The sequence below is a fragment of the Motacilla alba genome, chromosome 4 (assembly GCF_015832195.1).
Source record: "Motacilla alba alba isolate MOTALB_02 chromosome 4, Motacilla_alba_V1.0_pri, whole genome shotgun sequence".
Classification (NCBI taxonomy): domain Eukaryota; kingdom Metazoa; phylum Chordata; class Aves; order Passeriformes; family Motacillidae; genus Motacilla; species Motacilla alba.
This window is the reverse complement of record NC_052019.1, coordinates 56,364,656-56,619,275: the sequence shown is the minus strand read 5'-3', so window position 1 is coordinate 56,619,275 and position 254,620 is coordinate 56,364,656. Positions and strand designations below refer to the sequence as shown.

General features: G+C 39.2%; 4 protein-coding genes across 26 annotated transcripts; 2 read left to right on the top strand and 2 right to left on the bottom strand.

Moving 5' to 3' along the window:
- The first annotated feature begins 43,466 nt into the window (after window positions 1–43,466).
- OTUD4 (OTU deubiquitinase 4) lies at window positions 43,467–71,759 on the top strand. Of its 15 annotated transcripts, none has more exons than XM_038136683.1 (23): window positions 43,469–43,615; window positions 46,523–47,015; window positions 48,529–48,612; window positions 51,396–51,446; window positions 51,754–51,800; window positions 53,534–53,606; window positions 54,069–54,150; window positions 54,380–54,524; window positions 56,384–56,441; window positions 56,822–56,939; window positions 57,168–57,232; window positions 58,921–59,021; window positions 60,283–60,407; window positions 60,525–60,705; window positions 61,266–61,431; window positions 62,270–62,390; window positions 64,048–64,103; window positions 64,650–64,808; window positions 65,315–65,453; window positions 66,454–66,533; window positions 66,627–66,723; window positions 67,415–67,455; window positions 69,131–71,759. In XM_038136683.1, exons 2-23 carry the CDS (start codon window positions 46,851–46,853, stop codon window positions 70,355–70,357), a joined length of 3,381 nt encoding a protein of 1,126 aa, XP_037992611.1. In that variant the 5' UTR covers window positions 43,469–43,615; window positions 46,523–46,850; the 3' UTR covers window positions 70,358–71,759. The 15 variants fall into 15 exon arrangements, 13 of the variants coding, with proteins under 13 accessions (XP_037992618.1, XP_037992611.1, XP_037992607.1 ...); XM_038136679.1 differs by having other exon boundaries at window positions 66,609–66,723; XM_038136684.1 differs by having other exon boundaries at window positions 64,761–64,808; window positions 66,454–66,723.
- A 1,658-nt stretch (window positions 71,760–73,417) lies between these two features.
- ABCE1 (ATP binding cassette subfamily E member 1) lies at window positions 73,418–91,311 on the bottom strand. Of its 2 annotated transcripts, none has more exons than XM_038136694.1 (18): window positions 91,174–91,311; window positions 84,108–84,276; window positions 83,710–83,795; window positions 83,124–83,221; window positions 82,618–82,735; window positions 80,636–80,773; window positions 80,422–80,491; window positions 79,266–79,362; window positions 78,230–78,319; window positions 77,515–77,636; window positions 76,654–76,875; window positions 76,166–76,225; window positions 76,025–76,083; window positions 75,737–75,847; window positions 75,504–75,646; window positions 75,285–75,407; window positions 74,194–74,305; window positions 73,418–73,950 (listed from the first exon to the last, which is right to left on the bottom strand). In XM_038136694.1, the coding sequence occupies exons 2-18, from the start codon at window positions 84,208–84,210 to the stop codon at window positions 73,903–73,905; spliced, it is 1,800 nt and encodes a 599-aa protein (XP_037992622.1). In that variant the 5' UTR covers window positions 84,211–84,276; window positions 91,174–91,311; the 3' UTR covers window positions 73,418–73,902. The 2 variants fall into 2 exon arrangements, with proteins under 2 accessions (XP_037992622.1, XP_037992621.1); XM_038136693.1 differs by lacking the exon at window positions 91,174–91,311 and adding an exon at window positions 90,406–90,562.
- On the top strand, window positions 88,825–226,665 carry ANAPC10 (anaphase promoting complex subunit 10). Of its 8 annotated transcripts, none has more exons than XM_038136695.1 (5): window positions 88,825–90,378; window positions 97,170–97,286; window positions 98,589–98,679; window positions 99,417–99,537; window positions 122,897–123,266. In XM_038136695.1, exons 1-5 carry the CDS (start codon window positions 89,754–89,756, stop codon window positions 123,125–123,127), a joined length of 1,185 nt encoding a protein of 394 aa, XP_037992623.1. In that variant the 5' UTR covers window positions 88,825–89,753; the 3' UTR covers window positions 123,128–123,266. The 8 variants fall into 8 exon arrangements, with proteins under 8 accessions (XP_037992623.1, XP_037992631.1, XP_037992626.1 ...); XM_038136703.1 differs by lacking the exon at window positions 88,825–90,378 and adding an exon at window positions 90,814–90,950; XM_038136698.1 differs by lacking the exon at window positions 88,825–90,378 and adding an exon at window positions 90,928–90,958.
- On the bottom strand, window positions 179,213–249,930 carry LOC119700946 (hedgehog interacting protein). Its single transcript, XM_038136691.1, has 13 exons — window positions 249,611–249,930; window positions 242,417–242,612; window positions 235,178–235,334; window positions 234,149–234,350; window positions 200,884–201,035; window positions 200,282–200,455; window positions 199,327–199,470; window positions 198,323–198,444; window positions 196,155–196,278; window positions 195,662–195,792; window positions 194,994–195,075; window positions 184,614–184,762; window positions 179,213–182,377 (listed from the first exon to the last, which is right to left on the bottom strand). The coding sequence occupies exons 1-13, from the start codon at window positions 249,875–249,877 to the stop codon at window positions 182,184–182,186; spliced, it is 2,094 nt and encodes a 697-aa protein (XP_037992619.1). The 5' UTR covers window positions 249,878–249,930; the 3' UTR covers window positions 179,213–182,183.
- Window positions 249,931–254,620: the final 4,690 nt, after the last annotated feature.

Below are 254,620 nucleotides of genomic sequence, written 5' to 3'. Positions count from 1 at the left end.
TTGCAAAAAAAAAAAAAAATCTAAAGTGAATTCAAATTTTAAAATTAGTTTTGTTCATCTTTTGCTTGACCCTTCTTTTTTCCCCCATGAACACTGAAGTTGCTTGTATATACATGTATACAGAAAGCAAATTTCATTTGCAGAAGAAGCTCAATTTACTTTCACAGGTAGACAGAAAATAGATAAAAGAAAATTCCTGCACATTAAAATAGCATACCTAGCTAATAACAGCCAGCTAAACACTGGCATAAAGCAAATAATAAAGAGCTTTTAAAATGTGCAAGCAATGCAGTAAAGATGCTGTAATGTGGAAAAGTGAGGGTTTTTTTCCCCAATCATAAATAAAAAAGCAGTTGCCCTAAAAGCATGTAAACAAGGCCACAGCTGGAGGTGAGGTTTCCCTGAAGGTGGTGTTTGGTGGCAGCCTCAGCATAGCCTCACACCCTCCATATCACCATTACTCCCTCTCCCTGCAGCCCACCAACACATCCCTGCAGGTTACAGCCATACAGATGTTCCTTTCAGGGGCCCAGCTGTTGTCCCATTCCTCCTCCAAGCCATGTCATGAGCATTCTGTGGGGCAGCTTATCAGGGCTGTTCTTGAGGAAAAGTGTGGTTGTGCATTCAGTGCTGCAGCCAATGTGTGGGCTACACTCCCATTGCCACTCCAGCTTTTCCATTTTTGGCTCTAGCCTCCTTAGACTTGTGTAATCTAAAATTCAAGCTTTTAAGCTTCAGCCATTACAGCCAACACTAAAACACATCCAACAACCTCTTAATGTCTATGAAGTTCTTTCAAGTAAATCCAACATTTCTTGAGAAGATAAAACTTGTTGTTTTGTGATGATTTGGAACTGAAAACAGACAGCCTGGGTAACTGGAACTTAAAAATGCAAAGTCGACAGTGAATCCAGTTTAGCTTTTGGCACTGCATTGTGTTTGTCTCAGCAGTAATAACAGTCATTATGTTTTAAAGCAAATATCTAGCAAACAAACAGTTAAGATGTTGTTCAGAAAATGAAAGGCAGTGTTATTTTTTTTCCACTTGTTTGACAAGGTGATTCATTTCCACACTCCTTACTAAATCATGGGGTGATTTTAACAGGAGGAGAAATTTGGGGTTGCCTGACATGGATAACTAGGTCAAGTTACCCTCTGGAAGAAGTCAGGGAACAAAATGTGAAACAGAGGAATCCACTGCCTTTACCCTCTGAGCTTCATGCAAATCTCCTCTGGAAACTTGGTTATGTCTCATTTTCTAGGGCTTAACCACAGTAGCAGGCCTGCAGGGATGTACTTTCACCAACACCTTAAGCAGCCTCTGCCGCTGAAATAAAACCCCAGAGTCTTTCCCCTCCACTTCCATGCCCCACTCTTCCTACCCCTCTGCCATTCATCTGTGAAGCTGATCTTGGTTAGAGCTGAGCAATTGTTTGGCTGGTTTGGTTTTGGAGCCTGGTACAGTTCATCAGCTGGCTGTGCAAATGCTGGTGCTGGCACAAGGAGAGAGGTGGGGGGGGCGAGAAAAAAACTGAGAGCTGTGTGGGACTGCAGCAGGGTTAGCTTTGCTTCCAGCTAGAAGAGGCAGCCAAGCCGATTTACTGGCTTGCTGCTGCCAAAAACATCAGTCCCACACCCTCCTTCCCCCTCTCCTCTGCACCTGTCTGCAGCTGTGGAGCCAGGTCCTTCTTGCTTGTGCATCCCTAAAGTCCAAGTGACCTTGCAGTGAGCCAGCTCAGCTCATTAAACAATGAGACAACTGCTGATGTGTTTTAACAGCAGAATAGCTCACCAAAGGAGCAGAGGAATACAGAGCCAGGGCAAGAAGTGGAAGGAGTGCATGGCCAGCAGGCAGGGAGACAGGCTGAGGAGAAGGACAGAAGAATCTCCCCCTTTCAGCAACAATGACCTGTTAGTTTGGCTCAACTGGACCATCTAATTCCACTCTTGCACTATTTTGGGCAGCAGTGGTGGCTTATGTCAGCTAAAAGTGTTGTGAAGCAACATCCTATGTCTCATTTCAGCCATGTAGGTAAACAAGACTTCATGTACCTACAGTTACGAATATGCTGATACACATTTTGCATTAAAGCCCTATCTCAGGAACCACATATGCTTTCACAGGAAGCCCAACAAATGGCCTTCAGAGAGGTTTGCTGATCTGCATTTCAAAACTGTGGACCATTATGCCAGTAGTAGCTCTCTCCTGAATGATAGCTTTAAGCACTTGTTATTGATTTAAATTTTGAACTAGTTTGTTTTGATTCAAAACATCATTACACCTACAACTTCATTTGTGCTGAGTTACTGTCCAAACCTTCACATAAATTACTTCATCAGCTTGCCAGAAGTCCCAAGGCTGTGGTTCCCTGTGCAGACACTGAGGCTGCAGGAACTCCCAGCATCCCCCTTCTGTTTGTCCTGACCTCAAGCTGCTGCATCCTGTTCCTTCAGCTTTGCCACTTGTGCGACTATGCTGCAAAGTGGATATCGAAACTCAGGCACAAAAGAAATAATTCCAGCTGCCCCCTTTTATTTTTTGGGGGAGGTAGTGCCTCAGGCTGTAGCTTCAGCAGTAATACTGGTTTGTTGTGTAGCTGAACACTACAATTTCCCCCTGCACTCATACACAGAGTTTATACCTGTCCAAATTTCACTTACAGCATCCTTCCCCTTGTGCCAACATGCACAGCTGTGCCTGGGAAGGGGAATAAGGGACCTAATCAAGCTGCAAAAAAGAAAAAGAACTAAAGGCACTTAATTCCCTTCTCTGGTTCACAGCAAAGCTACACAGATAGTGTGATATGCTCATCTGACTGAGGCCATAGTTGAACAGATATTTGCAGATATTTTCCCTACAGAAATCCCCACTGTTCTTTTTGCTTCCGCTCAGCATATTCCCATCCTTGAGCATCGTCCTGCATTATGCCAGAACACAGGCAGTTTGATTTCTCTGTTAAAGCCTATAATAGCAGATAGCTTTTAGAAACAGAAATTCTCCGTCCACTTCATTATTTATGCAAGCATTTTGTATTTTTAACCAAGCGAAGGTTTAAAACAGTTCCAGAACTCACCCAAACAGTCACAAAACAATCAATGTCATCCAAATCTGTAGCAACCTTCTTAAGAAGTTCATCTAGCATGGAATGGAAAGGCTCCTGAGCAAGAGCAAAGCACCCTCTGCACTACCAACAGGCACAACAGGCTGTCCTGGGTGCCCCAGGCACTATTGGCTTTGGCAGAGCAGACCATGCCACATCGAAACCAGTTAAACTGGCTCCAGAAGCAGCAAAGGAGCCCAAAGGCAGGTAGTTGTTCACCTGACTGGGACGGATACAGAAGTAAAATTGTGTCAGAGGTTCTTTCCCATTGCTGTTGTCAGTTTTGATTACTGGGGTTGCTGGGCTGACAAATAAGACTGGAAAGTGTGTGAGCCTTGGAGATGGCAATTCTGCCATGTCCAAATATCCCAGTTCTGGTGAAATCTGCACTGTGGTAGGTAGGTTCTGCCTAGCACTGGTGTGTCCACTGTGAGAGCCATGGCCAGCAGTGTCTTGGCAGTGTGTGTGAGATGAAGGGATTGCAGTTATCCAAGGAACGCTGCTGGCTATGTTGTGTCTGTGATAGTTTTGCTGCTGATGAAATAGGGTTCCTGGTCTGATAAGGAAGAGGTGGGGTATGTAATTAAGCAACCAAGTAGCTGGGAGCAAGTCTTGGGGTATTTGTGTAATGGTTCATTGGGTGGACTGTACCTGTTTGGAAGAAACAACTTCTGCTCTTTATTAAACAAACAGTAAAGATAATTTACATGTCAACACCGTTAACTATTTCAGCAGTAGGCAGGCGAGAAAGCCACAGACCTGCCCAATTAACTGTGAGCAATGTCTCATTTTGGTGCCACAGTTCAATAATATTTGGAGTTACCTTGATTTCTGTCCCTCTGAAGAAAAAAGTTCAATGGAACTCAAAACATATTCGAGCCAAATCAAGATGCCCAGGCAAGCAAAGCAGCAACTTAACCTTTTCATGACCCATGTGAATAGGGCTCAGTTTAGGAAAGGGTCTTAGAGTGCTCAACTCATCTGTGGGTTCCACTGCTGTCAGAAGTCTTTGCTTTGTTAAACCCTCCAAAATTGCTCAGTTGGTGGAAATGAAGATCACAGCTCACCACTGCTGCTCACCTGGCCTCCCCAGGCTTCTCACAGCAGCATGATCACTCTGCTTACCAGCTGCACTCCTCAGAACTTGTCAGACCCGTTTCCCAGGCCAGTTCAAATCACCAATCGAGCAGAAAAGGGATCCAAGTATAGAAAGGAGGTGTCTAGACTTTTGCTGGGCAAATATTCTGAACAAAGAGTGTACCAGCATGCAGTATATATCAGAAGTGATTCAAAAGTGAGGGCGCAACACCTTTGAGAGCCATGAAAGTGTGGAGTTAGTTTCCAATAGTTATCCTTCTACTGTCCAGAGCCCTTTAAGATGTAGGATTCCCCCTTTTCTTTATCACATGCCCCAAACTAGTCAAGTTTTGCCCCCCGTGCAATAATAGTGTGGTTATTTTGTTGCTTGTTGGTGAGTGAACTCTAAAATGGTCTAAATTCCTGATACTGACTGGGCAATTTCATTAGCATGGTCATGGGATTTAGATGATTAGGCTGAAGCTAGCTAACATGTTCTCAAAAATTAGGATTTTATCCAAGTCTAGACAGCACATTTGAAGAGTGAGTGATTCTAGAGGCTCATGTGCTGACTTTACCAATAAACAGGTGACAATCCACTGAGTCATGCTTTTGCATCCTCATGCAGATATGAGAAAGTGATCAGTGAAGGTGAGAAAAGCAATTTGCAAATTCAAACTGATGTCAGTAAGAGGGAAGAATTTTGAGGAACTTGCAAATATTCTAACAAAGCCACTGTAGAATAGGATCCTAAATGATACAGATTCAAAGAACTATGTGGATTTTACAGAAACATAGGCATTAAGTTTTCCTCTTCTCCTGCCACTGACTGTTCCTCCCACACACAGTAGCCCACTGAGGCAGGTGGGATATTTGATCTGTTTTAAGTAACACAAATGCAGATCTTGTCAGGTATTCCAAAAACCTGCATTTGTTTACTGAGCTGCCTCACAAGAAGGAGGGCGTCTTTCCTAACTACTTCGTATCACTGAAAGACAACCTTGCAAGCAAGACAAAGCCATTGCTAATAGTGGTCAGCAGGACACATTGCTTACATGAAAGGTTTTATGACTAAGTACTTATAATGACCAGACATAATTTCTGGAGAAACAAAGACACAAGAAATTGTTCCATCCCTAGCTAGGCAGAGAGATGTTCCACTTTTCACTCAAGGTGGTGTCTTTGTCTCCAGCCTTGCTTCCCAAAACGGTCTTCACAAGCTCCTAAAGCAAGAGAAAGAAAGTTCAAGGCTGATACAATGTTTAAGTAACAACTAGTTTAAGTAACTTCCCAGCTTTGGGAAGTTTTCCAACTCCTATTTGTTTTTTTTAACAAATTGTTGGCATTTTCAGTCCTTTTGTCATCCTTCTTTGTTCCATTCCTGTTTACTCCTATCTTCTCTTTCTTGCCTATCCCAACCCAGGTGCTCCAGTTCTTCAAGTGAAACAGTGCCCACCTTCTGTTCTCCCTGCCCCAAGTCTTCTCATGAAAAAATATATAGCAGAGTATGTGCAGGCTTCATCCAGGCAATCCTGCTGCCCATGTTCCAGCAGGAGCCCCCAGCATCTCCAGCTTGTTCTCTGCACTCCTCAGAGCCTCATCAAAGCACTGCCTCCGGGCCCTTCCCTTCATTTCCCTAATACCTGCATCTTCTGCTTGCTAAGGCACCTTCTGAGACAACCACCTCTTGCCCTACAGCCTTGCCCTTCAGAGCTGCCTTCCACAGCGGCCGTGCCCAAACCGGTGAGCCTGGGCTCGGGCAGCAAAGGAGGAACCACCGGGCTGCCGTGGCAGCAGCGTGGCTCACCCTGGGCCAGCAGAGGGAAGGGCACAGAGGAAGAGAAGGAGGCAGTGGTTTGGATGCTCTTGAAAGCAAAGGCTTTTTCTGTGAACCACGTTATTTCCCAGTTTAAACTTACTGTGCTATCTACTGCCATGCCTTCTCCAGTCAGATGCCTTTCCCTCTTCTCTCTTCCCACTTCTCTCCTCTCCCAGGATATGCATATTATTTTCTCTCCCTTTTTAAAGCTTCTTCAAATATTAGGCAGACCTCCCTGGAGAGGTGATACCCTGGCCCAAAAGAAGTGCAAGACTGAAATACACATAATACCAGTGTCCTGCTGGGAATATGCATTGGTGCCCTTAGCCAGACAGTGGCCTGGCACTTATATCTACAAGACTTGTATCACTTTGTCATAATAATTTCCCTTTTATCAGCAGAAGAATATCCTTTTAAAAAGCTCCCAGTCAGAATCAGAAAAACTGAATAGGAATATTACTTTCAGTTACTACAGAATTTTCACTAAGCCAGCAAAATAGTAATTCTGTGTTGGGTTAAGTGAAATGGCAATCACCCACCTGGAAAAGGCAATTGCTTCTGAAAACTCAAGAGAAACACTGCTTTTAACAAAAAATGCCATCTACAGAACACATCTTTGTTACAAATTCACTAAATTTACAGGAGTCTGTAAATACAGGAGTCCTGTATTTCTTCATGGGTTGGAGGAGAGATGCTGCCACAAGATTTGAAACCATAAGGGTGAATGCCAGGAAATGTATCAGTAATTAATCTTCCTTCCTTTCCTCACAGGTTACAATCTCCTCTAGTTCTGTGTCAGCTACCTTTGTGATGCTCCCAATAAACTTCTCCCTTGGTTGTATTTCCGTGTTCCTGCAGGACATTAACAAAATGTCACGCTTTTCCTGAGAACACTGTTAACAGTTAATTCCTCATGATAACTGCTAACCCGGGTGAGGTGTTTGCTTTACTAGTATCTACAAAGATACATTTTAAATGCTTTAGGATAATCTAGTTGGGAAGAGAAGTTTGTTGTTTGTTTGGGGGCTTTTTTCAATCAATGCTGGAGTTTGGATGGTGTGGAATGCAATTAGGCAGATAGGTTTAACCTGGTGAACAAGGAAAATCTGAACAGTCTGTTCCCATTTCCCCAAGAAATCTATTTTTAAAGCAAAGAACTATGGAATGTTATTTCTTGTTAGAAATAATGGATATTAACTTTAAAAAAAATTTTTTAAAAGTCAAAATGAATAGTATGTACCCCTATTTTTCCTGCCCTATGACAATATTTTTCACCCATAACTGCCACTGGTGTGGCTAGAAATCACAGAATTTTTTTGCATCTTGCAGAAAGTTACCCTCATAGGGCAACACTTCACAACTCTTACTCTGCAACTCACCAATCCCATCCTACACGACAGCAGTCACATTGATATCAAAAGTGTGAGTAAGACAAGCTTAGCTCTCCTATTAGAGACAAAAAAACCCACAGGAAAATTGTCAACTCCTTACTGTTCTAGCTCAGGATATATTCCCAAGTCTCAGTCCGCTGACATTCAAAAATGTTTGCAGTATATAATGATATTGCCTGTAATATCTGTGAGATAAATTTTAATCCTTTTTTAACATAAGGAACATTCTTATATTGATCAAAATTCACACACAGCCTCATCAGATATTATCCCGGAGGTGAGATGTTATAAATGCAGCAACTGAAGTAGAAAGAACAAATGATTTGCCCACAGTTATTCATTAAATAAGTTGCAGACTTGGTATTGGAAAATAAGATCTTCCTGGGTCCCAAAACCATGTCCTAATTACAAATCACGATGACCTGCTCATGTTTGTCATGTATGAATGGTATAACCATGGAGATGTAGGAAGTGACTTTAACCTGACTGCAAAAGAAATGGAAGTAAACCTTTCCCGGGGGAGTTTTCAAATCACAGACGTTTCCTGGTAAAGCTATTAATCCCTTATATTAAAAAAAAAAAAAAAAAAAAAAAAAAAAAAAAAAAAAAGAAAGGAAAAAAAAAAAAGCTCTCTAATGCTGTACTATGCCAAGGTAAAATTAACACAAACTTCATTTTCAATGCAACAGAAATACAGTTAACACGAACCTCATTCTGGTCACCAGACTATAAACTGGTGCAATGAAACCAGATCAGATTTATTTCCTTTCTGCTTTTTAATTTGTTTTTAATATACATCTGCCAGGTATTTGGTTCCATCTCTAAAAAAGTTCTGATCTTTTCAGACTCTTATTCAAAAATCTCTCTATAATAACCTCTTGAATTCCATCTATTTCTGCTATGGTTTGCAATATTATAAACCAAGGTTTGCAGGAAGAGGTAATGTCTTTTATTAGAACAAGTGTTAGGGATGGGAAAATCATCCAAGATTTCGCGTATAAAAGACAGGAGGTCTTTTTCATGTAGACAGTGTTATAATTGAGCAAAGGCTCCCAAGTGAGTGTCAATGAGTTAAAGAAGGAATTAAAATACGTTTGTTTATTGAGAAGCCTTGAATTACGTTTTCTTTTAGAAAGTTTGTATGTAAGCAAGCTTTCACAAAAACATTAAGTAGTGTGAACTTTACCAACACTTTTTGTTAAACGCTTAATCCACACCCACATCAAAACAAAGACAGACGGCTGAGCTCTTTACATATGAGAAGGTGGCTTTTCACACATAGCCTTAACAGTAAACCTTTTGCCTTTTTTTCACGGAAATACAAAGCTCCGAGATAATAAAGTTGTCTTAATTTACATTTCTCCCAAGAAGTGGAAATTACAAAACTACAGACAACAAACATTGGCTAATCAGTCTAGAGAAAAAGGTCCAAAGGGAAAACTCAGAAATGGGTTTGTTCAAAAGCTACAGCATGCAGCAAGGACGTCGAGCTATGAATGCTTTTGTTTTGCTAATCTACCTAATGTTCTATCGAAAAAAAAGAAATCCTTGAGTGAATGATTCCGACTTTGTTCTAGTGTGAATTGAGTGGCAGCTTCTTTAAAAATTCCAATACTTAGTTTGTATTTAAACAATTCTTCCTGAAGACCTTTTCTCAAACAGGTCTTTATATGGGAAAAACAACTGTTGATTTTGTAGTCATCATGTGAGTAACTTTAATAAAAGTCAGCAGGGCCTTGCCTCACTGTGAGATTTTTTTTGAACGTGTAACCCTTAATCAGGATTGCTGTCAGCTGTAGAGCCTGAGGAAGCTGTCATACAGACAATATTCAAATGGAGCTGTGTTTTTCCCACAGCGCTGTTGGAAGGAAACCCTTTTTCATCAGCAAAGCCTGAGATACATCGGGATCCTGAACTGGAAACAGAGTGAAGAAGGGTGTCCCAGCCCAACAAACACTTTCCAAGTGCAATGCGTCCCTAGAGCTGGAGCTGCACACCACCAGCGAATTTTAAATATCTTTCCCAAATATAGGTTAGAAGCGCTAAGAATTTGTGGGAAAGTTTTCCTTCGGAGTAGACTACGGCTTAATGTTTATTCATATGCTGTAGTAAGCAAATGAGAAACTAAGCACTTTGTAAATGCTGCATCATTTTGACTGCTTGATCCACTCCACTGACAGAACAGTTTGGCATAATTGCTGGCATACATAATATTTTCGAATGACAATTCTCCAAACAAGTCAGGGCCTGAGCTAACAGCAGTGAAAGGTGAGGTGATCCTGCCTACATGTTGAGCAGAATTCTAGACTATTAAATGCCACACACAATTAAGATTTATAGTTGATGTTGTCCACAACATAAATGCATTCCTCTGCCTTCAGTACTTTCCACAGCAGGTACTGGTATCTGTCTTCAGTTGTAGTTTTTCATGTCAAAGCTAATTTCTCTGTTCTACCCTTTCCCTGCCATTTGACCACAACTGTTTTGAAACAAGCTCCAAATGCTTTCAGAGCTGCCTCTACCAGCAGTTCTGATTTTACATTGGTAGAATCACTCATGTTGTTGCTACTGAGTCATGGCAGGAGTGGAGCAGCTTCAGCTCCAGGCTGCTGTGTATCTTACCTTGTAAATCAGGCAGGATTACATATAGGGTTGCTTTGCTAATGACAAAAACACTTCATCAAGAGTGACTGGCAGAAAACAATGGACAGCACTTTAAAGAAATGCAAGAGACAACAAAGACTGGCCAATAAAGAAGGTCTAGGGCTTTCAGCAACCTTTCAGTACTACAGGGATGCTAGGACACTGTCATGGGATTAGGATGGACATTTACAATCATAGCCTATTTTGTTTTGACATCTCAGTATTTGGCTATCAAATTCCCAACATTTAGCTGCCACCAAAATTAAAGAGCATCTTTTGTAGAAGCAGCCAGACAAGCAAAGATACAGTGACAGCAACAACACTGATGGCAAGAGGGACCCACAGAGCAGAATGCTGGTTGATTCACCTGTAATGCCTGTAGATACTCTGGCTCAGAAAAAAACCAACTACAGCTGAATGTTAGCATATCAGCTATGAGCAGCCTGTAGTTGCATGAGCTGCAATGTGCAGCTGGTCAGATTCCCTGCAGGGATGAGTTGCACAGACACCAGGGAAAAATATCTGTCTGTAAAAAGGAGCCAGAAAGCAGCACAAATGATGAGCTGTTCTTAATGTGTCTGCTTATACCTGGTTTCAGAATAAAAGCTTGGTACTGAAAATATTTCCCCTATTGCCAGAAAGGAGCACTTTTCATTTTTGCCCTAAATCTTCCGAAGGTGTAAGGCCTACAGAATTTGCCAATAGATAAAACAGGTTCTGAAACCTTAACTTTTTTCCATAGTAGAAGATCCAGCTTTCCTGTCCTGTAATGGTGTTTGGAACAAGAAAACCTTGTAAGCAGTGATACCATAACACCACAATGCAACATATAATGCAATTTTAGGTACTTTGAGTGTTTGACCTATATTACATAGGCCAGCCAGGTAGTTACTATCAGTGCTCTCTGCTCTACCTGGTCAAGCTACACCTTGTGTTATACTCAGATTATCCTTCCTGATACCTATTAGGGAGTTTGCCACAACCTCTTGCTCTGGTTGATAGCATCACAGATTGCCTTCCCAGAAAACTCTGTGACATACAGCTATGTTTTTCTCTCCAGATCTAAGTTTCTGACAGAGAGCCACAAATAACCTATTAAATCTCAGAAAAATCTGTGACCAGTCTTCCACCTGAGTGATTTTTTTAATCATGCTATATTTTCAAGGCACTGCTCATAAGGAAAAAGACCAGAAGTATTTTAAAATCTCTTTTATCTTCCAGGCCTCACAAACTGGAGAGGATAGGCGGTCACAGACTTCGGCAATCTACAAAATGCTAGCCTTGACTTGCAGCCGATACTTTATCTTCTTACTTTGACTACCAGCAAAGGTAATAGCTGTGATGCTAGTTGTAATGATTTTGCTGTCAGATGGGAAAAGCTTCCACAGCAGCACATCCAGTTTGAAGACCAATATGATCTAATCAATAATACATGAAAAAGATACCTATATGGCTTAAAAAAACCCAGGATTGACGGCTTTCTAGAGCTGTCTTCCAGACTGTATTTTTTCTTGCCCAAATTACAAATTAAAGTCATTCTATGCAGCTATTTCTCTTAAACAAACAGCCACTGAGAGTGACACCTTGAAAAGCACTACCAGCACCCCTATACAGAGCTCAGAGCATACACACACCCTCTTTGTTAACTGCACACCTACTGTGACTCCTAGGATTTAAGAACAACAGAGGAATCAATGGGATGCACACAGAGTGAGCGTACTCCAGATGAGCAGCAGCTTGCTGGAATCCTGACACCTCCCACCTCAGCAATAATACATTTCTCCCCTCCCTGGGGTTTCTAAGCTAAAGGCACAGTCTGAGAATGGGAGCTCTTTGTTTTAGCACAGTGATGGAACTCTGGTTTCAGGCTGAACCACTCTCCTCACTTAAGCTGCAATTATTTTGTGACAAGGCCCATTTTGGAGAAGGTAAAGGACAGGCCTGCTGCATGAATACATACAAGATTTTCCCTTTATCATTATGAGTTTTGGAAAGCTGAAAGGTTACTGAACTTCTTAAGAATAACTAATAAAATTTCTCTTTATTTTTTGTCCTAATGGAAACAAAATCATTATGATCCCAGGGCCTCCCTGCTCATCTTTCATACCTCTCACATCCATGCGGCTGGATTTGATCTCAAGGCAATTAGATTCCTACAAAGTTTTATGCAGAAAGGGAATGTACAAAGGGCAAACACTCTGAAAATATTTCTCTATGTATGCCTATCAGATATGTGTCAGGAAAAGGCAAAAACATAAAATTATTAAACATCTGCAAATGCAGAGAGTCCTCCTTTATGGATATTGTCCTGAGACTATGAGAAAAACAAAACTCAGTCAGACCTTGCACATTCTTGTCAAGCAACAAGATACAAACCAAGTGGAAAACTGAATACATCACTAGACCAGCCCATCTCATTCCAGCGCTTGGCCTACATAACAGAGTCCTTGTTTTCCTGGGTTTTGACCTTGAGCAGTCAGGTTTATCTTACTGGGTTCCGTTTGCCCTTGGCACACCAGCTGTCTGAAAGAATTTCCAAATCCTGTCCGCAATGACTCTGTTTGTCCTGGCACATCAGACCCTGACCTAACATCTGAATGGGGCAACAGGGGTGAACTGTTTGGAATGCTCTAGTACACTGATGCAAGGGTCACCTGAATTTCCAGCTCCATTTGAATGTGATAGCACACCAGCTCAGACAATTAACAAGCAGGTAGTACTGTCTGTTGGCTTATTGTCTTTATCCTAAGCATTTCTGACTGCCCACTGCTGCTCCAAAATGGAAGTTAGGCTACACGGATTCATCTGTCTTCATGTGAGCAGTTCTTATGTTCAGGTATTCTGTGTTCTAAATTACTTCCTAGCTCTTCCTCAACCTCTAGTTTTAGCAACACTGTCCACAGTCTGTGTCATAAGCTGTGGCCAACTCTGGGTCCCTCAACATCAGAAGGCCATGAACCTCTTAGAGTGAGTCCAGAGGAAGGTGATGAAGGTTATCAGAGGGCTGGAGCACCTCTCCTGTGGAGACAGGCTGAGAGCTGGGGCTGTTCAGCATGGAGAATACTCCAGGGTGATCTCATTGCAGCCTTCCAGTATCTAAAAGGGAGCTTATAAAACAGATGGAGAGCAACTTTTTACATGATAGTGATCAGACAGGGCAATGGTTTTACACTAAAAGAGCAGAGATTTAGATTGGATGTAGGAGGAAATTCTTTACTCAGAGGGTGCTGTGTCAATGGAACAGGTTGCCCAGAGAATTGTGCATGTCCCATCCCTGGAAGGGTTCAGGTGTTGGATAGGGGCCCTGAGAAACCTGATGACATGGCAGGGGTGGGTGGAACTAGAAAATCTTTAAGTCCCTTCTCCCCAAACCATTCTACACATGATTGATACATGCTTCATAAAAAACACTGTCATTGTATGTGATGGTGGCAGTGAGAAGAGAATCACCTTTCCAGAATGTCACTGTTTTTAAATGATCCAGGCTTTGAGCTGATATTTGTTGCTAGCATAAAGAGATTGGGAGTTTCCATTAATATATTTCTTCCTTTTAAAATTTACTTTATGCAAGTAAGTAGAAGCTTTAAATCAGGCGAGGCAATAAAACATGGGCAAAGCATGGACAACACTGCAGAACGGCACAGGAAAAGCAAATAGTGCAGCTATTCTGGAATGGTGGTGTCAGCCTGGAATGACTCCCTGCTGTGACATTTTTATTCCACAAAATCATTGATTTATTTTGGATGACAGTTCACATATGCACAATTATTCTGAAGAGCTATTCTGGCCAACGACAGCATGATTTTCAGAGCCATAGGCAGTTTTATTACTGTCTGGGTCACTTCAAAATCTGTGGGAAAATCATGGTTTCAGCCTCTCAAATCCCAGCACAAGCCAGAGCAGTGCAAAATATTTTCAATTATGTTAGCAGAATTTTATTTCAACTTCTTTAAAAACATAAAAGCCCTTCTTAAAACCTATTCGTTTTAAATGCAGATTAAAACCAAGAGAACATAAGATGGAAAACATTAATAGATTTCCCTCTTCATATTTTAACCAGCTAAAGAATTAATAAAACTTTTATAAACTTCTGTTCACATTTTATACTGAAAATTAGAGTGATTTTGTCTGTGCATGTGTGAAAGAGTACAGATTTTCAAGATCACTTAATCTTTCAGACAGTTTTTTCAGCGGGTCCCTGAATAGGCCTAGAACCTTGAACAATTTTCAGCTGCTGAGCCACAAAAATGCTGGAACTTGTGGAATTCAAGATGTCTCTGGGTGGCTTCCAGAGGGTCATGGAGAGATAAGGAATTAAAACCAGCAAATGAAAGTTTGCTGGGCAGATAGCTGCACTGCCATAAGGAATGTTTTGTGAATCTGCAAATAGGGAGGCTGATCTAGACTGTTATCAACAATTAAAGAGGAACCATCTGTGCTTGTACAAGGTCCATGTACAGAAATATCTGGAGAAGTTTGCAAAGTCATTGTTGTGTGTTGGCCTTGAATCCTATCATTATCAATTAAAATATCAATATTGTTAGAGAGCTTATCACTACTACAGTTGTCAGTTTTTTTGGGACATAAATTTTTTTTTTACTGCTTATTCAGGAAAGGGAACATTTTGGACTTTAACTTACAGGGTTTATTCTTTTTAAGTTCTAACACCATATGGAATAAGTTTTAAAAGCCACATGATTAAGTTAAGGGTTGAAGAGATAAAACAAACAGAAAAACACCTGTCATAAAGAACCTATATGCTCAAGTTGTTTTATTTATATATATATGTGTATATATATATATATATATATATATATATATATATATATTCTTCTCAGAGGCTACAGATGTATTTATACCAGAATTTCTGTGACTATGAAGTAAGTTTCATCTCTTTCACAAATACTTGCATTCACTGGTTTTGAAAAAATGAAATAAAGAGAAAAGGTAGTAGCAGATGCCAATGCCACAGCTAGAAATAAACTCTTCTGTACTTGGGAACTTTTTCAAAGGTGCTAAGCTTTAACTTTAAAACATTAGAATGGTTATATTGTTTCCATTACCTGTGGCACATAACCAAACCTCAGAAGTAAGGTTAAACCTGTAATAGCCAGCCAGGCATTCCAATATTTTTAGATGCAGAAATGAAATAAAAATAACATCAAAAAGCTCTTACAAACAAGCAAAAAAAACCAAAAAAACCAAACCAAAACAAAACAAAAAAACCAAACCAAAAAACCAAAAAAACCATCAGAAAACAAAAAACAAAAGAAAAAGAAAGAAAAAAAACACCAAAAAACCAAGCCCAAACCCCCCACAACCTCCCAAAACAACAAAAACAACAAAAAGAGCTATCAGGAGTGTGAAAGTGGATTTTGCACAGGATTAACTGCTTAGAAAGGCTCAGAGTGAAAAGCATATTAGTCCTAATGAAGCTAAGAACTCTGCCTCCTATTGAGCAAATCGTTTAAAAAACCTGTCTGAGATCAACTGGAGCTAACGACATTAGATTTAAAATGCTTAAGTTTATACTCAGATTCATATTGTTTTCTGAATTGGCATCATTGATAGCAAGGGAATTTGTTTAAAAGGGAGAGAAATAAACCCTACAATCTTTATGGATGCAAATCCTGTCAGCAGCTCGCCTTTATTGAGCTGAATAAAGTGCAGAATAATCCAAAACTTATTTGTGCAGTTATTGAAAGTGAGCAGTGGTATCAGAAACACACATCTAGAGACAGAAATAGCTGTCAAGTCATTTAGCTGTGTCATGCAGAACTCCTATCTATCCATATATATATATATATATATAAAAATATATATATATATATAATTTTTTTTCCATAATGATAAATATTCTTTGAAACTGCTTGTTTGGAGGATAAGAGGAGACCTTGGCCCTTCTGATTCCAAACAATTTAAAAAGTCACTAGACTTTGTTTCCAGTTTCATGCAGCCATAGAAATAGAAATAGCAATTGCTAATAAGCTATTCTACTAAAATCTTTCTTGCAGCCACTTCGTGGTATTTCAGTCCATACAAGACTTGGATACTGTTTTAAGAAAATTCTTAGGTATTCTGGTTTGAAGAAAACACCTACCATATGAAGCAAAAGTCTGTATTTCTGGTTGTTTCCAGACTTGTCAAAGTAGCTCTCTCCTCAGTGTAGTTCTTTTTCTAATAAACACTTCAGATCTTTATTTTATGGCAAGTATATTGTTATTCTTAAGCAATTATGTAAAAAATTAACATTAAGAAAGGATACTGATAAGTGGGAAGCATACCTAAGGAACTGTGTACTACTGCCTCAAGCTACCTTAGGCTGAGCATTGGCTCTATATCTCAAAAATTACATTACCAGTGTTAGTATTTTTACAAGATTTGTTATACATTGATTATCTGAGTAGAGCTGGAAGCCACTGAAAGAGGAGTTAGAAAGAAATGTTATTGCATCTTGTGTAACTCATCAGCCTCCACTTATCCCTGTATCTCTTGACATGCAGAGCACTGGAAAAGGCAGTCCCTTTGAAGAAAATTGAGAACATATGTACATGATATATTACTGTATTCGGATGGGAAAAATCCCCAAGACATTGTAGTACCTAGACAAAGGAAGTTTTACAACCACAGATAACATACACCCAGATCTATGATACATCTAAACATTTGTTGCAGGTGCAACAAACACTATGCTTGCAAGACAGAGAAGCTCCATGGAAAATTCAGTTTCTAAGTGATGTAGACTAAGTACAAAACACAAAAAAATGAGTAGAAGAAGTATAGTTGTATGGAAAAGGTGGGATTGCTAGCCAAAATGTGTGGGGCTTGTGGTCTCTCTAAGACTTGAAACAGCAGCAGTGGTGTTAAGCAGAGGGCTGAGCAAATGCTCCCCATCACATGTAGGTTTCGCTCACATGGTCACCAAAGTGACCTGCTCAGAGTTTTGATTCTCCAGTGACACCACTCAGGGTCTGGGTACCTAACAAAGGCATCCTGATGGGATAACCACCTGCTTTCTAGGTGTTGGAAAGGCTGAGCTAGGCCTTCATGGCTAAGTAGCCATCCTTTAGTACACAGCAGACTGTTTGACATCAGTTATAAGAAAGGAAGTGCATGGATGCCTCTTTTCTGAGTGACTTGTATATACAGCGAATTCCGGCTTAACCCAAGTGCTCCTTCTGTTATGAATTCTAGTTATTTGTCTCACTCACTAAAGTAAGATCTTGATTTTCTCCTGTAAGCCAAGACTGACTTGCAAGATAGTTCCTTTATCACAGAATTCCTTCAAGATGTATTTTCATAGTCTTTTTTCAGAGTAGCAGCCTACAATAAGGAATCAGAGAATTTCAGAATCTATTAGGTTGGAAAAGACCTCCAAGATCATTGAGTTCAACCTTTGAACACCACCATGTCAACCAGACTATGGCACTTTTCTTAAGCAGCTCCAGGGATGGTGATTGCACCACGTCCCTGGGCAGTTTTTTCCAATGTTTGATCACCCTTTCTATGAAGAAATTCTTCCTGACGTCCAACCTGAATCTCCCCTGGTTCAGTTTGAGACTATGTCCTTTCATCCCGAATGAAGTAACCCACACAAATATATTTAGTTCACCAGCTGTGTTACAAGCAACAATAATATACTTGCCAGTTAGCTCAAATATTGTCATTTTCCCAAAGCATAATCTACTCCAAGCACAGGAATAAACTTCATCTCTATCCATGTTCAAATCTCATTACTACAATTATCACACAAGAAGGGAAAGCAAGGAAATGTCTGTTTTGTTAAGGACATCTGGAAGGTCTGTCATAAATAAAAAATCAAAAAGCAAAATTTGAAGAAAAATATAAGACTGATATCCTTGAGGGGGGCATATTTAGTAAGCAGCACTACCACAACCTCCTTTCTCCTAACCAGTAGGCCTCAATCAGAAAGATGAAAGCACTTTGCACTCTCCTAGACTCCAGCTACATCTCCCCTACAACATAATCTGTCTCCTGATACGAGCAAAAAAATTACCTTGTGCTCATGTGCTCAAGTGTCTCTTGAAGCTTCCTTAAAAGTTAAGCATCAAGAGACACTTTATAGAGATAAGAGATTGCTAAAAAGATACTTACTGGACTTCCCTCACAGCAGCAGCTCTGTCCTTCCACCCAAAACTATAAAAAGTGCTGAGACTCATGTCCTGACCACTGCTCTGAAAGTGAGGCCAATAAATAGTCCCTGGGATTGGGTTCCTGATGAGGTAAACTGCTGACACACAGCAGCCCTCCCTCCTTACACTGCTGGGACGCACACAGACAGTGAGGCAAAGTGCTTCCAAATAGCAGCCTTATGCTCACGGACTCCCTGCTTTTCAGAATCTATTTTCCCTCAAGAATAAGTGTTTTTTAAATACTTGCAGCTTTTCTACTTGAAGGAGAACATCAAAAAAGCCTGTCAGCAATTCACCATGAGGACAGAGGGGAAGAGAATTTGATTTTTCACTGCAGATTATTACCAGCTATCACACACTTTATGTGCCGGCAGGTATCAGTCTGGAAACAAATTAGTGTTATTTTATCACAGAGCTCAAACTCAGTTCCTTAACAATATGGCCCCACTGATGTAAGTAGAAGACCATGATTTGGACTGTGCTTATTAGATTTTTATATACAAGCAATTCAGCACAATAGGAGCAAAAACATGCTTTCTGTACAGCTACTTGATATTAGCTGCATCTATGCTTACAGAAGTTGGCAGAGCAGTAAAAGCATATCTGTGTACATTATTCATGCACATTTATCTGTCAGCAGATACAGTCAAAATCCTCTCGATAACCACTTTCAATATTGATTAAAATAGTGTGCATGTTTTACCATAACTGGAGACAGTATTTTATGCAACACTTGATAACTGACCAGTGATATAGACAAGTTTATTTAAAAGACAGAGCAAAATTTTGGCTTCCTTGAAGTTCCTTTATGAACATCATAGGAATTTTACTTCCAAACTGCCAAGGTTCTGCAGCTCTACATTGACAAGTCTCCTAATTCAAATTCACTAGACCGTATTTATTTGGTGTGCTGAAGGAGACTAATGGTTAAAGCACTCATGTCTCATTGTGGCTGAGGGAAAGCATCAGAGCTCTATACTTCACAGATTTCTGGGAAGCTAATAAGATGTGTGGCTGAGGCTGTAAGCCAAGAAGTGGGCAAATGGCAGCAGAAAATCATTTCAAGTTACTTCAGGATCTTTGCTGAGTCATATCAGTTTCAGTGTCTGTGTGAGCAAGTCTGTGTAGATTTCACATCACACTAAAACTAACAGAAGGGTTTTTTTGCCTGCCTTTAATATTTTTATAGATAATTTACAACATCTGCCTGAAAAAACACCACAACAGATTGAAAAATGTAGACTCAGATGGTGTGTTTGAATATCTCATGTAGCCATGATTTGACAGATCCAAATCCAATTCCCTTGTACCATTACTGAAAATCGTAATTTTTGAAGTCTGTATGGTAGATGGTGAAATTATCATCAATACAGACAGAACTACTGTAGCATAAAATTTCTACTTATTCCTTTCCATCTTTTGATGTAGCAGCTGATAAGTGTGTTATTCTCATCCATGCCTCACCTCTTTTAGGCCCAGAGAGTGGCTCAAGGTACTTCCCTTCTGCAAGGTGGATGGTCAGAATACAAACTGATTTATTTATCAGACAAAGCACTGAGAGGCACTTTCACACAGAGAAATCAGTTCTGGATCCCATTTTTCCTCCCTGCTCTCTTCACTGCTCCATGAAAGGAAAAGAGACCATGCCTACCAAGCCGCAAATTATAAAAACCACGCTCAGCTCAACAGTGTTTTATCATGGATTTGGTTGATAGATTTGGTCAAAAGGTCAAACTACACCCATGGAGAACAAAGGTGGCAGCTCTGTATCATCTATGACAGAAACAGACACAATTCTCACTTTAGCTTTGCCTATTTCCCATGGGCCAGCATTGCTCCAGACTTATCTCTAGGTAGCTCTCACCTGTACTCACCTTAACCAGACAAACTTTTCCATGGTGTGAAATGGACAGGGATAAGCCTTGGCTTCACTGGTGCATCAAAGGAGACCTGCAACCTACCTTTTTTGCTGTTACCCTTTCAATAAATTTCAGTTTCTGCAGTTAATGGATGGACAGAACCAGCTCTGTCATTGTTATGACAGATATGTGTTATGTGGTCATTTACAATATCAGTTCTGTAGGGCTTTTTATTTTACTGTGAGTTTTTCTTTTTAAAAACAGTATATTGAAAATTTATGCTTGGACTATAAACCACTTTATGGGATCATAATTTTAAGAGCGCTCCAAAATAAAGTTTTGCCAATGGAAAAGAGTAAGTCTATCAGAGAGAAATAAACATATTCTCATGCTCACTGCTACCTTTTCTATTGTCAGAGAGCTTCCTGTATTCCTCAATCATAAAGACTTAGAACAATATAGCCCAGGAGTTAGTGGCAAAAAGATTTACTATGTCATCCTACTTACTGCAACAGTGTGCTTTGTTCAGTCTAGAGGCTTCTTCTATTTCACTCAGAATATCTTGTGTACTAAAATAACTCAGAGTCAAGAAAAAAATACTAGACTGTATGCTGCAGTTTATCCCATCTGTTTCTAATTCAATCATACTAATTAGCTGAGCTATCATAAATACATTCTCCTTCTGTCATCACTGTTCACATTCTCCATATTTATCTGCAGATGCCAGGAGCACTTATTTGTTCCTGCTACACGGTAAACATTGTTGTGTCAGGAGCCCTGCTGCGATAAAACTTCCCTGACAAACAGCCACCCTCAGGGAAAAACCAGTGCCCAGCTCAATAACAAGTGGTAACAGGCTATCAGGTGGTGACAAACACTCCAAGATTTTACATCTAACAGTTTGTCACACTTCAGCAGTTCAAAGCAAAGATTTTCAGGAGCCCAGGGCTAATCTTAACTATTATTAAAAATCTTTATTGGCATATAAACCACGCGGTTTAAATCTGAGTTATCTATTATGTATAGGGAAATAGCAAATGCAAGAGGGAATGTGATTACATATGGTACTATTTTGCAACCAGGTAGAGAGGAACAGTACCCCTAAACTCTTAGGATCACAGACAGGAGCTGCAATAAAAAACAAAAAAACCCAAAAACCAACCAAACAAACAAAAAACCAAACCAAACCAAAACAACAACAAAAAAACCCCAATAAAAACCAAACAAAAAAACCCCCAAAACAACAACAACAGAAAAACCCCAACAACAACAACAAGGAAAAAAAACCTCTTAAAATTTTGACAGTTTGTTTAAAATCACAATTCAGTGCCACCCAGTTTCTATACAACTTCTCTTAAACATATGATTTGTTTGGATACAGCAGTCATAAAATTTAGCTTGAGAAACTTCGCAGGAAAACATTTAATTTCTATGTCCTATTTCTCTGTTGATGTTTCATAAACTATAATCAGGGTGTCATAAGGACGCCTGTTGTTAAAAAAGGATAAATAAATAATTTAAATCAAATGTTCAGTGCCAGATTTTGAGTTTTTACGCAGTCCCACTGTAATCCAGGTCATGGATTTAGAAGATACACTTTTCTAACAAAGAAGTAGATTCTGCATAATTTAGAAGAGTTTTACCCAGAACTATATTCTCAGATGGATAAAGACGTGTAAATTCCTCAAAATCAAAGGGAAGTGATACCCAGGAGGGCAAAGCAGACAAAACAGCCCATCAGCAACTCAACCACATGAAAGACCACAAAGAAACTCCAAAGCCACCCACGCAGCTGCCTGAGGAGTCTGTCAAGGAATGAGAGGCTCTTGTTCAGCTCATGTTGCTGCTGGAAATGTGTTTGAAGAGCTTGGCAATACAGCTGGATTTTACAAGTGGCACACAAAGATGAGAAAAATGAGATCAGATTGAATTATGTGCTGCAGTACACTGGTGGTGTCACATCTCAGCTAACTAGAATGTAATTTAATTTACAAGATAATGGAACCATCTCCTGCATTTGTTACTTCCAGAGGGGCAACTGACAAACATCCACAGTGTAAGTACAAACTTAACTAGACAGTCACCTAAAAGGCAAAGAAGATAGGATCCTTTTTCTAGTATATTAAACTGCATTTATTTTTTATTTATTCTACGTACCTAGAAAGCCTCCATTTCTGAAAAATGAGTACCAGGCCTTGAACATCAGAAATCTATAAAACTAGAACAGGAAGGATGAAGAATCCGTCCCTTTTTTTCCTGCATCCTTCTGAAACTACCAGCACTTATCGGTAAAGTAACAGAATAACAGCTATTGTATCACTTGTTACTGCTTTCTACCTCTTTGGTTTATATAAAGCCAAAAGAGATGTCCCATCTTACTGTCTTTCCACCTGGAAACCTGGAGATATCCCTTCTCAACATTCTGCTTTCCTCAGTAAGGAAGAAAGATGGCAAGAGATCCAAATTTTCCAAATATTTTTCAATAAGCATTCCAAACAACACATCTTAATTTTTGTTCTCTACTACACCAACATAGCTAGCTGCACTGAAATATGAAGAGTTTTTTATGACAAAACACTTATTTTAAACAAATTATTTTAGATGCCTTCCATTTGCTGCAAGGAGTAGAAGGGAGAATGAGGCAAAACCTGGAACACTGAAGGCGTTTGTCTTCAACACTTGCTAAATGCCCCCTTATTTTGTTCATGTTGTCAGTCTGTAGTAAAATGACCAGGATCTTAAATACACATGGTGAAGACTGTGAACTCCTTATTCAGTCTCTGTTTAATCTTCCACAACAGTTTTTGTTTAAATTTGTGAGTGACTCATAGTGGTGGCTTCAGCCAAGCTTAGCACAGTCAGACTTTGTGCGTGCCCATACAAATACTGATGAGTCTGTTCCCACTGTTGGCTTGTAGGATTCCCACTATCACTATCTTGAGCTTTTTGGAGGAGAGATTATTCTTTGCATAGGTCTCTGCCAAAATGTCTCATATTCTGGTGTTGGGAGTAGTTGGAGACAAAAGTGTCTATATTTTCATTTTCATTTATGACCTAATATTGCAGATTACTTCTTATATTAACTCAAATGAAATATTTGTCCTGTGAATTATACTTTTATAGGCCTCTGCATAATATTCTTTTATTTACAGTGCCTTTTAAAACATATTTATGTTGCAACAACGTTCTCAAAAAAAGGAATCTATTCACATGCCATTGCTCATTGTTCCACACAGTTAGGGGACTTTGACTTCCCTCCTTATCAGACCTGTACTCCAGACCCTTCCCCAGCTCCACTGCCCTTCTCTGGGCTCGCTCCAGACCCTCAGTGACTTTCTTCAGTGAGGAGCCCAGAAGATGACACAGAGCTTGAGGTGAGGTCTCTCCAGGGCCCAGAACAGGGGGGCAATGCCTGCCCGGGTCCTGCTGGCCAGACTGTTGCAAATCCAGGCCGGGATGCCATTGGCCTTCTTGGCCACCTGAGCACAGCTGTTTGAGGGGCTGTTGAGCACCCACAGGTCCTTTTTGCCAGGAAGATTTCCCGCCTGTATCTTAAAAGTCCTCATGATCATTATATGATACAGAAAGGATTCTACTCCAGCTCACTTTTATTTTGTGATGGATTCTTCTCTTCTAGTGAGACAGTTTTAAGCCACATCCATTCTGTCATCTGGCCTGTTTCCTGGCTGCTCTAATGCCTATGTCAAGCCTGAGGGAGGCTGTGGAAATGCACACCTCGGGGCAGAGTAGGATCTTTCCTTTTGGCACCAGCCCTGAGTTTAGATTAGTGCAAGTGATCCTGGCAACACACTTGAGGATTCTGGTGTGGATATCTCTATTAAAGTGCACCAGCAGTAGTGAAGTGTAACAGGGTTTAGTTGTGCTTGAAGTTTCACAGCAGTTCAGTAGAGTGCTCTGAAACACTCTTGTATATTTAAAGGTCTAAGAGCTGACCAGTTCTTAATCCTGCCTTTAAAGTCCTTAAATATGCAAGACTGTGTCATATACTGGGGCGCCATGGGAAAGCACATACACTTTAGGATTGGGATACGGTTGAATTAGCCAAATTTGACATCAAAATTGAGATGGGGAGTTGGCTATATTGGAACACCATTCTAAGAGCTTTTGCATTAGTTTTGATGCAATCCCTGTGCCTTTTTACTGGCTTTCTATTGCATTGAGCTGCATATGATAACAGGATACTTCTAGCTCAAGATCTGCCTCAGTGAAAAGCAGACTTGTCAAGTTTGTATTCAGGGAATTAATTAAAGTCAGGTGTTTTCCTGAAGAAACTTGGTGGTGGCAGCTCTGATTTCAAGTTACACATTTCAGGACTTTTTTCTTGGCATTTATGCAACTAGACTAGGGTTCTCCTTGTCTATAAGGAGACTACTATTACCTATAGTGGACTTGGAGAGCTGAAGATTTGCCTGTGTTTAGATGCAAGATCTAAGGTAGACAAATTCTGAATTGGTAAACTTTAATTTCTGCTCCTCACTTCACCTTTTTTTAAAAGAAGGCATTTGTTTCTCAGATTTCACATAAGACTACTATAATTATCTCTGTATTTACAAAGTCTCATTTTTTAAATCCAAGACATTCTAGATAACCTTTAGTTAAAATTCTTACCTAAAAATCCTACCCTTTGATTTCATAACCAAATCAGGCTGATGTAATCCTTTTTTTTTGTGCAGAGCTTAAGTCTCCAAGTGTACCAAGAGATGCACTTTACAATTGACCAGCTAATTAAGATCTTTGAGTGTATGGTGTCAATAGGTCAGGCTAGACCTCAGGGCAGGCAAATATGACTCATTTCTCTTCTGATTATATAATACTTTTTCCTGTTTTCAAATCTATTTCTATAGCAATCTCATTGACAAATTGAGTAAAATTAGGGGGAATTTGGTATTACATAAGTAAGTTTAAATACTACATAATGTAGCATAATTCAGAGGCAGTGACAGTCAGAGAAGTATCTGGAAAATCTGCTTAGCTCCTCCCATTTATTGTAATCTATAATACAGTGCCAACTTGTGAAATGAGAGGTGAAAGATACTGCTGCCCAGGGATGGAAATATTTATTCTGTTCCTACTCTGGTGTAACCCATTAAACACCAGGAGAGAACTACAATTTAGATGCTTTTCGCTGACAGCTATGTTCAATGATGGCAACTAAAGTGGTTAATAATTATCCAGTTCCTTTCCTGGGTGTTTTTGAAATAAATTATATTACAGATACTTAAATCTATCAATTTACTTAAACTTTTGATTAAATTTGGCAGTTTCCACATTGAAGCATGCTCCAAGCTTCTGAGCAGGCTGGAAGAAGTTCACAATACTGTTTGCTGCTAATGCTGTAACATGAAATAAGTTCTGGGCTTCACATCAGCTATGCTGTCTCATCACAACAATGGCGCCTAGTGAAAGAAGAAAGAAGTAGTTTCAAATAATATTTGGGTTCACATGATCCGAATGGCTACCAGATGGGGCTCTGAGCTGCCTGGGGATCTGCCTGGGGGGGAGAGAGTTGCCCATGCACGGTGCAGAGGGATGAATGGGCTCTCTGTGTCCCCACTGCCCCGAGTGGGAAATGTGGCTGATCACATCTGGTGAAAGCCCTGAGCTGGGCCACTGGAGTAGACATCAATAGGGAACCCATGGGCAGAGGGGCTGACAGTGCTTCCTAAGCTGTCAAGTTGTTCCTTAACTGTCCCTTTTACATGATTTATTAATTCTCTGGCACTAGGCAGCTAGCTTTGCAGCTGGAGAGAGGAGAATATTTTCAGTAGCTGCATGGATTTTAGTGCTATCGGCTTCAAAAATCCTTTCTCAGTCAGAAGTAGAGTTACAACACAGGGAACGTGAAATGAAAAATATTACTGAAATGTACATATTTAAGTTTCCAATTATCAGAATGCATCATATTAATAGAAAAGCACACCAGATTACTTATCTGTAATACAGGGAATGTTAACAGTAGCTTCAATAGTTGTATTTTTGGTGTATCGGGTTTAGCCATGTACCGTACAGCTAAAATTACAGCTAATTTTCTAATACTTGAAACATTTGTTCTCAAAGATGGCAAATGGATGTTTACCAGTAGTGAACTTAAGAATCAATCACAAATTTATACATTAGGCTAAATAAAGTCTATAAAACATCCTCTCTACAATTCATACATTAGTCATGAATCTCAAAGCATTGGAAAAAGTAGAACTCAAAGCTAATATTCACAGCTTTTGTGTGTGAAACCAGCTGTTCTAATAAGCTACTTCATTTGGAAATCAAATCTACTTCTGTATTATTGCACAATTTGAAAATAAGTATTGAAATTGAAATTGAATTGAATTGAAATGTCATAATTTTTAACTCGTTGAATGGTATGCAGTGTGTTGTTTAGTTGTTGTGAAATATCTCATTAAGTGTTTGCTATTTTGCTTCTGAGAATCCATCTTCTTATATATTCCTAATAGTGGCTTTGGGTTAAGAAGTCCTTATTGGACAGACAAAACATGGTGGGAAGATTTGGAATGGGTCTTAGATACCCTAGAGAGGTGGTTGAGAAAATCGTGTTTCTCTCTCTGAGTTTCAGTTTCCTTATGGCGAATACCGTTGCATGATTGAACTGGACACTGTATCCCTTGTGTCCTGGCCTAGTGGATTCCATGTATGTAAGCAGGATACAGCTGGTTCCCCACCAGGAAAAGAGACATCTTGTAGCACTCTGTGATTGAAAGGAAGATGAATAGGGAAAATCTGGCCTGGGTAACTGTATTCCATTGAGCTGGACCTCACTTCTCTCGCAGCTGTCCCATGGTTTTGCTGTGCAATGACAACCAGCAGCCACTGGTTCAGAAGTAGCTGCCTTTTAACATTACTGTGAAGACACTTCGTGTGTAAATACTGATTTATCCTGAGTACTGTGTCCACTGAAACATGAACACAAAAGTGTCTGACTCTTGTGGTATGTCAAACACAAAAGAAACAAGAAAGTCATGCAAGATGTTGAGGTTTTCAATCTGATTTTCAAACGAAACTGTTTAGATTTGCTTCAAAAACTAATTTAATCTGGATTCTTACAGGGGAAAAAAATCCAGCTGAACTCATAATTTTTATGCTTGAAAGAACTTCTCCTCCTTTTATAGCAACACCAGAATTCCAATGACTTATCATCTTTTTTGGACTGTCTTTTACTATGTAGTATAAGAGGCAGTAAGCAGTCTCCTAGACACTAACTCCAAGTTGCATGGCAGATACTTCAATGTCAGATGCTCCTAAAGAAGCATGTCCTCATCACAGGGTTCTTGCAAGTCGTTCACCAGTTTATTAAGCATTGACTCAAAAATTTCAAATCCAAGAGGGAAAAAAAATCCCTTTCAAGGACTGCTGCAGCCTTGAGAAGGGAAATAAGGCATGGCAGTAAATGCTGAAGCAGGACTGAAGGGTACAAAAGCAGCCTGACCAGCATCTTGGAACACTCTACTTCTACTGCCTTACCATTTTCTTTTCAGTAAAGAGTTTTATTTCTATTTTGCATTCAATCCACCCATCTTGGGCCTGATTTTTTTAGTTGAACTAATCAAATCTAGAACAAGTGCTTTTTGTAAGAGATGTGGAAACATCATCCCTTTTCAACAAAGAAATTTTATGTGTTTTCCTTACCTGCTGCACTATGGGAAACAAACTTCCATTTACTTTGTGCAAACTGGAATCGTCTGTACTCTTGTTTTACTGTGCCTATTGCTGCAATTATAGAAATTTCACATTTTCTGAGAAAATATATTGTAATAAAAAAATGCACATATATTTTCTATATTTTCACAATATCTGAATATTTTGCAGGCTGAGAGAGGGGAAAATTACTCACTGGCTTGTCTGTGTAGGGGCTGATGCTTTCACTTGATGTTGCAGTGCACAGAATAAAACTGACCTGTGCCAGAATTTACAGAAATATGTCTACACAGGCAAAGACTAGACACAAACAGTGAGAAAAAAAACCACTTGGACAACTGAAATAAATAGGAGTAACCAAATATATTTTCCTCCATTCTATCTCATACTATGGAATGGAAATGTTTATTTTGTTGGCTGATGTTTATCCACTAAAAATAGCAACAGACAGAAATTTTATAAGATGTGATATATTTGTATGAAGGTTGAGAGTGAGCTGAATAAATCAATGACTAATATAGTGTTGAGGGACATAATGGCTTATTTCTACCCATACTTGACATCATGCATTAATTTTGTAGAATTATTCAGGTCTTGAAATAGGGCAGAGGAACAATCTTGATGCCTCTCAAAGGAAATGCTGAGGAGACAGCTAGGAGAAAGAGACCTAATAGAAACAGAACATAAGAAATGTTTCTGAAATGTGTCAAGGCAAGCTGTAGGCTTGTAGGCTCCAATTGTAGGCTCCAATTACTAAATCTAGAAAAAACATCCTTATCCCAAAAATTAAAGTTTAAAATGTTTTGTGATGGAAGTGATAGAAGAAAGATGTCCAGTTAAGCGTAAGAGAGGAAGACAAAATGTCACTGCATTGCAATGAGTCCAGTTCAAATTTCAGTAAGCAAATGAGAATTTCTACACATAGGATTATAGAATCACAGAATTGATAATGCTGAAAAAGGCCTCTAAGATCATGGAGTCCCACTGTTAAGCCAGAACTGCCAAGTCACCACTAAACCATGACCCTAAGTAGCACAACCATGTTTTTTGAACACTTCCAGGGACACTTCCACTACTTCCCTGGGCAGCGTGTTCCACTGCCTGGAACCATTGCCACCACCCTTCTGGGGAAGAAATTTTTCCTAATGTTCAATCTCAGTCTCCTCTGGCACAACCTGAGGATGTCTTCTTGCTTGTTACCTGGGAGAAAAGGCCAACTGCCACCTGGCTCCAAACTCCTCTCAGGCACTGGCAGAGAGAAAAGGTCATCCCTGAGCCTCCTCTTCTCCAGGCTAAACATCCTCAGCTCCCTCCGCTGCTCCTCATCAGACCTGTGCTCCAGACCCTTTGCCAGCTCTGCTGCCCTTCTCTGAACTCGCTCCACCCCATCAATGTCTTTCTCACAGTGAGTGGCCCAGCTTCCCCTAATGCCAGTTTTTGGTGCTTCATTCCCACAGATAACCACAGGGACAGATGACAGGCTTGAGGATAGCTCCTTGAGGATTCTCAAGGAGCTATGGTACCTCCTAGGCTGAATCCAAACCGGGAACTTTTCTGTTAGCACAGTCCAGCTGGGCAAGTCCTGAGGCTGGTGCAGACCTCAGCACAAATGTGACAAGCTGCTCCAGCTTCCGGCAGGAGTCACCTGGGAAGAACTCTCCACAGAGCTGCATATCTGGCCGGCAGATCAGGCCAGCAACTCACTGACTTCACCTGAACACACAGGGACAGCACAGGCTCATTCTGTGAGGGGACACCAGGAGCCAGAGTGCTATCGAGGAGTCGAGGTGGGCTGGGAGCTGGGTCAGTTATTGTGACAATGGGGACATCAGTGTCAGCATGGGGCAGCCTGAGGGGGCCATCACTTCCCCTAGAGAAGTGATTTCTCAAATCTGAAATGGTGTAACTACTGCTTACACAAGGGTGTGCCTGTGTACATGGGGGCACACACATGTAAGTCTAGTTTGGGATTTGTGATGGCAGGTGGTTTAGCTAAGGGGGAAGATCCCAGTGTTAGGACCATATTTGGAAGAGAAATGGTTTTCAAGTTGCCTTTGAAATCCTTGATATATTTTTAGTCCAAAAATTTTTATGAAAATTGACTTCTCTAACCGATTTTATGAGTACAGAGCCAAAACACTGAAATGAGAAAACTTTATTCCTACTTAAATGAGAAAATTATAGTTACCCATAGAAACACTGCTCCCACAGACACACACACTGCCAGCACAAAAAGAGAATCTGGTCTGTTATGTTCTGCTCTTAGTACTGCATTCAGCAGAACACATAGAAACACATGTCATTTTAAGCACATGCTTAACCCTTTCCTGAATTGGAGACTAAAATGCTCCCAGTATTCTATTCCTTCCAGCCCAGTACAACTACTAGATTAGAGACATGAGGAGAACAGCATAAGGGAGTGTGCCTATTCTATGGGACAGACTATTTATTTCAGACTTTCCACACACACTGTATTCTTCCTTGTCCATTCCTGCTTCATTAATATTAATAAAAGCTTGTGTATTCAAGACATTTGTAATACTGAATTACATTACTCAGTGGCTCTAATTATGTTATTTCTTGAGTTCCAAATTGACTCCCAGCCGTACTCATATTACCAGGTATAAATAAGAATATGATTCATCATTTACAGAAAGCACATTACATAAGTCAGTTACACAGTTGCACAACTGAGCACACAGACTGTCTGCATTGAAGGTACAAACAGGAATAGGAATGGAACTAGAGCAGATTTTCTATCCTTAGTTGAAATCAAACTTAGACTACTGTACTAATCATGTGAGCTCTGGCTGAAATAAGAAGAGAAAACATTCATCACATGTTTTAGATGTTTCAAACTAATAATAGTCTGGGACCGGTTTTCAAAGAAAGACATAGCTGTGCTTAGGAAGTGTGTGAATCCCAAGTACAACTGCTGCGAATAAAAGCTTTGTTTCTTTGATTCTGTCTGATTCCTCATGAGAAAAATTTACTCCATATGTAGTACATATAATGGTTTTGCAATTCTAATGGAAAGTGTTAGCTACAGGCAGATTATACAGCATTCAAACTCTGCTTCATTCAGCAGTGTGCTGTGGCCTACAGATGTGGCTCCAATAATAGTAAGTGAGCTCATCCTTAGCGTGGAAGATTATTCATTAGGGAGAGAATAATGTAAGTGATATGATCATTACATCACCTTTTCCTGTACATTATTCTCACTACAGCTGACAGGGACAACATTTCTTAGTCTAAAGTTACATTGTTTTCAAATTTTGCAGAGTCCAGATAGAAGTGGTGTTTGAAAGTATATGTAAAGATTTGTTTGATAATAAAGAAGGGCTAGTGCTGCAGGGTTGAATTGCTAATTGTTTCTCTTTTCTTCATATAAAATAGTTATTCCATAGTGTTATTACATCCCATATCTATCAACAGTAGCTATTGTAATTTGTAAAGGATTTTTAGAATTTTTTTAAGAAAAAGGTTTTTAAATTTATATAATCATGGAATCACAAAATGAGGGCTTTTAATTGAAATAAAGGGCCAATCTGACCAGTGTGTAAAAGAGGTCTTAATCTTAAACTCAAAATTTACGAAATTTGCCAGAAATTACAATCTCAGGGAAAATTATGTTCTGATTGCAGCAATCACATATTTTGATGAGGATGGAGTCAGTGAAGAAATATTAAAAGATTTCTTAGCTTTTTCTGTGCTTTTGATAATAATGGTTTATATAGCTATAGGCAAGGATGAGGAGAGAACTACATTCATTATGATTGAGATAAAATTTGCCATGATAGTGTGTTTACTGATACTACTGCATAAAGAAGAATAATAAGGTAAATCAAGAGCAGAAGTCTTCCTAATTCTGAAATTATGTGTATTTTTGTCTTATTTTTCCAAATTGGACTGTTGTTCCACACAGTTCTCAGCACCTGCCATCAGAATGAGAACTACTATCAAAAGTTTGTAAAAGCCTTAGCCTAACCTATATTAATGCAGACATACACATTAGTATGTTGTGGCCTAGTTTTTCAAGTTTCCACTAAATAAGGACATTGTGAGGACTTAGAATGCTCCCGTGCAAATCTTAGCAAGCATTTCTAGAACTGAACTGATGTAGCAAAAAAATACCAGTTTCAAAGTGCAAACAGTCATCCTATTTGTGCAGCAGACATTCTTCAGACAACTAATAAAGTTTTAAAAACAAAACCCATTCTCTCCATTTAGTGTATTTGATTGAACATTGAGGTGAGAAACAGGAACAGACTTTTCATTCAGTTCCGCTGCTTTCCCTGGTGAGGACCTCTTTGCATAACCACATGCCACTGTCAGTGTTCAGAAAAGAAACATGTTGTTGGCTTACACACAGAAGAGTGCAACTGATCCAAGTACCTTGCTTAAGGAAATGAGCACAAAATATTTACCCTGGTTTTGGCTTCTTTGCTATGGTATCTACCTCATGCACTTGTTGCATTCACAAGGATTTCCTGCTGTTGTGTGGACAAAGCTGGTTTACTGCAGGTGTTTCTGCTTCTGTACTACACTGTTTTTCCTGTCCAAACAGTTACCAAGCAATGCAGTATCAGTCACCACACCATGTAAGTACTACAACACCAACAGACAAGTCTCCCAAATGCAATTAAATTAAATTTGGGAAAGCTGCTCACAGAGAGAAAATTCTTTTTTTTTCTCGTTCCTCTCATTCCCAGATGTAAATGGAATAGAAAATGTTTTCTCTTTTTTTAAACTTGGGTATTTCACACTTGAAAACTATGATTTATAAGTTGTCTTTAAATGGAAGATTTTCCTGATAGAAAGCATTTAAAGATTATTACCGTGTACTACCAGCAACAAACAGTCTGACTGCAAAGGGCTCACTTCCATAGAAAAATGGAACAAAATAGGTATTATCTATATAAGCAGAATGCTTTGCCATCCCCTCTCAGACGACTTGTTAGATATGCACCCCTATATAAAAAATGACTGTTTAAAAATGTTTGCTATGAGCTGGGGCAGGAGCTCCTGGATGCCACTGCTGCTATACCATGAGCAGAGTGGTTGGTGGCTGAGGGCTGCTGTGGTGTGGGATGTTTCACCCAGAGTAAGGGTTATGTTTTGCCAGCTTACAAACTCGTGTGGGAACATGAGGCAACTTGGCTTGGAAAACTTTGTGGTGAACATGAGGCCTGAGGAAATGAGGCTCTCTAGTTCTAAGGCCACTTCTCACACGGGCAGAGCTAAGTGCTTCCAGCTCCCTTTCCTCATCCCTGATCACTTGCACGCCTGTGCCCACGCCCTGTTTGTTCTACTGCGATTGTCTGTGGAGCTGAGTAACAATCCAGAGCAGAGAGCTGATCCAACATTAAAAGCTCTCCTCCTCCCCTCCCCTCCCCCCCCCTTTTTTTTCCTATTTTTGAGGGCATGCTGTAGAGAGAAACATCCACAGAACCAAGAGCTGCAAAGCTAGGAGCCAGATCCTTATAACATCACTAAGAAGCCCAAAGGAAATGAGATACCTAATTAAATCTGCGAATCTGACTTTATATGACCTATTTAGAATTGTGAGAATCCAGCTCTTTGGATTCTGGCAGATTCTTCAGATTCTTCCCTGGCACCATAAAACTCAGTTAATCTTCTTTTTAATTTATTTCATAAATGGTATTTTACTCTGTTGTTTTCTAGATGCTGAAGTTACATTTCACAAATATTTCACTAATTTAATTTCAGTGGATACTGAAAAATGTACTAAAAATGTTGACTTAAGTCCTAGCTGAGGGATATGCAAATGTAACTGTATTCCAAAGATATTTGCATTAAAGATCTAATTGAATTAACTGTTCACACAGCTTCTACAGTCAGCTTGTCAAGGCCTCCTTTCAAGCTTGACTACATCCATTTTTGATAGAGAGATTTAAAAGGTTTTCTCCTTTCCCCTGGGATTAAAGATAGGGATGAGCACTAATTAGCCACCTGCACTCACAGCACAGTGCTACAGCTTGTTTACCTTACAGAATCTGCTGCACCCTGGAGAAATAATCAGTGTGGTGGGTTTTTTCTTTTAAACATTTCAAGTTCAGTTTTTTCAAGAGAAGTTTAACAGTTTGCACAGTTGTTAGCATTACTAGGAGGAGCAAGAGTGCCCGTTTCTCACACTGCAACCTGGATTCAGTAGAAGAAATAAAAAATACTGGGTTTTTTTCTTATCTAGTCAATTTTTCTTGTTCATCAAGCGAGTCACACATTTGGTGTTACCTGCAGCACTTTGATGCCCATAACATGTAAAATTAGACTTTGAAAATAAAAGTAACATTTAGCAATCACAAGAGCTCTACTCATGTGAGCATGATGTAGAATCCACTAAATAGGCAACTGAAATACAAGAAAGACCCAGAAATAAATAAAAGAAACTTCTTAATAAATCCTTTAATGTAGTGATGCTTAAATAGCTTTTAAATTTTTTTAAATTGAATTAAGCATTATTTAGGACTAGCAGCTGGAAGAGTTGCAATTTAAACTACAGTCTGATTCTTCTTTACTATTTTTTCTTACCTTGGCATTTTCTGACTAAGAATGGTAAAAAAGTGTTCTGCTTTCTTTGTCTTTTATAAGTTCTGACTCAGTGGCAGGCAAGTACTACTTATGGGCCTGATGTAAAGCCTAGTGAAGTCAACTGGAATGTTTCCAATGACTTAATTAGACTCTGGATTGGGTCTGAAGTGCGGCAATTTACTCAACTCTGGAGCATAAATTACAGACATAAAAAACAAATTATTTGTGTGTTGCAGGATTACTGACAGCAAAATGTATGATGTCAGAAAAATAATAGGCAGAGATAGCCTGCACAAGTTGGAAAAGCTTAAAATACAGCCAAAGATGGGGGAATACTCTTTGGCAGGAATAGAGACAGTCTCAGTTCCAGTGCCAGTGGAGGAAAGTTGAGTAATTTGACAGACAATTATGTGATTAATCTAGCAGGAGAAGACACTATCTCTCTCCCTCCGTCACCACTCTGCTGCTGGAGCACTGGACTAATATCTGGATGAGATGATGGCCTGCTGGTCAGCAGAAGGACCCTGAGTCTGTAACCCCTGGAAACCCCTTTGGAAATGTTAATAATTCCAGTGGCCAAGACTCAGAGCAGAAGTGAACAGTGCCAGCCAAACACATCAGCTGAGTTTGTTGCTAGAGTAAATAAGATAATGTTGAAGAGAATTGAATGTGAATGTTACTGAACAAGAAGTCAACCAATCTCCAGCTGAACCATAACATTTTGTTGTAGAGAAATATCTCCCAATTATTGTTCTTCTGAAATTCCATACTGCATGTCTCAGTGAGTTAGGAGTGATGCAATGAGCTAGGTAGGTACTTGTTTCAGTCAAAACTTACATAATTTCCCCTTGTTTGAAAACCTTGGGATGCCAACATCCTACCTGAGATGCCCTAGAAAAACAAACTAAAATATTTGTTACAAAGGGGTTATTTGTATACACCTATTCTCAGATAAGTATTTTATTTCAGCACACAAGAACCTAATCAGTAAGGGTAATTCTACTTTAGAAAAATATTTATTATTTTGGAGTAAACTGATCATTTCTTCTGGAAAAGCCTATCCAAGCAAGAATTGTTATCCTGGAATAGTTGATTATGCAACAGCTATGTCAATCCAACTTGGAGAATATATCTTTATCTTCCCTTTATTAGCAAATCAGGAAAGATTTTCATAGAGAAGAAGCATTTAGAGCATTTTAGAGAAGCATTTACATAAAATAGTTTGTATTTCAAGAAAGTGAAAAGAAATATGAAGAAATGGGGGTAAAATATCTTTACATCAATAGCTAATGCTACATTGTAAGCCACATAACTGAAAGATACATAACTTGTTTTAAAAGGTGGTATGCAAAATAAAATGGTATTTTTCAAAAGACACAAAGATGCGAGCTCAGCTTTAAACTGAGGTATATATTTTCAGTTAATGGGTTTTGTCTTACATAAATTTATATGCAAAATTTATTCATGCAGTAGCATTTTTTCATTTGTTTTTAAGTAATGTTTTGCTATTAGAAGTCATCTCCCTCTCACAAAAGCAAACAACCCCCCCACCCCCCTGTGAATAAATAAGAAAAAAGTTTTAGCATTCCCTTTCTATTCAACTTTCTCCATATTTTGTCTCCATTTGTTTTCACCATTTGTTTTCAGAGTTGATAACAGAGGATGGGGCAGAGAAATTGGACAGACAAATGGAAAATAAAAGTCAAGGTTTTGGGTTTTTTTCCTGTTATTAGATCAGGTGACACAGTAAAAAACACAGATAAGGTACTGAACAAACAAATCTTTCCCCAGATCACACCTGTGCCTTAAAGTATGGTCATTTTTTACCACTCTGTCAGTCTAATAACCAATTCTCCTCACAAACCTTTCCTCACTTACTGCCTCAAATTGTCATGGTCATCATAATACTTTCCAAACTGGAACACAAAGAATGGGAAAGGAAAAAGCATAGAGAGGAGAAAGTCTTTGAATAATAGTCGGAAAGAAAAATTTAGAGTAACTGGAAATATTGTATTTTAAAATCATTATACAAGAAAAGATGCTTTCTGAGAGAATTCTTCCCCTTTGTTTTTACACTGGCAGAAACTGTTGTCTCCTTCTAAAAAAGCATCTATTTTCTGCTGGGCAGATCAATACAACATCACCTCACACATTCCTGCTTTGGTCCAGTAAAACATGCTCTACTTCTCCTACGTATACTCTGTGTGAATTGCTGTCAACAGATAATAAATTATTTGATGCAAAGAGTTTGTTTAACATTATTAAAACAATTTTGGTAGCATTCCCAGGCAGGATTTTTACACTAATTTTCCCACATAAGAATGGCAATTAAACAGTATGAAAAGTGACTTCCAGTTCCCAAAGTTTCATTTCATTTGGGAGCCAATATGATTTAGTGGCTAGACAAGTTTAAAAGACAAGGAGCCAGAAGAGTTTAACATTTTCAGGGAGTTTGATCAGTTCATTGAATCACCCTGGGCTACTCAGTTAACTGTTATGTTCTTTAGTGAAACCATCTGTATCTGTAACATTGGGTGAGAACACCCCCAAATCCCCACAAAATACCCAACCTCATTCAGAAACAGATGCTTACGTCTGGTTCTGTTCTCTAAAGCAAACAAATAGAAAAAAAAAAAAAAAAGCAAGACAAATATGGCATGAGAACAAGACATTCCTTTAGCAACCTTACAAGTCAAGCTAAGACATAGCTGCAATGAAAGCCTTCTCAGCTGCAGCGCTGCATAACATTGAGTTAAAAGCTAGCGCAAAATACACTCCGATGTCTACTTGATTATTAAATGCTTACTTTGAAACTAGAAGGCAAAATTCAGACTTCACTTGTATAGCTGCAGCCTCACTGACTTCAGAAAAAACAGTGGAAGTCCATGGAGTAGCATCCTGTGAAGTCTGAACTCCATGCTCACAAAGAAACTTTTAAGTCAAGTAACAGGCATTGCATTCTTTGTTGACACATGTGCTTGCTTGAAAGCACTGTGCATTTTTATGGTACTTTATCAAAGAGAAAGCAGTTGTCATGGCTGTTGTTCTAATCTGGACACCAGCTCAGACTGTCTTGTGAAAAACAGCAACACCACTGTTACCATATAAAGCTGTACAGCAAATGGAAAAATTAATGTGGCAGTGAAGGCACAAGAATAGAGATCAGGAACCCACCCAGGCTTCATTTCCAGATGTATCAGACACTTCCTGCACGATCATGTACATATCATCAAACTTTGTTGTTTCAGTTTCCTCATCTACAAAAGGATAGGGAAGCTCTCGTTCAAGAGGTTCTGTGCTTTGAGACTGAGATGAAAAAAAGGCTTAAAAGGTCTGCAGTTAAGGAGGAACTGCACATTGTTAACTATGGCAGCCTTACTTAATTGTTTTCCTTTTCAGTTAATGCATTATTCAGTTAATTTGGCTTATCACTCAAAACATTCTGAAGTAGAGGCATACACAGTTTAAATGCCCCTAAGTGTCATCATCAACTGAATTAATTAATACTAACTCTTACACAAAATGCACGTGAACGTTGCACTTGAAAACACGCAGAAGGCCTGCATCCCACTGAAATGCAACACAGCATGTGGGAAATCTACAGTTTGAAAGAGCACTGCTTGCAGTCACTGACACAACCTAGGATCATAGCGGTATTTTCAGCAAAGCAGTGTGCTGTCAGTGGCACTGCTCTGCATAATCCTAATCACAAGCAGATACTGCAATTCTGTCCCTGCACACATCAACAGTAGGACTTGACCTTGCCACAGCACAGGGAGCCACTAATGCACACAAAGAGCCTCTCGTGGCATCAAGCCAACAAAAGAGTGCATTTCTGTGCCTGTGTTCAGCTGGCAGTGGCACAACAAATGGGAGAACAACCTGGCAATCCCCCTGCTGCTTTATTTACACCTCGGAGCTGCTGTAGGGCAGTGGCTGGGGACAGAGTGAGCTCAGAGAAATGGACATTATTTAGCCCTGTGTTCTGGAGCCGGACAGCACCCTTCATTTTCAGTCAAAAACCTCTTTTTCTGTTGTGGGGTGGTTTTGGTTTGTTTTATTGGGGATTTCTGGGGAGGGGGAGGGAGACTGTATTTGGGTTTTTTCGGAGCAGGACAGCATGCATGCAGTGCACTCCCTGTGTTCCTCTACCAAAACACCAGTCCGAAGTCCCTGCACTTGAACACGTCACAAACCCAGAGCCCGAAATGCCCGGGGAGCTGCCGGCATCTAACGACCAAAAGCTGAACTGCAACCCACGGCCCCGGCCTTATCAGCCACAGGAAAACCACTGCCCCTAAACGCCACAGATTTTCACTTGTTCTGGGGCTCAAAACGGCAGAGGCGACAGAAGGTTAGAGCTGGAATGCCAAAATATATTAAAAAATTCTTATTAATCACCAAGATTGGCTCCTACAAAGTCCATCTCTTTGTATTTTTTTTTTCTATTTAGCACTAGATGTCTATTACTAACATGACTTATTCTGATTTTATTAATGAATATAATTTCATGCACTTGCACTTACTTTAAACAAAGTTGATAGTGCTACGAAGTGCTGCCCCTTCCAAAACACTTCAAAGAATAAATATTCTGCTGCAATATTAGAGATTCATATATTTGAATGATATTCTTTCCTGCCTTGTTAAAAGACAGGCTCCTCCAATTATATACAGCCTCCACACACATGAAGAAAAGTACCTGGATTCTGGAAAATTCTGATTTTGTGCCTGATTTAAACGTAAGGCAAAAAAATGGTCCTTCCCTGGTAACTTCTCTGGGTCTCTAAAATAAAATAATAAAAATAAAAACAATCAGGTTAGTTGATTTAAAATTTAATTTAAAACATGTTTACTTTGCAAAACAAAATAATAATACTAATAGTACAGAAGTAGCATTATTAAGCAGTATGGACTTTCTGTTCAAGCTGATGAAGGATTAATCTTGGTTGGCTGAAGTGTTGAACCAGTTTCTGACAAGCATCTTTTCCTGCAAGCCAGGTGGCAGTATTTCCTTCATTTCTGTTCATTCAACCAGCTCACTTAAATGGATTTCCTCTGTTGATTTTTTTTTCATTATTTCCATCCATAAATAAAACAGAGGTGGAGATTACAGGATGATCTCTACTAGTTCTACACACTAGAATGACTGAGAGATCAAAACAATGACATTCTCTTCCTGCAAGTATACTTCCATTTTTTAATAAAAGCTTTTCAATGCAAAACATATTTAGAGAATCTCCTTAAGAAGAAGGATTAAATACATTTATCTTATTCAACTAAAAGCAACTATAATAAGGTTTTTTTCCCTCATTATTTTCTTTCAATTCTCATATTTATCCACTCAGAGTTTGGTATGAACCACAAGTAAAAGTGTAACAACTACCTAGGGAAAAAAAAAAGAACTTAAACAGTTCTCATCTTCCCAAACAGTGAAATGTATGTACAAATTAAGATGCTATGTTAAAGTCTGAAATGTCTCAGATGTATGTAACTATACCACATCCTCTTTGCTAGCAAAAAGAAATGGTAAATTATGCATGAAGACCATAATCAGCACATTTTAATGGTTACCAAACAGTGAAAAATCAGTCTTTAAGACACAATACAACTGTAATTTAATATAAACAATCATTTAAATCAAACTTTTCTGTTCCCTGGCTTAGGACTAATTTTCATGACGACTGATTTAAAGCACCCCTCCAAAGTGTTACTGTTTACTCATTCCAAGCTACAGGAAATATTTTTTCTGCAAACACTGCTGCCAGACTCCTGGCTTTTTCTAGCTGCAGTCACACAGTTACTTCTGTAAACAGGATTATGGCATTGGTTCCCCTGGACGTGTGGGAAGCTCCTGGCAGCCTCTTGCAGAAGCCACCCCTGTGGGCCTCCTCGGCCAAAACCTTGCCACACAAACCCCATACAAAGCTCTGGTAGCATAAAGAAACTGTGAAAAGAGTACTTTTTTAGTACAATGTACCTACCCGTTCACATTGCCTAAAGTGTTAGCCCCCAATTCGCGGCCAATTACTCATGTTCTATCTTTACACCACTAAAAATGCTGTTTTAAATTGATTTGGTTCTGCCATCTTCCTTCTGTGCTTATAGTACCACCATTCATTCACGAGTTCTCAAAGCTTTCAAAAGCCTCAATTTACCTCAAATACCTTCTTGCCTCAACTCTCAGCAGTTCTTGACTTTACAAATCTTCAGACCAACATCTTCAGGACAGTTTATGAAGTGTTCCTCAAGGATGGAAGGAACAGCTTTTACCACAACATGCTTTTTGTCGTTTGTGTTATACTGAATGGTAACCATTTGTCTAAAAAAAAAAAAAAAAAAAAAAATCCAACCAAGGAAAATATTCTTCCCCAAATGAGATACTGCAAGGGGATATTGTGCCCAGAATCTGAAGACACACCTTTCACAGCAGCATAGATAATACTTCTGGTATAACTAAGAAGTGTGACCCTCGTGCAGCCCTTTTATCCTGTCTTTTTCATTCTATGTGGGACAGCATTAATTAGTTGTTCCCACAGGAATTCATTCCACAAACTCAAACCAGCCCTTCTTTTGCTTGCTCTGTTGTGCTGAGATACTAAGCTGCTGCCCGTGCCATCAGCCCATCATTTTTTGGGTGCTGCCCACCTGAATGTCGAGCACCTTGAATCCAATGTGGCATTAATCTTTTAAAATTCTGGCCTTGACCAAATCTCTCCAGAAGGAAAAATGTTACATGATTACTAAATTTTTGAGGAATAATTATTTCAAAGTCAAGCAGACTGCATTTTTTTGTAGTTCCCTGAGATGCACTGAAGGAATGCAGATGCTGGGAGTGTACAACCTTTGGCTCACACATAAAGCACAAAGATGCAGTCAGCTATAAATAGCATGTAGGAATAATGTAACCATTGCTACATTCTGCTATAACTGAACTTCTATTCTGCCTGAGGGACATGAATTCCAGGCCTAGTCTTCAGCAGCAGAATTAAATCCAAATTTGTCCACACACAGACATCCATAAATAAAATGGTATTATGGAAGAATTAAACTAAAACTTTCAACAGGCTGTTCAGATTCAGTTCAGAAGGGGTTGGGACAACTCACTCTAACATTCTTTGTCTCTCAGGCTGGGGTTTGATAGGACACAAATCTCATCATGGACTACTAAGCAAATAGGTAGCTTAAAATATTTTTTATGACCAGATCACCCTCTTTATATGTTTTTAACTGCATTCCCTTAAGCATCAGGCTTTATCACCATTATTAATACTCATGCTAGCTAGCTTGAAGTATTTATTTATTAATGCCCCCTAAACTCTTTGACTTGATCATGTGTTTGAGTGCTGATCAGAGAATCATATAATCATGGAATGGTTTGGGTTGAAAGTGACCTTGAAAGTGACCTAGTTCCAACACCTCTGCCATGATGTCCTGGATTTGGCTGGGAGAGAGTTCATTTTTTTTTTTTTTTTAAGTAGTTGGTACAGTGCTCTGTTTTGGATACAGTATGAGAAAAATACTCTGATGTTTTGGTTGTTGCTAAGTAGTGCTTACCCTTAGTCAAGGACTTTTCAGTGTCTCATGCTCTGCCAGTGAGGAAGTGCACAAAAAGCTGGGAGGGAGCTTGGCCAGGCCAGCTGACTCACAGAATCATAGAACGGTTTGGGTTGGAAGGGTTCTAGTTCCAATGCCTCTGCCACAAGCAGGGACACCTTCCACTAGATCAGGTTGCTCAGAGTCCCATCAAACATGGCCTTGAACAATTCCAGGGATGGGGCATCCACACCTTCTCTGAGGGACTTGTGCCAGTGCCTCACCATCCCCAGAGGAAAGAATTTCTTCCTAGTGTCTAATATAAACCTACCCTCTTTCAGTTTAAAGCCATGTCCCCTTGTTCTACTGCTACAGGCCCTTGTAAAAAAATCCCTCTGCAGCTCTCTTGCAGCCCCTTTTAGGTACTGAATGGCTGCAGGTAAAGTCTCCCCAGAACCTTTTCCAGGCTGAAAAACCAAATCCTCTCAGCCAGTCTTGATAGGAGAGGTGCTCCAATCCTCTGAGCTTGTCCATGGTCCTCCTCTGGACTCACTCCAACAGTTCCACACCCTTTTAACGCTGGGGACCCTGAGCTGATGCAGCACTGCAGGTGGGTTCTCACCAGAGAGCAGAGGGGCAGAATTCCCTCCCTTGCCCTGCTGGCCACACTGCTTTTGAGTTCCCAGCCTAAATAAGCCTTTTAGTCAAGGGGAAAAAAAAAAATCTAATTTGAGTTTGCTACACACTTGCTTACTCTTCTCACAACCTTCCCACTATTTCTTTACAAGCATTTCACATATTTCTTCATGTCTGCTAGAGCATTTCCGAGGAAGAGCAATGGGATATGAGAATACACTCTTTGTATACGGCTACATTTCAGAAATATACACAATTACTGTGGCAGCACCCACGTACCGAGGGCACAGCTCAGCAACTTCTCCTTCTGGCAGCACAACCAGCTGTGGGATGTGCCCTCCAACCTGTGGGGCTGAGGCGGGATCCCCCCAACCTGTGTGGCCGTGGGGTGTCACCTCCAACCTGTGTGGCCGTGGGGTGATGTCCCCGTGCGGCTGAGGAGTGTCCCCCCCAACCTCTGTGGCTGTGGCGAGACCCCTCCCAACCCGTGTGGCTGTGGGGAGTCCCCTCCGACCTTTGTGGCGTGATGCCTGCGGCCAGCGTGACGCGGGGTGTCCCCTGTCCTATCCCACACCTATCCCCCGGGCTGCTACCTCACTTAGAAAAAAAATGACACGCTTAGAAACGTTTCGCGTTGCTCCCCACAGGTGGAGCAGGGCGCTCAGGCCGAGCTGCGCGCTGAGGGAAGCGCCGGCACATGGCAATTCCCGCCCCTCGCTGGGACCTGCTGGGTGAGGGGAAGGAAAGGTTCCTCGGCTGTACCACTGCGGGCCTTGCGGGTGAGGACGACGCGAGGCGACTGCCGCTCGCCTCGGCACCATCCGGCTCCTCCGAGCCGACCAGGGCCGGATCCCAGCGCAGCATCCCAGCGCCACACCCCGCTCGCTGCCCCGGCGCCCGGGCGCGCTCCCCACCCGCCTCTTCCCCCCTTCGGCGCCCCCCCGCGCGGCGAATGGTGCGAGCCGCAGGTGTGGCCGGCGGAACAAACCAACAGCGGGCGGGGGGGGGATCGGCGCGGCGGGAGGGCGGGACGGGACGGGACGGGGCTGGCAGCGGGCGCATCACCGGGAGCGAAGCGGGCGGAGCGGCCGCCGCGGGAGATTGAAGTGCCGGGGCCGCGGCGGGGCGAGCAGCGTGAGCCGGCGTCGCCCGTGGGGAGGAGAATAGGAGGAGGGGGCCGGTAAGTGCCATGGGCTGGCGGCAGCGGGAGCGCGGCCCCGGCGGCGGCGGTGCCGAGGGGGCGGGCAGGGCACGGCGGGGCAGCGGCCGCGGCTCCGGGAGGCCGGGGGTCCACCCCTGCCCGGGGGTCTGTTCCCGGCCTGCCCCGCCGAGCCGCCCGTGCCCGAGCTGCGGGTGGGAGAAGGCGCGTGGCGAACCGGGAAAGGGCGCGCGAGGCGGGGGAACGCCGGGCTGCTCTGCCCAAGGCTGCTGGCCCAGGTGTTGGGACAGGCAGGCCGTGACCTGGATCGCAAAACCAATCTTGGTTTAAAGATAAAGTTAGATTTTTTTTTTTTTCCTGAAAAAATTTTTTCAGCTTGAGTCAGCTTCCTGGGCTGATTCGGGGTAGGGGCAGTGAGAGGAGAAACTCGTGGCTGGATCTGATGCACGTGGTGTAAGTGCTGGTCGAAAGTGTTAATAAAGCTGCTGGCTAATTAGAACATCTGTATTAACTCTAGTAAGAGCATCCGCGGGAACTGTAGTTAGAACATCTGTGATAACTCGTGAGTTATAATTTGGTCATTCTTATCTTGATGGAGCATTTATTTTAATGCTGAGGTGTTTCAGGTGCCTTTGGGTGGGTGCATTTCTCCTTGAACCTTTGCAAATGTGTGTACGGAGTAGATTTCTTCATCAAGAACTAAGCCTCTTTAGAAATAGATTGATTCTTGTATAGCGGCTCTTGGAAAAAACTCTGCGGGTCATCATCACTTGATGAGCTTCAGGAGCTGATTGCAGGAAGAACAGGATTTTGGAACACTAACAAGTAGACGACTTTAATGCTCTAATTTTCTGTGTATTCACTTATCAGAACCACATTTACATCCTGTCACATTCTGAATGGCCTGGTGTGTATAGGCATTCTTGAGTATAACAGATGTGATGAAAGGCATTTGCCCTTCCCCTCACTAGCCTATAGAATCACGATGACAACAGGCTGAAATATATAAGATAGATTTGTTAAATATTAGAGCATAGTACTGCCTCTAAACATGATAAATAGAGTGAGTAAAAAAATGGATATTCCTAAGAAAGCCTGTAACTGGACACCAGTTTGATAGGTTTCAAAAGCATCCTTCCAAATTACTTTTATCTGCAGAAGAAGCAGCTCTCACATGCAGCACTCTGCAACCCTGAGTTCCTTGAGTGAATGTGGTAGCTGAGTCAGTGGCAGCAACTGTTTATAGTTCAGTCTTGGTAGATGATGTTTCCGATCTTTTGGGGAGAAGCTGGAGCTTTCCTCCAGCCCCTTGCTGGTATTTTTATCCCTTTCCTTGTCTAAAACATCCATCCCTGTGCTGCCTTACTGTGTCTTGGAGGCTTAGCTGGGAGTAAAGCTTTGCTTTCACTTCTTTCACTTTCTGTTCTCCCTGTCTACAGATACAGAGATACCAGGAACTGGCATTTGTTTCTTGTTCCTCTCTGGCAAGCCTGAGCTTCTGTTAGGAAAGATGGTGTGATGCTGGTGGAGCACTAGACTTGGGCTGCCTTGGAACTTGTGTTTATTTAATAAGTTACTTATTATTATTACCTAGGGATCTCAAGTCACCACCCTCCCTAGGCTTATTACTGTCAGCTGAAGGTAAAAATCAGGGTTTCCATTCAAGTTGCCTTACAAGTTTGAAGAGCATCCTTTCTTGTCACATTTTGTGCATCAGAACCTTCTAAATCCCGTTGACAATGCCAAGCAAAATTTAATAGTGCAATTGTGATACAAGTGTTTGGGCTTCTTACAACTAGGAGTGGCATGCAAGAAAAGTAATGCATTAAAAGTACTGAATGGCTGTGGCTTTTTAAAATCCCATTTTCAATCAAACCCTCTTTTACTATCTCTGTTTTATTTACATCTTCTTTCCTGCAAGTGTATGGAGTTAAATAATAATCTTACAATCTCATCTGTTGGGGGGAAACCCCAAACCAAACAAAGCCTAACTAAACACACATACTGTGGATTAGGTTTCAGACAAAATCATAGAGCATGAAGGGGTTGAAATGGACCTTAAAGATCATCTAGTCCCAACTCCACTTCCCTGCTCAGGGATACCTCCCACCAGGCCAGGTTGCCCAAGGCCTTATCCAACCTGGCCTTGAACACTTCCAGGGATGGAGCATTCACAGCTTTTCAGGGCAACCTGCTCTAGTGTCTCACCATTCTCACAGTGGAGAATTTCTTCCTAATATCTAACCTAAATTTCCACCCTGTGAGTTTGAACCTGTTATTTCTTGTCCCATCACTACAGTTCCGAGTCCCTCTTCTGCTTCCTGTTAGGTCTCCTTGAAATACTGGAAGTTTGTTGTATGATTTCCATGCAGCCTTCTCTTCTCCGGGCGGAGCAGCCCAAACTTCCTCAGCCTGTCTTTGTAGGGGAGGTGCCCAGTCCCATTAGCAACTTCGTGGCCTCCTCTGGACTTGCTCCAACAGTTCCGTGTTCTCCTTGCGCTGGAAGCACCAGAGCTGGACGCAATATTCTAGGTGGGGTTTCAGCGGAGGGGAGCAGAGGAGGAGACAATCCCCCGCCTTGCCCACGCCGCTTCGGATTGAGCCCAGGATACATCTGCCTTTGTGCGCTGCGAGCGCACGCTACCGGGTTAATGTTGTTTTTCACCAGCCACCCCCCCGGTGCTGGTTTAAAACTAGGAAGCAATGGAGTGATCCTGACCAGGAGCAAGGCTGACAGCCCGGCCCCGGGCGCTGTGTCCGCCTCCTCCTGCTGCTTCCTCCTCCTCCGGGACTACGGCTCCCAGCAGCGCCCGGGCTGAAAGTGAAAATAAGCGCCAGGTTACGCTCCTGTTTGCGCCCTCCGCCTCTCTCCCTCCCTCCCGGCGGGCCGCACGTGTCCTTCCTTTCCCTTTTGTTTTCCGCCCTCAGGCCGGCTGCGCGCCCGGGACGCGCCCGCTCCCCCCGGCACCGGGACCCGCCGGAGCTGCCCCCGGCCCTCCGCAGCAGCCGGGAAGCCGCGGCAGCGACGGAGCTGCGAGTCCGGGCTGCGCAGGAAACTTTGCCGCTTCTCTCCGCGCTCTCCACATGCGAGTGGTCAACGTGAAGCCGGCTGCTGCTCTTCCTGCCGCTCCCGTTCCTGCTCCTGCAGCGCTGCCCCCCGCTCCGGCTGCTGCACCTGTGCCCGGCCCCGGAGCTGCGCCGCGGCTTCTCCTCGCCATGTGGGACTAGGAGGGGTGCGGCGTTCTCCTCGGTGAACATGGATGCGGCGGGCAGGGCCGGCGGAGGGGAGCAGAGCCATCCCGGCAGCGGCAGGGACGCCCCCGAGGACACGTCCATGGACCGCTACCTGCGATCTCAGGGCTTGTACAGGAAGAAAGTGGCCAAGGATGGCTCCTGCCTTTTCAGGGCTGTGGCCGAGCAGGTAACTGGTTACATAAACAAAGCTCCTTCTCACGAAAGCATGGGAAGTGGATCTCATTAGTGGGTGGTAATTAGTGTTAACATGCAGACAGGTATAGGTTAAGGTTATGCAGTCATGTGCCAGTGAAGAACGTGACTTTTTAAAAATAATTTCCACCTTGCGAGGTGAGAGAAGTTACGCGTGTTCAGCTGCCTCCTGCCACCGAGAAATCCTTATCTGTTTTGACCTTCCACCGCCTCCTCAGAGCTTTTTTCAGTGTAAGATCTCAACATCGAAATACAGCTGTTGGGGATGAGATTGTCTAGGAAAAGGAATTTGGAGCTGAAAAGCCACGTTCTTAGTTTTGTTAATTAGTTGACAGTAAGATTAGAGAAAGTGAGTAATTTATTTTCTGTTCTTCCTGTTGAATTCCCCTCCCCCATTTCAGTGTTAGTGTTAAAGAAAAAAAGCGACAGCGTCATCTTGTCTTAAGTACAAGCAAACAGCAGTGGGAGCTCTGGTGCTTCTGATTGTGGGAACCCAGATTCCTGTGCTAATTATACACAGATCACTTTTTAAAAAAAAATTCCTTTCCCCACTGAATTGCTAAGTTCAGGCAAGCAAATACTATTGATTGGAAGTGGGTGGTTTTTTATCTCAAGGGAATAGATATATACATAATATATATGGCTATTCTGACTTTTTAATTAATACGTAGAAAGTTTCTCTCACACTTCAATGTTCTTCAGCTATTATGTTTTTAACATCCCATTCTTTTAATGGAATCATTTAGGTTGGAAATGACCTCTAAGAAAGTAAGGTCTTTAATTCAGAGTTATTAAGTGTTTATCTGCAAATTTGGTCTGATTTGTGTACTCTTCATTCAGAAAAACTGAATTTGGAAGCGATTTATTTTGAGGGTGGTTTGTAAGGACTGCAAGAGACACTGCAACTTAAATTGTCTGGGACTTCCCTACGTTGTACTGAGATAACTTTTAACATGTGATGAAAGTAATAGTTTTCCAGTAAAGATTTGAACAGGTGGTAGAATGCAGGTGTCAGGGAACTGAATTCCTGGCTTCCGAAAAAGTGTTTGGCCAACAGACCTCTTGAAGAGAAGGTAAACATGCACTGTGAGACTTGGTTGGATTTCGTTTGAATGAATGCATGTTGGTAGGTGGCTTCCTCATCCATTCCTGCTGTAACTTCCTTCAGTTAACTGAAGTACTTTACAAAGGAGGCAGTAAAAGATTAACCATAAATGCTATTCATTTGCTTCGTAAATCCTCATAAAATTGAAGGTTTAAATTTAGCAAACCTGTGAATTCTGCAGTTACTTAATTTTTTATTAAGCAATTGGGGTTTGACTTGCCTGAAGATGTTGCTGCTGAATGAGTATGCATATTAAATATTCTTAAAAATAAAACTAGAGTATTTCCAAGCCTGTATTTAGACAGCAGTCATTAATTATTTGTGGCCTGTCATCAAAACTCCTGAGATCCAATGTCACCTTGTTCTCTTTCTCCCTTTGTAGGTGTTGCACTCTCAGTCTCGGCACATTGATGTTAGGATGGATTGTGTAGACTATCTTCGGAAAAATAGGGAGAAATTTGAAGCAGTAAGTATGTTTGTTTTCTTTGCCAGCATTTAAGAAAAGTTACTTTATTCCTTCTACTTTGGTATATTCTGCACTTCCCTATGTTTGTGGCAACATTCATCATAGCTAAATGCCAGTTGGTGCTATTTAAGTTAATTAGCACATATGTGGTAGTAACTCATTTTCATAAGCCTGGAGAGACTTGTGTATTCCTTGGACTGGAGTTATGTGGCGTGGGAGAAGTTTTTAATGCTCATGAAGAAAGAAAAGCAAACTTAATTTTCAATAGTCTATAGTGAAGCTACTATAATCGGGATTTTAGTTTAGTATAATGCCTACTTTAATAAAAGTTGTAAAATGTTCTTGTTGTGCTAATTAATTGCTTTTCCAGTTTAAAAGGGATTTGACTGATCAGATTAGTGACTTTTTTTTTCAGGGGCTGCAGTTTATTATGCATTGGCACTGTAGGGTTTTTTCCCCCTAAGCATGTGTAACTAAGCTTTTCATCAACCATAGATGTAAAATATTTTGATACTCATTATACTTGGTCAGTGGTGTCAGTGTAACATTACTAATTCCTTTTTTTATTTCCTTTTAAAAGATCATTAATCAATAATGGTGCTTCTGTTTGTATGAGCTCTAGTGTATATACTGTTACCTGATTTCCAGAACAGACAGAAGGGGAGTATGTGTAAGGATTTGCTACTAGAAGATTATTACTCTCTTTTTCTCTTCTAAATTTACCCAGTCCCAAAATACAAAGACTGTTTTAGGTATGCACTAGCATAGGGAAGAGAAGGAAAGCAGGAATAAGGGTGTGTCTTTGTGCTGTAATTTCTGATGTAGTACCCTCAGCTCTAATGTGAGTGGTCACATAAATGTGGCAGTTACCAGAAATTAGTGATGTAAAATGCAGCAGATCTCTCTGGGACAATGCTGCTCTGACTTGACTCCTTCAGGTTGTTTCTAACTCTTGGATGTCTCACTTCTTGCTTCATTTTTTCACTGCTGACTTTTTAATCCCAAGTGTGTGTTGTTACCCATATTGCTGTTTCCCATCACTGCTTTATTAGCCCTAGCTGGTTTTAGTATGGTTTTAGTATTGTTTTGGTCTCTCTCATCCAAACTCCTGGTCCCAGTGTTCTTTTTTCACTCTCAGACTTTATTCCAAGGTATGACCTGTCTCTGTCCATCTTTACTGTCCTTTTGAAAAGTCTCCTTTTAAAAGTTTCTTTAAAGAAAGTAGGTGTTTCATATTTGTTCACATTTCCCATAGTTCTTCCTCCCATGGGTACCTCGCTTCAGCTCTGCTGATCTCCTTTGCTGCCTCTGTCTCTCACTCTGCTTTGCATTTTCTGTCTGGAATATACCAGTTATCTCTCTTTAAAAAACCCAAACAGCATAAACAACAAATACCTCTTTCCCTAATCTCCTGGTTCAGCTGTTTACTTGTTGCCTCCTCAGTAGTTATGCTCTACTGACGTGGTGGTGCTTCCTGGAGTTCCTCTTTTCTCTGCCTGTTATAATTTCAGCTTAAATTTGTGTCTTTCTTTCCACTGATACTGTTATAACCGAGATTTCAGCCGTGTAGCCACTGTCTTCATTTCCATCCTCAGCCTTTCTTTCAGTGTTATCTTGAATTGCTGCTGTGTTACATTCATTGTCTAACTCTTCAGTTTCCTATCAGAACTTCCTGGTGTCCTTCCTTTCTTCCTCTGTGCATTATCTTCATGTAGTTTAATTTTGACACAAAAAGTAACTGCTGTCTATGATCATATTTGGCTGATCCACCTTTTTTTAACTTCATACCCGATTGTTTCTGTCTAAACTAAAAATTTGGGCCAGGCTTGTTAGTTCTTCTCACTTCCAAATGGCTAAAGCAGAACTTTTAATGTCACTACTCCACTCAGTTCTCCTTATTATCTTGTTTCTTAATCACTGTGGGTAAAGAGGCCATCCAGCTTGTAGCTCAAGTTCATTAAGAGTTTTCCTTCTTGGTTTGCACCTGTGTGGATCTTTATTTCAGGTAAATCAAGCAGAGAGTGACTAAAGAGCAATTTTTAAAAGCAGCCTTTCTGTAGCCTGTGTGGCTGAAACGCTTTGAAGTTAAGATGTCTCAACTACTGCAGCATCTTTCTCTGCTCTTGACAGATGTGAATTTGGCCTCCTCATGTGTGTTAGGGAGTTCAGTTGAAGGATTACTTTCTTGGGCTGCCACTTGAAGTGTAGCCTGATTGTTTGCATCCTTTGCTGAAAGTAAAAGCAGTTTGAGGTGATACAGAACAGAGGAAAAAGTGCTGTGTGAGTTGGCTGTACTAGATCTTACCACTGCTTCCGTACTACAGAAATGGGACTCCTGTTTCTGGTTGTCCATTGCTGTTTATTTAACAAGATGTTTGTATTCAAGTCCCCAATTCTCCCTTCAGTGATGCTTTGCATGCCTTAGATGAATTGCCCATAAACATCTACATCCCACCATTTCTGCTTTCTTCAGATTCTCCATTTGAGTTTCTTTTGGGAGGATTTTGTTTGGTCTATTTTACTTGTGCGTTGATTTTGAAAGCTGTTTATGTGGTTATTTTGTACAAGGCAAACCTGTGTGTTTGACTATTCATTCCTTCATCTCTACATCCCTTTATATTTGCATTGTGAGCTTTGTGAGGGCAGGGGAGACTTCTATTTCCAGTGGTACATTCCCATTGGTACAGTGGGTCACAGGTTGTGGATTCCATATGCTGCACTATTAAAAATGACTAATTATTGCTGGTTGATTTTTTATTTTTTTCTTTTTTTTTTTAATACAGTTCATAGAGGGGCCATTTGAAGATTATTTAAAAAGTTTGGAAAATCCACAGGTATGTTAGACCTGATTTATGATGGAAAGCAAGTTCTTTTGTTGAAGTTGATGGCTAATTAGTTTTTTTTCCTCTGAAGTGTTTTTGATTGAGCTTAGGTCTTTGAATTACTTGAATATTTAGTTTTATGTATGTACTCTCTACTGTTAAATGATTTGGGGAATTGTGTTTTTATGTCTTGCTGAACTCCAGATTCAGTGTTTGTATATTTATTTTCAACAATGATTTCTTGCATCTCTTGATCTGCTTATGAGGAGGTATAATTGTGTATTTGTTTGAACTTAATTTTCTTTTGTTTTCAATACAGGAATGGGTTGGACAAGTAGAAATAAGTGCCCTTTCTCTTATGTACAAGTAAGAAAACCTTTCAATATGTTTTACTGAGATAACTTCTGTTGTTTTGTTAGTAAATCAGCTGGAACAGCAAAGATAGAATTGTGTTATACCATACCATAATCCTCTGTGAAATTGTAAATATATTTGAGAATTGCAGCTGTCAATAGATTAAATAAAAGTAGAAAAGCGAGTTTGCAATAATGCCATGTATCTCACCTGCACAGCCAGTTGTGGATAATCTCATATAGCTTGTACTTTGTTAATTTCATGTCCTGGTTTTTCTGTTAACATTGCTTTTCTTCCTGTTACTCACCAAGGCTTTAGTACTAACCCTATTGCTCATATGTGAGCTGTACCCATTTCCTATATGCTAAATCTTTCTTCACAAAGTAGTGAGAAACAATGTGCTGAGTATTTATAACTGCTTTCTAATTATTGTGCAAGGGAGTGAGTGATCCACAGCATCTTCACTGTCTGCTGTTTATAAACTCATTAAAAATTCAGAATTTCAAAATGTTTACTGTAAATTAATGGCTTCGTCTATTGATGAGACAGCTGATAAGAGGAAAGAATCAGACTAGTTAAATATTACCTTTGGGCACTTTGAGTGCTACGTGTGGGAAATTGTATGGAATTCTGTCTTTGCATTTTATGAGGTGAATGGGCCAGCTCAGAGTTGCGTGTCCTGCGTGGATGGGGGGAGGCCTCAGCTGAAAGTCAGGGCGAAGCTTGGCTCAAGAGGCTTAGTGGGAAGGTCTGATGGTTACACTGAGCCAGGTTGTAGAGGGATATAACTCAATTAAAGTCAGCAGAATCGGGTGCTTAATCACATCAGAAACTGGATGGTCATGATCTGTTGTATTTCTGGCCATGAGAAAGGTATTCTCATAAGCAGGAGTATATTTTGAAGTCGTGCCACACTGGTATCTAGGGCCACAGCTGATAAATGAATGGAGACAAATTCTGGGTTATAACAGTGGGTTTTTAAAATATCAGTTGAAAGCATCAGGAGGGTTTTGTGGCACAGATGCAACTCTTATGTAGTATTTCACTGCAGAGGTGAGCACACGAGAGTAGTTATTGCTGTGCTTGTTTTGGGAAGACAGGCTTCTATTGAAAAGGCAATTTAGAGTCTCAGGGAAAGTAGGAATAGTGGTGGAAGTAGGGGGAAAGAGCTGCTCCCTCTCCTGCGTGCTGGCAGACTTAAGGGAAGTAAGAATTTCCTGTTCTGTTCCAGTAAGTGACTTTCAGACTTTTCAGGCATAGGATAGAAATTCAGTACAAATAGGCTTGATTTCCCTTTCACTCCTCAGACCTCTCACAAATATAGGTTGGTTATCTCGTAAATTTTTCTTTGCTCCCTGAAGTGGGTGGGTCTTCTTTTCCTTTCAGAATTGCTTTTTCTCAGTAGCTGTACAAAGTTTTTTGTTTTTTTTTTCTTTTTTTTTTTAAATCCAGAAACTGTGAATATACTCAATTATTTTGCAAGACTGATAACATTTTTGCCTATGTGAGAAAGAAGTTGAAGGAGGTGACAGGCTGTTAAGCAAAGAACTCCTAGAGAGCATTATGAATGAAAGGAAGAGAGAGAAAATATTTAAGATTAACATCACAATAGAGATTGATTATAGCAGAGAAAGCACTGGGTGTTTTCTGTGGTTATGTATGTCCCTTGAATTTGACTTCAATGCTCAAATTTTTATTGATACCACTTTTATAGTAAATTCTTCACTGCTACATTTTTTTTCCAGGAAAGATTTCATAATATACCAGGAGCCAAATGCTTCTCCTTCGCGTGTAACTGAAAATGGCTTTTCTGATAAGGTAAAAAAAAATCATGGCTATTGTGACAGGCTGAAGTAAGACTACTTTATAAACAGCAAGTAGTTGCCTGTGACTTTCATTATTCAACACAAAGAAAAGTTCTGAGAATTCAGTTTTAGCAGTTTATTTTGTACATGTTTAAGGCAGTTGTGCTGTTGATACATGTAGCACTTCTTTTTAAATAGAGGGGATGTATTTAGGGTGTGGCATATCTTCCTACTAATATAAAATTCTGTAAAAATCAATTTTCACCACTAATCTCTGTCTTAATTTTTTTTTTTTTTTGCTTTTCTTCAAATTCAGTTTGGTTTAAAGGACATCCAAGAAACATTTTGATTGTTTTATTGACACATTGAGATCTTGAAAGATAGCAAAGCACTGGGGTGCCTTAAATTGAATTTTAAGGTAGGGCTTATGAAAAATTGAGATGCCTAAAATATCTGTGTGATTTTTTTTTAATAGGTATTGCTGTGCTTCTCAAATGGAAACCACTATGATATTGTGTATCCCATAGAGTATGCAGAGAAGGCTGCTCTGTGCCAGTGTAAGTATCAAGCTGTTAGTTAAAAACTTTTTTTCACCAAAAATATTGAAGCTATCATTGTTAGGTTTCAGGAAAAGGCTCTGTATGGAAGTTTATTATAGTCATTTTCAGTAGCTTGGTTTTCAGTTAAAGTTGTCAGTGACTGTATGATTACCCTCTGAACTGGTGGAATAAAAACATTTAGCTGGTAAGTGATTTTGCTCTTCCACTTTCTCCTCCTCTTCCCCAGCTCTGCTGTATGAGTTGCTCTATGAGAAAGTGTTTGATATGGATGTAAAGAAAATCGTGGCAGAACTTAGTGCTGTTGGTGTGACAGAGGAAAGTAATGGGAGCAGTGAAGTGTCTGCTTCAGATTCAGAAGATGACAGCTACAGGTAAATGAAATTGAAACCTTGCCTGTTATGCACGTTAAATGAATTTTCTGAATTTCTGGTGGGTAGTAGAATCTAATAGTCAGAGTTGAAAACATTTAAAAATTACTAAGAAAAGAAGCATGAAGAGGTGGGGTTAGAAGTGTGAAAGAATGCAATGTGTTATCTTCACTTACCTAAGGACAGGCTTCTGGCCTTCCTCTGTTCTTCCTGCAGTCTAGCTTTGACTCTCTTTACATAATGGATTATTGCCATTGCAACATGTGCCTCTTCCTGTTTAGAGTAGCAGAATTCCCTGGGAGAACTGTCAGTGTGCCAGTCTCTGTGAGAATGACTTGGCTTACTCTGCAGCTGAGTAGAGTTACAGGAATCTGATCCAACTTGTGTGGCTTGAGGTGAAGCTGATGGAGACATCCAGATACAGCTTGCTCCGTTTTGATCTGGATCATAAAGAAGTGGGTTTATATTCTTTTTGCTGGGTGCTCCAGCAAGCTTTGAGATTTCGACCTGACTCCTTTTGCACAGTCAGTCATTCACAGTGCCATTTTTGCACTTACATATTGGCAGTTTTTCTTCTGTTTAATAAGGTTCTTAACTCTGGCTTATATGAAATTCCACTGAAACTGTGGAGTTGGTGCTGCGTTAGTGGATCACGTCCCCTCCTCCCACTGATTGTCATAGTCCTTCCCTAGGGCTCTGCTGTGTGGCATGTGGCAGAAGAAGTTCTTTGAGCTGTTGGGAGCTGGTTTCTCCCACAGGTTGAAAACAGCAGAAAGGAAGATAATGGAAATCATCACAGGAAAAAAAGAGTTCTGGGAAAGGGATTAGCTTATTTTCGTGTTTGGAAAAAAAATACTAGGGAATGTTGCCAATTAAAATACAAAGTATTTCTGCCTGAGGAAACAATTATTATAGCTAAATGTCAGCTAATGGAAATCTTTATTCCTTTCTGTTGTTGGAGCTTTCCTGGGATTCAAATGCTGTAGCTTTACCCTGTATTTTTGGGATTCCTAAGAAAATACCCTGCTAACCTCCTTAGCACCTTTGGAAATAAGGTCATGTGCTCACTGGAGACTGTGGAACACAATGTTTTTGATTTAAACCATATGTCCTATAATGCAGGGGCTGGCGTATGTGTATGTGACTCTTGACCCAGTTAACACAAATTACAGACACTTTGCTGAGTTTATGAAGTCCTAAATCTTTTGCTTATCCTAGAGTTGACTTCAGCATGTTTCATAAGCTAGTTTTCCAGAATATTCTTTTCATTTTATAAATATAAACTTTTCAATTTTGTTGTTACAAAGTGCAATAGTTTTGGGAGAAGTTAATGCTGACAGTTGCCTACAACCGTTGTAGGAAAAATACTTGGAACTTTCTCTGTGGAAAGTTTTTTTCTGGTGATGTCAGGTGTAGAAAATAAGAATAAATTAGACTGCCTGATGGAAGTTAACTAACAGAGTAGATTTTGGTTTTCAGGGTTTTTTTGTGTCTACTTTTGCAAGGTTTTCCTCCTGTAGTTGCAAACATTTTAAGAGGACTTTTGTTTCCCTGGTGTTCACCCCTTGCTTTTTTTTTCCTCCCTAAGTGACAGCAAATTGGACATAAGATAGACTTCCTAAAATTTGTACTTAAACCCAAAATCTTACTTCTTTACCAAAGAAAGCTACAGTTTTTGTTTTAAACAGCTTTTTCACTTCAAGAGATGAAGATATTCTGTGATATGCTTATTGTCAGGAAAATTTATAGAGAATGGTAGTGTCACTATTTTTATCATCTTTAGATGTGTCTTACCTGATTTTCAGGGCTTAGTAATGCTGTAATTCATTATGAAAACATAATTTGCCTCTGTCCTATTACAGAAGTAAAGCTACAACAGTTAGTGATATGAATGGAACGAAGTCTCTTTCTGGCAACAAGGTATTTATCCATTGAGATTTGTTTTCTTTCTAATAACTTGTATCAGCTATATATTTTTGGTATTTAATGTTCATAAGAGACTCTTGAGTTAATAGCTTTCCTAAAATGTAATATCTTAAAAACTACCTGTTTCTTTGGAAAGTAATGGATATTTTTGATGTGCTCAGAGGTGTCCTTTTTAGTGCTGCTTAGTTCTTAGATTTGTTCTGACATGGTTAAAAGAACACAATTTAATTACTTTTTTTTCAAAGCTCTTTATGCTCTCTGTATTTTCAGCATTTCTGTCTTTCAGTACAAGGCTTGAGCACTGTGATTGAAATATGCAAAGCTGGACATGTCTGTGTAGTTGACCATTTAGCACTTTGTTCTGTTCCATGCAGCACCTTGAGAGCAATGGAAATCCCACCTCGTTGGTGTTGCCTAAAAAGGTTCTGAAATCACTTGATCCCTTGGTTTACAGAAACGTTGAATACGATGTTTGGCTCCAATCCAAATGGGGTGAGTAACAGAATACTTCACAGTTGCAGCTTTTGCAAGCTGTGTGAAGTGAAGCCCTCCTGAAGAACTGATGCAAGTGGCAGTTTGGGTTTTTAGTTCAGTTTTTCTCACATGGGTCAGTGGGCAGATTTGGGGCCTGAACACCTGGTTTGCATTTTTACTGCATCCAGAAAGTAATCCTTTTGGTATATTTAAACTAACAGTATATTACTGCTTCTGTATTTACAGATCAGCAAAAACAAGATTTTTCTATTGCTGCTGGCATGCAATACTCCATTGGAGATAAATGTAAAGTAAGTAATATTGAATTGTAGTTTATAGACACATTAACATTTTGCTCAAGATGTCCATTTTCCCTCTTTGTTAACTATTTTATATTGCTGCCATATAAATAGTCTTGGCTTGTGTCTTCAGCTGAGGATGTGCTTGTTCTTTAATTGTTGGCAGTGTTCACGACTTACAGCATAACTTACAACTGATCAGTGCAATTTTGCTCCATTACAAAATCACAAGGTTAATGCCGAGAGTAAGATGACTGGGAGCCTCAATGTTAAGCATGGAACTGTGTATCCATGTGTTTATGTTTGACACTGGAGATAGTGATTGCTCTTTGTATATTGGCTTTGATAAAAATCTCAGTGCTTCCAAGTAATGAAATGCAGCTTGCTTTAGTTACTGCAGATCCCAAAGTGTTGGGCAGTGCTTCCTCTCAGGGTGTTGCAAGCATGTTACACAATTTGTCTTCAAATTCTATTAAGATTTGTATTAAGTGTTGCTGCTTAAGAAGAATCAAGGTTTGCCATTAAATTCTGAATTTGTAGATTAGTCTCCTTAAGTGTGTTAATTAAACTGGTGGTACTTGGCTAAATGTGTTTCTTTCTAGGACATTTGACCATCTATTTAAGTTATTAATATTAATGACAAAATACTCATTTGGGTTAATCATGCAGCACAGGGGCTCTTTCAGTTTGTATTTTTTTTATTTGTGTAATGGAATCAACCATAGTGACTAAACTGCCGGGAGAACACATCTCCAAACCTAAAAAAAAGCCCAGCCACAAAATACTCCACAAAGCCACAAACCCTCAACCCCCTGGCCCCCATACCAAACCAACCTAATGCTGAGTTGATTATTTATTGCTTAATAGTACAGGCTTAAAATGTGCATTTAAGACCCTAAGGCTGTCTTGTGTAGTATTTATTTACAGATATTTTTAGGAGAAAACACTCTGGTAATTAACATACTTTGTGTGTCAGATTTTCTATGTATGTGGCAAGACAGTAAATATATAGTATAAAAACATGGGAAGAAAACATGAAGTGAATAGTGAAAATTAGAGCTGACCAAATTGATGCAACTGTAAAGCTAAATACTGTAGAGAAACATTAAGAAATTTATTTTTTTATTCAACAGAAGAATTTTAAGAACATAGAATGTCAGTCAGACAACTAACACTGTGATCATGTCTAAAGAACTTTTTTTGATTGTTCTTAAAAAAACCTTCTGAAGAATAACTCCTGAAGTAATTGGTGTTCATTATGTTCCTAATTAGACTACATTTCACTGAAGTAAAGTGGATTTTAATAGGGAAAAGCTTTGAGTTTTATTGTGAGCGAGTGTTTTCAGTAAAGCTGAAAAGCCTGGCTGCACTGATTGCTTTTAACTTTCTCATGTGGTTTTTTTGAAAAGCATATTTCATTAAGTAGGGCTCCTCAGCAAGCTCTTTGTTTGTGGGCTGTTTGTGTAGTGTTGTGTATGTGTGTTTGTTTTAATAGTATTTTTATTTCATTTTGAAGAAGCAATAGGGATTGAAGATTGGCTTTTGATTCATTTATTGAACTGTGATGTGTATTTCTCAGGTCTTCTGTTGCCCAGAGGAATATTTCTGTTTCTTATTGTTGATATTTTAAAGAGTTAGCTCCTCTCACAGTCTTCTTTGGAGCTAATCCACTTTTTTTTTCTTACTCTTGTTCTTTACAGGTGCGCTTAGACCATAATGGGAAATTTTATAATGCCCATATTCAAGAAGTTTATTCAGAGAATGGGCCAGTTGTTGTATTTGTAGAAGAGCTTGGAGCAAAGTGAGTGCTTAATCTCTTTTGGAAGGGAGCACCAAACTGAAGAAAATATTACTTTGGTTCAGAGTTAACTTCAGCCCCTGAAATGTATCTGTTTCTTTACTTGCAGCAGTACTACCACAAATTTGTTAAGAAAGCAGCATACTATTTAAAAAAGGAAAAATTGATTGTCATTTCATACTTCTTTCTGTAGTGCCAAGTAGTCTGGGTATTACTTGCAGAGTGGAAGGTAATAACATCAATAGTATTTTAATTTTTGTGCACAAGATTAGTTCCTAAACAGATTGACACCAGGCTAATAAGGTCTTGCTTGCAGTTAATAATTAGATGCTAAATTTGTGACAAGCTTTTTGCATTGAAAGGTCCATTAAAGCACTGAGCTCCTCTGGTGGTTGAGTAGCTCTGCCTGATTTCATAAAGAGAGTGCCAGGTTGCTCTTTAGATCAGCATCATCTTTGCCCTACCTGGGGCAAAAAAGTGTTTGAAGTTGTTCTTGTGGGTTGTGGATTTGATGGTTTTGGTTGTGTGGGGTGGGGTTTTTTGTTTGTTGGGGGTTATTTTGGTGGGGAAGGGGCAGGGAGAGAGCAGTTTGACACATCTCAGGCTCTGCTGTAAGTCCTGTGACTTATGGGTCAAAAAACCCCATACTAATTGTAATTTGGGAAGAGGAAACACTTTCAGTCAAGGTAAATGAGAAAGTTGCCCATTTATTTCATTTGATCACCATTAAAAAAAATAATTACGAGATCTGAAGGTTATCTTGCAGTTTGAACCCTTCTAAAATTGGAATTTAACCTGTTTGAATATTTGCCTTTCAAATAATGTAAACAATTGTTTGGACCATCCTCTAGCATCCTCAATTAAAAAGGCAGTAATTGTTCTGGGATATACACCATGAATGTAACATCTTTCAATTTTGGCACCTATTGCAGCGTTGGTAATAAATTTATCTAAGTATTGCTTTTATCTAAATATATTGCTTTTTGGGATCTGTCTGTCTGCCCTGAAGGCACTTCACCAATGACTGATCATTCTTTACTGGACAAGTTTGTGTCAACTTGCTAGTTTTATGTAAAAAGGAATAAAAAAGGGTTTGCTGTTCTGCACATTGCTTGAGTGTAATCATAAAGGCAAAGAACTTTGAAAACAATGTTCTTAAAAATGGAAAGATCTGTCAGTATTAGTGAACATGTGGTATTAATTTATGAAAGCCCCAGTCTGGTCTTTTAAGATATTATTCCCTCCATAATTCCTTGTTTTGTAGGCATGCTGTCTCACTGAAGAGCCTTAAACCTCTTCCACAGACCTCTCCTATGGAGGGCTGGAACACTGTGCCAGGGAAGAAGATAAAAAAGTTTTACCCAACATGGGGGCAGAATGCTCAGCCTGGTAGGACTGTACCTGTCTTTGTGTGGCAGAATCTTCTTTGTCAGATGTTTTGTTTAATTTTTTTTTTTTGAGCTCTCTGGGACAAAAGTCTTACCTGTTTTCATGTTGTTATCACAGATGCAGAGTGCAGAGGGCCAAAGAATCAGAGCAAGTCAATCAAACCCCAGTCAGCACTACCTCCTCGACTTCAGCATACTGTGGGAACCAGACAGCACCAGTTCTTGTGTTCTGGGCCCCAACCTCATCAGACCTCCACTGAGCAAAAAGCTCCGGGCAGGAATCCTTCCCAGTCTGCAAGGTAAAACTGCAAACAGCATCTTCCCTGGCTTGAACTCTTAACTGAGCTTCTGGAAGCCCAGGTACATGCTTCAGATGCTTCCAGCATACTCTTCTGAAATACATTGCCATTGAATGCTTAGGAAGTGTCTCAAGTCCTTAAGAATACACACAAGCACGGGAAGATTTTTTTTTTTTCCTTGCATGCCAGAAACTGCCTACAACGCCACATTTTTTTTCTTGGAAAGTGGATGTGGATTATGTTGTAGTTGTTTTTCTTTTTGGTTAGGGCTGAAATAATGCTGCAAGTGCTTCTTGGGGATGGCTGAGATCTTCCTTCAGCTTCTGCTGAACTTGTCATAGGGGACCGCTTTGTGTTCTGACTTAACATTTGAAAGGATTATTAAAAGAGTGTTTTGCCTGCATTTGTTGGTACTGACTTCTTGATTCCTTGGGCTGCTGCAGCAGAGTTTCTATTTCCATACTTGCATCTTCTTCCTTTCTCCTAACCCACGAGTTTGTGTTGGGTTTGGTGCAGAATTTCTTAGTGTGAGTGATCCTCTTCCTTTTGACTGTGCGCAGGAAAGCGGAGCGCGAGCGCAGTGAGGAGCTGAGCCATGGCAGCAGGGACTGTAACTATTTTGGGCTGTCTCCGGAGGAGCGCAGGGAGAAGCAGGCCATAGAGGAGTCTCGTTCCCTGTATGAGATCCAGCAGCGGGATGAACAAGCTTTTCCTGCTCTTTGCAATGTATGCTGGATTCCTTGTAATTAACAGTGCACTTTCCATTCTTGTCTGTGAACCTCTCATTAGCCATCGGTTTGCTGTCCTCGAATCACACTGCGAGTCAAAAATTAGGGATATTCATTTTGCACTCACTTTGTAATTAGAAGTACGGGTATCTACAATGCTTTATGTGTTAAATATAAGAAAATACACATAGTAGTTTATCTTGGGAATAATTGAATGTCCACCACACAGTGCTTTAGGTGTGTAAATATGGGAGACACATGAGCATCTGTATTTGTAGGATTTTGGAGAGATCATTCTATTGATGCAATTTTAATGAAAGTGGGTGAGGGTGCCAGTACATCCAGGGAAGTGAGCAGATCCTGTGGGTAAAGAACTACTCTCCACATAGGTTTGTTCTAGAGATGCATGGGGCTTTTTGGGTTTAAATCCTAGGGCAAACAGAAACAAGAACAAGGCTGGGAGGAATGACTAGGAGAAAGACTAAGCCTGAGGGACAGAGGTTGCTCTCTCCTGGGCAGTAACGGTTTCCTGTATTTGCTCACCTGTGGGAGGAGGATGTGATTTACTGTCTGAGTGAAACAGATTTTGTCACATCAGCTAGTGATATGAATGCTCTTTAAAGGGCACTTGGCAAAATGTAGCAATGAGTGAGAGAGAGGGGATGAATCTGCAGGATACTGGGCCAGACTCCCCCCTCCCCCCCTTCCCCTTTCTGCCTATCACAGACATAAATATTATTTGTCATGAAGGCATAATAGTATCATAGCAGATGATGGTTAAGTGTCAGTGGAATGATTACATAAAGTGATATTTCTGCTTTTGTCAACTTCTTCAGAACCAGTTAGTCTGTCAGGCTGCTACACAGACTGTGGATAATGTAAACCAGAAAAAGTTCTCGAATAGTGAAAGAAGAAACAGCAAGTGGACATCAGAGGTGGAAGAGCATAAGGAGAAAGGTAAAACTTAATGGGTTTAGATAATGGCTATTTTTTAAATTTGCTTGGTTTTATTACCAGCAATTGAATTTATTCAAGATGGGTTATCTGTTTAGGCAATGAGGGGAAAGTTATCCTAAGTAGCAGTGCCAAACTAAATTGGCTGGAGGTAGCAAGGGTGTGGTTTGTGAAGAAAGTACATTTCCCTGCTTTGTGAATGTGGCTGAGAGAGTAGACTCCTGGCTGGAATTTTTGTAGTAAATGGGAAGAGAAATGAGAAAAATGAAAAGACTTATCAGAGCTATCCTAAATTAGATCCTTTTGAAATTCTAGAGTGTGTGGCAGAAAGTGCCAGTGGGAGGAGCCTTAAGAGTCATTTATGAAGCAGGTAAAAGTATTCATTCTGGCATGGTTAAGAATTAGCATACCTTGGTACAGGAAGGGGAGAAGAAGGGTGCAGAAGGGTTGGAAAAACAAACCTGTTTACAGTAGAAAGCTCTGTCACATGGTCAAAATTTTGTTTGGGTTTTCTCTCTTCCCCCAGTCGGTTACAACACTTCAGCTTCTCTTCATGGACTTAAAGCTTTTCCTCCTCTATGAGGAAGTGGAACATGGCAGTAATAGAAGAAAGCTGTAGGTGCCAGGAGGAGGTAGTTAGTAAATCTCTGCTAATTGCAAAGGAATTTTTAAAGGAACATTTACATTTTTTAAGGAATATTCACGTAGAGAAAGCTGGAGAGAAAGTAAAGACTCCACTGTCATGATGAGTTTGGCTGAAGGGCATGGCATGTCCAGCTTTCTCTGCTTTTTGTGACACTCAGATTTGCATTGCCTCTTGTGAAACTAGGTTAACAATCCTATGGGAATCAAGTATACTCCCTTCTGAGTGTTTAGGGATTCCTATTGCTGCTCAGGGATTTGGCAGTAATTCTCAAAATCAATACTGTTTCCATTTATACTGCTGTCTAGTTGTGACAGAGTATATAACAAGCTTCCAGAAAGTCTAAATCTCCTACTGATAATCTGGGCAGGAGTTTGATTGACAAGCAGTGATAGCCAGGTCTGAACATAAGCCAGAATGTGAAGAACTTGTTCAGATCTTATTATGTCACAACTGTTTTTTAACACTGTCTTCCCCACCAAAGTGTTTGCTGGTGCTTGAGGAATGAAACTTTGTGCAGCAGTCTAAAAACTTTTAGATCTTTTAATCCATTACAACATTCTAAACTTTTTTTTTTGATTGGTCAAAAGTAGACAAGACTTGGAGCTTCTTTTATCCCAACACTTGAATATGAAAATGCCAATCAGAGCAAAGTACAAACTTGTGTTTCATTAGGAGCAATTTAGGATGAATGTATTTAAAGGGACAGCTGCATTTCATTCCTGCTTTCCCCAAGCAGCACTGAAATGGTTTCCAAACATCACTAAAAAACTCCTGTAGAGCTTGCAGAACCCAGGTTGAAGTAGCTGCTCTGTTACTGCCCGAATAACTGTTTGTTTTAGGATGCTTTGATCTTTGGTAAAAATAGAAATTTGAGTTTTTCTGAAGTAATTATATACTAAGGTATAGGTTTAGTTTTGAAAGTTTAATTTTGGAAAGACAAACTAACTGGCTTAAGTTTTGATAGCCATAAGTGGTGTAATGGTTCATTTACTAGGTTATGTCTTGGTGTTGCAGAGTCAAATTCCAGGCAGATCCACTTAAGTCAGAAGCTTGAGCCAAATTCATCTGAGGTAATCTTAAAGAAAAGACCAAATTTTTTTTTAATGTTATTGCTTCTCTGATACATGATTAGCAGAGCAATAGCTGCCTTTAGAGCTGTGATTGCTGCTGCTGCTTTACAGCTTTTAGTGAAATACTCCTAAGGCTGGAGGCTTGTATTTCTGTCAGCTTTCCTCAGCCCTGTAACCTATACTTAGTCTTTCTCTGCAATCGGAGTCCTCAAACCTGGGCTATTGAGAGCACTTAAAAATCTGGATTTGTAATTGCTTAGTACAGTTTGTACTTCTAGTATAATGGGACCACAGAAGATTTGATGTTTGCTAACAGCTATTGTGCTAACAGACCGTGAGCTCTGAAGTTCAGTGAAGATTTATGGCCTCTTGTTGGCTTTCAACCTTTGCTGTCCTTTCAATGAGCAAAATGTCACACTAGTATAATATGTGATGGGTGCTTAGCCCACTTTGTATGGAGTGTGGTTTACTGTTTGTGAATAACTCTTTGTAAAGTTAATCTTACTATTAGACTAGCTGTGTATGTTGTTTCTAACTTTGCTTTAGAAGAATAGTCAAGATGAGAGTTGTCCAAAAGCTTCATCTCCTTTGGAACAAGTAAAAACAGATTCTCCGATTCTTGCTGAGCAAGTAAGAAATGTTTGTTTGATTTCAAAGTTTTCCAGTCAGGAGACTTCAGACAAAGGGGAGCTTCATCACAGCCACGTATGTATTACAATACTGGCTTTTAATTACACAGTCATTTCTATGGTGATAATGTTAAAATTTCATATTTACAGTTAGGAATCTGTTATGTCCAGCATAAAGATTGTAAAAAGACAACCCTTGATAGAAAAGTAAATCTATTATTTTCTGAGAAAGGGGTTATTTCATATCTTTCAACCAAGGTAACTGTGCTTTTCCCTTTAAATTCTTTAGCTTTTCCTTTTCAGGTTTCTCTGAGGTAATTGCTTGCGAGGGTGGCTTTTATTTTGGGTGGGAGAGACTTAAATGTAAGGCTTGAGGTTCTAGCACTGGTGGCTCTGTGGTACAGGCATGGCTGGACAGCTGGACAGAGCTCAGAGCAGATCTCTCCACACAGTGATGCAGCTCAGGTCTCTTTGGATATGTTCCTAGTTAGTACTTCCCTGTGGGGATGGTAGTAGTCTGGATAAGGCTGAGTCATCAGGGTCACCAGCCAGGACAGGATTCAGATTTATTTGTTTTTACAGAACCTGACCGAGTGCTTGCCGAGCATAACTCCGACACCCTCTCCAGTCTTCTCTGAGGTGCATTTACCTCCAGCAGTGCCTTCTGTACCAGCCATTGTGCCAGCTTGGCCAAGTGAGCCAGCAACATATGGACCAGCAGGTTTGCAGAAATAATAACATAAATCAGAAATTACTAGCTCTGGAAAATACTTTAACTCTCTTACTAAGTTGAAGATACTCCCAGGAGACACTGTCTTGTATATGTTCACATTCCAAAGGCAGGCATTCATAGGAATGTAGTTTCTCACTGCTGAAAGCTAGTGAGAGTTCTAACAGATCTTTGATTGCCTGTATGTACAGTTTGCTTGACTCCCATCCTGAAGGTACAAGAGGGTTGTGTACTTAATTGGCTGTTTTTCCTCTTGAGTGGTATAGCATTGAGTTTTGAGGATCTGCTTAAGGTAGAACATATTGTCAGCATGTTGAAACCTGGTAAGTCTTTGTGCTCTGTGTCCCGTGTAACAATAGGCTCCTTGGTTGACTCCTGAGGACTCAGCTTGGGGCTTGTATGTCTGAAGCTAATGAGATCCATTTGGACCTGAGCTGCAAAGCCAGTGTAATGGGTTTTGGTGTGCTGTGCATATCTTGTGGTCTGTGGAGTTAGCTTAGAATCAGTAGTGCTCATTAGATCAGGTGCTGCATTTTCTCTCACACTGCTGTTTCTGTACAAGAACCAGCTTTCAGGTCAGCCTGCTTTGTTCACATGAGAGTCACAATCCTGTCTCACTTGACTGTGTCTGTGACAGAAGATGTGCAGCCCAGCTGATCTAAGCTCAGATTCAGAGTTGACTCTAAATGGCTAGTCAGAATGAGAACTTCAGGGATTCACATGAAAGTTTCAGCTCCCCCATTCTTTCCTCCTTTCTATATCCTTCTGGCATTCATAATTTTAAAAAAGAAACATGGGATCAGTTCTGGAAAGCTTAGCTAAATTGTTTCATTCTTTCTGAAAACTATTCTCTGCATTTTGAATCCTGCTTTTCTGATGTCTTTTGGTTTCTGATTGCATATCTATATATACATATCTACAGATATGCATCGATACCTGTTCTATTTCTATACGTATATATGTATCTATTTTGGGGTTTTTTTCCCTCTAGGTATTCCAACCCAAATACCTGCTTCTTCACTGATGCCAGGACCAGCAACGGGACCTGACTCTATTGTATCACAGGCTCAGGTAACATCTGCTTCAGGTGCTGGAGTTCCTGTGTGGCTACAAGCAGTTAACCAGCCTTTAATGCCTTTGCCTCAGACTCTGAATCCCTACCAGGATCTGCTATACCCCGGATTCCCTTTTAATGAAAAGGGAGAAAGAGCTGTTGCACCTCCTTACTCCCTGTGCAGTACTGGGGAAGACTTACCTAAAGGTGAGAAGTCTGAATTTGACACCATTTTTCCTAATAGGTCTTGTTTTCTTAAAATGTAGATAAACACAACTTTTTTTGGTCCTGTTGTCATTCTTTGTTCAAAGATCCTGTAGTTGCCATTCCGTGATTTAAGATGTGGGAGGGACTGTTGAATAGGGTTGTAACTTTAGTTTGCATTGCCAACATTGTGACTGTTTCAAGTGGTCACACCTGGAAATCCAGTAGGATCGTTTTGTAGTTCTTAGCTTGCCCCTTCATAACTTGAGGTTTTGTGCATGTAAAGAATTATCTTTGGAGAACTGCTCCTGTCAGAGTAAAAGGTTTGCTCATGTCATTTGAAAGCTTGGAAGCTGTTGAGCATTTCCTTACTGATGTGGGAAAATACAGTTTTTGGCATTCTATGAATGCAAGGTATGTCCATAACGAACATCTCATGTCTGACTGCATAGTCGTGTTTGTTTAGTGAACTGTTTCTCTAAAAACTAGAAGTTCACAGACTGTTAAAACTGAAATTTAAACTGCTGTTGTGTTCTAGATACCTTACTGTGGCAAAAAACCCCAACTTAATCAATTGAAGACATGCAAGTAGTAACTTCATATTGGTGTTCTTTACTGAAGTGGAGCTTCATGCAGTTTTTTGTATCAGATGAAATATTTTAGGTCCTTATAAATATTCTTCCTTTTTTTTTAGATAAGAATATTCTTAGATTTTTCTTCAATCTTGGTGTGAAGGTAACTCATCAAACTTCCTTATGTTTTCATTTTTGTTACAAAAATTGCTTGTAAATAATTGTTGGTACTCAGTGCAGAACATTTGTTGCTGCAGGTGTACATTTTAAGTCCATCTTTCACTTTGAAATATTCCCTTATTTTGTGTTAACTGGGATTCCAGCAGTTGTCCACAGTGCACTACTTCAAGTCAGCAGAAATCAAATTCATGTCAGCAGCATAGTGAGACCTATTGGCTTCCAACTGTGGCTGCACAGCCAGCAAATTGTTTTTTACAAGGTCACAGATAAATTGTGAATGTGAAGATGGTTCTTTTGGATGACATGCATAGGGAATGAGAAAATGCTCTCAGACTTCAACCCTGGCTGTGTACTGGCAAAGCCACTGCAGTGCAGGGAAAGATCCTAAAATCTTTCCCTGGGGACACTCCCTTAAGTACCCTGTATGTCTGTTCTTTCTGCTCAGGTTACTGATAATAGTATTCTACCTTTTCAGTAATTATAGTAGTGTGTATGTGTAAATGTGGTGCAGATCTGTGTATGTGGTTTGGGAAGAGGCTTAGCCAAATCCCAACATCTTCCATCGCTTGGCAAAGCAAAATTGTTTGCTTTCTTTCTCCCTTCTGCAGAAAAAAATATTCTTTTTACCGTCTTACTCCTTCTGTCAGGCAGATGACTTGGGGCAAGGTGCTGAGAGCTCTTGGGCCTATTTCATGGGACTTTGGCCATAGCAATGATATTGTTTCGTGTCTGGGCATGGAAAGAGGGAATATTCAGCACAGTTTCCAATGTAAATTTGATACCTCTGCCTAATATAAGTCTCTGTTCTTAAGAAGAAATCCCTAAGTCATTAATTATCAAGTGTCACCACAATGCATTTAAACAGTGTGAGTTTCCTAAGCTGACGTGCTTGGGACTCTCCTTACTGCTACTGTGGGTTATTTAGGTTCTATTGTTCAGTGCTTCAGCACCATCTGCTGGTGCCAGCCCACATTCTAGTGGCTGTGCTGCTCCGCTGGTGTCACAGGGTACAGCAGGCCCAGGAAATACCCTCTGCATTCTGGGTCTGCCTGCTGCTCTGCTCCAGACCCTGCCCTCCCCACACCCTTCCACTGCACATTGAGAGGGAAGGGGCTCCTGCAGAGGAGGTCTGCATAGGCCTTCCAGGATGGTATGGTTTGCTCCAGGAACTGTTTCTACAGAGTCCAGTTCATTAATGTGGAGGTAGAGAAAAGGGAAGGGGTCACCACCTGAGGCGGACAACTTCAGTGTAGTGGCCTTTGCAAAGTGAGGTCTAGTAGAAGAAATTGGCAGTTAATAAGTGTGATTCTGGAAAATGAGTTTGAAATGTTTCTCTTTAAACACAAACCCATAGCTAGAGCATAACTTACTAAGTCAAGCTTTATGTCTTTAACCGTATAGAAATCGTTACTAAGTTTTCTTACGGGTCATAACTGTTGCCCATTTCAACTGCTTTTGGAAGGAAAACAAAAAATAAGAACACCATCCTAGAGTCATATGATTTAGAATTGAGGGCAGTCACTGTAAAGAAAATTCACTTTTATCTCCAGTAATTAACAGTTTTGAAATGGTAAATGACTGATGTGCTTTTATGCCTCTCTGAACATTCAAAAGACCAAATAACTGATTTAAATTTTTTTTTCCCTGCTGTCTTGCAGGCATACAGTTGTCCCATGTGGGCACCCCATTCTTACCTGTACCCCCTGCACCAGGCCTATTTAGCTGCTTGTAGAATGTACCCAAACGTGTCCCTTCCTGTGTATCCGCACAACCCCTGGTTCCAGGAGGCTGCTCCTGCTCAGAACGAAAATGAAACTGCACGACCAAACAGGCACTTTGCTGTCCAGACCGAGGCCAGGTCCAATGGTCAGATTCCACAGGTTGACAGATCTCCATCATTGCCTCTGATCATACCTTCAGCTCAGGTGACGGAAAGTCAAGGACAGGTCTGTGTCGAACCGGAGAATCCAGCGCAAGCTCTTCATGCGAACTACGAGGAGTCCCTGAGAGGGAAAAATATGTTCCCGCAGCCGCCCTTTGGGCACAATCACTTTCTAGGAGCTGTTCCAATAGCACCTCCTTTCTTTCCTCACTTCTGGTATGGGTACCCAGTTCAGGGTTTCATTGAGAATTCAGTAGCGAGACCTAATCTTGTCTTGTCTCCTGAGGACAAAGAGGCAGCAGCTGGCACCTCTGCCAGCATGTACGTGGGCAAAGAATGCAGCCCTCCGGTTCCTGGAGTGAACTGTGCAGAGCAGCTCCAAAAGACCAACAGTGGCAGCGGCTCCAATACGGTCCCATTCCCAGTGGCTGCTGCAGGGACCCCGAAAGACACTTCAGCCAGGGCACCTCAGCTGGAGCAAACGTGTCCTTCGGCCGCTCCCAAGCAGAAAGCAGCCGGGCAGCAGCATCGCCCTCCACAGACACAGGGCCCAGAGAGACCGACGGCAGGGCCCAGCACGCAGCCACTGCTGGCAGAACCTCCCAAAAACGAACTGAAACCTGGCACTCCCAGCCGGAAGGAGAGGCCTGCTAAAGGGAGGGAGTCCAAGGGCGCTGGGAACGTGCAGACGGAAAGCAGGGCCCAGAGAACGAGAGAGGAGAGCTCTGAAGATGACACTGAGGTTTCCGACATGCTGAGGAGTGGCAGATCCAAGCAGTTCTACAACCAGACTTTCGGAGGAGGCAGAAGGCCCAGACCTGACAGGGGTTATTCCAGCAGGGGAGGATACCAGTTCCAAAGAAATGAGGAGGCCTGGAAAGGACCACCCAGCAGAAGCAGAGATGATGGCTACCAGTATCAGAGAAACTTTAGAGGGCAGCCATATAGGAATGACAGAAGAAGGGCCGCACTGGGAGATAATCAGAGGGGGCAGCAAGCATAAAATGAGTGGAGAATTGGAAAATTTAAGCAAAAACTAATTTGAAGTAGCAGTTTAAAATCTTAATTTCTTTTTAGTGAAGTTCAATGATGTTTAATTTTGGGCTAATTTTTGGCAAGTAAAGACTAGGAGGATGTCAAGTCCTACCATAGGGTTCTTGGGGGGATTCTAGAGTTTGTTTGGCTTAGCAGTTTTTCTTCAATGTCAAATTAGGAAAAAAATAGGTTTAGTGTTTGATAATTTTTTTCCCCACAAAGGTTTCCGTTTGTGATAGAAGATGGGTATGTGCATTTACTAGAGTGACAAATGACATTTGATGTGATCTAGATTCTAAAATTGACAGTAACATTGCACCAAATATAAATGTATATTTTATCATACAATGCCTTAGTTCTGAACTGAGCTAAAGGAATTCTCAGCCTACTGCACTGTTGTCTCTGATATGCTTCCAACCCAAAGGCCTTTCATCTCAAAAAGAAAAAATATCTGTCAAACTTGAATGTTTCTCTTGTGTGTTACACGTATGGCAGCCAGCTAACCCTGTGTCTTAGGTATGTTGTATATAGTTCTTTTCATATTCATAGGGTATATTTTTGAATTTTAAAAAGCATTTATTTGTTGAAATCAAAATCAAGACAAGCAGTCAAGAATACCTGTGTATGAACTGATAAGAATGGCTGTTTCCACCATGAATTCTTCTTAATGCTGGTGTGACTAGAATGGTGCCTATGCCAACTGAATAATTACAAAGACAATAAAAATGTAGATGCTATGCATTTCCAAAATAATTCTGCATCTGTTATAATAGCAGAAGTTTTTTTAATGCCACTTTAACACTAATGCACTGACAAATCCTAGATATTTTGTGAGGAGATGCATAAAGTACATGTTACATTTTTTTAAGTTTGTACGATTGAGCTACTGTTCAGTATTCTTTTGTTGTTGCACTGTTGATGTTTTGCATGTACAACTCCTTGCTGGAACTACTTTTAAAAGCAAGAATGGAGAGTCTCAGTGTGCTCTGCTCTTCCCTACAATTCAGAAGAAAGTGGTTTCTGCCTTATATTTTTACACTGTGTCAGAGTTCTGATGCTGTTTCTTCTGAGCCCAGTTACGATCCCCGCAGTGTTCCTGTTGCCTTTGCAGTCTGGATGTTCAGCTGTCCAGGCTCGGAGAGTGCAGTGTGCACAGTATTCACTCAGCTCTGTTGCTCTGTAAAATTGAACTGTTGTGTATATTTTTATATCTCTGTATACAGTAGTGTAGGTGACGGTACCCATTCATTGTGTCTGAGATTGTACATGCTTGGTGCAGAAACCAGAGTGATAGTTACATGATAAAGAGTTTGTTTTCAGATGCATGCTATGTATAAAACCCTAATTAAAATAAATGTTTTGTCTTTTCACTTGCTTTCTAAATTGTATGCATGTATTTAAACGTGTAGCAATGGCATTAAATGAAATGTTCTTACAGGGCCAGTTGTGGTAAGCAGCAGAATGGTGAATAGCATATGGCAGGCAGCAAACAAAAAGAAGCCATAAACTGAATTTGGAGTTTTTGTTCATAGGGGTGGGGGTCATGCTGGAGGCTTTTTGGTTTTTCTTTTTTTTAATCTAAGTACTTTTTCATTCAGGATTTCAAAAGAGGAAATCTTCACTTTTTCAGGTGGAGAACGAAGCAAGCACTGAGGGATTCAACTGTTGTTACTATTGTGATTCTCTGTTTATTTCAACTCCTTTCAAAATCATAAAGAGGGCTGCTTGTTGAGTTCACTGGTGAATTTTAAATTCAAGCTCTACCCCAAATTTGTGCAGCAGTCACTGAACTAATTCTGTCCTAGAGCAGGTAGTTCATCACAAGCTTTGTTGCAAGAATGAAGCCAGTAACACTTCCTTACAGAAATCTGTTGGGAAACACTGGGAAAGAGAGGCATGGCAGTAACTGGGAGGGATGTGCTTTTAGAATTTGCATTTAAAAAACAACTTCTTTCACTTGGGCCTACACTGCCTTGCTACTCTAGGACAGTGAAGGAGTGGAAGGTGTAGGTGTATTTTCTCCAATGCTGATCAAGTAAGTCTGGTTTCCTCTCTTGCTGAAGGAGTAGTAGTACAGATTGGCCCAACCTCTGGCCTGTGGCAAGATGTTTTAGATTGCAGTATCCTCCTGTTAATATATGTAATATTCAGCATATAATCAGCTGTGACACACAGCTGAACCACATCATTACCTTATCCTTCTTACAAATGATTCAGAGAAGATTGCACAACTCCAGTCCAAAGGGAGCTAAGCTCAGTGCAGAGGATAACAAGTTTAGTCAGCCTTTGGAAGTTTTTGTCTGACCAGCGCAGTTGTGTAGGGCTGTACTCAATACCTGCACTTCTTCAGAGTCCCTCTGCTGGTGTAGTACAGGTGCATTGCTGTTACAAGACAGAGGGAGGCAGTGTGTATATAATGCTCAGTACTGCCACGGTTATGAAATAACCATGTTACTAACACACAGAATGACAAAAACCCCCAAATTACCTCCACTTCTTTCTGTAGCTTCTGAGGCAAAAATGTAAACAAGGAACAAAGCCATGTTTTCTTATCATGTTTTTCATATGCCAATGAAGGCAGAGAACTGTTGAATGGAAAATACCCTTCCTTCAAGACACATAGCTGAAAGTTGTTTTTTACATGTCTGCTTAAGTTAGCAGGAACCTTTAAATTTTCCTTCTGGTTCCCTGAAGGACCTTATTGTATAGGGAAGTAAGTTTTTAACAAGGTTTCCTTAGATTTTTTTTCATCAGAGTAAGGATCAAAGCTTTTTACTTTAACAAAAAGTAATTCCTGCATCTTAGCCTTCTAAAAACTTCATGGAAGAGTGAGTTGGATAGATGGAGAGAATGTTTATAATCTTTAGGATTATTTCACTGATTATTTTCATCTCACTAGGTCTGAGAACATGCACAGGGACAGATGATTCAAAAAAGGTGTAGCTACCTTCAGTGTGAGAAAAGGGTGTGTGACATTATATAAATAGACATGCTTCTGAATTAGTAACTGAAGAAATTCTGCAGTGTCACAAGTTAGGTGGGTATTTTATTTTTGAAACCCTCAGCCAGAGAGTCAACCTTTTTGAAAGAGGAGTCACTCCTGTAGTATGACATTCTTAGTTAACTTCTCTCTTATACAGAAAACAGCTTCAAAGATTTATTTTAAAATGAGGAAGTTCAGTCAGTACTTGGTACATGAGTAGGATATATTGAATTGAAAACCTTCCTTAAAATTTTGAAAAATCAGGAGACCCATTTGCACAATTTCAAGGTGGTCTATTTTGAAATTATTACACTGAAAATAGGGCTGTGTCACCAAAATATAGAAAGTGGCAGTTTTACTCAGACTAGGATGTTTACTGCTACTATCTCAGATGTTAAATTCAGCAAGAGATTTTAATCTCCAAGAGATTTAATTGTTCTAAAACCTGATCTGAGCCATCTCATCACAGCTGTTTAGATTCCAATGCGCATGTCTAGAGGCCAGTCAAAAAATATGCTGGGACTCAATATTTAGTCATCCAGGAAGAAGTAGTTTCCACTCTTCTTTTGTTCCACATCCTTGGGAAGAGAAAAAAGGTCACCATTACTTGAAGTAGTCTTTGGCAGCCTTGAACATAACTGAAATAAAAGACACTTATCTAAACTCCTTTCTGCTTTCCTTATTACTCTTACTAGTTTCACATGCTGTTTTTCCAGCACAGCAGAACTATCCTGTCAATCTTCACTTTGTTCCATATTTTAAAATCTGGCTTCCTATCAAACAATCATGGCTCCTGTACTGCAAAGGTGCTCTTCTCTTACCTTGATGGAATTGAGTTTGTTTATTCTTGGTCTGTAATTGTTGGGGTCTCTTCTAAAAGTGATTTCAAGCTGAGATAAAAACTTATTCATTCCAGCCAAAAGAGTCTGTGGACTGTAGAGACAGAAGAATATTTTAGCTATATTTTCAGAAGTTTTATATCATACGATTACAGGCAACTTTGATCTCCATCCTGAGCTCACACAGGTCTGGAAATGCCAATATGAGCTATATTTGACATACCGCATTTTTATCTGACATGCTACATTTTTAGTCAAACCCTATCTCTAATGCTGCTGAAAGATGAGAGTAGTATCTCATTGTGGCTTCCAGCTGTGACCTTTTCTTTCTTTTTATTTTGTATCTACATGTGTGTGCTGGCACACTTATTTACATTCAAGGAAACAAAGACCCAACACTTGCACCATAAGCAAAATCTAACAAAGATCATAACATAACTTTCTCAAGATCCATGAATGATTGTGATTTTTGAATTCTAACATGTGTGTTCTTGGAAGGAGTACCACCAAAGCCAGGGTAGCAGGGGATTGCCATGGCAGACCAGTGTGTTCATCTAGCTTGTGCCAGGTACTCACTGTTCTAAAAGCCTGTTTTCTGATAGAGCTGCTCATCAAAAAGTCTCTGTAATCTACATGAAATTATTTACAGGAACAAAAGTAGACATCAAAAGGGACAGCTCTGTAAAACAGTGCACACTGCATGCTGGCATCAAGACTTGCCCTTCACTACATCTGCATACGGGTACCATTAGTACACTGCTTTCTTCTAATGCATCTGAAAGTTATTTTCAGAAGGGTAGGTTAGAGTTGGTACTTTTTTCATTCCTTGATCTCTTCTGATTGTTATTTAGCCATCATGCAGTTGCTTCAGGCTGGTCTAGTTTTTGAGGGTTTGGTTATATTCCTCAACCCTGCCCCAACTCTGCTTTAGGCAGCCTGTAGGTAAGGAATAATCCCATTTTCTCTTCCATGATTCAAAACAAAAGTCAGAACCCTCAGGACAGTCCTGGATGCAGCTTTAATTTCTGCAGGCAGGGATGACAATCTTGCTTAGTAATCCCAGTGAATCTCACCTGTTTGCCAGTGTGTTCTTGGAAGGAATGCCATCAAAAACAATCACACGATCAGCAAGATATGTAGCCATGATAAAATCATGTTCTACCACAAAAGCTGTTTTTTTAGCATGGAGAATGAAACTGAAATGAGGGGAAAGAAGAAAAGAAGAGAGAGTAATGTGAATTCATTGTAATACTGCTGCAAATTTCAGTTCCTTGCCCACCATGTGCACTCACCGTTTAATGACTCTGGCAGCCATCAGACGCTGTTCAGAGTCCAGATACGCCGAGGGCTCATCAATCAGATACACATCTGCAGGTTTACCCAGACAAAGAGCTAACGCCACGCGCTGCAACTCACCACCAGACAGCGTCTGAACCTGGTGCGGTGGGGGGAAACAAGGCCATGCTTAGTTCAGGTACAGGTTGAGAGTTAAGACAATGAAGATCTTGATTCAAGCCGTTAATACCTCCTGGTCAATGATGTTTTCTATCTGAAGAGGTTTCATCACATCAGTTACAAACTGGGGGTGTGTATAGGCATCTCTGATCTTCTCGTGCAGCAGCTGACGGACACTTCCCTAGCAAAAGGAAAATGTTGCCATTCAGTTTTATGCACCACAAGAAAACAAGCATAAACAGAATAATAAAATTAAAAATCCATCTAAAGAGATACAGATATAAAATAGGCATAAAATAACTTCTATCTGTGTGTTTTGTAGCAAACATGATACTTAATAAATAAGGCTGAAACGTACCGTAGATTTAGGGCTGATTTTCTGTGGTTTGTAGCTGACATTTAGGACTGGGACCTCACCTATAAAAAGACAAAATTAATAATGTAAACGAGAATTTGCAGTATTCTTAAAATAGGTTTCAGCTTGGGTGTAAAACATTACCTCCTTCATCAGGTGTAAGTCTTCCTGCAAGCATTCGGATAAATGTTGTTTTGCCAGTTCCTAAAATAAAATAAAATACAAGTTACATATTAATCACTTTTTAGTAATTTAGACCTCTAACAAGTCACTGATACAACAACTAAGACTATTTAATAAAGAATACATTTTAAAAATAGACTGCTTTGAGAATTCCTATATTATCTTCCAGCACTTGCTACTACTTGCTTTTTCAAATGGAAGAGACATCTTAAAACTGCCACCTAAGTTTTTAAAACAGGGTAGGTAACAAACACGGTGGCACTGGTAACACCCAGTAACTTCACATTCTTCCTAGTAAGGGGGCTCATGCTGTGATATCTTCACCAGGCAACAAGCAGCTCAACCTGACTCAAACCCAGTAATTTTGAAGCCTGGCTCCCAAAGTGAAGAAGGGCTTTAGGAGAACATTCAGTGCTGGAGAAGCAGTTTCCAACATAAATTGCACTTACCATTTTCCCCTAACATCACCATAATTTCAGAATCGGTGAATTCTCCAGCCACTATGGATAGTTCAAATTCTCCCATCTTTTTTTTCATTCCTGGATATTTGTACATACACATCTTTTTAACCTCTTCTTCATTAGCTGTCTCAGCTACTTTAAATACCAGAGATGCATCTCGAAACCTTAGATTTTCTGTTGGAACATAGCCATCTAGGAAAATATTTATGCCTATGATGGGAGGAAAAAAGATCATTAAAAGAGGTCTGCAACAAAGTACAAGATGAATTTTAATTCCTGGCTGCAAATTCCATTCAGATAATGAGAATGCTGTACTTATAATGCTATGTTAAAAGAAGCAACAAGACCTCCTCTTTTAAGGTGTGCACATTGCAAACTGAGCAATGAAGAAGAGCCTTACTAAACTACAGAATGGCTGGAGCAGCTCTTCCTGAAAACCCAGTTAATGATGTGTATGGGGTTTAAAGGAACTCCTGCTGTTGGGCCCACTCTCTCAAAGCCAGTTTTTACTGAGTCTCATTACTACAAGTGGGGTCAATCAGTTGAACACTACATACCTCTGTACTGTGCAACCTCTCTCCTGCCCTTTCTCTACTACTTATAGGGTCTTTTGTGTAACTCCACTGTTTACAAAACACCTGCAAGTATCAAAATTATGTCCACAGCAAGTGAAAATGAAGGCTTTTGGGTTACAAATTGAGTATCATGTAACACAGAAATTCTGAAAAAAATCAAACAGTTTTTCATTGCTGAACTGTGACAGGACGAGGACACGTTTATATAGCAGACAACTGGCATTTTGCTGTCTTTTTAGGGAAAGCTTAAAAAGAGAAATATGGGAAGAATTACCTTCTCTTACGCTGAAAGGCATGGTAACAACACCATAAGCGCTTGGCACCCCATACAGGCAGCAGATAAAGTCAGAGAGATAATCTAACACACTTAGATCATGCTCTACAACAATAATGTACCTGAAAAACAAAGCCAGAGAGATGCTTTTTTATCTCAATGCAAAACATTTTCCTTTCTTTTTTTCTTACTCTAGCCTTGCATAAACAAGAGCTATCGACATGATTTTTAGTTAATATGGTTTCTTCACTTTATACTAAAAAAGGAGAGAGTTCAAATCTCTCACAAGCATTTTTTAAACTGTCAATAAACTCATGAATGATAAATTTTAAGTCCATCTTCAGTGTGAATTGGCAGCTCCTTTACGTACATTAGGTGGAAGGACGTTGACTGATTAGAGTGAAAGTTATAGCACATTTTAAGAAAATAAAAATCTTTGTGAGAAAGGGATGAAATAGCAATATTCAGGTGAAAAGTAACCACCAATGCTTTCCCATCCTTATTACAAAATTTTGAAATGAGACAAGAAACTACAGGAAATAAGTTTCCAAAATGCAAAACAATAGAATATTACTGACTTGGAATGTCTAAAACATCTGTTAGTGTACCATACTGCAAAGTGAGCACTTCTGAGGGGATGGACTGGATGTTTCTACCCTCTGTAAGCAGTCATGCATTATTAAGGTCTGTCAAAACATTTGAAGCTTGTATTTACCTGTCAGGGTTTATGAGGGACCGAATAGTAATGGCAGCCTTCAAGCGCTGCTTGACATCCAAGTAGCTGGAAGGTTCATCAAACATGAAGCTAATCCAAAAGGAAGAGTGAAATCTTAGTGAATGCAAGCTTTCTACTTATTCAAACATAATATTAACATTTCAACCATTAAGTAAATGGAAATAAAAAACCAATCATTATTTATACTGAGAAAGGGAGACAAAAAATGAGAATTGTGCACACCTGCCTTTATTCTCTGTAGACTGTCATGTGAAAGTGATTAAAGTATTACTGTCCTGAAAGTTCTGACAAAGTTATCAAAAGTTACAAGAATCAGCAGTTAGGATTCCCATGCACACACTCTGAGTTACCTTAAATTTAACATGAACTAGAAAGTGCAAAACTACTTTAGAAGACTGGAAGAAGGACATTTTCCAACAAGAGAAAACTGAACAAGGAAACCCACCTGAAATTCACACCAACCAAACAAAAAACAGCAGCCCAAGCAGAACAAAACCAACCAATCAAAATTTCACAAAAGCAAAAAAACCAAAATCCTGTAACTCTTCTGATCTTGCTTTCTTGGTCCCAAGGAGTAAGGAAACAACAAAGATTAGACAGTAATTTCCTGCTTGCAAGACAGGAGAGGAGGGACTCAAGTTCTAAGAGGTGGGGAAGCAGCTGTACCTTTCTCACTGAGAGAGGCTAAGGGAGGTGTGCTGTCCAACAGCATACATTTAGGTGGGATTAGGGAGAGGTTATGAGGTTGAGATACTGAAATCTAACACTGGCTTCTGAAATTCCACTTGGATAAATAAAAGTATAAAGAATCCAGAGATTACATATGAAGTAAAAATTGCTTTCAGCTGGTGAGATGGCAAAATTTTTAAAAATAATTTAAAAACATTATTCAATAATTTTAAAATATTCTTCAATATTTCAAACAAAATATTATTAAGAGTAAGTGAAAATTTGAGGACCATATTCTGAGACAGATTATTAGAAGCAATGTGTAACAGAAGTAAATCAAACATACATATCAGCCTTCTGAATGCAAACAACTGCACAAGCAAATCTCTGAAGTTCTCCTCCTGAAAGGTCCTCAACATTTCTTTCTTTCAGGTGTGTTAAGTCTGCAAATAAGTGATTAATTTTAGGTATGTGATAACCAACACAACAATCCGTATTTTTATTACCTACAGAAACACGTATAAACATAGCAAACATTCTACAGAAAGGAAAGAAAACAGGAGAATAAGCATTCACTTTATACAGCATCAGTATCATACTGCTAATACTAAGTCATAGCAAGCTATGGCTTTTCTGCACCATTGCTGCTTCCTATCGTGCAGAAGAATTACATTTCTATTTCTTTTTCCACCATACTGGTGAAGATTTCTGGCCCTAAAAAGAAACTATACCAGTTCTGAAAGTGCTTCTTGTCAGACTTGGCTGGAGAGTTCTGATTTTCAGGAAAGTCAAGTCCCTCAAACCTTACAGGAGATGGGTGAAGCAGGTATTTTCTAAGCAGCTTAATGAACCCATTTCAAGAACAGGTTGTGTCACTAATGAATTAAGTGGGACTCAAAGCCCACATTCTTGGTGGCACAATGGCAGCCCCACCTTCACTACCCAGTTCTACCAAAACCAATCCCATTGTGAATCTAGCAACAACTAAATTTAGTAACAACTAAATACAAAACACCTTCAAGACATTACTAGGGCTGGACTACGCAGATGTTCTTATTAATTGTATTAATCTCAGAAGTCAGTGTTACTCCCACTAAAATTAGATACATACAAGCTTTGGGGGGAGTGTGGTATAATAAGTTAACATTTTTTACATGCTGTGTAGAAAGGGGGATGCTCAGATTTTGCCACTTTTGTGAGCAAGCAAGAGCAGCAGATGCTGAACGGAATTTTTCCAGCTTTAAAAATAAAAACTTTCTACTATGAAACAGAAACTGCGTTAGATTCTGTTAACTAGAATGTATCAACTAGTTTGCCACCAGGCAGTATTATTTGTGTTATTGATATTACAGCATGCCCTGGGCTTTACATTAAGCACCTTTACTTTTTCTCTCTTTGAGCTGGTATGATTTACATGTTCTATCACATTATGGTAACTTGATTGTTTCAGTAAATATGAACTTCTCAAATGCTTTAAAATTTGACTGTACAAAATTACTTACCAAGCTGCTGACATACAACAGTTTGTGTCTTAGTTTCATCCTTCCTATCCAGAATTGATCCCACTGTTCCCTGCATGATAAATAATAAAAAAACCCAACCAACATTAGAAATTTCAAACAGTTCTGAATGATGGTGCTAAATAAAACCTTTAAACACATAAGAAGTACTACAGAAGAAGGTCTCGGCTGTCTATTAACTCATGAAATGTCTCACCTTTGCAGCTTTAGGAATCTGGTCCACATACTGAGGTTTAATGATAGCTTTAAGGTCATCTTCCAGGATCTTGGTAAAATAATTCTGTAATTCAGATCCTCGGAAGTAAGTTAAAATTTCTTGCCAGTCAGGTGGATCCTGTGACAAAATTAAAGCCTCGGTTTACTTATACCATTTAAAAACATAATAAGGAACCCTAATTTCAAATTCCAATCAATAAGGCATATAGAATATGCTTGTAAGAGAACACACCAAAAAGATCCGCCAAAGCATTCGAAAAACAAAGTTTAGAGATCTTCTTTTTCCAGGTTTCACTAACCTTCAAAAAAAATGAAGTTTGCACAGCTAAGAAACTACTGAACTGAAACAACTTCATGGGAAAAATGACAGCATGGATTAGTGTAACCACACTTATCAGCTATCTTCTACAGCTGATCCAAAGGAAAAGGACTGGAATGATAAAAGCACTAACTAGCACAGAAGATGCAACTAATCTGGTAATTTTCTCTGCTCCTAGCAAACATTCCCAAGGAAACAGAAATAAAAAAACAAAGGAAAAATGATAAATTGAAAATAAAAGGAACCGTTCAGAGCAATTATGCAGGAAAAAGTTCCCCCTTGCACACTCTACTCCTCTGAGGGGTGCTGAGTTAATTACTTTGATGATAAACAGTATGGACTCAGACTGACACAGTCGTATTTCCAAACCAAGCAAATACATGGAGGAAAAGCTTCATCAGTTTTAAAAGAGAAGCAACATGGAAGATTCAATTCATACCACGTGTTTCTGTGGTCACACTGATATGGCTCCTTCACAGCAAAGTCTGATTTTGGAAGCATGGTAATTCAATTTAGTACACATTCAGAAAGTCAAAAATTGTTTTGCTATTTCTGCAGTACTACCACCTGAAACAAGAAGCCCACAAAATAATATAAACCAAACTTGAAAGAGAATGTAAAATGTAGCTGGGAAATGACTACTTCTTTGTAGCTTTAGGTAGCAGCCATGACTGAACAGTTTATTAAAACATTACTCTTTCAGGTAAAGAAACTGCTGAGAAAAGTTTCAACACACTTGTTCTTACAAGTGCTTCCTGAAGGATGAAAGTGTGCATCAGAATTCAGTCATCCCCATGCAATCTGAAGGTAAGAAAGCAACCTCTGAAATACTGATAAGAGGAGTCCTAATAGTTATTATTTATGTCTTTTCTCTAAAGTATTCACTCCTTGGAGTAGTGCTAGGTAAAGAAGCCCTTGTAAAATATTTTGCTCACTGGCTGCAGCTTGACTTGGAGTAAACACGCAGGAAAATGGATTATGAATTCCCATGAATGCCAGCAGATTACAAGTTCTTTTAAGTCTGGTTCTCAAAGTCTTATTTCTAAGTGACAAGCAACATGAAGAAATGAAGGATTTTTCAGAGCTCAGTATTCAAGTGTACAGTGGGAAATACCTTCAAACCACAACTTACAGTAACAACATACTTCATGAGACATCTTCCTCAAAAGGATCAAAGATAAAAATGCCTAAGAGATCCCATGGTAAGTGCTCATAGACACTTGAGCTGTTCAGATAAAAACAAAAGTAACTTAGAAGAAACTCCAATACTTGGGCTATGGAGATCCCTGATGGGAACAGGTAAATTATGCAGGGAGAAAAATGTGACATTTTTCAAAGACCGGTATTAAAAAACCCAAGCCCATGAGTGTGACTTCAAGAAACCTACCTCTGATTGTTATCTTCGGTGAGTTACAATTACAATTAGTACCCTTATCTTTCTTGAGAGATATACACAATTTGCAAGAAAGCCCGTGTGAGCAATAACTTTCTACTAGAGATCCTGTGTGGAGTAGGTCACTGGCAGTCAATAGTCAAAGTACCAACATCTCCACAGATCTATCACATTCACAGACACACACGTTCAGTCCAAAAAAATAAACAGCTATCAAAAATGCTAACTCTATTTTATTGCTTATACATACATCATATTTTCCAAGATTTGGCTTCTGTTTTCCTGCTAAAATTTTCAAGGCAGTTGATTTTCCAATACCATTGGTTCCAACCAATCCCAGTACTTCACCTGGACGAGGGATAGGCAACCTGTACAAAACAGTGATAAGTTTGTGTTATATTTATGCCATCAAACACCAACATTTAGTGGGCAAGTAAATGTTGCCACTCATTTTCAGACCTTCTAATTACTACAGCCTTTGTTAACTTGCAAATATCTAAACGAAATCATACCGAATTCCTTAAAAATAGAAGAGCATAAGAAATACTTAAGGGCAGTCTGTTTTTAAATAGGGGCTCTGTAAAATAATCCCTAACACTAATTTATTTCATTATAATACTTTTTAAAAGGAAAATGTAATTCACATTCTAAAAGGAAGCTACTGGGGTAAGAACCAAGAACACTTTGATGTGCACTATGTTTACACTATCAAAAACTTGGATTTTTTGTCTCTTTGATATTTGAAAAATAAAATACCTGTGAAGTTTGAAGGCATTGGCACAGTATCTATGTGTTGTTTCTTTCTCCAGGTTGCTAGGTAAGTTAACAATTGACAAGGCTCCAAAAGGACATTTCTGGAATTGAAATAAATTACAGATTATTAGTGCACACAATTTATTAACAAAAGCCTATGTTTTGTACTGCACCCAGCTGTGCATTTACATTTTTAAATGGACATCTACCAAACTTCCTTTACATGGTCAACCTGCCAAGGAAGTTCTGTACCACATTTTTCAAATTAATAATCTGCAATTTAGATTGTCAGTCCACAATACAAATAAGGCACCTTTCACAAAAAACATATTTCTGCTGCTAATTGTCTATAGACTTGAACAAAAAACCCAAACAAAGCCAAGCAAAAAAATCCACAAACAAAACCCACACCTTGCAACCCAACCAGTTCAGTCAAGTGGCACAGTTCTTCACTTTTATAAACAGTAAGTTAACTTGGTCTGATAAGTCCAGGAAAGAAAACTGCTTTTTGAAGTTATAGTATGCATTGCTAAATATAATAGCAGAATAAGGAAAATTTAGCACTTTAAATAAAGCAGTAAATTTTTACCTTGATGCAAATACCACAACCAATACAAAGTGTTTCTGAAATCCATGCTATTTTGCTCTGTGCTGCGACTTCTATGCAAAGTTTTCCTGGTGAAAAAAATTAAGGTAAGATCAGTAAAAGTTTCTGGTGAATCAGAATTCCTGTCTGCTAAATTCCACAGATGAACTTGTAACTGATGAAGGTTCACTGAAGCTTCAGATTATCCAAAGGCTTGAAAAGTGTCATTATTACTAAAAAGTGTTCATGCTTTTAGTGATATTGCTGAAGGCTTTATGGAAAAAAAAAAAGCTTGAATGACACACAAAAATCTATCAGTTATAAAAGGCTCATTGCTTCGAGTAGAACTGATTTAAAAGGTATCCAATTGCTTCAGTGCTTTGTTACATTGTATCTCTTACCCATTCGAACCACAGGACAACTCTTCTTGCATTCCTGACGACATTTCTTTGGCTTACATTTGTCATGGTTGACTATAGCAATTCTTGTTAATTTGTCTGCCATAATGCACAATTTAGGGTTAAACACATACACCAATTATAAGAAGGAGTTGTGGGAGTCTTCCAGACCCTAAAGAAAAAAAACAAAGGAAAAAAAAAACCCTTAAGAGACCAGGTTACTGACAGCACAGAGAACAGACGCATCTAACCTAAGCTATTGCTAGTGAAGAGATGAAAAATGCAAAATTATTTTACTTTATTTTACTCCATTAAGCAACACGGCAAATACCAAAGTTAGAGATTCAAATAACAAGGGTACTGATGTGTAGATAACTGCCCAAATTTTTAACATCATCTTTCCATCCTATTACTATTTTTCCAGTGTAAAAATAAAATTGCGATTTATCTGAAAATGGATTTGTTTCCAAGAATGCATGCTGTAGAAAGAACATAAGAATCTATACAACACCAAATTTTAGTTTTACAAGTTGCCTGGTAGAAAGCGCCCTTGTTCACACTGTCAAATTGTGACTACAATGATTACTCCAAGGATATGATTAGAATACACATTTACAAACTGTATGCCAGTATTCTGTATGAGATGATTAAAACAGTGTAAAATGTAAACCAGTTTTCAAAGTGAAAATTTGTAATTGAGTATAAAAAGTAAACCAGGCAATGTGAGCAGACATTCATGATGATGTTTGATTCTTTAATCTTGAGTTTCATTAGTATCTGAATAACTACAGTTACCTCCTGCATTTCCTAATATGGTATAAATACCTATAATAGGTTTCAATAAAAATAAGTATAATTCTTTATAAAGAACACAGAAAGGCTCTGCAAAGGGATCTGGCCAAGCTGGATCCATGCGGATCATGAGGATCAGTAAGGCAAAGTGCTGGGTCCTGCCCTCGGGTCATTACCACCCCAGGCAGAGCCACAGGCTGGGGAAGAGTGTAAGGAAAATTGCCTGATGGAAAAGGACCTGGGGGCGTGAGCTGGTGACAGCAGCTGAACATGAGCCAGCTGTGCCAGGTGGCCAAGAAGGCCAGTGGCATCCTGGCCTGGATCAGCAGTAGTGTGGCCAGCAGGAGCAGGGCAGGGACTGTCCCCCCGTACTGTGGAGGCACCCCCTGAGTGCTGTGTCCTGTTCTGGGCCCCTCACTACAAAAAGGCACTGAGGGGCTGGAGCGAGTCCAGGAAGGGCAGTGGAGCTGGAGCACCAGTCTGAGGAACAACTGGGGGAGCTGCGGACGTTTAGTCCAGAAAGGGAGGCTCAAGAGAGCCCTTCTCACTCTCTACAACTGTCTGAAAGGAGGGTATAGCAAGGAGGGGGATCAGGCTCTTCTTCAAAATAACAAGATACAGGACAAGAAGAAACAGCCTCAGATTTAACCAGGGGGGTTTAGATTGGATGATAGGAAAACTATCTTAGCTGAAAGGTGGACAAGCATTGCAACAGGCAGCTCAGGGGAGTGGTTGAGTCACCATCCCTGGAGGCATTTAACAGACGTGTAGATGTGGCCCTCAGGGACACAGGTTAAGAGCCAGAGCTGACTTAATGGTGGGACTCAATAATCTTGGAGGTCTTTTCCAACCTAAAAAGCTCTGTAATTCTGTGGAGTACAAGATTATTAAATATTCCTGAAATCACAATAAATGCATGCAAAGAAGTGAAATCACGACTTGTATTCCTCTCAATAAGCCCCTTTTTGCCCTTTGTAATGTACATTGACAAGTACTGGATTGTAATGGGACTTCCTAAAGCTGCAGCAAATGGAGGGAAGGGCAGAGAATTTTAAATTAAAGTCTTGATAGACAAAAAAAGGTGGAATGTGTTTTAAAGTACATTTCTATTCCCTTTACTGTATTCACCCATAATAATGAAAATAACAATAATAATGACTTTATCTTCCTATGAACAAGACACACCTAAGGACAACTCCCTCCAGCTCCAGAACAACAAAGACAGTGACTGACTTACGAGGCCCTTGCAAGATATTGCAAATAACTTTTTTTTTTTGTAAAAATAAATGCCATAAAGTACAAAGCATTTCCATCTCACTAAATAAAGGAATGGCAGCCCTAGAGATGATGCATGCTTAAAATATTTTCAATGCAGTATCAGTAGTTCAATGATATAACTGGGAAGGAGTCTGGAAATACTTCAGGTTTCCACACAGTGCAAAGGTGCAGCAGCATCCAAAGGATTCCAACATTTCTAATTAAGGGAGGTTTTTCTGGATGTCCAGTTCATCTTTGCTTCACCAAACCAAAGCATCCTGCAGTGGTTTACAGACTACATTTATTTCACATGGCTATTGGAGGAAGAAAGGTTGTGACTTGCAGACTCATGAAGGAAACAAGAATAAAATGGGGGTATGGCACATTTATAATCTTAAATTCTACCCTTCTATAAGCTTCAGTTGGAAGGAATCCTCCAGACACTACTGCAATATCTGGAAGATGGACATCCAATAGCAAAGGTCAGAAAAGCTGATGTTATTGTATCCTTAAATCCATTACTACCATAGGTACCAATATTTTAAATGGTTCCTTTAAAAAGTGGTAGTCTTATTTCTTTATTCAGTTTCCAAAGTATTTTTGAACTAATGTCAAAATATATTCTCCATCACCTATAAATGAATGTAACTATTACTCACACTGCCAACCATATTGTGGCAGTTTCTACTTACATTTCTTTTTTTTTCCTTTATTATTTTAAATTTCCCAAGCCAGAAAGTCCTATTAACACAAGTGATGTTTCCGAATAAATGACTGAATAAGAAAAAAAATTGGAAGAGATTCAACACTTCTGTATTGTCAGACCAGACTGACAAACTAGGGCTGAACACTGAAATTGCATCCAGAGACCAGGCAAACAGGCATGGAATAATGAGTCTGCAGTTCTCACTTCAATACATCAGGAAACAACAGACTGAAAGCCTTATTTCTGAAGACTATAAAGATGCTTCAGTCAAGGTAATTTTCTTGGGGACAGATACTGGATGTTGTCATTACTCCAAATAAAGATACATTCTTTGGGAAGACATCCCAGTGCCTTCCACTAAAATCCTGCAGTTTACAGTGCACAGAGTATTTGGGGGTGAATCACACCCTCTCTGTTTTCCCAGGGGAAGTGCCTACCATGGCCCTTTCTCCTAGGCCTGAGCAGAAGGGCACTGTGGATCCTCCACCCGAGCTGTAGGCAGCAGTGAACCAGTTCCGTGCGTTGCCCCAGAACCAAACCTGCTGTGGCCCAGCAGGCCGCCCTCCCCAGCCCCCAAACCCTGCTCGAAGTTCAGCCCGGACATCTCCCCTCAGCCACCCACCCTTCCAGCCGGGGTTTAGCCTGAAGCTCCACAGCAGGAGAGTGGGACAGGGCTGCTCTCAGACACCAAGGCAAATACGGCTTGAAACAAGCAATTCTTGCCAAGTTCCTCAGCAAGCTCTCCACAGTCTTGGCGGGATAATCAGATTGAAGTTTACACTCACTGCTGAATCAGACCGTGGTTGGTAAGCAATGAAAGAGCCCGAGTTTGGGTATTTTTCTAATTCTAACTTACTTGGGAAAATGCCCATGTAAGTTACATTCTAACTTACAGTTAATTCTGACTTACACAAAATGCCCAATCTGTGGTGAATAGCTTCGAAGGGGTCAGTGTTATGTACACTAAGCATTTATTAGAGTGCATGGTGGGGGAATAGAAGTCATGAAGCAGCGTGAAGACACACACTCCTCCCGCTCTGCTCCCATCTATGGGACAAAAGTGTTGGTTTATCCAAAACTCTCTAGTGGTCTTAACCATTTTCGGGAAAAAAAAAAAAAAAATGTGACTCCTGGAACTTCTGTAGTATTTCCGGGACTATGCTGATATCTACAATAACTGTGCACAAAAGAAAGTAATAATATCTACTTAGAACTCAGAAACAAATACACAAACTGTCCAAAACCAGACTGAACTAAGTTACATATCTATATCCAGTTAGCTGAGTGGCATGTAAATTAACATATGGAATAGGATGGTCTAATTCCAAGGAACACATGTAGAACTCTCAGGAGACAACACAGATCAGCAATGTTTCAGTACAGCACACCGGTAACCAAGCAGTGCAGTCAGCATTTTAGGGGCAGGAGAAACTGGTACTCAGAAGCATCTGACTTCATGACTGTGCTTCTCCTTTCCATATCAAGAAGAACAGAATAAACAACAGAGTATGAAAATACTAATTTGCTACTAACTACTAGGGTAAAGAGCTGTTTTGAGTTATTGAATGATGATGGTGTGGCAGCAGAAAATCTTCCCAGAATGGACTGACAACACACGTGAAGGAAGGAGAGAATGACTAAAAACTGCTGGCTAGAGAAAAAAGAAAATGTAAAACCCTGTTAGTAACATCCATTAAAGCCAAAAGCTGCCCATTATGTTCAATTATGTAATTTAATACAAAAAATGAAATATGTCTAACAGTAAGACACCAACATGTTATCACAAGCATTCTAAGTCAGCTTTCTTAGGCTGTCTGACACAGCTGCTGCACACCCTGACACACCAGATTACAAAAAAAAAAAAAAAAGTTGCTCACATGAAGACCTTGCTATCTGTCACAGAAGGCAACAGCAATGTACAATCTGTGAACAGAGAATGTAGAACATGTGCAATGTGCTTGCATTAATAATATTTATTTCTTTCACAGGCATTAGAGCTAAATTATAATTTACTAAGACAAGGCAATTATTATGAGAAGGATTTGTAATTGCACTGAATTATTCAGGCTTAAACAAAGAAAAATTTAAACACTAAAAGTAAACGAAGACAGAAACAGAATCAGAGATAGTTCAAAGAAAGATGTGAAGGCAAGGCCTGGGTTCAGAAATGTGCCATGCTTTAGTTACTTTGCACAAAACCAGTGAACACTTCATAATCATCAGACCTGAGAGAGAAATGCTGTGGAAAGAAGTGAGGATAAGCAGCATTTCCAGCTGCCACTGAAAACAAGCTCAAGAACTGCCTCTCAATTCCACTGCCAATGGACTACCTACAGTCACACCATAACAGGAACAACAAAGCCAAAAACACCCAAAGAAGAATGAAATTAAAGGTAAAACAGATTTTCAAACTGCATATGGGAGATCACTACATCTGTAAGTTTCAAAGCAGAATCAACAGTAAATGAACAAGAACTAGTCTTTGCTTAAGGTTTTCACATTTGTTTTAGAAACTGAGGCAATGTAAAAAAAGAAGTTTAGACATGCCCCAGATTTCCCTACTGTATTAAATCACTATGCTACTCATAAGACACGACATGAATAAGAAAATATGTTAACATGAAAGCATATGGTCAAGTACACTGACGCTGCAGAATGAGTGGGTGTGTTCAGCTTGTGCTGAGCAGTATTAATTATCACTCAATCTTTAACATTTCCCCTTAACATGAAGTGAAATGTGTGAGAACGAACCCATAAATTAGCAATCTAATGAAACTAACGAAAGTATTTCATGACCACTGGTTTAGGACTGCAGTTTATGCAAGGAACCACAGAGGGAAAACTTAAATTATGGCGTGAAAACTGTCCCAGGAACTTGGAGGTGAAGTATCCAAATGCATTCCAGGCAGGAAACACCACCATGGTCCTCGAGAAAAGCCCTGCCGACTTCTTCTGTTTTTACACATACCTCGCAGAAAACTGCCTTACACCGCTGTCTTATCGCACCTGCAGGAAGGCTTAATCTCCTCACCGCCCCACAAGCACCCACGTGGATATCAGCTTCCCTCAAAAGAAGGCAAAATACGGCCTTCCTCCCCAGCCCAAGGAGAAAGTTCCCCGTTTTCATAGGAGCAAAATGTCGGCGTTCCCTTTCCCAGAGCCAGGCCACGGCCGCCAGGCGAGGATCCCGCGCTGCATCCACAGGGAAGCCATACCCGCGGCCGGGAGCAGCAGCAGGGACGGCGCTCCCTGACCCCGGCTGGCACAAAACCCGAGGCGTCGGGGATGACGTACCGCGTATGCGGGCAGTGCCGGCCCGGGCCGTGCCCACGCCGGCAGCGAGCCCCGATCCCCGATCCCCGGGAGCCTCCGGCCCGGGCGGGGCGCGGTCGAGCCAACCCTTCTCCCACGGTGGTACGGACGAGGCCGCCGCCCAGGCCGCCGCGGCGGCGGCCGGGTCGCCGGCACACCATGAGGAGCGGGGCCCCTTCCCTACCGCCTCCATTGCCGTGCGGGAAGGTGGGAATTCCCCCCGGCGTCACTTACCGGGAGCTGTGAGGGGGGTGCGGCGGGCCCGGGGGCAGGAGGGGTGGGAGCGCGCGCGGCGCCCTCGCGCCGCGGCGGGGGAAACGGCGTCCGGTGATCCCGCGCGCGGGCCCGCGCGCGCAACGTGCTCGCGCCGCCGCCGCCACCCGGCCAAGATGGCCGTCGGGCTCGGGGGGGCGGGGCCTGGCGCGCGCCACGGAGAGGAGGGGACGGCAGGGGAGGGAAGGGCGGCCCTCCTCACCATGGAGACCGAGAGCGCGGCCGTGCGTAGGTAGCGCAGCCTCCCAGGGCGGGCCGGGGCGCCCGAGCTCCCCCAGCTCGCCCTGCGAGCGACGGCCCCGCTCCGAGGGGAGCTGCCGGGTCGGCAGGGAGCGTTCCCAGGACAGAAAGGTCTCGCCGGCCTCTGCCTCTGCTGGGTAGGTGGTGACGGGCAGCAGCAACAGTCAGACCGGGTGCTTCTCAATGAATGGTGTTCCATTCCCTTTCACGACCACGGAATCGAGCTCCAATATCGGATACGCCCGGGGATTGATACAACGCAAAAGGTACCAAGGTAGAATGGTCTTGCTAGCCTTTACCTATCCCGGGCAGCGTGTCTTCTGCACTTGGAACACTGGGGCTACGTGCTTTCGTTCCCATCGGGAAGAACTGTCACTCTCTTTCGGGAGCCCATCACCTCACTAAGGCTACCACCCCCAATAATGATCGTGCCCACGGATTGCTCCCACACAAGGGGTGCCACGACACCCAGGTCTTGCTGGCCTTTACCTGCCCTGGGCAGCGCGTCATCTGCGTCTGAAACACTGGGGCTACGCGCTTTCCTTCCCGTGGGGATGCAGTTCCAGGAGCCGCCTCGGGAACTCGGGCTCCATAGCCAGCACCGAGCACATCCCGGGCTCACTCCCACACCGGAGGGGCCGGCACGCAGCTGTCCCGCCCATGGCGTCGTGTGAGGGGCGGCCCCGGCGCCTGAGGGGGAGCGGGCGGGGCGGCGCGCGCGCACTGCCGTCCCTCCGCTGCGGCGGCGGCGGCCGTTCCCGGCGGGATCACGTGGGAAAGGTGGGAGCTGCGGCTCTACCGGGGCTATGAGGGGAGGACAAGGAGGAGGAGGAGGAAGGGCCAGCCCGGGCAGAAGCTCGGCTGGCTGAGGCGGCGTGTTCGCGCCGGGTCTGGGGGCTGCCCAGCCGGCGCCTTCCGCCGTGCGTGCGGGGCTCTTGCGGCGCCCCCTTGGCCGCAGAGCGGAGCCGGGCTGGGATCCGGCGGGGCCCGTGCCGTGAGTAGGTGCTGCTGCTTTATTTCCCATACTAAAGCGGTTTGTAGGCCTGGGGGCCAACGGCCCCAACATAGTGTTGTAAACCTGGTTAATTTTCATTGTATTTATTTAATATTGTTACAGTTATAACTAATGTAGTTAATGTTGGTTGAAAGCCCTACGAACAAGTCGTGGGGGGACGGCTACCGGTTGGTTTCTCAAAGCGGCTTCATCCTCTGGTTGCTCTTGGTTTTCGCGACAGCTTCCACTTAATATTTACACTCCTTGTAAATATGTGCTTGCCTCCTTTAAGGATCAGCTTGTAGCCTTACCAGGTAACTTTGGAAAGTCTGGGCTTTCACAAAAATATATTTTAAAAAAGTATTTTTTTTAGATTTATTAGGAATATATGTATAAAATTGCTACTATAACTCTTTTAATTCTCTTTAATGAAGTTATTTTTGACAATGAAAGTCTAGTAATTTTCACTGATAGGTTTAAAGCAATGCGCTGGAGGCAGGGTAAAAATAATAAGTTTATTGAAGTTTGATTGAGAGAATAATCTGAGGGATCAAATGTACAGGTGAGCTAGTTAAAATAGGGTGCTGCTGAACACTTACTATCATTATTAAATATTAATTGAACATTAGTAATTGTAATATTTAATGCTTAATTTTCCATCTAATTAAAAAACAGGAAGCCTAGTGAGAGGCTGGTTTTCAGATATATCTTGAGATCTTTAAAGGCCTTAGATGAGTGAGGGTCCAGCCAAAGAAAATGAGAGCAGGGACCAGAGCTTGTAAATGAGTAGTGCAGTTAAGAAAATCAGGATATCTTAGGAAATTGAATTCCCTTCTGTTAAGAACAAGAAAAGCAGTCTTATGGATGTGGCAAAAATGTTGAAGTAGTCAGTGCAGCCTTTGTTCAGTTTTCCTGGAAAGGCTGTAGTCAGATATTTGCTAAAACTAAATAAAATTGTATGATTGGAATGCAATCAGAGTATTACTTCTTAAAAGAATAAAAAAAGAGAGACAAGCCAGATGGTCTCTGATCTCCTGAATGATTCTGAGGAGGTGGTTTGGGAAGGGAATTTGTCAGTAAGTAGAGGACAATTAAAATCAGTGTGCACACAGGAAATATTCTAGTGTGGCTTGTTGAGAGAAGTGTGGATTAAACTTTTTTTTTTACAATAGCCAATGCAGTTAATAAGGGGGGAGTATGAGGAGTATGCCTTGAGTTTTACAGGATTTCTGCCATTGTTCAAGCTACTGGAGTGTGCTCTAAAAATAATTATTTTAAAAAATATTTTTAAGAGCTTTTGAATCTGATTTGTAAATGACTCACTTTTAAACAGCGGTATCATGAAACGTGCTCCTGGAGAGTTCAGTTTTGAGTGTATTTTCACTATTCCCTGGAATTCTCTGGAATGTGAAATAGAAAGTTGAAAGTATTGCAAGCATTGTACAGCTAAGGATTGGAATTAGAAACCACCTTGATAAGCTTGGTAGCAGGCTGGAAATCAGTGTAACTAAGCTCAGTTAACAGGAACTGAGGGAGGAACATAGGAATAAAAAAATCATAGGCCTGGTTAGTGGAAAGAATGTCAGTGAACAGCATACAGTATCCCAAAAAACACTGGGCATTTATACTGCATTTTAGCACTGTAATGCATAGTAAAATCAATATTAATTGAGAATTATGTTGTTTCAACTACCCAGGTGTTGCTTTGTCACACTAGCAAGTGTGAGTAAATATAAAGACAAGGGAAGTGATTACTCTGATGAAAGAGGGTCTTAGCTGAAATGGTCTGGTTATTTTTTAAAACAACAGTGCTGGATATCTAGACTCTGCAAGAATATTAGGTTTATGAAACTTTGTGAGGGGAGCTTGAAAGGCATAGGCACTGGAAAAGAGGAAACTAAGAGCAGATTTGATGAGTGCCTTCACATCAATAGAAGGGTTGCTGTGTAAAGGCCAGTGGTTAACAAGTCTTTGAGTTCTCTGTAGATCAAGAGATGCTTGTTTTTAGGTGGTGATACTTGATTTGGATGCTAAAGGAAAATCTTTAGCTTTCAGGTTGATGAAACCTGAAGCTGGTGTCCGCAGATCTCTTGCTGGAGAAGTAAATGTCTGGACAGACATCTTTCAGGTACAGTCAGGTCTCTCAAGGGCCCTTACAGGTGTGTATTTAAATAGTTCTGTGCATGCAGCATAGTAGAATTGCAAGTTTTAATAGGGAAAGATTGCTTTGGAATCTGCAAGTTTCCTTGAGCTGGGATTTTTGTGGAGGTTTAGTAGGAAAGGCCCATGATGTATCCTTTGGTATTTCCTCTTGGGTGTGTTATGTGCTTACACAAGGGTTTGCTTCCAGGTGTGCAGCTTTTAAAGGTGTCTCCTGCTGGTACCCTGAGAACAACCTGGCTGGTTTGGCTGGGGAAGGCAGACCAACCATTCCAGAAGGAAGTCCAACCATTTAAATCCATTTCACTCTCTTCATAAACTGTGCTTGCTAAAACATCTTCATTTGGTGGTTACAGGGCTGGAAAGTTTTCTGGAAAAGAGAGAATTTACGTGAGAAAGATGAGGGATAAAGAGTTCAAGGAGGGGGGAAAAAGCTGCTGCTTTGTCTTGACCAAAGGATGTGCAAACCACAGAGGGGAAAATGGCAAAATGGAAGTGTGGCCTTGATCATGTCATGAAGACATTCATAAATTCATGCTGTTAATAAGTAAACAGCAGCCTGTTAATGATCTTTTGGAATAAAGATGTTTCCAGCCAGTGCTTCTAAAGATGTGGTGTGTCTTTTAATTTTTCGGCACATGTCAAGGAGAAGGCCTTCTAAAAATATTACTTGTTTTTACACAGCCTAAAAATGCAAAGAAAAGTTTTATTAGGTGACTTAAATTCCTTGTAGAGCTAAGTATTGATGTCTCATTTAAAATGAGGTGCTTTGACTTCTGCTAGTAAAATGTCCAGAGGTGTTACTTGAGTGAGCTGGCCTGTTGCTACGTTATTTTTCCTTAGTACTTCTATCAGCTTTCAGGTTTTAAAGTTCTGAGTATTGGAGAGCTACATTCTATCCAGAATGTACTGTTCTTGAGCAGAACTTCCTTCATGAAAATCTGACTCATTTAGTTCAACCATTGAAAATGTTCAGTCTTTCTCGTCACTAGTACACAATATGTGGCTGATTTATTTGCCAGCAGTGGTTTGGAGTTGAAGTTTTGGGGTTTGAGAATCTTTTCCTGTTAGATAAAAAGAAATAAGCTCAGTTTAAAACTGTAGGGAACTTGAATGGTGTTTCCTGCTGTGTATTTCAGACCCCCAAAATGTAATGCCTCCAACTTTTGAGAACCAGTGCAATACAAGTCTTGCATTATTAAGTTATTTAGAACTTTGTTCTGTGTGCTGAAGCTTATAAGAAAGTTCAACATCATTATGTTAAGGTATTCTGCATATTTTGAAAATTCCAATAATTTTTTTCTAAAAGCAAAAATAAGTTTGTGATGTAATCTGAGTAAGCAATGTAATTTCTGTGATTTCCTTTGTTTTGGTGGGTTTTGATGGGCTGTTTACATAATCCCTGTTGTCTTAAGGGTGGGATTTGGAGTTTTTCATTCATTTTCTCTTGAAGTCAAAAGAGTGTCAAGACTTGCTGGTGATAATATTCAAAAGATGTTTTTTGTGATGTTTTTGAGATGTCATCACTTGAATTACAAGAGAACTATTTAGCTGTATTTTGTGAGGTTGAAATTTCTATGTATATTTTTAGAGGTCACAAGAGCAGTATTTTTGGTGTCTGTATAAATCTGAGAATTAAAATGAATGCAAGTCAACCTCTCTTAATTCACTGTCACAACAGTAAAAAAAAAAAGAAATTGCTCAGCGTTTGGATTAGAAGGTCCTTTGAGCTTTAAAATTCACAAGTCCAGGATAATAGTCTCCTCAGTGCTTAATAAACATAGTTTGAATTTTGGTGCAGCATGAGGGGTGGACTAGATGATTTTTGAAGGTCCCTTCCACCACTCCAAACCATGTGATTCTGTGAAAAACGTTTGTTTTTCAAGTAGCTGTAAACTAAATGTTTTTAATTTTTTTTCTGAGTTTTTTTAAAACTTGGATGGCGTTATAATTAATGCCTGTGAATATATATATATGACATCTGTGAATATATATATATGACATCTGTAGGATTAGCTTCATAGTGTCCAAAGTCTGTTCTGAGAGGATGGTGTTTGAACAAGGATTTTGTCTGAAGCCTTTTGTGACACTCGCTGTTGCCAGTATTTATATTTTTCTACACATGCTATTATTTCTTCAGATTTTGTTTATGGTAGTTAGGACTGCAGTCTTGTATATGAGAAACCAGGTAAAATGTCTGTGTCAAGTCTTATGTTTGCAAAATTAAAAGAAGATACTTAAGGGCCAATAGAAAGAGTTGGTGCACCTAGAGAATTCAAATTTCCCGTGGGAGTGTTTAGCTGCAGAGCCACTGGTACATAGAAAATGTTGTCTCTGCCTGGTGCCAGTTCTGTTGGTGGGTAGGGCATGGATCTTGTGAGTCCCAGCCCAACTCAGTCCCTTATTTGCTGTCTGGGAGAGGAACTGGAAGACTTTTTCAGAGATTTGAGCATGATGTGATGTCATGCATGTAAGCAAAGCATGGCAGGTCAGCTCTAATTCTCTGACTCTTTACTGCTCTATGTTTAATTTGAAGCTTTAATGTAGTTCTTTTCATGGAACTTATGTTTCTTTGGAATTGTAAAAAAATATTTCAAGCTATTTCCTAGGAAATAGTCAGGTGCTCTGTACTTTACAAAACCCAGCTTAATTAAGCTGTCGTATATGTGGTGATAGTCTGGGTGTTGAGGCTGAGTGTGATTACTTGAACAATGCAAGTCACAAGTTAATGATTCCAGATGAAGTTGTAAAGTTCAGGAAATGGTCTGTGAATAAATGTGGCTATAACCAATTGCTACAAATTATACAGTTTGTTTAAACTCCCATTTCCTATTTTAGGGGACAAGTATCCCTTGCTCTAGTTTCTGAATTTGTAGATTAAGAGAACTTTTAAATGTATCTGTGGGAGAGAATGAAGTTGTACTGCTAGCCTTTAACATTTTCAGTTTTAATGTCGTGAAAAACAGAACTGTAAAAACCAAATTCTGAAACCCTGACTAACTCTATATGCATATATTAGAATGATACAAGTAATGTATGTCTTAAGGATGTTTTGAGTTCTTAGGGACACAAAATTTACACATATGTGGAACATCTTACATATATTGCGCATATATATTCTTATATATTTATACATATTGCTTTGTATATATAAATAAAATGTTCTACAGACATGCAAAAATGTATGTATGTATATGTATAAACCACAGATTTTGTAGGCTGTTATAAAAGTGTGAGGCCAAAGAATTAACCTATGTGAACATATAAAATCCTTTAATTTTCTCATCAAGCTAAAAGTATGTCAACTAACTCACTTGTTTTCTCTCACTAGACATGACTACCCCAAACAAGACCCCACCTGGTGCTGATCCAAAGCAGTTAGAGAGGACTGGTACTGTTAGAGAAATAGGCTCCCAAGCAGTTTGGTCTCTTTCATCCTGTAAGCCAGGTAAATCACAGCAATGATGTAAAAAGTTGAATGTACATTTATGTTTTGGGAGGAAGACATCCACAGCAGTAAAACTGCTGTAGTTACTACAAATAATGTTGGCCTTATCTATGTGATACAATATGAAAGTTATAACTGTATCAGAAATCCTTCTGTGAGGAATGATCTGATGATCTGATATGAACTAAACAGAACTCCTACTTTTTTTTTTTAAATATTTTATTTTATTTACATGGTGAACAAACTAAGCCACGTGAGCAGAATCACACCCAGCACCACGAAATTGTTTCTATGCCTTTGCATTTTGTCTGGGTGTCTTCCATTTATAACTAAGGATGACTGTGCAGCTGGGTGACCTAAATGTTCTGCCTGAACTTTGAAACTTTGTGTGGGCTCAGCTGTTACAGGGTGGCCCTAAAACCCTGCAAGTAAAATGAGCCTGTGGTCCTGAGGGGCAGTTAGTGATACCTGCTCAAAATATCTGAAAATCTGTATTCTTTCCCTTTGGGGTGGTTGAGTTGCTATTTCAGAAATATCTGTTGGGAATTGATCAGCTGTCTTGCTGCAGCCTAGGGTTAGTGATCCCTTTATGTCACAATATTGTGCTCAGGCTGAATGACTTTGGTCTGAAATCCTGGAATATTGGAGAAAAGAAGTCTCGTGGTTTTGTTGCTTAAACAGGCTGGGGGAAATTTTTTATTGCAGATTAAACTTCAGCTGCTATATTAGAACTGCAGCTAGTGTGGACAATCAATAAAAGGATGTGATTAGTGAAAGGATAATGAGGGAATAGAAAATACAAAGCTGGAGCTGCTTCTTCAAATGTGATGGCATTAACCTTAAGAATACTGTTTTTGCCATCTATTGCCTGTTCTAGCTAGTACTTGAAAAAACAAAAATATTTCAGGACATGACTTGAAAAGAAAATGTTACATTTGGCTAAAATTTTATAGTGAATGGTCTCCGCTGATGATTTTTCTTTAGTTCAGCAGTTAAGTTACAGAAGACATGGAAAAGTCTAACTGTTAATTGTTGCTTTTGCAGCCAATATGAATTACTACTTAACCACTTGAAATTCCAGGACATGTTGACATGGATTTGCACCCCACAGACCTCAACAGTATTGAATCTCTTCAGATTCCTCTATTTCAGTTTCGTGTCAGAAAAGTGTGGGTGCACCTTGGATATCTAGACATATTTCCTAATATGTTAACTTGGGAGACATTTGTAACAGTTGAAGAAGGGCTACATTTGCATCACAGAAACGGGATATTCAAGATTATCACATTTTCTTTTTCTTAGGGTTTGGAGTGGATCAGTTACGAGATGATAATCTAGAAACTTACTGGCAGTCAGATGGATCACAGCCTCATTTGGTGAACATCCAATTTAGGTATTAAAATATACTCCCTGTGGGTTAGGGTGCTTTGTACCATTCAATAAGATAGGAATTCTGGAAATGCAAGAACTCCTGGGTTAGTTCTGTTACCCAGCTGGTAAGAAGGCAGGTAACGTTTCTAAAAATGAGATTTTCAAATGTTATGATCACTAAATGCCTAAATAAGCAACAAAAAGGAATGTTTAAGGGTATGTCAGTTGTGACAGCATCACATTTACTCATGTAAGGTGACTTATGTCCTGATTTTGTGTCTTTGAGTGTCATTTGGAGGGTAGATTACTCTTATGTAACCTAACAAATGAGTTTGAGACACCTTTTTTTTATGCTGTCCTGTGTAGGATGCCTTTAGTACTTTTTCTTTAACCAAACTTGAGAAGAGATGTTTGTCCCCCTTTTTTATTTACTTTTTTTAAAAGGCCTTGGTCTAGTAAGAGAGCCCATATTTGAAAAGCCTAACTTAAGCTTCATTATATACAAGTGCATATTTGGCATCTGTTTCTTGGTACACTGACATTTCTGAAGGCAGGCGAAGGAGAATGGTGAAAATCAACTATGTGCATAATGTAATGTGGAAAATCACCTGGTTCTTCAACAGCAAGTTTCTTATGAATCACTAGGCACACTTACATTAATTTTCAGAACATTTAAATCCTTAGTTGTTGAAAGTTAGCAACAAATTCATCCTGAATATTTTTTAATGATGCTTACATGCCTTGTGTTGCTTCTTGCAGAAGAAAAACAACAGTGAAGACCTTATGTATTTATGCAGACTACAAATCTGATGAAAGTTACACTCCAAGCAAGATCTCTGTCAGAGTAGGAAATAATTTTCATAATCTCCAGGAAATCCGGGTAGGTCAATGATGCTTTGCGTTCTATCTTAAAACAGTTCTTCTCTCTTGTTAGGACATCTGATGTAATAAAGTGGTTTCTGGAGGTAAAACATTGCATTGTGCTTGAAGGGGGAAAATGGCTGGGTTTATTTTGATGTTTGCTTTTAGTTTTTATCTTGTAAATTTAGTAGATTGGTTTCTGTTTTTTTCTATCAGACTCTTCTTCCAAACGTCATTATAACTGAATATGTTCATAAACTAAGGTTTACTTTTGAATATAGTTTCTAATTTTTTTTTGTTTTTAATACTGGACAGTCACTAAGATATAAAAATTTTGAATGGGATGCATTTTTTGAACAATATGAAGCAAAATCCAATTTTCAGTTTTTCAGATTGATTTAAGATTTTGCATGAGACAGAGTTGTAGTGTTTTGTTAGTGTTTTTATTTATAAAAAGATCAAATCCAGTATTTTTTATGGTGATGCTTCTAGTCAGAAGTGTGATAATATTTGAATTGCTTTAAGTGCTTAGTTTTGCTTATCTTTTGGTTAACGGTAAAAGCAGATTTGAAATAATCCATGATCTTGCTCCATGTCCATCTTGGAAGCTAATTGGATTACTTATAAGCAGGTATCTTTGCTCATTCTGAGTCAGGGTAGCCTCCTGTTTCAAATTCCTCTTCTCTGGACCTCAGCAGTTACTGGCTGGTATTTTTGGAAGGTTTAACTTACCAGCCTTATATGGCAAATATTACAATAACAGAAGGATTGGGATGATGAGAAAAGGGTGGTGCTAAATGGTGGTTTGAATTTTTACTTCTGGGATTTTTATTTTCTTCACTTTGGTTTTCAGTCTCAACAATCCAAAGTCCCAAGAGGAAGTTGTAAGTAGAAAGCTGTAGATGCTGTGGGAGTAAAAAATAGTGTAGCAGAGATGTCTATTAGCATTATATATCTATGTACATCCTTTCAATGATTTGTGATGTTCTCTCAAGTTACACTTTTCTTCCTAAATCTTAAATGGGAGGCTCTTGACGTGTTTTATATTTCTTTAATTAATTAAATGTTCTTTCAGAAGAAATAAATCATCACGTTATTTTGACTTTCATCAGTTGTAAATTCTGCCGTTCCATCTTCCTGATTGTATTGTAGCAATTTGGGAGCTGCGCAGTATCTGAGGAAGGGCAGCTGGATCCTTTCACCTGTTAGGCTGTGGGTCAGTTTTCCGAGTATCCACTAGATGTCATTGTTGTCCTTAATGATCACTTTGATTTTTGCACTTTTATCTGCCCTTTCAATAACTAAATGATTATTGTCCTTTTTGTAGTCATGCTTAGTACAGCACTATACATCTCGCTGCCTAATTTAACTTTTTCATACAGCAGTAAACACCTGCTCTTGAGGGCATGTGTGTGATTAATGTATTAAAGATCTATAAAGCAATAAAATGTATAACAAGTGTATTAGTTTTCTCCAGTGTCTCAGGCAGTATTTCTTTAGCTCTTTCCTTGCCAAACTCAGGATTCTATGCATAATGTATGTAGTTAAAAATGGTGCTTCTATATGAAACAAGTTACCAGTATTTTTTATGGTATGTGACTATAATATGATGCATGACAGAGTAATTCTTATGCATACCACATGCTCTTGTGCTTTTTTTACTTCCAAACTGAGGAGAAAATATGGTCACGCTTCTTATTAATGAGATGCAATATTCTGATGCTGTAAAATGCTTGTGACTGTCATCACCATGATGTTACATGTTGCTAGCAATTTTCATATTTTCTAAACTGCTTGATACTGTTTCTTGAATTTTCCTTCAGTCTTGAGACTTTCTTCAGCTTCTCTGACACATGGGGAGGTTATTAAAGCAGTGTGAACTGTTATGAGCTCTTTACAGAAATCTGCTTAATTATACAATGATTCCATTGGCATCAGTACTGATTAACTGGGTGGAAAATCAGGCTAAAGCATTTTATATTTTTCCATGGATGCTTGCCCAACTCATAGCGTGTAATGAATGTGTTTTCTTTCCTAATGGTCTGATTTTCAACACAATGCTATATGCTGTTGAGCTAGACATTGTCACAAATACATGATCAGCTTGAGTTTGTATTCTAGGTCGTAGGCATATCTTGTTTGGAACCTAAAATGAATTTATTTTCCAAATAAAAGGTTTCTTCCCCCTTGTTTGTACCCCATGGTGAGAACAGCCCTTGCAATTTGGCAGGATTATTCCCTTGCTCACTGCAGTTAAGGTATGTGCACTCAGCCTTCTCCTATGGCACTTAAGTGCCATTGTACCACAGCTGTCAAGCTTGGAGAGCAAATATTTTCTCATTTGCAGTTATGGAGTTTTCCCACATGATGGTACAAACAGTCTGGATGGACCAGATAATCTGTAGAGGCATTTTTGGAACAGCATCCAGACTCCTCAGGATATGATTTAAGTTATTACACTTTTTCATTGAAAATAACTCACTGCAAAGGATATGAGTGAAATGCTGTTTGTGAGAGATCTCTGGTCTCGTCAAGTGATGCTTACCTGTTTATTGCATTTGTACCTCTCCAAGACATTCAGATGTTCAGCAATTCATTTTGCTGTAAGGAGATTAAGTGTTTTGATGCTAAGTGCAGGTGGTATTTCAGAGTATAGTCTCAATCATCAGTCATATGTAATATATATACACACACCTTGTAGTTAACAGTGTTTTCTGCTGTCAGCTTATAAAGTGGGACCTTTACATAGACTCAGGTGAAAGCCCTTTAATCTTAATACACCTTTGTTGGCAACAGTATGAGGCCTTTGTTTTAGGTTTTTGTTGGAGTTCTTTTGTTTGTTTGTTTACTTTTCCTTTGGACTGCTGTCTGGTTTGTTTTCAGTTTCTCTTCTATCCCTTTTGGCCTTGCCTGGTGTTTTGTAGCCAGGTGCAAGCACAGCAGCCTCCCTGGTGGCATGGATTTGTGGCTGAGCACCACGGACAGGGCTCCTTCTTCACTCTTTGAAGAGATTCTGCACTAGAGAGGGGAGTTACCAACTGGAGGAATGCCCAAGCTGGGAGGCTTTTCCAAGAGGTAGTTAAGGAAGTGACCCCACTGTAATGCCTTTACTGCTTCGGTGTCCAGTGACTGTAGTGAAGAGGTTGGACTTAGCCAGACATTTTCTGAAACCCAGCAGTGAGCAATCTTCACCCGTTTTCTGTACGTGGAGTATACTTAGATCCCGAGGAGTGAGGACATGCTGGCTTGTCATAGGGCTGTTGCAAGGTAATCAACCAAGAAAATGTATTTTTTTGAGTCTCTAATCAAACATCTCTAAGGTGCATTTTAAACTGCTTTCCACTGAAGGTGGAATACTGAGTTGTTACTCCTTTAGATTCCTGACTAAGCTTCAGGTACTTTGGTTAGAAATATTCCTGTGTGTTCTATGTTCCATTCAAGAAAAGAGGCATTTCTGACCCCTAATTATTCCTTGGGTTCAGAATGTCAATTAAGAATAGTCAGTCTGCTTTCTGCAAACTACTCTTGATGCCAAGAAAGGATTGAGTAAATTTTAGTTTTATAGAATTTCAGTCTTTCCTGTCTGTCTCTAGGATGTTCTGTAAATGCAATCATCACACCAGTTGTTCATTTTGATTGTTATCTTGCTGTTAATACTGGCTGAGTATGGATTTGTTTCATCAGGATGTGCACAGATGCACTGTTCCGTATATCTTAAGTTTACTGGTGGTGGAAATCTGCAAAACAGGGGAGTAGAATGCTCCACTGGTATTGCTTACTTATTAAGCCTTGTCATGGGTAGGAATCAAATTTCAGAAAAAAGGTTATTTCCATTTGTACTCTGTACAAATTTCCACCTTCCAGCAGAGGATATTTTGTGAATCCCCAACTGAGATGTTCATATGAACTCATCTTTACAAAAAGAAGGCAAATTAAATGATGTAACATCACTGTTCCCTGCCAATATCATCATCACTGTAGGTGATATGACCTTTTCATCATGCATGTGTTTATGGAAATAACTAATATATGCTTCAAACTGTGGAAATTATGAAAAGGATTACAATTTTCCTGCCCTTTGATACTGTGGAATGGTAAGACATCAGAGCAGAGTTTTCTGTGCAGTCATGAAAAGTGCAGGTATTGAAATAGCCTTTTATGCATATGAGGTGTGTGTATACAAATAGAGAGGCCCACATTAGAACTAGTAGAACACTGAAAGATTATTTTGGCCCACACACTATAAAATTGCTAAGCATTATTATCTTACCTTGTTATGAAGTAGTATTTTAAGAGAAATAAGCATGTCTTCTGTAGAGGAAAACTAAACATGGTTTTTATGCTGTGGTATGTGTCGCATATAAAAGATATTTTTTCTTTTGTGTCTAAGCATTGAGAAACAAATCTATGAAGGAATCTTTTCTTGCCCTGGAAGGGCTCAGTTAGGTAAGGGTACCTTAAAAAGGCCCTGTATTTTTAATTCTGTCAGTCTGACTTTATTCTCTGAAGCAGAGGAAAAGCCATGTGAAACAATGTGGCAGCAGCTCTTTGGAAGGCAGGAAGTTGATGAAGTACAGAGCTTTCCTCGAGGGAACTCAAGTACAGAGAGCCTAGAAACTGATAGAAGCACTGAGTGTAACATATGTGTGAAAACCTCTCCTGCACTTACAACCTTTTTCATGATTATTCATTTAAATTCCACTATGGAAAAGAAATTGGAAAATCAACACCCTCACAGTAAAGAATTTATTGCTAATATCTAATCTTAACCTTAGTTTAAGGCCATTCCCCCTCGTCCTGTCATTACATGTCCTTGTAAAATGTCTCTGTTCCTCTTTTTGTAGGCTCCCTTAGGTACTGGAAGGCCACAATTAGGTCACACCTCCACCTTCTCTTCCTGTAGCAAGTGTTTGATTACCTTGTTTCATTTCTTTTATGTGCATGAAGTTCTCGTAGGAGGATTTACAAAGATTTCCCCCAAATCTTTGTTTTTTAAATTTTTTACTTCTGTAAAAATCTTCCTGGTACTAGTGGCTTAAAAATTCATATTTTTAAAACTGTGTGTTATCAGTGCAGGTAAACTGTCCTCCAGTGTGATGGGGGGAATTTTTCATTGGCTTTAATGCAAGCTTTCACTATTGTATTTTAATTACAATACTTTAAACAAATTCTCTGGTGGACATGAGCAGGTTGCACATATTGCTCTGTGTGTGAGGGGAAGAAGCCAGATGCTTGAACTTTTTAGATTGAAAACCAACTGCAAATTTTGGTGAACATATTTTCTAGCGCTCTTTTGATGTAGTATAATACTACTGTTGTAAAGTAATAATTGTATTAGTGTTAGGGGAAAAAACTGCTGGTTTTCCTTGATAGTTTCTCACCTTCTCTATATATCTGAAAGATTTATGCAGAGAAGTCTTCAATAATGGAGATCAGTGTACCAATAGGCCAACCCCTTCACCATTCCTAATTAGTATAAATGAAGGATCTCTCTTTTACAAGAAGATACTGTTATTAAGGGAGTACCTGTATGGTGAAGGGAACACATGTATATGTTAATAAAAGTTCTGTGAGAGTAGGGTCTGTCATTTTGCCTCTTTGCGCATTTTGCCAATGGCATGGCCATGCTGCTCATGTACAAGAGTTCTAACTGGAGCTGTGGAATAGTCTTCTTTTTTTCCCCTAATTTTATTTTTAACTCTACCAACTTCTGCAGCTGATTTGCACACACACACACATATACATACATATGCACACATTGTGCTTCTGGCTTTTGTGAAAACACTTTTTGTAGCCTTTAGCCCTTAGTGCTACATATAGCTTTGTTTCTTTTAAACTATGTATTTTTTCTTTTTAATGCCTGCATACAGCAGAGACGCTGATCTTTCTTCCTTTGATAGTATTACCAAATTTTTAGAGCTCTTAGAGTGATCAGTCAAATTTCTGTGTTCTTTAGCTTCTAGGAATTGTGTATTGATGCTATGTAGATATGATTGTAGATCATATCTATTTAAAACAGTAGCCCCCATGCCCTTCACTGCCTGAAATTTCCAAGTTGTAATCAAACTTATGTGCTATCAGACTGAGGGAAGAAAAGCATGTTTTTCTTTTACATGCTCAAAATGTAGTGAAAATCCCAGTGGACAGTCGTGTTTACAAGAGTAACTGTCTGCATTCAATTGTGGGTTATAAAAGTGCTTGCTTGAATAAATACACAGAGCTATCAGACAGAACAACCAATAGTTCGTTGGACTAATTGACCTTGTCAGTAGAATAGAAACACTTGCAAATAAAATTCCCATTGCCAGCAAAGTTGCAACTGAAAACCCCTGAAGAAACTGTGTATATCCTCTAACTATCTTGGAATGCAATGATTCAGGCAGCAGACATGTGCAGCGGGAGCGGGCAGGAGGGGGGAATCATTAACCAAGAAAGTTGTACATACCAGCAGTTTTCAGTGGGCTCCTTTTGCAATGTGAGGCTGTGTGCATTCCTCAAGTCATTAAGTAGCTCACTTTCCATATTCAGAGTTATGCTTTCTACCAGTTGTTACTACTTTTATCATCCCTTGGGTCCCTGTATGATTTGTTTTGCTGGTCTGCTTTTATTATAATGTAGCCTTTTCAGAAAAGGCAAAGGTGTTTGGCTGGTAACCACAGAATGTTGTAATGAGGGTGGAGTGTGTTTGTCATTCTGCAGCAATGGTTGACTTCCATGAATGCCAGTGTCTATAACCACACAGGCTGTGGCAGTTTATCTTTTGAATATATTCAGATTGCATAACAGTGGAAAAGAATCTCAGTAAATATTAGAATATCTCATCTTCCAATAAAAAGCACGATAGAACCATTTTTTTACTTTACCCAGTGATGAGTCATGTATCTTCCCATTAAAAAAAGGAAAATATTTCACTCCAGAAATAAGTCTTCACAAGTGAATTAGTCATATATCAGACATTTCCTTTTAAAAGTTTGGATAATGTCACACAGGTGGAAGTAGTATTAAAAAAAAAAACAACAGTGAAAGACACAACAGGCTTCACTGTGTACTATAAAAACATGATTTTATTTTGGTTAGAAAACAAAACAGGAAAAATGGCATTTGGAAAATAAAGTCTGAAAAATGGTCCAGTTAGCTGCTAAATAAACTTCAGAGATGAAGGTTTAAAAAAAACCACCAAGATTTGTAAAAGGAGGCAGGGGAGAATAGTGTATTTCACCTTAAGTAAGGGACAATGTGTAATAAGGGATTTTGTGGTTTTACAGCTCGGTGCATGTGTTTGAAAGCTGTTCTCTCAGCAACGTGGGTGGCAGGTTATGCTACCATATAATGTATTGTAGTTGGCTCTCCACACTTGTCAGGGTTAGCGTTCAACCATTCGGAAAATTTTCCCATTGTTCTATCATGTGAACCAAGGCTAGTGTTGAATTCCCAATAACCTTCTGCAGGAAAAAGAGGTTTAATTAGAAAGTTTGAAATTTGATTACTTCTGTTATTGTCTTAATGCACTTCTCTCTAATTTAGGTGCTTATCTGCAAATGCAATCAATTTTTGCTCAGGAAGATGAAAAACAAACTTAATTCTGTACTGCAGTTGCTTCCACAATTTAAAAAGAAAACTTGTATACTCAATTCTGTCTTTCTTCAGCATTAACACTCTATTTCCATCTTAAACATGTTTGCTTTAGATGGATCATAGCTTTTGGCAGCTACTGCATTTTTAGCAAATAATACTGTTTCTAGTAAGAGTTGCAAAAAAAAAAACTTTGTGTGAGGTCCTTGTAAACTGAACCTTGGGAACGTTATGTTATTTCTGTATTTTCCCTTCTTTTGTGCTTCTTCTCTATTTGTGTCATGGTTATAAATTACATCGTTTGAACTAGAGAATTAAAAACATTTCATTTTGTGATTCCTGTAATTTTAAAAAAGAGAACGTTTGTTTTATGTGTATTTTTTTTTCTTTTTACCTGTTATTTCAGAGGCTGGCACACAGAGAAATAAGCAGTTATGGTATTGAAATTCCATTGTGCCAGCACCTCTGGGGCATAATCCAAAAAAACCAGAAAAATCGCCTGCTGGGTTGTATGCAGTGAGCTTGTGTGAACATCAGTGTCTGCTGTTCACACATCATTTTTTACTGGAAGCTCCTTTTGGAATAAAGGTTCTGTGTTTGGAGAGTGCACTGGGATACTTGTTGGTCCATGGTTTTTCAGAGTTTGTAGGGATTTCTAATTACAGTTTACCAGTGTAGGCTCACTAGATACTTCTTGCAGATAATCATTAATGTTTCAGAGAAGCAAGCAGGGATTTGGCAACATAAAAACTGTAACAAGAAAGATCTGGGTGCTCTTCCTTTAAGCATTCTCTCTGAAACTGAACATGGGATTGAGGAATAAGGTGGGTGGATGGAGGGGGAGGTGACAGCATGACAGAAGACACTCACATACTTGTTATCCCTACTTCAATATTCAACTCCTTTCCTTCCTTCCCTCTCCTTTTTTAATGCAAGTGTGGTGTCTAGTTGACATTTTAATAACATCCAAGTGCCTCCAGCATTGCAGCTTATGGTGGGTGTCAGTGTGATGCTCCTCTAGAATATCTTTGTGGTGCTCAGTCAGGTGAACCCTCTCAGCTGATCAGAATCAATTTGAACTGTGTTTACAAAACATGTGATACTGTGCACTTGCAACCTGGAGCATGTAGCAACATCTACTTTATCTCTTGTGTTTGATCTCTCTGCTCTTGGACAGAAGGATGAAGACCCTGCTAGGAAAACTGTTTAATGCACCTTTTTACTTGGGTGTTTGAAGGAGTTCCTGGTCACAAAGGGTTTCAAGGTTTGAACTAGGGAAAATGCAAATCTTTGTTGGCTGGCTGTATCATTTATTGGCTTTTGGGGAAGTGGACTCTAAGATGTCTGACCTTGCAGTTACTTAGCAGAGCAAGGAGGTGGGTGCCATTGAAGAAACTGTGTGAAACAAGGGATGCTTCTTAGATCTCAAGAAAGCAAAATGTTAGAAATGAGGTCTTGGAAAAGTGCAGCAGACCTGTATTTGGAAGGGAAATTATACTTTTCTGTAGTAAAGTGCCCTGCATACTGCATTGGAATTGTTAAATAAAGAACTGTTTCTCAATCTCATTTTTCTTCTTCTTCTACCCTACCACATTCTATAGTCATGCTCTTTCCCATTCTGTAAGTTCCCTAAGCCTGAGTAATCCAAAATTATCTCCTCTGGTTTTGGATTCCAAATGTGGAAACATTGTGGGAGTCACACCACCATCTTTTGCTTAAAGGATGTAAAAAACATCCTTAAAGTTGTGTCAAAGCTGACAGTAAGATGCTGCTCACTCACTCGTGCTTTCCTCTTTCTGGAGAGGTTGCTCACCATTAGGAAACTTCTTGCCTTTAAGCAATTCTTTCTATACTGTGAAATAGGATTGGGAGGATAAAGTCAGTGAATTATAAACAATCATCTTCGATTTACCTGATTGCCTTCATAGACTTAACTGTGGAGTGTAATCCTTGGAGGGAGCACTAGATATTTCAAAACTTAAGAAGTGCTAAATACATGCAGTAAGGTCAAATCCAAGACTGATTCTGATCCCTCTGAGTGCTCCTATTAACACAGTATTAAAATCCTCCAAAGAGTAAAGCCAGCAGTCAACATTTAATTTGGTTTAAGCATAAGAAAAGATATGAAAGGAATGGGAATTTTCTTGGATACCTAAAAAAGTTTTATGCTGTCATCTCAACTGGTGCTGATCAGCTGGCACAGCACACCTCATTTTCTGTTTCACTTGAACAACTTGTAGGCACCAGCAGCTGGAAACCTCCTGTGACTGTGTTCATCATCCTTTGCCAAACCAGCAGTTCGGTACAGGTTGGAGGGAGGAAGTGGCCCCAGTTTAGAAGAATATAGGAGCCAATTTGCCCACCATTTATTATTCTCAGTATGTGTGGCTTCCATGTTATAATACCTTTATATTCATCTGTGCAAATGCAATTACACTTGGCTATTTCTAGTACATACTGCCTTGTGACAAAGTTATCAGGTGTTGCTATTAATTAGGATTAAAAAAAATCCAAAACAAACCCATTAAATGCACTGGATGTGCCATGCTTTGTCCAGTCAGCACTAAAAAGAAACAACCAAAATTTTCCATAAATTCAGGTAGAAATAAAGGAACAAGTGTATTCAGTGTAGGTATATGGAGGGATTGTATAATTACTATCAGCCTTTTTTTTTTTTTTTTTTTCATTCTGAATCCTAACATTCTAGTGAGAAGCTGAGATTATTCACAATGTCACTAGGAAAGTAGTTCTGAAAGGAATTCTGTTGATGTGGAAATTAAAGCAATCCTCAGTGTTCAGAAGAAAATGCTACCTGGCAGGTGGTAGAGATCTAGAGCAAATCCAGGGTTCTGGACCGTAAGACTCAGCTGCTTCAGAGCTGCCACTGTGGCAGTTCTTTCCAAAGGGAGGTCTTGCTCCTGTGATTACTGAAATGTTATTTTGGTCAGGGATCACATGTCTGTGTGTAGCTTTGATGAGAACTCTGCTGCACAGCATGTACATTCAATTCTTTGTTAAGTTTTATTGGGTGGGAAGGGATTGAATGTGGTGTTATCCTGTTCCTTATCTCAAGTAGTGCATGGAAATGTTTCTGTAGATATGAAATATAAATTTATTTCTTTCTGAGGGCTGTTCTCTGTCTTTATCTGTCATAAGATAACCGAGATCATGTGTTTGAATCGGAAAAACCTTTCCCAGGCCTTTTCCATTTTCCGTGCAAACACGCAGGAGAGGGTGGAGTGAGAATAGTAATGTATCATATGTGTCTGGCTTGAGGGCCTGTGCTCTCTAGCTGCCTTCATCCAATTCCTAAAGTAGGTTTATCTAACAGTCCTATTTTATTTCAGAATGAATTCTGGAGTGTTTATGTGTCATGTCAAAGGAATGTTATCAAATACAGTTTTTATTGAAGCTTTTTATGAATGCTGTTTTCAGTCACAGTTATTGAGTGAATCATGTGGCATAGCCCCTAATACATATTGTGAAATTATTTCCCCCCTTCCCCCCTGTATTTGTCAGAGATCAAATTCAACTGTGAGTATGAAGCATATTTTGGATTATTTCTACAAGCAAATGCAGAAAACTCTAATTTGTTTCTCTTAGTTGAGATTAATCTGTTACTTAGTAAGATGATGTTGCTGTGCATCATTTTTACCTTAGTAAGGTAAAAATCAAACCATGTTTTATTTTTTTCATTGTTTCTAAAAGAGTTGCAATTCAGTATCAAAAGAAATGATGTAGTAAAAATCTGAAGTAGGCTTCCCTCTCCTTAACCAGGTCTCTGTTGTGATTATGGTGGTCACCATTTGTAATAGAGATTTTCATAAATCATCTCTTGGTAAATCTGGCATTGGTGGGGTAGGAACTTCTATTGTGGAATTACTGGGCTTTCTTCTATTTCTTTATACTGTCATGAGGAGTTAAAAGATTTACTTGCATAGCAGAAATAAATTAAGCAGAGGAGCATATGTAGCCACAGTAGATGTACAGTAAGTCACATAAATTTGCAATCTTATTCCATCTGCTTGTTGTTGACCGCACTTTGCTAAGCAGTAAGATGACACCCCACAGTAGCTCTAGAGGACATAGCAGGCCTGCTGGTAAACAAGTTTTTTATTAACTCGTTCTCATGCTTTGTTTTCCACTGCCCCCCTCATTTTTCAGGAGCCTACTTAGGATGTAATTTTATTTTCATTCTTACACAGGTCATGGTGAAAAGCTCATGTTGTTGGTCTGTAGAATGTAGCGCTAAGGCTGTTCCAGATGCTGTTTGTAGCAGAAATGCTGTTGCAGTGAGGGACAGTGCATAGCACCACAGAATACCTTTTTAAATTGTATATTTTTTGAGTGAATGGTGACTTGAGGGACCTTTGATTCCCAGAAAGAATTCAAGAAATAAAATTCATGTAGATTGAAAGAAGCGGAGTCTCAAGTCGGACCTCCACATAAAACAACAGATAAAAGCCTTGTGGGTTTTTTTTGGACATGCCTTCTTATTGATTTGTAAGAAAACACAAGCAAAAATAAAAGCTCTACTGCATTTGTTCCAGTACATTAAAGAAACTCTGTTTAGATGTGAAATTAAATGCTTCCATTGGGCAACAGTTCTGATTCCAGCTTTGCAAATTTATGGAAGTGTATTCTGGCTCACATAAAACTATCCAGCTGAACCTCTGACAGATATATTTCTTCTCTTTTAAAGTTCATTCGTATGAAAATATATCTCCAGTGAGACATGCTTATGAATTTGGGATCTTTCTGAGATGAGACTCTGCATTGCATTTTAAATTTGCACAAATAGTTTTCACAACAGTCTTTTGGATTTGTTTCCAGTGAGTAAATATTCCTTGAGCTGAGCATTACGCTCTGGATCCTGTGAAATGCTACTCTGCATTTGCTTATTGTGTGCTACAACACACTTGAGTAATCTTGAAGTTTATCAGATTTTGCCCCACTTGCCTTTACTGAGCATTCATAGACTCCTTATCCAGACACAGAAATGTTTGCATACTGTACTTCTGCAGGACTTTTGGGTTATTTACAGAAGTTTAGGATCTTTAAATTCCTTGATTTTTGGGAGAGGTACCCCTCTGTAATTCTCAGAAACAAGCCACTCCTTTGAAACCAGGAGAAATGCTTTCTCTTAGCCCCAGTGCTTTTTGTGTCTTAAATCAACAAGTTGTCCTCTTGCTGGTAAAGAATGAGTAGGGTTTTTTTTTAATTTGGTAGCACTCAGGTATAAATTGTTCCAGTCTTTTCCTGACAAATGAAGTCTCTTAGGAACTGGTCTTGTGTAACAGGTAAAAAGTTAGAGCCATGCAGTTTTATGGGCCTGTCTTCTAGTAGAAGATCAGAAATCTAGTTCTCTTCCATGTGTAGTCGTAGCCCTTCTCAGTGAGGGAAATGAGTTGTTTTTTGTTTTGATGTACTTTCTTCCTGTCACTTATAAAGAGTGCTTGAGAGCTAGCAACTGGCTGCTACTGCTGTGGACTTCCTTTAAATATCATGATATTCCCATTTTTTTACATTTGTTCATTTCCCATATTAATTTTCTGCATTCTCTGGGATGCAAAGTGCATGGCATGAAATGTGGTCACTAGGTTATTGCCGCTAAGTTATTTGAGATGGTTTGATAGAGAATGAATTCAGTGTGGCCAGTTTTCAGGCACTTTAATCTTTAATATTCCTTACACAATTTTTTTTTCAAATACTTTCTTTGTATAATTTAACTGTAGCTATGTCTAGACATATTTCCTGGATATGGCTAAACAATTTTCAAGGTAAGTTATGACCTGGGGTTTTTTTGCACTTTCACACAAACATAGTACCATTCCATTATGTATGTAGGAGAAATGGGAACTGCAGACATCTGCAATACAGTTTTCATTGAATTCGCAAACTTCTGCCCCTTTGTAAAATTAGTTATTTCCCAGAAATGTTTTCCAGCCTTAACTTCCATTTTCAAACAATTTGTGCAGTGCACCCATAGTATACATTTCTATTGTTACTGCTTATACCCAGCAGTTCTAGTTTGAAAAAAATTCATATGACTTTTCCCTTTATGCTTGGCTATCTTCTAGGTTTTAATGTGTTCATTCTATTTGCCTTAAGGTCCTCTTGTATAAGGCCATTGTTCAAAGCACTTGTTTCTTGCTCATAGAAAATTCTGTCTATGCTCCCTGTCTTGGAGGATTCTGCGTTAACCATAGAATCATTTAAGTTGGAAAAGACCTCTAAGATCATCAAGTTCAGCCTGTTCTGTTGCCTTTCATAAAAGGCAGCTGCTTTGTCCCATTCTTCAGTCAGCAGTTCCATTTGTAATGCAAATTCACCTGAGCTTCAGAATGGTTTTTTAAATATATGTTCAGACTTTGCAGTAGAATGTTCCACTACCCCAGTTCAATCTGTTTCTGTTCTCTTTGTGTAGCTGTCTCCTCTTTCATTGCTGGTTTCCCCTGCCTCTCTTCAGTAGATGGTTGAAGTGCTACTCTCTTCCCTGAGAGCAGCCTGACTCACCTAGAAGTTGTATGAGATGATGTCTTTACTTTGGGTGGGTGCTGTTCTCAAGGGAGGGACTAAGATTTTGCTATCTCGTACAGGGAAATCTTAGGGCTTTTCAGTGCTTGAGGGATGAGAATTCAAATTTATGACTAAGAAACAAACTTAAATAAAAGTGCTAGTAGTGTATTGTCTTAAGTAATTTTTAAGAGCTGTGTGCCCTATTTCTGTTGTTATGAAAACCTTAGTCCGCATAATTAACCAGATGGGGTTTTCTTGATACTTTTGTCACTATTTTGTGTTATGACTAAAAACTTTTGAATGCAGATGGTACTATTCATTTGAGTGAACATGGGAAGTTGTAAGTGGCTTTTGTTATGTTTGACAGTTGTTTTTTTTCCCCAAGATTGTGATCAGGTAAAAGTTACTGAGGGTTTTCAAAGGCAGGTTGGTCATCATCTGCCAGATTCCTACTTAGAAGTGTCCCTACACAGTTACCTTGTACACATGGGGACTTCTCCTTAATTACTTACTTGTCCATAAAACAAAGAAATATTGCAGTGAGATAAACTTCGATTTGAAGTGCTTCCCTAAAGGTATAAAACATTTGTTTTCACTAAAGGAGATTTGCAATGCTTTCTAAATGTTCAATGTGCAGCATTGGCTATTTATTTTATAGTAACTTTTTGGTTGGTTTTTGGTTTTTTAAATATACTGTTTCTTTTCTCACATTCTGCATCTATAATACTCTAAGCTACTGATATTTTGAGTTGTAAAGTACCCTGGTTTAAAAAAATATTTAAAAAGTGCCTCATTCTTCTTTCAAAATGCTGGAATTTTGAAAAGACTTGCAGCAAACCATGGATTTTCTGCCATTCATTGTTAAGGCCAGACTGTCCAAATGCGGTCTGTTCCAGTATGTCTGCAACTAAAACTTTACCCAACTTAGGTAGTGAGGCAGAAAGCTTGTTTTGAGCTGCATGACCTGTTTTTTGATACTGTCAGCCAAGAATTTTTTGTAGGTTTTTCATCTTAAGTGTACTGTCTGCCAAGCTCAGGGGAAGCAACAGGTTCACACTGGAGTCAGGTTCCTGTAGGTGTGAAGGATTTCCCCTGATACCAGGAATCTTCTCAGAGTTGCAGTGGCCTTGCAAAGGTATGGCATTCCTGTGGGTTGTGACAGCTGTGCAGTGAGATTAGGTCCCTGCAGGAGAGTAGTACTGCACTTAGGGTGTATTTGCCTTCCCTTCCTCCACTGTTGACTGCTTCTTAAATGAGTTATGAAACCCATTTTTCTTTAAAGCAGAGATCCAAAATTTCACAGCTGTCATGGCTGATTTCAATTGGAGACAGTATTCCTTCTGGAGCAACAGATTCCTGTTAAGATGGAATCTCTTTTAGGTGATACCAAACTAAACTTAGATAGCTTCCTGCTGTGGGTAGAAGGTTTGTGTTGGAGTTTTAGGCCCTAATTCCATACTTGCACATATGAAACTCCATTCTAGACTGCATTGTCATTCTGTATTTCCTGGTTAGATCATTCTTCTTTTCAAAGGGACAGAGAGAAGGTTGGTTTTTTTTTTCCTGAAGTTCCAGTGGATGGTTGCCACTAAAAGCATATACAGCATAGCAATCCTTCTCTAACGAGTTTTAATTTATGGATGTGTGCAGCATAAAGTGTTATGTGAAAGTTCAAATGACCTCACTTAACAATAGGACTTAAAAAATGCGAGACTGAAAAGCAAACTATCCAAGACTATTCAACATTTTTGTCCTTCTCTGAAGCAATATATACCTCTTGAGATATGCATTTTTGTAATGAATGTTGAGCTGCCTGTCTCTCGTACTTCACAGAACATACTAAAAAAAAGTGCTTATGGCACAGCAAATGGGAGAACAGTGTTTCTTTCTTCCAGAGAGACTTTCCTAGTAAACAGTCTGTGACAAATTTCTGATGGTTTCTGCAGGTAAATTTTCTAGAATGAAGAGCTGTTTTCAGCCACATTCTAGCGAATGAAGTATTCAAAGACTGTTGTCAATATTTTTTCCCTTTCCTTTTGCTTTTTTTTCCTGCCACCCAGAGTTATGCAGACAATATTTTCTGAAATTGAAATTCAGTCAGACAGTTCTGGCTGACAGTTTCACAGAGGTTGAGCATTTGGCCGGTTATTTATTTGTCTGTCAGGCTGGATGTACCTGACTATGCAAGTGCTGTGAGAGATGCAGAGGTGGGACTGTGATGGGCAGGGTGGTGGTTGTTTAAGTACCACGGACAGGGGCCCCTCCGCACGTGTCCAGACCATCCATGTCAGGAGTTTTGTATGTGGGCAGTTCAGCACAGCCCTGACTCTTGTGCAGGCATCATTATGTGGGATTCTTCATCACTTGGTGCTTTTGAAAGAGCTGTTTTTCTGTGAATCCATGTCCTAAAGCTCTTGGTATTCCACAGTGTGTGCCACTGTGCCCCATTTCCTCCATTTGACGGGGGCTTATGTGCGCTCTTACTCACCAGAGGCTCCCCATTGTGTCTAAGAGTTATTTGTTGTTCTCTCAAGTGTTCTTCATCTGACTTCAGCAGAATTCTAAGACAGCCTATGAGGGCATTCATAAAGCTGGCTTTCCCTATTAACCATTCCATGGATTAAATTTCAGCTCTTTCTAACTTTATTCTTGTTGTAATGTTCAAATTCTGTCTGCATCAACTGTGTGCATCTTAGAAGATGCATTGCTTTAATTGGTTTCTCAGCAGAACCAAATAAAAGGGTTCCTTTTTAACTGTATGGGGAAATGATAATCAGGACACCCAATTCTAAAGTATATCAAAATGGACCAGTCACTGAGACCATTTCCTGAATTTGCTGGTGAGTTATTCTGCCACAGGAAGTTTAGATTGCATCATCCACGGCTCAATTGACATCATCTGCTCCCTTCAGAAAGCAGCAATGGGACACAACCCACTGATGTTGTCCAGCATATTTGTGCTGCTCAAGGAATCCAGACAGGAAATTTAGAAAGGCACTATAACAACCTGAATTTGAGCATTGCAAATACTAATCCTTGACCCACCAAGGATTTGCTTTTCTAGATTTACTTTTCTTCCTTTCCTACATATTCTTTATAGCTTGATTTGAGTGTTTAGTTGTCTTTCTTTTTATTGCATACAATTTTCTAACACCTGGGCATTGATTAATTTTTAGTGTTTTAATCTGGAGCAAAATAATCTGAAGGAGGTTCTATAAATCTCTTGCAAGGATCTTTTGGACCTTTTTTCAACCTTCCCAGTCTTCCCAAAAGTTCTTTCTTTCACTTTATTAAAACAAAGAGCTTATAGGATACTAAAAGATAGGAACATCTAGTGTTTGCAGGTTTCACTCTCTAATATAGCTTATTCTGCAACTCTTTCCTGTCTACCCAAATCCACAGCTGACTCTTCCTGAGGGGATGGACTGTGCTCCTTTAGACTCTTCAGGAACTGCTGTTTAAAAGAATGGAAAACTTCTCTTGCCTAATGGACTGAAATGAGATTTCTTGACCGTTTAAGGAGGTGGCTGATTAAGACCACAGAGGCACCTCCTTAGGTGGTCGTTGCTTCATCCGAGCACACAAGTGTGCTGTTCACAGTGCGTCCTTTGAGCCTGTTGCTGTGTTCCCTGTTAAGTTGCTAATGTGGTGTCCTTCTTTTGGCTCACTTGGAACTTGCCAAGTTTCTTTTGGACATGCTTCATTTTTTCTGCTGGAACTGGTGCATCACTGCTATTAACTGGTTCTCTTCCTTCCTAAGTGAAGTGATGGCTGAAGCCCAAGCTCTGCTACTTCGTGTGTTGACAGTTCCAATACTTGGAATTATGCAGAAGCACACAGATTCTCAGTCATGGTAACCTAAATGGTAGGACATGGCCGTTATGGAAACAGGATTTTGGAAGTTAAGCCAGCCTTCTTTTTCCTTGCCAGTTGTTGTGAAAACATATTTGGATAGCTGTAAGAAACAATGGCTAAACAGGAAAAAGCCTTGTCCTACATGGGAAAGTTCGTGTACTGATAAATATTTAATTTCTGAACACAGCATTTATTTTCCCTGAAAATTGGTTTTATAATCTGCTGCTTGGAAGAATACATTATTTATTGAGAACACCTGCTTTGAAAAAACATAGGTTTTTGTAATAACTATATTGTAAGAACTAGCTATGCACATAGAGAGACAAAATTATATGTGTGAAGAAGAGTCGATCCACTACTTTTAATTTCATAGTTGGCTGAGTCACTAAAACAAAAAGCAGCTTTTACAGTTTTATGAGAAAAGTAGAAGGAGTAAAATTAAATGCTGTTTGATTTCACAGCCATTTGAATCTAGTAGTACAATTGATGAAATGGAAATTTGATGAGGTACAAACATCTCAGAATAATGTTTCATGCTGAAGCTGTGATGGCAGCAAGAATTGTCAGCTTTCTGTCAGTACACAGGTCCTCTTCTGCACACACTTCCCAGGGGGAAAAAATGAGCTACTTTTTCTTCCTATATATATTTATTCCCCTGAGCTGGGAGCCTTGTCTAGCATACATCTGGTATGTGTTTGTAATTACACTAAGTGTGAAACTACCTACAGTGAGTTTTTCTCTCGCTAAATCTTCACAAAAGATACCTTTAAAGGTCAGGAAAAACCAAGTCTTATTTCAAGGATGTTAGCCTATTCTAAATATAGCCAAAATCTTGGGTTTCATTTGTAACCCTAGCAGGAATAGCAGTTAGAGTTATATGCCATTTGGAGCCACCACAGAATGTAAACAAAATATCACCGAGTATGGAAAAGAGGTCAATATTCAATTTAGTTAGGATTAATACTATAGAAAAGTATTCTTTGGGTAAATAACTTCCTAGCCTCTAAGGAGGCTAGTGATTGTAGAAGAAGCTTCCTCCTAAAAGTTCTGGTCTTGGGTTCAGTCATCTCTCTGAAGTGTAGCGTCAAGTTGCCTTGGTCTTATTTTCTTTTTTTAATTTTTATTTTGTTGTGTGGTTTGCATCTTCTATGGTAGGACACCCATTAGCTGCAATAGTGGCCTTGCCAAATATGTATGGAATTCTGTAGAACCTCTGGACTGTACAATAAAGTGAAGAAAAAGGGCTGTTAAATTCTCTTCTCTGGAGAGGAGAATTCCATTGAGAACATTAATTTTCCTTTGGCTTTCAAAATAATGTCGATTCCTGGAGTTGAGAGTATATGTCCATAGGTGAAGCTGTAGCATGCAGAGCACAGGAAAAATGAGAAAGCAGGAGGAAGAGCTAGAGTATAACAGCAGCGAGGACAAGTGAGTAATTTTTCCATTTCAATTTTTATCCCTTTGTTCTTTTATTTTGACTTTCATGGTCTTCTTGTTTTCCAATTGTCACAAAATTTATAGTATTAGAAGCAAATATAAAAAAGCCACAAACCCTGGGCTTTTAGTATGTTGTACAGTAAGATTAGTCTAGAGCTGCAGGAACTGTCCTTAGTTACCAATAATTAGCTTGCACTGATTCATTCCTACGTTTTCTTTTTTTTTTTTTTTTGAGAAAAAAGACTTTTCTAGTAAAACACATAACAGAAATTTTGAATTTTAAATTTCACTCAGATGATTAGTAATAAAGCTGATTTTTTTTAAAATTTCTTGGAAGACAGTTTTTTACTATAACTGAGACTTAATGATCTGCATAAGATTAAAAATACAGGAGGCAAATTAATCTGATATTTACTTGTAGTGGACTGATGCTATAGAATTGAAGTGAAATATAAATATATCTGTATGTGTGTGTGTGTCTGTATGTATATACAGTGGTCTGTGCTTTTAAAGAACAAGCTTGACTTTGAGCAAAGTTAACTGAAATGGATTTCAAGTATAGTATTCTATTATGGGTGGAGCTTCCAGTGCCACCTGTACTTAAGGTTGTGTGACCCTTTGCATTTTGAGGCTTAACTCTTGGTTACTTTGACTTTTGCCAAAGTTCAGTTCAGACAGATTTTTCCATGCAAGATATCTGCTTTGGGTTGAATTTTTTGAAAGTTTCAGCCAAAGCAGTTCTGTTCCAAGAACAAGGCTAGTGAAAAGTATGCTGTTTTGCTTGTGTGAGAATATTCTGGTGTCCTTCTTTGATGCTCCAGTGCCCCCAAGCTCTAAAGCAAGGATTTGAAATTTGGCAATAGTTCAGCCTTTGTGTTGAGGATGTGCCTTTTGCCTCCCTGTAAAAATCCACCCAAATTTCCAGACCAGTTTACAAGGCTTTGAAAGATTGCCATTTGCATGGGCTTAATAGGAATTTCTTAAAACTTCACAGTAAGCTTCCTTTAGATTCTGTTCACACTGGGAATGCTCCAGGCAGAGTAGAGCTGCATATTTCATCCCACTTCTGCTAGGAGTTGTGACGGCTGGGTCTGGGTGCTGACATTGAGCTAGGACTGGGCAGCATTGTGTCTTGTATCACCCCTGCCTCTTCCCATGTCCTGTTCCTTCTCCCTGGTGACAGACCTGGGCCCTCTGGAAAAAGAAAATGTTTCACTCATCTGAAAGAGCATGACAGATGTGGAGGAGAAGAATTTGGGAGAGTATGTGTCTGGTTTATACCATTCCTTTGGTCACAGAAAATGTGTGTATCATACTGGCAAAAAAATACTTCCTTTTCTACTGAGTGTTCAGTTTGGTTTTGTTGCATTTAAACCTCAGTAGTTAAGGGTTATCAAGGTTTTATGAACTATGTGAGCATCAATTAAAAAAAAAAAGGGTTAGTCTCAGATGTCAGTACAGGAATGTTAGAGGGCAGAAATCAAGAGCTCGCTTTTTTCAAACATTGAAGTCTGACATTTACATTTATTATACTCTAGCCTCCAAATTCATCACAAGTGTTGTGTGTTTTGTCCAAGAGGCAACTGTTTGACTGGAATGGGGAAAGGGGCCTATTCTGAGGAGGAGTACGGGATTTGTACGAGTAAAGGTTGTGCATTCATCTGTTAGGGAAGTTGAAAAATGTGGAGTGAGGGAAGCTCAGATTTTGGGAAATTAAAAAAAGTCTTTGTGGCTAAGACAGTTCAGTGGTGCTTGATGAATTGTGTGCTGTCTGTGCTCAGTCTTGGTGTTTCTACAAGAGGCACTTAAGTGGCTGTTCCTAGGTGGCTGCTCGGACTCTGTATTGTGGCTGGCTTGAGAGCTTGTATCCATTTGCAGAAATGCAGAACTGCAAGTGAACTCAGTGGGAGCTAAACCTCCTGTAAAATCTTGTCTTGCACTTAGGACAGTAAAAACCAGCTCAGAGTATGTGAAGTTTAACATCTGGAGCCAGGGAACCTTTTAGTCTGATTAGCCTAATGCCTCAGTTGCCGGTTTTACAGGTGAAGGAACGACTTGTCCCATCTCTGTAGAAAGACTCGGGGAGAAACTGGTTGCCTTTGTAGCAGGACTGGAAAATAACATGCTGTAAACATGTAGAACATATAACCACTTCCTTTGATCAGAGATGAAACAAAGTAGTGGGAAATATGCCATACTTTTAAAGTTACTTAGTGTTAACTAATCTGTTTCATACTGATCTAAGCATAAAAATCTCAGTATCTTAGCTCTTGAATTCAAATTTTCCATTTTGAATCAGCAGTCAAAATTTGTCAATGCTGATGATAATATTAAAATGCAAGTTTAATTAGCAATGGCCTTGTAGTTCTCTTCAAAATCACAGTCACTTGACCTTAGTAGTAGTTTAATAAAGTGTTAGGAGGATCCTCCTTCTCTGTTTACTATGAAGATGGAAAGCATACTTGTTTAAGCTGTTTACTGCCACCTCACCATGATAAATTTTCCCTTTGTAAAACTGCTTCAACAAGACAGCTATTTTTTATCCCCTTGTAAAGTCAGCCATGACCTGAAGTTTCCTATGGAAAAAAAAAATTAAAGTTTTTTGAAAGGGACAGTGCTACAGCAAATAAGTGACTGTGTGTTTGTGGAAATGTCTAGCTCCCAGAGTGAAATGATTTGCTGCTAAGGTTTAGTGAATTTAATGCTTTGGAAATAATTTGTTGGAGAGTCTGCAGCAGTGGAGAGTTTTGGATTGTGGTTATTTGTTGGGTTTTTTCCCTTGTTCTTGCTTTTAAGGTGGAGGTGTAAAAGATTTTTTTGTCTGCTACTTTAAACTGAAGTAGTCATCAAACTTTTTTACTTGTTTCTTGGGCTGTTTTCTCAGAGTGTCTGCTCCCTCTGAACCAATAGCTCTCAGATGGGTCTTTTGAAAGCTTCAGCATAAACAAGGCATTTGACAGCCATGCAGTATTTTTGGGAGAAAGATGGGAATTTTGAGCTGCTCAATGCACATACATCTTCCTTAGGGGAACTCAGCTGCTAAGAACAGCACTCTTATTTGCTTAGCTGTGTGAATCCACTTGCTAGTGGACAATTGTTTTGTGTTTTGTTTGTTTTGTTTTCTTTTCCCCCCCAGGACTTCCATTTACTTGTGTGCTCTTCCATGTGTGTTTTGAGCTGTGCTTTGAAGTTGGGCAGCTAGAGTATGGTAACAAAAGCTGCTACCATACTCTGCATAGCATCCAGTTTGATTTCAGCAATCTGTTGTGTCAGTGATGTGGTTTAGAGTTTAAATAAAGCTGTTCTTTGCTTGCCTTGACATTGGTTTGTGTAGGATTAAAACGAAAAAGAAAAAATCATCATGTCACACTGGGTATGTTGTATAAAAGGCAAGTCAAATGTGATAAGAATGTGATTCAATGGCTGTGCAGCAATTGTTAATTGGTCATGATACATTAGATGAAGTTTGAGGCATCCTCTATTTTTGACTCTGTCACCTTCCTTTTCCTCTTTCCTAGTCCCAGTAATAATCTAAGGAATTTCTGAAAACCCAGAACTTTGTGTGCATTTAGTTTCCTACCTAAGTCACTCTAGTATATTGTACTTCAGAGTGCCTAGATAAAACAATTTAAAATGCATATTTTGTCATGTTTGAGCATTGTTCTTCAGTAAGAAGGTCCAAGTGCTACACTTTTACTTTCTTAAACTTATACTGAAGTCTGTATTCTTTTATATTGATTTTTATTTTAGGATTAGGGCACAAAATGAGGAGTAGATTCTGAAAGGCAAAAACAGACACAACTGCAGACAACCAAATTAATTTGTGTACATTCATGCAAGCAGTAAATTAGCTATGAGTATTCAACTCTGTTATTTCAAATTATTTTGAAAAAGTAACTAAAATCTAATGAATGAGACTGCTTTATTAAATGGATTTAATATGTGATCATTTGAAATATTCTGAATGTTTTGCTCTTCTGTCTTGTTTTTGGCAGCAACTGGAATTAGTGGAACCCAGTGGCTGGATCCATGTTCCTCTAACAGATACCCACAAGAAGCCCATTCGCACCTTTATGATCCAGATTGCTGTTCTAGCCAATCACCAAAATGGAAGAGACACTCACATGAGGCAAATCAAAGTGTACACTCCTGTGGAGGAGAGCTCCATTGGTAAATTTCCCAGATGTACAACAATTGATTTTATGATGTATCGCTCCATCAGATAAAATTTCCTCATGAGGAACAATAAAGGTATTTTTTCATGACTATATCATTGCTAAAGAACAGGGTTTACTTCAGTGTAATTATATCTTTATGTTTATACTTTGTACAATTTTGAAATAAAGATAATCTTGTGTTACAGTATGTTGTAGTCTGTAATTTTGTTCCTTTTTCTAGGAGTCTGAGTGTTCTTGCACTCTCTGAGAGAAAAAACAATCCAGGCACTATTAAAAGAATGCATTTGACTGGGTGGGAATCAATAATTTATTTGCTATAATACAGATATTTTGGGGGATGATTTATTCCCCTAATGATCATGCATGGAAATAATTCATTCCTTTACCTGAAAATGGCTCTTTGAAAAATTGCTCCTCTTCTTGAACAGACATGATCTAGAGACATAGCCAGTAGTATTTTCCCATTATTGCTTATGCTAATGTGTTGTACCCTTTTTTCTAGAGGGTTGTTTCTGCTCAGTGGCTGTGTGCATGGATTTAGCCTTCTTCGTAACTACAAAGTAAATAATAGCATTGCAGAATATCTCCAGCTGGAAGGGACCTGGAAAGATCATCAAGTCCAATTTGCTGCTTCTTGCAGGACTACCTAAAACTAATCCATATGACTAAATGTTGTCCAGATGCTCCTTGAACTGTAACAGGCTTGGTGCCGTAACCATTTTCCTGGGGAGCCTGTTCTAGTGACTGATAGTGCAGTGAAGATGACAATGACATGGAGAAAATCAAACCTTTCAAAATTATTCAACTTAGTATATACATTAATATAGATGCATTGAGTGTAGGTCATCGAGAGCATGATAGCTGTTGAAAATAGGTGATTTAGGAATGCTCTGCCATCCTACAGCCATATGGGAATGAATGTGGTGGTCCAATGCACCTTCTAAAGTACTGGGAACTCGAGTATAACATAAGTAATCTCATGTTCAGAGCACAGAATTCTTTTAATGTGCCTTTTAAACAAAGGGCATTGCAAGGAAAATGTGTGCTCTGTCTGCTTGCTGTGAGTAGGAATATTTAACACCTCTACTAATGTCTCATAATCTCATCACTAGTTATTTAAACTTTTAAAAAATTGAGTAGATTTTAGAAAGAGACATTGAAGTACAAAGGTTTCTTTTAAAGTGTTTGGTACTGATCAAACCTGTTTTTCCTCATTACACTAGAAAAGTTGATGGTCAATCTAGGCTAATCTCAGCCAAGGAAAACTTTTGTCTCTCTTCTTATTTGTGAGCAAGGAAAGGCTAATAATAGTGGAGGCTCATCAAACAATGGTGCATCATCCTGCAGAGGAGAAAGGAGGTGAAATAGAGGAAAATGAGAAGGTTGTCAAAGAAGGAGGAAGATTTAACTGTTGAAATTTGTTTTATATGCTTGATGAAGTTGCTGTTTACTGAAAAGTTTTATCTGTGGCTGAATTCCACAGTAGTTAGGAGGATCATTAAACAGGGTGTTTCCTGATAAAGAACCTTGTAGAGAAGTGCATGACTAGTTTGGGGTTTCTATTTAAATGTGAATTAAATCATTTCAGGAGGACCTTAATGGAACTTTACCTTTTCTTGTAGAGGATGGATCAAGTGCAGAATTCCTGTTCAGCAGAAGCTGGCTGAACTTGTGCCTTTCACCAAGTCTGTCACTTCCATGGATTTTCTTATCTAGTGTCAGAGAGTTGTGCATTCCAATTCAATTAATTAAAGCAAATTATGTACTTTTGATGTCCGCTTCACAGTCTTCTGTTTAAAAAAACCAATATATCTCTCCTGGATTTATCTAGTTCCTTTTGCTAATCCATTTTGTTATGCATTGTTTTTAAGAAAGGAGATTATTAGTCATGGAATTTCTCTGGTTTTCTCCCAGAAGTTAAGATGGCAGTTACCCATCTTAGCTTTGCATCGTCAAGCCACTGTTTCCTAATTAAGGATTCTACCACAGATAATTCTCTGGTAATTTTGTGCTTTGGTCAGTAACATTTATCTTTTCATACATGTCACTCTGCAAGTGTTATATCTAGACTAATACTGCTCTGTGCCAAACATTATCCAGTAAGCTAGGAACAAGCCTTGTTCTTCTTATTTCTGTCCTTCCATCAGTAGGTATAATTTCTGGATCTTTAGAGAACTATTCTAGCTTTTATTGATTTTTTTTTCAGCTCATCGATGCTCCTGCAGGATAGTGGCCAGCATTTGTGTCAAAAATTTGGAATTGTTGTTTCTGGCAGTGTCGTTGAATAAGCTGAAATATAGCTTGACTACTTATCTTGCTCTTCTGAAATTACAGATTGTGTTCAAGTGGTTTTAAGAACCCATGATACCCATGGCAGGCTGGTTTATGTCAAGCTTTACTGTTGGGGAAGGAATCTCTACTTACTTGAAAACAAGGGCAGTGGACATTCTAAATCCATATGAAATCTTTTCTGTGTTGTTTTGTAGCAATTGTAGATACATTGCGTTGCACTGGTATTTAACATCTGTGGAAGTACATTTGGTTTTTAACACTTTTGGCATTTGGTCGCATAAGGCTGCTGATTTTTAAGTGATGAGATCCTAGATAAGTGTGTCTGAAAATAAAGCAAGTTGCTGCCTTTGTGTATGAATGTGGTACTTAGTATTTGAATTGGGATAAACAAACTGGGCTGCCAAGTCATTCAGGAAGTTACTTACACATGTGTCGTGTTTAGCTGCTGCTTCTTTTCCTTGCTCGTTGTTTTCAGACACGCAGTTGCCTGGAATCTTATCACTTTCTCCTTTTCTCTTGTATAAGAAGTACCTGATAAAGATTGAGTAGTACCAGTAATACTGGAATAAATGACAGACAAAATGGAAGATGTATTTGTCCTGAAAAATCATGACTTGGCAGTGATCTGACTCATCACTTCAAATAATAGTAACTTAGGGGTTTTAAAACCTTTTCTTGGAAGGTCACTAGGCCTTTCTGCCTCACAGAAAAGAAATTTGGTTCCCAGTGTAAAGTGTAAAAACTTTCCTTTTAATTCAACTTCAGCTTATTTCCTTTGCAGATGCTAAGAAGAGGGAGGTAACTGAGTCACCAGGATCTTGAACTCCTGTTGAAATGGAGGACTGTACCTGTGTTTTGACTAAGTCATGTCTGTGTGTCTTCTTAGCACCACTGTGTAAATAAAAAAGGCAGATGGCAGGAGAGGGAGAAAAGAGGTATTTGCTGCTCCTGGTTTCTAAAATGGAGAACAGCAAAACATTTATGTTTTGTTTAAATTCACATAGGGAATCTCTGGCAGAGCTGAATGTTGAAGCCTTATCATCACTGTTTATCTTCTCTTTTCACTGTGAAGCTGATTTTCAGATAATGATCCTGTTTCCAAGACAAATTTTTTAGTAATTGCATTTAAAATTTTAAACTGTATTTTGGGTTTTGCTCTTCTGGTTTAGTCTGTAGGGGAGATCCTTTTGCCAGCACTCTGACTATAGATGCACCACTGAAACTCTTCAGCTGAGCCTTGGTTCTTGTTCTTATCTCCCTGAAGCGAGTCTTACTGTTGGTAGTTGTTTTTCTTCACCTGTGTTAAAACAGTTTAAGGGAAGAAATTGAAACATTATTTAGGCTAGAAATCTGTTTATATGTTAGAGACAGATACTGAGATTGCCAGTAATGAATAGCAAAACCTTGTGAATTTGGGCATAATGGATGAAGTGATGGAAGAGACTGAAGGACCATGGAGAGCTACCGGGTTTTGGGAAGGCAAATTGTTGCCTCACCAAATAAGGCAAGCCACAGCTCTAGGCATTAGGTCATTTCTTGAAAAATCCCCACCTTTCACACAGCAGTAGCCAGCAGTAATTGTAATTGCCTGGACTCGAAAACTGCAAGTGAAACAGGTGCTCAGGTAATTCATGTCACCTGAAGTGAGTCAGGGCGATAAGACTGGACCTCGTGATTAGAGCTGAATTGTACTACACCCTGTAAAGAAAGAAGGAGAGTCAGAAGCTCCTCTAGTAAACTTCTCAGGAAATTCCAAGTACTTTAGCCATTTGTTAGCCATAAATATGTGTCTTTGCTTCAAAAAGGGAGAGTGGGTTTTTCTATAAACTGTATTTTCAGGATGGGTCTGCGTAGTAATATATAAAAGAAGAGTTCATTGCTCTGCCAGGCCTAAATGACAGCATAAATGGTGATCATAGTGTTACTGTGTTTTGCTGTGTAAATGAGTTCTGGAGATGATTTTTAGTGTATATTTTTATGGAATTTACCAGTAAGCTCTGCAGCTTTAGGAGAATGTGTCTGAATTCTTTGGGATCACTGGATCACCCGGACTGACCTCAGCATGTGCTGGCCTGCATGGGGAAGTAGAGATTTTGGCTCTGAAGAAGCCATGGTTATAACAAGCAGTGCAGTGCTGTGCTCTCAGACCCTGACTTGTTCAATTCCTGGTAACCTTTGCGCTCTTATTCCTAAATTTTGTCATTCTGTGTTAACGGTTAATTAACATTGATGCATTGATTACAAGAATGCTTTGGATTCCTTTGCATGTATACATAAAAATGGCTGTTTATTTAATATTTAACTACCACATTACTTCTTGAATTAAATGCCATAGTTTTTTGCTGGAGCATGAGATAAAAATCTAAATGCGATTAAAATGTTCATAATATTAAGAGTATGTCCCTCTAAAGATGGAATTGCTGAGGCTTCCAGGCAAAGGTATTGGGTGGTCTGCTGTTGGTTTGGAATACTTAAGTGTTCTGGTTTAGATCAGAAAGGTGTTAAGGTGCTTTTATAAAGCTGCATAAAGCATCATTAAACATTGTTCATGGAAGCAAATTGAAAGTCATCCTTCACGTGACATACTTGCTGTAACTCCAGGTTGACATTTCAACGAGCTGTTTTACGTCAGCCTAACAATTGCCTGTGACAGTTTCTCCATTTGCACCAAAGAATAAACCTCTCTTGCAGCAGTCAACAGTATTAGCATGGTTTAGTTTAATGGAAGAATGGAACAAAAAAAAAGCCCCAACCCCAAAGCCCAGGTAATGAAAACTATGCTAATACTTGATGAAGCTAGAAGATAAAATCCAGATGTAATTGATTAATGTAAATGTAATATGAAGTGCAAATGTAAGTTTGGGATTGCTGGAAACATTAAATACCTGAACTCTGATCCCAGTGAAGTGAATTACTGCTGTTAACTATAAATAACTATATGATAATAATAATAATAATAATAATAATAATAATAATAATAAAAATAAACTGTAGGAGAACAGTTTAGCCAATATTTAATACTCTAATTTATAGAAATTAAGTGGTATCAGTTACTCCCCAGTTATATATATATAAAGAGGCAAACCTGGAGCAGTTTTGGAAGTTTTGTTCTCAGATGCTTCTTTCAATATGCAAAATTAGGGGTAAATTCCATACACATGCAATGTAGTATGAACATGTAATTTGTTGAAATCTTTTACAATTAAAAGGTAAAAAATCCTTGTATAAAATGAAAGCTTCAGAGCTCTGCAACACTTCACTTTTGGAATATTTAATATATTTGAGTATATGACTGATTGTGTAGGTGACAATGTCTAGCTTGCAGCATGATCTAAACAAAATTCCTAATGGCTGTTTCATTTCAGTATTTATCATATTTTTGTACTGGCATATAATCTGTAATGTGAAGCAGCAGAGAGGAAAGCTTCTATAAATGAGTCTCATTCACCCTACAAAATTACTACCATGACAAGTAAATAATTGATGACAAAGTAATGTCTGGGCATTGTAATTGGAGAACACCTCAGGACAGAAATTGTCTCGTTCTCTGTACTTGTGCATTTCCTTTAAAAATGTATTTCTCTCTTTGCTTAATCTGATTAGAAGGTAAGCTTACTGATCTCTTGCAAAGATTTTACCTGTTTTTCTACACAACTGCTTCAGGTTGCTCTCCTGTTGCCATTGCAAATCGGTATAAAATAAAGAGGTGTTAATTCTGGTGCTTCAGAGTAGAATCTTTAATCTGGGGCACACATCTCTGAAGGGAATTGCTATTAGGAAAAAATAAACCCATACAATCTAATCTTTCAGTTGTATTTAATTGAATCGTCTTGTTTTGTTTGGTGTGATTTTTGATTTTTTATGATGTTTTTATCAGTGTGATTTTTAATATAAGACCTATTTTAGGCCAGGACCTTGTGACCTCTTGTACTCAGCATTAAAGCTTATTCTACTTTCAGTTGAGACTAATCTGAAATATTTCAGATGTTATACTTCTTTATCTGTTCCATCTGCTACTATTTCCCATTAATTGGCAGTTGACAGGGTAGAATTACAGCACTTTCTAAAGGTGCATTTTTCCATTGGAAAAAAACAGTGGGAATGCTGGTGAGACAAAGGTTTAGACAGATATCTTACTGAAAGCTTCCAGGCCATTGTTAATTGTCTAGCAGAGATAGCTCATCTCTCAGTGCAAGTTATGTATATCTTCGTTCTGTTTGATTTTCTATCATTAATTTTTTGAAAAACCAGCAGTCTTTATATTCTTGTCTCTTCTCAACCAAGTCTCAAGTCTCTTCTCAACCTTCTTCGTAGGTAGAGATGTAAATCTCAGTGGGAGTACATGTGCTCAGATGTTGCTGTATCCCACATTCCCAATCCTGCTGTATTTCCATGCTCTGATTATTCAATGTAGTTTTTTTAAGGCCTTACAATAAGGCAGTGAGGGAGGTAATAAAAATATTTTTCTTTTAGTTTTTTGGTTTTTTTTTTAATTCTTCCCTAACCTAATTTTTCTACCTGCAATGACAATTTGCTTTTAATTCTTCTCTGTTTGTGATGGGATTTTTTTGTTTCCTTCATTTTCATATTTTTGAAGGCTTCTTATCAAGTAGTTTTACTTCTAAGAGGAGGCAAGTTCATCTGGATATACCTGAAAAAAACCCAGTAAATTATTTGTTATATTTACCAACAAAGTATTTGTGTCATCCCTGAATCTCTCAGAAATATTTTTTTGAGTATAAAAATGGCTGTTTAGACTGCTTTCCTCCAGATACTGCAATTTTCATTTCTTCCAGATAGAAGAATTAACTGTGTTCTCTTGTTAACATAAAGCAAAGGCAACCTCATTAAACCAGTGGAACAGTGCAAGCCAGGAGAGAGTCAGTTCTTGCATACTAAATGGAAAAAGATTGATATACATGTCTTGGGAAGTTTGCAATCACAGGTTTATCTATCTTAATAGTTTGTACAATCCTCCTGTTACCATAATTTATGCTGCCTTTTGTATATGTGTTCTTTTTTCCCCACCTTATTTTAGGAGTGAATCAAAATAACATAGTGGAAGGAGTCTATTACTTCTGGAAATTTGAAAAGTATGGAGTGAATGAGGTGAAGTCTTGCAGAAAGGGAGGACATGGTTTTTTGATTAAGACAGATTACTGTTTGGAAAGTTGGACTCCATCTTTATTTTCCCACACAATGACTCTAGCAAAGTCACTTGAGTATTTTCATAGGTGATCACTCATTGTCTGTTTCTTGGAGGATTTACTCTGAAAGCTCTCGTTCAGATTTTCTAAAGTATAAGTGAAAGTACCTGGCGTTCTCAGATGTTGCTGAGAGCAGAGGGTTGCTTGCATCATTCATTCTATTCAGCTTGAGAGATAAACTGAAAAAAAAATCTTTCCATTAAAAACAATGTCATTCACTTACTGGGGACAAAAGTTTGCATTCAATTGATTCAGTTGATTTCTCTGGCTTCTAATAGCCCTTATTATTTTCCCTCTAGAAGTCATTGTGTCTGGACCCTGCTCATTTGCAGTGCTTGCTTTCTGCCCAGTCTTCAAACTGGCTCCAGTCTCATCTCCAAGTCAGAGTGCTTTTCCACCCTAGGCTTTAGTTTTCCCCTCACCCACATTTTTCTTCCCCAGAACTCTCTTCTCTCTCTCCCTTTCCCAGTCACTGTGGCAGCATTTTATATCCTATTTAATCACACATTTTCTCACCCACTACTCATTTTCTCAGTATCCCCCTGAATCCCCTAATTTTCCAGTTTCCCTCCACTAATCTTGAAAATTTTCCTTTCTTTCCCAGCTAGTCCCAACTAATACCACATGCTTCCTCCCTACATTGCATAATATATATTCTGCCTGTCAGCTCTCTTCCCATCCTGCTGGAGTCACAGATGATGAGATTACCGAGAGCACGGGGGAGAGATGTTTCTGCTTTTGGTTATAATGCTCAACCCAGCCCAAGGATACAATACCTGAAGGCAGCTATTACAGCAAAAGGTTGACTTTGCCCCGCAGCTTCACACCAGATCATGTTCAGGATTGTTCTGTGGGGTGTGCATTTTTAGGCTTGGCCAAAATTGGGCAGACTTTCTTAAATGGTTCTATGTATATCTCCCACTCTCTGTTGCCATCTAATTTCAGAATCTCTAAAGCATTTGAGTGCTAAAAGTTTCCAAATAAAAGATTGTGAGAGCATTTCTCTGAAATGGCTGAATAGTTTTGGCTGGAGTTTTCAAGAATAAATTCAGCCTGAGGCAGACAGCTGGTATGGGAAATTTCAGCTAACAGAGTTGCAATTTGGCTAAGTTTTGAGAAACTCGGAAGAGATTTGTGAGGGAATGAACCCTGGGTAATGTTTCACATTTCACCAAATAGCATCCTCTGGGCAGTGTGCTTTGTCACTTTGTGTGGACCTTCCCATTTGGTATAAAATTCATTCTTTACAGAAACTAGCTAAGCTACAGTATATTAGAATAGCTATTTTTTATTTGGGGTTTATAGACTCAGAGTTTTTAAAATCATTTCTTTGCTTCCCCAGTCTAGTTGAAGTATCTTTCTGTATAGGTACAGCCTGCCAAGGGTATTTGTACTGAAAATATCTCTGTTCTTTTATCCTTTTTCATAGCTTCCAGGGGGGATTTGTTCTCTGTGTCCCAGGGTGAGCTCTGAGAGGGTTTTAACCTAGCACTGTCTGCAGCACCCTGCTGTGAATGTGCTTCCCCAGCGTGCAGCCTGTATAGTAATAAAAGGAGCAGAGTAACTTCTCCTGCCCAGTTCTCCTGAACTGCTCCTGTGAGCCAGGCTTATTCACACTCTTGTTTTTCAAGCTCTGTCATTGTTAAACTTTTCTTTCTTGCCCCCTTCCCCTTAGATTTGCACTGGGTTTCAACAGGGACATACCTGCATTACTGCAAGCCTGTTTTTGGGCTCTTTGATCATTCTTGATTCCTGGTGGAAGGCTGTAACATGCCCAATCTACTAAAAAGAGTTCAAAAGCCAGTATTTTCTGTCATGCAAGCTTCTCTTTGCTGTATAGACCCTTCAACCATCATTACTGTCTCAAAGTACTGGCCTTGAAATACCAGGGCACATCTGGGCTACCAGGAGTTTCTAATCTTGACCTCCTAAATGCAAAAGCTCTGCTGACGGTGAGAAAGTACTTGACAAAGACAATTTGGATCATATGGAGCCTTTTTGTGCTCTGGTGGTCCTGAAGCACTCAACCCAAAATAAGAGCAGCCAAAGGCAAAAACAACCCAAGCCAAAGAAAAAACCAACCCAAGCTAGTCTGTTCATCCTGGTAGATAATTAAGGCATTCAAAGTCTTTCCCCACTTAATTCATGGTAGCTCCTATTACCATCAGGGTGGGTGAATTGGGATAGAAAGGAGTGCTGCTACCTCAAGACAAATCCATTCTCTGAAAGTAATTCCTTGTTTCATGCACCTGTTCAAAAGCACCCTGCTAAAAACTGAGCACTGTCAAAAGAACTGATTCAAATCATGAATACTGTGGGGAAAAAACAGGAATACTGTGGAGTGAGTAGAGACTGATTTGATTCCCCCTCCCTAGGTCTTTGCAGTACATAAATGAGAGGAGGATATCAGGTTATGTCAGCAGAAGTTCAAAATAAATAAAAGTATATTGTTCTTAAAGCTGTATTTAAGCTGTGTAGCTTAAATCTGGCCGAAGCAGGTTGGAGAAATTTTAAGCTTTTTCATAGTTTCTAGACAGGACTGAACAAATTCTTGGAAGAAGAATCCTTTGAAGATTATGAAATCCAAAAGAAAGGCCATAAATTGTAGATTTCTGGATTACTGCATGAAATACCATTACATGCTTGTCCTCTTAGATTCTTCCCTTGGGAATTGCTTGCTGGCATTGGTCTACACCAGTGCCTTTCTAGGAGCAGGATGGTGTCAGGTCCTAACAAGAACAAACAACTTCTGCTTGGAAAAGGATAAGGGAAACCAGAATTTGGAGAAACAAAGTCACTACAGGGAACCACAAATGTGGGAAAAGGAATGTGTGTGTGTTAGGTTCAAAGGTGAAGATTTTTCTCTACTGTTCAGAGTACCCTCCAAAGCACTAGAAAGTACTTGAAAATATCAAAGAACCCAGTGGACACTTCCCATGGCTCCTGTCAGGGACAGGTTGTTGAACTAAATGGAGCTTAAGGATTTATTTGTTGCTGCCATTTGTACATTTTTCAGTGATTAAGTTCTTCAGCATTTTGCTGTTGGCAAAACTTGTGTAGAATGTAAAGCCAACTGAGACTAGAAACATTATGATTTGATAATTAAATATTGGATTTCAGTAACACCAAAAAGCAAAATTTTGAGGAGGAGTATGTTTAAGAAAGGAGGAGTAGAAAAGACCCTAACTGTTTTCTCATCACAGTACACCGAGAAAATGTTTAGACTAATACATAACCTTCGTAGTGTTATGTACTATAAAGTTGGCAAGAGCTTAGTTCTTAGTCTGAATGCTAGGCTTGTTTTGAAATTTAAATAATAAACAATTTATATATGTATATATTTTAGCTTAAAATCACATCTTGTCGGATTTGGCTGTTAATAAAAGCTTATGGCGGAATCAGCACTCTGTCCATCCAGTGAAAATATGAACAGGACCACACAAAATGCTTCCACTGTGTCATTCCTTTTACTGCTTTCCACTAAAATAAACTCCTTGCCACATAACTTGTCATTTCCCGCTTCTCAAAAATATCACAAGTAATGTAGTTTCTAAAGCTTTTCCACTTCTAGCTCTGGTATCTACTTGATTGTGTTTGCAGAAGATCTCTTGGAATTCCTCCCTGCCGTGCCTTTTCAATCACATGCAGAACTGGATCTTAGATAGACTCTATTAAATGCACTTTTTGGTCAATGCTGCTTACAACTAAACCTAGGCAAGTCAGATAGTGTCATATTCATCTTGGTTTCTGCCATCACAGATTCCAGAAAGAAAGTGCTCTTAATGTATGTGTCCTTTTGTCCGTGTCTACTTTAGAATTTACGGAGATGAATTCTTTTTGAGTTGGTATCTGCTTCTCATTAGAATATGCTTTTGTTTTTCTCCTGGATTTCATAGCTTACTGAGCTCCACTGAAGTTTAGAAGAAAAAGAATTTATGGGCATTTATCAGACTGGATTTTTAGCTCATCTTGCTTGTATGTTTGTGCTATCACCTATAATGTTGTCCTGTGTCATTATGAGGTCTGCTGAGCTTTCTCAGATCAGGAGAACCACGTGTTCATTCTTACTCAACTTCACTGATTCAGAACTATTTTTGTCTCATCTGACAATGGGATTTTCCTCTGTTTTTTTGCAAAGCATGATAATAATTCTTTAATATGTGTTTTCATTTCCTGAACTTTTTCTAATTTACTTTTCTGAAGGCACGTGCGTAACTAGGATTTGTTTAAATATCAGAGGAACCTGTTTACCAGAGAGATATTTTGGTGTTTCCTCTTCATATGTGCGGATGAAAATTCATAACATTTCTTTGAATGTCATCTTAAAACTCAAATCATAGGTAGTGTACCTTCAAATCACTTAATGACCAGCTTGTAGTGAACTGGGACTCTGGAGATTTAAAATGAGTTGTTGCCATACAAATTTATTATTCAGTACCACCAATTTTACTGTTTCCTTTGGCATTGTATCACCTGATAGACTCTATCACCACATAGAATTATTAAGGTGCTCTCCCTAAGACTCAACTACAGTGTTTTGATCCTGTGGTGTTCTCATAAATGATAAGAGTACATCAGATTGGTGTCCTAATAGGGCTATAGTTCTGTTCTGGCAACAAACCACAGTAAAACATGACAGGTGCTGTAAACATCCTTAGCAGGTTTTGTTTTAAGCATGATAGCCCATTTTATTTTGCAAATCAACTTCGCCTCTTAAAATCCTGGGCTCAAATAACAGCATTCACTTGCTTGTACAATTGATGAATGCTTGAAACATTTTGCTATGTTTTTCTGTGTAGTTAGTTTCCAACACCTTCTCTTAGTTTACAGGGGTGTGGATAATCTGCATTTGCATGCCCTGGCAGCAGTGTTCCCAAGCTGGCAGGCAGGGAATGCTAACTCACAGGGCTGTGCTTGAATGCATCACTTCTACTGTGCTCTTCCCCTCCCCTGTGCCAGCAGCTGAGAGAGCTGTGAGTTTTCCCTACACTCAACATCTTTCTGGCTCATTGTCAGTCAAGCCATGCCAACTGCACCAGCCAGTGAAAGCTTATAGGAAAATAAATTTGTCATAGGAAAAGTACAGAAAAATTATTATTTTTCATGCAAGACTACAGTAAAGGCACTGTTAGGCTATACTTTGCTAACAAGAGAAAAATAACTTTCAAAATCCAGGGGTTTTGTCAATGACAGTGTGCTTGAGGACACCTCCACTCAAAGGGTTAGGACCAAAACTTGTTTTTTTTTTAAAAGAGCTACAACATTAACAGTTTATTAACTCTATGAGTGGATGAGGCAGCATGATACCATTGTGCTCTATCGTTCTCAAAATTTCTGTGTGAATAATAATAAAGGAATATGCTGCCTGAGACACAGGAAGTTACAAGAGGTGTGTGTAGTGAAAATTATGTTTGATGATGAGCAGCATTTTCTACAGTGGTTTATTCATTAAAACTCCAAACACATTGGTTTTTTAGGTTATTTATAATGTAATATAAAATAATAAAAGGTGAAATAGTTGGTATACCTTTGTGACTGGTGAAGAAACTCAGCAGCCCTTTAGTTTTTAATCTTCTCTAAACACACACATTTCCTCTTATTATAGGGAGGCAAAATCAAACAGACTCCTGTTTTTGTAGCACTTTGCTTCTAATCACAAATTACAACTTTGGGAATAATCACTTTTTGTGATTATTTTGTGTCTAATTCTTCCAAAGAACTTTGCAGGACCATGCAGAAAGCATTGTGATACTGAATGCTTCAGCTTATGCCTAAAACGGCTTAGTCTTGGCACACTAATCTAAATAATGACAGTTTGCATTTTTTGTTACTCATATGTGTTTAACAGAATCAATCTCCTAAAAGTCAGTCGTGCAACTAAAATTAACATTGAATAATACACACAATATTTGTCAGAGCTGTCTTGAAGGACTGTTGCAAGTGCATAAATTATTTAACTTAAAGACTAAGATCAAGCTCATTAATCTCTACTTAATATATTGTATTGACATATCAGAGACCTAATTTTGCTCAAGGCTTATTCCATGCGTCAGAGGTGGCTATTGAGTATAAAATTCTTTTTATTGCTCTGGAAATAACTATTACATGTCATAAAATGGTGTCAGATTTTCTGGAGTCAAAACGTTCAGAGAGTTTAAAACGTGCAGAATGTTACAGGTGCTTAGTTTTGACATTTATGGACAATCAAAACTGATGTGCAGTCAAAACTTGAAGAAACAAATCTGTAGCAAAACGTGAGACTGTATTTTCCATCCTGCTGAGGAGGTTTTCAGTACCAAGAGCTCTTACGAGTAGTTTTCATGGGGGAAAAAACATTCCCTGTGTGGCAGAAAGCTAACAAATGATGCCTTCTCTTATACCTGCTATCTCCCAGATCCCGATACAAGGTGAGGCAGGGACTATGATGGCAAACTCCAAGTAAGACAAGAGATTGGTGGTGGCAAATTGCACTAAATCAGCTCCTCTCCTGACATGAAATGCTGAATCTGTCTTAATCTAGGGACAGAAAAGGAGTGAGTCAGCCGTTGTTCTGTTAGTTAGCACATATGAAGCTTATAACTTAAAGATAAGTTATTTACAGGAAATAGGAATCTGAGAGAAAAATAAAAGTTCTGCAATACAAAAATAGAATTAGTGATAAAAGCAATATTGATATATTTAACGTAAATACCTAAACATTTATATTCTGAAGGCCTGGCTATTGCCAGTCAAGTTTATGACAGTTTCTCTTGAAGAGAGGGGACAATGCTCTTTTGCCTTTAGAAGATGGGAAAAAGCTGAGTTTCTAACAATGTCACATTGATTTTTTTCAATTGATCAGAGATGCTTTTTTGGGTGTACTTGTGCATGGGAGGTGAACCTAAGAATGCCAGAAAAATGCTCTGTTTTACTAGATTTTTGATGGCCGGCCCTCCAGGTACTTTAGTTAAAGCTTTCTCTTCCCCTGTGATAATTTAGGACTTGGCAGAAATGTTGTATAAAGTAGATGTAGCAACAGAATCTCCATCTTTTAGAATGGAGTTTAGCTGTGCAAAATTCCAAGAGATACCTGTGCCAGAAAACTTGCAGTGGTTTTCCCTGGGCTCTTCTGAGTGCTGAGAAGCCCCAGCAATGTCATGTATTCCTCTATGTATGTGAGCTCCGGCCTAAGTCACAAAGTCAACTTTTAAAGGCTTAAATAAAAGCCATCTTTCATTTCTCAATGCAGTTTTTAAATCTCCAAATGCCCACTCTCTTATCTGACTGTGCCAGAAAACCATAGGACCTGTGCTTTCACTAGTTCATTTCCTCTGGCTATCTGTGGAATCACCCACATCTGATTTGAATTAGCAGTTATGAGTCACTGGTGTGTGTGTTTATGAACGAGCAGAGGAAAATACTCTAGTCTGGTTGTTTGGGCACGTCTCTAGGAATCAGGAAAAATTGTGTTCTCTTCCCTCTGCTGGCCTGATGAACATTTCCTTCAAGTGGATCAGCTTAACATGAAAAATCAATAAACTGTTTTCCTCCCTTTACTCTCCTCATTCTTGCATCCTTTCTGACCCAGTAGATGTGGGTTGAAACCACTGAATCAAAAAGGCTGCTGAGCTCTGGCCCTGCACATGGGTAGTGGGTGGGTGAGGGAGAGGGAATTCCACTTTCCTCCATAGTTCAGAGGGAGGTGTTTAGGAGCACATCTGCACCACCATCTGAGACTCTGGGCTGGCTGTGTCTGCACCCCAGTCCTGAGGTATCCCTGCTGGAAACCACAGCATACACACTGCTGGTGTAGGTTTACTGGCTGCAATTCCATTTGTGTTGTGTTAGTATTCTAGTTTCAGGAGTAAAGCAAATCCATCTCCAAGGCATTTGCTGTAGACGAGTCTTACACGGCTCCTCGCTCAACTTGTTCCCTTTGAGGACTCTTTCCTGAAGTCTCTTACCAAACACTGCCAAGGGAACTGAGCCAACTTGGAAGTCTGGTTTCCACTGGCTGGCAAAACAGCAAACCTTTGGGAGCTGTTTCAGGGAATACCTTCTGTGATATAGTTCTGATTCTCTGTGACAACATCTTTATGTTTATTGAGACTCAAGCTCGATGTTGTTGTCTTGCAAGCTCTGGGAAAGGGAGAAGTTGAATTTTTAGAGCTGTGATGTTATTAAAGTGACAAGTGAGACGTTATTTATAAATAAGCAGAAGCCTAAGCACAGAAAACCCTTCTCAAGGATGGATCTTGGGGATGGTGGCAACAGCCCTCCGTGTAGGAGAAAGAAGTGTTCAAAGGGAAGAAGGAAAGCCCCATTGTAACGTGTCTCTCTGTACAAAATTGCACTGTGGAGTGGTAATTCCTGGGCTGTGCTACTGAAATGTGTTTTAACAGAGTTCATATATTTGTGGGATTAAAGAAAGTATGGCTGCTTCTCCTCAAAAGTAAACAAATACATTCCTCAACATGAAATCCCACACAAATGGTCTAAACACAGATTGTGACTTTCACTTAGAGTCCCCGTTTTTGGAAAGAATTCTAATTTTTCTTCTGAATTGGCGTAAACTGTTCTTGAGTAACTAACTTCTTTTCAGCTTACTCCACCCTCTTTTCCTGGATTTCTCATGCTTCTAAAGGGCAATGGGAATACAGTTAGCCATTTAATCCACAACTAAGAGTTTTAAAGTCCCTTGTTAGAAGAGTTTTTTGTGCAGATGGGTTTTTCTTGGACCAAATGGGCTAAATAAGCCTGTACTTACCAAATTATCATCTGTTCTGTATCTATATACAAATAGAAAAAGTCTCTCAATAATTAAAAAATCCCACTTGCTTGCTGCAGGATACCAGACTGACTGTGATGGTAAGGCTGGAGTCAGTGGGGATTTAGCCAAGTCACTCACCCAGATTTTGGTGTGTTGATACTTCTTAGTCTAATTGACAGGAATGAAGGAGTCAGAATGTGGACTTACATTTTCTTCATTTATGGAAATATCTAATATCAATGACGTTTGAAGCATAATTGTTATTTGGATAAGCTTCTGTGTCTGCAGACTTTCCTCATGTCCACTTTCAAGACAATTGTTCCAAATCTTTAGTCAGGCCTCCTCTGACAGAGGAGTACTGTTATGAATAGCTGGAGAATTTGCAGGTGTTACTTTCCTTACACACTCAGGAGGCACTGTGCCTGCTGATAAGCTGCCAGGCATACTGTGGCTTAGTTGTGCAGGCATAAAAGCCAGATAGAAGTTAGTTCCTCCTGTGTGTGTGTACCAGAGTGGCCCCCGCCTCACCTCTGCTCGAGTTCCAGTAGAATTTGTGAAAACTGAGATAGTGTGGGCACACGGGCACAGCAGCCACCAGCTGCTGTGTGAAACAGCTCCAGTTACTGCTGGCACATGGGCTGAGACTGAATTCTTTGTATTTAAAACTGAATTTTCATCTCCTCCTCAGCTGTGTGATGTGCTGTTCTCTGGCAGGTCAGAATTCAGGGTCTGGATGAACTGGAGTAATGAGCACTTGTTGAAAGTGTAAGACTTGGCTGCTGATGCCTCCAGAACTCATTTTCTCCCAAGAGAGCATGTCCTCTGACATACTGTCATTAAGTCTAGAATTTCTAATGTTTCTACTGTGTGGAAAACGAAGGAAGAAAGTGATTTTAAAAAAATCCAACAAACAACTTCAATAGAAATATCTAGTATTTTAAAGTTTTTTCAAGCTGTAAAATTTAATAGACTAGTGTATTATTCTATGGGATACTTCTTTCCTTCTGTACTCTGTGAAGGAATATCAGTCTCCAGATAATTTCAAAAATATTTTGTAGCATCCTTCCAATTGCCTGGTTCTCAAACAAGCAGACAGACCAAAAATTAGAATTCATATTTAAATTTGTTCCTATTTTTCATCAATACTCCTGATTCACAAGCAAGCCAACATTGTCACATTTCATTTGACAGTCACAGTCATGAAAACTTTTTTTTTTTTTGAGGGGTAATGATAGAGATACAGGATTGAAGACACTTTTAAAGTCATCACCATGTGCTTGTCATTTCCTTCTTACATATGCCTACAGAAGTATATTCATTTTATATGTACTAATTTAATTTTCAGTTCATACATAGTTGAAGGAATATTAAACTAGACTCAACTTCTCATAGTTCATACTAGATTTACACTGTTATATCTGTTGAAGAATCTTCATTGCCTGACCCAGAATTACTGTAACTTGCAGCAGCCAGGGACATCAGGTACAGCAGTCTTGCATTGTCCTGCTGCTTATTGCACATCAGTGGAATATGCCTGGTTACTGAGAAGAGTGATTTATTTCCTCCAAGAATACTGTAAAATAGCCTTTACACTACATTGTGAGATTTCTACACTTAGTAAAACACAGTCTTGTAAATGGTATTTGCTTTAACAGTAAGACACTGTTATTTGAGTTTGGATTCTCTCTGTTCTTGAGTGCACAATAAAAACCATGGCTGACCAATTTTCTATATGCAGCTTGTGTTATTTAGTTTGAAAGAAAGCTGCAGCTAGTCTGTGCTCTGTATTTAGGAGTTCTGTAGTCTTAATAAACTGCAAAATCCTTCACTTAATGGAGATTAAGCTCCTTAAAGAAAAGGGCATTTTCCTTGAATATCTGTGTATTTTTTTAATCTCTGATGTCATTTTACTTCTCAGGGTTGTTTTTTTTTTTTTTCATTCTGGCAGTTCCACCCATGTTTCATGATTAACAAATGCTATGTATACATTTTTCAATACTGTGCTCCCTGAAACTTTGGATTGTGCATTGCTCTAAGATGCAACTCCTTGATAGTCTGTCCTAGAAAAACAGGCTCAATTTTTACTGATAAATATTTGTTAATAATATTTTAGAATGTACACAAATATCAAGTGACTTGTACTTTTGCACGCTTGGGAGAATGTTAAGTTAGAGTTTGTTTCTACATCAGAAAAATATAGAATCAGTTCCATCAGAGGAACTTTAGTAAAGATGTCATTTTACTTACTTGGGATATGAAGAGCTTACTGAGCTTGCACTGAAAGTTTTCAAAAGTTCCCTTTCCAACAGAAAGGGGAAGTCAAGGAGCAGTTAACTTCATTTTAATGAAATGCAACTTTTTCCATTGATAAGAAACACACCATGATTGTTGTCTATTAGAAATGTCAGCAATTCTTTGAGATAACTTGAACATACACTACTGTAGAATTAATTAAGCTGTAATATTTGTCTTGTGCATCAGCTACCCAAACCTTTAGAGCCTGGTCTGTCTCACACTGAAGCTAACACACTTCTAGACAGCAAGTTCTAAATGAAGTTGTTGTGGATTGAAAGTTTGGAACTATACTTCTCTTTTTTTTTTTAGACTTTATTTAATTTGAAAATATTTCCTTTTTGGGACCGTCATAAATTCATGATCTCTGCTGAATTCAGAGGATGAAGGATAACATGAATAGCCCAGAGACTCTCTTAAGTCACACATGGCTAGATGTGGGACAATGTGTCGAGGAAGTATCATTTATACTTGCTTGTTTCTTATTTTTGTTTCCCCATAAACATTCATCATGACTACTTTCTGATACTGAGCTATAGAATGTGCATCTATATACATATTTAAAGTTTTCAGTTCAAAAAATTAGATGGATGCTAGAATGTGTCTAAGTCATCACTGGCATTCCAGATCTTTTCATGTCAGCAAAGGTAATTTAAAGCTTTTGTTTTGTACACGTAGCCTTCCTTTTGGACAGAAGCCTAATTTGGAACTGCAGGACTGCTGAGAGACAGTCATAAAATACTGACAAAAAGCACTCTCTTAGCAGCCATACCAAGAGATGGTTAGGAAAGATAGCAACAGTAGTGCTGAGCTTTTGTACTCCCAAACCAGCACAGTGGTTCCTTGAATGCCCTTATAAACTATGACTAGTCCTGAACTATTTTAAATTCTTGTGGAAACCATGCTGGCAGTGATCTGCCTAAAGGATTAAGCACAGATAACACATTCCCTACAGAGTCCAGCTAGGCTAGCTCCCAAAACTGTAAGACCAGGAGCTTGTTTTATGAGGTCGTATACGGTAATTTTGAAGTGCATGTTGATCTTTCAAAACCACTGGAGGAGGATTTGAGCTTTACCAATCACAGACATTGAAAAGTCTTCAGTCAGAAGTCCAAAAGTAGATTTGGTGAACGCCTTTTCCAGCTTAAACACTGTTGCACCCACCACTCTGTGGTGTCATGGAGACATTATATCCCTAATATCCCCTATATATTGCTTCTCCCAAAGCCAAATGGGTCTGTGCTTCACTGAACAGCTTTCCATTGCACTGTATGGGACTGCACAACATGGGATTTAAGAGGAGGAGTCTCATAGGAGACCTAAGGTGGTTTCATGAGATAAGCTGATAAAGCTGGAACTCTTTTCAAGGTCTCTTCCAAAATATTAAAAAGTTCAAAGCTTCTCCAATCCATGATCACAACATGATTTTATGGTAGGCTGGTAAACAAGAGACACTGTGTACATTTACCCTTTGATATATGGGAGAGATGTAGGTAAGTTATTTAGAGTTTAGATGACTTCAGCAGCTTTTTTTGAAATATGTTTTATCTCACGGTAGCTCTGAAAAATGTTTTTAAAACCTGGAAGAGATTGTTGTGTTTGAGTTGTTCTTTGGGAACAATTTAGCAGCCTAGAAATCATCATTATGGGTAGAATTTTTTTCCACTTTTTCATCCCTTTCTCTTTATTCTGTGTTGGAATATTCTTACTAATGACATGCTGCTACCAGAGGAAGATGAAGCATATAATGCTACTTAGAGGGGTTTTACTGATAACAGTTTGGGTTATAGAGGCTGTTGGTCTGCACCCTTATACGAGAAAATGTGATTTTTAAGTTAGAAAATAAAAGCTGGAAAGAAACAAGTTAACAACAAAGTGGATGGAAGTTTTCAGTATTCTAAGATAATATCTGTTCACATAAACCACCAGGCTACAAAAGATTTCAGCATTTTACAAAGCTTCTGCTCAGCTTCCAGCTGGCAAAAATAATGCTATTTTCAATAGTAGGAAAGGTGGTGGTTATGCTGTTTTGCATTGCAGAGTGTTCTTATCCCATGTTGTGTCATGTCTCAGAGTAGGTCAGTACAAAATCGAGAATGAAAGAAATGAAACTTTGAAGATATTTGTTTTTTCCAGCTCAGTAACTTAATATTTCATCAAGGGTCTTTGGGGAGCTGATCTGAATATGTTGCAGTGAAGAGAGCAGCCAGGGAGGAACTCTAATGAGAGCTCAGTATACATTCCTGACTGCCTTCAAACAATTTGGCGGCCATAATTTTTTAAAACATTCCAAGCACTCATCTCTCATTGTCTTTTGTGGTTTGGATGGAGTATTGTTGATTGTTGGACTGGTTTTGAGGTAGTCCCCTGAGTGAAATTGTGGATCCTACCTCACACATTATCATCTGCATTTGCATATAATTGAGACATAAGCTCTCTGGCAATCTGCAAAAGGAATGCTGTAGAACTCTTGTTAAATTTTCTAAGAACAAACACAATAGGAATGCCAGCCTAGGAAGTAGGTCAAGAATTTGTCCATGGAATATTCTTTATTAAATCCAGTGAAATCCTCTGGAGGTTCTTAGATATGAGTTAAAGGAAAGACCTGTATCCAAGACCTCCTTAGTATGGGGATTAAGATGAAATGAGATTTGGATGTCCTTTGCCTCTACACTTGTTTGTTTGAAACGAAAATAATTCCAGATTTTTTCAGTTTTTATTTTCAACTTTTTTTTTAAAATTTAATTTTTAAAAAAACCCCAGGGTGTCCTTTTTGTAAATAACATCCATGCAGGAGAGTGTTTGAGTGTGTTTTGGGGGTTGGAGAGAGTGAGACAGAGTGAGAAACCGCAGAGGTACTTTATGCTGAACATTGCTCCTGCGGCAGCTCATAGGGTGAGAGGTGACTTTAGCAATGACTTGCATTACATAATACCTCCCATCTCTCTGCAGATGTGTGAGTTTGTTTAAATGTTTTATGAGGTTTTTATTGCACTGTAATATAGTCCCAACCCCTCTGCAGTTGCCAGTTTGGTCACAAAATATAATAAATTTTAAAATACCTAATGCTTCAGCTATTCAATAATTTTCTGACAGGCCCCCTGATGCAGTTACGGTACCACTGTGTAGCTGAACTACTTTTGTTTGGATGTGTAGAACAGCAGGTTTAGTTCACTAATCCTGTTCTACAAAATCCCTGTGTTTAAGCAGATTTGAAAGTTCTGTACACTTGTAAAGACTTACTGTTCTCTGTCCTATCTCCCTCATGCTGTGGTACCACAGCAGGCTGTGGAATGATGACCAGTTCTTCCATACTCTTTTGGGGTTACCTCCTTGATTTGTGGGGAAAGTAGCAACTTTTTGAAAATCACGGTGGTGTTTTTCAGGGCTTTGAAGCAACCTGAATTCTTGGGCAGCATCTCTACTGTGTGCTGATATGCTACTTTTCACCCATACAATAAAGTTTCTATTGGAGGCCACTAAATATCAAACAGAAACTCATGAGAGACATGAGTACAGGCCAGTGGAGTCTTCCCTGTGCATTAAGGCAGTGCTCAAGTAGCCCATTCCTTCAAAAAAAAATTCTATTTTTTTTTAAATGGAGGAAATGAAATCTGTGAAAGAAAAAACCTTGACCCTCATCTTAAAAATAATCTTACCGTGTAAACAGATGGCAATTTTAAGTTAAGTAACTCCAAGAGAATCAAGGGAGGAGATGAACACATAAAGAAAATTGTTCCCTCTTTACAGTTTCCAATTTCCAGTTCAAGCAAGGCAACTTCCTGTCATGCTCTGAACGTTGTATGGAGGGTTCAGTCGTCGGATCTTGACTGAAAAAAACAATTTTCCATTTTGAAATTCCTCTCGGAAGGAAATGGCTCCTGAGATGCAGAAGCAGATGAAGAAATAGAGCTTGAGTGTTTGAGTGGAGTTATGCTCCTAAGGAACTCGTGCTGATGAGAGGGAGATAAGCATGGAGATAGGATCTTAAAAAAGAGCAGTCTTAACTTGTGTGTGAAATCTTTCAATTTAGGAAGATGGAAAGTGGCTGCATTTGCAGAAATTGGAGGAATATAAAAATTCTGTACTTTTTTTTTTTTTATGATTGCTTCTTTAGGGATGACAGTAGGAAAAGGAACATTTCGTTTCTGGCATTCAGGCCCAAATGGACCTGAGAATTCTAGAAAAGGGAAGGTGTGTTTTTTCACAGTTATTCTTCAATGGACTTTCCAGCAGAAATTACTATCTTCCATGCTAAACTAAATTTCTCATGGTTCCCTGTTAAGACAGCTTCTACTAAAAGCACACTGACAAGATGCAATTAAAAATTCCATATGGAAACATATTTAATTTTGAAGTGTCCAGTTGTCAAAGACATTGGTCATGTAAAACAAATGGTTTTACTTTTGCCTATAGCTTCCTGAGGGATAATCAGAGAAGGAATTTGGACCTCAATATAGCTCATCTATATCTTCTATATAAATACCTGTCTATAGTTTGGGAATATAAAAGTTGTTTTCCTAACATAGCCCTGTCAGTTTTAAAACTTACTTTTCAATTCCTCATGTCACATAAGCAATGGCAATATCTTACTTTTCATTCAGAGATTATAAAAGGTAGTTTTTTACCACCAGGGATTACTACAGGGATTAATAGACTTTGCTGATTTCACACAATTCGCCAATGACTCAGGAGGGCTGAGAACCTAAATCCCTACATCAGGCTGTATCTTCTGGGCTGTAAAGAAATGACAAAATAGCCAGCTATGGTGTCTACTTTGTATGTCAGATATCTCAAATTCAACTCAGTAATGTCAGATGCGTAGCAGGATGGAATGTTCCAAAGAACTGCAAGAGTTTGCTTGAAACAATGCAGTGCTGCTTTTCCTTCTGGATAATTGCATAATTAATTGCATGCCTGTGCCCTCCAATTTATCAGTAAGATATAAAAGCGTTGCTCACACATTTCAAATATTTTATAAATATTGTGTGTTTATATCTGTGCCAACTGAAATTATAATTTCAATAATTAAATTACCATTGTGATAACCTAGGTGTAATATATTTCCATTTTTATTCTGCTCCTCTGTGAGTTGTTTTGTGTGTGTGTGTGCAAATAGTCCTTTTCCCTTGGTTTGTAGCTAGCTGTGTTGGTTGAATACCTGCATATTTGTACAAAGCTCAGCTTTTGGGGTAAAAGATGACAGAAAATTACTTTTTATTGTTAACCAGTGAAACGCAATTATCCTTACAAGGAAAGGAGTCAATGAGACATTCAGTTCAATGGAGAGCATAACCTAATATGGAACACTTTGGTAATTTGATGCGTTTTTACCCCCTCTGGAGATGAAATATTAGAAATATCAATATAAACTGAGAATAAATAATTTTAACTTAATTTTAGCCAGAGGAAAAGAGTTTATAAAAAAGGACGAGGTGGGAGAGATTTTTGTGTGCTTATGGCTTTTGTGACTTCATTGAAGAGTAAGTGTCCTACCAACAAGGAAAAGGCCTAAAGCCAACATTTCTCACTTTCAAGGTGCCAGGATTGAAGGTACTGAAAAAAGATTGTGAGGTCACAGTCTGTACCTCGGGGAGGACCTTGGCTCACGGGACAGATGTGAACAGAGTGAGATATTCCCCTCCCTAGCTGGAATATAGTTCAGTGGGAGTTAACTCCAATTGACATCAGGGTTCAGAGAAAGCGAGGGCAGAGATTTTTGGCTGTTGCCTTATTTTCTTCTGTGTAGCTTTGAGGAGAAAGGAGCCTAATTTTGCTAGAAGCTTTCCTCAATTCAGGAGGAGCCAGCCATCTCCTGTGCTGCTTTCCACCATCTGAATAGGAATGGGCAGAGGGCCCAGGAGCCACATTCTCCACCTTAACCCAGTGACGCCTGAAGAAGCCAAGAGTCCTTCCAAGCAGTTGCAGTGGGAAAGGGCCAACAGCTACTTAAGAGTGCCCCTTACTCACATCACAGATACTTTGGGGGCTAGAAGGGAAGTAGTAGAAGGCAGCTGGGAGAGCTGCCAAGTGTCACACTTTTGGCAGCTTTGTCACACATTCCTTCAATTCTGGGTTTGGCTCCGCCACGGGAAGACTTTCAGGTTCCTGCTTGAAGTTTTCCTTCCTTACCACTTGGGGCCACTGTGGCACTCTTGAGCAGGAAACATGGGGCATCTCCTCCCTGTTGGATCCCAGGCAGGAAGGAGCTCTTGGGAAGTAGACGTTGCAGCAGCACACAGGCAGGGCATTCCCTATTGTCCTCACTGCCTTTGCTTCACTCCAGGTGGCTGAAACAACCTCGAGCATCCCAGGAGCTTCCTATCACTCCTTAAGTGAGCGGGTCCCTGGCAGCCCTGGGCTAGCGCTGCTGGATCCCCATCCCAGCTCCCTGTTCATTGGGAACACCTGTTCCAGGTGCTGGGGTTTTGTGTTTTTTTACTTTGCCCTTACCCTCTTCGGGCAGGGTGTGTTGACAACAGGATTAGGCATTTGGTCGTCAAAAATAGCACCAAGGGGCAAGCAGAAGGTGACACTATGGAGAATTGTTAAGCAATGAAAGCCTGGACAGCAGCACAAGTGAGAAAAGTCATATCATCACTGTTGAAGACTCACACATATCCTGAGGTAGTTAAGTTCTCTGATGGTGGCAGAAACACTGGAATTTTTGGTTTAAAATATCATTGGAACACATGTTAACTCTTTCTTTGCTGGGCAAATACTTTGCTGTTGAATCCTACACAGCTAAACTATTGTTTTCTCAACAGCAGTACCTGACAGAACATAGCTCTTTACTTCGGCCATACTACATTACTCTTTCAATCTGTAGTTAAGACCATAATTTTCTTGTCCACTTGCATTTGAAATATTGTGGACTTCAGGCTAAATAACATTCCTTTATCTAGTTGGATGGACGCTGGTTAAGATGGTTAATTAATTTTATATATTTTTAGGGTAGCATTACGTTGGAGTGCTGGGGTGGGGGGCCCCTATATATTTCCTGCAAATTATAAAATATTTTGAGTAACTTCACACTGACTTTTGTCACGAGCATTAAGTAACTTCTCTCAGAGAGAACAGGCAGTGGAGGTCATTTCTCTGAAGGGGTTGGAGGGAAAGAGAAACTTGCTGTCCTCTCCCGTTTCAGTGATATTGAGTGACCTGCTCAGCCTGGAGCAGAAAATCTCTGGGGCCCAGACACCCCCTGGAAGCAGAGCTGACCACAGTGACCCACCACAGCTTGGCTGCAGGGGTGTGGGTTGGTGTTGGTTTTCAATTTAGACAAGATGTTGTGTGAGTCACCCTGCCCCCTGCCCTCCCACCAGTGCTATGAATAATAAACTCAGGCAGAAGCTGGGAGCCAACTGATGTGCTGCCAGGGCACAGCTCCTTCCCCCTGTGCTCCTTTCCCTCTCTGCACTTCGCTGGACCTGCAGGGCCTGGTGTGGGTGGAGGTGAAGCACATCTGGAAGGGACTGATTCAAATGGCACTCGTAAGTGAAGAAGGAGGTTCTAAATCCGACCCACCCTGGGGAAAAGGGGCTGAGGTCATAGGAGGGCAGAATGCAGAGTATTATTATAGTGAAAAAGTGAAAAAAAAAAATTACATCAAATGTTTGCTTAAGGATCAAGAGTCCTGACCCAGCCCGTTTGGTTTGCCAAATATTACATGAAGCTACATAAAAAACCAACTCTAACCTCTCACAGCTCTCCCATTAGGTCACATTAAGCTTTGGCAGGGAGGATGGTCCTACTTGGTGGTTTTTTTGATTTGTGGTGTGCATTTGGCCAACCTGACTTATTTAAATTTATTTTATTTTGTAAATGCTCAATGATAGAGTAAAACTCTAGAGTAAACTTGTTCTGGCCAACATTTATTGTGGAAAAATTCTGTATTATCAAGAGACCTTTGCAGAACAGCTAACAAATTCAAACAAAGCATTTCAAGCACATATTGAAGTCCTTTTTGCAAATGAAGGAAATGTACTGGTGGCTTTAAGCCATTACTTTTGGTTGTTATCCACTTTTAGCCCTCTGGGCTTTTATAAGCCTGGTGTCTTTTGACTCTCCCCATGAGGACAGCAGTGCCTTTGGCTGTGGTGCAGCCAGGGGAATGAATCAGAATATGTTCTCCTCCTTATAACTTTGTTAACCTTTTAACAAGTTTGTCTTTCCTGCCCTAATGAGTAACTTGGTGAGCCTGATTGCTCCCATGGAGGCTCAGTTTGACTGTTGCAATTGTACTAGGAAGACTTGATTCCAAGGAGGGACTTTCCTCATCTAAAATAATATCATGTACACTCTATATGAGCTATTTTTTTGCCCACTAAAAACAGAATTTAAAACAATGTGGAGGATGAGATGCTCTTTATATCTTGTGAACGAAATATGTTTTTTCTCTATACATATTGTTTTCTTTACAGAAAATACCCTAACAAGAAAGTTACAAAAAATCAATTGTGGTGGGCCATTTTTGATTTGTTCAAAATAACAGAAATACTTGATTTTGCAATCAGATTGGTAGTTGTCTACTTGTGGTAGAACAATAGTCCCATTCCTTCTGAGGGCTACAATCTTGTGACATATATTCTTATTTTTATAGTTTTTTCTAGTGCAGTTGCCAGGCTTTATCATTGAAATATAATCTCGTCAGAGATAAAAATTTGTACTACATGGAACCCAAGCAGCTGGAGGTAGGAGGCACTTGAAGAAGCCTTCAAGTGAACCTACTGCCTTCTAACTTTCACAATTTTTGTATGTTGAAAATTTCATTTAGATGAAAAACATGCCAAGAAACCATTTGATATGTTTGTAATATTTTTCAGAACTTTCCCAGTCTGAAGGGTAAAAATGGCACACTGCTTTTCTCTTTGAAAATAAATTCTGCAGCTGTTTTAAAAATAAGTGACAATAATGCAGGGAGAACAATAGCTTAATTAAGATTTTTTTCTATAAGCTCTGTATCAGAAATATGTCTCCTAAATAGTTTTAAAAAGTATGACTACAGGTTTGACTCAGCAATTGAATTATGTCCTTCATTTCATTAATTTGTTCTGGGCACATATCTTGTGTAGACCAGCTTTTCCACCATTTGGCATATGAATTTAGGCTCTTGTGGTGGGTTGACCCTGGCTGGATGCAGATGCCCACCAAAGCCACTCCGTCAGCAGGACAGGGGACAGAAAATATAACAAAAGGTTGGTGAGTGGTGATCAGGACAGGGAGAGATCGCTCACCCACTACTGTCACTGACAAAACAGACAAGGCCTGGGTTAATTAATTTGATTTATTGCCAAGCAAATCGGAGTAGGATAAGTAAAATATAATCTTAGAAACAGCTTAAACCCAACCTTCCTTCTGTCATGGGCTTAACTTTATTCCTGATTCTCAACTTCCCCTCCATCCAGCAGCATAGAGGGACAGGGAAGGGGCATGGCAGGCTGTTCATAACACGGTGTCTCTGCCACTCCTTCCTGTTCAGGGATGGACTCCTTACAGTCTTCCTCTGCTTCAGTCTGGGGTGCACAGGGGACAGTTCTCCAGCTTGAATCCTTCCTACAAGCTGCAGTTCTTCAAGAACTGCTCCAGTGTGGATCCCCGAGGTCACAAGTCCTGCCAGCAATCCTGCTCCAGCGTGGGCTCCTCTCGGCACAGGTCCTGGCAGGATCCTGCTCCAGTGTGCCCTTCACACAGAGTCACATCTTCCTTCAGGCATCCATCTGCTCCAGTTGGGTTTCTCCATGGGCTGCAGGTGGATCTCTGCTCCACCATGGTCCTGCATAGGCTGCAAGGGCACAGCTGCCTCACCACGAGCTGCACCATGGGCTGCAGGGGAACCTCAGCTCTGGCACCCGGAGCACATCCTGCCCCTCCTTCTCCACTGGCCTGGCTGTCTGCAGGCCTGCTCCTCTCACATATTCTCACTCCTCTCTTCTCTGGCTGCAGTTTGCTTCTGCTCAGTGGCTCTTTCCCCTTCTCCCAGAGGCATTACCACCACGGCAGCCTTGGCCAGCAGCTGGTTCATCCCAAAGCCAGGCTGGCACTGGCTGCATCACATAGCAGCTCCTCACAGAAGCCACCCCTGTACCAAAGCCTTGCCACACGAGCCCAGTTCAGCCCTGTAATCTGGTGATTGTACAGCACAGGCTCAGCACACGTAGCAGTGTTTGTGCAATGATCCCTACATTTGGCACTTAGCTAAGCTAATCACTTGGCTTTTTGGCAGGATAACTTACCAAATACCGTGTTCGCTGATACCTCCACAGAATTGTTTCTCCTCCTGGAGTTAGCTTGTTGAAACAAGTTTAGATGTTCTTATCCTTAAGCTGTAGTGCCGTCAGCAGGGAAGATTTAAAATAAATTATGAAAGTAATTTGAAAAAAATACAGTATCTGGTAGGTTTTAATGCCCATGTGGTTTTTGAACTCTTGATTGTCTTTTTCACAGAAACTGGCAACTATTGCAGTAATTCTGTTGATGATGGTTGATTATCTGAGAGTTACTGTTAAAGTACCAATCTGTTCTATGGGAGTCACTATCACGCCAGCTAGGGATGGCCTGACTGGAGGCCACACATGATCTAAAGATGAAAAATTCCTGCATTGTTTGATACTCTTGAACCATTTTATTTCACTGTGCACTTTTGATAGCAAAACCACGCCGAATGGTTTAAATGCCAAAGCCATATTTTCATAGCTGTCACTGACTCTGTAATACAGAGTTGGAGACACATTTTACAAAGAGATGTGTCAGTGATATTTTTATTGTTGATGGAGAATGATGCTGAATTATTGAAAAATTACAAAGCTGAAGATAGTTGCAGGGAAAGTTTTTCAAATCTGTGTGTATGCTGTACAAATTGGCAGCTATATGACAACATTATTTCCATTTGTTTTTAAATTATCCAGAGAAAAATTGGCAATGAAAAGATGTGCACAAAATCTCAATAATTTGTTGGATGGAAAGGATCTTTCTTGTTCACTAACAGTAATCTTCTATTATAGTTTATGACTTTGCATTTATGAGTTTACAGATTTTCAGAAGTGACAGAAGAGGTAAAACACAATGTTTCTTTTTGCAGGGTCAGCCTGTTCCTCAGTTCTTCCAGTCTGTGATTAGCAATGCTTATTAGCTTGCCAGAGGTTTGGATTAAATGCTTAATCACCATTATGCTACAACTGAGAAGAGGTCATTACTTCCAGTTGTACAAATGAGTAAAACCAAGACATGTAAAGAGAGTTTGTTTGTGTCAGTACTGGGTCAGTACTGGTGACTGCTCCCCAGAACTGCTCCCCAAAATAAGTATCTTGACAATCTGTGCTTTTGGCATAGAAAGCTGGATACTTAGCTCCCTCAAATATTGAAATATAAATCAACAACACAATTGCATAGGTTTCCTTACAAACTGCACTGTTTGCATTATTATGCTGTATTTTGAATTCTCAACAAGCTTCTATGACAATAGCATTTATATACATCTTGGCTATTATTGTGCACTGGCCAGACTTAGGTACTCTGTCTACATAGACTAGCCAATGTCACAAGCAACCAGCACAGTTTGAATAATGTCAGTTTGCTGAATTTAGATTTACTGTCACTCCTCATCTGTGATACTTCTCAGTTATGAAGAAATGCTGTAAGGAGGTGTCTGTGCCTGGTCCCTTAAAATTCTCAACCTCTGTGTTACAGTTGCTTCTGGGTGTATAGGGATATAAGAAATGTTTTGTAGGGGTAAGTTACAATGTCTGGGCTCCCTTTTCTTGACTCCAGATTGATTAACAATACTCAAGTTATATTGATATAAACATGTAGTTTGTATGTTTAAGTTCATGGTGCTGAATTCAGTGTAAATAATTCACTGAAAGAAACTAACAGAAGAAGAAGAAAAGAAGAAGAGAGCATTTCTGAAGGAAAGGATCTGGGAGTCCTGATGGATGACAAGTTGACCACGAGCTGGCAGTGTGTTCTTGCAGCCAGGAGGGACAATGGTGTCCTGGGGAGCATCAGGAAGAGCATGGCCAGCAGGCTGGGGGAGATGATCCTGCCCCTCTCCTTGGCCCTAGTGAGGTCACACCTGGAGTGCTGTGTCTGGGCTCCTCAGGACAAGTAAAGGCAAAGGGGTCCTGGGGAGGGTCCAGGTCCAGTGAAGGGCCACAAAGATGATGAGGGGGCTGGAGCATCTCTCTCATGAGGAGAGATTGTGGGAGCTGGGCCTGTTTGGTCTGGAGAAGACTGAAGGGGATCTCACCATGCACATCAATATCTCAAAGGCAGGTGCCAAGAGGATGGTGCCAGACACTTTTCAGTGCTGCCCAGTGACAGGCCAAGGAGCAATGACCACAAACCAAAACACAACAAGTTCCACCTAAACCTGAGGAAGAACTTCTTTACATTGAGGGTGGCAGACCACTGGAACAGCTGCCCAGGGAGATTGTGGAGTCTCCCTCTCTGGAGCCATTCCAAACCCAGCAAGATGTGTTCCTGTGCTCCCGGTACCTCTGCCTTGGCAGGGAGGTTGGACTGGATGATCTCCAGAGGTCCCTTCCAACCCCCATTAATGTGAAAAAAACAAAAGAATAGGGATCGGTAGACAGGTATAATGTCTATATAATCTAAATGTCTATAATCTCAGGATTTGGGAAGAAGGGACTTGAAAAGTTTGCAAAAAAAAAAAAAAAAAAAAAAGCCATGTATGCATTCCAAATATTGCATTTGCATTAAGATAGGCACAGAAATATTAAAACCATTGCCTGGATATGTTGCTGTGATGATAAATATTTTTGATTTGAGGATGATCATAATAGATACTGTTTTGTTTCCCCTGGATCACTTTTCCATGCTTTTAAACCTCAGGCACATGTTCATTACAGATCATGGGTGTGCTTTTGAAACAAACCTCACAGTAGTCTCCACTTGCTGCATTTTTTGTTTGTGTCACAGTGAAGTCCCAGAGGACAAAAACTGGATTCCTTCCAAGAGAAACTTGTACTCCAGGAGTGCATGCTCCATACTCTACTGCTGTTCTATCCACAACCCCAAACTAAAGCAATTCTGAAAGTCTCAAGAAGCATATTTGCACAAGGATGTCAGGTTCTCCAGGCTGCCAGTGTAGTAACTGCTCTGTCAGTAGGGCAGGGACTTCAGTAACACTGCTTGCTGATGTAGATGCAGTTATTGTGTCTCCTACCTTTTCCTCATGGTGTATCCACTTCATTCAGGGTGTGCTCAGTGAGGCAGATAAGGTGACTAATGCACTTTTCTGAGTTAATAGTATTTATTCTATGTCTGCAGTCATTCTCGAGCAACAATGAGATACCAGCACAATGCTGAGAAACAGCTTGAAATTCTACTGAGAAACATTCTACTCTTACACGAGTTTTGTGTGGTAGTATTTTCTTTTTCTTTGAATGTCAGAGCTACCACTTTTCCCTTTTAAGACTCCCCTGTGGTGACAGTAAGCATTGCCAGTCACATGGCTGAGATTCAGAGCTGGGAGAACTGCCATAGTAAACTGAATTTGAACTCTGGTCTTCCCATGCCTCCACTGGGATCTATAACTGTCTGAAAGGCAGGTCTGGCCAGAAAATTTTTGTGTTGCAAAATTACTTTTGATGTGCAGCTGGCTATGTAAAATGGTTCTTATTTGTTTGTCCAAATTCCATAGCTGATTTAAACCACACAGCCCAATCGATAGTACAAGTTTGTTTTTAAAAATAAAAATATTTATATTTTTATTAGTTGATTGGATGATAATTGAACCCAAGTGGTTTTGAACCCTGGATGCAGCTGAAGCTCTCTTAATTCATTATAGATTGGCCAGCAGGCTGGTGAATCACTGTAGAGCCATGTTGGGGCACTGACAAACCTCAGATAAGTTTGGCTTGTCAGGGTTTTGTATGTAATCCTAAAAAATGCCTGTAATTTCTGTATGATTACATGTTAATTTAATTGTAACGGGGTTACTTTTACAGAACATTATTTTGTATACAGCATCACCAGACCTACTGGTCTAATGCTGTGGAGCTTCGCTGCATTCAAATGTTCATCAATTTAAACCCTGACCAAGCTCCTTGTTTTCAGAAACTCTGTATTAGAAACCTGGCAGCACAGCAAAATACAGAAAAAGTGTATAGGAAAATTTAAATCAGTGACATGTGTACTTGTTTTGATAGTGCATTTGTAGGCCTAATTTAATAATGTATATTCTTGTAGGAAATGTGAACAAAATCTGTTGTTAAAACAGATGGAAAAAATAAGATTAACTTATTTTATTTTGCGTGAATTTTAGTATTAATCTGTAAATTGGTCAGTATGCTGCTATTTAAAAGTTGCCAGTTGAGTCTCACAGCTCAAAGAACTGCTGGATTTGGAGTAGGTGGCATCATTCTTCTACAAGACATGAAAAGAAAGCTGTTTGTCAACCTCTTTACCCTCCAATGTCCAGTAAAGCCAACGGAAATTGAAATGCAGCCAGAAAGTATTTGAAATTTATTTTTCTATGCATGAAGACAGTCATTACTTACTACATTTTTCACTCTATTCACAATTTACCATGAGATTTTTTTTTTTAAACACTGAGTAATTTAAAATCTTTTTGGCAGAAGGAGAGAGAGATTTGAGGGATACCTTGTTCCTCCAGTCCTTGGGGAGGTTGCTAACTGCATGGAGACCACCATTGGTGCTCTCACTGAAGGAACAGCATTTGTGTGAGCTCAGTTGTCATTTGTATTATTTGGGTGAGAAGAAAGTGATGAAGGAAAGAGGGGAAAGGGTACAGGAGAGAGCCAGAGGACTACAGAGTATAGGGAAAGGGCAGCAGGGACAGGGACACAGAGCTGGGAATGAGCAGGGCTTCATTTGCATCACTGATCACTGAACAGGGGAGGATACATCACTGCTCGGGCCTCAGATATGTCTGATGGAGGCAATTTCAGTTTCCCTGTGTGACTCCAGGTGTGTCTTGGATTTGCAATCGAGATTTTAGACTGGTCAACTCTACTGGGGAAGAGGTGTTGGAGGTCAGAGTGAATGTGTCTTCTCCAGACAACCTTACGGGTTACAGGTATTCTGCCACAGTGCTTTGAGCTTTCTGATTCAGATATATCTATAAATGATGTGTATGGGTGGCACTTTTTCATTTTGCAGCAAAGCTAGGGGATTTTTTTTCCTAGTTTTAAATGGAAAAGTCACAATAATATCTGAGCTCAAACATGTTTCCCTCTAATTTTCTCTTCCTAGTTACTTTACTGATTTTCTAGTGCATATGCAAAGAAACAGTACCTTTTCTTGAATTATTTTTGTTAAGACTCAAAGATATTGGACAGATGCAGGGTTTTATTTTGGCATACCACAGTGCAGTGGTCTGACTTTTAGGTTTTAGTCATATTTTCTTTGAATAATTTCAAGATTTTTTTTTTTAATTTATGAGGCCATATTATAAAATGAACTGTGGAAATTAATACTGTAATTTTAAGGTAACCTAAATTGTTTTCTAAATAATTATTTTCTAACCTATGTGGGTTAATTTGATTCTAAAGAAAAATAGAAACTTTCCTTGTTAGCAGGGCTAATAAAACTCTTTGCCCATACTGATGCAGCCTCACTTTTTTACTAGGCAACCTCATGACTCACATTTTTTAGAGGTCCTTATTCATTAATGTATTTTTGCATTTAGCACATAGGAAAAAATAGATGAGCTACCTAAGATAACATGAAGTATTCAAGCCTGTTCTGCATAATCCAGTTTTCCTCATAAGTTTCTGATACAACTTTCTCCCATTTGAAGACTGAACAAAATAATTATAAACCTGTCCCTGCTAGGACCCCTGAAAGGTACCAGCATGACTATTCAGATGGTGCTGGAACCAGGTGCAATTTGGTTTAGTATAAAATGTGTCCAAAGAAGGTAAAAAAGAACCAGCCCCCCCAAGCCCTGTAAGTATGTGGTCTTAAGAAATGCACACAGCTGCAGGAAAGGACTGCCAATTAATGTAATTTACAACATGTTTCAAAATCTTGACTTAGATTGTGAGTTGAATAGTGGGGGAAACACAGAAAGGAATGGTGGAGAAGTCCAGTCAAAGGATGCTGTGTAGCAGGGAAAAATTGGGTAAGCAACATCTGGAAACCTAACTTGAAAGAGGAAACAACCAAAATTGCAATGAGTAAGAAAGAATCCAGACTACAATAGATTGGAAAAGAACAGAAGAAGCCAAGAGGAGACCTTTGTGGTAATGTGTCACACAGCAGGAAGCAAACATGATTGTTCCTTTTGACTTGGAAAGTTTTGTCACTTTCTCTAAGTAGAATACCTGTGTCATTAGTTTGGCACGTTGTGCTGGTTTCAAGGTCTGAGATTATCTAATAGGGATTTGTTTCTAAAAGCAGGAATTGAGTAAAATCCACTACTTTCTTCACAGCTCTGATACCTGTGATTGCTGCGTGGCTGCAAAAGTTCTTTGCTTACATGAGTATTGAGGTGATTATAAAATCACCTCACTAAATTGTGTGTTTAACTACTGTGTGATGTGCCTCTAGAGGAGCATCTTTCCTCCTGCACACCTCATATGTTGCAAGATAAATACTTTTTGTGGCAGGTTGCTCATAAGTCATGTTATCATCACCTTTGCCAGTCATATGGAGCCAATCACAGCTTTCCCTGTTCATTGCAAAAGAATGCAGAGCAGCCCATTCAAAGCAGCCTGTGAACACTTGCTTTAACTGTTACCAGTTGCTTTTCTCCTCCCTCGTTAATTCCTGATGGATGTTCTGGTCCAGGCTCACTGCAGTGGAACTCTGTGTCTCAGCACAGGCTGGCTGTGGGCATGGACAGTGCTGGACAGCACAGGGAATATGTCTGTGGGGAAACCATTAGAGGTGTGATGATTAATTTGCTTATTCTTTCTTGTTAAAATAGGCTCTTCATTTTAGATTAGATTTTTTTTTCCAGCTGACACAAACTTGAGGAATCTTTCTCATGAGAGAAAATTGAGTTGCACAAAAGTCTGAAATACTGTGGCTCTGCTTATACTTTGACCAGAACACCAAACACAAGAAGAGGAAATCACCATTTAAATATGTGGGAGCAAAGGAAATTAATCTTCAGTAGACTAGTTAGGTAATTTGCAGCTACCATGATATTATAGAATAATTTATTAATCTTTGCACCTGCCTAAGGTGCAAGCATTTTACCTTTCCAATCTACAAGCTAGGGTCCTGGCAGCAGAAGCACATAGGCTTTGAGGACAGGAGGGGAAAAAAAACAAACACCTGAACTTATTTCTTACAAGAAATGACAAATATAGCCTATTTTTGTTCCTCAGAACATGCTGTATCTTGGACTGAGGAGGTGTGTCTTTGTGTCTCACCTAAGAAAACCAATCTTCTTTTCCAGGGGTTTTCTTCTTATTTCAGAGTGTGAAAGCATTCTGTAGCTTTTTGTCCAATTGAGTCTTTTAGACTGGATACATGGTAAGAATTTACCTTTGGTTGGTTTTTTGTTTGCTGAAATAAAGCGGCAGCAACTCAAGCGGAGCATTTGGGCCTTACCATGGTATAGAGGGCAACATGGTAAAAATCTAGCTTTTCCTGAGCAGATGCTTAATATCCATCCCTGTGATCTTAACGCGTGGATGTTTTCTGAAATGCCTGCATTCCCCTGTTATCACCAAACCCAGTCTGTTTTCTCTGGGCAGACTGCTCCTTCTCGAAGCACAAACAGAGAGTTTAGCAGAGCACTGGCTGGATCCGTGTTAGAAACCTGTGCTCTGCCATAAATCCCTGACTGGTAAAGCAATGCCTATACCTACACATTTTTCAAAAATACATAATTGTGCTTGTAGTGTGTTGGACTAGAATGCCAATGGTTCCATGCAGTGCTGTCTGGGGGGTGGCTTATGTTCCTTTGCTTCTTCACTGTTGGATTTACTTACAACTAATTTTGAAGAAGAGAGGAAAAATGGTCTACAGGTGATTTTTCTAAGGCCTGTATGGGTCTGGTCTTGTTAGAAATGCACATTGGTGCAGCTGTCAGAGAATCTCAGTATGTAAATGTATTTCATATTTCTCTGGACATTTTTCTACTTCTGTTGAAATCTCTTATGTTTATTGCCTACTGTACCTTCCACTACATGAAGCAAACACCCTTAAACTGAGAAAATTTAATGTAAAAGACAAATGTACAGTGAAATGACACCTCACTGTCAGTTTTTTGTTATTTTAGTACCCTCAAGTTTTCCTGCGATTAGAAAAGAGATAAGGGCACCAAACAACTTTCAGAGTATTTTAGGATCTATGAAAACCTCTAGTATTATTCTTCTATGAGAGATTCAGCACTGAGAGCTTCATACATTTAACTGAATATTGTATGCAACTCCTAACTGGCATATTTTTGAAGCAATGTAATTTTTGTTTGCATGATATTATCGAATAACTTATTAATCTTTGCACCTGCCTAAGGTGCAAGCATTTTACCTTTTCAATCTACAAGCTAGGGTCCTGGCATAGTGCCTTCTGTCATGGACTATTCCTATAACTAATACAATTATGCTTAATAAAAAGGATTCCACTCTTTAATTATAAATAAGATTGAAAGAATCTACATATTTTGGTATTCAAATTCAGGAAAAAAAATCAATTAGTTGTTGGTGAAAGGTGCAGATGATTGGGTCTGTGCTATAAATTCATAGGAGCAATTGTATTGCCATCAGAAGTGCTCAGGAGCTTTGGAAAAATTAGGTAATCCTGTGAAAAATTGCACATTAATGTAGAATTTAGACTCAGAAGTTAGTCTCTTCTAGGTAGCTGAAATGGGATGTTATTTGGTCTCATCTGCTTTCTTCAGTCTGCAGATTAATTTTCCCAGCTGTTTCCTCAGGCATGTGAGTTATGTGTGTGTCTGTCTTCCTGTTTAGCAGTGAAAAGCTCTTTCCTCATTATCTCAATCCTTTACTTCTGCTTAGGGGAAAAGAATCAGGAATATCTTATACTGGAAAAATTTTCTTATACTGGAATAATGTCTAGTACAGATTCCACTCTTAGGTGGACAACAGAGAGAGTGCTGTGCCTGGTTTTTCCTGTTTGCGCATTTTCTGTGCTCCACTAATTTTGGTATTGGTTCAGGGTTTATTTAGGTGTTTTTAGTTACGAATAGTAGATATCCTAGAAATCTTCTGGTTAAATTGTGAGCAGAGCAAGTTTTGCAGGGAGGCCAGAGGAGGATGGGTGCTTTGCAGTGGGAGGATGGAAAATATGGAGCAGTTCTGCCAGGCAGGGTAGCAGAAGGCACCAGAGCAGATCTGGCTGCTCCTGGATTGCAGGACGTGGGCACAGGCTCCACTAGGTGGCACGTTTTCGGGACTTGGTGACATGGTGTTGACAGCACATCAATGAAACTGGCTGGACCTTTTTTTCTTTAATCAATATATAGCATGTGTTCTGTGCTTTTACAAGCCATAATTTCTGCTCTCAGAGCAAATGTGATTAATCCCATACTTCCTTCCCTGCAACCGAGGTGCATTTCCAGAGCAGCCATGCATTCAGAATGTGTTCCTATGCTTTGGACTGTAATATGCTGTCAAAATGGGAAAGTCAGCAATTTTAATATCTGTAATGCAAGCCTCCTTTGCTTTACAATATTCCTAGGCTTCATAGAACTTTAGCAATGCTCCATTTTAGCTTTTTCTTAATTTAGAAACTGTTTGAAACAAATGGCATATGCAATCTAGGATAAAGACATACAACAATTGTTTTCCCCTTAGAGTTTTTAAAAATAGCATCATGGAACTATTTTGATTGGAAAGGACCCTTGAGATCATCAAGCTCAAACATTAACACTACCAAGTCCACCACAAATAGTCCTCTCATTCTCCTTTAACTTTAGGTCACTCAGTAAATTGTGTGTATTGCATAGGAATTATTTTTATATCCCATCAAGTTAAGTTTTCAAAATCTAAAGAGAATGTATTTTTTTTTACTAAGTTCTAAAGGTAAGAAATTTGGGGCTTACTATTTGCAAACTAACCTAAGTAGAACTACTTGGCTTTAAGTATCTTGTTGAATTAAATCTCAGTGCTAAAGTGTCCTACCATCTTAAATATCAACCTATATCCACTATATTGTTTTGAATATTTAGATTAAAAAAAATTAAATTGAATGATCCATGATATAAGAATGTAATTAAATAATTACCTTATGCATCTTTTTTAGGGAGTTCTGCCTCACTGCAATTGTTGATCAGATAACTGGGCAGTAAGTTTTGTTAAGCAGGTTAGCTGATGGGTGGTCTCAAGGATATTAATATTAAAAGATAAAATCAAAGAATAGAAGCAGATAGAATGAAATCAGTTAACCTCCCACTCTGTTTAGAGAAGGATTCTGTTTCAGTAGAGGCTGACGTTTTAAAGACCGTGACAGCTTTTGGATATCTCCACGGGCAAATAGTTTATGGGCATAGGTATGACAGACTCCCACAGATGTTTAGAAAAGCCTTCTGCTTCACCTGGGGTTTTGAACTAAACTTACTGAGAAGTGTGGTCAGGTGTGCCAGCACAAGTGAATAAATATCTCAAACTTTTTTCTGTAAGTCATGCATTTGTGCTCTGGGGAATCTGCAGAGTGGAATGGGACAGGCTTCTGCAAAGAGCAGGGTTTGTTTCCAGCTAAAGAGAGGTTGTTCCACAAAATATGTCTGTGAATGGTGGATGTTCATACAGAACTGAGGACAGGGTAGTGATTGAGACAATGCAGAGAAAGAAGCAGCTGTTGGATAATACCAGTCATGTTTTTTCCACGTCTGCTGAGCTCTATTTTAGTGTATATTTTTTGAACCTAGTGGGTGTCATTAAGAATCTTTATTCATAGTATTCCAGTAACAGAAATGGTTTGTTTCCAGACCTTAGACTAATCAACATTAAAAATCAGATTCAGATTCATTGTGCCAGCTTTATTTTTTTAATTTATTTTTGCTTTCTTTTCTGTAAGATGTAGCTAATATTCATTATATATTTAGAGAATTATTGGCCCTTTTGATGTTATCTGAAACTTTGGGTAGAAGGGGACATAAAGGTCTAAATTTTGAGTGTCAATATTTAATTTTAGAAAAAAGATGTGGCCCAGAACTTTTAGCCAAGTACCAAGAAGAAAAACAAGAGAGACAGAATTGTTTTGATGTCAATACTCTTAGGGAATATTGTTTATTTCTGGTATTAATAGCAGATTCTATGTGCAGACATCAGCATCGACTTGCTATTAATTTATCTGAATAAAGCATCTGTACAGCAGCTCTGGTAGCTATTGAAAGGTAATTAGTTAAAGCTTAATTTCCTTCTGTAGCTGAGATTTAGGTTTGTTGGCCAATGACACTGGAAACACTGTAGCATTGGAAGGATTTTGAGAACGCTTGTCACTTGCTCTTGCAAGAGACCTGGAATTCACAGAGGTTTTGTCTCTTTGCTTCTGGAATCTGGAATAACAGTTGCATTTTTAAGTTATGAAGGGTATTTCTGACAGTCTCCAAGACTATCAAGTGTGAATCCATTTCCTGACCAGTAGCCCAAATTGTTATAATAATTTGTTGAATTCTGAGCTGTTGCCTAATTATTTATTTTAAGATAGTTGATAGTTAAAAGCACAGGTGCCTGAATATTATTTTGCTACAGGGGAAGCATAAAGACTGTGGAAAGACAAAATACCAGTAGATTTCATTCTCCATGTATCAGTGAACTTTTGAGAGGAAAACCTGGCTCGGAGTGGCTCTTGCATTATTTCTTATGTGAGTAATTTGATAAGTGTCTCAAAAAGCATATAAATCTTAGTGTTTTTAAAACATTAAAAGGAATCTAAGCCTTCAAATTCCTTTGGTATCATTTGGAATGGAATGGAATCACAGAATCATAGAATGGCTTGGATTGGGAGAGACCTTAAAGATCATCCAGTTCCAACCCCCTGCCATGGGCAGGGACACCTTCCAGTAGATCGGGTTGTTCAAAGCCCCACCCAACTTGGCCTTGAACGCTTCCATGGATGAGGCAGCCACAACTTCTCTGGGCAATCTGATCCAGTGCCTCACCACCCTCACAGTCAAGAATGTTTTCCTAATATCTAATCTAAACCTGCTCTCTCTTTCAGCCTGAAACCATCAATGGTTCCTGATTTGCAAGGCTAAGGCTGCAGCCAGTTTCTGTAATTGTCATTCTTGTGGACAAAATTTTCAGTTTAATGTTTTCCTGACAGTATGAGTATGTATTCTTGGTTTGTTCTACCAGTTGTTTTCATGATGGATCCAAGTTTTTACAGAGCCTGGGATTAAGTATCTAATTCACTAGTGGGTTTGGGTCCACTTTACCTGAAATGGTTGACCACAGATATACCATAATGAGTTTTTTAAAAAATTATGTACCATCATGAATTTTTTAAAAAAATGTAACTTTAGTACAGAAAGAGGCCTACAGGGTTCAGCAGTTTAGTGAAGATTGTTAGCCAGGCGTCAAGAAAATTTGAATTTTATTCTTAGACTTGAAATGTGATAAACCTGGCTATTGCTGGGAAAAAAAAAGCATCCACATGTGGTAAATAATGTGTGAGATTTGGAGTACTTTTATTTCACAATTATTGCTTTCTTAAGTATTTATCTAACAAGAAACATTTCTTGCTTTGCCAAACACCTTTCCTGCAAGAGAGAACAGTCTGGAAAGGCTGAGGCAGATCAGGATAAAGCATTGGTGGCACACCTCTAGCAAAAACAAGAACTCTTGTGTCAAATTATCTTGCAAGGCAGGAATTGATCCAGAATTGATGTAATGTTAACCCAGGGCAGGAATGCAATCTTAACTGAGGAACTTGCAACATACCTTGACCGTTGCTAAATTAATTCTTCTTGTGGGATATTTAATTTGATGTGCATCACCTTTTCTCTCTTTGTGAGCGAGTTCAAAGTAATTCTGAAGATTTAAGATATTCTCAAGTGGTTGGAGTGAGTCATTAAATATTTTTATATGTTTAATTCAATTAATGTAGTTAAATAAGAGATATATAGTTAAATTAATGGTAAGAGCTGGGGCTATTCAGCCTGGAGAAGAGAAGGCTCTGGAGGGACCTGAGAGCAGCTTCCAACGCCTAAGGAGGCTGCAAGAGAGCTGGAGAGGGACTTTTCAAAAGGGCATGGAATGACAGAGAGAGGGGGAGTGGCTTCAAACTGAAATAGGGCAGGTTTAGATTAGATAATAGGAAGAAACTGTTTGCTGTGAGGGTGGTGAGGGACTGGCACAGATTGCCCAGAGAGGCTGTGGATGCCCCACCCCTGGAGTGTTCAAAGCCAGGCTGAATGGGGCTCTGAGCACCTTGGTCTAGTGGAAGGTGTCCCTGCTCATGGCAGGGGGTTGTAACTGGATGATCTTTAAGGGATTCTGTGATAATCAACCAACTAATCAGCAGTACTTATTTGATATCATATTCAAACTTAGCTTGGTAGATAACATAGCCAAAAGAGAATTTTCCAATCTAATCGATGAATACATTTCTAAAAATCTGGTTTCTTGTTAAATACATGATTCACTTTCTGGAAATGTCCATCAGTATCTGCCTGATCAGTTCTGAAAGTAAATTGCCAGAATATTTGCAAAAAATAGTTGAATGTCATGAGCATGAATACAGTAAATCCTTTAGACATTTAAAATTTTAGGTATAATATTTTTTCTGCAGACTAATCCCAGCGTATTCCTATCTATTTACTGATGTAATTTCTCTTCCAAAGACAGTGTTCAGTGACTGGGGCCATGCACGTTAGAATAGAATTCCCAGCTATCCGATCTATCTGTTTCCAGTTCCACAATCTTTTTTACTATTCTATCCTGTGTTCTTCACTTTGTCCATGGATGAGGAGGTCAGGAAGAGCTAGGAAGAATGTCTTCTGAAATACAAAGGAGAGAATTTAATGCAGTTATAATAACAACAATTAAAAAAAAAATTAGAAAGACGAGTTGAAAAAGGAGCCTTCTCCTCGTAACTTTTCCATGGTCAGAAGAAAATGCAGGGCTAGACTTGCTCTGCATTCTTTCCTAGAAGTTTTAAAAGGTGGTACAAAGGTTGCCCAAATTCTTATGTTTCTGAGAAGATCTGTCTTTTGTTTCCTGGATAGATATAGTAGGAATTATCTTTGTTCTCAAAATTTATCTTTGTAGCTGCATAAAATTAATCAAATCAAGTAACCTCTGAAAATCAACCAGATTTGCATTGCTGCAATAACCAACTTGGTTATGATTTGCAAAGAGCAAATCTACTTAGTGGCCTAACTTATTTCAGGATGTGGATTTCAAAGTTTCATGGATGCAAAATGCCAAATCTTGGACTGTATAAAAACTCATTTTCACATTTTCTTTCCATATTTAAAAAACACGTCTGTTTGTTTTTCAACTCAGGAATATGAGTTTCATTCACAAAGTCTCTTCCATTGCCATGACAGGGATGAGTTTCAAAGTCTTACTTTTCCTCAATATATATTCCCCATGTGCTGTTAATGAAGTAAAACTGGATAATAACATTTATCAAATTATTTTGCAATTGGAATCAATGATGTGGAAGTGTTGAGCTTTTCCTTATATTTGCTCTGGTTTGATTTTACCCTTTTTTTTGTGTTGAAATGATGCAATTATTCATTAAAAAAAAAAAAAGAGTAAATTGTCACAACCAAAGTAAAGCCTTGTTTTGAATAAGAAAGAATATGTGTGTAGATTGTAGCACTTGCTGCTCTGTGTTCCGAGCCTGCTGTTGCTTTCTCCACTAGCTGAGACTCCAGTATTTAAAATGCTCCTTTTTTTTTTTTTTTCATACATAAAAATGTACCTCCAGCCCATCAAACCATTTCCTTGGGAAGTTGTGGTTCATGACAGCATGACCAAGTTAGTGTTCTAACCTGGAAATGAAAGGAAAGCAGAAGCTGAGCTGTTTGAGAAGCACTGGCACGGCAAGAGATTACCCTGTCTCGTTTTCCCCAAACCACATTTTTCTGGAATTACGCTTCCAGAAGAGTCCCCACCCAGGCAGTTCTTCTCCCAGATGAGGTAAAGGAAGCCACCATCAAGCTGAGCTGGGAGCTGTGCTGGGCTTCTCTGAGCTGGAAGCCTCTCTTCATTACATCACACCTGGCTGTATTTCAGAGATTAATGAATGGCATCTTGTCAGGTTTAATACATCACACTGCTTGGGTTCACGTGGAAGATGGAATCATAAATTCCCTGAGCTGGGAACTACACCTTAAGGACTCGCAGGGAGTTCTAAGAAGGCAAGGAAAAGAAATGACTGTAAACTACAAAGTGTGCCAGTTTTGAGAGAAACCTGCAGATTTTCTAGGACATTAGGTTTCAAAAGAAGGATTACACACAGACTAAACAGAGTAGAAGTCATAAAAATTTAAAGACATCACAAAAATGAGATCCTTTTTAGGTATGACAGAATACTAAGGGAAATTTATACTGAATTATACCACCCAAGCAGACCCATTAATTAACGTAATGAGAAAATATGTTCCATTTCCATGGACCCAAGCGTGTCAGGAAGCATTTGACACTTTTAAAAGGGGGAGAGGTGAAAGCATGCACTTCACTGCTCTTGAAATTCCCAGGTTTTAGCTTATCTATTCACATTAATGTTTGGGCTGCTGAGGCTTTAGGATACGTACTAATCAAGAGAGAAAAAGAAAAAACTACTGCAAGTGACTGATACGCCTGAAAAAATGTAAACACATTTCTGTTGAATAACTCAGGATACTCTTGTATCCTGAACATTGGAGAGGTTGTCATGTCATATCATAGGAAGGCAGGAATTAAAAGAATCTTTTTATTGTTGAGATATGATTCTGAAAATATTGTATATGTGAAATTTGAAAATCCATAAGCAGATGCTCTGTGTTTATTCCAATGGCTTATAGAGCTGGCAAGTAGGGCAATTTGCAGGATCAGGAAATAAAAGCCAGACATTCTAGGTTGTTCAGACATCATTTCTCTATGCAGAGGATTAAAAAAATCAGGTTCTAATTCTTTTTCTCGGAGTTTCATCCCATTCCTGTTATCCAAGTATTCCCCTGTATATTACTTGGAAATTCTTACAGTCATTCCTTGATAGAAGCAAGCTGAAAAAGCTTTGAGCCTTAATCTTTTTTTAGGATGTGAACCCCCCTGGTTCATGTTCTTTCATTTTTTATCTGTGTTGTAATGGCCGGTTGATGTCGAGGATGGGACATTGCAGGTAGCATCTTCTGCAATGTGTCTTGTAATTTTTCAGTTTGAATAGCAACTCCCAGATGTTTTCACACGTATTTAGTTTTTGATAGATGGAACTACTCCCTCCAGATGTATTCTTAGACTCAATATGTTGAACCATCTACATTTCTGAGGCATCACTTTAATATATTTTAATAAATGTGTATTTTGTACTTATATAGCTGATTAATGATTCTCTAGTTTACAAACATGTATCATTTTTGTGCATGCAAAATTTTAAGAGCTAAATGCACTAGTGTGCAGAAGTGTGCACATCTGATACAGCACATGGTTGATTTTTGGGATTAAACTTCATTTCTTTTCACTTGGTGGCAGGATTTGGGCCTGCAGATCCCTTTTCTGTTTTGTACTAAGCAGCTTACATGCTGTGTGTGCAAAACTATGGTGTAGCCAAAATAATACTTGAAATATTTGGTAACAAGAAGCAACAGAAAGAAGGCCAAACCTTATGTTTTTGTGACCACATAAAAAGCAGGAGGTAAGTACTAATAGCTAACCTGTGTGGTTGAAGTGCAATGTAGCAGTTGTTTTATAATAGTGGGGCACAGAGGCAGAAAATGCAGGAGAATTTTACATTTAATTGAAATCAGTGAAAATATTTTACATGGGCAAAATCCAGTTTATTTACTTCAAACATCATCCTGTCGTGCACTGTCATTTTATAGGAGTGCTGATCACTACCTTGATTATGTTAATCCAAATATTTGCAATGCAGAGAACATTAGTTTGTTTAAAACTGCTTGTCTCTTATAGCTGTTGTGGAAAGTTTATCAGCATTATCTATTTCTGGTAAGATGTCTATTACTGAGAAAAATGTGCTAATAATCCCACTACAGATAATTGAAAGAAAGCTCTTTCTGAGCAGGCAGCTTTCAAAACAGTCAGAGGACAGAATCTCACTTGCTTCTCTTTACTTTTTATAAAAAGGTTAATATGAATTATTAATTCATCCCTATTAATCTGAGTGATCATTTTCTGATCTCTGGAAGATTCTGCTTAAATGAGTAACGATACAGAAGATGAGCCCTCTGCTGTGCCCGTGCTGCAGTTAACAGGGATTGCAGCAGCCAGGACACATTTCTGAGTGAGGTGTCTGTAAGCACTTCAGGAAACGGGTCGCTGTTAAAACACTCCTACAGAGCTTCACAGCCTTACCTGGGATGTCTCTTTGCTGCCCCAAACTTCCTGATGCCACCACTGGGCTCCTGTTCATACTCCAGCTGACTCAGAGCTGTGTCCCAGACCTCTGTTCAACTCCGTGGTCACTTAAAACTTCAGCAAAAACTTGTCTTCACTTTAATTTCCTTTTATAATACAGAAACACTTCAGTGCTTTCTGTTACTTGTTTAGAAGATGCATGAAAGGATTCATATAATCCTGTGGGTTTTATTGTCTCATTGCCATAATCTGGAAAATCTTTTGTTTGGAGCTTTTTGTTGGAGTATTTATTTGTCAGGGGACTGAAGATCAAAACTCACAGAGATAGTCTTGTGCTCCACTGAAGCTCATTGCTGTCTGACCTTGTATTCCTGAAGACTCTGCTCAGATTAATCAGATCTTAATCTCTTGGGTTGGTGTGCTGGCACCTCTGAAAGGACAGGCAGAGCTCCTGTGGACATCAACAGATCTGGATCTACGCTGTGACTTTCCTCTGGCAGGTGGATTTTGAAAACCAAAAATTTGTAGCTCTCAGGTGGTAATTTTTGTGTTGGCACTGTTTTCTTAGCAGTTTGTGTGATGGCTTTGTGCTTTTTCTGTTTAGTCCTCTCTGCTCTGTAAATCACAGAGTCGCAGGATAGTCTGGGTTAGGAGAGACCTTTAAAAGCCATCCAGTCCAACCACTCTGCAATAAGCAGGGATGTCTTCAGCTGTATCAGGCTGCTCAGAGCCCTGCCCAGCCTTGAATATTTCCAAGGATAGGGCATTCACAACTTCTCCAGGCAACCGGTGCCAGTGTTTTACCACCCTCTTTGTAAAAAATCTTCTTCCTCATATCTCATCTAAATCCTCCTTCAGTTTGAAACCAGTGCCCCTTGCCCTGTCACAACAGGCCCTGCTCAAGAGTTTGTTCCCATCTTTCTTACAAGTTGCCTTCAAGAACTCAGACTCCAGCAGGGTCTTATCAGAGCCTTTCCTTTTCCAGTCTGAGCAACCCCAACTCTCTCATCCTTTCCTCAAAGGAAAATCATCCCTCCAATGTTTGTGTCCCTCCTCTGGACCTGCTCTGTGTCTTTCCTGTGCTGGGGTCCCCAGAGCTGGATGCAGCACTGCAGGTGGGTTCTTACCAGAGTGGAGGAGACGCTCTGCCTGTGCTATGAAATGGGGCTTTTATGGTTTGTGAAATAGTAATAATTTTTAAAATCCCTGATTATTCCATATAAACAAACACTTTGCGTTTTGTCCCTTAATTCTTTCACAAAACTTGGAGATTTCAGAGATGCTTTGCCCCAGTGAGGGCTAAGTGAGGAAGTGTGGAAGAAGCAGCACTGGGGCAGTGCTGCCTGCTGCAAATAGACCCTTGGAAAAGCAGAGCACAGGGGCAGAAGAGGGAGTTTGACTCACCTAGAAGGAGGCACTGGGGCGCTCGATCCTGCTTCCTAGAGTGTGTGTATATCTAAATTGCTTAGCAGGACTAATTTAGAGGGCTAATTCACATTTTCAAATAAGCTCTCTAGGCCAGAAAATTCTGACTCTGCTCTTCCCTCTCTTCTTTTGATCCACTGCTTTTTATCACTTCTGGCTTCACTCTACCTTGGATTCAACCAGAAAGACTACAGTCAAAACAATTTCTTGGGAAGGAACCAGCAGTTAGATCCACCTCTTTGTGAATCGTAGTGGTGTTCTTATCATTAAACTGGCACCACCACCCATGAAGTTAATTGAGGTGCTGGCTATGACTAACTTTTCAGGATTCTCCAAGGTCTCAAGCAAGCTTTGGCAGTTGTATGTCTTATCCTGCATTGCTTTTAGAAGGAGATAATTATCTATCTCCATGTTGTTCAGGTACTTCTGAGCATATATGCCAGCCAGAAAAAAAAAATTAGCCGTATTAAAAGAAACATAGTGAGTTCAGGTGCCAGGATATTTAAGTAGTGCTGGAAATTGGGTAGATGGAGCTCTTTGGGACTCAGAAAACTGCTGTCTTTCGGGGGGAAATGTGGTCCTAAACACAACAAAACGACCAAACCAATCCTGTCTAATCTGTGTTTGGGAGACATCAACAGCAAGGCTGTAGGTTCAATCCCATATGGGCCTTTTCCTGAAGAGTTAGTCTTGATGATCCTTGTGGGTCCAAGTTAGAATACTCTGTGCATATTCAGAATGTTCCATCTGGGGTAATTTCGGGTGAATCTGCAGTTTCAGCAACCGCTGCTGCCTGAGTATTATGTGAGGGATTTCATTTCCAGGCTAATAGAAGATATGAAGAATTTGCAAGACAATAAGCTTAAAAAATATTAAAATGCAGTTTATCTGTTTACTGAAAATCTGATAGTTCCCTAGAAGTTCTATCAGAAACAAAAAGCTGTAATTATAAATGCAAAGTAATAATTATTCTAGTAATTTACAGGGGCCTCCTAGACATGAATTCATCTTACTACTAAGGTATTTAAATAAGAAACCTGAGAAAATGCCAGACAGCTGTATTTTTTGGAATAATTTTAATAAGCTAACATGGTAATGAGATACTGGTTGCATCCTGTTGCCCATACTGAAATCTGTGCAACTCAGTCACTTCGCTGCAATTTTTGTCTTGCAGAACCATCCGAAAAACTGCCTATTGTTTTACCTTTTCACTGCTTGTTTGCGTCTATCTAGAACCAAATAGCTCTGAGTGAGTGCAGAAATGATGCATGAGGTATTAACATGTGTGTGTGGCTGCAGGTTTGCGTTACAGATATAATAAGCAAGAGGTGTATATGTGTGTGTGTAGGCTGCACAGCTATACATCTTGGAAACCTCAGGGTTAGGCTGACATAAGTGCCTTCTGATGGCTTGCTAGCTAAGATCTAGCACGAGGCTCTCTGGGGATGAATTTTTAAAAAAAATAAAAGTGGGTTCAGCCACATTTATTTGATATTACATTCATAGGTGTAAAATAGCAGTTTATAGTTTCACTTGTCCATTTCCCTTGCTCTGGACCTGCTTCCCTGATCAAGAAATTCAATAGCTATTAAAAGCTGCAGCTGTACTAACAGTCTTATGCTTTATAGGAGGCATTTTGCAGCTATTACTTTGGAACAGGCGTTCTGTGCCAGTACAGATGTTACGTCCACCTTTTTCATAAGCACTTTATCTGCACCATGGGCATTGCATTTCTAATGTTTGCCTGAAATTGCTAAACATGCTCTGTGCCTGTAATTTATTTGGGCTGGTGTAGTTTAAAGGCCTGAAAGCTGTGTCTGCACCTGTTCTATTCATCCAACCAGGAAAGCACGAATTCCACTGCAGGAGGGTTTGTGCAGTTTGGATCTCTTCTTTATAAATCTCCTGAACCAAAGGCATCCATTTGCTTCACGTGTATGCTCCCCTTCCCTGAAGTGGAAATAGCTTGCATTTATATATCACAGAGTCCCAGTTTTCTCATACTGAAAGAAGAACACACCTCTTGTTCTAACGAAGGACAGGCATCCCTCAGCCTATCTCTGAGCAATCAAATATGCACGGTGAAAGGTGAAACATGTAAAAGTGGCTCCAGTGTGTACAGCTGGAGCAAACTGTGCTAGGATAATGACACCAGTTTCATTGTGGGACAATGTGACAAGATACTTGTGAGTGAAATGTATTTAAAGTGATATAAAATGAGTGAAAAGGAAAAGCTACTGCTGAGCCTGATTCACCTCCTGACAATGCTGGTATCAGTGAATTTGTGCTAATGGAACTTAAGCAAGAGTTGAAGACAACTGAAACATTGTCAATATCTGAATTTTGAATATTGAATGCTGAACCAGTGTTAGAGCCATTCATTCAACTGTTTTAGCCCAAAATTTTGGAATTCATGCAAAATCCAGGAGTAGTCCTAGCTCTGAAAGACAAAAAATAAACAAAAAAGAACTTAAAAAACCCCAGAAACCACCCCAAAACAAGCAAACAAGGAAGCCACTGTTGAGTGAGGTTTCCCAAACCAAAGCTATGTCCCACTTTGCCCAGTTCTGCCAGAGACATATGTCATCCGTAGACATGTCATCAAATATGACTCAAACCAACCCTTCCCCCAAAATAAATAAATCCAACCACAGAGACCGAAATGATTCTTTGGCATCCTAGAGATTCTACCCTACTTACTTGTGGTGCATTTTTAATTTACAGTTAAACCAGGGGCTGATCCATTACTTAGTGTTTTCATTGAAGTAAAACAGAAAAAAAGCACTTGTGCCATAATCAGTCCCTTGAAACACTTGTAAATATGTACTGAATTTAGTGCAATAGAAGGGAGAAGCAACATATCCATAAGAAAACAAGGAACCAAGAACTTAAGGAACAGAGCTGTATGTGGAAATAAAAAGAAGATTGTTCAAAGTATATATTTTGGGAATAGTGATTAAATACTTACTCAAATATATTAGTAGTAACTGTATTACTAACATAAAATGCTCCTGAATTGTGCATTTAGGCTTTGATTTCCTTTTGAAAGTTCTGATGGCTTTTGGCAAACCACACAAGCCTTGCTCAAGAGGCCAAGGATACCTCCTTCGGTAAATCCAAAAGCAGATTCAGAATTTGGCCCTTCAGGTGTAGGACACCATCAGAAGCTTCAGCTAGAATTACAGTCCTGCCATACAGAGCTGAGTGTATATAATTCTCTACGTAAAATTCATGTCTTATGTGCTGTAAAAGGAATGAAAGGTAGCTGTTAATTCCAAGGCTTATAAATATGTCAGTGGGTTTTCATAGTGTCTTAATAAATTACAAGAATAAACTCAGTGACTCATGATGTCACCAGAACTACACGCTGCACTGTATTTATTGTAATTATGTACAAAACTCACAGAATTCTTTTTACTATCTACAGGAATATATAGGTCCCACTAAGAAATCAAAACAATCCTTAGGGATTTCTTCATTATTTATTTGCCATCTTTTAGCTCTTTTCTTGTTCTGTGCACTTCTTCAAATGAAGAAAATTTTCAAGGAAATATGTTTAAAAGAACATTGCTGCAACTGCTGTATTTATTCATAGAAAAGCTGAAATAAAATACAGTTTCCAAATATCCTCAGAATTGGGTGAAGTTCAAATTTTCCTTGGATCCTAGTTCTCTGGCTGGCCACCAGCCCATATCACTAATGGTATAGCTAGCTGAAAAATGGAAAAACAATTTCATGAAAATTTCAAGGTTATTTTGGCTTCAATCTGAAATGCAGAGATAGCATCAATATCGTAGAGTTGATAATGCTTCGTTCTTTAGTTTAAGAAATAAACACAGGACAGGCTAAAGGCTTTAGGTAGGTTAAATGTGCAAGACTAATTCAACAGCATTTCAAATTACCAAAGCAAACTTAGTGAAGGAAGAAGCCCGTGGCTCTTTAGAGCTCCCTGTCCCAACCGATTTCTGCTGTCCCAGATGCAAGTGCAGTTTGCATTGAAGTGTTGTGATGATTAACTGCTCTCTTGTATCATAAACCACAGGGCTGATTTGTGGAGCTGGCCCTGCTCCCAAGTGTATGCTCAGGTGTTGAGTTCAATGGAACAGAACCTGTTACTTAGGATGGGGAGAAAAGGAAAGAATTCACACTGCATCCATGTTTTATGGCCCTCATTTAAACCACTGGAAATGGTACCTCTGAATTTAACACACGTTGATTTGATGACATGCTCCTCTGAAGATACGAAACAAACAACAAAAAAATGACCCCAGTGTTTCTGCTTCTCCCTCTGTTGCTGAACTAATTCTCCAAGATATCTGTACTTCCAAAGCCCGTCCCCTTGTTCCAGCTGCATGTCCACTCACATATTGCTTGCCATACAACAGGTAACTTTTCAACATGGATGTCTTCATTTTCTGTCCAGGGAGCGCCATTCCAAACTTCCCATTCCAAAAATAATAGCAGTGTTCAGTCACATTTTGCATGAAAGCATCTTAGAATTTATATAAATAAAACTAGTGTACATTTCAAAGAATATATAAAAGGCTGGCTTTTTTTTTTTTACTGCAAAGATCAAAGAGCCAATTAAAATTAAAATTTCATGAACTTTAAATAATGCATTTAGTCATAAAAATATTAAAATAAAAAAAATTAAAGCAGCAGGTGTACCTTATATAGTAAGATAAAGTTTAATATATTTTATTAGCTTAAGGGACACAGAATAACTATCTAATCAGAACTTCAGGCATGCATTTACATAAATATATTAAATTAAGAAAAGCAATTATACACTTAAACATCCTTTTGTCTAAAAAAATCATTAAATCCACAGATTAACAATAAATCCAACTCTATGTATTTATCACTTCCAGATACAACTGTTCCATTTCTCAGATATTACACAAATACATTTGTTAGAATTTATATGCATTATACATATATTATATATTACATAATAGTGTGTATACATACATGGTGTTCAATAATATAATAATAATTTGTAGTTTTTATAGCACTTTTCATTTGAAGAGCTCAAAGCGCTTTTACAAGGATTGATGTCACTGATTTTTGGATGGGGAGTGGAGGCACAAAGATGCAATTATTTCAGGTTATACAGAATTTGTGACAGGCAGCAACTGAATTCTCTTGTTGGGAACTTCAGTCCTGCTGTCTCCCTAAAAAGAAATGCACATAATGCACAAAGAGTCTGTGTAGGTAGACTTGCAAAGACTTGTAAGGTCTCAAACCAAGAAAATGTTAATTATATTAATAATGTTAAGCACATGACTTCAGTGAGGCTCATATGCTTAAAATTACTTGTGTGCTCCCAGCTAGATTGGTGCCTGTATATGCTTAGTAGTATAATTTAGTTTACAGAGGATGCTTAAACCTAGTTTGAGTGATATTTTCTAAGCTATTTTCCCACATTTCAAATGTACATACAGTACCTGACAGCTACTATGAAATAAAATCAGTTGAACAGGGGAATGCCACTACAGTAATGTTCTCAAGTGACAGAAGTTTGTTATTTCCTTTTCTGTTTGGCTCCCATTACAATCTAATTGTTCTCAAAGGGGAATTGAAGTTTTAATTCTGCAGTGTATTTTGTGGGGTCAGCTAATAGCATTTCTGGATAATTCACAGGGTAGGGTTACTGCTTCTGATACTAATGGAGACCAATACAAGCTACATGTGGTGACTTAATACCAGGTGGTTTCTGGTCTCAGTATGTCTTGATATGAATTAAGTTCATTCTGCACACCAGTTTTGACTGCCTAGAACATTTTATTTTTAGCAGCTCCTCCTAGGAAAATTCAGAAAATGGGTTTGTTTCTTACTGCCTTGTGATGCAAACACCCTTTTGTCCTACTGTAAAATGTATCCTACATAAAAAACCTGTCTCCAAACCAGTCAATTCTCTCTGCCTTCTTTCCAAGAACACTGTGAGCACAACCATTGTGTATATTCACATGCTTTAGCTGATGTTGCCTTTTTCCTGGGAATTTAAGCAGTTTTTCACTTAAAATTTTTTTTTGCATCATCACAAAATGAAAATAAATAGGAAAATCTTGTAGACCACAGAAGTAGGTCTTTACTAAATGATACACCAGACCCTCTTGGTAGTGTGTAACAGGTGGAAAGTTGTTTTTTATCTGTAGAAGTAAATCTCTACTCCAGTAATGCAGCTTGCTGTCTGTGCAAGAATGCCTGACAATTGCATTTATGGAAGCTTGGCTGTGTGCAGTAGAGAATAGGCAAAGACACAAATTATTTGCATATAAACCAGAATATTAAATGTTTGTGAATGTCTGTAGCATAGAATGATCACTAGATGATACTTTCTCAGTACTGAGAGCTCAGGGAAGCAGGTGACTTAAAAAGCATCAAGAAGTCAGGCAGATTTTTTGTAAATGCTGGCAACACCTATAAGGAAACCCAGGAGGATTGGAAAACTCTGTAGGGCTTTCTGCAGGGCTGGGGCTGCACTCTTATTCCACAAAACATTGGTCTAATGCTGCAGATGCAGACACGGAGAGGTCATGTGTGCACTGATGTCTGAAGTTAAGATCTTCTGCCAGCTAAGTGGATATCTTTTAAGGACTTAATCCTATAACTAATGAAGTCAATAGGAGATTATCAGTTGACATCAATGGGCTTGGAGTCACGCCCTCAAAGATTAAAGTAATCCTGTACTAAGCTTTCAGGTGGTTTCTGCTGTTTCACACCTATATCCCAAAAAGTACGTGCCTTATTTCACTGAATTGCTCTGTTGTTGAAAACAACAAACTTTTCAGCAAAACAGTCTTAATTTTTTTTTCAATGCTTCTGAAACATTTTGTTCTGAAACTACTTAGGGAAATATTTATTTATCAAGTTTTTGTAGCCAGAACCCAGATTATTTGGTACAAATTTTCTGCAAATTTGAATTGAAATAAATTTAAAGGGTTGGCTGCTTTTTTTATGACTATGTTACCCTTTTTTTAATATTGCAAAATGAAAATAATTAATTTTTATTTACCACTTGGCTTCCTTCTGTTTTTTTCCAAGACAAAGGACACTTTTTAAGTTGGACAGAAGATCAAAATGGTAAAATTCCTAATTAAAGTGATACACAGATAATCTAAAGGATAGTAAATTAAAATGCATGAATGTCTTTTAAGAGTTTACATTATTAAGGAGAAATTAGCAGAACTGGCTGTCCTTGGACTTGTTTTTTTCCACGTAGAACTAATCTTATAAATGCCTATTTCATGGATGCAATCTAATCTTATAAATGCCTATTTCATGGATGCAATTAGAATTAGATGTATGAAAACTCATTTTCACCATAGTGCAACTTTACACCTGTGGAACTACTTGTTCATATTTTCAGCGTCTCCATTTTGCATAATTTTACAAGAAAAGGTCCTTGTTTCTCAAGCCAAATTAGAGAAAATGTGCACTGAAAAGCTACATTTCATCATGCTAGGGAAATAATTCTGGTTTTCAGTTAAGGCATCTGATCACTGGATTGCAAGGGGTAAATTTGTGATAAGCACAGTGACTGAAGTGATTTCTGCCTTCCTCCAGCTTCAGTCTGTTTGTGCCTGTGCTGTGTGAGGCTGGTACTCCTGGACTGTCAGTGCCCAGCTAAGACACAGTGCTGGAAGGCACTATAAAAGAACAACATTCTGTGGAATGACCAAAAGTTAAAAGCCTCAGCCTGCTGGGAAGATGTTGATGCACACATCTGTCAGGCACTTTCAAAATTAATAAGCACCTGCAGCAACCAGGGATTGCTGATGTTTGCTGTGGGTCTAGAAAGGAAGAAGACCTTTTGCAAAACCAAATGTGAACAAGTGAGTGGAAGAAGGAGATAAACAGAGGTGTCTTGTCACTGATACAGAATTTATATTCTTATTTATCCCTAACTTACACTTTGTTTGCATGAAATAGAATAACGTGTGAGGATTTAAAGGTAAAAAGGGTTTGGATCTGAGTCCCTGTCTGTTAACAGAAGAAATTTATTCTCAGAGGGGGAGGCTTTTAGTATTTCTTATGGGACACAGTAGAAAAATGAGTTTACTGTTTTTCTGAAATGGAGTGAAATGATTTGGAGCTCCTTTTGCATAACATCTTTTTGTCTCCCTACTTATCAATGAAATGAAGATGTTTCTCCTTATATTCCAGTAATATGCCTTCTTTCTGATCAGCAGCATGTAAAAAGAGAAAGATGAGTTTTCTGTCGCAAAATAATAAAGCAGGGGTTTAAGACTAGCAGGCATCAGGGAGAGTCATGTTTCTTGCAACAGGTAGGTTTGTTCTCCTTCAGCAGCAGAAAGGCTGAAAGAATGCTTGAAATGTACAATGTGTCGGGAACAGAGAGGCAGTATCTCCGGATAATGGAAGAAATGAAAGGAATAAAAGATTAGGAGAGAGAGACACAGAGACAGAGACAACTTGAACACATACATAAAATCCCTTCTGGAGGCCCTTATCTAATTGCCTCATTTATCTAGTTTCATTTATAAGCTCAGTTTTATTCTGGGACGCTCTCGGCGGCTGTGTGAGAATGGCTGCAGAATGACCTAACTGGCAACAGGCTTTCTACAGACCCTTTTTTTTTTTTTTTTGTATGCCAATTCTCAGGGCAATTACTGCAGTTGCCCTTTTTATATCAGCATCTTGGGTGGCTAGGCCTGGGGTTTGCTCACTCTTTTTAATAGTATAATTTCTTTTGATAAATAAGCAGCTAGGATTTTTTTCTTTTTTTTTTTCTTTTTTTTTTTTTTTATGAGAATACTTCTTTTCCACTGGGACTTCCTATGAACATGTGGGCTTAATGCAGATGCCTGCTTTCACACAATATAAAAGATGATTTAAAAACTGATCAAAACAGTTTCACAAACTATCTCCCCTCTCCTTTAAACCTTCACTTAGATTATTTCTTAATGTTGAAGTTTTTATGGAATTACTCAGAGCAGATTTTTTTTTTAAATAAAACAAACTGAAGAATTTCGCTTAAATTTTGCTTAAATTTGAAAGTGATTTTCTAGGTGCAGCACACTTGATGTGAGTTTTTGCTGTTGATTTGAATGAGGCCTGGATTTAATTCTTAGCTTTTACCGGATTTTTATTTTCAGATTTCACTAGTAAACTAAATTTTCATTATTATTAAGATCAAAACTCCAAGATCATTGTTTTCTGTTCTCTGCATGGCTGCGGCATGTATATATTATTGTGAACCTCCAATTTAGGTGCCATCTGTGGTATTTTTTAAGGCACTAAGCAGTGAGAAAAGAGCTATCACATCTCCCCAGCTGGTTGTTGAAAACAACGTGTCACAGTAGAGTTAAAGTTGAGTTTATTTTTAAATATATTTCATTGAAGAAAGTGTTAAAGATGTTATCTCTGTCAGATATTTAAACGTTGCTAAAATACTTCAGCGACTTTCTTGCCTTGCTGATTATGAAGAGTGTAATAAAACCGTGCTATGTGACAGATTTAGACAGCTGGCTCATTCATGAGAAGTTCACATTTTTGTCACCCACGTTGAATAAGGAAAGATTAGATGCTAAGGTCAATTTACAAAAATGGTTGTCAGGACATTTTTTAATTGTAGAACTTTTTGTGATGGAATTCAGGGAAAAGACTAAAGGCAGAAAGCAGCGGAGACAAAGAGCTGCTATTAACCTACAGATGCTACCACAGGGTTCATTTTAAGATTGGTCACACTGCTTAGCCAATGAAGTGTTCGTGTGACTATAAGGGACCACCCTTTTCTGGGGTGAGAGGGCAATTTGGTCTTCATGCTCATTTAATCCCAAGATGTCTTTCAATGGACTGTCAGTTGAATCTACATTGTGCAAAATTATGCATGCACTTTTTAATGCAGACCATTGTTCTCTGAGCACTTAACCAAGATTTCTCAACCAATTTCCATTTGGCATGAGGTCACTCCAAACCCAGGCAAACATATATGGAAGGCAAATGTAATTGTCTGTTCCTCGGAGCTGGAATGTGTGAGACACAGAAATGCAAGGATCGGTTATGCTGTAATTTCAGATTTAATACTCACTAAATGAACACTGACAAATTTCTATAAAAGAAAATTTGTTGCATGCTGCTGCCCTGGAGAGATGATTTTACTACTGGAATGTAACATGGTGAAAGTATTTTAGATCTGTTTGGCTAAAGTGTTGTCAATCTTTGATGCATGAGAAGCTGCTTCTAAGGACCACAGGATGGGCACACTGGGGCTGCTCTGCTTTCTTTTCTTAGGCAAGATTTTGTAAAAGCTGCAGTAGGTAGTTTGCAGGTAGTGCAAAGGAAACCTGGCAGTTGGTAAGCAGTGAACAAAGAAACTGCCAGTAGAGCTGGAGATAAGAGGGCACCAGTTCAGCAGATCTATCTCATTAATTAATACCTTAGAAAACCTGACTACAGCACGTACACCACATTTATTGATACATTTACAAAGACTTGGTTTGCTGTTGGCTGTCCAAGGAACACTTAGAACCGCATTAGGCAAGAGCTGCTGTAGGTTTTTGTACAAGTGACACCGTGCACAGGCAGCACGTGCTCATGCGAGCTCTCGCCCCGGGACACCCCTCTCAGTGTGGCATGGGCAGAGTCTGCCAGTGTATTGCCTCTTGCACTGTCCTGCTACAGTGAAAATCACTTTATGGACACTTGAAACACATGCTGCAATTTTATTACGGTTGGTGGGCGTTTGCTTTTTTTTTCTCACCCGGTGCAAATGAACAGAAGTTGACACAAGGGTACATTTCTAGATTAGAGCCACAACACATTGAAGTGTGTGTGTGTTTGTTCTCTCTTTCCCAGTCTTTGCAATTACCTTGGTGAAAAATGTAACTTTAGTATTTTACAGGACATGGTAAAGCTGTCTCATCTAGGTGGTGTCTATATTATAAAAATAAAATAAAATAATATAAATATGTAACATGAACCCAGTGCCCATTGTTAAATAAAAGATATGATAAAAAGCAGACCTTCTAGGATGACTGTTTTTGAAATATGCGAATATAATTTAATTATTAAACACTTGAAACAATCTTGATATTAAGCTGCGATAACCAGATTTTTGCATCTATGCTAGATAAAGAAATAACATTCTGTAATAGAGTTACATTGATGAAAGTGAAGGTTACAGTCTTACAATGAATTGCCTAGATAGGAATGCATTAAGCAGTTCTGAAATATTGTCTCATGATGGAGTTCAGTTTACCTTAGAAACTGTTACAACTGGATTTCATTAAGTCCAGCAGTTTATACAGCGATGTTTGGAAACTGCTTTCTCACTGCTATAATCAGATAGGTACAGGAATGAGATTTCTGGGATGTCAAAGAATCCATTAAGACATCAGGAAAGTCCTTTGACGAGAATGTGTTTTACAGTGGAATTGCTTCGTAAACTATTTCTCATGAAGAAATAAATATTAAAAAAGATTCCACTCTCTGCAAAGCCGTATTTGTGATAGCGGCTGCGTGTGTATGTGTGCTCGTATTGGATATCGGGACGTCTGTGGAGACGTGCAGGAATATTTACACACATACAGGGGATTTTTCTGCACATTGGTGGATATTACACTTAAATTAATAAAGTAAATCAAATCACGGGTGTTTGTTGCAGGATAACAGTCTTTCAAAAACAACAGGATTCAAAACAAATGCCCGTTGAAAGTGGAGTTTCCAAATAGTCCCAGAAACTATACAATGTAGCTGGTTAGATCCAGCAAATAGGATGTCATGTCTAGGATCTGATCCAGAATACCTGCCCTTGTCACTCTTCGGATGTTTCTGTCCACTTGTTCACACTGGGGGCCGAGATAGCCTTTTTTACATAAGCATTTATTGGGCCTTACACAGACACCTCCATGTCGACAGGCTGGGTCACATTTTGCTGTGGGTGAAAAAAACAGTGATTTTCTAATTTGTTTATATCATCACAAACTAAAAAAAAGATACAGCACACATTCATTTAGAGCTTTTCTAACCTTGTAGTGATAAAGCATATAAATTAAAGACAACATAGAAAAGATGAAACATTAGGAGTGTTGAAAGCATATTTTCTAAAATTTTAGAATATTAGGGGGAGGAAGTAGTTTTGTATATCTGTGAGGACGTTACCTGGGAAAGACTGATAAACTCAAATAACAGATTTTTTTGAAATATCCAATTCCCATATTCAGATTTCATTTATGAATCTCAGGCAAACTCCTTTGTACACTTAGAGTTCTGCACTACACATGTGCCTTAGCAAAGCCCATACACCTGAGCAGTACACCCAATGCACTCCTTTGGCTCTTGAATCATTTAATGCTGGGACCAAAATTGAATTCCTATTGGAGAAAAAAGAGCCAGGGTGTTTTTTTCAACCATTTTTATCAGTTATATAAGTTTCAAAGTTTTCCCCTCTCTTTAGTAGATGTCTGATTATTTATCTATAGAATTCTAGGTTAATCAGCTTGCTTCAGTCTTTCAAACATAGCTCCTATTTTAAATTGTAGCCAGTGTTAGCAAAATTAATAACAAGTAATTTTAGTCATGGAAGTATTTTCTTCTGGGGTAGACATAGGACTGTGATATATATAATGTATATATCTTTCTTTTTCTGCGGGTGTTATGCTGCTTAATGTTATCTATTGCAATGAACTTTAACATGGATTTACGGATATTTATACTACACTAAAGAAATGCAGGTTTTCTTGATTCTATCCAAGAGTTTCTTAACTACATGAAAAGGAAACTCATACCTTGTAAGGTAAAGTTTCTTATTTAAACTATAAGAGTAGCTTGAGGTTCAACTGAGACCATCCCAATTAATTGTCATGTGGGATACAGGGAAGGAAGATCCTTAGTCTACATATTTTCTGTGGCTTTCTTGCTCACTGTGACCTTCAAATCATCTATCATAAAGCTGTGATTTTTAAAACAAAACAGGTTATTCAAGACCCATTTATGTTCATGTTGGAGTTGTTTTAAGTTCACTTTTCACTTGGACAAGGGCTGTAGAATGAGCCTCATTCTCTAAATGCAGGATGACTCTGGAAAGTGAGGACAACTGAAGCTGGGATATTTGGCCAGATTACCTCATCCATTTCTCTAACCTGCCTTCATTGCTGAGTTGTAGATGGTCAGCTCACGAATCTTTGCCAGTAAGATACTTTATAGTGGTTTATTAATTTCATTTCATTCCTAAGTCACTTCTGCTCATCACTAAAAACCTGGAGGTTGCTGAAATTTACACTCCAGCCTATAAGGACTTCATAGCTGACCCTGCTTCACCAGGGCCCTCCTAAGTGCCCTTCCAACCTGAATTATCCATGATCCATTGTGGGATCCTTGTTTTTCCTTAGTCCTTGCTATTTCTTTGAGTTCTATTGCCACAATATTAACATCTCTTTGTGTGGGCATCTGGTTAAATTCGCTGACCAAATACGCCCAGTCAGGGAACTCTGCTGATGCTGAGGAATAAAATCTTTGTAATAACATCTCCTGGTACCCAGGCTGGCTCTGGAACAGCTGCACTGGCCAAAATGACCGAGCTCAGACAGAACCACAGCCTCTGAGACAGTGATGGCACAGCTGTGACACTCTAGGCTTGTCCACCTCATCCCTTGGCTGGCACACCCATCATCTTAGTTCAGTCACAGTCACTTTTCCAAGTGACTTTTGAAAGGTAAAGCAACAAGATAGGACTTGAAATCACTGTAATAATGGATCACAATAACAGTGATTATTTGCTGTTTTGTGATATGTTGTACAGAGAATTCTCTTCAACAAACTTTAGCCATTTCATTTGGTAGGACCAAAAGCAAGAATGTACCAAACCTAAAAATATGCATTAAATTAGTGAAGTGTAAAAAATGCACTGGAGACCTGCAGTTCTTCTTTACCATCTTTCCTGACAAGTCACCTCTCTTTGACACTGATAGTGATAATACTGGAAGTGGAAGGTGAATGTTCAAACATGCAGTCGCTACGTGTCTGCATCTCCTTTCATTTGAAAATCTTGGTGGAAAAAAAAGACTACTGTTGTCATGTTTATGCTATTATTTGCTCTGAGCAAATAATTAAAAGCCAATTCTGACATGTCACTGCTTTTTTCACTTGTTGCTTTGAATCTGTATACAAACCAGTTCTGCAGAACTCTCCTTCCCAGCCTTGATTACAGCAGCATTTTCCTGTGGGAGTGCAGTGCCCGTTCCGACAGTGCCTTGAGCATTCAGATGTCAGTATCTGCGCAGGCTGAGCTGCTCTTTTGCATTCTTCAGGGACTAAAGGCCTGAAAAAAACCATACAAACCAAACAAAGAGTTAAAAGTCAGGATCAAGAAGAAAAATTTGGATTTTTGAATTAAAGGCCTGATTCTCTGCTGTAGTATTATCAGTGGGAAAAATCATGAGATTTCTTTTTTCCTCAGAGAAGAAGTAAGCCCAGAGATGATACGTTACAGGAAAATACAGTACAATTTGCTATTTTATGTAACTGCCTTCAGAGATCTTCCACAAGATTAAGCAATAGTCCTTGAGAATTCTTGAAGCATGAACCTGCCAAAACCAGCTTGCTGAAGGTTTATCTTCATAAAGCTGCCAGCTTATCGCAGGCAGTGGTGGTGGTTTTTTTTTTTCATTTCTAACTGATCTAGATTTCCCCTAAGAAAGGGGGAAGAGTAACGCGAACAAGTTTTATGGAATTGTGACGTGTAATAATTTTGCAGAAGTATTTCCTCTGTCTACAAATTCAGTTTTAAACTGCTGGCTTTTTATTTCCATATTTCCATAGAATGGTATTTGGATTGAGCATTCTGGATGCTTTTTTAAGCATCTGAACGTCAGAAAAGACTTTTTCACTCTGAGAGTGACCAAGCACTGGCACAGGTTTTCCAGAGAGTTGTGGAGTCTCCATCACTGGAGATGCTCGGAAATTGTGTGGGAGTCCCTGTTTGAGCAGGGGGGTTGGACCAGGTGCCCTCCAGAGGTGCCTTCCAAACTCAGCCATTCACCATCAGGTGATTCTGTGGAATGTATGCACAAAGGAAATTCTAGTTCAGATGACTTAAAATATTTCTGACACTGGATGTTTTGGTTAGGATGATAGGACCATCCAAAGGTTACAGCTTCCCAGTAGAAGTACCATGTTTTGTCTCTGCTGTAGGTTTGGTTGCACAAAACTTGTCAAGTCTGGAAAAGAATGTCAGGATCTCCCAAGTGATCTAATCAAGTAATTGAATAGGAGCATCACGGAAAATTAAGTTAATTAGTGACAAATACAAAATTATCATTCCCTAGGAAATCATCTTAACTACTGCCATACATACTAAGCTTGAAATGAGCAGGAAAAGGATTCTAATACTTTAGTGGAGAGCTTAGAGAAACCTTGGCTAAGTGTCCAGCAAGAATCCAAACAAACCAAAACAAAATTCTATGAGATAGATTAGAATAGAATAGAATAGAATAGAATAGAATAGAATAGAATAGAATAGAATAGAATAGAATAGAATAGAGTAAGACATTGTTCAATCTACTGAAATCAGTATTAACACCCCAATTATACACAAATAGCTGGAGTAGCAGCTTGTGCACTGATTACTTTGTCACATATTAAATTCCTAGACTGATACTCCTGTGCAGAGGAAAGGATAGTTTTTGGAGTCTGAGAAAGAATGGGTATGATGGAGATGTAGAAAATGGTGACAGAAGAAAAAGAGGAAAAAAAATTGGCAGTCTTGTTTATCTCCCATTTCAACATTAGAAGAAACATCAAGGGGAAAAAATTAAGCTAAAGAAAATAAAATTAACTAGCTGAACTTATGACTACTAAGATATCAAAAGATATCTGAAGCCCATGTTCTACTAGGATTTTAAATAGATATTTCTGTGCCCAATGGCACCATTCAGAGTAATATTAGATAGGGTAAAAATAATTTTTTTAAAAATAAGCATTCATACCTAAGTCCCTCACCAGGTGACTGGGCTTACATTTCCCCCTCCCATTTTGACATGCATCTTGTGGCTCACTACAGGGTTTCTTGCATTTTTCCTTGAAACAGAGTAATACAGTACAGGCCCACTGGTTTGTTTCAGCATAGCACTTTCTCTGCTCAGTCTTAATTACTACCATGATTATTTAAACATCCACACACAAGAACTGGTTCCCCAAAGATGTTAAGGACAGAAAGAATGTGTAGGTGCTTCTTTAGCATAACACCAAGTCCTGATTTCCAAAGCATTTCTGAGAATCAGACTGAAGGTCCTGTATTATTTAAGGCCTTTGAAACATGTTTTGACACCTTTGGTGCAGCATATTTGAAACCCTTTCAGTTTTACTGTTTACATATTTCCACAGCTGTCTTTTAAATAGAATGCCTTATTTTTTTTTGACCTGTATGGAATTCCAGTTCTCTAATGAGCAATGAGTGTATTGCATATGTTCTGGTTAAGAAAGTTCTTACACTTAAAAAATTATAAGCAATATTCACATGCAATGCTGTTTTGGAAATTGTTCTAGAAAATAATATGATTTTTAGTGCAGACTTGTTCAGATTTAAGGTAAAAAGATCTGTCTTCTAATTCCTACATCTGGAAGAAAAATCTACATTTAAAATTATTTCTGTATAGCCAAATGCACAGGATGCAACATCTTTATCTGTCACTATTTAAAGCTCATTTATTTCAAGTTACTTTAAATGGGAGGCTTCTCTTTCTCTTGCTCAGACACCAGTACAGTACAGTGTCTAGCAGGAAAAATAACCTTAGGCTCCTGGAGCATCTCTTGGAAAAGAGCTCCAGTGGCATATCTTTAGCAAAGAATGACCTCTTAAGTCACAAAGGTATTTTATTTGGGAAGATAATGATTTATTTTATTGATAGATGTGAAGTATTTGTCTGTGATAGTGCTGTAATACATGGTTCTTTTTGTATGCAATTAGGAAGGCAGAAGTCACACTTTTTTTGTATCCAGCTGAGTATGGCTGGTCACTTCATGATTTAAAGTTTTCTACCGCTCTCGGTACTTGTGAATATAACCTTGCCTTTTATTCTACCATCAATCAAGAACTTGCACTCATCAGCCTTGGATAATATTTATTAATGGTGGGGTGGAGTAGAAACAAAGATGGAAAAAATTCTGGTTGGCAAGGTGCCTTAGGAGAAGAGGAATACAAATGCAGCTGCAGCAGAATCCTCGCGTGTGAGAATCGCTGGTTTTCCTGAGCTGTGCTCTGGGAAAAGCCACACTTCTTTCTCAGGATTCGAGTGCTGCTCTGGGACCAACACGTGTCGAGAGAAAGCCTCTGCCCCACAGCGCTCACACTTTGCATTCTTAGAGCTTGGAAGGGGTGGAAATGTGCACGCTGAGCACAAGTTGAAGTGAGTCTCACAAAGATAACGTAAGTCCTGAAACTCACTGTTGGGACTTGATCTCTCCTGAACTTACACAGGACCATGATTTTGTTTATATAACCAGAGCTTCGCTGTGTCTCCTGACCTGGAAAACGGAGGGGAATAGATGGAGCCACACTCCGTGCTGGAGAGAATTTTTTTTCCTTGTATCCCTCAATCTATAAAACTCCAAAGGGTACAGCTTGATTACTCTTACAGTAAGCACTATTTGGTCCGCAGAAAGTCAGCCAAAAATGTAGCTGATAATGACTATTTATATGGTCTGTACAATTCTAGTTATCTTAAAGAGCTGTTCATATATACAGTACAGTACAGTATATCTTGCTTGTTAAAACAGGCTTTCATAAAACTGTATAACAACTCTAAATGTATGGAACATGGAGGAAAAGTTGTACTGGGGGCTGGGGCCTCGCTGGATCCCTTCGCTGACGTGTGCAGTGAGCTGGGAATTCTTGACTGTGCAATGTGTAAAATAATTTTTGCTGCCTTACCATAGCTAGTAGAAGAAAGTTGCCTCTACTGTTTAGAGGCTTATAAAAATCCAACATGCTTTAACAGATTAAAGCTCATCCTGGCATAGCTCAGGACTTCATGCCCTCTTCAGTGCATCTCTTCACAGCTCCACTAAACACACAGAGTGAGTTAGTTGCTGTATGTGCTATCTGTTACTCTGATGTGCATAAATCAATGCAAATGGAGGGCCAAACTCTGCAGTAAAATAATGGTATTGAACAGAAAACAATTCCTCCTCCAGGCTTTTGACACAATATGAAAAATCTCTACTTCCCTACTAAAGCGAAGGATAAAAAAACAGGCAGACAAAATTCCTGGATGTTCAGATTTCAAACAGGAGACACTGCTGTAGAAATCTTGATACAAAATATATGGAATGTTATGCTTCAATTACCTGCACATAAGATTTAGGTATTAGAATGATACTTAAGTATATCACTAACATTTGTGCATCAGTTGTTGAGGTTTTTTTCCTTTATAAGGGAAAATGTCAAGAAAAAATAATTTTGTTTCACTCCTTGTCATAACCTAAATTTACTGCTTGTCATAGAATAAATATAGCATCTCTTCAGGTACAGCTTCTAAAATTAAAAAGTATACCTTTAGTCCTGGGAGAGATGCCAAAAGCTCGTTACTTGTCTCCAGATTTACTACATGGGAATAATGTGGAAAAAACTCACGGCTTTTAAGATTTAAACTCAGCAGCATATCAAATTTATTCTTATATGGTATACTTGTTCATGACCTCTAGTCTTAAGAAATTCTGTCATGTTTGAAAACTAGTCCCTAGTGAAGCCTGTATCAATGTTAATAGCTAAGAGGTCAATGCAACTGCTAAACAGTTTGTATTACTGTCAGGGTGGTCATGAAAACAACACCTGCTGCATGAGCACTTGGCAGCTGGGTCAACAGGCACTGTGGGAATTTATCAATTTAGGGGGCCACTTGCATAACACTTTGACTGATGAATTGGGAACGACTGGCTTACTGGGCTAAAGCTGCTCTATTATGTGTGACTTTCTTTAGGATGGCAGAGGCTTCCTGCAGGCTCCAGAAAATAAGCAAAAGATAAACTGAGCTGTTTTTTTCCTTATAAAGCGATAAAAAGTGAGAACTCTTTCATAGCCAATGCTAGAAAGATTTTAAGAAAAGGGGAAAAAAATATAAAACCAAAACAAAAACTTTTACAGTCAGTGAGCTGTGATGTGATTGAAAAAAATCCTTAGGTTTTTCCATCGTGGTTACAAAGGAGTTTTTGTGAAGTACTTCTGTAAAGTGAAACTCTCTAGACTGGTATTCGCAAAAAGCTCTAATTTCTCTTTAGTGTCTCTTGTGGGAATAGTAACTGCATGTGGGTAGGTAAATGAGATAAGACTTTTGCACGCTCCGGCTAAACTAAACATAATTAGACATTAATTCTAGCTTTCCATTCCCTCAAATGACTTAAGGGATAGTAACTTTCTGAACAGAAAGAAGTCATATGGCCCACCTGGGTTGGTGAGGGCATTCACCAGCAAAATTGGCTCCTTCTACAGAGAGTTTCCAGTAGGAGCTTTGGAGTTTATCTATAACCCATCAGAACTGAGTATCTTGATGCAGATTACTCTAAAATGTGTGTTTCCATTTCCACAGGAATTGAAGGCTCAAACAGAGCTTCACTTTCATAAATGCACTTCTGTCATACCACCAAACACTCCTGACTCACGTTAAAAAAATCAAATCACTAATGGTTTTCTAAAGAGCCTGAACAGCATCAAAATGAGGTATGACCTAGATATTGTCCCTTCGTGTCTGAAATCCGTCTGCTTGGAAATGCTCTCCGACAGCGGAAATCCCGGAAGGTGATGATGGAAAGGATGATAAGTGGAATTATATACTCTGGAGGGGCATGAAAGAGGAGTGAGATGGTTTGAATCAAGTTCAAGTTTCAATCCAACGGGAAGCAGCTATTCCGGCTGTTGATATGAAACACATTGAAATCCAGATCTATAAGGTGTTACAAGGAGAGGAAGAGGAAATCTTCTTCTGTGTGCAGGAACACTTGCTCAGGCTCTGCCCTCCTTCATAAAAGTCACCTGCTGGTTTCAGTGAGCCATCCTGGCCAAAACAGTTACTCATCCCCTTTGGAATCACTGTATGGATGGTGGCAAACTCTTAAAGCTTCACAATTAAAACTTCACAGCACATCTGAAGTTTTCCATTTAAAAGGAAAACTTTTGCATTGTCTGTCACTTCTAGACTCTTCTCTGGATATCTTTCCTTTTATCTGTAATTTCCTTAGAAATTAAAGTGATCATACTGTAAGTACTCTAAAAGAAAACTTACAAAGTCTCTTTATGGCTGTTCATCCACCATACAAAGTTTATTTTCTTACTTCTTGGTCTAGTAACAATGTTTAAATTACAGAGTGTATGGACCTATCAACAGATCTTATTTATTTAAATATTCATTTTCACAGTTGATTTTCTCCTCTCATCATGACAGAAAAATGATTGCTTTTTCTTTTCTAATGGGTTTGTCTCCTATTTTATCTGTTATTGACTAACTGGAATCTTTTGACCTCTATACATTTTCTACATCAGTGTTTACTTAGTTGATTTTTCTTTTCAGTTCATCACTACTTTTGTGATTCATATTAGTATGTATTTTTAGGAACAGAAAACATGACAGAAAAGTTATAAAACAGAAAGTAGAAAACTAGAAAATAAAGAGGTTTTGGTTTTTGGTCACAATTTATAAAATGCCAGCATTTGCATGGACCTTCAGGATATCTGACTAACTCTAGCTTTTAGTTGAGAAGAATATAAGTCTTTCTCCCTGTATTTCCTCACTAGTTCCAATCCCTGGAAAGTAGTAGTAATGGGTATTTTTGATAATCCTCAAACAGTGGAAATATTTTTCAGAGACAATTTTAACTTAAGAATGTCTTTTAACTGCCAGTTTAACTAATGTGCCTGATGTTGGTTTTATGTGCCTGTAATTTTTAATTTTTCCCACATCTCCTCAAAGCTAAATATGGTATTGGCTGTACTAATTTCTCTATGGGATTTTTGGTAATATGTAGTATTCCTATATTTTGCAGCTCTTCACATGATTAGGGCTTTTTTTTAATCACTTCATTATCTGTGAGCTCTCAGGCACTAATGTAGCATTATAATAACCTTTTTACAAAAACAAGGATTATTTCACTCAGTGCTTTCAGTGGGAGTCTATTTAGTTATTGATATGAAGTATTTGGAAGAACTGAACAAGAGTTTTACTGTGGTACCTGGAATTCTGTATTTCAAACTGCTTTGATAATTGTGGGATTCAGAATGATCATGTTCATCAGTTTGTCATATATCACCTCAGTTTAACACCTCATTTCTGTTACACTTGTAACACACTTGTAAACAAGGATTGCTGTAGGATGGGACTTTCCCATTGCTGAGTGTTGAAGACTAATGCAAAGAGTTCTCTGGATTACCCTCATCTTCTGATCTCCTAATGTTTTAACCTGCCCACCTAATTAGACTTTTTTCTATGTCCAAGTAACAGATTTCTGTCTTAAGCTACACTTGAGACAAGAAAAATAGGAGTCATAGTTATGTTTGATTCTGCAGTAGTTTTCTACAAGACAAGAGGACATGGCCTCAAGCTGTGCCGGGGGAAGTTCAGGTTGGACATCAGGAAGTATTTTTTCACTGAAAGGGTTTTTAAGCATTGGAATGGACTGCCCAGGGAAGTGGTGGAATCACCATCTCTGGAGGTGTCCAAGGAACACCTGGATATGGCAGTCAGTGCTCTGGTTTAGTTGACAAGGTGGTGATCTGTCAAAGGTTGGACTTGCTGATCTTGGAGGTCTTTTCCAACCTTAATATTTCTATGATTCTAAAAAGATTAAAAGAAATAAAAACCCTGCACCTCCATATAATGTTTATTTTTAAAAATAAAATAATTTTGTAAGCTTGCAGCAGCTTATAAATGACCACTAGGAGAAGAAGGTTGGGTTTGCATGGAATTGGTAATTTCCAGCAAGGGGCTACTGCCAGGCATGATAATTTTTTCTTCTACACTGCCCAGGCATGGAAGATTCTCTTTGCAAATTACCAGATCTGCCAGGGACCATCTCTCACAGGGGTTTTTTAGTAAGTAATGAATTTCTAAGACATGACAAATCAACAGTTTCATGATTTTATTTTTACCTGCTAGTCATAGTCCACCTGTAGCATCTTTACTTTGTGTTCTACAAAGCTTAGTTTGGTAGGGTTTATGTGAATATTTGTTGTATTGGTGTGGTGCACACCACAAGAAGCAACAAAATATTAACATGGAAAAGAATATTATCTTGTAAATAACAATATTTTGTCACTAAAACATTACATAAACATTTGCCAAAGCCATATGGAATTTTTAAATTGTTTACATGGGTGGTATGAACTCAGCATGGAATGGTAAATACATGTGCAATGCTCTATTGACGAAGTCACTAATTATCCTTCCCTTAAAAGCTGCAGTGGTGTGAGACTGAAAGACAGCAAAACTCAAAACTTTGCCCGAATGAAAATTATCCTGTGTTTCTGAGAAGTGTTACCAAAAACTATATCCCTTTGCCACAGTCTGTTTAGTTTCAACTGTGTGCCAATTTACAAAAGTATTTTATCGTTTTCTGGTTACTTTCACCAGTAACCAAACACAGTCTTGACCCTTTTCCATGCATGAAAACAGCCAACCATGAGTGCAGCAATGGGAGGTCTGGCCTTTCAGGTATGTCAGCTGAAGACCACCCTACTGGAAGAGGTAACAAGAACAAAAAGCTGAGGTCAAAAAAGGCAGCCCCATGTAATTAGATACTAATAGTGGATTTAGGGTGTAAAATTCACTTAAAACCATACACCAACAGACTAAACAATCCCAGGAAGAATGGCAAGTTTTGTTCTAAAAAAATGTTTTCAATACCAGAAAGCATAAATAAAACATACATAATAACCTTGACTGACAGACTGCACCAACCTGCAGTAACATCTGCTTCCAAATTATTTGTTGTAGTTTTGGGGTAGTACAATTATAAAACACTGAAAGTCCACTACCCCTGAAACTCTAACTTAGAGCACAGCGTGCAACCAGTGTCATGATTTTCTTGTTGTATTCCCTTGTTATCCCACTAACAATGTTTAGAATTTAAGTCTTACAAGAAAATAAATTCCTCCCTTAATAGCAAAGCCAAAAATGGAAGTCTGACTGTATCTGATACCCATATGGAGGAACATGCTGAAATAGATGCTGAACAAATAGGCAGCTGCTTTTGTACAGTACGATGGGGTCAAAGTAGTTATATAACAAATTTCACCTCTGTTGGCTGTCTCCTTTTGTGTTGATTTCTGATACTTTTGCAGGATGGATGTGCTACTTTTACACGTCAGAATTTGGTCCGATAGAGCAGCAAGATCCATCATGAAGAACATGGTATTCCCCCAGCTAAACTGAGTATCTATTTGCTAGTCATCAGCTCTTATTGCTGCTGGGGCCCCTGGGTTATGTTGGGAACTGGCTTTTTGCAGTCCTTCCAGATTCCTTAACATTTTCATACATCCAGCTGCTCTGCAAAGATCATGCCTTGAGGTACTTTGACTTGATAATTTTCATTTATCCTCATTTTACAACTGGTAAATTAGTGTAAATAATTAGAACAATCCTATTAATTCCATGTCTTATAAATCACTTGAGTGGGATTTATAAGCCCTTTGGAAGCAGTTCTTTAAGAATGGTTCAAGAATTCCCTGTATTTCTGGCACAGAGTCCAAGGACAGAGGATTTCCCTCCTTGGTGCTCCAAGCCTGCCGAGGGAGAGATATGTAATAGAAGGGGTATGTTCAATATTAGTAAGCAGTGACAACTCACACCTACTGAGAGAAATGAGTCCTCTCTATTATAGTCCATTGGTGGTATCTCCTGTACAACAGAAGAGATACTTGGGAAAGACTGAACGAGTCCCTTAGAGCTTACTTATGACCAAACTTAGAGCTTACTTATGATCTTGGCTAGGACTGACAGGTTATTTTCTGTACTCACTTAGTACACAGAACAGGTTTTGTCACACAGTGCTGATCTTTGGAGGCAGCTCCTGTTGTGCCCTGTCCCACCACAGTGGCAGGTGAGGAAGCAGCAGTACTGGGGAGAATTCCAGCACGTGCCTTCCACTGATGATGCATAACTTTCTGTGGTACTTACAAACAATTTGGCTTCAGAACTACCAGGAGCATCTTCTACTAGTCCATATGGTTCCATATTTAAGTAGGTCTACTTCTCTATGAAAACATGCTAAGAATACACATCTAGGTTGGAAAGTAGGCAGCTTTCAGCACAATATCAAAGTGTAAAAATTCCCAGAAGTTAGTGCTGGTTACCTCTCTGCTGTTCTGACATTCACTTCCTATGAGACAGTGAATCTCTTCTGCTTGCGGGAACATTTGTTTTTAGGGAGCCCCCTGCATCGGGAATTTTCCTTTTTATTGAACAACGGTATTGCATAATTCAGCCACATGAACAGAACTGCAGTGAACTTCTGGTTTTTAACCTACTGAGGGAAAGGCTGATCCCAAAGAGAAGTGCAGTACTCACCTTTTTGGGTCAACGATCTTGTAGAGTTTTCCACTGTGAGGCTGTGTCATACTTTTACTGCTTGATAATATGTAAATCTCACCTGTTAGGGAAAACAGTGCAATAAATTACTTCTCCTTTCCTAAGATGTTAAATATATGATTTTTGTGATCTGGTTGCATTTGCCAAATGAGATTTAAAAACTTCAGAAGAAACACTGAAATATACAAAAGAATCATTTGCTATTTGAAAATTTATATAAGCACTTTCCCCAAATTGAAGCTAAAATGTGTTAAACTTTATATCATGAGTGTTTTTCATACAGTATAGAATTGATTAAAATAATTAAATTGGTGAGGAAGGGAGACGAGGGGTCAGTCTGCTCATGCAATATCTTTGTCCTTTAATTCAGTAACGCTGGAAATAAAAGCAAGTATTTTATACATTGTGTCATAGTGAGTGCCACAGTTCACAGCATGTGAGGCACATTAAGGATTTTTGCCCATTCCAGCAACACATTCTCTTCTCAGTTCTTTCTACAAGGCTCCTGAGGTGTAGCTGAGAGCAGTGTAGACAGCTTTGGCAAAGGACAGACAGGCTTATTTTTAAACATTTACTATAATTATGAATACTGCTGCAAAAATTACTGATAAGCCTTATAATTTAAGAAAAATTCTTCTATTATTTACCTAATTCATCTTCTCCAAATCCCAAGACAGGGCCTGAAAAGAAACCTCTACATGAGCCAGTGTTGCCAAGACAGAGGGGTTTCTCTTGCCATTGTTTGGTTGCAGGACTCTGTTGCAGTGTTAAAAAATTTCTACATTCACAAACACATAGAAAAAAAAAAGTTATATTACATTTTGAACAGAGGGTTTTCATTGTCCAGATAAATAAGTAAACACTTGCTGCAAGCAGCTTCATAAATACATCTGTGCAGTTCCTTGTCTTACGACTTCCAGTACCTTTTTCCAAGGATTAGGTATGTTCTGTATGTCACCATTCATTAGAATGCTGTGCTATTTCATTCCCAGATCTGGAATATAGTCTGCATTACCGCACTGCTAAACTGGCTAAGTGACACAATATACAAGGCTGTTGGTGTGGCTTTATACAGGCAGCTGAGTGACTAAATGCACTTCACATGCATTTCTGTTTAGGAGTGAGCTGTACAACACCTACCCATTGCGGTCTCCAAACACGTAACTTCCATAGAGCCTCTCCGACTGGCAGCCCCGATACACAAATCCACCAACCAGGGAGCCACTGCTAAATGGTTTGAATTCTAGAAGGGAGGGCTCACTCTCTGAAAAGGAACTACCATAGCATTAGATCATATGCATTTTCATACTGATGCACATTTAGGAAAATGTTACTGCTTCAAGAAAAGATATTAAATCCATTTAAAGATTCCTAAGAACTCAAGATATGTTGCCAGAAATGAGATGTTAAAAAAAAATAAATCAGAAAATTACAACAAAGTCTGTTTGTGAAGCAATCCATTAGAGATTTCACAAGGTTAGGCTATAATTGCTTTCTTCCATGTGTACAAGCTGGGAGAATAAAACTACATAAAGATTAAGCTGGACTTCCATCGAAACCAGTGTGACTACTGCTATTAATTTCTTCATGTCAATCAAATCTGCAGAATGGATCTCCTGAACTTCAGGAACAAAATAACCCCCATTCCCTGTAGAGTCCAGTGCAGAAATTCCAGTGATTTTCAGTAGAATTAGTTTTGAAATCCTTTCGATGGTTTGAGAAACTTTCCAGGTCACAGTTTTAAACATGTATGTGTGTTATATCCCATAAAACTGGCCGTATCTTCCCATGGTAATTTATTTTATGCTGCTGTAGTAGTTGCAATTCCTATATTTTTTTCCTTTTTTATTTCACAAAACCGCAGAGTTTAGTCCTATCAAACAATTCTTCAAGGAAGTTTCAGTGTACATGTTCCTAGTCATGCAATCAAATACCACTTAAGGTACAAGTAGGCTCCATTTGACATGCTAGCTGCATAATTTTAAAAAAAGCCACAGTCAGTCAACCACTTTTTAGTAGGATTTTTTTTTTTTTTAGTCAGAGTGCTATCTGCAAGTCTTTGATAAATGCATTTCCCAGATTGTTCTACATGAGTTAGAGCTGAAATTTTATGGGGGAGAAAACGATGATGAACTCTTTTTATTGAAGCCATTGACCCACAGCCTAGTATTAATATTGGCAAGCTGCTCGGGATAGACACAATATTGCTTCGTTTACTCTGCAATAAGGATGCAGTCAAAATTCCATTGGAGCAGTGGTTAACCAAATATTATTCTTTGGTTTGGCTTTTACAAAATGGACACAGAAAATCCATGCACTAACTGAAGTAGTACAATTGCATTATGCTGTTGTGTACTGTTGTGCCAGCCAGCACAGCTGCTTTGCTTTTAAGGGAAGTACAGGTGGGAGAACCTAGGGATGTGATTAGAAAGGAGAATGCTACATTCCAGGAGACACGCCCGTTCTCAATGCCGTTACACACCGTCGGCATTTGTCACACGTTACCATCAGGAATTTACAAGCTGCTAAATGGGCAGTCAAGGCAGGTGATAGCTCAGAGGAAGGGTCACTTGGCTTGCCTGAACTAGCGAGGGACCTTGGTGAGCACCTGAGTTAAACATCAAACTGAAATTGTGACTGGCAATCATACTGATTCAGAGAGAGCATGAAGCACTTTAATATTTTAAAGTCCCTAATTGAGTGTATTTATCTTTTTGTAATCTAATCTAAACTGGTAATTTATTATGAAGTAGCAGCATAGTGCCTTTTTCTAAGTTTTTTATTTTTAGTAACATTTAAACAAAGCTCAGTCATTTCCCTGTTTGGTTGTGGTCTGCTGTTGTCTATCTCACTTTTTCCATTATAAGAGGCATATTACATGAGGTTTCCATTCTCTGTCTCAAAAGGTTATTTGTGAAAGACTAAGAATACGTTTTCATCATTTCCTGATATTCCAAAATATTCTCTTTATGAGCCAAAATATGCAGCAACAGTGAGATCTTTGACAGACTAGCAACTGTCAAATTTGTTAAATTCTATTTACATGATATTCGACACAAACAAGAACAAAGTTGAGTCATTTCAATTTGGTTTTGGCCTGCATCTTTTATCCGCTTCTACATCGAAGATGTCTTTTGAAAAGATAGAAATTTCACTTCTGTCTCAGATAAGCTGTCTATCCTGTCTATGCTGTGAGTTTCCTATCATAGCTATACAGGTATTTACATATTCTCTTCTGCTTTCTGTTTATTATTCCATGGAAGTAGAACCTGACTGTTGCCAGCACCTTTACCCTGGATAGAACTTACCATAGTCTTTGCCCTTTATTATTTGTAAGATCCTTGCTGAAGATCTGTTCTTTCCATTTGAATCTGAACAAAGTATAGTTAAATTGGTGTTTACATCTGTTGGGTGCCGGTCCACAGCACACCTTAAAAACAACAAAAAAAGAGAAAATCCATGAGAAAGGTGAGTTCATAACATATAACTATCAATATGCAGCATTACATTTTGAAGCATTATTGTTTCTTTTTGGTGCCTGTTGTTTCATTTGAGGGACCTATTTCATGCTGAGCTAAAATACCTGAGAAATGCCTTGGATTTATACACAGGAGATAATACAACTTTCCCATTCCTACACATTTCTATGTAATGTGAAATAAAACTGTTTTTCCCTAGTGATATAATGTAGTCTGCAATACAGCACCTGAAAAGAATAGTGCCTTAAGCTAAATGAACTTATATGGTGTAGGAATTTTGGACTGTTAAAAAGTCCAAGAATCAAGTCCTTATCTGAACAACTTGAATTCTGATTTTTTTTCGGACCAAGACTTTAAATGTCACTTTAGTACTACCACCCACCTAATTTGCTGAATTATGTGTTGTTTAGTTAAAGCATTGTTCTCCTCCTTGCTATTGTTTAGATATCACCAGATGTTCTCATTTGTTTTCCACGTGCCTTTTTTTCCTAGTCCAGATTTCCATTTCAGCTGTACTTTACCAACTTTCTGCTTTAAGCTCTTTTCTTTCACAAAGGTAGTAATGTTATTACCAATTAAAGCTACAAATTCTGTACTTTGTTTCTGTCATTTTGGTCTTGACTTGTAGTAGTTGTGCATGATCTTCTCTTTCCCCTTTGCCTGTGTACATTTGTTTCTAACTCTGACATATGTGTGGAGGTGGAGGAGTGGAAGATTCAAAAAGTTCACGAGTGCTTTTATCATTGAAATATTGCTGCCTGTCTGTATAAAAGCAAGCCTGATTGAAAAGTGTCTGCTCCAGAGTCATTTCAGTTTAGCTGAAACGTACTTACCTGCCTGGATTGTGGAGTCCATGTGCAAAAATCTCAGGAGGTTGGTTGGTGCTGTTGAAGTGTGGGTTGCTCCGTGGGATGGAATAAGGGACATTGCACAGGTCAGTATTGACATCAAGGCGCAATACAGAACCTGTAAAATCACTGAGAGTTGGAGGGTAAAATAATTGGGTTTTTAAACAAGTTTACTGGTAGATTTAATCCATATAATACTAGAGTGAACCAGCAAAATAAATGACCCACTTTACTGATTAATCATGTAGAGATGGATTTCATGGTAGATGCAAGTCCAAAGAAGAGCCTTTCAGATATTCACTTTGGCAAATATCTTGCCTTGTTGTGTGCAGACAAAATGCCTCTGATCATGTTGTTGGGAAGCAACTTGATCATAAGAACAACTTTCCAAACATCAAAATTGTTTAAGGCCTCAAATATACAGCTACTAACTCTTTTATACTGTGTGTCATCTAGAGTAACTATGGATATAGTCACTTTGTAGTTACAAAGTGCTTTTTGCTCATACTTTGGATCCTACTCTCAAATTCAACAATTTCTAGTCACAATACAATTCAAAGACTAATTATATAGAAAGCAAATGAGAAAAGAAAAAAAGGTATTGTTTGAATGGAGATGTTGATACTTTTTTGTGAGTATTCAGATCTTTCTCATTACATGAAACAGGAGAAACTAAAACGTTTTAACTTACATTTGTGATTGGGATGGAGGAAAGGAGAAGAGCACACTCTTACCATAAACATGAAACGATGTGATGTCGAAACTAATTCCATTCCATTAATTTAAAACCAGGTACTACAATTGTCCACTGGTCTGGGTTTTGAGTATACTCTTGTACTTAAAAAATATTTTAAAAACCACAGGAGCACCTGCAATTCTCCTGAGCCAAAGAGGCCTTTGAGCACAATAATAGAAGTCTATCCACTGGTAGTTTTTGTACCTTAAACCATCCATCTCCTCCATGTCATCTAGAGTGATCATGCCATCTCCAAGAAAAATGTATAGGAAACCATCTGGGCCAAACAGCAGCTGTCCTCCTAGATGTTTTCGATGTAGTTCTGCTACTTCTAGGAACACTCTTGCTGTCCTCATGTCAACTTGGTGTGGATTTTTCCTGCAAGTTAAAGATATGAACACAGTTTTCACAGTTCGCTATCATTGTTCTTCTTTCTGAAAATACACTTGACTCATTCAAATTATACTTTGAGATGTGGATGTCGTAACTTGGTGGAAAAATGCCTAACAGTTATTTCTGAGAAATTTCAATTTTCTAGCATTCAAAAACAATTACTTTGCTGCCTATACACAATAAGTAGGAAGTAATTATAATTAAAAAATGACAGAATAACTGAAAAAAAGTCTTAAAGAGAAAAAAGCTATGCACTTACTGTCATTCCAAAATTACTATTTGAAATAAAATCCACAATAGTTTTTCTGCAGGTGCACAAGTTTAATTGTAAACCTCATATTCATTTTAGAATATGAAAGTGCAGAGGTTGCTGAGAAATAGAGAGTTTGTTAGTTTTAGACTTCTACTGATACCTGGATACTGTGTACTCTACGACCCTAAGGATGTGGTCATGAGGTCCAATAGCCCACCGTTCTTGGTTGGTGGTATAAGACACATACAGCTTTCCATTTTTCTTGTAATTGGGGTGGAATGCAAGGCTTAACAGTCCTCTTTCATCTCCTCCCTGCAGTCAAATGAAAAACACAAAGAATTGTGAAGTTAATTATGTTCTTTATTGTGTTTCAGCTGGAACCCAAAAAAAAAAAAGTTTCTTTCTTGTGGATAATCTTTGCCCAAACTCTTTTATTTCTTTCCTGACTACTGCACAAAAAGGATTATAAAACATTTCACTTTGGGGAAGTCTTTAAGAGTTAGAACAAGACAATTGCCTTATGTAGTTATCTATGCACAAGTCTGTTACGCCACTTTTGTGGAGTGATTTGTGTATGTAATCTTTGGGAAGCCATGAAGACAAGTTTAAGTGCTGTGAAGGATTCTTTGCTGGGTTACTAGGTTGCTTGTAATTCGTAGAAGACGAATAAAAAGGTCTATAATCAGCAGTCACTTCTAATCCAAGTATCCAAAACCTAAAATACAGTGCTGGCTGCCAACTCCCACTGTCTTGGCAATATGTTTAGAAAACAGTTAAATTGCTTGTGTAATATGTAAACCTTTGTTTTACCCTGGAGGCAGCAACATCAGTTGTCACAACTATGGTGGTCTGTTCATCATAGCTGGTGTACTGTAGGTAATAAGCAGCCTTGGTCTGTGTGCAGAAAAACCATAGTTTTACATGTGGTCCCTCACTGGAAAGGGTTTTTGGGTTGGTTTTTTTTTTTTGTTTGGTTGGTTTTTTTGTTTGGTTTTTGTTTTTTGTTGTTGTTTGTTTGTTTTGTTTTTTAAATAGAAATAGAAAAATCTCAGAACAACTTGCTTTTGTTATTATGTTTGCCAGGAAGATTAGTACAGTTATATGTTAAGCATCCAATCCACGTAATGTACTGTGACAATGCAAATACCCTGTCAACTTAAATAGAAGGCTATTTTCTTTTTGGCTACTAAAAAGCTTCTAAAAATGTATGTACTATTACTATGCCTAAAACTGTATTTGTAAAAATGAAGAATAAAACTCAGATTCATTTGCTGCTCTTGAGGCAATACAGGGAGGGAAGCTGAGGCACGTAAATAAACACAGCACACAGTTAACAATTCAAATTCAATTAATATATGTGATTATTCACAAGGTGATAGAAGTTTTGGGGTTTGACTCAGGGCTTGCCAGCCCTTCAAAACTAGAACCAGTGACTCTGCTGTAGATTCAAGTGCTCCAGCTCTGCACCCATAAGGAGACAACTTTTGCAACTCTAACCACACCCAAGATAAGTAATTATGAAATTTGAAATTATAAGAGAGAATGAAGCTTTAAAATGTATTTGCACTTCAGAGTGATGGATGGGCCTGTCTTCCTGTTGAAAGTCATCCCACAAAGGGCCTAATTGGGAAAGCGCACAGCTTTAATTTATTTTAATTCAACATGATTGCCGTACTTCCTTTTTAATCACAACCACCAAAGAGAAACCTGAGTCAGAAATGGAGATGGAAATAGGTCAAGAGATTCCCATACAAACAGATTTGTACAATGAAATCTGGATCCTGCTAATTTAGAGGCAGACAAAATTTGCTAGTTTGTTTGCTAGAAAAATTCAGTTTCAGGGGGTTATCAGAGAGGTTAGTTTTGAAAGTCTAGTTAGAGCTGCCAAATCAGTTGCAGTCATCATGGATGAAGGGACTGCCAATACAGCTCTTTCTCCTTTATGAGCCAAAAATAATTCTGCAGCTGAGTCTGAACTGATTGTAGATATTATTGTTTGAGTTTCTAAGAGCTTTGACCAAGTTGCTCTGATAAAGTCTGAAGCAAAGGGAGGCAAATCAGTTGCTTTGGGAACAGGAAGGCATATTTCAAAGATTCCTGAGGAATGATTCTATCTGTTGTGCCCAGACAAAGACAGTTCTATTTCTTCTCCTGAGAGATGAGTTCAACTCATTTAAGGGCCCAGGAATGTCAGTGAGTCACACTAGGTCTGCCATGCAAGGTGAGTTATTGAAAGTATTAGCAAGAAAAGATCTTTTTGTTACTGAGCTGAAGATTTTATTAAGTGCTTGATGCCATGGCAGCCATCTCAGTGTGAAAGCGAAGTTGTTGAAAGTGTAAGCAGGTGAAAATTAAATTAAGAGCTTTTAATGAAGCACACATGAAGCAAGAATTTGAAAAATTAATGAAACACTGGACCTGCAAGGTAGTAACTATGGCAAGCGGCATTCATGGGATCAGGCCTTGACTTTTACTCATTGCTGTCTTGCACGATTGTTAGAGAGCAGTGTATCATTTTATAGATTGCTTCTTCTGCTTCTTGAAAAGTCACACTGCTGTTTTTCAAAGTCAGATTTTTTTTCAGAACATTTTGTTCTAAAAAGTCTATTTACTCATGCAGTTAATAAAAACTTTGTGAATATCCCTCCAAGATACTGAAATCAGTGCAGCATCAAGACATTACTTGGCTCATGTTCAACTAGAAATCCAGATGAGGTTTTCCATATTTAGTTTTCCTGGTTTTGGAAACCAATTCTTCATGTGTATTTTCAACGTCATCACTAACTGAGAAACCTGTTCTTCCCAACCAAATCCCTGCCACAACTTCCATAGCTTTTAAAATACCCTCTATATGCCAGAAAGGATATAGTTTTCTGTAGTGTTGTCTCATATGCTGCATGGTAAATGGAGAGATACCCAGCAATACTACTCCCTCAGGAGTAGTAAGTTTATTACCATCCAACCAAAAAATTATGTACTAAATCTCAGACTTTATCCATAGAATATTCCTCAATTTTTTTTTAGTTCAATGAACTTTTGATGCAAAATCACCATCCCAGGCTTTACAGTCTTTCCTGTGGATACCATGTGTCAAATAGCTATATCTTTTTCTTGGCAGCTTAAAAGGTTATTGACATCCTTTTCTTTGAAAGTTTCCCTTTAGATGAAACCACCACCAACAAACTGTAGATCACAAATCAGTTTGTATGAGATTCTGTACTGCACTATTTGATGGAATAACCATTAATGCTTGTCAGTTGTATAAGGAAGGGCAAGAAGAATGAGACAAATCTTTGTATTCCATTGGGATGTCTGTTGAAGACAAAGAATGACGGTTGGCTGAAATGAGTATTAATTACTTAAACATACTGTGGACTGAGGCCAATGTGAAATTTGTGTCGTAACTAAATCTGGCAGCGCCCACTTTTGATGTCTGCCTGTGCTGCTCTGTAGCTTGAACGCTCCCCTCTCCTGTTCATGGCTGTGACACCTTCTGCACCAATACTACACTTTTTTCCAAAACTGATTTCCTTGGGCCAGGAAGCTCGGACCTTTAAACCCCAGTTTGGTCTAGTTTAAGACCACAGCCATGAAAATAATTTAATCAGAATTCCATAAAGTCAGTACAAAGTCAAGTAAACATGAAAACAAAGTGTTTCTATATTTTTCATTTATAAAGGGCTGTTTAGCTACGTTATGTCAGTTCTGAAAGTATATTGCAGCAGTATATGTTCCCAACTGAAGGATATTTTTGATACTTCTTTTTGCACTGTAATTTCTGCTATAATATATTTACACTTGTAAAAATGTTAAACAAGTGCACAAAATTATCCATTCTCTAACACAAAGAGAAGTAACTTGCCTGTGAATACTGGATGTGAGGCATGTGAATTCTGGATTTTTATAGAATGCTGCTATTTTCATGTAACCACTCCTTAGTTGGGCTCTGCTTCCAATTTGCGTGCTTTCAAATGTACTCTGGTATACCTCTGGTATTATAGACAGAGGTTTTATTATATTATTAAGATATTATACTTTTTCTGTAATTCAGAAACATATGCTGCACTTATTTTTAAGACATGCTGCCATTTAATTATGTCAATATATGTGTTATTATGTATAGTAAATACAGAGAAATACACAGGAATGCTTTAACTCATATTTTAAATTATTTAATTAAAAATAGATCATATTGTAAGTATGACCTTTAATTATGTCTCCTTCGTAGTAATTAATGCGAGTAAGCAAAACCAGACATGACCATTTATTTCCATTACTCTGTGTGGCTTAATAGTAAACAATGTAGGTAGCATATTCCAAGTTTTCCTTTAAATTGATTTTGAAATACACTCTTTATAAAACACTTATAAAATAATGGTATTTATACTTAACAGTACTAATATGATGGGTGTGTATATATATATATATATATATATATATATATATATATATGGTATATAATGGTATTTATACTTGATTTTTTTGTCTGAACAAACTCACTCTCATGTTGGAATGGAGTAACAACCTTTTAAAAAGGGGTTGTGCTTAAAATATGCAAATTCAACACCCAATATTTTAACTCCAATATCTTTATATCTTTTTTTTTCATCTATTCTTATAGCACAAATGCTGGGTAAGTTGTTGAAGTAGGATTATCACCTTTAATTTACTTTATTTCCTATGTAATAAATGGCATAACCAATATGCCTTACCAAGTGTTTGATCTTAAGGAGTTTTATTTGTAAAAAACATGGGCGAAGGGTAAAATCTCTTATCAGGCAGCACCATCTGAACTCTTCAGAATGAGATGCAGAAGGGCTGAAGATCAGTGTCAGGTATTCTTCTCAGCGGGAAGTGTTCGCTTAATTGCCATGTTTTGGAAATTTGGCCCCAGCACAGGACAGAAACGTGACTCCAGCAGAAGCAGAAGCCTGCCAAGGTCTGCTGCAGGGGTACACCCTGCCCTTCAAGCTGCACCACCTACTCTGAGCTCCACAAGAGGGAATTGCCCCTGACTGGTGGAAATACAGCAAACACGGAATGAAAGGAGCAGAAGTTGTCTGGGCTGCAGGAGGAGAGCTCCTATGAGACCTCTTGGATGTTGAGGACTCCAGTGCTCTGCTATCTGTGGGGCCTGAGGCCTCTGGCAAGGGAAGGATTTGTAACATAAGACATTTACCTTAGGGGAAAATAATTACACTGATGTCATGGCTCAGTATGGGCTGCATACTACACCCTATCTCCAAAGCATTTCCTTTTTCCTCTTGTGTTGCAGAGCTTCACTTTTTTCCTTGTTTATAAAGGGCTTTGCAGTTATCTAAGGATTTTTTAAAAAAACATTTTCATTATTTTTACTGATTTCAACAAATGCACTATTTTAATACTTGACTTTAAAACAACTGTAGGTACAGGAATGTGTTACAATTAAATTTATACATGAGAAATACTTAAAGGACTGTAATCTGGCTTGGAATTTAAGCACAAAACCTACTGAAGTTAGAGATGCTTTTTATCCAGTTAGGTGCAGGGCAGGATTTAGCTGAAAATGGCCAAAGTGCATCCATCGCAAAGTTTTCTGTTCTGATGTTTGATAGCACTAGAACTTAAAGCCTAATTCTTTTTTTCTGCTTCCTTCTGTTGCAGCAAAGACAAAATTTTGACATGGGGGGGTCATTTTTTTCTTTTCCTTACCTTCACAGTCCTTTGAAGACACCAGTCACTAAATGCAGGACCTTTCACTTCTAGTCCTAGTCCTCTGTACTTATTTTTTTAATTCCTCAACTCCAGATTTTGCTGTTCTGCTGGGCAAGTCTTTAGTTTAATCCAAATGACAATCCTCGTCCCCTGATAATACAATTCTTTCTTCCCGTCCTCCTAAAGAAAGTATATGAAACTTATAAATGCAGATGCCAACCCAACACAAACCCACAGCTTGCCTCCTTCACACTCTTCTGGTACAACAGGAATCCTGCTTTCCCAACTCTCCCAGTTATTGGTTGGGAGCAGCTGAAAGCTTTGAGACTGCCCAGAGCCAGCCAATAATTGAGAGGTTTTGGGCAGAGTGACACAGGGCTGCGAGTGTGCTTGCAAGGAGGTGGCCATGAGCCCATGTGAGGTCTGCATCTGGACTGAGAAACTTTATGTACTGCACTGCTTTAGGAGAATTGGAATAACAGAAGACAGTGGAAATCAGTCCCGGAAGAGGGAGATTCAAATAAAGACCAGATGATTATTGCATTCAGTAAAGCTGGCTCAGGAAGGTGTGAATTACACACTTTCCTGTACCACAGAGGCCTCTTGAGCTATAAGCAGCATTTATCCTCTGGGAACACAGGTGGTGATTCCACCTCTGTCCCCAGCTGGATTTATTTTCAAGGAAGCTTTACATTCCACCAGCAACTCAGTGAGTGGTTCACCAGAGGAGGCCACTATGGGAAGGTAAAAAATAAGTATGCTGCTTCTCAGTTCCCTGGCATGCCTCCACTTTCTGGTCTTTTATTTATTTATTTGGCATATCTGCTCTCCTACACTTTTCCTCTTCAGCATTCTTCCACAGCAGACCTTCTTTCCCTGACAGGTTTTCTGCTGCATTGGTTTGAGGTCTATTGTGCTGCAGAACTGGCCTTCCAGGAAAGGAGAGAAAGCTTCCTTCCAGTGAATGAGAGTGCAGTAAGTGTTCAGAAATTTACTGACCATGAAAATCCTTCATTAATAGGGGAGAATAGACTTGATGACCTTTGTATTTTTTCCTCCTCCTTTCTGTTGCTCTAAAGCTTTACCCACCTTTCCACACAACTTCTGTGATAAAGGCAATTTTTACAACTCTCTTTCAGTAGGCAGTCCAATAAAATTGGCTCAGATGATGCCCCACGGAGAACAGACTACATTCCATTAACATTCACAAATACATGACATGATGACAAGACACCAATAATCCTTTTTCCCAGTCACCAAAACTAGGGCTTTGCCTCTTCCAATCAAGAATGACTTTTTAAAACTTACACCCTATTTTGATGCTATCTGACTTTATTTTTCTGTAAACACACAAACAATACAAATTAATCTTAGTGACTTGCTGTTCTACCAATGCTCTAATTTGACTATGATCCTTTCAGCCATCTGTTCTGCTTTTCTCATGCTCTCCTTCCCTCACTATGTATATACAACTTATCTTTATTTTTCAGTAGCATGTTCAATACAATTTTTCATTTTGTTTAAAATGCAGATTACTGACAGAGAGTTGTCAAAAGACTCTAAGAATTACAATTCAATACATAAGTTTTTTTTTTTTATGGCATGACATTTCAGCCAATCACTGCTGTCATTTTTGTCCTTCCTATGGATTAAAATATGCTATGGAAAAATAAAAATCCTACCACCATGCAAAGATCTTCTTCAGCTGCTAGTTTTAATAAATGTCCACAAAAAAGTCTACAGCACTAAATGAGCTATAAGACTTTTCTGCTGAGAGAGGGAAATAAAAAGGATGTATAGTGACACAGAGCAAATTTGACAGTGCTTATGTAAAATGAACGAACCTACAACAAATTCTATACTCTGATAATCGAAAACAAATTCATGCTGTTTTACCGTGACCACTTTATATGGAAATTTAGGGATATAATTCAGAACAGAATAACAGTAATTATCATAGTCTCTGCATTAAATTAAAACCAGAAATGTTGATCTGTCTAATTGTAGGCATTAAAAATAACTAGTTTCAAAAAAGAGGGATGCAAATGGGAATATGCCATGAATACATTACTCTTACAAACAATTTTGCCTTTCTCCTTTGGCTCACCGTGCTGAACTGTCACCTATTAGAGCAGGTATTTGCTTTTTGCTGGTTGCAAAAGGAACGGTACATTCACACCAGCTATGTACTTGAATATTGTGGGGCTGGGAGAGAACACAGAAAACCACAGCTTGAAGGAAAAAAAGCTTTAGATTTCCACTTAGATTGGTCTCCATGTCCTTACTGCTGTCTGCATGCTAATGGATATTAAAGCTTGCTCAGCAAGTGCCAGAAGTTGCTAGCAGTCTGCATCTTGCAAAAGAAATGGTTAAAAGAATTTTAAAAACCACCCCTTCAACAGGATACCTTTTGCCAGAGATTAATAAAGGGCTATAGGCACTTCATTCAATCCACACCATTTGTATTTATTTGCCAAATATTACCACGGTAATCAACATAACCTGGATTAAACTGTGGCCTTTATGAGCTCTGTCACTGTTTTGAGAGAAGAGTGAGTTCCATGGCTTATCAAAATGATGCTCATCTTTGCAGTAAATATAAAGGTAATCTTCTCCATTGAAGGTTATTTCTTAAGCAAATTTCTGGCTTTAGTCACTAAGGCTCTGAAGGTACTTAGGAAAGGCTTTAAAGTGATTTCTATGGGATATTTCAAATCTCCTTTTCTTCTTATTGTAAGAAACTGGAAAATAGTATTATCTGAATGGATTTTAGTAGGGGAGTGGGAGACAGTCTGAGGGATAGAAGTTCAAGTAGCATAAAAAACACAGGAGAGAGACAGGAAGGATAAAAAAAGGTTTATTGCAATGGGTGCTTATGCAGCACCTATGATCTTGTCTGAGATTCTCTCCTGAGGGCAGAGACCCCATGTGGAATGTGAGGCTTTGCCTGCAGGCGTGAAAGATGGGAACGTGTCACTATTTTTCAGTTGCCAAAAAATGCGTGTGCAAATCCTAGAGATAAAGCAAATGCTATTCTGCTCTCTAATATCCAAAGAACTTTTGGACTTTGAAATCTGGATGCATGGAGAGGCATATTTCAGCCTCTATTTAGCATCAGCATTCAGTATAGGTTTGATAATAACGTGTCATATCTTCAAAGGAAATGCTGGTTGTATGTGTTGCTGGTTTTCTCAGTAATTATTAAGCTAAACATAATAGGCAAAGTCAGAATTTGTATTTAGAAGCTTTGTAAATGTTCTTCAAGATTTTACCAGTAGACATTCAACAGCACTACTGGATGAAGGCTAGGCCACTCTGCTGTTTTCTTACTTCAGTATTGAAATTGTTTGTGCCTACATTCTTTGGCCATTCAGCTGTTCCAAAATGTCTTGTCTTATTGGCACAAATGCAAACAGAAAACCCATTTAGATGTCCAGTATCTGCTACTGAGTTTTAAGCTTCCACATGAGAGTCCGAGCATTGGAACTGTATTTGTTATCTAAAATCAAACTCCTTGAAGTACAAGGACTTCACTTTTTGGAGTCCTGGTACAAATGCATCCAGAAATAATCCAAAAAAGGCTATGATTGCATTTTTTCAACAAAAATCATGCATGTGTATCATGTTTGTACCTGGGTCAGAAACACATTTAAGCATTGAACCCTCACATTTCTGAAAAGGTATTGAATGGCAGCTGGGAAGAAAAATGCATTCTCTGATATTGCCCAAGGATTTTTCTTCCCAGTTCTTTGCCAATCCCTCCAACCTCCCAGTGCCCCAGGATCTGAGCAGCCCAAGGGCAGAAAGGGCAGTGAGCAACTTAACTACACTGCTGCAGTTAAGCTTGGCTTTAAATACTGCCTTAAGCAATCAAATGATTCTAGTTCTTTCAGTAAGTCTTAAGAAATATACGTATTTTGCCAGCTACCTGAAAACGAGGAGTAAATAAACCCAGAGATATCCAGATTTTTTCCACAGACATTTTGCGAACACCAGAGGAAGCTAAAATAATCAAGCAATTTTTTTGTGGATCCCTCATACAGGTCTTTTCTTTACCTCTCAACTAAAATAGTGAGAAAAAATATTAATATTTTGAAGAGAGATGTGAATATTTTTATGAAATGTGCCAAGTGGAAAAACCGGGGCGGTGGAGGATATACGGTTTGCTCTCCATGACTAGAATCTGTATATAAGAGGAGAATGATGGCAATCCACAGCCGTGTTGACAATTCAGACATACAGGAAATACCCTTGTAGGAAACTAATACCATCTGGGTTTGGCCCAAGATGTGTGAATGAGAAATATGTTTCTTGTTGAGAATGCAAAGATAGTTTTGGACATTGCAAAGAAGGAATGTGTTAAGCATGCTCAGTTATAAAAATGAAATAGGGTGAGGCACTGCATGCATATGGAATAATTGGAGGAATATGTTTGTGTGTGTCAATAGCTGATGCAGACATAGAACTTCAGAACTCATTTGTCCTAAGACAACCAGTAAATTACTATGAAAAATGTCTTCAGTACAAAAGGCTGGAAGCTCTCTCAGTAAAGACAGCGTTGGAAAATGCTGATTTGTCCAAGCCCCTGCTCTCCCTCATGGAAAGGGAGGTTTGCTTGTCACACATGTTGTTTTTGGGGGGCAAAAAGTGAAATAGTTCTGAAATTCTTGGAACATCCAGTTCTTATACGTGTAAAAGTGGGAATTTTGATTATTCCAGTGAGTTGTTTTCAGTTTAGAAATTAGTTTTAGTTAAAAGAATGTCAACACTGAAATGAAATATTTCATTTGGCCCTTTCTGAGAACCTTTCAGTCCACACTTGGTGAGAGTATGTTTTCAAAATCTCAGAATATTCTCACTCCTCTCTATCCTGTTCTGGCATTAACTGTCTGAGATTTTAGTGTCTGTTCTTGGCATAGGAAGGCTCTCTGGTTTCTAACGAAGACATTGCCAGCATTCTGAGGTTCCTAAGACTCGCTGCCTGCGGGATGGATTTTTGCCTCTCCCTTGACACCCTCAACTACTTGTGAAAGTCCCAGCAGTGCTGATTTTTCTGTTATTTGTGAGGATAATGAATGCCTTGCATGGATAGGAAAAAGTTCCAGACTCTCTTTTTGGTGCATTTTTGCCTTCTGCTCCAGACTAGCCTTGAGTACTATCATCCTTCCTCTAAGTTCAGGCTCTAAATGCTCTTTTTGAAGAAAATTATTGAGAAAATAAAAGGTTTGCTAGGCTTTCATGTCTGTCAGGATTCTGGATTAACCTTGTTCCAGGCTCAAAGACACTCATTTTACAAATTACCTGTTCCTTAACTGAGCAAAGCTCATACAATGGCAGTAAAAAAATTGGCTGTTATTGTATCTCGGTGCTAATTTGGTTTTCAGAAGATTTTTAACGTATCTGATTTCTCACTGTTAAACACTCCTGGAGATATTTATTTCACATGTGTTAATTGTTTTAGTGCTTATCCAGAGGTCTGAATGCAAAAAAGGGAAAAAAGAATTTTCTTTATTTTATTTTCAGTTCTTTTTCAGTAGGCATTGAATTTGCGTAACACCTGAGACCTTTAGACAGAATGACCAAAGCCAATTGAACCAAACGTTACAAAGACACTGAAGGCACATCACTGGGTATCTTTGATTGATGGGCATCCTGTGCCAGTGTCTCTTTACCCCCACAGTCAAGAATTCCTTCCTCATATCCAATCTAAACCTGCCCTCATCCTTTGCCAGGCTGGACACACAAAGCACTGCTTTCACTTGCATCTCCTGTGGAACATGCACATCTGCCTTGCACATCTGCCTCTCAGGGGAGGATTTATGACTGTGCAGGGCTTGGATTTTCCAAGCTCTTTATGCTGATGTGTTATGCACATATTCACTACATACACTCGCATTTAGACAAATACAGTTTTCCTTGGCCTTGTAGGTTAAATTCTCATCAAATGTCATTGGTCTTGTAGCCCCAAAAGTGGAACATGAGTTGATATAAACAGTGCACACATGCTTGATTTGCATATCTTAAGGCTTAAATAAATGGTCTTTGAACTATCTAGAAGGATTTATTTTATAGTAAAGAATGTTGTAATGTTGTTATGCCTGCAACATTCAATTCCACTGTTGGGGAAAAAGGGTTTTGAAAACTGCACTTCACGTATGTGCCCTGTGTAATTTTAAAGAACTCATTAAATTATGGTTGTACTACGTATTTTAAATATTGACATTTCTGAGTGGGGTTTAATTTTTATTCTGCCAAGTGGTGTAAATTCCTGTTTTGGATTCTGAGGATTTCAGTGGAGGTGGAAAACCACTAATAATTTCTTCTTGTTCACGCAACTTACATTCACTTGCATGTTTTAACTTGAGGCAGACCTTTTCTATTGATGCTGATAACACTGCTTTGAGTGTAAACCAAACTCTTTTGGAGTTGGAAAGAGTAAAATTTCCTCTAATTAATGGCAGTGATCATTACCTTAATATAAAATTTTGTTTCATAAGGCCCTAATTCAGCAAGTATTTAGGCACATGCCCAAACTCCACTGATTTTTCTTTTCTAGTGCAAAAAAGGATAACATGAGGCAGCCAATTCTCTCCACTTCAGATATTACGTGATTTTTAGTGTCAGTAAATGAGATCTGAAACAATGTTGATGAGGCGATTTATCAATCAAAAATGTTTCTGATTGAGGAGGAAAAAAATTACTGGAAAAAAGTGGAGAATTTTCTCTTAATTAATCTTACCCTGAGATTTCATAAAGATTATTTTATGGTCTGTAGCTAACGTGGTGGTTATGCAGCTAAAGGCATTATCTTCACATCATTATAATGAAACATAACACTGGTATCCTTGACTTTATTAGCCAGGCTTCATTGGTATCTGACATTATATATTTCCTATTATAAATCTAAATAAGAACTTACACTGACCTGCATTAGACCAAACATTAAACAATTTACTAAGATTACAACTTAAAAAAAAAAAAAAGAAAAAAAGAAAGAAGTCTTTTAGACCACCAAGAAACAACCATAAATTTAAGGAAATATGAGGTTTCCACCATGTGACTTCCCCTGCAGAGTTATGCAACGGACTGCTGTTACTTAAAGGTCATACATAAAAAATTTATAGTACATTTTTAAAGAGATTTATGGTGTTTCTATTTATACAACTTATATGTCAACAATTTAAAGGTATAGTATACTAAAATAACAAATTAAACTCTAATCCCTTTGAATCCTTGATAAAATAGAATGCTTTAACATTAAGTCAAATATAAAAGAGGTTTAATAAATGTATCTGTATTAACTGATGTGGTATGTGTGATGTAATGATTAGCTGTTTATTATCTATTACAGATCATTTGCTCATTTTTATCTTGAAAATCATTTGCGAATGGGGCTGGTTAGGGGAGCATTCCTTGGAGCATAGGCCCATTACATGGCGGTGCAGCTCTCTTCAGAATTGCTCTGCAAATCAGTCTCAGAACTAACTTTCCTTTTGTGCTGAGCTGAATGATACCATTGATACAACCTACACCTCTTGTTTTGGGATATCTTTGAACTCACATACACATCATTTATGGAAGATGTTGCTAGATTTTCTGGAAGTAAAAATTTGTAATGCTGTATGATGGTACTAAGACTTAGTTATTTGCTGAACTTTATTTGCCTTGCACTGGAATGAAATACAAGAGCAGTTAGGACACTCACTCAGCATTGCTAAGGCAAGAGGCTGAAAAAGACTGAGAGGGGACAATTTCTCAAAAGCTTTACCAGAGGGATGTTAACTCAGCCATGGGAGTCACGTTGTGAACCTTGCCTTTGCACACCTAATGTAAATATATCCATGTGGGAGTTGAGACTGACAATGAATCGCTTTATGCCAGAAGTCAGAGCCAAATATGCAGATCTGGCAAGGATTATTGATGCTAAATTCATCCTTGAATTTTGCATAATAAATTAATTCATTAATATGATGGCTCCATTGGGGGACAGCATTTAAAGTACCCTGGAGTGTGTAAGCACTGTGATACCATAAATATTAATTTCTCATGGAAACAAGTCTTCACAGATAAACAAAGGTCCTAATATGTATAACATCTATGAACATGCTGAACCATAAACACATTTATAAGACCATTGCCTTTGAGGTCAACCATAAACACAGTGTGAATGGGGCAGGAGCATTTGGAGAAAGATACTAATATGGTCATGGAGATTTGTGGTGTTGTGGCCTAATCTTGTCCTCAGTAAAGAGCCCAGGAATGCAGTCTGGTGGTACTAAGTTCCTAAAAATAGAGAGGGGAATTCTCCACAATTCTCCGGCTTGCTGTGCCACCCACCAGGTTTTAGTTGTGGAGTCCCTACTGACTTGAATCATTGTATCTCATCCCTCGATGACTCTCACAGTATTCCTGTAGGGATGCCCTTTGTCTGGGCTTGAAGAATGTTTCTTGCCTTGCCATGGGAGACACTTTTTTATTGGTGGCCTTGGCGGCTGCTGCTGTCTCTGGCTCTGAAGATAACAGAGTGCCTGAGCAGCCCCGCAGAGCTGGAGCTGATCCTATAAGAGGTCCTCAGCAAAATTACCCAGCAGACCTTTGCAAAAAGTACTTATGCAACCCTGTATTACCGGGGCTCTTGCTGTAAAATGCAGCTCTACGGGTTCTGTAGATTTTGGAAGTTTCCAAAGTTGTGGCACCCTGTGATTTGTCTTTGCTGACTGCAGGAACATATCGCTATTCCTAAGCTGGTCATCACCCCTTCATCAGCATAATTCATTCCCAGAGCAAGAAACTGTTGTAGAGAAATTAGCTACAAGTCTTCCAGCAGAGTTTATAGGTTCGTAGGCCAACCCAAGCGGCAATTAATTTAAAAGAAGATGTGATCATTTCCTATCTTTTATGAGCATTAAATAATATTTTTTTTTCTTTTTGACAAAAAATATTTGACATGTCAAAGGAGTAGAATAAGAGCTGATAGTATCTATGGTATTTTAAAATATGAATATCTTTTATAAATAAGAAAATCACAAAGTGTTAGAAAAGAATAACAGATATGGAATTTTAAAAGCTGTTTTTCTTTATAACTCTTAAGTGTAGAGTTTCAGAGAGAAAACACTAATAAAAATTAGTCAGTCATCATTATGATGTCATTCTCATAATTTCCCTTGAAGTAAACTAGCAAGTACAAATAATATTTGTAATGTCTGACATCATCTATGTAGTTTTCCATATGCTCAGACTTTAGGTTAAATTTAGTGATGTTTCCCATTTGTTAGAGAGAACACCTTCTGGGTGGAATGGATTTCATTAAGAAAATCTCTCTGAAGTTAAGCCATCTTTGTAACTTGTTTGAAACAAAACAAAACCAAACCCCAAACAGTCCAGGAATGATAGGAGTACAGCAGTAGCAATTTGTCAAAAATGTGATTGTCTGTAAGAACCAAAGTTTCAGTCCCGAGTCTAAGGGCTCACGAGAAGAAAGGAACCATGCTCTTTGGTGTTGCTTTCTCCTAAAAGAAATAACCATTATCATAATTGTTTTATGTTGGAAACAATTTTCCCTTCCATGTGACAAATGCACATTTATCACAGTTGGTCTGCAAAGGCTTCTTGGAATCAAACTTAAAAAAAGTTTAGAGGAGTCATGGACTCATTTTTTGTTGCTTCAGCATGACTGGCTCATCAAGCATCCTTGTCCTTAGACAAATATCTACCAGTTGAGTTAATTTGTAATGGAATTATCAAGTGGGATTATATCTTTCAAGTCATCTTTCAAAGATATGCAGTACACAAATGATGTGGACCCATTTAATCCAAAGACCCCTGACAGCTTTTTCAAATAGTCCATTGCATTACTTAATATAAACTTGAAATTAAAGTAAATATTATTCATTATTCCTGATTTTGTTGTTCTTGTTGGAAGACTTGGGCATCTGTTTTAAATGATGTCATTATTTACACTTTTGCATTTGAATGGGCATTAGCTATATGTGACAGTTATTCAAATTCAAAGTAGAAAAAATTACTAGATTTGTCAGAGTATTGTAATACACTGATATATTATTCCTTCATTAATGCCAACATTTTCTATTACCCTCCCTTCCCTCCTGAAAAGGAATAGGAAATTCACACATTTGCAATCTATACTTAAGTACTGAACGGAACAATTCCTGAAAGAAAAATAGCTAACATAAACATAATTTCTTCTTTAGAAATATGAGGTATGTAAAAATTAGTAGAGCCTCACTAAAGCTAGAGAAACCATATTCCCTTAAGAGAAAAAGAACAGTAATTTCTGAAAAAATGACAGGCTATACACAGTTTGCTATATCTGAGGAATAAAAATGTAACTGCCTAAACATATTTAAAAGTGGTAAATTCACTTCCTCTACAAATTCATAAACTCAGAAATATTTCCTTGCAATTGTTCTTGGAACTGATAGAGGAAAATCTCCCAGGGACACACCAAATGTAATAAGTGTAACATGAAAATTGGCCTTTCTGCTCTGAAGACTGAAACAAAGCAGATATTCTCCAGAACACCAGCAGGTTCCCCTGTTCCCTGCCCATATGTGCTCTTCCCACAGTCTCCCTGCATGAGGGACTTATGAGCCCCGTCAGAGCTGACTGTATGGAAGGAATGTGGGCTCAAACATTTGCAGGCATGCCACAGAACCTCAGCAATCCAGTCTCTTGTTAATTACGACTAATATTTCATTATGTTGTGGAATTTTCAGCTACATAACTGTGTGCACACATCTTAGTATGCCGTGTAGCCAACGCTTGCAATTAAATTACAAGCCTTGCGGAGTATAAGAGATGTATTGAAAGCTGAAATTAGTAGAATAAAGCACTGCAAGTAGGTTTTCAGCTTTTTAATTTGAAACCTTCAGACTTCTTGATTGCAGGAAGAAGTCTGAGAACACAAATCAAACTAAAAAGTAAGAAGGCAGTGAATTTCCACTCCCCCTGTTTTCAAATGAACTTTTTAAGCACGTGGCTTTTAAACCAATTTCATGATTTTGGAGTCTGCCTCATGCGTGTGTGAATAGACTGGACTGAAGGTGCTTTGCATGGCTTATTTAAAAATAACATCCTAACCCAAGCTATAAATCACAATAAGTATTTAATGCCTTACGTATATCATAAATATTCAAGTCTAAGTATCTGGTTACAGCAGTGATTAAGAGTTCTGAAAATCAACCCCTAAAGGACAGTCTTCAGTGGAAATAGTGTGAGTGGTGAGGCTTCTTTCACACCCTTCTGTGCACATCTGCAGTTCACAGCCATTAAGTCAGCAACATCACAGCATCTGTTATTTCTGAACTCTGATGCACATCCATGCACTCGGCAAATGTCATTTGAATACTGCTGTTTGAGGAATTAAAGTAATTCTTAAGACAGAGAGGAGCCAGCCTGATATGAAGTTCTAAACTTTACAGTGTTTAAAGCAGCTTGATGGGTTTTATGGTGGGAAGAGGGACTGGAGGATAAGAAAGATATCTTGGGGAAGCTATCTCTGTATTCTAAAGTTTTTAAACAGAAACCTTGATCTTCGTTGTGCTGGGGAAGAACTATGTCTGACTGGATAGCCCAGCCAGAAGGAATGAATCAGAACTACAGATAGAGATTCCTGCAGACTTTTTCTTTTCCAAATCCAATTACATTTGCAACAATGCAGGCAGGGAACTGACTGGCTGGGGACAGCTCTGCTGAAAGGGAGTGTGGGGTCTCGGCAGACAGCGAATTGAACATGAGCCAGCAGAGAGCCCTGGCAGCAGAGAAAACCAGTGGCAGGCTGAGCTGCTTAACAAGAGCACAGGCAGCAGAGAAACCCCTCATCCTCCCTTCTCCCTGCACTCAGGAGGCTGCAGAGAGAACACTGCACCTGTAGTTGTGAGTTCTGCAGCCCCTCAGCACCAGAGTGGTGTCACTACACCTCAGTGAGTCCAGTGGAGGGGAGCTGGGGACTGGTGCATTTGCCCTCTGCAGAGAGGCCATCAGAGTGGGGCTTGTTCAGCCCAGGGAATAGAAGGCTTTGGGACCTTGTTCTGAAAGTGAGGTAGTTACATATGGCAATGGAATTAGAAAATTACATCCCCAATGTAATCGTCCTCGGCAAGACTCTGTGACTCATATGCTTTTTGGCAAAACATTTCTATGGCAGGTATTGTTGGAAAACCCTAATTGATAAAAAAAACCAAAACCCAGTTCAGGCATCTAATCTAATGATTTAACCTATCAAGATACTTGTTATGTTGTTAGGGATTTTCTTCTCCTTTTCTTTTTCTGTTTTTACTAGAATTTCTAGTCTTGATCTGAGAAGGTTTCCAAACAACCTTTGTAAGGATCAGAAGAGGAATTCTGCACTTGATTCATGACAGGGACTACAATCTTTAATTTGCATATCCTGGATAATGTCCTTGATCTATATAGAGCAATGAGTCCCTTTCACCAAACAATATTTAATTTCATGCAGTGGCACAGCAGGTCTCTGTGAGCAAGGACCATTGACTTTATATTTGCCTTTGAAGCTGCCTCTCTGAATTTAATTGTGTTATTGTATATTGTGCCCAATATTTTGTAATTTTATAAACTTCCCCAGAAGCGTATCTTGACAATTCCTAGTTACTGCTGGAAATGTTTTCTATTGCATCCAGCCCTGATACAAACCAGCCTATACATGTGAGTCTGGTAGCCTAAATGAGTTATCAAGTCACCAAGCTTTGCAGCATGCCTCAAGTTTCACACAGAAGCTAATTTTGAGATGCTTGGTTCTGTCCCATGCAGAAAACAAGCACTAACACTATGCTATTTCTGGACAAGGAATCTGAAGCAACGATTAAAGGTGATTGTTATATCGGCTACCACACCTGCAGACATAGGACCTACCTGCCTCAGTTTTATTGACAGATGGCCCAGTTCCCCATCAGGAAAGCTAAATGGCTGCTGTATTTTTTGTAAACAATTGGATAATAAATTATAGTAGCAGAAAAGCTACAGGCAAATGCTTCATTAATTGGTGCTGAATCGAAACCATCAAAGCAGCAGCATGTAACAGACAAGTGATTATGTTGCTCAAATGTCATTCCTTTGAAGTATGACAATTCAATTTGTTAAACTTTTTAATCAAAGATAAAACAAAATGAAAAGGCAATATTGCCTTCTCTGAAATGTATTACTTCACCTATTTCTGCTAGCTCTTGTTTTTTCCAAAATAAATATATTTTTAGATGCTATCAAAACCCATTTTTATACTGTTCTGTTCAACTGTATCTTGCTGTATTGCTGAGGATGCTGCTGAGTTAAACAGTGTTCATTACCCAAAGAGCTCTTCTAGATACTGCTCAATAACTGCTTTTTATAATTGGCTAGATTTTTGGAGTTGCCACTGACACTTCTTATATTTTTTCCAGGATAGGACAGAATAAGGTCAGAGGACAGAGAGAGCTTCTAGTGTGCTGAAAGATTCTTTATGTTATATTGAATTACTGTGCCATTTCATTACTTATATTTAAAAAAATTTCTTTAGACTTCCTTCCAACATACTCAATCTTGTATCACCAGCAAATTCAGACAGCTATGAACTTTTCAAAGTAACAGCTGATTTTCTGGAAGCAATACAAGATCACACATTTTTAAATTATTTTAAAGATATGGATTATTTATTTCTTCTATTTGTTTTTCACTGCTAATTTAGAAGTGTACTGGAGATATGTCCAGAGGCATTGGTATAGTGGGGCTCTTGCCTGAGTGCAGTCAGAACCACAACAGCTCATGCTTTTATTGCAAGAGCAGCAATCCCTCATACCACTTTCTTCAGAAACACCAAATAAAAACTTCTAGAAATATAAATTACTTTCTCTTCATTATCTTACAGATTCTTTGGCAGCATTCTGTTTGTGGCAAGAAATCAACATTTAAACAAGGTGCTTTTTTGGGCCTAATTTCACAATTCTCCTAATTTTTCATCTAGGATTTTTTGTTCTCCCTTCTCTGTTTGCAGGATAACCATCAGAGCCCTTTAAAAGTGAGACTCAATGATGAAATTTTGTAAAAACAAATAACTCAGCTTCATTACCTTAACTACTCTAATTTTCAGTTGCTTTCGAGCACTTATTTTCAGGGTAATTTATGCTGGTGCTTTCCATGATTTCTCTTCTCCCCCTTTTTTTTTCTTTTTTCCCCTTCTCATCCTACAGGTGGAGAAGCAGCAGATGTTAAACACTAACTATAGGATGTGCTTTTCTCAGTTTCTCTTATGGAAAGAAATCAAGTTGTATCTTTTCCTTTTATACTCCATTGGTACCCCTAACAAGTCTCTGCCAAAGATCATCACCTAGCTTGAGGAAGTTCTTCTATTATGATATCTTTAAAAATTCTCTGTATTTTTCCCTATTTGTCCTTTAAATTTCCTCTCAAACCTCAGAATGTTGTTCTACCATGAATATTTATGGGAAACTCCTACTTACTCTGTCAGTGAAACAATGGCAGGATATAACCCTTACTCTGGTGTTCTGAATTTATATTCTGCTCTATTAGTGCCACTTGAGTTGGATTTCCATTTTATTATAGGATTATTATTTTTTGGGGGCCTCAACATTCCCTTGTACCTCATGATATTTCTCACCTTCTTGATTCCTGATTGTTCCAGTGTATACATATTTTCCCTGAGTCTAATAAGGTACTTTTAAAGAACCTCCATGCTGCCTCTATGGATTTTAATTTCCTAACTTTCCCCTTCAGGCTATTTCTAACTTCCTCAATATAAAAATCTTCCTTTTTTGAAAAGTACTTTAATATTATTACCTTATGGTAGGTTCCCACGGGAGGATGTTGAGCTTAATTATATTATGGTCGCTTTTATTTAGTGGCTCAACCACGTTAACTTCCTGAATCAACTCATATATTTTGCCCAAGATCTGCATCAAGACTAGATTTGCCCTCTCAGAATTCCATAGAAATTGTGATACCTTACAATTGAAAGCCCATGATGATGCCCAGTAATGTATCTCTAGCAATCAGTTGTTGTTGTGCTAGGATTCAGCGGAAAACAATCTCTAGCAGTGAACTATATAGTAGTTCTGAAAAGCAGATTGAAATATGGTTTGTCTTTGAACTAGATCCACTGCTTCTCTGAACTTATAAACATGACTTTGAAAGAATGTACACTGTTTTCCTGATTAGAAGTCCCTTCTCTTTTTTTTCCATTACTCATTTTTTTCAACCCCAGTTTTAAAATCTATCTCATTAGAAAAGCATTCTTAATAACAGAAGTTGAAACAAATATAGACATGTGTATCCTTGTTCAACATGGAGCTAGTACTATTACATGTTATGAGAACACAATATTTGGTCTGTACTAGACTCAATTTCTTTATTATTTTAAATCCCAAACGGATTATCTTAAATCGAACTTATCTTAAATTTTCCAAGAAAGGTTTGCTTCATTAGTGTTATAATTTGTGGTTCACATTTCGAAAGAAAACTAAAAATAATTTCTAAAATGGTGTGTCTTTCTGACATAAGCACAGCTAACTTACATTTTTGCAGTTTCCAGGATTGTTTCACTTGTACAAAGCAGTAAAAGTATCCTGCTCTTTCCATTTTTCTCGTACTATAAGAACCAAGAAAGCAGGAATTTGTTTAGCTCATTGGCTCCATTTATCCTGAGCCAAGACCATGATCTTGGAAACCCTGTAACTTGGCTGAATACAGTACAAAGTTCTTTGCAAAAAGCCAGTGCAATTAGAACAACACAGTGTATGTTCAGTCTCAAAATTAAGACGATAAAGTTTCAAACAGCTAGAACTGAAACAAAGTATCATGGACCCAGACCTTTAATCAGTTGCACACAAATCCTAATTCCACTAGTTTTTGATCAAACGAAGAATTGTGTGCTTGAGCACAGCATTAAGAAAACACTATTCTACCTTCTTGTAAATGGGCAGAATTCACACAGAAAACAAGGAAACATAATGGAAGAAGTGCAAGTTTTGTGCAGTCCAGCCTTGGGAGCTCCTCTGAATACTCCAGACAGAGTGATACTATAACACAGCAATAGCCTTTGCACTTTCTGCTTTATCACTGCTTACTGCTCAGTGGCCATACACATTTGCTAACCAAGTCAGCACATAGCAGACACTGTTTTAAAACCCAGTGCTTCAGTTCTGAAGCCCCTTTTTTTCCAAAAACCTCCCCTTCACTGCATATTTAGAGCATCTAACACATGCGTAAGACATTCTCTTCACTTTTATGAAAACATCTGTAATTTCTACTTTGATGAACTACAACACTTAAGGAAATCAAATAAATAAAATTCAGTACCAAGGATTGTAGTTAATGGTATTTCAATTCATTTAAATTATTCATGGGTTGTTGAAGGTGCATTTTTGTTTAATTGAATAAAGGAATTATCAGGCCTTATTAGAAATAATTTTAGTTCTGCTTAGATTGAAAGTAATTTTCTTTCATGCATTTTGTTTGGGGTTTTTTTTGACCATTCATATTAAGTGATTTCAGAAGTTACTAGGTTAGTAAGGAACAAATTAAGTTCACTTCCCTTACTCATTTGCTACCTTTTTTTCCTTAGAATACTTAGTCCTGAAAGTTGAAATATTTATGCAGAAGGTAAAATAAAATATATACATATTGATGAAATGTACATGCATTTTATACAAAACAGAGAATTACATGGATTGTATAGAACTATGTTCCTTTCGGTTTTTTGTTTGTACCATAAAAGCTCAATAAACTATTTTAAAAGCAAACATTTTTAATGGACAGTATAATTTGTAAGAAGAATCTATCTCTACAAGAAGAGTTAAGTGTTCCAAGTTACAAAATGCTGACTCACTAAACTACAGAAAAACCACAGTTTTCAATGCTTCTGCTTCAAGGATGACATTACTTTCAAATTAAGTAATCCATTACACATTTCTTTACCAAACATTTGTAAATAAAGGGTTTGGTCCAATTGTACCTGCGGTCCTCCCAGCCCCACAGGCCTTTGGAGAAACTTGGATCCTGTCTCTGAAATAGTTTTGGTTTTTCCCACTGAGGGAGAACTAGGAGAGGGGTAAAACCCCACAGGGGTTGGTTTCTGTGAGGCAGTTCCCTAATATTCCCTACTTTTGTCTTCTGCTTCAGACTTTGGACATGATGTTTGGACCTACCCGGGGTTTGGCAGGGCTGTGATCTGTAAGTCACTGCAGGGGCAAACCGGAGTGATCTCGTAGGTGGCTTGTTAAGGTTTATTTGATCTTCTGGCTTATTTACACAGGCACACACCTGCTTGTTACATGAGAGCACTGTGACTTCTTGCTCCTTCCTTCAAAAAGTCACTGGAGCAATCCTGTCGTGATAATATTGTCCTGTCATATCTTGTAAGGCCATTGTGGGGAAGGAAAACAGCAGCAATGGAAGTTTCACATTCCCTCTCTTCTGATCTGAGATTCTTTTGATTTGATGAGATCTTTGAAGTGCTCAGGGTTTTAACAGCCCTAAGCATGGTCTGCTACTTGATAAAGAGAGTCAATTACGCTTGGGCATGTCTTCAACTAGGCCTCTGTGAGGTGTACAATACCATTTTACATTCATTACTAACAATTAAGCATCCAGTTTGTTATGGAGAGGTATGTATTTTCTTTAAGGAAGAACTCAAGTAAGTACTTTTCTTATGTAGTTTGATATTAAATAAACCTCAAACACTCAGATCCATGTATCTACTACCACTTCTGTGTTGTCTCTGGGCTGTTACAGTGATTGAGAATCCAGCTGAGGGAGATTCACCAAATTTTTAAGAATGCCAAAAATATAAAAGTTTTTGGGTGATTTACTCCCTCTTTTATTTCTTTTAAAGGCATTCAGTTAGCATAAAAATAATGATTATTACATAAATTAAAGTTGTTGCAATTCAGCTGTAGGGATTGCAGTCCAAAACCAGTGAAGATAGATCAAGGTTTCAAAAAGTATCTGCTGTAAATTAAAAACAAATGGTTGAAAGTATTTTGCAGACCTCTCTCCCACAGATTGTATATTCCATTTTCCAAATTAAATCTAAGAGAGAATATTACTTTATTGAGATTTATGGAATAATTTCTTTAAAAATTCCAGCAATATGAGAATGTAGGCAGACACTGACAATGAAGAAAAATAAGTGTCAGCTACTAAGTGGTTTCATCTTTTGGAGCTTTTTATGTTTTTGGTAATGGGAAAAATTAGCTCTGACTGCTTTTTAAAGCTAAAATTATATATAAACCATTAATTAGGGGCAGATCATTTGTCCAACTTTTACTGCAGAGGGGATAAAATGGGTGGAAAACATGATAATATACCAGTGCTCCTTGTTCCTCCCTCAACCCAACTTGCTGATCCTGCCTAAGGAATAAGACTTAAGAGCTTGTGAGAAAATGTGTGTAAGAGGATATAAAAGAAAATTGTTCTGTGGCATCTGGGGGAAATATATATAGGAATAGCAGTTGGGCTGTATTAACTATGAAAGTAAATGTGTTACTCAATTTTTCACCTCTTTCAAGACAAACACAGGACCCTTTTTCCGTGTGGCACAGTACAAGGGATGTAACAAAAGGAAATCCTAGCTCTGATGGACAGGAAAGCACAGAGAAGTCCCAAGGACACAGCCTGGTTTTGAGAGCTCCAGTGTGTCACGGATTCCCTGAAGGATTCTTAGGACCTCATTACAGTTTTTGGGGTGTCCAAGAGCTTAAAGGGATGATGAATCCTGCAGCCTAAGTGGACTGTTAAACCTCCTCCCATTAAAGAAAAACATGTGGTTGAAACTGTGTTGGCTAAAAACCATGGAATTTTCTGCGTAACTTTGTTCCTTCTTTGCCATTTTGTGTTGGCTATCATGATCTGCCTGTTATATTTCAGCAAAAGCAATAATTTCCTTTTAATTAGATAATTGCCATGTTATTCATTGGTTTTGATCACTTCTAAATTCAGCTTTTGGTTTTAACAAATGTAGTTTCAGAAGATGATGGATTTTTACATTTTTTAAACCGCTAAATGTTCAAAAAGGATTTGTACACATAACAAAATTAAAGTAGGGATTATCTAGCACTGTGTGTGGGATACAGCTATAATCTATACAGAGCATGGAAAAGAAACTGGCATTCTCAATTGCACTGCACACATCTTAGTAATAACAGGGTATGAGGCATACAATTTCATGGAACACCCACAATGAAAATTATTCTTTCCAAACAGAGAATTGTTTTGGAATAAGTTAGGTTAATTGGCACCATGGGATTCCTCTCAAGGAAACACAGAACATTAAAATCTACACATGTGCATGTAAAATGATAAAGTATTATCTTCTTTCCCCTCTCAGCTCCTCAAATCTGAGACACGCTACCCAAAATCAACAGAAACAATTATGTTTTGTTGATTCAAATTTCCTCAGAATAAACTGGCAATTCTTCATCTGGTCAGCTTACAACCTGAGAGCCACTGTACTGTTCCACAATTGCTAGCTCGAGTATGGTTATCAAGTGCAGTCTCTCACACAAAAATAGAGGTCTCTAAGAGCTTTTGGCACATGCTTTTTAGATGGCAAGAAACTTTATTTTCAATGAAGCTATATGGTGCTAAGATACAACCTCTTTCAAAGGCCTGTTGTGTCCCTCTTAGGATTAGAACCAAAATCTGCAAATGGTTAATGAGAAATCCAGACACATTTCACTGTCATTGTACAATCTTTGTTTAAAATGCAGTATTTTACAGATTCTGAACACAGTTAAAGTATATTAAGTCCTCACAATAGCAACGTCGCCCTCTCGAAAATTACAAAGAACTTATCAGTGATTAAGAAATCTTCCTTTTCATGAAGAAGGCTGAATTCTCATGCAGACTGTTGTGTCTATCTTGTTACTGTTTAAGGTCACTATAACCAATGATATTCTACATGGTTTATCTTTAAAATGTCCTGATTTTTTCACATTTGGCCATTTGCACACCTTAACCACTATTTCTTTCTGAGTTTTCTGCTCCAATTATGTCAAGACATTTAAAATTAATTAATTGTGGTGCCTAGTGGGCAGGTCACAGGTGAGGTGTGACCTCAAAAATTATGTCTGTTGTGCCACAGGTCTGACTGCTGATCTTCTGACCTCTGAGATGAGTGAGAAACCCCTATGTCCTGTGACCTGACATCACTTCACCTGCAAGTCCTGCGCTGAAAAATAGTCTTCATCACTTCCCTCTGCAGTCTTCAGGAGAAATCTGAGGTCTGTCATTTTTGAAACAACACAGGCAATGTAGTGTTTCAGTTTCTCACCAAAGACATGCTAGAGTCCCCCTTTTCATACACTGAAAGAGGAGTTCCAGGATACCCCAAAATACCCCAAATGTATCACTGTTGTATGTCAATAATTTCATTCACCTTGCCCCCTTGCCTGGGCCTATGCACATGTCTTACATGGATTTACCATTTCATTACCCTTAGAAGTACAGGAGCAGGACAGCAAATAGAGTTTGCACTGAGAACTGGTGCAATTAATTGTAAAATGGAATGAAAAAGAAATCTTGGTTTGTTCATCATAAAATATGTCATACTTATGTTCTGTGCCTTAACATTGTTATTTCAGAGGACTATCCCCGTTCTTCATATAGAGATGAGAGTTTGATCTGGTAGGACAATGAGGATTTACTTTCCAGAGTTTTCACAATCTGTTTCTGAATAACTCTGAAGAATTTCAGGCCCACTGGGTTGAAGAAGGAAGAAATTCAGATAGGACCTCTCAGTTGTCCTTCCAGTGCAGCCCAGAGAGAAATACAACCTTCCACTGCTCCCCTTCCTCTCCATACATCAAAATAATCCCTTTCAGGACTAATTGGTCACAAATTTAGTAGCCACTATAAGTTTGGCTTTCAAGGGAGCAAATAACCTTTGTGGAGAGTACAAGCTAGTGCTTAGTGGAGGGGAGCACAGCTTGTGACGTCAGGGCAAAACGTTCAAGAAGGGTTCATTGATTTCAGCCTCATCCATGTAAGCGTTCAGAGGAAAATAGATTGAAATTGCCGGACTTGGATGGAAGAACTAGCATGTATTATGTGAATTTTGGGTATTCTGTCAGGAACATAAATCCTGTGGATATCAATGGACACTGTATGTGTTAACTTAGATCTGTCTGTGCATCAGCAAGATGCAAGAACAAATGTACACATCCAGTCAAGAGGAATATGTAAGAAGTTTTATCAGTGACAGAACTGAGCAATTCATCAAATATTGCAAACAATCTGATTTCCACACTAAGTTTTAAATAGATTTTATCTGGGCTTACTCTAGTTTTCTGTAGCCACTCCTCACTACAAAGACAGCACAACCTCTTTTAAGCTTCTTGGAGCAGGCTTTTCCAGTGCTGGAAGTAGTGGCAAATTATAAAAAATTTATTTGATTATATGTTGAATGACCTCAGTAATACATATTCATGTGATAAAATGTTACAGATTCATGGAATCATTAACTTTGGCAAAGACCCATATGATTATTACCCAGCACCATGTTCACCACTAAACCATGTCCCCAAGTGCCACATCCACCTGCCTTTTGAACACCTCCAGAGGTGATGGTTCCACCACTTCCCTGGGCAGTCTGTTCCAACATCTTGACACGAACATGAAGCCACAGTAGATGTTCCACTACTAATCATGCATTCCAGCAAAAAGATACCAGTGGTGACCAGATGCTCTTTGGTCCTGAAAAATCTTGGAATACTTGGCTCAGAGCAGCACAGTTTACATATTTAATACCTGACAGTGTACTCATATACTTTTATACTGAACATATGAATTGCTCTGTTCCACAGGAGTCTTCATGGCATCACAGAAAATCCCTACCTGAATCACTCATTAATAAGATTCTGCAGGACTGAAAGCACTCGTGCTCTGATTAAAAAACTACCAAAACACAGCAAGAGATATATCTAACTTTTAACTCATCTAAAGGCTATTACTGGGAAATTTGCTGAGCATACACTTAATAATTGTCAGATATTTCTATGGAGTTTTTTTTTTTCCCTGCAAAGAGAACTGACTGTTAAAATATTTGTAAAGAATTAAGTAGGAATATAGCATTTTAAAAACTTTGGTAATTAAAAAAAACTCACATAAAGTAGTCTTACTGATATTAGTTTGAAGGCAAGATGAACTAAGAAGGTGACAATGGCTTAATATTTAGGGAAGTTTCTGTTTAAGTGTTTCTGACAAGGAAAACCATAGTCTTAGATCAGAGAAGGTGACAGAGGTAGAGCTTAACTCAATGGTGATCTCTGATACCACTTAACTGAGATTTTCTGTCCCTTTTCCCTTCCCTCCCCTGCCATGCCATTTCCTTCCTCAGAGACTTTGCCCTTCATCACGGTATTCCCATGAGATGCATGAGAGATGCTTTATTACTAGCTAAAAAAAAATTATAAATAACTGAATCTCTACACAAGTGCAAGTGGTAATTGCAGAATGGCAAATTTAAGGACACCCATTTTGCAGGGGTTTCTGCTCTCAGCACTGTGTGAGGCAAAGTGTAGCAGAGTGCAGCCATTCTTGCTGGCTGTGCAATTTATGATCCTGTAGCCAGCAGATACACACCAGAGCTGCACCAGAGCTTAGTCACAATCAAAAAAAGAAAAGAAAACAAAAAAATAATAGAAGCAATAAACTGAAAATAACCTAAGGATCAGAGATGACAAGCAACTCAACAGGAAGCCCTGCTGCAATTCTGTACCTAAAGAGCTCGTTCAGTCAGTGGATTTATCAGTAGAAAACTACCTTCTAACTACAGGGACTTGATTTTACCATTAGCAGCAGTAAGATGCAAACTTGGCTACTTTGTACAGTTCTGAGGTCCTTTATTTTAAAAGGATTTGGGGAAGTTGAATGATTATAGGAAAGGACCACAAAAATGATTTAAGGATGAACAGTTGCAGCCCTAGAGCTACTTAGCTTTTCAGAAAGTATCCTGAAAGGTGATTATAGCATTTAATTCCCAAGAGAAGTGGTAAGTTCCTAATTTTTTTGTAGTTGCCAAACCGTACCTTGCTGTCTTCCCTTCTGAACAATATATTTTAGACCAATACAGGTTTTTGGGCTCAGGAGAAAAGAAAGTAAGTGAAAATTGATGTAATAGGTTGTGCTACATTTTATGGTGATTGCTGCTAACCTAAAGGTTAGGAAATAATACAGTTTATAAGATAAAATACAGTCACAGGAGTATAAAAAGTTGGAGAACTGCTACAGCATTGACCATTTTTCTGTAAGTTAGATACAATCTTAAATACCAGGTGACTGGCCTGATCTTGTAATAACAGCATATTCAGCATTGTTACATCTCAGGAAATCATTAAATCCAAGTGTTTGGAATGTTTTGACACTTTTTTTTCCCCTGCTGAGACCATTATGAGATAAAATCAGATTTGCATGATACTTTTGGAGCCTTTAAGATTTTTGCCTAAATTTTGACAAGAGATTCAGACACATCAGGTCTAATTTTTCTAGATAATTGATTAAGGTCTCCTTAAATGCCACTTAAAGTGTTACCATTATTAGTTCAATAGCTTTTCATTTCAACTTTCTGCCTCTTTTCTACTTGGCAATAGTTTAAAACAGAAAGAAAATAACAACAGTGAAAATCAGACAAAGAAAAAATGGGTTCTAATATTTTCATTAAAAATTTGTCTTTGCTACATAACTTTGAAGGAAGAACTGTAAAACGTTTCTCTGCAACTAACAGCTCTCTTCACCACAACACAATGGAGCAGTAAATCACCAGAACAGGGAAAGCAGACTTTTAGTTTGGGTGTTTTATGAGGGTTTTTTTTGGTAAAAGGTTCATTCTTTTCTTCTGTATACACTCAGGATAGTTTGCAATATTAATAGGTACATTAATATATTACAAGATGGAATCAGTATTTTCTCCTCTGCACTGGGCTACATATTCCTAAATAGCTGAGCCAGGTGCATGGCCTATACTTAAGTTACAGGGCCATGTTTCATTCATGTCCTCGCTCAGCTTTGAGGCAAGACCAAGGTACATAGATTTTTTTGGTCACCACATTCCTGACACAGGGGAGGAGGTGGCCAAGTGTCCACACACTACAATACTTATATAGCCAGGTGACATAAAATGCATTGGAGAAGGCCACAGATGTTGATTAGCAAATTCTTGATTAATATCAATTCATGGCTTCCAACAACTAAGTTAAAAAATAGAAGATCAAAAAAAGCATTCCTGATAACTGTGCTGTCAAAGACTTTTAGAAAGTAGATGTTCCAAGAAAAATTGGTTTTTCTTTTTTTTTTTAATCATCAGGAATCCTGCATCTAATGTTCTCTTGAGTAGGGCCCCCAAGAAGCACAAATCACTATCATCCATTCATGGAATCTATCTCTGTTATGAAATACTTCTCCACATTTGTGCTAATTCCTTCTGAGATATTGGCAGCAGATAAAATTATCGCTGCTCCTTTTTAATTTGAACTCCTTAAAATTAAATCATGTAACTGTCAGTAATTGCACTGCAGCAAACAATTTTCAAGCAGAGAACCTCAGTGACTTCAATGAACATTAAAAGCCAATGGACCAGTAAAACTTAGGCAAAGAGTTGTGCCACTCTTCTCACTTACTTTCTATTTATACCCACAGACCTTCCCAGGAGTGATGGACAGGAAGCAAGCCCAGACAATCCTGTTGATGTGCTTAGGTCAGCAGAGCCCATGAAGAAGCCCTACAAAGTTGCTCAGAGCAATGTTAGGGGCTTCAAATGAATTTCATCAACAGAGGGACCAGTAGATCCATTAGAGAAACAAAAAGGCATCTTTTTAGGAGGGAAACATGACTTATTGTTATACAATGCAATCACCTCTCTTCCCCTGTTTTTTTATATTGTCTTTCTCCATAACTGACTGCCGGTGCCGTAATGAGTGAAATATGTTAGTGAGATCAAAATTAACCTCCAGGATTATTTTTATGAAGGAAATATATCACTTCAGTTTCTTGGTTATATCAGCTTCAGGATAGTTTAAAGTTGATTCTTTGGAACAGATTTGCTACTTTATTACAATATAATGATTTTATCACTGCTAAATTTCCTCTTGACATTAAAAAAAGAAGACAAAATCAAGCACCACTCTATTATTCCATCTATTGGTATTATAAATATCTTAAGGGGATAGATGTCCAAAATTCTTTTCAGAGGCATCAATTTATATTACCTTTGATTCAACCACAGCTGCATTATTGGCATTGTCATTATCATTATTCTAATTATTTACTGGGTACGACATATGTCTCTAAAAGTCTGAAAAAGTATTTTTGCTGTTTTTACTGTCACTGGAGTTAAGTATTTGTTTGTATTTCAGGTACAGAAAGAAAGTAGCAGAAGCGGCTGTTTTCAGACACTCTACTGTGAGAGAGAAAATTTTTACACTTCTTTTTAGGGGAAAAAAAATTGTTTGCCTTTTCTTGCTTTTATTGCTCTGAGGCTGGAAAACAGATGAGTGGTTTTTGTTTTCTTCAAAGTGTGTACGTCCAAATTCTGGCACTATACATGGTTCCTAAGTGAGCACAAAGGACACATTCCATGATGTTTGTACTGTGCAAGTGGATGCAGTGTTTTACATAGTGGTTTGTTGAGTTTTTTTTGGAACTGCTGACTATTCTGCACTGCCTGCTGGAAAATCATCTGCCCACAGATGATTTGGAGTTCTCCATTACTGATTTCTAGTACTGAAGTGTGTAACAGGTAAGTAAAACCAAATACTCTATCAAGTAGCGACAATGCTGCCATTGCCACAGTGATCTCCCAAGCTTGTGGGTAAGGGACCATGGGCAATGATTATAGGAACTAGACTGCAGAGGATAAACGTCAAAATGTTTAAGAACCCTTGTTTTAAAACTATCATTTAGGTTATATGGGGTTTGGGGTTTTTGATTTATTTATTATTTTAGGTAATGTACTCATTCCACAAATTCTTTACTCTTTCTATTTAAGAGCTGGAGTCCTGGTCCTAGGCAGATTCCCTTTCTCCTTCCCTGCAAAGTACATAAAGCCTCCATTCTTGCCAGCCTGCATTAAACGCTGCAACACAATTATCCTCAGTCACTGGACTGTTCTCTAAGGAATTGAATTAGACTTTCTAGCTTAGAAACATCAAATTATTTACACAAAATGTTATAGTTGAAACAGATCCAGTGTAGAGTATTACATGATGATTTTTTAAAACAGAACTGAAAGTTGTATCTGATCCTGAGGCACCTGTTGGGAGTCATATCAAACAGGTTAGTGCCTGTTCAGAAGCATGGAAAATCAGTTTTCCATTTAGCCTTGTCTCTAAGTTGCAGCTGTAAAAGTTTCCTCAAGAAAGATTTCTTTGGGACCAATAATAGTTCTATGGAAATTTCACTGTCAATTTTACATAAGTACAAGTGATCAGAACTTTTGGTTAAGAAATATGAAACAGCCTTAGATGGCTGCTCAGAAACGCCCCTGGTAAGTCCCTTCTGTTTGGATATCTTGAACATAATGGTTATCTTCAGGGACGGAAAGGGAAGCATTCAGCAAAATACATAATCATATAAAGTAGTTTTTTTCCTGAAAAAGGTGCAATATGTTTCATTGCTCCCTTTTTCAATACACACTAAAAACCTCTGAGATTTTCTCTCAGAAAAGTCTATCCTAATTGGCCTCTTGCCCTTACAGCTGAAACAAAATTATCAGTTAACATGTGCTATGCATTTCAAATAGACCTAGTTTGTCACAATTATCATTTAAGATCCCTCTGTCAAGAGCGTGTCAAGATAACTTTCATTCGTGAAGGCTTTTTGATGCATAGTCCTGACTGTTCTAGGCATAACCTGATTACAACTTAAAACTTCTTTATATATCTGAATTTTACTTGCATTACCACTCTGAATTGTGACAAGGAATCAACATGGAACAACACTTGACAGCATTCCAGAAGTAAAATATCTTCCAACAGACTTAAGAGTTTTCCGTTGGTACTTACCCCATACCTAGTTGTAATTTCTCACCTCCACCTTCCAAAATATTCCCATCAGTGCCAATTCCCCACTCACTGCCCCAACCACAAAAGTGTTCCCAGTGGACAGGAAGGAAGCTGTTCATCCCACCAACCCTCATGTCTGAATTGAGAGGATCAGTCACTTTTACGTGCCCCTCCAACAACAAGCAGCTTTAAAGCAGCCTTCCACCCAGGGAAGCTTGTGCTATATTTGGGGTTGAGCCAAGTGGGAACGAGCACCCCTGTTCCTCTCCAGGGCATCCCTGAGCATTCCCAGGCCCCTCCTGTATCTAGCTCTCCAGGCATCACCAAGCACCTGGAGGGCAGGGGAGGCCCTAAGCCAAACTTGCTCCCACTGGCACCACAGCAAAACTCATCTGAATTCAATGGGCTGGAAATGAGCCCAAAGGATGAAAACACAAAGATATTGCTGTGGAATGCTGGTGCTGAATAGTTTCATTTGAATTTAAAGTGAGGAAAAAAGGAAGGGAAAGAAAATAGTTTGACAAGAGTTAGAAGATGCCGTTTCCCCTTCCCACTATGAGTTTTCATTTTGCCAGAAAGAACTGTGGTGTCTTTTGTCGTTACTCTTTTTTGTTATTTAAATTCAATTAATACCTAAAAAATATTCTTCCCATTTCTCCCATATACATGCTAAAATATAAAAAGGTAGAGGTAAGTATAAAATCCAACCTTTATTCCACTTTGAACAAGCTTGTGTATATCCAAAAATGGTTCCTTGAGTATGTCTCCTTCGGGAGTGAAAATCTTCACGTATCCTTCTTTCTCAAGAATAAAGAGGCGATGGGATCCATCCCCACAATGTACTGCTCCAACAGGCTGCCTTAGTCCACTCACAACCTCCTGAATACAGAAGCAGTTGTGCTTGTGTTTTCTAAAGAAATTTAAAGAAATAGTGAGACATTTCTTCTTTCTCGTAACCATTACACAACAGTGTCCCTAAAAGATAAAATCATTGTTGTGCAATGATATTAAAACAGGTTTATGATAAAACAGTTTTTAATATATTAATGTGTATAAATTATTCCCTTGAATGTATGCAAGCACATAATACAGAAAAACAGCTTTAACTTCACTTGAGGAAAATTTGGCCTGCATACAAAAAAGACAACATTGAATAAACTTAGATCCAAAATGTAGAGCAATGGGAGGGAAAAAAAGTTGGTGAAAGAAGAGAACAATTTAGAAATATAGAATATCTACTATAAAATAAACACAGTAAATTTCATCACTTGGATAAAATTTGGATTCTAATATCCATTTAAAAATAATGAATTATGATGGAATAATCTAATTTAATTATTTTCACAAAAAAAACCCCTCCACAAATGAAATAAATTAAAGATCACGACACAAATATTTTACTAATAAACTTATTGTTGTTTTTTAGTACTATTAAATTTAGGTACAGACTACTTCCCAGAACTATGAATGATCCACGGGCTGGACAATAACCAAGATCCACAGGGTGGATCAGAGCAGGATTTTAACACCTTTTCAGCAAGGCAAATATCAAATGGTACTTAAGTGCTGAAGCTCGTGTAACTTTCTCTTTTGACGTACACTAGCAGCAGCAAAAGAAAGTCACATCTGGAAAACACAGCTGCTCAGCATAAGAACACACGGAGCTGTTTCACTGTGAAAACCACAGGCTTTGTTAGGGTTTTTTTTTCAGATTAAACAGCATTTATCTTTATGAACCTGCTGATCTCTTCCTCTTTGTCGTATTCTTCCATGTGGTCCAGGGAGTTAGAAGCTGGCCCTCGCACTTGTTTTCTTGGAAAATCTGGAAAGCACACACCACCATCTTTTCTTGCATAGTAATAGCAAAACTCATCAGCTGTAGTTTGGAGGAAACCTTAAAAATGCAAAAGAGCATACAAATATTTAGTGTGTTTTCATATCTGCAGTTTTGTGTCATCAAACTCATCTTTAAATAGATTATAGTGGAAAAAGACATTTTAAACAACGGGTTATCTGCAAAAAGAGAGTCTGCTCTGAGTAAACACAAATGTATAAACACAAACTGAGCATTGCCTGTATTTGGATTAAACCTCAATTTTCAGTGTGCTTAAGTTTCATTCAAAATGACACAATTGTTCACTCACTAAAAAATTAAGAGACAAAGAGACAAAGTTCAGAGTTGAGGCTGTGACACACTTCTCCCTAATTTTAACCCTATCAGTCAAGTGTAGTATCTGCTGTAAAATAGCCTGAGCAGCTTCTGTTTAACTTTTTTAAAATATGTGATTAGTTCTAGTCAAAATCTCAGGGAAGACTCTGGTAAAAGACATGCAGTAAAAGTTTTGTGGAATGCTGCCAGCAAAGGACATTGTTTGGAGAGGTGAGAAGTGGGAAGTAGTGCTGAAAACTGCACCATGTTGACATCCAGCTGGCCTCTGGTTGACTCCCAGCATTAAAGTAGCTGAGCAGTGTCCCATGGTCAAGTCTGTTTCCTCAGCCCAATCCCCTGAAAAGGGGATATGTCTCATGCTGCACTGGATGAAAGGTGGTCCTTAGGTTTTAGGTGAAAATGGGAAGGACTTTGAAGACCCAGAGAAACACAAAGTCGATAAAATGGGAGCCTTTGAAGAAAAAACCTGCCACTATTGCAATTATTTTCTTGCATTATGTTTAAGGACATTAAAAAAAAATCTATTTCTGTTCACAAACCTATTTCTAGTCATTTCGATCCAGGTTTTAATCAGGAGTATTAAATCTAAGAAGACAGTCTGGCTAGTTATACATGTACTGTTTTACCAGAACATTGTTGAGATAATATGTCTTAAGTTACCTTCGTTCCTGTTTGCATTACTGGCAACTGTCTTAGGACGTACTACAGTCCAGGACATAACTCATAGGATACACAGAATTAGCACTTAATTGGAATTAGAGGCCTAATTTATGCATGGCTTTACCACTTGTGAATAATGCAGTAATCCATAGATCTTGGCCATAAAATCTCTGGCTTACAACGTGCAATAAGAACTGATCAGGGACAGCTGTGTTTCATTGGAAAATGCCAATTTCTTACAAGCAAAGCTTTTTCAGAAACATTATCAGTTTTGACAAAATTTTACTTAACATGATGTTTCTGGTCCAAGCTCAAACTTCTGGTCTAAATGAAAAAGACAGAACCAGACAGCAAACCTTGTATCACTATACTCCAATGTCTTGTAATTAGGGTGTTTCATTAGGAAGAGGAATATTCAGGTCAATGCCCCTCCTCTGTCAGGCAAGAGTTTGACCCTAAGTCTCCCATTTCCCAAGTAAATGTCCTAACAACGACTTTATTAGCTATCCTGGGGTGGTCTCTCTGTGGCTTTCTTCATGGAAAATTTCGAAAGAGTTCAATTTCTTCCTTATGTGGAATAGGAAAATTTTTTGGATCCCAGAATTCTTGTGGAGTGAAAAGCCTTTCCCACCCAACTATACTTCTTTTCATATATATCTTCCTTTAAAATTATTGGAAAAAATGACAGGACAAAGCCTGCCTTAGATTTCTATAAAATAATATCTGCAAACACATGGTAGTGTGTTGTGGTGTAAAAGTTTAATTACCATGATTTGGAGCTTCAGTAAGTTTCATCTCTGAAGAGCTGCTTTTAATTTATAGTAGTTACTTGGAGAAAATGGGAGATGTAATTTCAAGTGGAACAACTGAAGAGGAACTCTGATATAATCATAGAGTAGTATTCCAAAGCTTGTAAATATAATGCCAAAATCAAAGGTAATCTAAACTCTTGCTGTTGAATTATTGGACTTAAGAATACAGGGGTTTGTCTTTAATAATTTATTTCTCTAGGCGCAGTGGGTCATTTGAAAAAATACAATAGCAAATTAGAAGTGTACAATTACTAAGAATTTCTAGAATTTTCCAAGTATACAATTTACTAATCACTAAAGATAAACTTCTCTTGGCTTGAGTGTTATCTTTAGTCAGGGAAACCCAGAGCAGGTTGTGATCATGTTGTTGACTCAGAACACGTCCATTTCAAACAACAATCAGATGCAAACTCACTTGACCAGCGCAATGCCTTTTCTTATATGTAAGACTAATCTCTTTGCCTGATGAAATATTTGATCATGCACTAAAGTGCACTGCAGTTGCCTTTTGCTGTTTAGCAAACCCATCAGCAGATTCTAAGCAAGGATAAAGCTTATGGACCATTTTCTTTAGAAATGCTTGTGAAAAAGTGGAGCTAGAATTAAATTAGGAAAAATGTTGCATTACTGGAAGGAATGCAACCTCTGTAAATACAGTTTCACCTGTGCATTAAGGGTGGAATCTTGCTATTTTGTTCTATAAAAAACACAGTAATTTAGAAAAAAAAACCACCTCCATGTCCTATATATGCTTCATTTAACAAACTAACAGCTTCGCTGAGGACATTTAGAGAAACATTTGCTTCTGCACTCCTATCTGCTTGTAGCCATTTATTATCTTCGTTCTCATGCTTAGATTGTAAGGTCTTTAGTGTACAGTTTGCCATTTTGTTCAGAGTTTGTACAGTGTCCAGAAGAATGGTCCCTGACAAGTGCCCCTAAGCACAAGAATTGTTTGGAGAAAAGGAAAAAAAAAGTAATAGGGACTGCAACCCTTGGTCCTGTGTGAATTTCTGTACTAACTAATTTTTTTTAAAAGACTCATACATATTATTACAAATTTCCTACCAGCTGTGTACGCGTTGACAGAGCAGTGCCTGTGTTAACAAAGAAAATTGAAATCACAAAGGATGATTAAACATCATGTTTAAGTGTCAGATTTTGCACAGGCTTGCATTTCTATGCTAAACTCTGTCTCGCAAACAAGAATCCAACGACAGGCTTTTCAGTTAAGGCAGCTACAGTGAAGGCTTTCTGTGTTCGCCTTTATAAAACACTGTGGGAATAAATTGCAAGATTAAAAGCCTTTTCAAAGGAAAACTGCTCCCAGCTGATCCCCACCTCCTCTCTCCACTTGTATTTGCAGCCAGTTGTTCCTCACACTGTATCTCCCTTCCTGTCCTATCTTCACCAAATTCCACTTTGCTGGATTCCCTGATTACCCAGTCCCTTTTCTCTGCTCTTTGACACACAACTCCAGTGCCATGGCAGCACACGTCTCAGTCTTCGCAGCAAGTCAAAGACTTTGCATTGCACACAGGATTGAGTATCATCCACTCATCTGAGTAAACCTGCACTGTCTTTGAGGGCATCTGGAAATCAGGCTCACCTGCTTTATTTCTGCTGTGATCTTGAGCATACAGTTCCACATTGTGTCAAAGCAGCCTTTACTTTTTGGGGTTTTTTTTTCTCATTTGCACCTTTGACAGCTAGATGTGAATTTATTCACAAAAACCCCACATTCTCCTCTCTTCTCAATTGCCAGTAAAAACCAAACCAAAGACGTGATTTCAGACAGATTGTTTAAAAATGTACTAAGTCCACTGGTACCTCACATCATTTCCAACTGGTTTTCAAGTGACTGGTGACCCTCTTCTCCTGCTCAGACACTGCAGGTTCCTGCACACAGGCAGGGCCAGGGTCAATCCCCTTCATGGTCCTGTTACCAGTAGCAAATTTACCACCTACTACTGTTTTTCTGCAGGGTGACTGTGACTATTAATCAGCCATGTTAGAACTTATGGAAGTGCTCTGTGAGTTGTAGAATTTCTTAGAATTCCAATGTTTTGGGATAGAATTCCAGCATTTTGGAACAGCCTGTTTGGTGCTTGAAAAATCCTATCAGACGTCTGTTCTGGTAATGTCTGGATTCAGATCTGGGCCTGGATCTGAACTCACCCACAATCAACTGGAACCCATTTCTTCAAATGAAAATAATGGAGGCCAGATAGCTCAAAATCTCTCCCATGTCCTTGGATGGCGCCATGGCTATGGCACAGGTTTGTTCCTTAGAATATGCCACTTCCAATGGCATGGATCAAGTTTCTGATTATGTCTAAAGGCAGAATCAGCTGTGGCTTTCTTTACTAGCTGTATTAGTAATAAATATTACATGGTCTTCCCTTATGGAAAGGGAAAACCTAAAATTCATACTGACTGAAGACACTTCATTAAATCACTTAACTCCAGTGTCTCCATCAATAATCCCTGAAACGGAGGCCTGAAGTAAAGATTAGATGAGAAATAATCAGAACAGTTATCTGGAAGCAGAGAAGCTCTAATCTTAAAGTCTTTGTGAAACATTACACCCTCCTGCTCATCCACACAATGCTAACAGCTTGTGATATTATTCTGCTTGAATAAAGAATAAGGTCCACTTTTTCTCTCAATATTCCTTAAGAAGTCAGTGGAAGTTCTGATACAGTCATAACTGGTGGGCAAACTGCTGTCTTCAAAAGAGTTAACCAGGGATCTGCTAGAGTTTTCATCTTTGCAGGAGACAAAATAGAAATGAATTTTTGAAGCTAAGTCATGAAAAAGACTGATGCATAATTTCTCAGCTTTCTTGGTTAATATGTACTGGTAACATTTCAATTCCAGAAAAGATGCTTGCTGTCTTAAAATGTTAATAATATTTCTCATTTGCACAGGACTTAAGGGATAAAATTATTTTTGTAGTCAGCAATTTCCTTAAACTCTGTTGTATTGGTGTTCAGAAACAATTAGCACTCCCTAATGGAGAAAGAGTAATTATTCGACATTTTAACAAATGCACAGTGAATCATTGCCAGAGACCTTGGGTTTGGGGGCCTGTTAATTTTCAACTCTTTGTAAAATCCTCCAGGCTAAGCTGAAAACATAGCTTCCACATTTTCTATTTTTTTCTTTCTTTTGCAATCAATATTATTATGGATATACAAGTCTCACAAGGAAAACAGAACTCCCAAATAAGTTATTTTAATTACTTATGTTTCAGAACATACAAGACTATGAAACTATATTAAAATCCCATAAGCCATCTTCTCAAAAAGAGGGACCTGAATCTTAATGAATACTTTTGGGAAATGCTAGAATAGGTATCAACGACCATGAGTACCAGTCAACTCACTGGATTAATCCTGTTGGTGCATGTAAGCATGCAACAAGTTTTTGTTAGTACAACCTACTTTCAGGACAAGTATTTAGAACAATTATTAGCATCTGATTGATGTAAGAAAAATCTTATTTTAACCAATGCTCAAGTATGTAAGCTCTTTTCCTGCAAAGCACAGTGCTCTGCCCAGTGCTAAAGTTATGCTTTCATCTGGTTATCTTTCAAGGCAACCTGGGTGGTCACAAAAAGCACTCGACATCTTGATGCACTTCAGCAGTTTTACATATACACAAACTTTGTAGAAAAATAAATTTGTCATTCGTCACCACATATGTTGATCTGAGGACCGAGGTTCTTGTGGCTGTAGCTCCTGTGCTGCTCAGCCTTTTCTCATTCTCCCTCCCTCCCTCCACCTCCTCCTTCTTTCCCCCTTTTCCCTCTTTCACTTTTCTCAATTAAATAAATTGTTTCCTCATAAACACAGAATGTCACAAAACAACTCCAAGGGTCTCATTTTGCAGAATATGAAAATCATTTGTGCTAGCTATAGACTCATGTCAAAAATGTCTTTGTGCTGAGTTCTTGTATGGGCCAAACATTTAGAATATCTAATCTGTTATCGCTGTTCAGCGAGCAGTCTTGGCAACTATGATCTATTCTGCTTTACTTTGGGGAATGTGATAAAGAGCAAGAAACAGCTGGTTTAAGAAAGCCTTAGAAACATCTCTTAGTTTATAAAGACAATAATAATATTTTCATATTTGAATGGGTTGAGGTACATGTTAAACCACAGTAAAGGGAAAAAGTAAGTCAATTCAAAATGTTTTCTCAAGTCAATAAAAGAACACTGCAAAGAAAAAAAATCCCTGCACTCTTGGGGTTTCAGAGAAAACAAGTACACACTGTAAACATGCAATTAAAAAACCGTCCTCCAAATCCCATCCACTTAAACTATCCCTTTTACTCAAATATGTTTATATTATATTACAAAGCTGTGTTCATATGTTAAAAGTGACTCTTCACAAATTCATTTTTCATCTTATTATCAAGTCCTTTTTTCCAGTCTGTGTTGCTAGTTTAAAGGAAAAAAAAAGAAATCTTAACCTATTTAATTATTTTCTCCTGTGTGGTATTGTTTATAAGTAGTGTTTGGAAAGGGAAAAAAGCATAGTTTAAAAATGACAGTCTTAAACATATAAATAATTTACTATTGGGAATACCAAAGATGTTATTTAACATAATAGTGTCTTAAGACAGTGTTTCTAAAAGAGCCATCCTCTGCGGTTATTTTGTTGATATAGTTACAAGTGATAGCACACATTTGGTGACTGCCTCAGACAACACAGGGCAAACTCTGCTTTTGGTTATGTCCAGCTAACTCCACTGACTACAGTGAGGAAGTGTTAGGTAAGTCAAGAATTTGCTTGTTAACAGCACGCTGGAAGTGATTCAAAGATCACAGAAGTCTATCAAATAGGGCCCTTTGATTTCAATGGGCTTTAAACTCTATGGAAAAAACATCAGTTTCTAGGGTAACAAAACCAGAAAAAACACTTTACTCATCAGCTTTTAGAGGCTACAGCAAACAGCCAGGACCTTTTATATCTTGCATTTTAAAGCAATCTATCATTTAGAATAGCCTTCTGGATGACTAGCTGCTTGTTTGCATTATTAGAATGAACACAATTATATTTCAGCAAAGGTAATAGTTTCAGGTGCCTTTGACAACAATCAAACCATGTGTGTTTCATGGTGAGTTTAACAGGAGGGTTGCAATAAAGCCCTCAAAGTATTTACCTCCCTACACAAGATGCACTCTGAAGACATTCTGTCCCTGCTTGGGCAAATTCCCTTGGATATCACTGGGAATTTTTCCTGGTTAGAAGTTGGATCTATAACTGCTCCGGCAATATCAACATATCAGGACATCCTTTAGCCCCATATTTGGTTATGAGTTTTACCTGGTATGTGACCTCTGCAGGTGTAATAGAATTCTTTACAATAGTCTTTGCACAGGTAGGGAAGCATTAGTTCTTTTTCAGGAGTTTCCCCTTTCTCAGGTGAGTGGAATAGGTTCTGAGCGTGAGGTGAGCAGTGTGCACACTTGATTTCCTCCAGTAGCTTCGCACATTCTGTGTTGTTGGTAACAGAAAGGACCTGCAAGCCACAAACCAGAGACAAGTAAACCTGTGACCTCTGTCCCCATCCTACACAAAGAAAGATTGCATGGCCTAATGCCATTAATAATGCTAATGGAACCAATACAGCTACTACAATGCATTGAGCTTCACGTTCTGGTGGTGCCAAAGTTATTATTATGAAATGTGCAATATGCTATTGGTAGAGTAAGATTTTAATTTCTTTGATTTCTTATAGAAGGTTCTTACAAAATCTTCTATAAGATTTCCTACCTGAGCTTGCTTCTCAGATAAGAATAACAGTATTCAAGTTATTTTAAGGACCCGTGCCCACCATCACACCATGCCCACCCAATCTCTGAACTAGAGGAATCATTTGTATAAGAGGGAGTTACACCAGCAGGCGTACCCACTTCTCTGACAAGAAATACCTAAAATCCTAACTTGTAAGGATTGGCCTACTCAAGTGTTTAGAGACTAAAAATTAAAATTCTCGCATCACAACACATCAGGAAAACCATGTCTAGGTATTTGTAAAATAAGTGTATGTTGAACAACACAAAGCCTGGCTGCTGAAATGACTGCTGTGGAATTCAGCAGGTGCCATGGATTTTTCATGCTTTAAATGCTGCTTTGCTTTTTGCTCTCTCTAATGCACACTATTTGGAGGTGGGAAACCCTGTATGTTTTCAGATATTTTTCTATTTCAAGTGCAAAAGTAGAATTTGTGATGTCTTGTTTGTGTCAATATGGAAATTGTAACTTTGTCCTGAAAAAAAGCATATATTATGGATGCATAGCACTTAAAGAGGCATGAAACCACAAATGATGATGTGTTTAAGTAAACACAGGAGCCTAAGTAGTGCAATGTCATCAAATCGTGAAAAATAATGGAAAACAGCGTAGTTGTCTTTATTAGCTTTTGAATGCGTGTACTTTATTAATCTATTGTTAACTACATGGATTGTTTTTTGTCATTCATCCCAATGGTGGGCAGTGGGAAATGTGTTCTCTCCATTGAGAGGGTCTGAATCCATTCCAGTGCAAAAACAAAGGTCAGGTTCTTTCTGCTATTTATGTAACACAGTTATAAACAGAGACTGTAAGACACTTATGATAAGAAATATTGATGTTGTAAATGTATGTATTGTATGAAATTTGTAAATATTTGCAAATCATGTCTTTGAAAATATTGCTAGTTTTTCTAGAGCTCGTATCTCTGGGCTGATTTACAGAAGGACTTTCCAATGTCATTCTCTTGCCATGTAACATTAAAGGGAATTACCTAAGTTGCTTTTGATAAATAAGTTATTTAGTGCAGGAACACTCTGGATATGATTGAATTTGCTGTCTCATAGGTCAGCTCTGTTCTAGAATGCTGTACTTTGATAACACAGGTCTGAACTCAGCTTTTTATTTACAGGGCATAATTACATAGACCTCAAATGCTTGAGAGAAATGCACTTTCAATTGTTTAAAATAGGTATGTATTCAAAATATTACACAATATATGGCCCATAAATTTAAATAACATCCTATTTATAACAACCTTAATTTATAAGGCAATCCCTATCCAGGAAAATTTACTCTTACCATACATATATTGTCAAAAGACCATCTGAAATGTGCACTAAAGTTTAGTGTTGGAAGTTGGACCACTAATTAGAAGAACACCACTTGGCTTCTACCATTATTCTGGATGTGCTGCCATGGGCTTCAAAAACAATTCCTCCAGGTTTGCCAGGATCACTAAATGCATTAAATGTTCTGTTCTTCAGACTATTTTCTGTCAAACTATCCTCAGCTTCATAGCACCTGCAGGCAAGTAATGTGATTAACATCTGCCACGTATAGTTTATTATTTCTCTTCAAACCTTTCTTGAGAATATAATTATCCCATATATTTTGTAAAGGGTTTGTCCTTTTTTTTTAAGCTTTAAGACAGTAATCAATCAGACAGAAATGACCCCTGCATGTTGCATGTATGGCAAAAGGTTTGCCTTAGTCCTGAATCCTTTTGGGAATTTGTTCCATGGCCACAGGCTCTTCTCTCCTGAAAAAGTTTAGATTCCTTTTGCTAGATTGCCCATTTGGGCCACAGCAGTAGAATTCTTAACCTTAGTCTTCTTTCTTGAGTTTCAGATATTGTTCTGAGATACAGTAAATCTTGACAACAAGAAGTAAAAATATAATGACAGCTACTATAAACTATAACCAAAACACATAACAACTAAAACTTTCAACTTGAATACTGCTGAGGATTGCAGTTCAGGTAGTAGAGAAGAGACTTGACGTGCTTGCAGCAGTCCATGCTGCTGAGGCAATGTTCTGCAGTAGCTGAACTTTCCTAAGGGATGCTGTGATTCTGACACAGGGAAGGGGCCTGTATAATTCAATCAGGTCATTGGCTGCCAAACAGGACAAAGTCTGAAGCCAACAGGGGATGAGCAAAACCACTATCCATAAATGCTACTTTTTAGGAACATCATGTCACTTGTCTCTTGAAGCAAGGATGAAATAACCCATTTTGGTGCTTCCATCAAAGGACTGTGAGTACAGACCCTTCAAAGTACTTGCCTACATGCAGTTGTACCACCTGGTTTGCAGAAGTCTCAGAAGTTTTCATCAGGGAGTTCATCTCGGACTTTCCTGTGGTAACAGTGTGATGGTGTGTTTAGAAGTACAAGTAAACACAAGGTATTACTAGGTAAATATTCAGTGTGTTTATTGAATTAACTCCACAGAGATGCAGATAGAAAACTGTACTTCTACTGGAAGACTCCAGAACACATTGTGAACAGGGGGGGAAAAATAAATTACAGGATGGCAAAGCTAATTTACTGTTTCTTGTGGAAAACGTAATTGACGTTGCCTGGTGATACAAGCTTGCCAACATTTCAGTCCTCAAAGTTAAGACAAAAGGATCCTAATCCCCCTGAGCAGCTGCTATCCAGGAATTAACCACAGGAATTTGCCCCCTCATGTCATTTCTGGAATGAATCTTGGTCATATAATAGCTAATCGGAAGATTAAGGAATGAGAGTCAATCAATTATCTGAAAATCAAGTACAATGTTACTTAACTTTTAGAATGCTCAAGCAAAATAGGGTGGTAACATTTGCTCTGTGTGAGGTCTGATGTGTAACTGTACTGGCTTGGAGATAGGACAAGTCTCTATTCTGAATTTCAGTAAATCGATAATGTATTTATCCTGGAGTATACTAAATCAGTTCTAAGCAGATTCTGAAATACTTATTTGAATAAAGCTTTTTCTGTTGGATGTCTACTTTGAAAATGACCTTAAAGTTGACAATGGCTTTGGTCTTTTGAAGAAATGTAAACTAATTTCCTGCTTCAATTTTTAAAGTCCTATGTGAAACCATCAAACTGCAGTGGTTTAAACTAACTGCGCTCTGGAAAATATGTAAAACTTCCAAACATTTATTGCAACATGCCTAATAATGATTATGCCTGCTGCTGACTAATTTACAACATCTGTAAGTTCATCCTTTAATCTCTAGCCACATGAAAGTAGAACGGGTAGACTAAAGGTAAGATAAATCCTGGAATGCACAGGAAAGCACAGCATACTAAATTGGCTTATCAACAGAAGGAAGAGTGCAAAGAAGAAGGAACAGAAGATGACACAAGAGACAGAAATTCTTTACGACTAATATTGTCATCTGTTTTGTGTACTCTGTCATATCTAGTTAGAGAAAGGCAGTAGAATTTTGATGCTAACAGAAGGAAGAAACCAGTGAAATAAGTCATTGTATTAAGCCATATTTGATATACAAGCATTTATGTCTAAAAATCATGTGCTGATGAGATTGTTCAGCTGTTGAGTTGAACATATGCCTCTTCTGTATTATAGTGCTGGATTATGTCATTAAAGAGTTCAGTTTCAATTTTAGGGTAATATTTAAATAGATCATTGTACTAAGGCAGCTGTTAAAGGGACCCCAAGATGAGTTATTTGTTTAGTTGGATGTGTTCAACAATAGCCTTTGTTCATGAAAGAGCCAGAGCAAACAAATGATTGTAAAAGGGCACACTTGAAAACAATTACTTTTCACCCATTCCTTGACAGCCTTGGCTGTGAAACCATCCAAGGTAGAGAGGACTTCTTTGCCTGTCAGGCTGTAAGCAAACTTTTAGAAAAATTGATATTACAATGTTTGGCTGAGATGTAGCAGCCCTTCATAAACAAGGGAATGTTGCCAGAAAAATAAAAGAGTTAAATGTCAACAACAGGATGCAAATATTTTACTTGAGACAGTGCAGTGTTGTATCTGCTCTTTACGGGAGCTCCATTATTGTTCCCAAAGCTGCAGGTGGTGTTTTCATTTATAAGCACAGATCAATAATTTGGTTAAAAATTCTCACAAACCCAGCATCTTTACCAAGAGCCTCTTATTAGAATGTCTACTAAGCATGGTCAATTAATTTTTATTTATTTTTAAAGATGACAGTGCTCAGATTTCTGTTAATGGCATGGCCTCTCCATCATGTAGGTAGATGATGGAGTTTAAAAAAGCTGGCTTGGGAACTGTAGTAGAGCACAGTTTAAAAAAATGTTCTTTTAGAAAAGTTACATTCAAATGTATACCATAATACTTTGCCAAGTCTTCTACAGAATGACCACCCCATTCTGTCAACTCTAAATTACATATATTTTGACATATTTTTAATCATATATCTTTATCAGATATGATAAAGCAGATTTGTGAGTTTCATTGAAATTAATCTTCAGTGAAAAAAGTCTGATTTTACAACCCCGTACAATAACATTCCTTTAAAAATGTAATTTATATTTTAAAGAAAATATGAAACGGATTCAACAGCTCAGGAATAGGTACTGTGGTCACTTCCTCACATTTACATCAGGTTTTTAGTACCGTCAGTAAGAAAAAACCACATTGAAAAGGAATTAAAAGATCTTTTAAAGTAATAGTAAGAAGAGAATAAACACTTCAACTGCCTGGGGATGGAAAACTAACCAAAATTGAACTTCCAGTTTATTGCATTCAACCAATTACCACAAGGGTCTCCAAGCACTGAATAATCTCAGTAGTATATATGCCACCGCACCGAGACATTGCAAACAGGGTGAATTAAGGACATATTTTCCAGTCCTTATTTTTTTTTCCTTTTTTTTTTTTTCCAGCTAGATCTTTCAGGTTATCTGTGTGTGGTTATAGTTTAATTCAATCATCACACAGGAGCCTAATGACACTGTCTCTAGACAACACCAAGAAATATATCTGCCTTGAATCTCAAACTGCTGCTGCATATGGTATGAATAAAGAGAGATCTGCAGCTGAAAACCTGCAGTAAGACAGTTCTCAATCATCTGGGAATAGAGGGGGTAGGACAAATGCTCCCTCAAAAGGCATGAACATTTGGACAGAGCTGGGGACTGAAGGAGAATGATGTTCTCCAGTTTCACCCATTAGTGAACCAACTAACAAACACAATGGTGTTGTTGTTATTCTTTTGCCATAAGCAACAGGACTCTGTGTGTGGGCAGCAGTTTAGTGGGGAGGAGGATAAGTCGACCCCTTTTTGTCCTATTGATTTTTTCCTATTTGCATGACTTGAGCAAATTAAATGATGCAATATGGCTTTTTGTTACAAAACAAAGTGAGAGATACCACCCAGACACATATGTTGATTCGTAGAAGCTGTTTACATGAGAATGGAGTGAAATCTACCGTGAACTGAGCATAAAAATTCGATTCAGGCTGGGTATTTTTTTTTTATTATGCTTGGGCCAGCAAGACTGAAACACAAGTTTTCCAAGAGTCTCTCAGACCTTGACAACTAGAGAGTTGTAACTCAGGAATTCTTAATTAAACCTAAAGGAGGATGAAATGTTAAAAAAAAAAAAAAGAAAAGAAAACAAAACCAAAAAAACAAAAGGAAATAAAAGAAAAGGAAAAGTAATAATAATTTTTTAAAAGGCACCTGATTGTTTATTTCATGTGCAGTGATTCTTAATGACATTATTCAGCAACTTCCCTCCCCGTGCATACCCCCGGATGCAGCACTGGCCAGCAGAGCACAGCTTATCAAACACAGTCCTGCCTGGTTAGGTACCCACGCGTTTGAAAATCTAAGCAACAGGCTGATAAGCAGAATTTAACTTGCTAAAGGATGCAGAGAACTTAACAATTTTAAAAAATCGGTGAGCAGAGGAGGTGCTTGCCTTCACATGACCGCAGCTTGAAACTGGGCAGAGAGGCTGCCAGGTAATGTGGAAAGGCAGAGTATCTCAAGGCACCTGGTGAGACACCGGCCCTGGGCGAGAGCCGGGAGACCGGGGCTCCACAGCGGACACTTCGGGGGGCTTTCGGCGCTGACACACGGAACCGTGAGTAGCACAAGGGCCCCGAGGCGGCCGGAGATCACGGAATGTCTCTACACGGGCATCAAGCCACTATCCAAACCCCCTCCCGAAGTAAGCATGTGGAGCAAACCGGACACGCCAGGAAAAACCCAACCCGGATGGCACCGCCGGGCGAACGCACAGCCCCTCCGCTGCCGCTGCCGCTGCCGGGCGCCCGCCCGGCCCCTCCGCCCGTCCCCGCAGCCGCGCCTGGGCAGCGGCGGTACCTGCGGGCGGCCCGGCCCCACTGCACGGGGACGGCACCGGCGCCGGGGCCGCCGCCGGAAACTCGGGCGCTGCGGACAGAAAGTAACTGGGAGGCAGAGCCGGCGCTAGAGCCGGCACAGCGCTCCCCCCGCGGGGCGCCCGCGTCCCCTCCGGTGGCGGACCTGAGCCGGCTCCCCGCGCCTCCCGGGGCAGCGCCGACCCACAGCCGGGTCCCGCTCCCGCCGCGCCCTCGCCCCGGGCAGGAGCGGCCGCCCCCCGCCGCGGCATCGCCCCCACCGCCCGCGTGGGAACGCGGCAGGTTCGCGGCCGGTGCGTGGCTCGGCTCAAAATAATAATAATAAAAAAGCCCAGAACACCAAAAACCTCCCCCGAAGCCCGGCGCAGCCCCAGGTGGTGCCTACCTTGGCTTCGGCGTGCGGCAGACCCTGCGCCTCGGAGCGGGAGCAGCAGGACAGGCGGGGGTAGAGGCCGCGGCACATCGCCTCCCCGCCGCCCGGGCCCTCCGGGGACAGCACCCGCCGGTCCCGCTTCTTCAGCCGCCGCGGCGGGGTCCCGTTGAGGCACCTTCTCCTCCGGGCGCCGCTCTCCCCAAACTTGGCATCCCCCTCGAAGAAGCACAGAACCACGGCCACCAGCAGCAGCTTAAACGGCAGCATCTTGAGCATCATGCCTGAGGGAGCGTGTGAATGCACCCAAACCGGGGGTGGGGGGGGGGGGGGGGGGGGGGTGGGTGGGGGGAGAAGGAAGGAGGGGAATCCCACTGACTTTTCTTTGCACTTCAGATCAGGAAACCACCTCCCTCCCCCAGAAGGGGAAAGTCTGGAGGAGAATAATAACAGCAGCGGCTAAAGAGCCGACGGAGGAACAGCACCTCGGCCACCCCCGCTTCTTCCAAAAAGGTGGACGCGAAGAGGCAGGAACGGGGGGGACCGAGCCCCCGAGTCCCGGCGGGAGGATGCTCGAAGCCGGCGAAGTTGTGCGAGCCGCACAGGTTTTAGCAGCGGCCGCTGCCGCGCCGAAGCGCCGAGGCTCGGAGCGGGCCGGGCAGCGGGCGGCGGCAGCAGCCCTTCACTTGTCGTCCCATAGGAAGGGTGTCCCCGCGGCGGGACTGCGGCGGCGGCCGGGCCGGGCGATGCCCCCTCCGCTGCTGCTGCTGCTGCTGCTGCCGGCGGCGGCGGCGGCTGCGGCTCGTCCGGGCTCTCATGTTTCGCTCCCTCTTTTCTTCTTCTTTTTAAGCGGCGCGCGGGGAGGTGCTGCCACCGCGCGCCCTGCACGTCACCCGGCGGCATCCACCGGCCGCGCGTGCCGCCCGTGGGGGCCCGCCGGGAGCGGGAGCGGCGCGGGGGCCGCGCCCGGCGGGAGGGAGCGGCGGCGGGCCCCGCCCCGAGGAGATCCCCCCGCCAGGGGGTCCGGCTGCCCCCTTCCCCCCGGGGGAGCGGGAGCCGGGCCTCCCGGAGGGCCGGCGGAGAGAGGGAGGGAGGGAGGGAGGCAGGGGAGGGAGAGAGAGGGGGGGCGGGCGGCTTCCCGCTCCCCTCTCTCGGCGGGAACCGGTGGGATCGCGGCGGTGCCCGGCGGAAGGCGAGCGTCGTAGGTGGGTCCTGCGCCCCCGACGGCCGAGGCGCCCGAGGCAGGGCTCCCTCGGGGTCGGCTCGCCCGCGCCCGCCCATGGCCCCCACAGCTCGTCCCCAACGCCACGGAAGGTTCCAGAGGCGCGGGGCCACGCGCGGGGCGGGCGTCGACGGCGGGAGCTGCCCTCAGCCCTCGGTGGCTTTTTGCAGCGGCGCTTCGGTGCCGTGGCTGCCCCGAAGGTGCCGCGAGCTGGCAGACCCTCGGTGTGCGGGCGCGGTGAGCAAGGTACAGCCTGTAGGGGACGGCGGAACGGCGGCCGTCTCCAAAGCTGTGAGGGAGTGGCACGTGGAGGGGTGAGCGCGGCCCCGGTGGGCCGAGAAACGGGAGACCTGTGTGTGGGAAGAGCAGGAAGATCCAAGTACCTGGCGCCTGGTGGCAAGAAAGCATCTGTGAGGCCAGGAGTCAATTTCTGAGTCAATTTCAATTTTCAGTTTCAGTCGCTTTGCAATCCAGAAAGGGAGGGCCAGCAGGCGTGGAATGGAGGGAAAAGACGGAAGCCCAGAGAACCCCAGCCCAGTGTAAGCCCTCAGAGGTGGCTGAGGTGCAACTACAGCCTCTGACTTGGAGGCAAATGGCACCTGCATAACCAAAGTCAGAGGTGTGTTCAGCAGGGACTGGCTTCTCATCCCAGAAATTGTGGAAACATTGGCAAGTACCCGAAGAGCCCCTTAAGAGGGAGAAAGGGCAAGTATTGCCCTAAGTTCCTCCTGAGCACTGGTGTCTCTATGCTGACTAGGCCCTTGGTTTTTCACCAAACAAAGCGAGTCTCTTCATATCTACACGTGCGCTCCTAAACAGCCGCACTGAACTAAATAGGAGTTTGGCATGTATAAATAGCACATCAGATGAATTACTGAGTAGACAGAAAGACTCTTTCCTCCCCCTTCAAGAGCATTTTTGACGGCAACTCATGACTACCCCTTGTCTTGCCACTGACTCTCATTTGACTGAAGGTTTTCTCAGCCAAGGCTTCAGCCACATCCACATGAGTAGGGAAGACCTGTGGTGCAGCTTGGGATTTGTCGCTAGTGTTGGTGAGTGAAATAAGGGTGTGCTCCTGAGATACAGTATCCTTGCTTTGTAGTTTTAGTGAAGAGTTTTGCTTTGCAATACACAAACTTGTCCCATAAGCAACCTGACGTGGCAGACCTGTAGCAGTGCAGTTCTACGACAACAGCTGTGCCTTTTGCATTACTCAGGGGTACTGCGCGGATTATTCTGAAATGAAAGTGATTCTGGTCTACAGCAGAATAACAGTATCATAATAAAGTCACTTTTATTCCGAAGCAGATCCCTCACAGTGGGTCACACTGGCAGAACTGTAGTGGCCTAAGGACAGAGAAGAGGTCTGTCTGTCTTTTCTCCTGTGTAGGCATAAATATCTATTCTAGTTCTCAGAGGAGGTGAGTTTAGGGTATATTAATTAGAGAAAGATTTCCCAAAGTGGGCTTTAGATCAAGCTGCCAAACTAAGAAAGAAGTGACAGTTTGTGAAGAGCTGTTTCTACACAGAAATTTTACTTGGATCTATGATGGAGAGATTTCCCAGAGATTCTGTGGAATGCACTGTTGACCTTGTATAATATGAAGTGCTCAAAACGTCAAGCTCTGTAGTGATATGGTGATGTAAAGATGTACAAGCAACCTTGAAGAAGGTTGAATGTTCTTTAAAACCTCTGAATAGAAAATGCTGATTCTCGGAGTTTTGTGCAAGAAGACCTGATTTAATCTAATGTTCCTTTCCACTCTTTAAAAGTACAAGTTGGCTTCTTTTCTAATGACGTATTTTTCTTGGTTGATACAGAATTTTTTTTTAATTTTAATAATGCAGAATTAAGATCAGTGTTAGTATATGCCAGTTCAGAGTGTTAACTTCAGGTGACTTCCAGCCCCTGATAAACAGAGATAAGGGAATACTTACGAAGTAAAAACATACACATAGGAAATATGTCCGTTTTTTAAGGCCACCTGGATTCTGTCACATGAGGCTCATTGCTAGAAATAATTAAGCATGATGATGCCAAAGTCAGCTGAATAAATTCTGTTATTTCTTCAGATGTGATGAGAATCTTTGTAGGATAAAACTGAGAAACTTTATAGGCTATACGTAAGAATCTTTGGGTTACAGTGCAATTACCTGTGAGAGTTAGAAAGTTTTAAAATGGGAAGCTATTTCTGCCACACTGCTTGAATGTAGCTAGACTTTCTTCTAGATTTGCCTGGGAGATAAACAGACTGTGCTTAGTTACACCATTACTTTAATTAATAGGTATTATTATGTATCTAATGATATGTCCTTGAGTGCCTGTATCATGTGGATTGAATGTGTCAAGAGTGTGAGGCTGATTGTGGCATGCACTTGAACTTACTGTTTCTCAAATTATTTTATGTTATACATATTTTGCAAGGAAATTCAGCTACACCAAGAAACTGCTTTCAGGTTTGAAGACCTGCTGGACATCAGGAAGAGTTTTTTCAGTGAAAGGATGGATAAAGCATTGGGACAGATTGCCCAGGGAGGGGTGAAATCACTGTCTGTAAAGTGTTCATGAAACAACTGGATGTGGCATTTAGTGCTGTAGTTAATTTGGCGTGGTGGTGCTCAGTCAAAGGTTGGACTTGGTGATCTTTGAGGTCTTTTCCAGCCCTAATGATCCTATGATTCTACGTCCCTGGGCTCCCTAGCAGTTTGAGCAAAAGAAGAAATGCGTAGTTACCTGTAGCAGCTAGAGTCAGTTTTGGGAGATACAGTTTTCACAGGAGTTTACAGATAGGTGCAGAAGCTGGGCAAAGTGATTTCATGGCACCGGGTTTGATAGAAGCAAACAGTAGCATCAAATTATTCATAAACTGCCAACAGATGTTGTTTGGTGGCACAGATTTACATATTCTTGTGATTCACAGGGAAGCTTTCCATGTGGTCACCTCACTTGTGAAAAGCTAAGCCCATGTAGTGTGAGGTGTGTCTTCATCAGAGCTAAATTCCAACCTTTCACATAGGTGGCAAACACCTGGCATGCCATGAGGATGAATATTGCAGTGTTGGAGCATGCTTGGAAATTATGATACTATGAAATTATGATATCATGAGAAATTATGGTATTCCAGATCCTAGTGGGGAAGCATCACCCCTGTGAATCAAGAACACAACTAGATAAAGGAAGTGGACTTCAGTTCTTGGGAGAGTGACTCTGCTCTTAAGTGGAATTTGAGTTGAACTTCTGAAACACATTTATTTTGTAAAGAGAAAAAAAAAGCCTTTTTCTTTTTTTTAGAACCACTTACTTGAGAGTGAAATCTCTCCATATCTCTTTACCATTACACTTTTCACTGAGTCCTTGTACATACTGTAGGATGTCTTGTGAAGCCAGTGATTCCTTTTCAGTCTAGGTAGTTCTGTGAAGAGCAGAGTTGGGAATGATGATCCTTATGCATCCCTTCCAACTTAAAATATTCTAAAATTCTGTGGTCTTATTGGGATTACTCTGTATCATAGACCAGTAAGAAATACTCAGACATGGATTCTGTGCTGTAGATGCTCAAAACTAGAGTTCCATTTCCAGATTCACTTATTAAAAAAAAAAAAAAAGCGCCTTTAATTTGAAATTTTGTATGTTTCATTTAGAGAGGAAAGCAGAAAAATCTTTCTAAAGGTCACATAGTTTGTTTAAATTACTTTGAAACAACACCAAGCTTGAGAGCCCAAGCTCTGAGGCTTCTGCCTCAGCTGCGGCTCCTGAAACTTCAAGTTCCCATCTCCCTGTTTTCTGTCAGCTAGATGGA

Coding starts and splice junctions, on each gene's coding strand:
- ANAPC10 (XM_038136695.1), top strand. CDS start 89,754: ATGCATTCCAGGCAGGAAACACCACCATGGTCCTCGAGAAAAGCCCTG. Junction 90,379..97,169: donor CTCCATTGCCGTGCGGGAAG/GTGGGAATTCCC, acceptor TTCTCTCACTAG/ACATGACTACCCCAAACAAG. Junction 99,538..122,896: donor ATAATCTCCAGGAAATCCGG/GTAGGTCAATGA, acceptor TGTTTTTGGCAG/CAACTGGAATTAGTGGAACC.
- LOC119700946 (XM_038136691.1), bottom strand. CDS start 249,877: ATGATGCTCAAGATGCTGCCGTTTAAGCTGCTGCTGGTGGCCGTGGTT. Junction 200,456..200,883: donor GTAGAGTACACAGTATCCAG/GTATCAGTAGAA, acceptor TTTAACTTGCAG/GAAAAATCCACACCAAGTTG. Junction 198,445..199,326: donor GGACTCCACAATCCAGGCAG/GTAAGTACGTTT, acceptor GTTGTTTTTAAG/GTGTGCTGTGGACCGGCACC.
- ABCE1 (XM_038136694.1), bottom strand. CDS start 84,210: ATGGCAGACAAATTAACAAGAATTGCTATAGTCAACCATGACAAATGT. Junction 83,222..83,709: donor GTTGTGGTATTTGCATCAAG/GTAAAAATTTAC, acceptor TTTCAATTCCAG/AAATGTCCTTTTGGAGCCTT. Junction 74,306..75,284: donor AAGAACACACTGGCAAACAG/GTGAGATTCACT, acceptor CTGTCTCTACAG/TCCACAGACTCTTTTGGCTG.
- OTUD4 (XM_038136677.1), top strand. CDS start 46,851: ATGGATGCGGCGGGCAGGGCCGGCGGAGGGGAGCAGAGCCATCCCGGC. Junction 48,613..51,395: donor ATAGGGAGAAATTTGAAGCA/GTAAGTATGTTT, acceptor TTTTTAATACAG/TTCATAGAGGGGCCATTTGA. Junction 54,525..56,383: donor TCAGAAGATGACAGCTACAG/GTAAATGAAATT, acceptor GTCCTATTACAG/AAGTAAAGCTACAACAGTTA.